Below are 288358 nucleotides of genomic sequence, written 5' to 3' on the forward strand. Positions count from 1 at the left end.
TCCCGGAGACAAGGTATGGCTCTCCGCTAAATATGTCCGCTTCCGTGTTCCCAGCTACAAATTGGGACCACGCTATCTTGGTCCTTTCAAAGTTTTGTGCCAGATTAATCCTGTCTCTTACAAACTTCTTCTTCCTCCTTCTCTTCGTATTCCTAATGCCTTTCATGTCTCTCTTCTTAAACCACTCATCCTCAACCGTTTCTCTCCTAAACTTATTTCTCCCACTCCTGTCTCCGGTTCTTCGGACGTCTTTCCTGTAAAGGAGATACTGGCCTCCAAAAAGGTCAGAGGGAAAACCTTTTTTCTGGTTGACTGGGAGGGCTGTGGTCCTGAAGAGAGATCCTGGGAACCTGAGGACAATATCCTAGATAAAAGTCTGGTCCTCAGGTTCTCAGGCTCAAAGAAGAGGGGGAGACCCAAGGGGGGGGGTACTGTTACGCCGAGCGCTCCGGGTCCCCGCTCCTCCCCGGAGCGCTCGCTACACTCTCGTTACTGCAGCGCCCCGGTCACATCCACTGACCGGGTGCGCTGCGATACTGCCTCCAGCCGGGATGCGATTCGCGATGCGGGTGGCGCCCGCTCGCGATGCGCACCCCGGCTCCCGTACCTGACTCGCTCTCCGTCGGTCCTGTCCCGGCGCGCGCGGCCCCGCTCCCTAGGGCGCGCGCGCGCCGGGTCTCTGCGATTTAAAGGGCCACTGCGCCGCTGATTGGCGCAGTGGTTCTAATTAGTGTGTTCACCTGTGCACTCCATATATATACCTCACTTCCCCTGCACTCCCTCGCCGGATCTTGTTGCCCTTGTGCCTAGTGAAAGCGTTCCCTTGTGTGTTCCTAGCCTGTGTTCCAGACCTCCTACCGTTGCCCCTGACTACGATCCTTGCTGCCTGCCCCGACCTTCTGCTACGTCCGACCTTGCTTCTGTCTACTCCCTTGTACCGCGCCTATCTTCAGCAGTCAGAGAGGTTGAGCCGTTGCTAGTGGATACGACCTGGTCACTACCGCCGCAGCAAGACCATCCCGCTTTGCGGCGGGCTCTGGTGAATACCAGTAGTGACTTAGAACCGATCCACTAGCACGGTCCACGCCAATCCCTCTCTGGCACAGAGGATCCACCTCCTGCCAGCCGGCATCGTGACATATACTTTTATGTTTCAGGCATATGCACTGTGTACTATACTTTTATGTTTTAGGCGTATGTACTGTGTGTTATACTGTTATGTGTTAGGCATATGTACTGTGTGCTATACTGTTATGTTTTAGGCGTACGTACTGTGTGTTATACTGTTATGTTTCAGACATATGTACTGTGTGCTATACTGTTATGTTTCAGGCATATGTACTGTGTGCTATACTTTTATGTTTTAGGCATATGTACTGTGTGCTATACTTTTATGTTTCAGGCATATGTACTGTGTGCTATACTTTTATGCTTGAGGCATATGTACTGTGTGCTATACTTTTATGCTTGAGGCATATGTACTGTGTGCTATACTTTTATGTTTTAGGCATATGTACTGTGTGCTATACTTTTATGTTTCAGGCATATGTACTGTGTGCTATACTTTTATGTTTTAGGCGTATGTACTGTGTGCTATACTTTTATGCTTGAGGCATATGTACTGTGTGCTATACTTTTATGTTTCAGGCATATGTACTGTGTGCTATACTTTTGTGTTTTAGGCGTATGTACTGTGTGCTATACTTTTATGTTTTAGGCATATGTACTGTGTGCTATACTTTTATGTTTCAGGCATATGTACTGTGTACTATACTGTTATGTGTCAGGCATATGTACTGTGTGCTATACTTTTATGCTTGAGGCATATGTACTGTGTGCTATACTTTTATGTTTTAGGCGTATTTACTATGTGCTATACTTTTATGTTTTATGCATATGTGTTACGCCGAGCGCTCCGGGTCCCCGCTCCTCCCCGGAGCGCTCGCTACACTTCCCTCACTGCAGCGCCCCGGTCGGTTCCACGGACCCGGGGCGCTGCGTTACCACCTCCGGCCGGGATGCGATTCGCGATGCGGGTAGCGCCCGCTCGCGATGCGCACCCCGGCTCCCGTACCTTACTCGCTCCCCGTCAGTTCTGTCCCGGCGCGCGCGGCCCCGCTCCCTAGGGCGCGCGCGCGCCGGGTCTTTGCGATTTAAAGGGCCACTGCACCGCTGATTGGTGCAGTGGTTCCAATTAGTGTTTACATCTGTGCACTTCCCTATATCACCTCACTTCCCCTTCACTCCCTCGCCGGATCTTGTTGCCCTAGTGCCAGTGAAAGCGTTCCTTGTGTGTTCCTTGCCTGTGATTCCAGACCTTCTGCCGTTGCCCCTGACTACGATCCTTGCTGCCTGCCCCGACCTTCTGCTACGTCCGACCTTGCTTCTGTCTACTCCCTTGTACCGCGCCTATCTTCAGCAGCCAGAGAGGTTGAGCCGTTGCTAGGGGATACGACCTGGTCACTACCGCCGCAGCAAGACCATCCCGCTTTGCGGCGGGCTCTGGTGAAAACCAGTAGTGACTTAGAACCGATCCTCTAGCACGGTCCACGCCAATCCCTCTCTGGCACAGAGGATCCACTACCTGCCAGCCGGCATCGTGACAGTAGATCCGGCCATGGATCCCGCTGAAGTTCCTCTGCCAGTTGTCGCTGACCTCACCACGGTGGTCGCCCAGCAGTCACAACAGATTGCGCAACAAGGCCAACAGCTGTCTCAACTGACTGTTATGCTACAACAGTTACTACCACAGCTCCAGCAATCATCTCCTCCGCCAGCTCCTGTACCTCCTCCGCAGCGAGTGGCCGCTTCTGGAATACGACTATCCTTGCCGGATAAATTTGATGGGGACTCTAAGTTTTGCCGTGGCTTTCTTTCCCAATGTTCATTACACTTGGAGATGATGTCGGACCAGTTCCCCACTGAAAGGTCTAAGGTGGCTTTCGTAGTCAGCCTGCTGTCTGGAAAAGCCCTGGCTTGGGCCACACCGCTCTGGGACCGCAATGACCCCGTCACTGCCTCTGTACACTCCTTCTTCTCGGAAATTCGAAGTGTCTTTGAGGAACCTGCCCGAGCCTCTTCTGCTGAGACTGCCCTGTTGAACCTGGTCCAGGGTAATTCTTCCGTTGGCGAGTATGCCGTACAGTTCCGTACCCTTGCTTCAGAATTATCCTGGAATAATGAGGCACTCTGCGCGACCTTTAAAAAAGGCCTATCCAGCAACATTAAAGATGTTCTGGCCGCACGAGAAATCCCTGCTAACCTACATGAACTCATCCATCTTGCCACTCGCATTGACATGCGTTTTTCCGAACGGCGTCAGGAGCTCCGCCAGGATATGGACTCTGTTCGCACGAGGCGTTTCTTCTCCCCGGCTCCTCTCTCCTCTGGTCCCCTGCAATCTGTTCCTGTGCCTCCCGCCGTGGAGGCTATGCAGGTCGACCGGTCTCGTCTGACACCCCAAGAGAGGACACGACGCCGCATGGAGAATCTCTGCCTGTACTGTGCTAGTACCGAACACTTCCTGAAGGATTGTCCTATCCGTCCTCCCCGCCTGGAAAGACGTCCGCTGACTCCGCACAAAGGTGAGACAGTCCTTGATGTCTACTCTGCTTCTCCACGTCTTACTGTGCCTGTGCGGATGTCTGCCTCTGCCTTCTCCTTCTCTGCTGTGGCCTTCTTGGACTCTGGATCTGCAGGAAATTTCATCTTAGCCTCTCTCGTCAACAGGTTCAACATCCCGGTGACCAGTCTCGCCAGACCCCTCTACATCAATTGTGTAAACAATGAAAGATTGGACTGTACTATACGTTTCCGCACGGAGCCCCTTCTAATGTGCATCGGATCTCATCACGAGAGGATTGAACTGTTGGTCCTCCCCAATTGCACTTCTGAAATCCTTCTTGGACTTCCCTGGCTTCAACTCCATTCCCCAATCCTGGATTGGTCCACTGGGGAGATCAAGAGTTGGGGGCCCTCTTGTTCCAAGGACTGCTTAAAACCGGCTCCCAGTAAACCTTGCCGTGTCCCTGTGCTTCCTCATGTAACCGGTCTCCCTAAGGCCTATATGGACTTTGCGGACGTTTTTTGCAAAAAACAAGCTGAGACTCTACCTCCTCACAGGCCTTATGATTGTCCCATTGACCTCCTCCCGGGCACTACTCCACCCCGGGGCAGAATCTATCCTCTGTCCGTCCCAGAGACTCTTGCCATGTCTGAATACGTCCAAGAAAATTTAAAAAAGGGCTTTATCCGTAAATCCTCCTCTCCTGCCGGAGCCGGATTTTTCTTTGTGTCCAAAAAAGATGGCTCTCTACGTCCTTGCATTGACTACCGCGGTCTTAATAAAATCACGGTTAAGAACCGCTACCCCCTACCCCTCATCTCTGAACTCTTTGATCGTCTCCAAGGTGCCCATATTTTTACCAAACTGGACTTAAGAGGTGCTTATAATCTCATCCGCATCAGAGAGGGGGATGAATGGAAAACGGCATTTAACACCAGAGATGGACACTTTGAGTATCTGGTCATGCCCTTTGGTCTATGCAACGCCCCTGCCGTCTTCCAAGACTTTGTTAATGAAATTTTTCGTGATCTACTATACTCCTGTGTTGTTGTATATCTGGACGATATCCTGATTTTTTCTGCCAATCTTGAAGAACACCGCCAGCATGTCCGTATGGTTCTTCAGAGACTTCGTGATAATCAACTCTATGCCAAAATAGAGAAATGTCTGTTTGAATGCCAATCTCTTCCTTTTCTAGGATACTTGGTCTCTGGCCAGGGACTACAAATGGACCCAGATAAACTCTCTGCCGTCTTAGATTGGCCACGCCCCTCCGGACTCCGTGCCATCCAACGTTTTTTGGGGTTCGCCAATTATTACAGGCAATTTATTCCACATTTTTCTACCATTGTGGCTCCTATTGTGGCTTTAACAAAAAAAAATGCCGATCCCAAGTCTTGGCCTCCTCAAGCGGAAGACGCCTTTAAACGACTCAAGTCTGCCTTTTCTTCGGCTCCCGTGCTCTCCAGACCTGACCCATCTAAACCCTTCCTATTGGAGGTTGATGCCTCCTCAGTGGGAGCTGGAGCTGTCCTTCTACAAAAAAACTCTTCCGGGCATGCTGTTACTTGTGGTTTTTTTTCCAGGACCTTCTCTCCGGCGGAGAGGAACTACTCCATCGGGGATCGAGAGCTTCTAGCCATTAAATTAGCACTTGAGGAATGGAGGCATCTGCTGGAGGGATCAAGATTTCCAGTTATTATTTACACCGATCACAAGAACCTCTCCTACCTCCAGTCTGCCCAACGGCTGAATCCTCGTCAGGCCAGGTGGTCTCTGTTCTTTGCCCGATTTAATTTTGAAATTCACTTTCGGCCTGCTGATAAAAACATTAGGGCCGATGCTCTCTCTCGTTCCTCAGATGCCTCTGAAATTGAACTCTCTCCTCAACACATCATTCCTCCTGACTGCCTGATTTCCACTTCTCCAGCCTCCATCAGGCAAACTCCTCCAGGAAAGACCTTTGTTTCTCCACGCCAACGCCTTGGGATCCTCAAATGGGGTCACTCCTCCCATCTCGCAGGTCATGCGGGCATCAAGAAATCTGTGCAACTCATCTCTCGCTTCTATTGGTGGCCGACTCTAGAGACTGATGTGGTGGACTTTGTGCGAGCCTGCACTATCTGTGCCCGGGATAAGACTCCTCGCCAGAAGCCCGCTGGTTTTCTTCATCCTCTACCTGTCCCCGAACAACCTTGGTCTCTGATTGGTATGGATTTTATTACTGACTTACCCCCATCCCATGGCAACACTGTTATTTGGGTGGTCGTTGATCGATTCTCCAAAATGGCACATTTCATCCCTCTTCCTGGTCTTCCTTCAGCGCCTCAGTTGGCTAAACAATTTTTTGTACACATTTTTCGTCTTCACGGGTTGCCTACACAGATCGTCTCGGATAGAGGCGTCCAATTTGTGTCTAAATTCTGGAGGGCTCTCTGTAAACAACTCAAGATTAAATTAAATTTTTCTTCTGCATACCATCCTCAATCCAATGGACAAGTAGAGAGAATTAACCAGATCTTGGGTGACTATTTACGACATTTTGTTTCCTCCCGCCAGGATGACTGGGCAGATCTTCTACCTTGGGCCGAATTCTCGTATAATTTCAGAATCTCTGAATCTTCCTCCAAATCTCCGTTTTTCGTGGTGTACGGCCGTCACCCTCTTCCCCCCCTCCCTACCCCCTTGCCCTCTGGTCTGCCCGCTGTGGATGAAATTTCTCGTGATCTTTCCACCATATGGAAAGAGACCCAAAATTCTCTCTTACAGGCTTCTTCTCGCATGAAGAGATTCGCAGATAAGAAAAGAAGAGCTCCTCCCATTTTTTCCCCTGGAGACAAGGTATGGCTCTCCGCTAAATATGTCCGTTTCCGTGTCCCGAGCTATAAGTTGGGACCACGCTATCTTGGTCCTTTTAAAGTTTTGTGTCAAATTAATCCTGTCTCTTACAAACTTCTTCTTCCTCCTTCTCTTCGTATCCCTAATGCCTTTCACGTCTCTCTTCTTAAACCTCTCATCCTCAACCGTTTTTCTCCTAAATCTGTTCCTCCCACTCCTGTTTCCGGCTCCTCGGACATCTTCTCTGTCAAAGAGATTTTGGCCTCTAAAAAGGTCAGGGGAAGAACTTTTTTTTTGGTGGATTGGGAGGGTTGTGGTCCAGAAGAGAGGTCCTGGGAACCTGAGGACAATATCCTGGACAAAAGTCTGATCCTCAGGTTCTCAGGCCCCAAGAAGAGGGGGAGACCCAAGGGGGGGGGTACTGTTACGCCGAGCGCTCCGGGTCCCCGCTCCTCCCCGGAGCGCTCGCTACACTTCCCTCACTGCAGCGCCCCGGTCGGTTCCACGGACCCGGGGCGCTGCGTTACCACCTCCGGCCGGGATGCGATTCGCGATGCGGGTAGCGCCCGCTCGCGATGCGCACCCCGGCTCCCGTACCTTACTCGCTCCCCGTCAGTTCTGTCCCGGCGCGCGCGGCCCCGCTCCCTAGGGCGCGCGCGCGCCGGGTCTTTGCGATTTAAAGGGCCACTGCACCGCTGATTGGTGCAGTGGTTCCAATTAGTGTTTACATCTGTGCACTTCCCTATATCACCTCACTTCCCCTTCACTCCCTCGCCGGATCTTGTTGCCCTAGTGCCAGTGAAAGCGTTCCTTGTGTGTTCCTTGCCTGTGATTCCAGACCTTCTGCCGTTGCCCCTGACTACGATCCTTGCTGCCTGCCCCGACCTTCTGCTACGTCCGACCTTGCTTCTGTCTACTCCCTTGTACCGCGCCTATCTTCAGCAGCCAGAGAGGTTGAGCCGTTGCTAGGGGATACGACCTGGTCACTACCGCCGCAGCAAGACCATCCCGCTTTGCGGCGGGCTCTGGTGAAAACCAGTAGTGACTTAGAACCGATCCTCTAGCACGGTCCACGCCAATCCCTCTCTGGCACAGAGGATCCACTACCTGCCAGCCGGCATCGTGACAATATGTACTGAGGGCTATACTGTTATATTCCAGGCATATGTACTGTGTGTTATACTGTTATGTTTCAGGCATATGTACTGTGTGCTATACTTTTATGTTTTAGGCGTATGTACTGTGTGTTATACTGTTATGTTTCAGGCATATGTACTGTGTGCTATACTGTTATGTTTCAGGCATATGTACTGTGTGCTATACTGTTATGTTTCACACATATGTACTGTGTGCTATACTGTTATGTTTCAGGCATATGTACTGTGTGCTATACTTTTATGTTTTAGGCATATGTACTGTGTGCTATACTTTTATGTTTCAGGCATATGTACTGTGTGCTATACTTTTATGCTTGAGGCATATGTACTGTGTGCTATACTTTTATGTTTCAGGCATATGTACTGTGTGCTATACTGTTATGTGTCAGGCATATGTACTGTGTGCTATACTTTTATGCTTGAGGCATATGTACTGTGTGTTATACTTTTATGTTTTAGGCGTATGTACTGTGTGCTATACTTTTATGTTTTAGGCATATGTACTGAGGGCTATACTGTTATATTCCAGGCATATGTACTGTGTGTTATACTGTTATGTTTCAGGCATATGTACTGTGTGCTATACTTTTATGTTTTAGGCGTATGTACTGTGTGCTATACTTTTATGTTTCAGGCGTATGTACTGTGTGCTATACTTTTATGTTTTAGGCATATGTACTGAGGGCTATACTGTTATATTCCAGGCATATGTACTGTGTGTTATACTGTTATGTTTCAGGCATATGTACTGTGTGCTATACTTTTATGTTTTAGGCATATGTACTGAGGGCTATACTGTTATATTCCAGGCATATGTACTGTGTGTTATACTGTTATGTTTCACACATATGTACTGTGTGCTATACTTTTATGTTTTAGGCGTATGTACTGTGTGCTATACTTTTATGTTTTAGGCATATGTACTGTGTGTTATACTTTTATGTTTCAGGCATATGTACTGTGTGTTATACTTATATGTTTTAAACATATGTACTGAATGTTATACTTTTATATTTCAGGCATATGTACTGTGTGCTATACTTTTATGTTTCAGGTATATGTACTGTGTGTTATACTTATATGTTTTAAACATATGTACTGAATGTTATACTTTTATGTTTCAGGCATATGTACTGTGTGCTATACTTTTATGTTTCAGGTCATCCTATTCTCACCACTTAATTTAGTGCAGTTCAGGTTTCTCCCATGGTAAATTTAGAGGCTCCCCTCCCCCTAAGTCACCATAAGTGATCTGCCCCTAGAAAGATGCATCTGTTGCAGGGATGACTGCTGTATAGTCAAAAGCAGCACCCAGACTATTATGACCATGGCTGATCTATAGCCGTACTCAATGTAGGCCATGTGAAGGAGCTGTCAGAGGGATAAATGGTCTTTGTGATAGCCCTTTATGGCTGCCAGCAAGTCATTTATTTACCAGTGCTAAATTATCTGCATGTAGAAATGGAAAAGCAGAATATTGAAGGTTATACAAGGAATTATTTATGTATTATTTATGTATTATTTTATTACAGGCAAGGGGTGTTAGGATAAGTTCACACTTAGCATTTTAGACCGGGTTCACATATGACAGAGCCTGGCCGATAGCGATAATGATCACAACATAAAGCTGAAGACACGCACATGCAGTTTTTGATGCAATTTGAGGTGCAGCATTTTGAACCAAAGCCCGATGTGACTCCATAAACAGGCAACAGTACAAGTCCTTCATTTATATTTACTGTTACTTTGTAAGGGGGGATAATAATTCTGTCTTGCAGGGCTGTATCCTTTTATGGATAGTTACTTGTCACTTTGAATGGCCATTTTGCACTTGAGAGCAGGCTCAGTGAATATTTTAGGGCATTGGCTGTACGCACGTATACCTATGTATAATGTTATAAGGCACTGGATATATGCTGTTTCATTTCACAACAGATTTGTCCATAGGACTTAGAGCTGCTAAAACTGGAAGTGTGCTTCCCCACCATGTAACATTATATATATATATATATATATATATATATATGTATGCTGTTGACACCATAGGGAGGGAGTGCGTGGCCTTGTTAAGGCATAGCAAAAAATGGCCTTGGCCTATGCATGTAAGGCTGAGTTCACATCTGTGTCAGAGGCTTACAGGATCCTGCTAAAAGATCGGACAAAAAAAAAAAAAACACAGCACGCAGGTTTTTTCTTCAGCCAAAAAGCAGACTGCCAGAAACCCTTTAGACACCATGTAGAGGATCAACCTGTGTTTTTCTGTCTTTTTCTTTCGATGATTTCAAAAATGTATGTTCAAAGTCTATGTACAACATGTCAAAAATACATGTGTGCAGGAGTCAAATAATAATGATTGGTAAAATTATTCACAAACGGAAGAAACACATAATAAGGGTGTAGGTCTACAGTCTTGTCCCTAAAATTTCTGCGTGGCTCTTTGGAATCTGATTGATTGCTTCTATGGACAGGTGTCTTTTGTACAAGTAACAAGCTAAGATTAGGAACACTACCTTTAAGAGAGTGCTCCTTATCTCAGCTTGTTACCTGTATATATTTGTTTCAATGGATGGGGTGGCTAATGTGTGGGAGGGTGAAAATTGACCTCACACTCACAAATAAGGAATCATGGGACCTGTAGTTTAAGGGAAGGAACTCCAACAAGAAATAGCCAGTTCACAAAAAGATAGCCTCAACATTATGGTAATCTCACAACGCAGCCATTTAGCTATAAGACAAGCACAGATCATTCGTAAGTATGTCCATTACTGTCTGGCGGGTACGTACTAAAATCACTTTATGATGAATAACACCTTTAAATTGAGGTGCACTGCAAATACAACATTAATGTGGATGCTATAGGATCTGTAAATACAAGTGTCCTACATATCTGTATTTTGCATATGAAGGCATAAACAGCATGTGATTTCCCTGCTTTGAAGAGTACAGTGACCCCCCGACCTACGATGGCCCCGACATACGATCATTTCAACATACGATGGCCTCTCAGAGGCCATCGAATGTTGAAGGCAGCATCAACATACAATGCTTTTGTATGTCGGGGCCATTGCATAAACGGCTATCAGCTTCAGCTGCCACCGGATAGCCGTTTATGGTCCGCTGATGATCACTTACCTGTCCTCGGGCTCCGGCGCATCCTCTTCGGGATCCCCTGCATTGTCGGCGCTCTCCATCATCGTCATCACGTCGCTGTGCACGCCGTCCCATCATCCAATAGGAGCAAAGTGATGGCGGCGACGTGAGAGTGAGGATGCTGGGGAAGCAGAGGCCTTGCCGGAGCATCAGGGACACCCCAGGGACACAGCGACAGCGATGGAAGGTGACATCCAGGGCAGCGGTGACAATCCGGAGCGGCGGGGACACGTGAGTATAGCCTCCAATACCAGTGGTCTTCAACATGCGGACCTCAAGATGTTGCAAAACTACAACTCCCAGCATGCCCGGACATCCGTTGGCTGTTCGGGCATGCTGGGTGTTGTAGTTTTGCAACATCTGGAGGTCCACAGGTTGTAGACCACTGTCCTATACTTTACATTGCACGGATCCCTCAACATACTATGCTTTCATCAAACGATGGTTCATTTGGAACGGATTACCATCGTATGTTGAGGGACCACTGTAATTATTAAGTTAATTCATAAAACCATCCCATTGTATTATGGCATACAGGTCTGGTAATAGAGAAGAAGAACAGGGTCCAGCTCCCAAGGAAAACAAGTAAAATCTAAAATTTTTATTCAAGCCATTAAAATATGAGTGAACAAAAAAGAGGGAATAAAATCATAGCAGAAACGCCGATGCGTTTTGGACTATATAGTCCTTAATCATGGCATGTCACAGTGAGCTCACTGTGACATGCCAGGATTAAGATCTATATAGTCTGAAACGCGTCAGCGTTTCTGCTTTGATTTTATTCCCTCCTTTTTGTTCACTCATATTTTAATGGCTTGAATTAAAATTTGGGATTTCACTCGTTTTTCTTGGGAGCTGGACCCTGTTCTTCTTCTCTATTTCAAGTCTTCACTCCAAGTATGCGGTTGGATGTTGTCCGTGCTTCCTATCCACACTTGAAGTCCTCCTCCTCTCAAGAACTTATATGGTGGTGAGCTGGTTTTTCATAGACTTTGGTTATATACAGTTCTGGTGACATCACAGCCATTACAGGTAAAGCCAACTCAGGCCCCCAGAAAGGAATAGAGCCCCCCGAGCAGCTGCTGGCTCATGAGCAGTACCATTTCTCAGCTTACTGTTTTGTACATCAGTGCTGCTCTGGTGGTTTTGTTAAGGAAGGGTCTGTGTGATGCTTGCAGTTCTATCTGAAAATTTCCCACACTAAAATGTTCTTCTTTTGATGTTCATTTTTTTTTTGCATGCCTGAGGGAAACAGTCATGTGTGCCTAAAATATGCACACAATTGAAGTTTTTTTTCCAGCAGGAAAGCACTTTTTCTGAAATTGTATTAAAATGTCTTCTTCTAATGCAATGCGTACAGCTCGGAGAGCACATCTCACTATTGAACCTGCCTAAGTAAATACTGATTATAAGTGTTTAGTTTGGAATCTTACACTGTAATGTTTATATAACAGCAGTAGTGAAGTGAACTGTGGGAGAAAGCTGCAGCGAAGAGCTGGCCAATTATGCCTCACCAGCTTTAAATATAACAGCTCCCAGCATGCACTGCAAGACTGTCGTCTAACACTTTATATATACTATCAGTCTAGTGACATGCTTTATGTGTTGGTAAACTGCAAAACTTTCAACGGGTTCATCTTTACCAAGTATATTGTGTAAATCTATAAGACCCTTTCTTCCCTCACTACCGGCAGAGCAGTCATAGGCCACATCTGGGGACTGCTGTATTAGCTATTTTGGTTACCATCTGCTGCTGAAATTCTTTCAAGCCTCACGCAAATTAGAAACAGGTTTATAAATTGTCTACCTGCTGGGAAATTCACATGCATCTAATAAATTCACATTTGGTCTTTCGATGAGAATTATAGGGATGCCTATTAATTTTGTGTGAATGGAAGGTTCATTGTAATGGGAGATTATAGGCAAAATGACATTTCTTTGATATCAAAGAGAACACTAACGATTCCAAATACATATGAGACTTTAATTTGGAAGTCATTGTAAAGATGTGATTGAACATGAATTGGAGAGAAGGGTAATAAACTCTACTCTAAATTAGAACTTGATTTGTTTTTGTGAATGATAAAAACATAATTTGTGTTCTTTAAAGGTGTACGCAGCCCCTAGACATCTTATCCCCTATCCAAAGGATAGGGGATAAGATGTTTGGTCGCTGGGACCTGCTGCTGGCATCCCCCGCGATATCCCTGCTGCACCCGGCATTCGTTTAGAGCGTCGGGTGCAGCGCCAGAGGCTTGTGATGTCACAGCCGCGCCCCCTCAATGCAAGTCTATGGGATGGCCATATAATAAAGGGAACACTTAAACAACACAATGTAACTCTAAATCAATCACACTTCTGTGAGATCACACTGTCCACTCAGGAAGCAACACTGATTGACAATCAATTTCACATGCTGTTGTGCAAATGGAACAGACAACAGGTGGAAATTATAGGCAATTAGCAAGAGTGGTTCTGCAGGTGGTGACCACAGACCACTTCTCAGTTCCTATGCTTCCTGGCTGATGTTTTGGCCACTTTTGAATGCTGGTGGTGCTTTCACTCTTGTGGTAGCATTGGACAGAGACTACAACCCACACAAGTGGCTCAGGTAGTGCAGCTCATCCAGGATGGCACATCAATGCGAGTTGTGGCAAGAAGGTTTGCTGTGTCTGTCAGCGTAGTGTCATGAGCATGGAGGCTCTACCAGGAGACAGGCCAGTACATCAGGAGACATGGAGGAGGCGGTAGGAGGGCAACAACCCAGCAGCAGGACCGCTACCTCTGCCTTTGTGCAAGGAGGAGCAGGAGGAGCACTGCCAGAGCCCTGCAAAATGACCTCTAGCAGGCAACAAATGTGCATGTCTCCACTCAAATAGTCAAAAACAGACTCCACAAGGGTGGTATTAGGGCCCGACATCCACAAGTGGGGGTTGTGCTTACAGCCATGCAGGACGTTTAGTATTTGCCAGAGAACACCAAGATTGTCAAATTTGCCACTGGCGCCCTGTGCTCTTCACAGATGAAAGCAGGTTCACACTGAGAGATGTGACAGAGCCTGGAGACGCTGTGGAGAATGTTCTGCTGCCTGCAACATCCTCCAACATGACCGCTTTGGCGGTGGGTCAGTAATGGTGTGGGGTGGCATTTCTTTGGGGGGGCCACACAACCCCCCATGTGCTTGCCAGAGGTAGCCTGACTGCCATTAGGTACCGAGATGAGATCCTCAGACCCCTTGTGAGACCATATGCTGGTGCGGTTGACCCTGGGTTTCTCCTAATGCAAGACAATGCTGGACCTCATGTGGCAGGAGTGTGTCAGCAGTTCCTGCAAGAGGAAGGCATTGATTCTATGGACTGGCCCGCCCGTTCCCTAGACATGAATCCGATTGAGTACATCTGGGACATCATGTCTCTCTCCATCCACCAACGCCACTGTTGCACCACAGACTGTCCAGGAGTTGGCAGATGCTTTAGTCCAGGTCAGGGAGGACATCCCTCAGCAGACCATCCACCACCTCATCAGGAGCATGCCCAGGTGTTGTAGGGAGGTCATAAGGGCACGTGGAGGCCACACACACACACACACACTACTGATCCTCATTTTTTACTTTTTTTAAGAACATTACATCAAAGTTGGATCAGCCTGTAGTGGGGTTTTCCACTTTGATTTTGAGTGTGACTCCATATCCAGACCTCCATGGGTTGATAAATTTCATTTCCATTTTTGTGGGATTTTGTTGTCAGCACATTCAACTATGTAAAGATGAAAGTATTTCATATGATTAATTCATTCAGATCTAGGATGTGTTATCTTAGTGTTCCCTTTATTTTTTTTGAGCAGTGTATATGTTTTTGCTAAAAATAGAATAACCTATTTATTGTATTAAAGTATATTGCCTCACAAGCCATAGCATATTGCTACTGGGACCCTCACCGATTCTGAAAATAAAAAGGGCCACACTGATCTGTATTAGAGTTGTGTTGTAGTTTCCTGCACAGTGGCTAGGGGCGCTGCTGTGCAGGGAAAGACTGTGAAGGTGCTTCTGTGGCTTCTTTATTCGTAGAATCTGCGGAAATCAGACTTTAATGGCTTAGAACATGATGCCATAACTTAGCAATATACCATTATTTTGTCAGAGGGTGAATTCACACATGGCAGATTTGTTGCAGAAATTATGGTGACTGTCCTGTTTATCTAAAGGATACCTGCAGAATTCATGTGCTTAGTGCCAAAACAACCCAATATACATGAATGGAAGAAAATTCTTCAATAATTCTGCCGAATCTGAATATTAAATGTGTGTGAAATCTATACAGCTCAGTAACTATTTGTGCTTTAAATGGGCCCATCTATACGGGAAAGCAGGGATTTCTCAAAACCCCTTTACCCGAGACTTACATGAAGCACATTAATGTTAAAAAAATGCGGATGCAATTTTGCGGACACCTCTTTAACAATACGCCTGGAATGGAATACGCCTAAAAAAAAAATATGGTGCAAACATAGCTTAAAGAAGCGATTTGATTGGTTTTGATAAATCTTCCCCAGATGTGTACAATAGCCATTAGTAAAGAAAAAACCCCATTAACCTGTGATCTACCTCATGTCACAGGCTAGCTTTGGACATTAAGGTTAACTGCACTGAACTGTACTGAATAACTAAATGGTTAGGTTTCCACAGATGGGCTCTAATATTGATCTGCTTACATTTTTAGGATGCATTAAAATTATTATTACATTTTTTTACAAACATCCTTTAGGCCGCTTTACCATGAACATTGCCAGCAGCCTTCTGTGCAGAACTTATCGGCCTGTTACAATGACTTCATACGGCACATTCCAAGGAAGGTAAAAAGTTCTCCTGGTGTCAACAGTCGGGCTCTTAACTTTGACTCAAGCACACTTCAGAAGACATGTATTGAAGTAATAAATGTCCGTCCATTCATGATACAGAATACTCTCAATAAACTTACATTTTCATCTTCCTTGAGACATTAGAAATGCAACTTGCCAAACCGTGAACAGGAACATCAGGGGAAACAGAGAGCGGGGACTTCAAAATCCTTGGGCATTATGCCTTACTCCAGAAAATATCCCAGCATATGGCATTTCATTCTTATGTGCTACACGTGACCTTCTTCAGCACAAAATAAATACTTACCACATATCAGACCTTTCCTAAAAATATAAAATCATACACATACCATGCTAGAACCCCAAATACAGACCCATACTGGACCTTAGGAAAAAAGTTACCTCACAGCTTGCTGCCTGCCCCACTAGGGTAGATCTGTATCCTGGCTGCAGTGCCTACAGGGATAAAGAAGTAGTCTAAGGCTATGTTCACACATGAGAATTTCCGCACGGGTCTCCGCATGGATATGCTGCTCATCACATATCTGCTTGTGCTGCTCACATCTATGGCCAAACACTACATTATTTCGGCGGCAGGGCTTAGGTGGTCGGGGGACAGAACAGCTAGGGCGTATTATAAATGTATTATACATTTTAGCTGCTTTTAATACAGTACATGTTCCCGGACTTTATTGTAGATGTTACAAGCAGATTGTTCTATGGACGAGCTCATTTAACATAGCATTTACCTGCAATTAGCAGCAAACAATATAACCCTTCAGTTATTAGCTTGTAGCCGCATAGGACATGATAACAAGGAGGCCAATTTACCCATTGGTTGCTATGGCTTGCTATAATTTTTCATCTAAGTAAAATGTTAGCAGTTTATATTGTTATAATGCAAGACAAATGGCAAGAGGATAATCAATAAGAACAAAACATCCACTGAGAACCCTGGCAAAACTCGTCGGGAAATGAGAACAAACACAATAAAATGTGCATGGAAGGTTAGCAAATCATTGTCAGACTAAGATGATATATTTTGTGTATAAATGTGTGTTTGTGTTAATGTTCTTTGTATGGCAATTTATCAATAGAAATGTTTCAGTATAACTACTAAGCTATTTTGACACAAAGCGGTTGAGATATTATTCTGTAGTAAATGGGTTTTTCTGAAAATCAGCTGCACATTAATGGGGTACTCCCCTGGAAAAAAAAAATTCTAATCAACTGGTGCCAGAAAGTTAAACAGATTTATAAATTACTTCTATTTAAAAATCTTAATCCTTCCAGTACTTATCAGCTACTATATGCTCCACATGAAGTTATTTTCTTTTTGAATTTCCTTTCTGAGCAATGTGGTCAGACAGAAAGGAAATACAAAAAGAAAAGATCTTCGGGAACATACAGCAGCTGATACGTACTGGAAGGGTTAATATTTTTAATGGAGGAATCAAATAGAGGAAATGGGGAGAGGACTCTCAGAAACATTAAATGTCAAGAACTCAATCCTGACAACCGATGTCTAATTGAATAGGAGCAGCGGAAAGACCGGGTCCAATATATACAGATCATAACTGTGGGGTGTTTATATATATATATATATATATATATATATATATATACATATAGCTGAAGTATCAAAGCCAACAATAGGAAAAAGGTGTAAATGCATTCACCGCAGGGAAAGCATCACCACGTCCGGAAGTCCGGGGTCACGGGAATAGGTCACGATGGTGAGAAGCGCTCAGAGGCAACGCCAGCCGTTTCATACGATAGAACGTACTTCTTCTGGCCTCAGATCAACGTCATCGCGCACGCCTTCTTATGTATCCGGTAACTAGAACGGTATCCAAGGACAAACATAGACAGAAACCGATTACAAGAAGCACCTAAGCTATATTACATAAAGGATGAACAGGAAAACCTGAGATATTGTAGAAATAAGAGGAAGAGACCTAAATGAAAACATTATAAAATGTATATTTTTAATAGAAGTAATTTACAAATCTGTTTAACTTTCTGGCACCAGTTGATTTATAAAAAAAAATGTTTTCCAGTGGAGTACCCCTTTAAGGGTCCATTCACATTACTTATTTTCCAAGGGGAACTTACTCTGAACTTATGCTAGCACAATGCGGTGCAGCAGACTCCAACAACATTCTGCGGCACCATTCACACTACAGAATTTCGGCCCCCAAACTCCGCTGAAAGAATAAACATGTTGATTATTTTGGCGAAACCCGATTTGAAATGCATTGCTGTCTATTTAGACCAGGGTTTCCCAACCAGTGTCCCTCCAGCTGTCGCAAAACTACAACTCCTACCATGCAGTTTTGCAACAGCTGGAGGCACACTGGTTGGGAAACAATGATTTAGACTACGCATTTCTGAGCAGTCCTAGCGCATTTTTTTTAATGACATCAATCATTTCACCACCAAATTTATGGCAAAACTAGAAAAAAAATATTTGTGGGGCAAAGTTGAAAAAAAACCTTGATTTTGTAACTTTTGGGGGCTTCCGATTCTGCACTTTTAGGTAAAAATTACACCATATCTTTATTCTGTAGGTCCATACGGTTACAAGGATACCTACGGTAATTTATATAGGTTTTATTTTATTTTACTACTTTAAAAAAATTATAACTACATGCACCAATATAAGTATGTATAAAATTGTCATCTTCTGACCCCTATAACTTTTTTTTATTTTTCAGTATATGGGGATATGTGAGGGCTCATTTTTTGCACCATGATCTGAAGTTTTTATCAGTATGATTTTTGTTTAGATGGGACTTTTTGATCGCCTTTGTTAGGGTATACAAAGTGACCCAAAATACCCAATTTTGGACTTTAGAAATTTTTTTTTACGTGTACTTCATTAAGCAAGCGGTTTAATTAACATTTTATTTTCATAGTTCGGACATTTACGCACACGGCGATACCACATATGCTTAATTTATTTTACATATTTTTTTTTTTTTTTTATGGAAATGCGGGGTGATTCAAACTTTTATTAGGGAAGGGGTTAAATCACATTTATTAACTATTTTTTTACACTTTTACCGCCTCATACCGCCCTGTACGTGGAAAAATAAAAAAAAGTTATAGTGGTCAGGAGATGACATTTTTAAACGTATACATTTTCCTGCATGTAGTTATGATTTTTTTCCAGAAGTACAACAAAATCAAACCTATATAAGTAGGGTATCATTTTAACCGTATGGACCTACAGAATAATGATAAGGTGTCATTTTTATAGAAATATGCACTGTGTAGAAACGGAAGCCCCCAAAAGTTACAAAATGGCGTTTTTTCTTTGATTTTGTCGCACAATGATTTTTTTTCCCGTTTCTCCGTGAATTTTTGGGTAAAATGACTAATGTCACTGGAAAGTAGAATTGGTGATGCAAAAAATAAGCCATAATATGGATTTTTAGGTGGAAAATTGAAAGGGTTATGATTTTTAAAAGGTAAGGAGAAAAAAACGAAAGTGCAAAAACTGAAAAACCCTGCATCCTTAAGGGGTTAAACATGCATGGGATAAGCATAAGGCTATCCTTCATATAAGATAGGGCCAGAGACTATTGATAGGATTCAGATTATTGGGCAGACTAGATGGGCCAAATGGCTCTTATCTGCCGACACATTCTATGTTTCTATGGTTTAAAAATAATAATTCTCCAGCTGCACATCTACCAGCCATTGATGGTTGATGCCGCCCTGCCCGCATGTTCGTTTTGTTCATAGGTCTTCCTGTGTAGTAGATAGCTATCTTATGTGAATGGCTACCCTTTTTTTTTTTTTTTTTTTTTTAAACAAAAAGTCTGTGTTTACAAGCCGTAAAATTGAGTTAAAATTGCAGACATATTTTTACTAAATAATGTGTTGTATGAAAGTATATGGAAAAGCGACTCTCAGTGCACACATTTTATGAAGAAATGGCTGTAATTCCTATCATCCCTTACAATAATGAGCATGTTTATTATTTGCGACCAAAATCCAACTTTAAAGGGGTACTCCGGTGAAAACCTTTTTTCTTTTAAATCAACTGGCTCCAGAAAGTTAAAAAGATTTGTAAATTACTTCTATTAAAAAATCTTAATCCTTCCTGCACTTATTAGCTGCTGAATACTACAAAGGAAATTCTTTTCTTTTTGGAATGCTCTCTGATGACATCACGAGCACAGTGCTCTTTGCTTACGTTATTATAATAACAATAAGTCTTTATTTATTGTTGTCCTTAGTGGGATTTGAACCCAAGGCCTGAGCACTGCAAGGCAGCGGTGCTAACCACTGAGCCACCATGCTGCCCTTAGCATACATCTGCTATGCACGGTTGCTAAAATGGGCAGAGATGTCAGCAGAGAGCACTGTGCTTGTGATGTCATCAGTGTTCCAAAAAGAAAGGAATTTCCTCTGTAGCATTCAGCAGCTAATAAGTACTGGAAGGATTAAGATTTTTTAATAGAAGTAATTTACAAATCTGTTTAACTTTCTGGCACCAGTTGATTTAAAAGAAAAAAGGTTTTCACCGGAGTACCCCTTTAAAACAAACAAAAAAAAAGGCAGTAAAAATTTGAAATAACCTGCAGCAATTTCATCAAATTTGCTTGTTTAGTGAAACAGGCGAATTTTTTACTGCTATAAACACAACCAAAAATACACAGTGTGAACATAGCCTTACACTGCCAGCTTCTATATGTAGTATGTGGACAGCTGATAGGCTTTAGATGACACAGTTAAATTAGCAATGTCTGTAGCTGTAACGAGAAGGCAGCTGTTCATTATACATTCATATAACTTCATCTCCTAAATGGAGGAAATTTTCTTATTCATTTTAATTTAGGACACGGCTGTAGAAGAAGATATGTAAAAAGTAAAGTGTAGCTGTCTGCTGAATCTGTGTCTTAGACTCGGTTCACACAGCATTATTCATTTGTAAAAAATGCATTTCAAATCCACTACATTTTCTGTGGAAACATGAGTAAATATGATAAAATGTCAGGGACAAGTCCCATTTCGACAATCACGTCCCATTTCGCGGTGACCACGCCCCTTTTTGGGTTTCCTAAGTAAAATGGAGAGTTGGCCAGTTAAATTTTTGGTCAAAGATTTTGGGGAAGACACTATTTGTGGCACTATTTGTATGTTTTTTGTTGATGCTTGTTTTTATCTATAGAGGTCAATGTGAGGGAAAACACCACAAAATCATAAAAATGCCAGAGCATGCTGCCATATTGAAAAATTAACATTGAGCAAAAATCACAAAAACAAACAAACGCTTTTTTAAACACTTAAGGCTATGTTTAACCCCTTAAGGATGAAGCCCATTTGGGCCTTAAAGGAGTACTCCGGCGCGCACTTTTTTCCTTTTATCCCGTCCGGGCTGCAAAATAAAAGAAAACACACTTTCTCTTACCTGCCAACGAGCTCCGGTACACTCCGGTACAGGTGTTCGGTCCCCGGGCTGTATTCTTCTTACTTCCTGTTAGCCCGGCACGTCACACGGAGCTTCAGCCTATCAGCTGCCAAGGCGGGACATCGCTGTGGCCGGTGATAGGCTGAAGCTCCGTGTGACGTGCCGGGCTAACAGGAAGTAAGAAGAATACAGCCCGGGGACCAAACACCTGTACCGGAGTGTACCGGAGCTCCGGGGGCTCATTGGCAGGTAAGAGAAAGTGTGTTTTATTTTATTTTGCAGGCCGGACGGGATAAAAGGAAAAAAGCGCGCGCCGGAGTACTCCTTTAAGGATGCAGACAATTTAATTTTTAAGTTTTCATTTTTCAACTCTTCTATATTTTCATCCACAGACTAGTATGAGGGCTTGTTTTTTGCGCGACCAGTTGTTCGTTGTAATGACATCACTCACTTTACCATAAAATGTATGGCGCAACCCAAAAAATACTATTTGTGTGGGGAGATTAAAAAGAAAACCGCAATTTTGCTAATTTCGAAGGTTTCGTTTTCACGACGTACAATTTACGTTAAAAAAGACATGTGTTCTTTATTCTTTGGGTCAATAGGATTAAAATAATACCCATGAAAATATACTTTTCTATTACTGTTGCACTTAAAAAAAATTGCAAACTGTTTAACCAAATTAGTACGTTTAAAGTCCCCCTATTTTGAAACCTTTAACTTTTTAATTTCTCTATATAAGCAGCGGTATGAGGGCTCATTTTTTGCCCCAATCGCTTTACTTTTTATTGATACCATATTTGCTTATATAAAACTTTTAATACTTTTTTTTATAAATTCTTTTGGAATAAAATGTTATTTTGGACTTTTATTTTTTCCGTTCACGCTGTTCACTGTATGGTATCATTAACATTTTATTTTAATAGTTGGGATATTTACGCATGCAGCGATACCAAATATGTATATAAAATATTTTTTTTACACTTTTTGGGGGTGAAATAGGGAAAATGGGACAATTTAAGTTTTTATTGGGGAGGGGGGTTTTCAAATTTTTTTTACTTTTATTTTTACTTTTTTTACTTTCATTTTTAGACTTTAATAGTCCCCATAGGGGACTATTTATAGCAATCACTCGATTGCTAATACTGTGCAGTGCTATGTATAGGACATAGCACTGATAAGCATTATCGGTCATCTTCTGCTCTGATCTGCTCGATCGCAGACCAGAGCAGAAGACCCAGGAGACGGCCGTAGCAAGGTGAGGGGACCTCCGGGCGCCATGCTGGATGATCGGATCGCTGCGGCAGTGCTGCGGGCGATCCGATCATCCATTCAAAGAACTGCGATGCTGCAGATGCCGTGATCTGTATTGATCATGGCATCTGAGGGGTTAATGTCGGACATCCACGTGATCGCGGATGTCTGCCATTACGGGTGGGTCCCTGGCTGCTATAAGCAGTTGGGACCTCCTGCGCATGACGCGAGCATCGCTCCGATGCTCACAGTTATGCATAGGACGTAAATATACGTCCTGGTGCGTTAAGTACCACCTCACCAGGACGTACATTTACGTCGTTCGTCGTTAAGGGGTTAAACAGTGTTTCCGACATATTTGATTTGTAAAAATGCATCCCCAAAATTGCGATCGTATTTTTTAACATTAATGTATGTCTAAGGGAAAGTGACATGTCACTTATTTAAGCGGCTGTATAAATGTGTCCACATTTTTTTTTAGATATTGGGGTTTATTTACTAATTAGATATTTCCTTTTAGATATTGGGGTTTATTTACTAATTAGATATTTCCTTTTAGATATTGGGGCATATTTACTAAGTTTTCTTTGTGGGTTTTGATTACCGACAGGTATTTTCCCAAGGTATTTTACTACATTTTGCACTTTTCCCTACGTTATGCTTTTTTTTTTTACAACTGTTCTGATCTGTCAGGTTTTTCCTACCTCAAATCCACCACATTTTCTGTGGAAACCTTAGTAAATATGTTAGGATTTTTCAAAACTGTCGGGACCTTTTGTCGGGACCACGCCCCTTTCTCCCATGACCAGGCCCCTTTGGGGTATTTTCTGGTCGCAAATTGTGTCGCCCGAAATGTCGGGACCACGCCCCTTTCTCCCACGACCAGGCCCCTTTGGGGTATTTTCTGGTCGCAAATTGTGTCGCACAAAATGTCGGGACCACGCCCCTTTCTCCCACGACCAGGCCCCTTTGGGGTATTTTCTGGTCGCAAATTGTGTCGCACGAAATGTCGGGACCACGCCCCTTTCTCCCACGACCAGGCCCCTTTGGGGTATTTTCTGGTCGCAAATTGTGTCGCACGAAATGTCGGGACCACGCCCCTTTCTCCCACGACCAGGCCCCTTTGGGGTATTTTCTGGTCGCAAATTGTGTCGCACGAAATGTCGGGACCACGCCCCTTTCTCCCACGACCAGGCCCCTTTGGGGCATTTTCTGGTCGCAAATTGTGTCGCACGAAATGTGCAACACAATTTGGGCACAAAATCCGAGAAAAAAAAAAAGAGTCATGTTAATAAATAATTCCCATCGTGTGCACAGACAACCCATTTTCCATTGATTTACACAGGACACATTATTTTTTTTAAATGTGGATGCAATCTTGCAGATGTATTTTTACTAGATTTAGTTATCTACCTGTAAGAACCCGACGGGTTCATCTGCACTGAGGTCTTTTGTTATTCTGGTTACTGTGGAAACGCCCTGTTCTCTGGATGGTCAGCTGACTTCGTTGGCTTTCAAATTTACTTGATACATTTGTCACATGTACGCAAGCCATAAATGGCCCTGATCTATTTTAAGACCAAAAAAATATATGCTTGGAGTAATGAATTTCCTCTTGCTTGCTTTATTTATTTTGTTATTGGTTTAGTTTTATTTAAGTTTTTTTCAATATTTAGGATTAACATTTTGTTAGTTTCAGAACCCATCACTACTAGTTTTTCACAGAAAAATGGTTTCAAGCAACAATGATATAATGTTCGTCCTGGAATAAATTAATATTGTAACTTGAGGTAGCAATGAACATTAATTAGCAAAAAAGCTCTCCGCAATGTGTTTTTAACTCACTTTATAGCTTGACCCCAATTCATGACACAGTTTTTAGAACAAGTTAAATATATATTGTTTTTAATTCCCTCCCCAAATTCCTAGGAAGCATAGGTTATTCTTAGCACAGACTCCATTTATGATTATTGGGAGAGACATCTGCTCATTGTCATTCGGTACATTTGTTACATCACTAAATAGAAGGTTAAACCTATATAAATCATTTTTCCAGAATCTATATAAAACATTTAGAACAAGATTTCTAGCATTAAGGGTTTAAGGATACACTAGCATTTAACAGTATAATATATCAACCACTCTGTGTGAATCCAGCTTTGTAGTTATACAAAGACAGTTCTATTAATAAATTGCCATAAAAAAATATTGACACCTACGCATATTCATATACAATAATATCATTGTGAGAAATTCTTTGAAAATATGTGTAACATAAAAACTTGATTTAAACAATAGTTCATTTTCTGATGACACATTCGCTTTAAAAGGGTACTCCTGTAGGAAATTTTTTTTTTTTTAAATCAACTGGTGCTAGAAAGTTAAACAGATTTGTAAATTACTTCTATAAAAAAAATATCTTAATCCTTCCAGTACTTTCAGTATACTCCAGAGGAAGTTGTGTAGTTATTTTCTGTCTGACCACAGTGCTCTTTGCTGACACCTCTGTCCATGTCAGGAACTGTCCAGAGCAGGAGAGGTTTGCTATGGGGATTTGCTCCTTCTCTGGACAGTTCCTGACACAGACAGAGGTGTCAGCAAAGAGCACTGCGGACGGACAGAAAAGAACAACTCAACTTCCTATGTAGTATACAGCAGCTGAAAAGTACTGGAAGGATTAAGATTTTTTTAATGAAAGTAATTCACAAATCTGGATAACTTCCTGGTACCAGTTGATTTGAAAACATTTGTTTTCCACTTGTTTCCACCAGTGTTCCCCTTTAAATAGCTGTCACGTTTGCTATTGTTATATGTTTGTTTTTGTCTTAACAAAGGTTCTTGTAATAGTGTGATGGTCCCACGATCAAAACAGAGAAAACCAGTGGTGCAGTGAGATTTTCACGTTGAACCGGTTAAGGCTGGGTCCACACTACGTTTTGTCCCATACGGGAGCGCATACGGCAGGAGGGAGCTAAAAGCTCGCGCTCCCGTATGTAACCGTATGCGCTCCCGTATGTCATTCATTTCAATGAGCCGACCGGAGTGAAACGTTTGGTCCGGTCGGCTCATTTTTGCGCCGTATGCGCTTTTACAACCGGACCTAAAACCGTGGTTGACCACAGTTTTAGGTCCGGTTGTAAAAGCGCATACGGCGCAAAAATGAGCCGACCGGACCGAACGTTTCACTCCGGTCGGCTCATTGAAATGAATGACATACGGGAGCGCATACGGTTACATACGGGAGCGCGAGCTTTTAGCTCCCTCCTGCCGTATGCGCTCCCGTATGGGACAAAACGTAGTGTGGACCCAGCCTAAGATGTATTACTGGGACCTCCAATATCAGTTAAAATTAAGCAGTAATGAAACATGCACCCTACTGCTTCATAAAGTCTGTGATACCAAACAGCCAAACGCCTGTGGAGAGGCCATGTATATGCACGAGTACCTGAGCTGAAGATCAGTGGTGTTTCAACTGCCAGAGCCCTCTAACTCATACGTCATGGTATGTCAAGTGTGAAATTTGGTAAAACCTTCTTTAGGGTGCGTTCACACGCTATTACTAGCAGCGGGTTGCCTGCTGCGGGAAACCCGCTGCGAGTTACACTACCATTGATTTGAATGGGTCCACAGACAGTCCGCAATAGTGTCAGATTTGTGGACTTTCCGTGGACCCATTAAAATCAATGGTAGCGGGAAACTCGCTGCTAGCTACTAGCGTGTGAACGCACCCTTAGGTTATAATCAGACACATGCATGTCATTGCATTTTTTTTTTTGCCAAAAGTACTGCAGCCATATAATAGCTGGGAGTATAGAAATATAAAACGCCATAGCTACGTCTTTTTTTATTTGCTTTGTTTTGTTTTTTGGTGGTTTTTTCCCCCTAAAGTTATGTTCATACAGTGTTTTTTCAGGCATATTTTTTACTCCCCCTTCAATAGGCTTGCATTGAGGGGGCGGAGCGTGACGTCACACGGGGGGGTGAGGCCATGACATCACAATTCTCCGGCCCCCGTGATCACCAGTAATCAGACCCGGAGTGAACATGCTCCGGGGACTGATTATAACGGGGTGCTGCGTGCAAGATCACGGGTGTCCCCAGCGGCGGGACCCCCGTGATCAGGCATCTTATCCCCTGTCCGTTGTCAGCAGGGAGCACTGTTGTCAGAAAGAAAAGAACAATTCAACATAATAGAAGTAATTTACAAATCTACCGTGTAGAAGATTGTGAAATAAGCGGCACTCACCACGTCCAGACTAGCGACAAGCTTCTTTATTTCTTAAGGTGCAGTTAAAACATACAGGTGCAGGGAGACAGGAACGCCGGATAATCCGGTTGACTGGTCACAGCCGTATCGTGCTTCCACACTTTGTCAGACCATCTCGTCCACTGAGAGCTCTCTAGGTAAATACCTGTGAGGCTCCACCCGTGGGCGGTCATTTCTGTAATTACATGTAAGTGCAAGTGCAAAAATACAAAACATTTAAAAACGTTTAAAAACAGAAATTAACCAGGATTTGCAACACTGGCAATAGTGGTTAAAGAAATATACTTAAATCAAGTTTATCGTTCAAGCCAAGGTCCCCTTGTGCGTTCGTATGCATTATCCACCGGGCCTCGGCTTGAACTAACAACATGCGTCTGTCAGAACCGTCTGTACCATCAATTCTCTCAATACCAAAGAATTTTAGCGATTTTGGATCTCCTGCGTGAGTATTAAGTACATGGTCGATCACTCTTGGTGACCCCTTTTTTTATTTTAAGGAATACAAATGTTCCCGAAATCTTTGGTGCATTGGTCTGGTAGTGCTGCCGATATAAAATCGGCCACAATCGCACACCAGTCCATACACCACAAACTTCGTCTTCCAACAACAAAAATCCCTACATTTAATCTCTATACCTCCAATTCTGACAATTTTATCGCAGATCAAAGAGGGGCACCATTTTCACGACCCGCACTTGTAATTTCCCTTAGGACCACTAGATTTCAACCAGTTCGGATCTTGTTTGTTCGAGGAGAATTTGCTTTAGGTAAGCACATCCCCCAGATTCTTTGCACGTTTAAATGTGACTAGGGGCATTTCTTTATGCTTGGTCTTTAAAGCTCTCTTCAGAGCTATTAATCTGTTTTAATCTGAGTAGCTGCCCATAGGGAATAGCTGATTTAGTATGCTCTGGGTGGTAACTTGAGCAATGGAGTAAAGAACAGAATCTTTTTGAATTAAACTAAAATTCTTTGGTATTGAGAGAATTGATGGTACAGACGGTTCTGACAGACGCAAGTTGTTAGTTCAAGCCGAGGCCCGGTGGATAATGCGTACGAACACAAAAGGGGACCTCGGCTTGAACGATAAACTTGATTCAAGTATATTTCTTTAACCACTATTGCCACAGTGTTGCAAATCCTGGTTAATTTCTGTTTTTAAATGTTTTTAAATGTTTTTTGTATTTTTGCACTTGCACTTACATGTAATTACAGAAATGACCACCCACGGGTGGAGCCTCACAGGTATTTACCTGGAGAGCTCTCAGTGGACGAGATGGTCTGACGAAGTGCGGAAGCACGATACGGCTGTGACCAGTCAACCGGATTATCCGACGTTCCTGTCTCCCTGCACCTGTATGTTTTAACTGCACCTTAAGAAATAAAGAAGCTTGTCGCTAGTCTGGACGTGGTGAGTGCCGCTTATTTCACAATCTTCTACACGGTTGATCTATGATTCTGTCCCAGCTGAGCACCCCACCAGCAGTGACGCTTGAACACACCTGATTTACCAAGAGCGATTGTTTGGCTATACGGCTGGCAGTGCCGAACGCTGTTTCTTCTTGCAAGCATTAATTTACGAATCTGTTTAACTTTCCGGAGCCAGTTGATATTAAAAAAAAAGTTTTTTCCTAGAATACCCCTTTAAATTACCCTTTTCTCCTATTTTAGTCAAAAAAGTGTAAAAAAAAATATTTAATGAACATATTTGGTATTGCCGCATGCGTAAATGTCTGGTCTATCAAAATATCATTTTAATTGCCCTTATGTTGAACAGCGTAAACATTTTTTTAAAAAAGTACAAAAAAAAAAAGAAAACAAGTCCAAAATTGCTGCTTTTTGGTCACATCACATTCACAATTTTTTTTATAAAAAGCGATCAAATAGTCACAGATACACAAAAGTGGTATTAGAAAAATTGAGCCCACACACATCACCGTATACGGAAAAATGAAAAAGTTATAGGTGATCAAAATTGGGCGATTTTAAATATACTGATTTTATAAAAATAAGTTTGAGTTTTTTAAAAGCAGTACAGTAATAAAAAAAAGTATATAATCAAGGGTATAATTTTAATTGTATTGACCCACAAAATAAAGAAAACATGTTCTTAACGTAAAGTGTACAGCGTGAAAACGAAGCCCTCCAAAATTAGCGAAATTTCGGTTTTCATTTAAATTTCCTCACACATATAATAATTTGTTTGGTTGCGCCATACATTTTATGGTAAAATAAGAGGCGTCATTACAAAGTACAATTGGTTATGCAAAAAACAAGCCCTCATATGGGTCTGTGGATGGAAATATAAAAGAGTTATGGATTTTAGAAGGCGAGGAGGAAAAAACAAAAATGCTAAAATAAAATTGGCCTGGTCCTTAAGGTGAAAATGGACGTGATTCTTAAAGGAGTACTCCGACGCAACCTGTTTATGGGGGAAATGAAGCATTAATTAAAGTTATATCACATTGTAATATACTCACGTTGTCCATGTCGGCTTCTTCCCGGACTTCTCCTCCCTTTTCCATCTGGCCGGAAGCTGGGTCCTTTGATGACGCTCGACCGCGTCTTCTTCACGATCCGGCGCCATCTTCGCCCAGTGACTCATCGCTCCCATGAGTCACTGCAGTGAGAACCCCTGCAATCTCTCCTTCAGCACCTTGTGTCATCTGCTGCATGGAGCGAACATCGCTCTGTGCCTGATGACGGGTGATACAGGGGCTGGAGTATTGTGATGCCATGACCCTGCCCCCTTGTGACATCACACCCAACCTCCCTCAATACAAATCTATGGGAGTGGGCGTGATGGTCACCACGTCCCCTCTCATAGACTTGCATTGAGGGGGTGGGTGGTGATGTCATGAGGGGGTGGAGCCATGAAGTATCGCCCGTCATCAGGCACGGAGCGATGTTTGCTTTATTTATAATTCTGAGGGTCCAAATAAAAACAAATATTACAATTACAATGACATTACAATACTACACACTAATTATTGATCTATGTTATTGAGGGCCCTGCACGCGAGAGCTTACAATTTATACAATGATCATGCTTTATAAATGGGGTAGGTAACATAGAGTAGCAGTCATAACTTGACATCACCAACTGACTACACATATCAGCATGCCCTTACTACTAACTGGTGAGCTACCCAGTTAAACATGTGACTCCTTGCAACCTGCTACTCACAGTTCACACCACTTCTTGGACCACTCACAGCTCCTGCTGTGTGCTTCCTCAACAGGGTCCGAGCAACGTGCTGTTTCCCAGGGAGAGCCCAGATTAAACTAAGTCTCCATCTTATATACACCTCCCTTCCCTGCTGCGTCATTAATTAAGCAGCAGGTGAGAGATTCTCCAGGGTGAGCCAATGATATATACCCTTTCCTTGCCACCTTATCACTATTTATATATATATATATAATGTGTGTATATATTATTTACTTTTTTGCTCACACAGCGGACAGATGAATGAAGAACAGGAAATAGGAGGGAAAGACCTTAATTAAATAATGAAACCACAGCCAATTAAGGTCAAACTACCCTGCCTACATTCCTTTGATGTTCTATTACCTATTTGACCTTAATTGGCTGTGGTCTCATTATTCAATTAACCTTAATTTGCTCCAATTAGAGCAGCTACTGTATATTTCAAAACTTTATTTCTTCCATTCATAAGGCCCCAGAGAATCCCTGCCGTTCCCCGCTGCAATAACAGTGGATGCAAGCAGGGACAACTGGAATTGAAGAATTACAACTCCCATGATCCCCTACACAAAATTTTTAAGATTTTTCACATATATAAAAAGTTACTGTATATTCCGGTGTATAAGACGACTTTTTAACCCCGACTTTTTTTCGGTAAAAGTCGGGGGTCGTCTTATACGCCGGGTATTGGGGTCCGGGATAGGAAAACTTCTGACTATCTGCCTGGGCCGGCTCCCGTGTGCGGGGGCCAGCCAGAGCAGATAAAAACTAATTACTGATACTAAAAACCAGGGTGTCTTCAGCTGTTGTGAAACTACAACTCCCAGCATGCCCGGACAGCCTTTGCCGGTCCGGGCATGCTGGTAGTTGTAGTTACACAACAGCTGGAGGCACCCTGGTTTTTAGTATCACGGGAGCAGATAATCATAGCTTTTCCTATGCCGGACATCCCTGTGTCCCAAAAGATCTTTTCAGAACATAGGGATGTCTGGCGGTCACTCACCATTCCCCGACCGGCGCGCGTCCTCCTGCGGTCCTCCTCCGCTTCTCCGCCTCTATGGTTGTACACGGGACGTCAGTGACGTCTTCCTGTGACCATAGAGACGCAGGAGGTCCAGGAGGACCGCAGGACCATCGCAGGAGGACGTACGCCGGCCTGGGCCTGGTGAGTGACCGGCGGTGTGTCATCTTCTTCAGTGATCCGGTCACCGCTCCTACATGCCCGGGACTGCTGCTATGGTACATAGCAGTAGATGGTGACCCCGGGCCAGAGGAGCGGTAATCAGAACACTGTGGGGGCAGTACAGACATACAGCCTCCAGCCATACATTGTATATGGCTGGAGGCTGTATGTCTGAGGGGGGGGACTGTCTACTAATGTGGGGTAACTCCCAACCTAATGTGGAGGGAAGCTGCCTATTATTTTGGGGGAACTGGGAGTTGTAGTTTTGCAACATCTGGAGGTCCGCAGATTGAAGACCGGTGCAGGAGGAGGTAATATTCACATGTCCCCGCCGCTCCGGACCCGCTCCGGACCCGTCACCGCTGCCCTGGATGTCGCTCCATCGCTGTCGCCGTGTCCCCGTCGCTCCGGAACTTCTCTGCCGCCGGCCGGGTATCCTCGCTCTCCGTCGCCGTCATCACGTTGTTATGCACGCCAACACACGTACGCGACGACGTGATGACGAGGAAGGAGAGCGCCGGCCATACAGGGGATCCCTGAACGGAGAAGACACAGAGGAGGCAGGTAAGGTCCCTCCCGGTGTCCTGTAAGCACTAACCCGGCTATTCAGTCGGCTGTTCGGGACCGCCGCGGTGAAATCGCGGCGGTCCCGAACAGCCCGACTGAACAGCCGGGTTAGTGTCACTTTCCCTTCAGACGCGGCGGTCAGCTTTGATTGCCGCATCTGAAGGGTTAATACAGGGCATCACCGCGATTGGTGATGTCCTGTATTAGCCGCCGGTCCCGGCCGTTGATGGCCGCAGGGACCGCCGCGATAGGGGTGTATTCGCCGTATAAGACGCACCGACTTTTTAAAAAAAAAGTGCGTCTTATACGGCGAAAAATACGGTATATCCCAAACTCCATATTTTAACTGTAAAAGTTGGGGGCGTCTTATACGCCCAGTCATCTTAAACGCCGGCATATACGGTAATCCCACATCCCACATCCATGGTTACATATTCCCTTCTACAGGTTACAGCAACAAAAAAGTCCTTTCCATCCTACTGAAATTATTGCCTGCATATGCAGAGACATTGGAATTACAAGAAGAGTTTTGCAGTAATTTGTTATTTAAAACCATCTCACATTGTATAATTACATTGACATCGTCCTTCACAATTACATTAAATACATACATACATTATTGTCCCGGCCATATGCGTCCGCAAATTACAATTTGAATTATTTTTAATTTCTGATAGAAGACCTCTGTAAATGTATGGATTTTTGGTACATTAGGGAAACTCAGCCTTTTTTGCCTACTGTATTATACATATTACTGATGTCCCTGTCCTCGGCTCATCTCTGACCCCCCCCCGCAATTATTCATGGCAGCACATCTAAATGCCTGAAAAAATAAAATAAAATAATTGGGGCTTAAAAAGTAAAGTGAAAATAAAAAAATGATCATTTAGAACAAAAACTAGAAAACAAAATTATTAAATGCACTCCTCATTCATCTTTAATATTGAGCGCTGACTTTTCTGGTCCCTGCCGCTCCAGAAAATTGAAAGACAAAAAAAAAATGTTAATGTTAATTTTTAAACAGGGATCCATTTATGTGGGCAGGTAGAGACAAAAAAATGTAGGCGGGTAGAGACCAAAATAATATATTTTTTTAATAATTAATTTTAACATTTTTTAATTAGTAATGTATTTTAATATTGTGTTTAATAAAGTGTGTGTGTATGTGTTTCACTTTTTTCTCTATTTTTTTTATTTTTAGGTAGTACTACTACTCCCAGCATGGAACAGACTGTTCCATGATGGGAGCTGTAGTACCTGTACTATTAGACAGATCGCCATGGGTGTCACTCCTGACACCCGATGCGATTGTCCTTTCTATTGCAGAGATGGAGCGGCTTTCTCCTGTGCTCGCATCTCTGCACTTTACTCCGGCAGGCCAGTGATGTGAATAGAATTCACATCACTTATTCATATTTCCTGCAGAGAGCTGTGATTGGCCAGATGCTTCCAGCCAATCACAGCTCTCTGCGGGAAATATGAATAATAGGTATATATATGGCATATACTCATACTACAGTGGGACCAGAGAATAGCGGCCGGCCGCCTGCATCTATACATGCTATACAGGACGATTGCAGCAGGTGTCTGGAGTGACACCCTTTGTGATCTTTCCATACCTGCAGGAACTACTGCTCCCAACATGGAACACACTCTGCTCCATGCTTTGAGTTTTAGTACCTGCATTAATAGACACCCGCTGCTGTAGTATTAATGCAGATACTACAGCTTCCAGCATTGAGCAGAGTGTGCTCCATGTTGGGACCAGTAGTACCTGCAGTTAAGGACCGATCACAGCAGGTGCCCTATCTATTGCAAAGATGCGAGAAAGCCGCCTGCATCTATACATTATACAGGACAATCGCAGTGGGTGTCATGAGTGACACCTGGGGCGATCTGTCTATTAGGCACTACTACTCCCATCATGGAACAGTCTGTTCCATGCTGGGAGTAGTAGACTACCTAAAAAATGTTTTTAAAAAAAGTGAAACACACACCCACTTTATTAAAGACATTATTAAAATAAATTACTAAAAAAAAAATCCAGCAAATTTATTTGGATCAACTCAAATTTTTTTAATTTTTTTATTTGGCAAATCGTCGAATCAAATTTTTAAAAAATGTGCTCATCTCTAATCCCATTATTAGCCTGGGTAAAAGCCTAACTGGTCCGACACAGCTTGAGTGGTTTACCCCAAAGATATTGCTCCCAGCACAGCCACAGGACCACAGCTCAGGGCGGAGGAGGAAGACAACGTGGCATCACAAGTAGGTAAGTCCTTGACAGAAGTACAACTTGTCCTGCAAAAAGATAATCCCTCATACAGTTGGGTCAATCGAAAAATAAAAATGTTATAAATCTTATTTTTTTAGGAGAGTCGATATTCAATGAAATTGAATCATCATTCCGGTAAGAATACAATAAACTGTCATAGCATGACAACAATCTTTCATACTGTAGATCTATATTCTTCTTAATAACATAAACAAACAAATAAATGATATAAATGTAAAATAAATAAACTTAAAGAATTGTAGTCACTACTGGTTGGACTCTAATCGACCTATAAATATACTTAGCTGCCTTCCTTCCTTGTGTACTTGATTTATGTGAGTAATAGGGTCATTTTGTTTACTACTATTTACTTTATAGGATGACACTGTGACATTTATTGATATGGACATACTTATCTTATTATAATAAGATTGCATTATTGTTATATAGTCTTCTTGACATACTTTTGTTACCCAGTATAGAGTGAATAATACCATAATAATAAATGTGAAATCATCATTGTCCAGAAATGATCATATTCAATGACATTACAGTTGTGGTTCTAGTGCAATTTAAACATTATTATTTCTACTCATAAATAAAGCTTATGATCTTATGAAACTGCTGGTTATTACTATAATACTGTTGCTTTGTGTCAGTGTTGCCATGAACACAATATCTGTCTTTCCCTGACAACAACAACTGGTATGTTTCAAAGCCTGTGAGCATGCTAGCAGAGTTTTAAAGGGGCTTTCCATTTTATTAAGTTATTCCCTATGCATAGAATAGAGGATAACAAGCAGATTGGTGGGGTCCAACCAATGCTGAGAAGAGGGACATAATGTATCCCATGCAGCCACTGTTCCATACATTTTCTATGGGGCTACTGTATATATGCAGCACTTGAACAGGTGGGGGAGAAAGGGTGTAGTGGTTAGGATTGCACCCGGTCATATTACAGCCATAGAAAACAGTAAAAAGGGCTAAGATTTTTCATGGACAAAAACAGTATGACATGCCCATAGCAACCAAATCCCAGCTTAGCTTTAATTTTGCCAGAGCAATTTGAGATATGAAAGCTGAGCTGTGATTGGTTGCTATAGGCAAATCAGACAGGTAGATCACGGCCAAGATATTTTGAAAGAAGGAGTATATTGCTTATTTTTTACTAGTTTATTGGGCAGCATTTGCCTGAATTTTTTTTTTTTATAAAAATATGCTCAGTAGTGCACACAGTTCATTGCTTGACCCAATTTATGAAACAGTTCTTGCAATTAAAAAATAATAATTGCTATTTTTAATGGCCCATAAGAGAAAGATGGGGTCAAAAATGAGGCTTAGGTTCTTTCAGGGAATATATCTTTATTGATATAGCTTATGTATATACAGGGCTTGTCATAGCTGCTGTACTGGGGGTACTGCCATCAAGGCCCTGGGCCAAATTAAACATAAACTAAAGTTCCCGCACTGATTGGGTGTCTAGAAGTGCCTCTTTATAGCCCAGAGTGCTACTACTTGTTCTGTACTGCTCTTTACCTGTGCCCAGACTATCTGTTTCTTTGGACACAAGACAAGACTCTATTCTGTTTTTCTGGTAGAAATCATGTACTGTACAGGACCTGAAAGAAGCACCTTCCCTTTATGTATAAAGTTATTTTTAGCTTCTAGTAACTATTTCTGATAGCAGATAGTTTTACATATATATATATATATATATATATATATATATATATATATATATATATATATATGTATATATGTACACACATATATATATATATATATATATACATGATACAAATGATACAATATTTTTAACTTACAAGGATTCTCCTGGAACCACTTAATATTGTTACATGAGGGATCATTAGAACTATAATATAGAGTCATTTAATTATTATTTTACTGATGCTGACTATGAATATATATATTTGAAAGGTGTCACACATTTAGACGTCCGCAGCATCCTGCACTGATTCCCATCACCTTTAGACGTCTGCAGCGTTCTGCACTAACTTCCATCAACTTTAGATGTCCGCAGCGTCCTGCACTAACTCCTACCACCTTTACACGTTCGCAGTGTCCTGCACTAAATGGACACTGGTCCCCAATGTAGAAGGTAAAAAGCGGTTGCAGCACACAAAATAAGTGAAAAAATAGTGGTAGCTTTAATCCATTATAAATACAGATGCAACGTTTCAGCTGCCAGTGCAGCCTTTATCAAGCATACAGAGTGACTGAACACAAGGTATATATATATATGGTAGCCAATTACAATTAATACAAATCAGTGTCAAAAATTAATAAATATAAACGTGATAAAAACAAGCAATCCATAAGTGTAAGTGCATAACAATATAAAGCATAGGGACAATACACATATTGTCAAATTAATACAGTGTTACAAATAAAGGTGTTATTAAAAACAAGTGGTAAAAACCACAAATATAGCTTGATTACAAATATAAATACATTAATATCACCTGGAGGACAAGTAATAGCGGCGGGCGCTCACCCGTACATGCTGTAAACATGGCGATAGTACGCCAGAACGGCGTGTGTGTGGGATAGAGGCTGCGCAGCAGCCCTAGCAGAGGAGACAAGAGTGCACCAATCAGGGGGAAGAACAAAATCACATGGGTCGCATCGCAGTTGCCGAACGGCGCTTGCGTACTGCGACAGAACGCACGCGCCGTTTGGCAACTGCGATGCGACCCATGTGATTTCGTTCTTCCCCCTGATTGGTGCACTCTTGTGTTTACAGCATGTACAGGCGAGCGCCCGCCGCTATTACTTGTCCTCCAGGTGATATTAATGTATTTATATTTGTAATCAAGCTAGATTTGTGGTTTTTACCACTTGTTTTTAATAACACCTTTATTTGTAACACTGTATTAATTTGACAATATGTGTATTGTCCCTATGCTTTATGTTGTTATGCACTTACACTTATGGATTGCTTGTTTTTATCACGTTTATATTTATTAATTTTTGACACTGATTTGTATTAATTGTAATTGGCTACCATATATATATATATATATATATATATATATATATATATATATACCTTGTGTTCAGTCACTCTGTATGCTTGATAAAGGCTGCACTGGCAGCTGAAACGTTGCATCTGTATTTATAATGGATTAAAGCTACCACTATTTTTTCACTTATATTGTGTGCTGCAACCGCTTTTTGCCATATATATATATATATATATATATATATATATATTTTCCTCCAATAATTGCTTGCACTGTTGCTTATCACTATCTTGCACATATTACATCTGTATATGAAAACAAAGGATTGTTACAAATCACATATTTGTCGTTTTAAGTAGAATTCATATAAACATATTTATTGTCTGTTATTCAATGTTTACTCAAATACATTTAAAGCAATAAAAATATTCAAACAAATGTTGTGGAGTCCTGGTGCTGTCTACCCATAGTCTGTAGTTAATATAGCACCTACTTCAATTAGCTAATTATAATGAAATACTGCATACAGAGATTAGTGTTAAGACATCTGTCAGACCATGTGGTGCTGTCTTAAAGCCACAGCAAATAATGACTGTGCCCATACCAAGTTAAGACAGCAAACACAAGATCCCTAAATTTGTTAGATGACGTATAGTAGTAAGTCCAAATGATTACATACATTACATTGTTGTATTAGTATTAAAAGTAAATTGGACTAATCTGCTGTCAGCAAAAAGATGCCATACCGTCTGACTGTTTTCTGCATACTACTGTGTTAAAAAGCATGCTGTAATAGAAAAAGCTATTTCATTTTAGAAATCATTTCTATTATAATAAAGGGGAAGGGCCTATTCAGAATACAGCATTACAGCTATGTATAACAACAAAATTGTGTATTGGCAACTGATAGAATTCTATAGGGTCCTCCCTATTACATTTAAAAATCTTTATTTTTTTTAATTTTTTGTGACGGTATTGAATAAGTATCACAAATGTACTTAAAGGAGTACTCTGATATAAAAAAAATGGCACCATAGCGAAGTGCTCTTGAATACCTTTCATTAGAGGTACTGATCGGCAAAATCGGTCCAGCCGTTATCCTGCAATCCTTCCCGGTAATTTTGCTCACTTCCGGGTACTGTAAGCATGGCCTTGACGTCACCAATGACGTTTTCCCAGCATGCTTACTTCTCTTCTTCCGCTCCCAACCCCTCCCTCACTCCTGTTCCCTACCCTACAAATTATAATATGTAATGCCCCAAGCTGCCTCCCCTTCTTGCGATCCCCACCCCCTGCCGCTACGCCATCTCCTCCCACTCTGCCTCCGCCAATACTCCGCTGCAGTATTGGCGTAGGATGCTTTGTGAATATAACAGACAGTTACGGCGGCGTAACTATCTGTTATATTACTGGTTGAACAAAATCACATGTCCGGTCCTTCTATGCTGGCGAGTGCGCATGCGCGCGACTCGCCAGATGATAGGTGGAAGGTTAAATAGACGTTTACTCAGCCCAGTAAACGTACAGCATTATGAATATGCAATTTGGGGCGTCACATAGGCGCACTGGATGGGGAGGGCTAACTGAGGGGAGGAAAGGAGAAACGATGACGTATCGTTTCAGAAATGGCCGCTGACACGCACATACTGTGGAACGAAAGTCATAATGCTGTGAGGGAGGCTGCACTTCCGGATACGCAGAAACACATGGATTCTTACACAGAAGGCAATGGAGGTAATTGGGAGTCTTATATAACTTTGTAAATCCTAGCTAATGGTGTAAAAAAGATTTAGGTTAGAGTACTCCTTTAATGTATACTTATTAATTGTATTTTTCCATAATTAAAAAATATTTCAAACTGGTGTAAATCTTTACTTAAATGTATTTCCAATAACTCGACAAAAAACTGTGTGTTTATTATAAAATACAACTGTTCTTTATCTTCTTATCCTCTGTTACATTTTAGCAAACCTTTAGAAAACCTACACAACATATACAGTTGTTGCAACACTGAAGACAGACTTTTAAAACATTATAACACTCGTACATCTGCCGCCACGTTTCACTGCAAATGTAAATGTTACTACAATGTACTTGTATTATTTAATGTTCAGTGCATTTAGGCTGTGTTTCCACTTTTTTTTTTTTTTGGGGGGGGGGGGGGACTGCCACTGCACTGCAGGTTTTCAGTAAAAGTCTGAAGTGGAATTACAAGGAATGAGAAATATAAAGGGAGGATTTACAGTATAACTGTAACACTCACGGTTCAGTAGACAGGAACACTGGAGGTAGTGGATTCGCTGGACCTGTGTGGCAGATGATGCGGACCGTACCAGGGAGCGGAGTCTAAGGTGCCGCTGGTTTTCACCGGAGCCCGCCACAATGCGGGATGATCTTGCTGCGGCAGGCGGCACCCAGGTCACTACCTCTGGTATGACTCAATCACACAGGCGGCTGAGGAGATTCGAGGCACAGGAGGGATACAGCAACTCATAGTCAGGATAGCAGAAGGTCATGTCTGGCAGCACAGGTGCATAGTCAGGAACGTAGCAGGAAGTCAGCAGGCAGGTGGCACAGGAGCAAGGTGAGGTCACAGAACAAGGGGTAAGAAGCATGGCAAAGCAAGACGCAGTAGTGCTTTCTCAATGGCACAAGGCAACAAAGATCCAGCAGGAATGTGTGGGACGTGCAGGAATTTATAAGTGAGGCACAGGTGTTAAACTTAAACTTAATTATGGGCATACTAGCCCTTGAAATCTTAAAGCTCTGACGCGCGCACCCTAGGAGGCGGGGACACGCATGTCGCAGCTGATAGGCAGGGGAGGAGACAGCAGAGGACCGAGGTGAGTGACGAGATGGGATTTGCATGCGGATGCGCCCTGTGATGCGAATCCCAGCCCCGCCGGCTGGAGGAGAGAGCGGGGCCATGCACTCACGGCCAGCACATGCGGCAGTAGCGCAAGTCATACATAACAATACCTCTCCTTCCTACTGGATCCAGTAGTGACTTTGGCTCAAAAACTGCAAATGAAGCTGCAAAATCAGCCTATGCTTCAGCTTAGACAAAGATGAGGCTGCAGCCATACAGGAGTATATTCTGGATTGTATGGGGACCCCTAATGGTCTTTTTTTTTATTGGCATAAACTGGGTACACAGTGGCCTATGGACACAGTTTGCTGTAACTCTCTATGTGAGGTTACTCTTTCTGTTTTTTTCTTTTTTTATTAGTGAGTTTGGTTCTATATCATTGTGCTGATGAAATGCCTACGTTACACTTCTGCAAGTGAGATTTCTTCTGACTTTACTGGGAAACTATGTCTGTAGTTATGGGGTCACTACATCTCAAACCCAGCTTTAAAAAGGAGCTCCTGTTTCCTTTATTTTCTACAGTTATATTGGTCCTGATTTACTAAGAGTGGAGTAGAGTTTTCTTTGTGGGTTATAATTCCCTGAAAAATGTTTCCACGGTATTTACTAAGGTTTCCCAGCACTTTTCCTTACATTTTGCATTTTTTACACATGTTCTGATCACTAGGGTTTTTTTCAGCTCAAATCCACCACATTTTCTGTGGAAACCTTAGTAAATACAGTATGTTGGCTTTTTTGTGAAAATGTCAGGGATGCGCCCCCTTTTTTGTTAGCCACATCCCCTTTTCCCAATGGCCACACCCCTTTTCCGGGTTTTCTCAGTTAAATGGAGAGTTGTTCAAGTTTCATTTCATATAATAGTTTATAATCAGTAATTCCTTGGACTATAGGGCTTAACCCCATCTTATAAATGAATACATATTCTTCTTATTATTTTCCATTTCTGATACTTAGATAGTGCTTACCTAAAAAGGAGAAAATGAAGCGCATATATTAACACATAACATAGCATGAAATAGACACAAGTATAAAAGCAAGTAAAACCCTTTCAAGGAAAACTCTCTCATGACAAGATGGAAAAAGGTAATGGGATCCCTATCAAATAGAGAATAAAGGCTGGATCCAGACGTAGTGCAAAATAAATAAATTCATAAACACACTGGAAAATATGTTCAAAGAACAGAAATCTATGTAAGCATATACAAGTAAATACTCAGAAAAGCCCAGTGTGAACAGTTACCAGACTATATGGTTGTATAAAGGGCAAACCACCATGAGATGCCTGTATCTTACTGGTATAACCTTAAAAGGTAGGTAACAGAACAATCAACAAAGAGCTACATACACCAAGATCTCAGAACAAAATGACAGCCGTATATGTACATATGCCTATAGCACTATAGTACCTTACTGATAGCAGCCCTAGTGACTTACTGTAACGGCTGGTGGTGTGGATCCACTATACCTGTTGTGGATGATGGCGTGAGCCGTACCAGGGAGCGGAGTCTAAGGAGCTGCTAGTTTTCACCAGAGCCCACCGCAAAGCAGGATGGACTTGTTGCGGCAGGCGGCTCCCAGGTCGCTACCCCTGGAACGACTTGTCCACAAAGGCTGCTGAGGAGATGCGTGGCACAGAAGGAATGAGAAGGAGTCGTAGTGAGGGACAGGCAGGAGATCAGGACTGGCAGCACTGTAGCAAGGTCAGGTCATGTAGAAAGAGGTCAGAGGGCAGGTGGCAAAGGAGCAAGGTCAGGATACGTAGCAATGGGGTCAGATAAACGGCAACGCAATACACAAACAGAACCCTTTCTCTTAGGCTGAATGGCACAGGTATCTGGCAGGAGTCAAGAGGAAGTGTGGGGTTAAATAAGATCAGGACCAGACAAGCACCAATCAATGGTGCACTGGGCCTTTAAATCACAGGAAGCCAGCGTGCGCGCACCCTAGGAGGCGGGGACGCAAGCCCCGGTGGCCAGTGTCAGCGGAGGGGACAGAGACGCGGGGAGGTGAGAGACGGCACGGTATTCACATGTGGGCACGTCCTGCGATGCGAACCGCAGTAGAGCCAGCACAGAAGGATGGGACAGGAGTGTGCTCGCGGACAGCGCGTCTGGCTGGCGTTCAGGTTATACCAGTGAAATACAGGTGTCTCATGGTGGCTTGCTTCTTACATAGCCATATAGTTTGGGAGCTGTTCACACTGGCTCAATGTGATTACATAGAGTGCTGTTCTTTGAACATATTTTCAAGTGTGCTTGTTTGTTTATTTATTTTTTTGTTAGCTACATTCCAACCATACCCCTTCCCTTCAAGTCCTTTTTCATCCATACTAACTATGTAACTATGTAACATTCTGATCCAGCCTTTACTCGTTTTTTTTTAATCTTTTTACCTGCTTTTATGCTTGTGTGTATTTCATGTATTATGTGCTAATAAAAATTGTTCTCCTTGTCCTATATGTCCTTTCTTTTCTCTTTTTTTTTATATATTTTTTTTGTGTAGTTTCTACATACGACTTACTTATCCAGAACATTTTGCTAGTTTAGATAGACATGAGTCTATTTTCATGGGACCCAGGAGCTGATGTGATTGGCCTGACGTCCCTGTTAGCAACGAGGCTGGTATCCATGGTAACAGAGTAATGGGAAGCTATGGAAGTTGTGCCCGCCTCTGGAATAATTTTTCGCAAAAATCAGAAATGGGTGCAAATTTTTTCATTATAGTTTTTCTTTGTCTTGGTTACACTCCTGATCATAATAACAGCATGTTTACCCAGCCAAAGGAAGGCCGCTGCACCTTATGAATATGGCCTACACAGTTAGTCATTAGAATTAAGGTGGATATTAACTTAGAAGAAGTAGGATCATGGTTGAACCTCTTTGAATGAATGAGCTGGTGAACAATTACTATTCAAAAGGATCACACATTTTCAATGACAGCAGGCTAAGGTTGAACAATCTTTCTCAGAAATTTTTTTCAACCAAAGATGAAAGATCTTTCCTAAGCAAAACATTTTTCTTCGGACTATTGGGTAATATCTCCTGTCATGAGTTAGCTACAGTAACTATTTGTTGTTAAATGTTACTTTCCAAATGTTTTCTATGGTTAAAATCAACCATTTTTATCTATTTTAGTATAATGTGTACAGACCCCTTTAGGCTCTTAAAACTGACCTATTTACCCTTATCTCTTAACTCTCCAGACCTTTGCACTTTCTATGTTGGCTCAGTTATTGACTGGTTGACTCATTCATGCAGCATTCATTGTAATTCTCTTTTGTATTTAACAAGTGGCTAGGTTATTGGACAAACCCTGCACTGGTTTTAGGCATTACAATAATACAGCATTCATTTTTTCATTAAATGTGATTTTATACATATGCTTACAGCTTCCCTTTACTAGGAAGTGCTATGGAAAATGTTCCTAAGCATTGTTATTAGAATTCTTTTAGCCATGTTCTGTGTCTTTTTAAATAACCTTTATTAAAGTTCCACTCTACGCCATTTAGTATAAACATGACATTTCCTGCCACCGTATTACATGTTTTATTTAATGTGTGATATTATTGCACCAACAAAACAAGAACGTTATATAGTGATTCTTGGCTTTTGAAATGTGTTCTGTATGTAGCAGAAGTCCAGGCCAAGTTTCTATAGTTCCTCTAGCTTATATATTGCATCTGTCCCACAGCTGAATTCAAGCCTGTACTACTGGAAACTGTGTACATACCATGAAGGCTGCTGAAAGACCACATGAGCATTCACAGCTGTTCACAGCAAGTCTTCCTGAACTAGATACAGAGGGGAGTTAGCCAACCTACCATGCTGCCCTGTTCTCTTAAAGGGGTACTCCGGCGCTTAGACATCTTATCCCCTATCCACAGGATAGGAGATAAGATGCCTGATCGCGGGGGTCCCGCCGCTGGGGACCCCCGTGATCTTGCACGCCACACCCCGTTTAAAATCAGTCCCCGGAGCATGTTCGATCCGGGGACTGATTTTAAACGTGGTGCGGCGTGCAAGATCACGGGGGTCCCCAGCGGCGGGACCCCTGCGATCAGGTATCTTATCCCCTATCCTTTGGATAGGGGATAAGATGTCTAAGCGCCGGAGTACCCCTTTAAACTTATATATATTCATATAGTGGAGCATGTCTTGGCCATAAGGGCAGATCCAGAAGAAAACTGCTGAAGATATCAGTTTGGGATCAGTCTATCGTCTCAAATCCACAGGTATACTGGCTGAACCTCAATTATGGTTAGGAAAGGATAGAGCACCATGTCCTATGAAACAGCATGCTAAATGAAATTAGTTGTAGGTTTCAGAGGGTAAAAACTAGTGTCCTTATTAACACTTTAAGGCTATGTTTACACAGTGGAATGTGCTATTTTTGTTAACATTATTTTATTGTAAAACTGGGAGAAAGGGGGTGATTCAAAATTTTATTATGGGAGGGGCTTATTCACATTAATTAATACTTTAAAAAAAAAAGAATGTAATTTTTTCTTTTTCCTTATAGAGAACTGTTACCTGCAATCTTTTGATTGCTACCACTTCAATGCTGTGTCATAGTACAGCATTAACCAGTGTTATCAATGCTCCGCTTCTTCACGCTGCTGAAGCAGGTGAGGGATCAGCCCCCCTAAAGCATCAGCACCTGTATTTTACCAATAGTAGATCTCGCAATCAACTTGATCATGGGTTAATGACGTACCTCACTGTGATTGCTAATATCCAGTATTATAAGTGATCCCCAGCTGCTGATAGCAGCCTGTACTCACTGCATGTGGAGCTCGCTTCAGAGTCCCCTAACGCGCCTCTGACATACATGGACGATACTCAGATTTTCATCATAAAAAAACACTAGTTCAGACAGAATGTATAAGTCTGCCCATAGTAGTGAGGTTACTTCTCTCCTGGCAGGTTTTAAAATGAAACAAATTATCCGATTGTTAGTTTTGCTCCACTTTTTATCTGTTAGTTTTTACGCTATGGCTATACAGTCATGTGTCACATACCAGCAGCAGCAATTACATATGCAAAAATATTTGTGCAATTTGTCTGCAATTTACTGTCACATTACCTTATTACAGGTGCACAGAAGTCACAAGCAGATCACAGTCGCATGCGACCTGTTTTGAGGACAACTGTGGCATGCATGTGACTTACTACCAGTTATAAAACCAAAATAGATTTTTTGTGACACCATTCACTAACATTACGTGTCATATCTCAAGCTACCTTGCGATTTTTGTGTCATGCCACCATATTTGCTGTGTAGCCCTAGCCCTATACATGTAATTTATAATGTATTATTGCTATAGGCTCACACTAAGATCTACATAAAGAGACAACAGTCATTGGCCAGACAACCTAAAACAGCAATGAACATACAGCTAGGGAGACAAGCCAGTGGTTCAGAAATACCATGAAAAGCTGACATACATTTACACATCTCAAGATTGAATAATATACAATGTTGACAGCAACACTTGTATTAAGACTCACATCTTTTTAACTTATTTAGAAAAGACAATAAAGTACTACATACTAAAATAGAAAATGAAACCTCAAAAATCTAAATACCAAGAGCCGGCACTTTAGATAATACACATTCTTATACACAAATAAGAAAAAGCTCACTAGTCAACCTCTAGTTTAAAGGGGTATTCCAGGCAAAAACATCTTATCCCCGTGATCTCCCTACAGCACCCACATTCTATGAGGGGCTGCGTCTCCAGTTTCAGAAACCTCCGGGTTTCTGGGACTGGAGACGTCACATCACGCCCCTTCATGATGTCAAGCCATGCCCCCTCCATCAATGTCTATGGGAGGGGGCGAGGCGACCACCATACTCCCCTCCCATAGACTTGCATTGAGGGGGTGGGGTGTGATGTCACAAGGGGGCGGGGCCGTGACATCACGATCCTCCAGCCCCTGCATCGCCAGTCATCAGGCACAGAGCGAAGCTCGTTCCATGCACCAGATGACAGGGAGTGCTGCAGGAGAGATCGCAGAGGTTCCCAGCAGCGGGACCCCCGTAATCAGACATCTTAATCCCTATCTTTTGGATTAGGGGATCAGATGTCTAGGGGTGGAGTACCCCTGTCAAATCACAGAAAACATAATGCTTATATATATGTTACTCACTAGGTCACGTAGAAGCTTTACATGTATTTTTTATGTGTCTAGCTTCTATATTTGGCTCACATCACTCTGTTTTTTCTGCTCACTTTTTTTGATATCCACTGCTCAGGTAGGGGCATGTCCAAGGGAAGCACTGTGCACCCTCTTACCGTGTATTCACTTTCTCCCTGAGTCTGCTGTACTGGGCAGGGTCTCTTCATCCAATCACTGTAGGCTGCTCTGTAACCCCTTCCTCTCTGTTTTCAGACAAGAGTCTAATAGACATGACACGAGTGAGCATACAGGAAGGCTTGTCCCGCCCTCGCTTTCAGGAATTCGTCTCAGCCTGTGCTTCCGCTGAGACAAAGAGGATTATGTTCTGGCTGGTATAGGGACCCCTAGGGTCTTTTTCTTTATAAGCCATGATTTCTATAAAAAGAAATTAAAAGTTTTTATGAAGTATATTAGAAAGGGTAATGTTTTACCAAGATGTACAAAGTATAAAAAGTTTTCTTTCTGACGGTGCCTATTTAACCTCTTAAGGATGCAGGGTGTTCATGTATGCCCTGCGCCCGGTATAAAACGCGGGGTGACCCCGCTTCATACCGGGTTGGTCCCGGGACCCTTGGCTAATAGCGTGCGGCACCAATCGTTGTGCCGCATGCTAATAAAGGGGTATTCCAGGAAAAAAACTATATATATAAAATATATATCAACTGGCTCCAGAAAGTTAAACAGATTTGTAAATTACTTCTATTAAAAAATCTTAATCCTTTCAGTACTTATGACCTTCTGAAGTTAAGGTTGTTCTTTTCTGTCTAAGTCCTCTCTGATGACACCTGTCTCGGGAAATGCCCAGTTTAGAAGCAAATCCCAATAGCAAACCTCTTCTAAACTGGGCGTTTCCCGAGACAGGTGTCATCAGAGAGGACTTAGACAGAAAAGAACAATCTTAACTTCAAAGATAAGATAATTTTTACAAAAAAAAATGCACTGAGTAAAAACGGAAAGTTCCAAAAAAATTTTGCACAAGGAATTTTTTTTCCGCTTCGCCATGGATATTTTGGTAAAATGACTAATGTCACTGCAAAGTAGAATTGGTGGCGCAAAAAATAAGCTAAAAATTGAATTTTAGGTACAAAATTTAAAGCATTATGATTTTTAGAAGGTGATGAATAAAAAAAGAAAATGCAAAAACCGAAAAAAAACTGCGTCCTTAACCCCTTAAGGACACATGACGTACTGGAACGTCATGTGTCCGCTCCCGATCTATAACACGGGACCCGTGGCTAATAGCGTACGGCATTGATCGCTGTGCCGCGCGCTATTAACCCTTTAGAAGCGGCGTTCAAAGTTGAACGCCGCGTCTAAAGTGAAACTGAAACCATGCCGGTTAGCTAAGTGGGCTGTTCGGGATAGCCCGCGGTGAAATCGCGGCATCCCCAACAGCTTACAGGACAGCAGGAGGGTCCCTACCTGCCTCCTTGCTGTCCGATCACTGAATGACTGCTCAGTGCCTGAGATCCAGGAATGAGCAGTCAAGCAGCAGAATCATCGATCACTGGTTTCTTATGAGAAACCAGTGATCAATGTGAAAGATCAGTGTGTGCAGTGTTATAGGTCCCTATGGGACCTATAACACTGCAAAAAAAAAGTGAATAAATATTATTTAACCCCTTCCCTATTAAAAGTTTGAATCACCCCCCTTTTCCCATAAAAAAAAACACAGTGTGAATAAAAATAAACATAGATGGTATCGCCGCATGCGGAAATGTCCGAATTATAAAAATATATTGTTAATTAAACCGCACGGTCAATGGCGTGCGCGCAAAAAAATTCCAAAGTCCAAAATAGTGCATTTTTGGTCACTTTTTATATCATGAAAAAATGAATAAAAAGCGATCAATAAATCCTATCAATGCAAAAATGGTACCGTTAAAAACTTCAGATCATGGCACAAAAAATGAGTAGGGTATCATTTTAACCATATGGACCTACAGAATAAATATCAGGTGTCATTTTTACCGAAAAATTTACTACGTAGAAATAGAAGCCCCCAAAATTTACAAAACAGCGTTTTTTTTTTCAATTTTGTCTCACAATGATTTTTTTTTCCGTTTCACCGTAGATTTTTGGGCAAAATGACTGACATCATTACAAAGTAGAATTGTTGGCGCAAAAAATAAGCCATCATATGGATTTTTAGGTGCAAAATTGAAAGAGTTATGATTTTTTAAAAGCAAGGAGCAAAAAACGAAAATGCAAAAACGGGAAAAACCCCGGTCCTTAAGGGGTTAAACAAATTCTTTAGAACTGTTGGTGATTTTTTTCTATTCCTATTTTTCATTCATATTATAAAATAATTCTGAACTCTAACACTTAAATGTGGACACTAAGCCTGTGAATTTTCTCTCTTCCCAGGAACATGTGCATAGAGCCATAGCTGTGTTTTGCTGGTACAGCCATTCAGGGCACATGACTTCTTTATAACAGCTTCGGTGTATGCCTGCAACTGTAACATGTGTTCTAGGGGATGACCAGACATTTTTTCTTAAACATATGTGATTTATGCTTTAATCACATATAAGGATGACTATGCATCAACAAAAATTGTCGGCCTTGTCCAGTGATCCAATTTTTTTTCATTTTTTACGAAGCTTTGAGGGGGCAGAGCATGATGCTTGAAGCTTCTAGTTTCTTCTTTGACTCTCTTGATCTATGGGATCCTTCTCATGCTCCACTTATATGGGAGACTGCATTGGATGGGGAGTTGAACTGGACTTTCTTTTCTATCGGGTTTAAGCCTCTCAATAGTCTTGACACTTTTTTTGCTGTAAAGATCATTTTCCAGCAGTCTCATCCTTATCATCAAAATGAATAAGAATATAAGGTGACAGCCATTCAGTTAGGATGCGGATTTGTCGATTCACAATAGATTATGTTCAGAGCTCACCTGTCCTTCAGAAGGTATTTATCAGGAAATCCTCTTCCCTGCTGGAGCCAGGATCTTCTTCGTCGAAAAAAAAAGATGGACTACCGAGGACTCAATAAAATTACAGTAAAAAAAACGTTATCCCCTTCCTGTAATCTCGGAGTTGTTTGATCGTCTGCGAGGTGCCAGGATTTTCTCCAAACTGGATCTTCGTGGTGCCTATAACTTGATTCGTATTAGAGAAGGGGACGAGTGGAAGACTGCATTTAATACTCGAGACTGACATTTTGAGTACCTTGTAATGCCATTCGGTCTATGGAATGCTCCAGCAGTCTTCCAAGACTTTGTCAATTACATTTTTTGGGACCTTCTCTACTCCTGTGTCGTTGTCTATTTGGATGACATTCTCATCTGTTCGCCCAATCTCCACACTCATCGTCTCCATCTCCGTCAAGTTTTACAGCATCTCCGAGACAACCAACTCTATGTTAACACTCAAAACTGGAATCCTGATGACTAGTCCTATCTAACCATTGGCTTATTTACAACCCTCTTTTCCTGCTGACAGGTCTGCCTTAAAGGGGTACTCCGGTGAAAACCTTTTTTCTTTTAAATCAACTGGTGCCAGAAAGTTAAACATATTTGTAAATTACTTCTATTAAAAAATCTTAATCCTTCCAGTACTTATTAGCTACTGAATGCTACAGAGGAAATTCCTTTCTTTTTGGAACACTGATGACATCACGTGCACAGTGCTCTCTGCTGACATCTCTGTCCATTTTCACAACCGTGCATAGCAGATGTATGCTAAGGGCAGCATTGTGTCTCAGTGGTTAGCACTGCTGCCTTGCAGTGCTGGGGCCTTGGGTTCAAATCCCACTAAGGACAACAATAAATAAAGAGTTATTATTATTATAATGATATCAGGTAAGAGCACTGTGCTCGTGATGTCATCAGAGGGAATTCCAAAAAGAAAAGAATTTCATCTGTAGTATTCAGCAGCTAATAAGTACAGGAAGGATTAAGATTTTTTTAATACAAGTAATTTACAAATCTGTTTAACTTTCTGGCACCAGTTGATTTAAAAGAAAAAAGGTTTTCACTGGAGTACCCCTTTAAGTACCCCTGCACCATCATTGTTACGCTGAGCGCTCCGGGTCCCTGCTCCTTCCCGGAGCGTTCGCGGCGTTCCTCTCTCTGCAGCGCCCCAGTCAGACCCGCTGACCGGGAGCGCTGCACTGACACTGCCGGCGGGGATGTGATTCGCATAGCGGGACGTGCCCGCTCGCGAATCGTATCCCAAGTCACTCACCTATCCCGGTCCCCGGCTGTCACGTCCTGGCACACGCGGCTCTGCTCCTTAGAGCGCGCGCACGCCAGCTCTCTAAGATTTAAAGGGCCAGTGCACCAATGATTGGTGTCTGGCCCAATCAGTCTGATTACTTCCACCTGTGCACTTCCCTATATAACCTCACTTCCCCTTCCCTTCCTTGCCGGATCTTGTTGCCCTTGTGCCTTGTGAAAGCGTTTTCAGTGTTTGCCTTACCAGTGTTCCTGACCTCTTGCTATCTCCATTGACTACGAATCTTGCCGCCTGCCCCGACCTTCTGCTACATCTGACCTTGCCTCTGTCTTGTCCTTCTGTCCCACGCCTTCTCAGCAGTCAGCGAGGTTGAGCCGTTGCCGATGGATACGACCTGGTTGCTACCGCCGTAGCAAGACCATCCCGCTTTGCGGCGGGCTCTGGTGAATACCAGTAGAAACCTAGAACCGGTCCACTGACACGATCCACGCCAATCCCTCGCTGACACAGAGGATCCACATCCAGCCTGCCGAATCCTAACAGTAGATCCGGCCATGGATCCCGCTGAGGTCCCGCTGCCAGTTTTCGCTGACCTTACCACGGTGGTCGCCCAGCAGTCTCAACAGATAGAGCAACTTGGACAACAGTTCGCCCAACAAGGACAGCAGCTGTCACAGTTGACCGCCATGCCACAGCAACTTCTGCCACAGTTACAGCAGCAACCATCTCCTCCGCCAGCTCCTGCACCTCCTCCGCAGCGAGTGCCCGCTCTTGGCCTCCGCTTGTCCCTGCCGGACAAATTTGATGGGGACTCTAGACTTTGCCGTGGTTTCCTGTCACAATGTTCCCTACATTTGGAGATGTTGTTGGACCAATTTCCTACAGAACGGTCGAAGGTGGCTTTCGTGGTTAGTCTCCTGTCTGGGAAGGCCCTGTCATGGGCCACACCGCTCTGGGACCGCAATGATCCTGTCACCGCCACTGTACAGTCCTTCTTCGCTGAGGTTCGTAGTGTCTTCGAGGAACCAGCCCGAGCTCCTTCTGCCGAAACTGCCTTGCTGAACCTGGTCCGAGGAAATTCTTCTGTAGACGAATACGCCATCCAATTTCATACCCTCGCCTCTGAATTATCTTGGAACAACGAGGCCCTCTGCGCGACCTTTAAAAAAGGCCTATCCAGTAACATCAAGGATGTGCTGGCCGCACGAGAAATTCCTGCCAACCTGCATGAACTTATCCATTTGGCCACCCGCATTGACATGCGTTTTTCTGAAAGACACCAGAAGCTCCGTCAGGAAAAATACCTTGATCTCTGGGCACCTCTCTCACAGTATCCTTTGCAATCTACCTCTGTGCCTTCCGCCGAGGAGGCTATGCAAGTGGATTGGTCTCGCCTGACCCATGAAGAGAGGACTCGCCGCAGAGATAAAAATTTATGTCTGTACTGCGCTAGTACCGAACATTTCTTGGTGGATTGCCCTATTCGTCCTCCATGTCTGGGAAACGCACGCATGCACCCAGCTCACGTGGAAGTGGCGTCTCTTGGTATGAAGTCTGCTTCTCCACGTCTCACTGTGCCCGTGCGGATTTCTCCTTCTGCCAACTCCTCCTTCTCAGCTGTGGCCTTCTTGGACTCTGGTTCTGCGGGAAATTTCATTTTGGCCTCTTTTGTTAATAAGTTCAACATCCCTGTGACCCGTCTCGCCAAGCCGCTCTACATTTCCTCGGTCAACGGAGTAAAATTGGACTGCACTGTGCGTTACCGCACAGAACCCCTGCTCATGAGCATTGGACTGCATCACAAAAAATTTTACTTTTTGTTTTGCCCAACTGCACCTCTGAAGTCCTCCTCGGTCTACCATGGCTCCAACGCCACTCTCCTACCCTTGACTGGACCACCGGGGAGATCAAGAGCTGGGGTGCTTCTTGCCACAAAAAATGCCTCACGTCGGCTCCCAGTCCCGTCAGTCAAACCTCAGTGTCTCCTCCTATACCTGGTCTCCCCAAGGCCTATCAGGACTATGCCGAGGTTTTCTACAATAAACGAGCAGAGATTTTGCCTCCTCATAGCCCCCGTCCTGGTAACACTCTGCCCCGTGCCAAGCTTTACCCTCTGCCCCCCCCTCCCCATTCCCACTTCTTCTGGACTGCCTGCCTTTGACGAGTTTACCCAGGACTTCTCTGTCTTCCAGAAGGAAACTCTAGAATCGCTCCCAATGTCCTCATCCCATGTGAAAGGACAACCGGCCAAAAAGAGGGGGAGACCTAAGGGGGAGGGTACTGTTACGCCGAGCGCTCCGGGTCCCTGCTCCTCCCCAGAGCGCTCGCGGCGTTCCTCTCTCTGCAGGCCCTGTCATGGGCCACACCGCTCTGGGACCGCAATGATCCTGTCACCGCCACTGTACAGTCCTTCTTCGCTGAGGTTCGTAGTGTCTTCGAGGAACCAGCCCGAGCTTCTTCTGCCGAAACTGCCTTGCTGAACCTGGTCCGGGGAAATTATTCTGTAGACAAATACGCCATCCAATTTCGTACCCTCGCCTCTGAATTATCTTGGAACAACGAGGCCCTCTGCGCGACCTTTAAAAAAGGCCTATCCAGTAACATCAAGGATGTGCTGGCCGCACGAGAAATTCCTGCCAACCTGCATGAACTTATCCATTTGGCCACCCGCATTGACATGCGTTTTTCTGAAAGACACCTGGAGCTCCGCCAGGAAAAATACCTTGATCTCTGGGCACCTCTCTCACAGTATCCTTTGCAATCTACCCCTGTGCCTTATGCAAGTGGATTGGTCTCGCCTGACCCATGAAGAGAGGACTCGCCGCAGAGATAAAAATTTATGTCTGTACTGCGCTAGTACCGAACATTTCTTGGTGGATTGCCCTATTCGTCCTCCATGTCTGGGAAACGCACGCACGCACCCAGCTCACGTGGGAGTGGCGTCTCTTGGTATGAAGTCTGCTTCTCCACGTCTCACTGTGCCCGTGCGGATTTCTCCTTCTGCCAACTCCTCCTTCTCAGCTGTGGCCTTCTTGGACTCTGGTTCTTTGGGAAGTTTCATTTTGGCCTCTTTTGTTAATAAGTTCAACATCCCTGTGACCCGTCTCGCCAAGCCGCTCTACATTTCCTCGGTCAACGGAGTAAAATTGGACTGCACTGTGCGTTACCGCACAGAACCCCTGCTCATGAGCATTGGACTGCATCACGAAAAAATTTTGCTCTTTGTTTTGCCCAACTGCACCTCTGAAGTCCTCCTCGGTCTACCATGGCTCCAACGCCACTCTCCTACCCTTGACTGGACCACCGGGGAGATCAAGAGCTGGGGTGCTTCTTGCCACAAAAAATGACAGTCAAACCTCAGTGTCTCCTCCTATACCTGGTCTCCCCAAGGCCTATCAGGACTATGCCGAGGTTTTCTACAATAAACAAGCAGAGATTTTGCCTCCTCATAGCCCCCGTCCTGGTAACACTCTGCCCCGTGCCAAGCTTTACCCTCTGCCCCCCCTCCCCATTCCCACTTCTTCTGGACTGCCTGCCTTTGACGAGTTTACCCAGGACTTCTCTGTCTTCCAGAAGGAAACTCTAGAATCGCTCCCAATGTCCTCATCCCATGTGAAAGGACAACCGGACAAAAAGAGGGGGAGACCTAAGGGGGGGGTACTGTTACGCCGAGCGCTCCGGGTCCCTGCTCCTCCCCGGAGCGCTCGCGGCATTCCTCTCTCTGCAGCGCCCGGGTCAGACCCGCTGACCGGGAGCGCTGCACTGACACTGCCGGCGGGGATGCGATTCGCATAGCGGGACGCGCCCCCTCGTGAATCGCATCCCAAGTCACTTACCAGTCCCGGTCCCCGGCTGTCACGTCCTGGCGCACGCGGCTCCGCTTCTTAGGGCGCACGCGCGCCAGCTCTCTAAGATTTAAAGGGCCAGTGCACCAATGATTGGTGCCTGGCCCAATCAGTCTGATTACTTCCACCTGTGCACTTCCCTATATATCCTCACTTCCCCTTCCCTTCCTTGCCGGATCTTGTTGCCCTTGTGCCTTGTGAAAGAATTTTCAGTGTTTGCCTTACCAGTGTTCCTGACCTCTTGCTATCTCCATTGACTACGAATCTTGCCGCCTGCCCCGACCTTCTGCTACGTCTGACCTTGCCTCTGTCTAGTCCTTCTGTCCCACGCCTTCTCAGCAGTCAGCAAGGTTGAGCCATTGCCGGTGGATACGACCTGGTTGCTACCGCCGCAGCAAGACCATCCCGCTTTGCGGCGGGCTCTGGTGAATACCAGTAGCAACCTAGAACCGGTCCACCGACACGATCCACGCCAATCCCTCGCTGACACAGAGGATCCACATCCAGCCTGCCGAATCCTAACAATCATCAATCATGGGCGACCAGTGATTTGGGCAAATCAGTAACTGGGTAAATGCAAGTTACCAAGGACTCCCAGTGCTCAGACATCATATACATTGCTGGATGTCAAGGGCACCTAGTAGGTTGTATATTATTTTAATTAGAGTTTTTTAGGATGCAACTGTTTTTAAAGCTTCTTTGGAATTATGACCATGCTAATCTGTCTTAGGTCACATACAAATCCCTATTTTTGCATCCTTCAAACCTACACATAAAATGGATGGCATAAAATCATATGTCACATGCTTAAGAAGAAATAATAATTTTTGAAAAATCATATATGTCAGATATATGTTAGTATGTTTTCATATGTTTTTGTCTGGTTTTTTTATTTTTTTATTGTGTGTTTTTATGTTTCCAAGGCTACGGCACAGATGCAGAAATAAAAACCTGTTTGGATAAAACGGATGGAAACATTTGGCAATACGTATTAATACAACTTACATATGAAGTAATGTTAAAAAAATTGGATACAATTAAACCCCCTTAAGGACCTTGCCAATTCTCCTTTTTGCACTGTTTTTCCTCCTCGCCCTTTAATAGCCATTTCTCTTTTATTTTTTCATCTACACACTCATATGAAAGCTTGTTTTTGATAGACCAATTGTGCTTTTTAATGACTTGCTTTATTTTTCCATAACTTATGCTCCGAAACAAAATTAAAAAAAAATATTTATGAGGTGAAATTAAAAATAGAAGCAATATTGCATTATCTTATCTAACATTTACACCATTCACCATAAATAATTTCATATTTTAGTCGTTCAGAAAATTCCATACGGGTTGATTCCACATATGTTTAATTTTATTATGATCTCCTGGGAAAAGGAGGGTAATTTAAACTTTTAATATGAAAGGGGTTAATATATGTGTGTTAAACCTTTACTAGATTGTATATGTGTGTTAAATCTTTACTAGATTGTATATGTATATAACCTTTATTGTATATGTTATTAGTCCCCTTAGAGGACTTTTATGTGAAATTATTAGATTCCTCATATAGATCAATGCAGTTCTATTGAACTGTATTGATCTATGTGCTCTGCACTCAATTGATAGAGCCTGCTGCAGAGAGACTTCATCAATTGCAAACTACAGACACCATGAAAGGAGAGGTGTGTATACACGTCATGGGTCCTTAAGGGGTTAAATCCATTTTGTATATTGTATTTGTATTGGAGTTTATTATAGTAAGTTGTACCAATACAATTAAACATTGTATAACAAGGATCAAGGTACATAAAAGAGTGAGTTTGAAAGCATACATAGAAGCATCAGGAAATGTCCTGATGATGGTAAAGTATCAATAGTGGTTCAGAGCGGTACAGTTTCAATGTCATCTGCCAAATTATACAACTTATATGGAAAGATACAAAGTAAGATTTTCTTAAGAAAAACTGTTACACACTGTGCTCCGGCCGTAAGCAGCGGCCGTAAGCGCAGGGTCCCTGTGTTCCTGCCCGCTGGCGGGGCGGGGATTTGCATCACGGGACGCGCCCGCATGCGAATCCCGGCCCGTCTCTTACCTCGCTCCGCTCCTTCTGTCTCACGCGTGCCGGAGCTCTAAAATTTAAAGGGCCAGTACGCCCATGATTAGTGAATACACCTTACACCACATTATAAGTTGTTTGCACCTCCCACACTTCCCTGCCGGATCTTCAGTGCCTATTGCCTGAGAGAAAGCGTTCCTATTGCCTGTTTTGCCATACCCGTGCATCCAGACCTTCCTGCTACATTTTTGGACTATGAACCTTTGCCGCCTGCCTTTACCTTCTGCTACATTGACTACGCCACTGCTTCTTCCTACGGAACCTCACCTTGCCCAGTAACCTATGTGGTCGAGCTGTATCAGGGGTAGCAACCTGTATGTCGTCTGCCGCAGCAAGCCCATCCTGCCTTGCGGTGGGCTCTGGTGAAGACCAGTGGCACCTTAGACTCCGCTCCCCGATACGGTACGAGTCATCAGCCACACAGGTAGAGGATCCACATGCAGCTCCGTTACAGTAAAATTCGACAATGGATCCCACTGGGGTTCCTCTGCCTGACAACACAAATCTCGCTTCTATCGTGGCACTTCAGTCACAGCAGTTGGCCCTGCAGGCACAGCAGCTGAACCAGCTATCTGCCATGATGCAGCAGTTGCTATCTGCTCAGCAGCAACCGCCACAGCCTCCTCCAGCTCCAGTACAGCCTCCCGCTGCTGCAGTTTCCTCCAGGACCAAACTCAGTTTGTCGCTTCCAGAAAAGTTTGAGGGGGATCCCAAGTCCTGTTGTGGTTTTGTGACGCAGTGCTCCATGTACATTGAACTCATGGCGGACCAGTTCTCCACGGAACGAGCAAAGGTGGCCTTCATCATCAGTCTCCTATCTGGAAGGGCCTTGGCCACGGCAACTCCGCTGTTGGATCGCAGTGATGCTATCACTACCAATCTCCAGGCGTTCCTGATGGAATTTCGAAGAACCTGCTCGAGCTTCCTCCACTGAGACGGCTTTGCTGAGACTCTCAGGGCAACTCCACTGTGTGCGAGTACGCCATCCGGTTCCGGACCCTGACGTCGGAATTGTCTTGGAATAATGAAGCTCTCTGTGCTACTTTCAAGAGAGGATTATCAAGCCAAATTAAGGATGTCCTCGCTGCCCGGGAATTGTCATCTAACTTGAATGAACTTATACAATTGGCATCCCGGATTGATGTCCGTTTCTCTGAGCGACAAGAGGAACTACGACAAGAAAGGGAATCTCGCCTGACCCTGCAGGAAAGGACTCGCCGATGAACCAAAAATCTATGCCTATACTGTGCCAGTGCAGACCACTTTCTTAAAGATTGTCCTCTACGTCCACAGCCACAGGGAAATACTCGCACCTAGGGTTCCTGGGAGAGGCCTCCCTAGGTGTGAATTCCACCTCTCCACGCTTAAATTTGACGGTCCAGCTTCATCTTCCCTCTAAAGAGATCATCTCCGCTCTGGCTTTCCTGGACTCTGGCTCAGCTGGGAACTTTATTGATGCCTCCCTAGTGCATAGGTATCATCTGTCAGTGTCTCGCCTCTTAAAACCACTGTACATCTCTATGGTCAATAGAGAAAGACTGGACCGTGCTATATCGCACAGAACCCCTGTCGATGCAGATCGGGTTCCTGCAGAAGGAGAATTTGTCCTTCTACGTACTCCCACACTGTACTTCTTCCAGCTTCATGTGTCACAGCTGGATTGGAAAAAAGTTCTTCGCTGGGATCCGTACTGCAACAACCACTGTATTCATATACGTGTGTCCAAGTTGAAATCATCGTCTAGTCCTCTGCCCGGTTTACCTTCATTCCTCCAGGACTTTGCTGATGTCTTCAGTGAAAAGCAAGCTGAAGTTTTGCCTCCACATCGTCCATACGAATGTCCCATTGATTTAATGCCTGGCGCCACACCTCCCAGGGGCCGAATCTACCCCTTGTCTGTTCCTGAAAACCAGCCTATGTCAACCTACATCCAGGAGAACCTTCAGAAGGGATTTATCAGGAGATCCTCTTCTCCTGCCGGAGCCGGGTTCTTCTTCGTCGAAAAAAAGATGGGTCATTGCGTCCTTGCATCGACTACCGAGGACTCAATAAAATTACAGTTAAAAAATGTTATCCCCTTCCTTTAATCTCGGAGTTGTTTGATCGTCTGCGAGGTGCCAGGATTTTCTCCAAACTGGATCTTCGTGGTGCCTATAACTTGATTCGTATTAGAGAAGGGGACGAGTGGAAGACTGCATTTAATACCCGAGACCGACATTTTGAGTACCTTGTAATGCCATTCGGTCTATGTAATGCTCCAGCAGTCTTCCAGGAGTTTGTTAATGATATTTTTAGGGACCTTCTCTACTCCCGTGTAATTGTTTATTTGGATGACATTCTCATCTATTCGCCCAATCTCCACACTCATCGTCTCCATCTCCGTCAAGTTTTACAGCATCTCCGAGACAATCAATTCAAAAAAACAGTCTTCCGTTTTTGGGGTATATTGTTACCAGTCAAGGACTACAAATGGATCCTAACAAATTATCCGCTGTACTGGAGTGACCTCAACCTACTGGTCTGAAAGCAATTCAGCGCTTCCTTGGCTTTGCCAATTATTATCGGCAGTTTATTCCTCACTTTTCCCCCTTGGTTGCCCCCATCTTATCTCTTACCAAAAAGACTGCCAATCCGAAAGTCAGGATTCCAGAGGCCAAAGAAGCATTCAAACACGAAGTCTGCCTTCGCTTCTGCTCCGGTGTTGTCAGGACCTGATCTGGACAAGCCATTTACTTTAGAGGTGGATGCATCTTCAGTTGGTGCAGGAGCAGTCTTGACGCAAAGATCTTCCAAGGGAAGGTATGTGACTTGCAGATTCTTCTCTAAGACCTTCTCTCCAGCGGAGAGAAATTATACTATAGGAGGTCATGAGCTCCTGGCTATTAAGCTGGCCTTGGAAGAATGGCGACATCTCTTAGAGAGCTCTGTGCATCCAATAACCATCTATACGGATCTCAAGAACTTGCTCTATCTTCAGCCAGCCCATCGTCTCAACCCTTCACAGGCTCGCTGGTCCCTGTTCTTCTCCAGGTTTAACTTTTTTATCCATTTCCGTCCTGCAGAGAAGAATTTTTGGGTTGACACTTTATCTAGATCTTCTGAGGTACAAGACCTGGAATTACATCTTCAGCATATTGTTCCTCCTGATCGTCTTATTTCTGCTGCACCAGCAAGTCTTCAGCATCTGCTCCCTGGGAAGACTTTCGTATCTCCTCGTCTGAGACTCTTGAGACGGGGTTATTCCTTTCTGTTGGCTGTTCATGCCGGTATCCGTAAATCTTTGCAACTAATTTCCTGATAGTATTGGTGGCCCACTCTGAAACGGGATGTCATTGACTTTGTTCGTTCCTGTTCAGTCTGTGCCCAGGACAAAACACCAAGTGCCAAGCCTGCTGGTCTTCTACATCCCCTGCCTGTCCCTGACCTGCCCTGGACTAACATTGCAATGGACTTCATTATTGACCTTCCTTCTTCTAGCGGCAATACTGTCATCTGGGTTGTTGTGAATCGATTTTCTAAGATGGCTCATTTTGTGCCCTTGCCTGGTTTACTATCTGCACCTCAACTAGCTAAACTGTTCCTTTCCCATATCTTCCGTCTTCATGGATTACCAACACATATTGTCTCTGAACAGGGAGTCCAGTTCGTTGCCAAATTCTGGAGGGCACTCTGCTCAGATCTTCAAGTTAAGTTGGATTTCTCCTCTGCCTATCATCCCCAATCAAATGGTCAAGTTGAGAGGGTGAACCAGATCTTGGGAGATTACCTTCGCCACTTTGTTTCTGCCCGCCAAGACGACTGGGCCGAACTACTACCCTGGGCTTTGTTTTCTTACAACCATAGCGATACCGAATACATGGGAACTTCACCCTTCTTTGTGGTCTATGGACTTCATCCTCGTCCACCTTTGCCCTTGTCTTCTCCCTCCGGTGTCCCTATGGCAGATGAACTAGTAGGGAACTTCACCTCCATCTGGAAGAAGACTCGTCTCTCACTTCTTCGTGCCATGACCCGTATGAAATCTCAAGGGGACAAGAAAAGGCGCCCTCCTCCTGAATACTCACCGGGGGACAAGGTGTGGTTGTCATCTTAATATATCTGCTTCAGAGTACCCTGTTACAAACTGGGTCCCCGCTATTTGGGTCCTTTCAAGGTCAAGAAAAACGTCTAAATCCAGTGGCTTATTCTCTTCATCTGCCTTCCTCCCTTCGGATCCCAAATTCTTTTCATGTCTCCCTCTTGAAACCCGCCACCCATAACCGCTTCTCTAAAAAGGACATTCTTCCTACTCCCATCTCGGGTACCTCGGATGTATTATCTGTCAAGGAAATTCTGGACTCCAAACTCAGAGGAAAATGTTTCTTTCTTGTAGATTGGGAGGGATTCTGACCAGAGAAGAGTTCTTGTGAACCACAGGATAACAACCTAGATCAGAATCTTCTCAAAAGATTCTTGAGCCGTAAAAGGAAGGGGAGACCAAAGGTGGGGTACAGTTACACACTGAGCTCCGGTCGCAAGCTCCGGCCGTGAGCGCAGTGTCCCTGTGTCCCCTGTGTCCCGGGGCCAGGATTCGCATCGCGGGAGGTACCCGCATGCGAATCCTGTCCTATCTCTTACCTCACTCTGCTCCTTCTGTCTCTCAGCTCCTGCATGGGCGTCGCCATCCCTTAGAGTGCGCGCGTGCTGGAGCTCTGAAATTTAAAGGGCCAGTATGCCCATAATTAGTGAATACACCTGACACAACATTATAAGTTGTTTGCCCCTCCCAGACTTGTCTGCCGGATCTTCAGTGCCTATTGCCTGAGAGAAAGCGTTTCCAATGCCGGTTTTGCCATACCCGTGTATCCAGACCTTCCTGCTAAATTTTTTGACAAGAACCTTTGCCGCCAGCCTTGACCTTCTGCTACGTTGACTATGCCACTGCTTCTTCCTTCGGTACCTCGCCTTGCCCAGTAACCTGTGTGGTCCAGCCGTATCGGGGGTAGTGATCTGGGTGTTGCCTGCCTCAGCAAGCCCATCCTGACTAGCGGCTGGCTCTGGTTAAGACCAACAGCACCTTAGACTCTGCTCCCCGATATGGTCCGAGTCATCAGCCACACAGGTAGAGGATCCACATCCAGCTCCGTTACAAAAACAAGGAAAGAAAATGGGAACAATTACATGCAAACATAGAGGTAACCATCATTTTGGCTCTGCAAGTTTACAAACCAAATTTGTAGGAAGCACAAATTTGAAGAAACATTGTAATACAGTCATGGCCTTAAATGTTGGCACCCCTGACATTTTTTTTAAGAAAACAAAGTATTTCTCACAGAAAAGGGATTGCAGTAACACATGTTTATTCCCTTTGTGTGTATTGTAACTAAACCAAAATAGGAAGGAAAAAATGCTAATTGGACATAATGTCACACCAAACTTGGGCTGGCCAAAATTATTGGCACCCTTCCAAATTTGTGGATAAATAAGATTGTTTCAAGCATATGATGCTCCATTAAACTCACCTGGGGCAAGTAACAGGTGTGGACAATATAAAAATCACACCTGAAAGCAGATAAAAAGAAGAGAAGTTCACTTAGTCTTTAGATTGTGTGGCTGTGTGTGCCACACTAAGGATGGGCAACAGAAAGAGGAGAAGAGAACTGTCTGAGGACTTGAGAACAAAAATTGTGGAAAAATATCAACAATCTCAAGGTTACAAGTTCATCTCCTGTGATCTAGATTTGCCTTTGTCCACAGTGCGCAGTCAGAAAGCTGGGTTTGCGTCCGAGATCTTGTGTCTTCCAGAAGGACAATGACCCAAAGCATATGTCAAAAAGCACCCATAAATGGATGGCAAAAAAGCGCTGGAGAGTTCTGAAGTGGCCAGCAATGAGTCCAGACCTAAATCCCATTGAAAACCTCTGGAGAGATCTTAAAATTGCTGTTGTGAAAAGTGGCCCTTCAAATAAGAGAGACCTGGAGCAGTTTGCAAAGGAATAGTGGTCCAACATTCCGGCTGAGAGGTGTAAGAAGCTTATTGATGGTTATAGGAGGCGATTGATTTCAGTTATTATTTCCAAACGGTGTGCAACCAAATATTACGTTACGGGTGCCAATAATTTTGTCCAGCCCATTTTTGGAGTTTGGTGTGACATTATGTCCAATTTGCTTTTTTTCCTTCCTTTTTTGTTTTAGTTCCAATACACACAAAGGGAATAAACAAGTGTATAGCAAAACATGTGTTACTGCAATCGTTTTCTGTGAGAAATATTTCATTTTCTTGAAAAATTTCAGGGGTGCCAACATTTACGGTCATGACTGTAGGTGTATCTGGTTGTGGCAGAAGCATTAATTCCTCTTGTATTCGGCTGATGCATCCTTTGTTCATGTGACTTTTCCTGGGCCAATAAGGGGGCTTAGACAACATGCGGCCTCCACACTCTTCTCAGGTAGGCTATATTTTTTGACTGCCAGTTAGACCTTTCTTGTGTCAGGTTGTTCATTACCTGTGTTTTGTTTTTTTGCTCCTTGCCTTGTGCCTGTTAATCTATTGTGTCCTGACCGGCTCCCTGATGTTTATACAGTGTATGTTTTATTGTATGTGACTTTGCTATGCCTAACTGGAATAGGGACTGGCACTGTGGTTGGAGCCATCCTATTAAGCAGGTAGGCACCCCGAAAAGGCCGCCCTTATCCCTGCCAGACTTGACAGGTATCATCAATAATCAGGTAAACCACAATTTTCCACCAAAATGTGCGAATGTGCAAATGCGGATTTGATTTGTCAATAGAATTTAATGGATACTATATGATTTTTTTATGAACTAGAAGGATGCAAAAATTATAATGTGAGTGCAGCCTAAGAAGTATAAAGTAAATTGTAATGTAAAATTTTCTGGTACGCGTGGTCATTTCTTGGGAACAGGAGGGCATTTTTCTAACGTTGCCTTAGGGGCTAATGCAGTTTGGGATTTCAATGAGCCGGCTCTGCAAGATTACAAACTTAATTTACATAAGTTACTGGGAAAAGTATATATGCTTTTGACATAAGCAGGCATGAGAGTTGTTCTTGATGTGTGTTTTCATAATCAACCTGACTCTTACAATAGCTGAAGCTACCCATGTCAGAGTATGGCACTCTTAAATGCAAGTGTGCTGAATGCAATATTTTACAATACAGAAACACAGATAGTAGAATGGAGTGGTAGAGCCATTCATTTTAATATAACAGAAACTTCATTTTGACATAAATATAGAAACACATTTTATTTAGGAATAAAATCCAAGTAATCATTGGCAGTCAATTCTGTCTGTTTTTTTTTTTTACTTTATGTAGGTTAAAACGTCATTGTCACATTCCACAGCTACATTTACTAAAATTCTCACTAAACTACAAGGTCATCAGCAATATCTATACAATAGTGTATGTTTGCCATTGCTACAAATTTTGTTTACCGTGGTATATACTTTTTATTTTATATACTTTGGGGAATGCAAATTGACTATACTTTTAACACGGTTAGGCTGGATTCACACACAATATTTGGTCCGTATTTTTAGGCAAAACCAGAAGTGGAACCATCACAGAAAATATTGCTAGTCTTTCCATTATAGTTTTTCTCTGTGTCACTTCCAATCCTAATTTTGGCTAAAATTACTTAAAGAGTACCTCTAATTAACTTTTTAAATTTTAGAATCCTCCCAGTTCACTGCCCCCATCCCTGCCTTTATTTTTATTATTTGTTAGTTTTCAACCTTGATATTGCTCTGTATTTTCTGCTCAGTCAGATTCACAGACTGGGAAGGGGCGTTACCCAGCAGGCTGTGACATCATCTGAAGCCATATAGGTGAGAACTTCCTCCCTCACTCTGCTACACACAGCCTAAAGAAGTTCAGTGTGTGAGATGAGCTATGATTGGATAAGGCTGCACACACCCCTCAGCATTATCTGTGCAGTTTGTGCAGCTTTTTTAAACACAAATAAAACATAGAAAATATTTTTTATTTACCATAAGGAGTGCAATAGCAACAATTAGTTTTAATGAGAGTACCCATTTAATAAAATATTGTGCATGTGAACCCAGCCTTGGGGTTAAAATGTCCTGGAGATTTTTTTCAGCAAGTACACAAAGATGGCGTGAATTTAGCCTTGGTAATAGTCCTCATTCATGAATTCTAAATTTTTGGAATTCTACCAAGACAAGGTTGATTTTAGTGTGCTCACTACTGTTATTCAGCCCTAAAGAGTCCCCTCCATGGTGCACAGCTCTTTCTTACTCTCTACATTTTTGAAGGAGGAACCAGAGCTAGACTGTTAACCAGTAGTATACTTATAGAACTTCCTTTCCCTATGTTGTCTGGCCAATCAAAGCAGAGCAACTACCCCAAACTACTATGCCCCAACATAGTTCTGGACTGAACAGGCTGCACTGTGCTGGGGATGATTTACAATACACTACTACAGTGGGGGGAAAATGATTTAGTCAGCCACCAAATGTGCAAGTTCTCCCACTTAAAAAGATGAGAGAGGCTTGTAATTTTCATCATAGGTATAACTATGAGAGACAGAATGGGGGGAAAGAATACAGGAAATCACATTGTAGGATTTCTAATGAATTAATTGGTAAATTCCTTGGTAAAATAAGTATTTGGTAACCTACAAACAAGCAGGATTTCTGGCTCTCGCAGACATGTAACTTCTTCCTAAAGAGTCTCCTCTGTCCTCCACTTGGGACCAAAGTAACAAAGGCTAGCATCAGTAACACACTATGCCACAAGGGACTCAAATCATGCAGTTCCAGGCGTGTCCCCCTGCTTAAGCCAGTACATGTCTGGGCCTGTTTGAAGTTTGCTAGAGAGCATTTTGATGATCCAGAAAAGGATTGGGAAAATGTCATATGGTCTGAAACCAAAAGTAGAACTTTTTGGTGAAAACTCAGCTTGTCGTATTTGAAGGAGAAAGAATACTGATTTGCATCCAAAGAACACAAGGCTTACTGTGAAGCATGGAGATGGAAACATCATGCTTTGGGGGCTGTTTTTCAGCAAAGGAACCAGGACGACTGATCCATGTAAAGGAAAAAAAAATTTATGGGGCCATGTATTGTGAGATTTTGAGTGAAAACCTCCTTCCATCAGCAAGGGCATTGAAGATTAAACGTGACTGGGTGTTTAAGCATGACAATGATCGCAAACACACCACCTGGACAACAAATGAGTGGCTTTGTAAGAAGCATTTCAAGATCCTCGAGTGGCCTAGCCAGTCTCCAGATCTCAACCCCGTAGAAAACTTTTGGAGGGAGTTGAAAGTCTTTGGTGCCCAGCGACAGCCCCAAAACATCACTGCTCTAGAGGAGATCTACATGGAGGAATGGGCCAAAATACCAGCAACAGTGTGTAAAAACCTTGTGAATACAGAAAACGTTTGTCATTGCCAAAAAAGGGTATATAACAAAGTATTGAGATGAACTTTTGTTATTGACCAAATACTTATTTTTCCACCATAATTGGCAAATACATTCTTTAAAAATCAGACAAGGTGATTTTTTGGATTTAGTTTTCTCATTATGCCTCTCTCGTTTTTTTGTGGGAGAACTTGTGCAATTGGTGGCAGACAAAATAATTGTTCCCCCACTGTATAGATGGCATGTGGAAAGAGTTTGCTTACTGAGATGCACTGGCTTTGCAAGCTGCTATGTGAGAAAAAAAAAAAGAAAAAAAGAGAGAAAAAAAAGGGGTTACATTCACATGCACATAATGCACTACGGATTTCATGCTGCAGATTTCAGCTATTTGTTTATATAAATCTGCTGCCTCAAATCCACAATGGATTAAGTATGTGTGAAAAATCCATATAACATTAAAGGGGTTCTCCGGTGCTTACACACCTTTTCCCCTATTCAAAGGATAAGGGATAAGATGCCTGATCGCGGGAGTCCCGCCGCTGGGGACCCCCGTGATCTTGCACGGTGCACCATGTTTGTAATCAGTCCCCGGAGCGTGTTCACTCCGGGTCTGATTACCGGCGACCACAGGGCGGGCGGCATGTGACATCACACCTCCACCCCTGTGTGACGTCACGCCTCCGCCCCTAAATGCAAGCCTACGGGAAGGGGCGTGGTAGCTGTCACGCCCCCTCCCGTAGGCTTGCATTGAGGGGCGGAGCGTAACGTCACACGGAGGCGGAGGCGTGACGTCACACGTCGCCGGCCCGGTGGTTGCCTGTAATCAGACCCGGAGCGAACACGCTCCGGAGATTGATTACAAATGGGGTGCCGCGTGCAAGATCCCGGGGGTCCCCAGTGGCAGGACTCCCACGATCAGGCATCTTATGCCCTATCCTTTGTATAGGGGAAAAGATGTGCAAGCACCGGAGAACCCCTTTAAGCACTGAACTGCTAATGACGAGGACAAGCTAAAGTAAGGGGGGGGGGAAATACATTCAGGAGGCAAAACTGTATATACAGTAATAAGAACAGAAGGGGCAGCTACTCTTGATTTACCTTTCATTCACTGTGTGGATTCTCTGGAGAAGGCTCTCCTGTACATAGCACAAGCTATGCCCAGCTCCCATTTTCTGTATTCTTTTTTAGTGTCTCTGTTACTAGAGACAGACTAAGCCTAACAACAGGCAGCGGACAGCAGGTTGCAGGAAAGTGAGACATCTAGTAGCTAATATAAAATTTTTGCGGGGGATGATGAGCCATTTTTGGCAAATAAAGTGATTAACAATTATGTTAGAGGTCTCATTAGCTATTACCTAGGGGAGGGGGGTATTTTGCATTCAGGAAATAAAAGTTATTTTTCATAAAATTGTTCAGTTTTTCCATTTTTTTCTATATCAATTCCTCCCATATATACAAATAGAAGAATATGTGCAAAGCCCAATAATTATTAAATAAATTATAATGTTTGTATCCAGACTATCAATACATAAACAAATTCAATATATTTACATACCATGATAAGCACAAGAATTTGCATAGAGTATTAGGAGCCATAAATATACACGGTGCACATACAGTGAGGATCAAAAGTTTGGGCACCCCAGGTAAAAATTTGTATTAATGTGCATAAAGAAGCCAAGGAAAGATGGAAAAAAAACTCCAAAAGGCATTAAATTACAGATTAGACATTCCTATAATATGTCAACAAAAGTTAGATTTAATTTCCATCATTCACACTTTCAAAATAACAGAAAACTAAAAAATGGCGTCTGCAAAAGTTTGGGCACCCTGCAGAATCTATAGCATGCACTGCCCCCTTTGCAAAGCTGAGACCTGCCAGTGTCATGGATTGTTCTCAATCATCATCTGGGAAGACCCGGTGATGTCAATCTCAAAGGTTTTAATCTGCCCAGACTCATCTGACCTTGCCCCAACAATCAGCACCATGGGTTCTTCTAAGCAGTTGTCTAGAAATCTGAAACTGAAAATAGTTGACACTCACAAAGCTGGAGAAGGCTATAAGAAGATAGCAAAACTTTTCAGATGTCAATATCCTCTGTTCAGAATGTAATTAAGAAATGGCAGTCATCAGGAACAGTGGAAGTTAAAGCAAGATCTGGAAGATCAAGAAAAATATCAGTCAGAACAGCTCGCAGGATTGTGAGAAAAACAATTCAAAACCCAGGTTTGACTGCACAATCCCTCCAGAAAGATCTGGCAGACACTGGAGTTGTGGTACACTATTACACTATAAAGAAATACTTGTGCAAATATGGTCTTCATAGAAGAGTCATCAGAAGAAAACCTCTTCTATGTCCTCACCACAAAAATCAGCGTTTGAACTTTCCAAATGAACATATAGACAAGCCTGATGCATTTGGGAAACAAGTTCTGTGGACCGATGAGGTAAAAATTGAACTTTTTGGCCGAAATGAGCAAAGGTACGTTTGGAGAAGAAGGGGAACAAAATTTAATGAAAATAACCTCTGTCCAACTGTTAAGCATGGGGGTGGATCAATCATGCTTTGGGGTTGTATTGCAGTCAGTGGCACAGGGAACATCTCACGAGTAGAAGGATAAATTGATTCAATAAAATTTTGGATGCTAACTTGATGTCATCTGTGAAAAAGCTGAAGTTAAAGAGAGGATGGCTTCTACAAATGGATAATGATCCTAAACACACCTCGAAATCCACAGGGGATTACATCAAGAGGCGTAAACTGAAGGTTTTGCCATGGCCTTCACAATCTCCTGACCTCAACATAATTGAAAATCTATGGATAGACCTTAAAAGAGCAGTGCGTGACAGACAGAAATCTTAAAGAACTGAAAGACTTTTGTAAGGAAGAATGGGCAAAGATACCTCAAACAAGAATTGAAAGAATCTTGGCTGGCTGCAAAAAGTATTTACAAGCTGTGATACTTGCCAAAAGGGGGCAGTACAAGATATTAACTCTGCAGGGTGCCCAAACTTTTGCAGACACCATTTTTTTGTTTTCTGTTATTTTGAAAGTGTAAATGATGGAAATAAAATCTAACTTTTGTTGACATACTATAAGAATGTCTAATCTGTAATTTGATGCCTTTTGGAGATTTTTCCATCTTTCCTTGGCTTCTTTATACACATTAATACAAATTTAACCTGGGGTACCCAAACTTTTGATCCCCACTGTAGTCAGTATATGATAATAGCTAGTACCAATACATAAAACAATAGCCAATTGCCAGTGCATTGTAACTAGAGATGAGCGAATTGAAGTTGACGAACCCGAATTTGTTATGAATTTCAGGAGATATTCAATTCACAACGAATGTGAATATCGCTGCCATTCTATTGCGCGAATTGCTTCATTAAACTCCATTTACTGCGGTGCAGGCTCCAGGGCATCTAAAATGGCAGATCCACATGTCAGTACATGGGGCAAGGAATGCTGGGAAGGCAAGGCGGGAAGGGAAGTAGGCAGGATGACCCTGAATCCCATGCAGGATGCAGCCTATCAGCAGCCAGTCACCTCTGTGATGTCACAGCCCTATATAATCGGCAGCCATAATTCAGGCTTTTCATCTTCATTACAATACACTGCAGAAGGATCATAGGACGCAGAGCCTGTGTGTGTTACAGCAGAGAAAAGTGCAGTTCAACAGTGTTTAACATCCTCCTAGTCACATCAGAATTCTGGTGGTCGGAGAGCATTGTTTTTTTTTCACTGAAAAGGATTTTTACTGCAGCTGCAGGCATTAACCTCCCAGTCACTTTCTTTGGCATAGTAATTCAGAGAGGGGCAGATAGCTGTGTGTTGCCTCAACAAGCTGCCTCAACTTCAGAAACCCTAGCAGAGGAGGAAGGAATAATTTTTCAGTGCAATTCTGTGTCTTTGTTCCACCAAAAATCGTCTGCTAGTTATACTAGTCTGTAGACGGTATAATACACAGCAGTCCATTCCTAATAGTCCTTGACAGACTGCAATTTTGTGTTTAGTACACAGCTTTTTTTTGGCTACAGCATTGTTGTGTACTGCTGGTGTTTTACAAAAAAACGTTTTTTTTAAGGTTACTGTAGCGCATTTTTCTGCCCTCATAAGTGCATACCGCATATGTACATCTGTCACGATTCGGCTGGCTGGAGGTGGATCCTCTGTGCCAGAGAGGGATTGGCGTGGACCGTGTTGGTGGACCGGTTCTAAGTTGCTACTGGTATTCACCAGAGCCCGCCGCAAAGCGGGATGGTCTTGCAGCGGCGGTAGCAACCAGGTCGTATCCACCAGCAACGGCTCAACCTCTCTGACTGCTGAAGATAGGCGCGGTACAAGGGAGTAGACAAGAGCAAGGTTGGACGTAGCAGAAGGTCAGGGCAGGCAGCAAGGATCGTAGTCAGGGGCAACGGCAGGAGGTCTGGAACACAGGCTAGGAACACACAAGGAAACGCTTTCACTGGCACAATGGCAACAAGATCCGGCGAGGGAGTGCAGGGGAAGTGAGGTATAAGTAGGGAGTGCACAGGTGAACACACTGATTAAGCCTGCTGCGCCAATCAGTGGCGCAGTGGCCCTTTAAATTGCAGAGACCCGGCGCGCGCGCGCCCTAAGGAGCGAGACCGCGCGCGCCGGGACAAGACAGACGGGGAACGAGTCAGGTACGGGAGCCGGGATGCGCATCGCGAGCGGGCGCCTCCCACATCGCGAATCGCATTCCGGCTGAGAGAGATATTGCAGCGCAGCCGGTCAGCAGGTCTGACCGGGGCGCTGCAATTGCGAGGATGCTGCGAGCGCTCCGGGGAGGAGCGGGGACCTGGAGCGCTCGGCGTAACAGTTCCCCCCCCTTGGGTCTCCCCCTCTTCTTGGAGCCTGAGAACCTGAGGATAAGACTTTTGTCTAGGATGTTGTCCTCAGGTTCCCAGGATCTCTCTTCTGGGCCACAGCCTTCCCAATCAATCAAAAAAAAATTTTTTCCTCTGACCGTCTTGGAGGCCAGAATCTCCTTCACGGAGAAGACGTCAGAAGAACCGGAAACAGGAGTGGGAGAAACAAGTTTGGGAGAGAAGCGGTTAATGATGAGTGGTTTAAGGAGAGAGACATGGAAGGCATTGGGAATACGAAGAGAAGGAGGAAGAAGGAGTTTGTAAGAGACAGGGTTAATCTGGCACAAGACTTTGAAAGGACCAAGATAGCGTGGTCCCAGTTTGTAACTGGGGACACGAAAGCGGACATATTTAGCGGAGAGCCATACCTTGTCTCCGGGAGCAAAAATGGGGGGAGTTCTTCTTTTCTTATCGGCAAATCTTTTCATCCGGGATGAAGCCTGTAAAAGAGAATTTTGGGTCTCTTTCCATGTGGTGGAAAGATCACGAGTCACTTCATCCACAGCGGGCAAACCAGAGGGCAAGGGAGTAGGGAGGGGGGAAGAGGGTGACGGCCGTACACCACGAAAAATGGGGACTTAGCAGAAGATTCGGAGACTCTGAAGTTGTATGAGAATTCAGCCCATGGTAGAAGATCTGCCCAGTCATCCTGGCGGGAGGAAACAAAATGCCGTAAATAGTCACCCAGGACCTGATTAATTCTTTCTACTTGCCCATTGGATTGGGGATGATAAGAAGAAGAGAAGTTTAATTTGATCTTGAGCTGTTTACAGAGGGCCCTCCAGAATTTAGACACGAATTGGACGCCTCTATCCGAGACGATATGCGTGGGCAAACCGTGAAGGCGAAAAATGTGTACAAAAAATTGCTTTGCCAACTGAGGCGCTGAAGGAAGACCAGGAAGAGGAATAAAATGTGCCATCTTGGAAAATCGATCAACGACCACCCAAACAACTGTGTTGCCACGGGATGAGGGCAAGTCTGTAATAAAGTCCATACCAATCAGAGACCAAGGCTGTTCGGGGACAGTCAGAGGATGAAGGAGGCCAGCAGGCTTCTGGCGAGGAGTTGTCACGATCCCGGCTGGTAGGAGGTGGATCCTCTGTGCCAGAGAGGGATTGGCGTGGACCGTGCTAGTGGACCGGTTCTAAGTCACTACTGGTGTTCACCAGAGCCCCAAAGCGGGATGGTCTTGCTGCGGCGGTAGTGACCAGGTCGTATCCACTAGCAACGGCTCAACCTCTCTGACTGCTGAAGATAGGTGCGGTACAAGGGAGTAGACAGAAGCAAGGTCGGACGTAGCAGAAGGTCGGGGCAGGCAGCAAGGATCGTAGTCAGGGGCAACGGCAGGAGGTCTGGAACACAGGCTAGGAACAACAAGGGAACGCTTTCACTAGGCACAAGGGCAACAAGATCCGGCGAGGGAGTGCAGGGGAAGTGAGGTATATATAAGGAGTGCACAGGTGAACACACTAATTAGAACCACTGCGCCAATCAGCGGCGCAGTGGCCCTTTAAATCGCAGAGACCCGGCGCGCGCGCGCCCTAGGGAGCGGGGCCGCGCGCGCCGGGACAGGACCGACGGAGAGCGAGTCAGGTACAGGGACCGGGGTGCGCATCGCGAGCGGGCGCCACCCGCATCGCGAATCGCATCCCGGCTGGAGGCGGTACCGCAGCGCACCCGGTCAGTGGATCTGACCGGGGCGCTGCAGCAACGAGGATGAGGCGAGCGCTCCGGGGAGGAACGGGGACCCGGAGCGCTCGGCGTAACAGTACCCCCCCCCTTGGGTCTCCCCCTCTTCTTGGGGCCAAAGAACCTGAGGAAAAAAAACTCAATTTTTTCGTGATGAGGTCCGATGCACATTAGGAGGGGTTCCGTGCGGTAACGCACGGCACAGTCCAATCTTTCATTGTCAACACAATTGATGTAGAGGGGTCCGGCGAGACTGGTCACAGGGACGTTGAACCTGTTGATAAGAGAGGCCAAAAAAAAATTTCCTGCAGATCCGGAATCCAAGAAGGCCATAGTAGAGAAGGAGAAGGTAGAGGAAGATATCCGCACAGGCACAGTAAGACGTGGAGAAGCAGAGTTGACATCAAGAACTGTGTCACCTTTGTGCGGAGTCAGCGTACGTCTTTCCAGGCGGGGAGGACGGATAGGACAATCCTTCAGGAAGTGTTCGGTACCGGCATAGTACAGGCAAAGATTCTCCATGCGGCGTCGTGTCCTCTCTTGAGGTGTCAAGCGAGACCGGTCAACTTGCATAGCCTCCACGGCGGGAGGCACAGGAACGGATTGCAGAGGACCAGAGGAGAGAGGAGCCGGGGGGAAAAAACGCCTTGTGCGAACAAAGTCCATATCCAGGCGGAGCTCCAGACGCCATCCGGAAGAACGCATGTCAATGCGAGTGGCAAGATGAATGAGTTCATGTAGGTTAGCAGGAGTTTCTCGTGCGGCCAGAACATCTTTAATGTTGCTGGATAGGCCTTTTTTAAAGGTCGCGCAGAGGACCTCACTATTCCAGGACAACTCGGAAGCAAGAGCACGGAACTGAATGGCGTACTCGCCAACGGAAGAAACACCCTGGGCCAGGTTCAGCAGGGCAGTCTCGGCAGAAGAAGCTCGGGCAGGCTCCTCGAAGACACTACAGACCTCAACGAAGAAGGACTGGACTGTGACTGTGGCAGGATCATTGTGGTCGCAGAGCGGTGTGGCCCAAGACAAGGCCTTTCCAGAAAGGAGACCACGGCAGAGTCTAGAGTCCCCATCAAATTTGTCCGGCAGGGACAAGCAGGGGTTAGGAGCGGCCGGACGCTGCGGAGGAGTTGCAGGAGCCGGCGGAGGAGATGGTTGTTGCAGTTGCCGCTGCTGTGTCAGTGACAGCATCTGCTGTAACTGTGACTTCAGTTGCTGTGTCACGGAGGACAAGTATGCCAGCTGGTGATTTTGTTGGGTGATCATCGTGGAAATGTCGGCAAGACTTGACAGCGGCACCTCAGCGGAATCCATGGCCGGATCTACTGTCACGATCCCGGCTGGTAGGAGGTGGATCCTCTGTGCCAGAGAGGGATTGGCGTGGACCGTGCTAGTGGACCGGTTCTAAGTCACTACTGGTGTTCACCAGAGCCCGCCGCAAAGCGGGATGGTCTTGCTGCGGCGGTAGTGACCAGGTCGTATCCACTAGCAACGGCTCAACCTCTCTGACTGCTGAAGATAGGCGCGGTACAAGGGAGTAGACAGAAGCAAGGTCGGACGTAGCAGAAGGTCGGGGCAGGCAGCAAGGATCGTAGTCAGGGGCAACGGCAGGAGGTCTGGAACACAGGCTAGGAACAACAAGGGAACGCTTTCACTAGGCACAAGGGCAACAAGATCCGGCGAGGGAGTGCAGGGGAAGTGAGGTATATATAAGGAGTGCACAGGTGAACACACTAATTAGAACCACTGCGCCAATCAGCGGCGCAGTGGCCCTTTAAATCGCAGAGACCCGGCGCGCGCGCGCCCTAGGGAGCGGGGCCGCGCGCGCCGGGACAGGACCGACGGAGAGCGAGTCAGGTACGGGGACCGGGGTGCGCATCGCGAGCGGGCGCCACCCGCATCGCGAATCGCATCCCGGCTGGAGGCGGTACCGCAGCGCACCCGGTCAGTGGATCTGACCGGGGCGCTGCAGCAACGAGGATGAGGCGAGCGCTCCGGGGAGGAACGGGGACCCGGAGCGCTCGGCGTAACAGGAGTCTTATCCCGGACACAGACAGTACAGGCCCGTACAAAATCAACAACATCTGTCTCCAGAGTCGGCCACCAATAAAAACGAGAGATGAGTTGCAAGGATTTTTTGATGCCCGCATGGCCTGCGAGGTGGGAGGAGTGTCCCCATTTGAGAATCCCGAGACGCTGGCGTGGAGAAACGAAGGTCTTCCCTGGAGGAGTTTGCCTGATGGAGGCTGGAGAAGTGGAGATCAGACAGTCAGGAGGAATGATGTGTTGCGGAGAGACCTCTACTTCAGAGGCATCAGAAGAACGAGAGAGGGCATCGGCCCTAATGTTCTTGTCAGCAGGGCGAAAATGAATTTCAAAGTTAAAACGGGCAAAGAACAAGACCACCTGGCCTGGCGAGGGTTCAGTCGTTGGGCAGACTGGAGATAGGAGAGATTCTTGTGATCAGTGTATATGATAACTGGAAATTTTGATCCCTCCAGCAGGTGCCTCCATTACTCAAGCGCCAATTTAATGGCCAGTAGTTCTCGATCCCCGATGGAGTAGTTTCTCTCCGCCGGAGAGAAGGTCCTAGAAAAAACCCCACAAGTAACAGCATGCCCGGAAGAATTTTTTTGTAGAAGGACAGCTCCAGCTCCCACTGAGGAGGCATCTACCTCCAATAGGAAGGGTTTAGATGGGTCAGGTCTGGAGAGCACGGGAGCAGAAGAAAAGGCAGACTTGAGATGTTTAAATGCGTCTTCCGTTTGGGGAGACCAGGACTTGGGATTGGCATTTTTCTTGGTTAAAGCCACGATAGGAGCCACAATAGTGGAAAAGTGTGGAATAAATTGTCTGTAATAATTGGCGAACCCCAAAAAACGTTGGATAGCACGGAGTCCGGAGGGGCGTGGCCAATCTAAGACGGCAGAGAATTTATCTGGGTCCATTTGTAGTCCCTGGCCAGAGACCAAGTATCCTAGGAAAGGAAGAGATTGACATTCAAAGAGACATTTCTCCATTTTAGCATAAAGTTGATTGTCCCGAAGTCTCTGAAGAACCATGCGGACATGCTGGCGGTGTTCTTCTAAGTTGGCAGAAAAAATCAGAATATCGTCCAGATAAACCACAACACAGGAATATAGGAGATCACGAAAAATTTCATTAACAAAGTCTTGGAAGACGGCAGGGGCGTTGCACAGGCCAAAGGGCATGACCAGATACTCAAAGTGTCCATCTCTGGTGTTAAATGCAGTCTTCCATTAGTCCCCCTCCCTGATGCGGATGAGATTATAAGCCCTTCTTAAGTCCAGTTTGGTAAAGATGTGGGCACCTTGTAGGCGATCAAAGAGTTCCGAGATAAGAGGTAAGGGGTAGCGGTTTTTTACCGTGATTTTATTAAGTCCGCGGTAATCAATGCAAGGACGTAGGGAGCCATCTTTTTTGGACACAAAAAAAAATCCAGCTCCGGCAGGAGAGGAGGACTTGCGGATAAACCCCTTTTTTAAATTTTCCTGGATGTACTCTGACATGGCCAGAGTCTCTGGAGCAGACAGAGGATAGATTCTGCCCCGGGGTGGAGTAGTACCCGGGAGGAGGTCAATAGGACAGTCATAAGGCCTGTGAGGAGGTAAAGTCTCAGCTTGCTTTTTGCAAAAAACGTCAGCATAGTCCACATAAGCCTTAGGAAGACCGGATACAGGGGGAACCACAGGGTCACGGCAGGGAGTACTGGGAACCGGTTTAAGACAGTCCTTGTGACAAGAAGTACCCCAGTTCTTGATTTCTCCTGTGGACCAATCAAGGTTGGGGAATGGCATTGAAGCCACGGTAATCCAAGAAGAATTTCAGAAGTGCAGTTGGAGAGGACCAAAAATTCAATTTTTTCGTGATGAGGTCCGATGCACATTAGGAGAGGTTCCGTGCGGTAACGCACGGTACAGTCCAATCTTTCATTGTTAACAGAATTGATGTAGAGGGGTCTGGGGAGACTGGTCACCGGGATGTTGAACCTGTTGATGAGAGAGGCCAAAATAAAATTTCCTGCAGATCCGGAATCCAAGAAGGCCATAGCAGAGAAGGAGAAGGTAGAGGAAGATATCCGCACAGGCACAGTAAGGCGTGGAGAAGCAGAGTTGCCATCAAGAACTGTCTCACCTTTGTGCGGAGTCTGCGTACGTCTTTCCAGGCGGGGAGGACGGATAGGACAATCCTTCAAGAAGTGTTCGGTACCGCCACAGTACAGGCACAGATTCTCCATGCGGCGTCGTGTCCTCTCTTGAGGTGTCAAGCGAGACCGGTCAACTTGCATAGCCTCCACGGCGGGAGGCACAGGAACGGATTGCAGAGGACCAGAGGAGAGAGGAGCCGGGGAGAGAAACCGCCTCGTGCGAACAAAGTCCATATCCTGGCGGAGCTCCTGATGCCTTTCGGAAAAACGCATGTCAATGTGGGTGGCAAGATGAATAAGTTCATGCAGGTTAGCAGGAATTTCTCGTGCGGCCAGCACATCTTTAATGTTGCTGGATAGGCCTTTTTTAAAGGTCACGCAGAGGGCCTCATTATTCCAGGATAATTCGGAGGCAAGAGTACGGAATTGGATGGCGTACTCGCCAACAGAAGAATTACCCTGGACCAGGTTCAGCAGGAGAGGCTCGGGCAGGTTCCTCAAAGACACTTCGAATCTCCGTGAAGAAGGAGTGTACAGAGGCAGTGACAGGGTCATTGCGGTCCCAGAGCGGTGTGGCCCATGACAGAGCTTTCCCAGACAGAAGGCTGACTACGAAAGCCACCTTAGACCTTTCAGTAGGAAACTGGTCCGACATCATCTCCAAGTGCAGGGAACATTGCGAAAGAAAGCCACGGCAAAACTTAGAGTCCCCATCAAATTTATCCGGCAAGGATAATCGTAGGCCGGAAGCGGCCACTCGCTGCGGAGGAGGTGCAGGAGCTGGCGGAGGAGATTGTTGCTGGGCTGTGGTAATAGCTGCTGTAGCATCACGGTCACTTGAGACAGCTGGTGGCCTTGTTGCGCTATCTGTTGCGACTGCTGGGCGACCACCGTGGTGAGGTTGGCGACAACTGGCAGCGGGACTTCAGCGGGATCCATGGCCGGATCTACTGTCACGATTCGGCTGGCTGGAGGTGGATCCTCTGTGCCAGAGAGGGATTGGCGTGGACCGTGTTGGTGGACCGGTTCAAAGTTGCTACTGGTATTCACCAGAGCCCGCCGCAAAGCGGGATGGTCTTGCAGCGGCGGTAGCAACCAGGTCGTATCCACCAGCAACGGCTCAACCTCTCTGACTGCTGAAGATAGGCGCGGTACAAGGGAGTAGACAAGAGCAAGGTCGGACGTAGCAGAAGGTCAGGGCAGGCAGCAAGGATCGTAGTCAGGGGCAACGGCAGGAGGTCTGGAACACAGGCTAGGAACACACAAGGAAACGCTTTCACTGGCACAATGGCAACAAGATCCGGCGAGGGAGTGCAGAGGAAGTGAGATATAAGTAGGGAGTGCACAGGTGAACACACTGATTAAGCCTGCTGCGCCAATCAGTGGCACAGTGGCCCTTTAAATTGCAGAGACCCGGCGCGCGCGCGCCCTAAGGAGCGGGACCGCGCGCGCCGGGACAAGACAGACGCGGAACGAGTCAGGTACGGGAGCCGGGATGTGCATCGCGAGCGGGCGCCTCCCGCATCGCGAATCGCATCCCGGCTGAGAGAGATATTGCAGCGCACCCGGTCAGCAGGTCTGACCGGGGCGCTGCAATTGCGAGGATGCTGCGAGCGCTCCGGGGAGGAGCGGGGACCCGGAGCGCTCGGCGTAACAACATCTAAGTAGTGTACTATTTTGTACCTGTTAATCTGTCAAGGGCCTACATACTGTGAAAGGACAGACAAAAGTAATCACCGGCTGGTGTTTTACAAAAATACAGAGTTTTTAGGTGTACTGTAGCACACTTTTCTGCCCTCATAAGTGCATACCGCATACATACATCTAAGTAGTGTACTATTTTGTACCTGTTAATCTGTCAAGGGCCTAGACACTGTGAAAGGCCAGCCAAAAGTGCACACCTGCTGCTGTTCTAGACAAATACTTTTTTAAATGTAGTGAAGCGTATTGTACTCCCTTCATATGTGCACTAAGTATGTCAGGCAGAGAAGTGCCAGTACATGCACTAAGGAGTGGCAGATGCCTAAATCCTTCAGGCAGAGGTCGCAGCAGACTAGGGGCGAGTGGCAGCAGGAGTCGCAGCAAGAGGCCTGAGCTCAAGTTATAAGCTAGTGGTAGTGTCTCAACCAGCAACCCATCTGCCGTTGTCGATTGGTTAACACTTCATCACAAGTGACACAACCCTCAGTTAGCATGGCCCGAGAGCCGTCCCTGTCCTCCCATTGCCTCTGTCCTATGCTGTTCCCTCCACTACAGAAGTATCTTATGCTGGACGATCTAATAGAGGACAGTCAGCAGCTACTGCCCAGCCAAGAAGTGGAGTAGACATTCGCCGCTTCTTCCGCCAGGCGGGCAAGTAGTGATGAGGAGAGTGACATGGGAGGCGGTGTTGCCAGGATTCAGGGTCCTGAATCAGACACTGTTAGGGAACCTGAGGAGGACATCAGTGACATGCAGACCCTTGTTGATGATCATGCAGCCGATCGCAATTAGGAACCGGGTGCAGAAGGGGCAACGGCAGGAGGTCTGGAACACAGGCTAGGAACACACAAGGAAACGCTTTCACTGGCACAATGGCAACAAGATCCGGCGAGGGAGTGCAGAGGAAGTGAGGTATAAGTAGGGAGTGCACAGGTGAACACACTGATTAAGCCTGCTGCGCCAATCAGTGGCGCAGTGGCCCTTTAAATTGCAGAGACCCGGCGCGCGCGCGCCCTAAGGAGCGGGACCGCGCGCGCCGGGACAAGACAGACGGGGAACGAGTCAGGTACGGGAGCCGGGATGCGCATCGCGAGCGGGCGCCTCCCGCATCGCGAATCGCATCCCGGCTGAGAGAGATATTGCAGCGCACCCGGTCAGCAGGTCTGACCGGGGCGCTGCAATTGCGAGGATGCTGCGAGCGCTCCGGGGAGGAGCGGGGACCCGGAGCGCTCGGCGTAACAACATCTAAGTAGTGTACTATTTTGTACCTGTTAATCTGTCAAGGGCCTACATACTGTGAAAGGACAGACAAAAGTAATCACCGGCTGGTGTTTTACAAAAATACAGAGTTTTTAGGTGTACTGTAGCACACTTTTCTGCCCTCATAAGTGCATACCGCATACATACATCTAAGTAGTGTACTATTTTGTACCTGTTAATCTGTCAAGGGCCTAGACACTGTGAAAGGCCAGCCAAAAGTGCACACCTGCTGCTGTTCTAGACAAATACTTTTTTAAATGTAGTGAAGCGTATTGTACTCCCTTCATATGTGCACTAAGTATGTCAGGCAGAGAAGTGCCAGTACATGCACTAAGGAGTGGCAGATGCCTAAATCCTTCAGGCAGAGGTCGCAGCAGACTAGGGGCGAGTGGCAGCAGGAGTCGCAGCAAGAGGCCTGAGCTCAAGTTATAAGCTAGTGGTAGTGTCTCAACCAGCAACCCATCTGCCGTTGTCGATTGGTTAACACTTCATCACAAGTGACACAACCCTCAGTTAGCATGGCCCGAGAGCCGTCCCTGTCCTCCCATTGCCTCTGTCCTATGCTGTTCCCTCCACTACAGAAGTATCTTATGCTGGACGATCTAATAGAGGACAGTCAGCAGCTACTGCCCAGCCAAGAAGTGGAGTAGACATTCGCCACTTCTTCCGCCAGGCGGGCAAGTAGTGATGAGGAGAGTGACATGGGAGGCGGTGTTGCCAGGATTCAGGGTCCTGAATCAGACACTGTTAGGGAACCTGAGGAGGACATCAGTGACATGCAGACCCTTGTTGATGATCATGCAGCCGATCGCAATTAGGAACCGGGTGCAGAAGGGGCTTCATCATCATCAGGAGAAGAGAGTTGCAGGTTGCCAGTGAGGCAACAGTTGAGTCAGCAAGGTGGCAGAAGTGGAAATTCTGGAGCCAAATGTGCCGGGGGGGGGGGGGAGACCACCTGCTTCGCGGCAGCCTACCTTCCCGGGAGGTAGTGGAACAGGGGTTCCATGAGACAGCGGCAGTAGCAGTCAATTAGTGTAGACTGTTGGTGGAAAAATCAGCTACTCGGCGGTGTGGCCGTTTTTCATCAAGCATCCGTAGGAGGTTCACATAGCCACATGCAAGATATGTCGCCAGAAGTTGAAGCGTAGCCAGGGTCCCAATGTTGGCACCACAGCCCTGCATCAACATATGCTTCGTCATCATAAAGCGGCCTGGGAGAACCGTGGCTCTGATGTAGTGGTCCAGCCTGCTGCATCACCTAGTGGCACACCACTCCCGCTTTCAGCCACCCAAGGCTCCACCACCTCAGCCAAAGGGAAATGTGTGTCATACCCTCCTTCTGTGACTCCAGATGCTCCTGGTCCTCCTACTTTTATTCAGCCATTCCGCTAACAATCCATCGGCGAAGCCATGTCCAAGAGACAACAGTATGCACCCACTCATTCAACAGCGCTGAAGCTGAATGTGCTCCTGTTTAAGTTGCTGGTGCTGCAGTCCCTCCATTTTCAAGGGGTTGACTCTGCACCTTTCAGAGAATTGATGGCTTGTGCCGAGCCGAGGTGGAGAGTGCCAAACTGTCATTTCTTTGCGAAGAAGGCAGTACCAGCCCTGCACAATTTTGTGGAAGAGAAGGTGGTCCTTGAGCCCTGTCAATGTGTTCAAAAGTGCACAGCAGCGCCCACGTCTGGAGCTCTAACGATGGTCAGGGACAATACATGTCCTTTACGGCTCAATGGGTGAATATGGTTTCTGCACAGCCACAACCCCAACTTAGACAGGTCAAGCCGCTTCCTCCTCCATGCTCTCAGGCCGTTGGTCCTGTGACAGTTTGCGACTCCGCCTCCTCGTCCTCCACAGTGTCCTCAGCCTCCACTGCCCAGACAAGTCTCAGTGGCCCTTCAGCATACAATGTGTGCAGGGCACGGCGGTGTCACGCTGTTCTTCACATGGTTTGCCTTGGTGAAAAGAGTCACACAGGGGAGGAACTGCTAAAAGCAATTTGTAAAGAAATCGGAGCATGGCTTACTCCACGAAAACTGGAAATGGGAACCATGGTGGCTGACAACGGGAAGAACATCTTGCATGCGCTGCGACTGGGAAGGCTGAGCCATGTGCCCTGCATGGCACACATGTTCAATCTGGTTGTGAAGCAGTTCCTGAAGTGTTCCCCCCATTTGCAAGACATCCTAAAAATGGGAAGGAAACTTTGCATGCACTTCAGCCACTTGTACACCGCAAAGCACACCCTCCTTGAGTTGCAGCGTCAGAACGGTATCCCCAAACATAGTCTGATTTGTGATGTTGCCGCACGTTGGAATTCCAACCTCCATATGTTGGACCGACTGTACGAACAGAGAAAAGCCATCACCGATTTCTTGATTATCCAAGCGGATAGGGGTACTCCCCTGTGTAACTTCAATGTGAACCAGTGGCAGTTCATATGTGACACCTGCCATTTGCTCAGGCCCTTTATTAGTAAGTCGCCAGGATTGTGGGATGAACAACGTCATTCCACTGCTTCATTTCTTACAACACGTGCTGGAAACAATGGCTGGTCAGGGCACTGGAGACGTGGCGCCTACATCTCACAGCCACATGAGCCCTGTGGGGGCTGAACTGGAGCAGGAGGGGCACAGTGTAGCACAGTTTAGGTTTCGCCAAATGGGAGATTTTTCTAGGAATCTGACAGGAGGGGAGGAGCAACCAGAGGAGCTAGAGGGTTATGAGGAAGGCAAGACAGAGGACCCAGACACACCATGGCAGTATGCAGTGGAGATGGAGGCAGCGAGTCCCTCCAAGCCACTTGCGCAAATTGCTCGATGAGTGCTCACTTGCTTGCGTAGTGACAGCCTAATTGTCACCATTCGGCAGTGGGATGACTTCTGGATCTCCACCTTATTGCACTCTCGCTACCGCCACAAAATAGGGGCATTTTTTACACCCACTGAGAGGGATGACAAAGTGACCTACTACAGAGGCATCCTATGTATCAGTTTGCCGATGCCTATCGGCGCCATTGTCCAATCCTCTCGCAGGTCTGAATCGGGGGGCCCCCTGTGCTCAACTTCAACTGCCATGGCAGCCTGAGTCTACAGTCGATGATGAGTAACTTTCTTCATCCGCATATTGAAGCAACTCATCAGCAGGTAGACCTGGAGCAGGACCTGAACCAGCAGGTAGTGGCATACCTTGGACTTCTGGGCAGCCAAACTTGATTTGTGGCCACTACTAGCAGAGTTTGCCCTGGAAAAGCTGTCCTGCCCTGCCAGTAGTGTACCATCAGAGCGGGTGTTTAGTGCGGCGGGGGCCATAGTCACCTCAAGGAGAACTCGTCTGTCCACGAAAAATGTGGAGAGACTGACCTTTGTGAAGATGAATTAGGCATGGATCAGCCAGGATTTCCAACCACCAGTAGATTGACCATGGTGCCACACTAACACTTCACAAATATGGATAGTGCCAAACAGATTTCACCATAAAAATATTATTAAATTATTTATGTAGGGAAATTAAAAAGAAAACTGCAATTTAGCAAATTTTGAAAGTTTTTGTTGTCACGCTGTACACTTTAGGGGAAAAAATTACATGTGTTATTTATTCTGTGGGTCAATACGATTAAAATTATATCAATGTTATATGCTTTTCTATAATTGTACTGCTATGAAAAAATCTCAAACTTTTTGTTTACAAAATTAGTATGTTTAAAATGCTGACCACCTATAACTTTCAAATTTTTCCTTATACGGGGCGGCATGAGGGCTCATTTGTGCCGTGATCTGTAGTTTTTATCGGCACCACTTTTGCTTATATTTAACTATTTGATCACTTTTTATAAAAAAATGTTAAATAAAATGTGACAAAAAAGCATCCATTTTGGCAAATGTTTTTTTTTGTTTTCTTTACATTTACGCTGTTCACCATATGGGATAATTAACATTATATTTTGATAGTTCAGACATTTATGTAAAAATACCAAATATGTTTATTAATTTTTTTTACGCTTTTTTGGGGATAAAATAGGAAAAAGGGGCCATTTAAATTTATATTGGGGAGGGGATTTTTTGAAAACTTTTTTTATCATTGTTTTTACACTTTTATAGTCCCCACAGGGGACTATTTATAAAAATCATTAGAATGCATATACTGAACAGTGCTATGCTTAGGCATAGCACTGATCAGTATTATCAGTGATCTTCTGCTCTGGTCTGCTCAATCTCAGACCAGAGCAGAAGACCCCAGGATGACGGCCGGAGCAGGTAAGGGACCTCCGGCCGTCATGTTGGATGATTGAATCTCTGCAGTGATCCAATCATCCAATTAAACGCTGTATTCTGTATTGATCACGGCATCTGAGGGGTTAGTGGTGGACATCAGCATGATTGCTGATGTCCGCCATTACCAGCGGGTCCCTGGCTGCTATGCATGATGCGAGCACTAGTCCGGTGCTCGTGTCATGTACATGATGTAAATGTATGTCAAAGTGTGTTAAGTCCCACCGCATCATGACATACATTTACGTCCATTGGCCCTGATTTACTATTGTAAACCCGACATGTTTTGTCGGGTTGTGAGCCAGAAATTCTGTCTGCGGCAGAATGTAGGGGCGTGGCTGTTGCAGAAAATGGGCATGGTCTCCGAAAAGGGGATGTGTCCCCGACATTTTCACAAAAAAACAACATATTTACTAAGGTTTCCACAGAAAATGTAGTGGATTTGAGCTGAGGAAAACCCCATCAGATCAGATCATGTGTAAAAAGAGCAAAATGTAGGGAAAAGTGGAAAATGTAGGGAAACCTTAGTAAGTACCGTGGAAATTTTTTTTAGGGAATTTAAAACCCTTAAAGAAAACTACACTGCACTCTCAGTAAATCAGGGCCATTGTCGTTAAGGGGTTAAAGATCGCATGTGGCAGCCGCGACTGAGCAAAACTGCTGTGATTGCACATAGTTAATGCAAACAAGTATGTATTATTACCTTTATCTCACTATTTTTTGTATCTCTCTTTATATGTATAACCCCAACTTAAATTATATTATTGTTGGTTTCATTGTATGGATATTTAAAATAATAAAAATGAAAGAAATTAAAAACAAACTTTCTATTCTGTCTGTGCCGATAAGGAAGAGACTGCTATAAAGTGATCTGTATAGCATTACAGTGATAGGTGATACCAGTAGATAAATAGGACAACAGGTGATGTTCACAGCTCAGCCTTCCTCTCCCTTTGGAATGACCTCTTCAAAGGTCCCAGGGTATGACCTTTGTTCAGATGGCAGCCCCCATAATAATGTACAAAAAAATTAAAGGGTTACTGTGGCGAAAAACATCCCATCCCCTAGCCGAAGGATAGGGCATAAGATGTCTGATTGCGGAGGTCCCGCCACTGGGGACCGCCACGATCTCTGGCGCGGCACCCGGTCTTCCGTGCACGGAGCGAACTCCACTCCATGCTGGATGACTGGCAACTACAGTCGCCATGCCCCCTCCACTCATGTCTATGGGAGGAGGCGTGGGAGGATGTTTTTTCGCCGGAGTACCCATTAAAATAAAAAGTACAATCTGAAAATAGAAATGGATTAGAAAAAAGAATGTTTCAGGATCTAGCTCTGTTTCTGTTTACTAAAAACAAGCAGACATGTGTATCACAATGTATTTCCTTATACCAGCATTTCCCAACCAGGGTGCCTCCAGTTGTTAAAAACTACAACTCCCAGCATGCCCGGACAGCCAAAGCCGGTCTGAGAATGCTGGAAGTTGTAATTTTACAACAGCTGGAGGCACCCTGGTTGGGAGATGTTGCATTATGCTGTAATTGAGCATTATTTGCATAAAGTATGTGCTATTCCTGAATGTAAAAAAAACCACACACATATGCATGCACATACTAAACTGTCAGTTTTACTCCAAGTTTGGTTGTTAAAGTGATGTTCTGCTACCTAAATTTTTCCAATAATAACTCCTGTGATTCATAGATCTGGTAATAAAAATTTTCTTCTTTGTATTACATGGCTTGTAATCTGAAAACGTCTAAACGCCAAGAAAAATGCCAATTCTGCCGCATAGCGTTTTTTTCGTCCAAAAAGGCTGCGGACAGATGTTAGCTGTAAATCAATGAGAAATTGATAAAAAAATTTCTACTTGCCGTTTTTCAGTTTGGCGTTTGTTTAATTTTGGCGTTTTTTCACAGTTTTGTAGCTCCTTGTCGGTTTTGCAAAGTCGCATGTTGAGCCTATGGTGTTTTTTCCCTGAAATTGTGGCTTTTTTTCTCCAATAGAAGTCTATGGGAGTAAAAAAAAAAAAAACACCAAGTAAAACGACATGTGGATTTTAACTTTGGCGTTTTTTGCAGGCGGTTTTTATTTTTTTTTGGACTTTAGCGATCCAAAAAAGTGATGGAGATACCTTGTTTAATAAAATTTCGTAGGGTACCAATAAAAAAAATAATAAAAAAGATACAGTAGTGATGGAAAAAATTTTATTTAACCAAATGTAACTTTTCTAACAACATTTTTATTAATTTTTAAAACAGGGATCAATTTATGTTTATGTACGGGCTGGGCAATAAAAATATAGCCGACAATAATAAAAATGTAGTGTGTTTTTCACTTTATTTTCTTTATTTTTTAATTTTTTTCTAGGTAGTACTGCTACTCCCAGCATGGAACACACTGTTCCATGATGGGAGTAGTACCTGTACTAATTGACAGATCACCCGGGTCCATTGCGATCCTCCTGTATAATGTATAGATGCGGCCGCTCTTCTATGGTCCCCGCCTGCACTGCCGTATATATACACCTATTCATATTTCCCGCAGAGAGCTGTGATTGGCCAGATGGTTCCAGCCAATCACAGCTCTCTGTGGGAAATATGAATAGGTGTATATATACATCAGTGCAGGGGACCATAGAAGAGCGGCCGCCCGCATCTATAAATTGTTCAGGAGGATCACAGCGGGTGTCAGGGGTGACATCCGCTGTGATCTTTCTTTAACTGCAGGTACTACAGCTCCCAACATGGAGCACACTCTGCTCCATGCTGGGAGCTGTAGTACCTGCATTAATAGACAGATCGCAACAGGTGTCAGAAGTTACACTCGCTGTGATCTGTCTATTAACGCAGGTACTACAGCTCCCAGCATGGAGCAGAGTGTGCTCCATGTTGGGAGTAGTAGTACCTGCAGTTAAGGACAGATCACAGCGGGTATCACTACTGACACCCAATGCGATCGTCCTATCTATTGCAGAGATGTGGAGCTGCTCTATCCAGCGCTCGCATATCTTCACTATACTCCGGCAGGCCAGTGATGTGAATAGAACATCACTATTTCATATTTCCCTCTGAGAGCTGTGATTGGCTGCAACCATCCGGCCAATCCCCACTCTGAGCAGAAGATATGAATGAGTGATTTTCTATTCATATCACTGGCCGGCCCGGAGTAAAGAGATGCGAGCACTGTATAGAGCCGCTCCGCATTTCTGCTATATTATGGACGATTGCATCGGGTGTCACGACTGACACCCGAGGCGATATGTCTATTAGTACAGGTACTACTACTCCCATCATGGAACAGACTGTTCCATGCTGGGAGTAATAGTACTACCTAAAGAATGTAAAAAAAAATTGAAAACAATTTTAAACACACACACTTTATTAAAAATGTATTAACATTTTGCTATATCCTTTTTTTTTATTATTTATTTATTATGGTACCCAACAAATTTTGGGTACAAAAAAAAAAGAAATGCCAAAGGGGCCAAAAATGTCATTTCCACTCAAATGCAAAAACGCCAGAAAAAAACGCAAGAAAAAAGGCCAAACACAGGAAAATGCTGTGGTGTTTTTTCTGGTGTTTTTTTGGGCCACAAAAATAAACAGGTAGAAACTTAGCCGTATACTTCTTCCTGCTGGACCCACTGCTTGCTTTGACGTTTGACGTTTGCCAAGACGTTAAAGGGGTACTCCGACATCTTATCCCCTATTCAAAGCATAGGGCATAAGATGTCTGATCGCGAGGGTCCCCCCCGTGATCTTCGTACTGCACCCGATGTTCCTTTAGAGCGCCGGGTTCAGCGCCGGAGGCTCGTGACGTCACGGCTGCGCCCCGCTCGTGACCTCACAGCCACGCCACGCTGGTGACCTCACAGCCACGCCCCCTCATTGTAAGTCTATGGGAGGGGGCATGATGGCAACACCCACTTCCATAGACCTGAATTGAAGGGGCATGACCGTGATGTCACGAGCGGGGCGTGACTGAGGTCACGAGCCTCCACCCCACATCGCCAGTATCCGGCACCAGATTTCTGGGGTGCTGCAGCCGAGATCGCGGGGGTCCCCAGCGGCGGTACCACCGCAATCAGACATCTTATCCCCTATCCTTTGGATAGCGTATAACATGTCTAAGGGCGGCGTACCCCTTTAAACCCTCTACATGCAGGAATATTAGTTTAACCCTCTATATAGTGACTGTCTTTTAGAAGTTGATTTAACAGGTGCTGCAACTGTCAAGGGTCTTTTTAAGGCTTCCGTGCCTGCCATGATAGATCGGCTTGTAAATGCAGACGGCAAATGAACTGGTCAATGCAATTCCACATAGTGAATAGAACAGTAGTAAAAAGTACTAAAAAGTTGTAAAACGTAACATTAATGATATAAATTGGATATCATTGTAATCATACTGGCAAACAGAATAAAGATAACATGTCAGTTTTAGGGCACAGTGAAAGGCCTACAAACAAAATCCCTTAATGGGGTACTCCGGTTGAAAACATTTTTATTTTATTTTTAAATCAACTGGTGCCAGAAAGTTTAACAGATTTGTAAATTACTTCTATTAAAAAATCTTTAACCTTCCAATACTTTTTGGCAGCTGTACACTACAGAGGGAATTCTTTTCTTTTTGAATTTCTTTTTTGTCTTGTCCACAGTGCTCTCTGCTGACACCTGATGCCCAAATCAGGAACTATCCAGAGCAGGAGAAAATCCCCATAGCAAACCTATGCTGCTCTGGACAGTTCCTGACATGGACAGAGCTGTTAGCAGAGAGCACTGTGGACAAGACAAAAAAGAAATTTAAAAAGAAAAGAATTTCCTCTGTAGCCTACAGCCGCTAGAAAAGTACTGGAAGGGTAAAGATTTTTTAATAGAAGTAATTTCCAAATCTGTTTAACTTTCTGGTACCAGTACCCCGGAGTACCCATTTAAAAGTTGCAGGAATTGCATTTTATTTTTCTGCCCACAAAATAGTTTTTTGTTTTTTTTTGTTTCCCAGTACATTACATGGTAATGGTGTTTTTAAAAAGAACAAACAGTCCTGTAAAAGCATTCACTCACATGGCTCTGTAGATGGAAAAATAAAAGAGTTATCGCTCTTAAAAGGAGACGAGTTAAAAATGTGCCAAACATCGCTGTCGGGGGAAGGGGTTAAAATGTCCTCTCCTGGAACTATGTTCTTATATTTAACACTATTAACATTCCCATCTGGCTCTCAGAGAAAGGCCTAAGTGTGAGACACAACATTAAAACATCCCTTGCTGTAACAAGGAAAAGGATATTAAAACGTTACCCCTCTAAACACCAAGTAAAATATTACGTAATGTGAATGTATTATTATTCTATTCTATTTATTAGAGGGCATAATAAACACTTTAATTACATCATGGTGTTCTGTAGCTTTTTTTGTTAATACTATGTGACCTTTATTTACATGTGTATGGCATGTATCAAGGTTACATAGCTGCAAAGACATATACACTTGAATTAAATGTACACTGTTGTACTGCGCCTTGTTTACTGTAAGGTACTCCTAGAAATGTTCCTGCTTGCCTTCAGTCATTACATGCTTTGCTTAACTGTAGAATGAGTACAAGACCCTTGTAGTGTGTTTGAAGATAATTGCTTGTGAGATTGGCCTTTTTTTCAACTTGTGGAAACAGTTGTAGCTGTTGAGCCAGTTAAAGAATGTGGCTTTATAAATCAGTGAATGTACATCTATGCTGCATTTTCCACCATGGGTATAAAAAAACAATCCGCTCTGAGACATTCTGCATACACTATATAAAGAAAACCCGCCTTTTGTTTACATAGCCATTCCTTTCACTCTAAATTGGCCTTTTGTTTACTGGCTCTATAGAAATCCCCAAAAATAAGAAAGATGAATTACAGTTTGGTTTTTGAAAACTTAGGGTTACATTTATCATTTTTGTACATACTGGTATATAAAGAATGCCACTACTAGCCAAATTGACTTCATTGACCACTCATTTTAATTACAGATGTTAACCTTTTATTCAAAATGCATTATGTTTCTAAATCAGAATAGTTTCACACATAGGCCCTCATTTATTAACATGATTCCGACTCTTTTTGTCTGGTCTAGCGCCTAAATTCTGTCGCACGGAAATAACTCGACAGAATCTGAATCACTCTGAGTGAAAAGAAAAAAAAACGACAAAATGGGTGTTTTCGGGAAAAGGGGTGTGTTCCCTACATTTCATCCAAAATCACTCGTCTTTTCTGAAAACCACTCCGAAAATCATGTGAATTTTCTGGGAAGAAAACCCTACACTTTAAAGCATGTATAAAGTTTCAGAAAGTGGAGTAAATTCTCTGGCGGCTTGCTCCTTTGCCTGCCTCGTCTTTGTCAAGCGATTCTGTTTTTTTTTTTTTTGCACAATTTATTTTTTAAACACGTTTTAGCTTTATTTTCAAATTTTTCAACATGTTTTTTCCCCTATTGTTTCAGTAATAATGGTGAATCATAAAAAATAAATATACATATATACATCTATATATATAGATATATATATATATATATACATATATATATATATATATATATATACTCATTTTAATACATCTATCTCTATGTGTGTATATACATATATGTTTACATTTTATATATAAATATATATATATATATATATATATATATATATATATATATATATATATAGAAAAAACTATAATGATCCAAAGGATGTAGGTCTCCCAACTCGTATAAATATATCAAAAATGAAAAAAATAGGGAACCTTTAAAATGTTAATATTTATTGTATACAATAAATATTAACATTTTAAAGGTTCCCTATTTTTTTTATATATATATATATATATATAAAAGACAAATAGATGCAGCACACCACAGCTTTAAAATCACGGTGCAAGGTTTATTCCATAGTGTATTCCAATAGACAACGTTTCACCAGCCTCACGCGTGAGGCTGGTGAAACGTTGTCTATTGGAATACACTATGGAATAAACCTTGCACCGTGATTTTCATGCTGTGGTGTGCTGCATCTATTTGTCTTTTATGGATTAAGGAACCGGCGACCGAGGCTCCAAGTATGCTTGCACCCCGTTCAAAATTACTTACTTATCTTGATGTGCTGCTCATATTGGGACTATATATATATATATATATATATATATATATATATATATACATACATATATATATATTTATATATATATATATATTTATATATATATATATATATATATATATATATATATATTTATATAGACTATTTTATTAAATTTATTAATCTCTCTCTCTCGACAGATTTTACCATGCGAAAGATGAACCCTGAGACAGAAATTACTGTGTGACAGATTTTTTCCCTACAAAGACCGGGAAAAGTGCAACAGATTAGTAAATACCAAGAGAAAGAAAGGTCGGAAAAGCGGAAGTCAAACACAAACCGACACTCCACTCTAAATGTCTTAATGTTTTAGACAAAATGCTGTGCTTTGTTGCAGCTTTATTTCTTTATTTTTCTGTTTTGCAGAGAAAATATTGATATTTTTAAATGCCACTTCACTACTACAGATAATATTAGTGAAACTTTGTAAAAACATTCCATCTATTTGCATTTGTCCATTGTTACAGCCAGTGTTATATCCACTATTCTGCTAGTAGCCACTATTACAGAACCAGCTTGTCATGAGATGCACCCTAGTAATTTTTCTGAGCATCTATGCAGTGGGACAGTTATATTATACTCATAGACAACTGTATAACATAAAATTTTAAACTTTCATAATGCTATTTTTTAGTTGATGTTCAGTCTACAATTAAAGGGCAACTGGTACCAGAAAGTTAAACAGATTTGTAAATAACTTCTAATAAAAAATCTTAACCCTTCCAGTGCTTATTAGCTGCTGTATGCTCCAGAGGAAGTTGAGTTCTTCTTTTCTGTCTGACCACAGTGCTCTCTGCTAACACCTCTGACCATGTCAGGAACTGCCCAGAGTAGGAACAAATCCACATAGCAAACCTCTCCTGCTCTGGACAGTTCCTAACATGAACAGAGGTGTCAGCAAAGAACACTGTGGTCAGACAGAAAGGAACAACTCAACTTCCTCTGGTGCATACAGCAGCTGATAAGTACTGGAAGGGATCAAGTTTTTTTAATAGAAGTAATTTTCAAATCTATTTAACTTTCTGGCACTAGTTGATTTGAAAAATCAAGTACCCCTTTAATCCTGCGATATTTCAGCACTGTAGTATAGAGTTTTGAATACAACTCTGGGCTATAATGTCAGGATTCGGCAGGCTGGAGGTGGATCCTCTGTGTCAGAGAGGGATTGGCGTGGACCGTACCGGTGGACCGGTTCTAAGTTGCTACTGGAATTCACCAGAGCCCGCCACAAAGCGGGATGGTCTTGCTGCGGCGGTAGCAACCAGGTCGTATCCACCGGTAACGGCTCAACCTCTCTGACTGCTGAGATAGGCGCGGTACAAAAGGACAAGGCAAGAGCAAGGTGGGACGTAGCAGAAGGTCAGGGCAGGCAGCAAGGGTCGTAGTCAGGGGCAACAGCAGAAGGTCTGGAACACAGGCTTGGAACATACACAAAACGCTTTCTCTGGCACAAGGCAACAAGATCCGGCAAGGAAGGGAAGGGGTTATATGGACGTGGAGCAGGTGGAAGCTAATTAGACTGATTGGGCCAAGCACCAATCACTGGTGCACTGGCCCTTTAAATTTTAGAGAGCTGGCGCGCGCGCCAGAACGTGACAGCCAAGTACCGGGACAGGCAAGTAGCTTGGGATGCGATTCGCGAGCGGGCGCGTCCCGCTTTGCGAATCACATCCCCGTCGGCAGTGTCAGTGCAGCCCTCCCGGTCATCGGGTCTGACCGGGAGGCTGCAGAGAGGAGAACGCCGCGAGCGCTCCGGGGAGTAGCAGGGACCCGGAGCACTCGGCGTAACATATAAATTATAGAGACTAAAAATCAGCATCAGTACAAGGTAACAATAACAATTTACAGTATTTACAAACGTGCTCAACTTGTCCTGAAAGTAAATGATGTATGTAAACTGTAAAATGGTGTTCAAAGGTGGACATGTGCTTTAAGAGGTATACATCCTTTAATGTCATGCTATAGTGGGCTCTGTTGTTGTGGAGGAGTTTATTTCTATTGATTTAAATAGTATTACTTTGTATTGAAACTAACAAACAATTGTAAAACACTATGAAAACAAATGCAATAAATGTTCTAAATTGTACAACATATTTAACTGGTCTGCCTTCTATGCTAAAGTATGAAAGAAGTTCTATAATGTGGAGGGGAAGGCTGCTAACAAGCACTCTGGTGGACATCCAGTAGGTGTATGGGGAAATATATAGCTGAACAGGGGAAGGGGAGACAGCTGCAGTATCTGCACAAATTCTCCTCATCTCATAAAGTTAAAGTTGACACTTGAGAAGTAGTTGAATATATATTCACAAAACCATTCATTTCAATGGCAGACCTATTGACACAGTTCAGAAATCTAAAGATCTTTGGGCTCGAATCTAAAGGGGTTCCTAATGTCAGAGATCACTGAGGTCCTAAATCGAAGATCTCCACCAGAAGAAAACTAAATCTAAAAGTTTGACTTCTTTTATATATGTGTTGAATAAGGAAAATGGCCATACTATGACCATTATGTTTATGGCTGATTTTTCAAATAAGCACTACACTTGTTTTTATCAATTTATAAAAAGAATACCATTATTATAGCTCCAAAGACAAATCCATTATTTTTAACAAAGGCATCTTAAAGGGAAGATTCACCTTCTTAAACATTTTTTTCTTCTGGGCTCGCAGTGAACTATGCTCTGCTAACGGGCCGTCTATTGAAGCAGGACGTTCATTGCTGCAAGCCGGGGAGTGAAGCATGCTACCGTGCGCTTCTCCATAATTGTTCTAATGATCAGTGGGGGTCTCAGCACATGTCTCTGTGACATGTCAACATTTTTGAAACACTTTAAAGAGTACCTGTTATGATGGTCCAGCAGCAGGATATGTTTAAAACTGCCAGGCAACCTAATTGCCTAAAATTTGCCCTGGAACAAACACAATTAAAAGACGTATTTCAAGAAGTCCCATAGACTTGCATAATACATCTTCTGATCGCGTTAGTCTCCGGGCTGGTCTCAGGCTACAAGATTGCCTGGGATATCCTGCCACAGTACCATCATGACAAGTACTCTTTAAGTGATTAAACCATTGTGGAAATAGAGTACAGGTATATTGTATATAAATATTCTATTTGCAAATAGTATAGAATATACCTAGTAGAACTGTTACTCTATATATATTTTATTTATTTATTTATATTTTACAGGTGTAGTGTGAGCCTCACGACTTTGATATCCATTGTGGAAATAGGTTGTAGCAAATCATAATCAACACGTGACACTTGTTTTCTAACTGAACTAGTCTAGTCACAGTACATAATTCTCGTTAATGAAGACAATATATGGACTTCTAAAAGGTCTCTTATTTACAGCACAAAGTGAAACATCTCCCCCATTCACCACAGATAAAGATCTGACAATAAATGCAAGCCACTAGTTAAAGCAAGCACCGAGAGCTGTGACACTATCCTGGCTGCCTAACTTGCTAACATGGAAGTCAAGCATCCTCCAGGCATTCATACGTAAATGTGAGCTTAGCTGCCATTTCACAAGGCTAAGTGACAGGGACTGTGATGGCCATATAGTTCCTGTGCCCTGCATTATTATATGTATAACAAGTGTGATATTACTGACTGTGAACTGTATACATTTTGTGATATTATATGACCTGTGTATGCATAAATTTACACACACACACACATATATATATATATATATATATATATATATATATATATATATATGTCATGGCCTTAAATGTTGGCACCCCTAAAAATTTTCTAGAAAATGAAGTATTTCTCACAGAAAAGGATTGCTGTAACAGAACCTTTGTGTGTATTGGAACTAAACCAAAAAAGGGAGGAAAAAAAACAAATTGGACATAATGTCACACCAAACTCCAAAAATGGGCTGGACAAAATTATTGGCACCCTTTCAAAAATGTCTTTTAAACTCACCTGGGGCAAGTAACAGGTGTGGGCAATATAAAAATCACACCTGAAAATGTAGAGAAGTTCACTTGGTCTTTGCATTATGTGTCTGTGTGTGCCACACTAAGCATGGACAACAGAGGAGAAGAGACTTGAGAACCAAAATTGTGGAAAAATATCAACAATCTCAAGGTTACAAGTCCATCTCCAGAGATCTAGAGTTGCCTTTGTCCACAGTTCGCAACATTATCAAGAAGTTTGCAACCCATGGCACTGTAGCTGTCACGATGCCGGCTGGCAGGTAGTGGACCCTCTGTGCCAGAGAGGGATTGGCGTGGACCGTGCTAGTGGACCGGTTCTAAGCCACTACTGGTTTTCACCAGAGCCCGCCGCAAAGCGGGATGGTCTTGCTGCGGCGGTAGTGACCAGGTCGTATCCACTAGCAACGGCTCACCTCTCTGGCTGCTGAAGATAGGCGCGGTACAAGGGAGTAGGCGGAAGCAAGGTCGGACGTAGCAGAAGGTCGGGGCAGGCAGCAAGGATCGTAGTCAGGGGCAACGGCAGAAGGTCTGGAAACACTGGCAAGGAACACACAAGGAACGCTTTCACTGGCACTAAGGCAACAAGATCCGGCAAGGGAGTGCAAGGGAAGTGAGGTAATATAGGGAAGTGCACAGGTGAAAACCCTAATTGGAACCACTGCGCCAATCAGCGGCGCAGTGGCCCTTTAAATCGCAGAGACCCGGCGCGCGCGCGCCCTAGGGAGCGGGGCCGCGCGCGCCGGGACAGAACAGACGGGGAGCGAGTCAGGTAGGGAAGCCGGGGTGCGCATCGCGAGCGGGCGCTACCCGCATCGCGAATCGCATCCCGGCTGGCAGCAGGATCGCAGCGCCCCGGGTCAGAGGACGTGACCGGAGCGCTGCAGCGGAGGGAGTGAAGCGAGCGCTCCGGGGAGGAGCGGGGACCCGGAGCGCTCGGCGTAACAGTACCCCCCCCCTTGGGTCTCCCCCTCTTCTTGGAGCCTGAGAACCTGAGGAGCAGACTTTTGTCAAGGATGTTGTCCTCAGGTTCCCAGGATCTCTCTTCAGGACCACAACCCTCCCAGTCAACTAAAAAAAAATTTTTCCCTCTGACCTTTTTGGCAGCCAAAATTTCCTTGACCGAGAAGACGTCCGAGGAGCCGGAAACAGGAGTGGGAGGAACAGATTTGGGAGAAAAACGGTTGAGGATGAGTGGTTTGAGAAGAGAGACGTGAAAGGCATTAGGGATACGAAGAGAAGGAGGAAGAAGAAGTTTATAAGAGACAGGATTAATTTGACACAAAATTTTGAAAGGACCAAGATAGCGTGGTCCCAACTTGTAGCTAGGGACACGGAAGCGGACATATTTAGCGGAGAGCCATACCTTGTCTCCAGGGGAAAAGACGGGGGGAGCTCTTCTCTTCTTATCCGCGAACCTCTTCATGCGTGAAGAAGCCTGTAAAAGAGAATTTTGGGTCTCTCTCCATATAATGGAAAGGTCACGAGAAATTTCATCCACAGCGGGCAGACCAGAGGGCAAGGGGGTAGGGAGGGGGGGAAGAGGGTGACGGCCGTACACCACGAAAAATGGGGATTTGGAGGAAGATTCAGAGACCCTGAAGTTATACGAAAATTCGGCCCATGGAAGGAGATCTGCCCAGTCATCCTGGCGGGAGGAAACAAAATGTCGCAAATAATCACCCAGGATCTGGTTAATTCTTTCTACTTGTCCATTGGACTGGGGATGATATGCAGAGGAAAAATTTAATTTAATCTTGAGTTGTTTACAGAGAGCCCTCCAGAATTTAGACACGAATTGGACCCCTCTATCCGAGACAATCTGCGTAGGCAACCCGTGAAGACGAAAAATGTGTACAAAAAATTGTTTAGCCAACTGAGGCGCAGAAGGAAGACCAGGAAGAGGGATGAAATGTGCCATTTTGGAGAATCGATCAACGACCACCCAAATAACGGTGTTGCCACGGGAAGGGGGTAAATCAGTAATAAAATCCATACCAATCAGAGACCAAGGCTGTTCGGGGACAGGCAGAGGATGAAGAAAACCAGCGGGCTTCTGGCGAGGAGTCTTATCCCGGGCACAGATAGTGCAGGCTCGCACAAAGTCCCCAACATCCGTCTCCAGAGTCGGCCACCAATAGAAGCGGGAGATGAGTTGCACAGATTTCTTGATGCCCGCATGACCTGCGAGATGGGAGGAGTGACCCCATTTGAGGATTCCGAGGCGTTGGCGTGGAGAAACAAAGGTCTTTCCTGGAGGAGTCTGCCTGATGGAGGCAGGAGAAGTGGAGATCAGGCAGTCAGGTGGAATGATGTGTTGCGGAGGGAGATCAACTTCTGAGGCATCCGAGGAACGAGAGAGAGCATCGGCCCTAATGTTCTTATCGGCAGGACGAAAGTGAATCTCAAAATTAAATCGGGCAAAGAACAGAGACCACCGGGCCTGGCGAGGATTCAGCCGTTGGGCCGACTGGAGGTAGGAGAGGTTCTTGTGGTCGGTGTAGATAATAACAGGAAATCTTGATCCCTCCAGCAGATGCCTCCATTCCTCAAGTGCTAATTTAATGGCTAGAAGCTCTCGATCCCCGATGGAGTAGTTCCTCTCCGCTGGAGAGAAGGTCCTAGAAAAAAAACCACAAGTGACAGCATGCCCGGAAGGATTTTTTTGTAGAAGAACAGCTCCAGCTCCTACTGAGGAGGCATCAACCTCCAATAGGAAGGGTTTGGAAGGGTCAGGTCTGGAGAGCACGGGAGCCGAAGAAAAGGCAGACTTGAGTCGTTTAAAGGAGTCTTCTGCTTGAGGAGGCCAGGACTTGGGATCAGCATTTTTCTTGGTTAAAGCCACGATAGGAGCCACAATGGTAGAAAAATGTGGAATAAATTGCCTGTAATAATTGGCGAACCCCAAAAAGCGTTGGATAGCACGGAGTCCGGAGGGGCGTGGCCAATTTAAGACGGCAGAGAGTTTGTCTGGATCCATCTGTAGTCCCTGGCCAGAGACCAAATATCCTAGAAAAGGAAGAGATTGGCATTCAAACAGACATTTCTCAATTTTGGCATAGAGTTGGTTGTCACGAAGTCTCTGAAGAACCATACGGACATGCTGGCGGTGTTCTTCTAGATTGGCAGAAAAAATTAGGATATCGTCCAGATATACCACAACACAGGAGTATAATAGATCACGAAAAATTTCATTGACAAAGTCTTGGAAGACGGCAGGGGCATTACACAGTCCAAAGGGCATGACCAGATACTCAAAGTGTCCATCTCTGGTGTTAAATGCCGTTTTCCACTCGTCCCCCTCTCTGATGCGGATGAGGTTATAGGCGCCTCTTAAGTCCAATTTAGTGAAGATGTGGGCACCTTGGAGGCGATCAAAGAGTTCAGAGATGAGGGGTAAGGGGTAGCGGTTCTTAACCGTGATTTTATTAAGACCGCGGTAGTCAATGCAAGGACGTAGGGAGCCATCTTTTTTGGACACAAAGAAAAATCCGGCTCCGGCAGGAGAGGAGGATTTACGGATAAAGCCCTTTTTTAGATTCTCCTGGACGTATTCGGACATGGCAAGAGTCTCTGGGGCAGAGAGAGGATAAATTCTGCCCCGGGGTGGAGTAGTACCCGGGAGGAGGTCGATAGGGCAATCATAAGGCCTGTGAGGAGGTAGAGTCTCAGCTTGTTTTTTGCAGAAAACATCCGCGAAGTCCATATAGGCCTTAGGGAGACCGGTTACTGGAGGAACCACAGAGTTACGGCAAGGGTTACTGGGAACCGGTTTTTGACAGTTCTTGGAACAAGAGGACCCCCAACTCTTGATCTCCCCAGTGGACCAATCCAGGGTTGGGGAATGAAGTTGAAGCCAGGGAAGTCCAAGGAGAATCTCCGAGGTGCAATTGGGGAGGACCAAAAGTTCAATCCTCTCATGATGAGATCCGATGCTCATAAGAAGGGGCTCCGTGCGGAAACGTATGGTACAGTCCAATCTTTCATTATTTACACAATTGATGTAGAGGGGTCTGGCGAGACCGGTCACTGGGATGTTGAACCTGTTGACGAGAGAGGCCAAAATAAAATTTCCTGCAGATCCAGAGTCCAAGAAAGCCACTGTAGAGAAGGAGAAGGCAGAGGCAGACAACCGCACAGGCACAGTAAGACGTGGAGAAGCAGAGTAGACGTCAAGGACTGTCTCACCTTTGTGCGGAGTCAGCGTACGTCTTTCCAGGCGGGGAGGACGGATAGGACAATCCCTCAGGAAGTGTTCGGTACTAGCACAGTACAGGCAGAGGTTCTCCATACGGCGTCGTGTCCTCTCTTGGGGTGTCAGGCGAGACCGGTCGACCTGCATAGCCTCCACGGCGGGGGGCACAGGAAAAGATTGCAGGGGACCAGAGGAGAGAGGAGCCGAGGAGACGAAACGCCTTGTGCGAACAGAGTCCATATCTTGGCGGAGTTCCTGACGCCTTTCAGAAAAACGCATGTCAATGCGAGTGGCTAGGTGAATAAGTTCATGTAGATTAGCAGGAATTTCTCGTGCGGCCAGAACATCTTTGATGTTGCTGGATAGGCCTTTTTTGAAGGTCGCGCAGAGGGCCTCATTATTCCAGGACAATTCTGAAGCAAGTGTACGGAATTGTACGGCGTACTCGCCAACGGAAGAATTACCCTGGACCAGGTTCAACAGGGCAGTCTCAGCAGAAGAGGCTCGGGCAGGTTCCTCAAAGACACTTCGGATTTCCGAGAAGAAGGAGTGTACTGAGGCAGTGACGGGGTCATTGCGGTCCCAGAGCGGTGTGGCCCATGACAGGGCTTTTCCGGACAGAAGACTGACTACGAAAGCCACCTTTGACCTTTCAGTGGGAAACAGGTCCGACATCATCTCCAGATGCAGGGAACATTGGGAGAGAAAGCCACGGCAAAACTTAGAGTCCCCATCAAATTTATCTGGCAAGGATAAGCGTATCCCAGGAGCGGCCACTCGCTGCGGAGGAGGTGCAGGAGCTGGCGGAGGAGATGACTGCTGAAGCTGTGGTAGCAACTGTTGTAGCATAACGGTCAGTTGAGACAGCTGTTGGCCTTGTTGCGCTATCTGTTGTGACTGCTGGGCGACCACCGTGGTGAGGTCAGCGACAACTGGCAGAGGAACTTCAGCGGGATCCATGGCCGGATCTACTGTCACGATGCCGGCTGGCAGGTAGTGGACCCTCTGTGCCAGAGAGGGATTGGCGTGGACCGTGCTAGTGGACCGGTTCTAAGCCACTACTGGTTTTCACCAGAGCCCGCCGCAAAGCGGGATGGTCTTGCTGCGGCGGTAGTGACCAGGTCGTATCCACTAGCAACGGCTCACCTCTCTGGCTGCTGAAGATAGGCGCGGTACAAGGGAGTAGGCGGAAGCAAGGTCGGACGTAGCAGAAGGTCGGGGCAGGCAGCAAGGATCGTAGTCAGGGGCAACGGCAGAAGGTCTGGAAACACTGGCAAGGAACACACAAGGAACGCTTTCACTGGCACTAAGGCAACAAGATCCGGCAAGGGAGTGCAAGGGAAGTGAGGTAATATAGGGAAGTGCACAGGTGAAAACCCTAATTGGAACCACTGCGCCAATCAGCGGTGCAGTGGCCCTTTAAATCGCAGAGACCCGGCGCGCGCGCGCCCTAGGGAGCGGGGCCGCGCGCGCCGGGACAGAACAGACGGGGAGCGAGTCAGGTAGGGAAGCCGGGGTGCGCATCGCGAGCGGGCGCTACCCGCATCGCGAATCGCATCCCGGCTGGCAGCAGGATCGCAGCGCCCCGGGTCAGAGGACGTGACCGGAGCGCTGCAGCGGAGGGAGTGAAGCGAGCGCTCCGGGGAGGAGCGGGGACCCGGAGCGCTCGGCGTAACAGTAGCTAATCTCCCTGGGCGTGAATGGTAGAGAAACATTTATGAAAGGTGTTAATGCAGGATTGTCCAGATGGTGGATAAGCAGCCCCAAACAAGTTCCAAAGATATTCAAGCTGTCCTGCAGGCTCAGGGAGCATCAGTGTCAACTATCTGTCGACATTTAAATAGCAGGAGACCCAGGAGACATAAAAAAGAGACATAAAAATCAAGATAGCATTTTGCCAAAATGAACTTGAGTAAGCTAAAATCCTTCTGGGAAATCAAGATGGAGCTTTTTGGTAAAGCACATCATTCTACTGTTTACCGAAAACGGAATGAGGCCTACAAAGAAAAGAACACAGTACCTACAGTGGAATATGGTAGAGGGTCAATGATGCTTTGGGGTTGCTTTGCTGCCTCTGGTACTCGGTGCCTTGAATGTGTGCAAGGCATCATGAAATCTGAGGATTACCAAAGGATTTTTGGGTCTCACTGTACAGCCCAGAGTCAGAAAGCTGGGTTTGCGTCTGAGATCTTGGGTCTTCCAGAAGGGCAATGACCCCAAACATACGTCAAAATGCACCCAGAAATGGATGGCAACAAAGCGCTGGAGAGTTCTGAAGTGGCCAGCAATGAGTCCAGATCTAAATCTCATTGAACACCTGTGGAGAGATCTTAAAAATGCTATTGGGAAAAGGCGCCCTTCCAAAAATCAAGATGTTAAAATGTATATTTTATTTCTAATCTGGTTTTATTTTCTAATTAAATTTTTTAAGTAATTTGATTTTGTCCATCTAGCCTGAGTTGTTTTTATGACAAGCCCCATGGACAACCATGAACGTCACCAGACCCTATTCTTTGTATGGGGTAGGTTTGTACGCATGCTCTGTGACCTTTGAAAAATCATTCTATAGGCGAGAGGTTGCTATCGTTACCTGGAGATGGAGTCTAAGAAAGTTTCATAGATTTGTATGGGACTTCTGGGAATCCCTCCAGATTACAGGAACAGAAGGGTTCTCAGTATTTTCTGTTATATTCTGCCACTGGGCGCATGATTAGTGGTACCCTTTAACAAAAATATAATAATAATGTCAAGTCTGGGCAGGGAAGGAGTGCACACTATTCTTGCCCACTCCCCTGTCCCTGCCTACTTACGTGCCTGCCCTAGACAATGGGTCCGTAACCACGGTGACAGTCCCTTCCTAAATAAGCGAGGGACAGTCAAAAAGTCAAAACAATAAACTAAAAAACTGACAAAAGGTAGTAAAAGGCTGGAGTTACACGACTAACAGAAAATAAACCTAAACACGCACACACAAAAATACGTAGTCAGAGGGCCGAGTCTAAACCTGGAGAGCACGAAGTACAGTAACAGAGTATCAAAGGGAAGTCAAAAGCCAAGCCAAAAGTCACAAAACCAGAATAAACAGAATGAGTACAGCGATAGCTAGGTAAGTTACTAAGAACTATCACAAGTAGAGAATGACTGAAAAGGGCCTCCTTATATATGCCTGAGCTGCTACCAGGAGCACTCTAATTGGCTCAGCAAGCGAAACCACAGCTAGGAGCACAGAAGCATCGTCCAAGCAACCAAAACAAACAACTGTATCGCATATTCGAGAATTCGCGAATATTCGCGAATATAGCACTATATATTCGTAATTACGAATATTCGTTTTTTTTATTTTTTTTTTTCACAGTACACATCACAGTGATCATCCCTCTCTGCTTCCAGCTTGTGTGGTGTAAAGAAGGCTCTAATACTACTGTGTCAGACTGGTTTGCGAATTTTCACATATGCGAATATTTGTATATGCTAATTTTCGCATATGCGAATACTTGCATATGCTAAATTTCGCATATGCGAATTTTCGCTTATACTAATTTTGTATATGCTGATTTTCGCATATGTTAATTTTCACATATGTGAAAATAAAACGAGAATATTACGAATATGCGAATATTCGCGAATATATGACGAATATTCGTCCATATATTCGCAAATTCGAATATGGCCTATGCCGCTCAACGCTAATTAGGATCTACATTTTTCCAGTGCTCTTCTCACCTTTATACAAACTACCTATTCATAGTGGCCCAAACAGTGATACTGCTCCCCTTTTGTTCCCCACACAAAATAACAGAAAGAATAATTAGTTGTGTCTCCACACAACAGATAGCCCATAATAGTGACCCCACAGTAGTTAGATCTCTTAATAGTGAGTGCCCCTAACAATTAATTACTTACAACAGTTGGTAACTACTGTGTGGGGGTAATGTGAAGGAGAACCTTGAAACATAGAATGTGTCTGCAGATAAGAACTTTTTGGCCCATCTAGTCAGCCCAATATTCTGAATTCTTTGAATAGTCCCCAACCCTATCATACATGAAGGATAGCCTTATGCCTATCCCTTGCATGCTGAACGGGAACCTGGCATGAGATTCTACCATATATAATGCATGGCAACACGTGATATATGGTAAAATCTTCTTCCTCACCATCCCTGGGAGACGTTTCTGCCCGCAGGTATGGTGAAGATATATAGCTTAAAAGTTTCCCCCGCTGGCCCCGTAAGTTGTCCCCTGGGCAAGAAGCTACATTTACCCTGTCCCTTCTTCTCTGGCTGTAATCACGCCCATTCTGCATGATTGACAGCCAAGACATGGTCTACATCATCGTTTTGCTCCATCTGCTTAGGGAGCAGAGCAGTGACTATGACTGTCAATCACGCTGAGGGGACTAAGTATAGCTCCCCGCCCAGGTGACTACTTACGGGGCTGATGGGGGCCACTTTCTAACTTTATATTTTCACCATCCCTGTAGGCAGAAACATCTCCTCCAGATCTCCCGAGGATGGTGAGGAAGATATATATATATAAAAGATAAAAAGATATATAACGTATATATATATATAAAATGTGTTGCCCCCCCCAGTGGTGGCTCTCTCATTAGGCAAGAGAGGTTCCACTATTACTTTTGCTTAAGTGGGCTGCTACTGCTACCTAAAGGGGGCTTCTGCTGGCACTGCTGCCTTAACAAGGGCTGCTGCTGGCACTGCTACCTAAAGTGGGCTGCTGATAGCACTGCTACCTAAAGGGGGCTGCTGCTACCTTAAGGAGGCTCCTGCCAGTGCTACCTACTGGGGGCTCCTGCCGCTGCTACCTAAAGGGGTCTCCTGCTGCTGGTACCTAAAGAGGGCTCCTGCCGCTGATACATAAAGGGGCTGCCACTACTGCTACCTAAAGGGAGCAGCTGCTGCTACCTAAAGTGGGCTGCTGCTACCTAAAGGGGGTTGCTGCTGCTACTACTTCCTGAATGGGGCTGCTGTTGCTGCTACTACTAACTAAAGGGGGCTTCTGCTCCTACTATACATGAGGGGGGATGCAACTATATACAGGGGGCTACTATGAACAGGGGAACCTACCTACTGGGAGTAAGTACTATTTATTGGGGGATTCTAGTGCCTAAAGGGAGTAACTACGTACAGGTGGCTCCTACCTACTCGGGGCACCTGTGTAATGGGGGAAACAATGTAAAGGGAACTGTCTACCTACTTAAGTGACCTAACTACCTAATGGCAGGGTTATCTACTCTTCCCCAAACCCACTTATCTACCCACTCTACTGTGTAGGACTACCAAGGGGTTATTATTACTGTTTGGAGTGCTAAAAGTGCTGAAAACGTGAGGAGCCTAAAATGTTTGTCTGGCGGGTTCTGTGAAGACAAGTTGCAGCTAGAAGAAATTGTCATGACGGTGTGGGTCGGATGGAGAAGAAAAAGAAAAGGGAACAACTCCGATCAGAGAAAAGGCCACCTGATATAACTGTCTGTAATCACTTATATGGTTTGTAGAGCCTGTGTTGAGCCGAGGTCACTAACGTCTGTGTACAGTGGTTTATTCAGTATCACTATCTGAGGATTATACCATTACTATGTGGGGGTAATGTGTAGTCATGGTGTGGTACAATTGTTTATCTCTTGTATACTGGTGTTGTTGGTGATTCTGGACTGTGTTTAGTGGTTTTATTTAGTATCAGTGTGGTAGTATTGTCCTGTCCCTATATGCAGGTAAAGGTAGTGGTCATGATGTGGTGCAATTATTTGTCCCTTGTATAGTGGTGTTTTTGGTCTCTGTATAGTGGTTTTCATATAATAACAGTATGATGTTATTAGCAGGAGTAATAGGTCGTCCTAATGTGCAGGTATTACTTTATGTTTTTAAACCCCAACCCATGACAAAATCCTGCGTGCGCCACTGGTAAGTGGCAATGAATACACTGTGTGCACCGCCATTCTCTTAAATTCTCAGGCTGGGCGGCCTCATGATTCAGTTTCGCCTAAGGCCTCACAAACTCTAGAGCCGCCATTGCCCCCGCCCTCACATTATATATAGTAAAACCTCATGACAGGTCCCTTCTTTACTGTATTGGCAGCTACCACTATGCAGAAAGGCTATTCCATGCGTCCACCACTCGCTCAGTAAAGTGAAATTTCCTGATATTACTACTGTGTCAGGGCACTATTAAAGGGGTTATCCAGTCAAAACTGTTCTTAAACTTATGTGCCCAGGCTTGCAAATAAAAGGGAAAAAAAAAAAGTATGTACCTCCCCGTGTCATGTGGTCTGGTCAATGGACGCTGACACTCACTTCTCATAGCTACCGTTCATAGCGTCTTCAGTTGACGTAGCACACAGTGACACAGTCACTGATTGGCTGAGCAGCCAGGTGTGACAGCACTACAGTGGTCCCTCAAGTTACAACATTTTATTGGTTCCAGGACGACCATTGTATGTTGAAACCATCGTATGTTGAGACCATAACTCTATGGAAACCTGGTAATTGGTTCTAAAGGCACCAAAATGTCACCCAAAAATAGGAAAAAGTGAGAATTAAAGAAAAATAATACAGATAAAGCAAATCCTTCCATATAAAAGTAAGAAATAGCTACTGGAAGCTGTAAATCACTGTCTATGTCAGTGTTTCCCAAGCAGGGAGTCTCCAGCTGTTGCAAAACTACAACTCCCAGCATGCACGGACAGCCAAAGGCTGTCCGGGCATGCTGGGAGTTGTAGTTTTGCAACAGCTGGGGGCACCCTGCTTGGGAAGCACTGGTCTATGTAGAGGACAGGAGCTTCTTCGGGGTCCTGTACAGTACACAATGTCCTAAAAAAGTAACATGGAGTCGCCCTCACCTTGTGTCCAAAGGAGCAGGTAACCCTGGCACATGTAAAGAGTACAGAACATGTAGTACCTCCCTGTACTGTAGGGGGTGCTACCAGACACCAGGCAGTGCATACGCTTCAGTAATACAGGAGTTTTTCCAGTGAATGCCCATTCTGATTGGCCAGTTCATTGACACGTTTCACAGATCTGGACTGTCTGTACATTGTATGTCGAGTCTGGTTTCAACTTACAATGGTCCAGAAAAGACCATTGTATGTAGAAACTATTTTATGTTGAGGTCACTGTAAGTTGAGGGATCACTGTATGTGGTCACTGTATGGGGATAAATAATGTTGGCCTGTGTATAGTGTTTTTTTTTTTTTTTTTTTTTTTTTAGAGTAACAGTGTGGGATTGTTATTTAGTCACCAAGTGGTTGTAATAAGTGGCCAAAAAAAAATCAGTCTTATATTATTATTTTTCAAAACACTTGGACAACCAATGAAACATGCAACTGTTGTGTATATATATATATATATATATATATATATATATATATATATATATACATATATATGCAGCAGAGAGGTGTATAGAGATGGCTGTGTACTAGGTGGGGGCGGCTGATCCCAATGCTGATGCAGTCTTGCCGTCACTCTATGTGGGAGTCATCTGATGCCCCGCACTTTCCCCGCGTTGAGGCAGAACTTTGTGTGAGCTGATGAGACAATAGTAGATAGTGTGTGTGCATTTAATTTAGGACATACCACTGTCCTGCCGGCGGGGGACACTCCAACCTATACACTCAGTAAATGACTGACACAGGGCTTCTCCTTTATCCTATGGCTTTAAGAAATAACCCAAACTAAGGTGCACGTAATATTGTGGCGGTTTTGGCAGAGAAGAGCGCTGGGGAGAAGCGGCATATGTGCGGCAGGGAGCAGCAGCCGGCAGTGGTGTCCCCCGTGAGACAGTGGTGCGGTCTCAGTCAATCATGTGCACTTCTTTCTTTATTGCATTCAGTGCAGGGTTTCACCTTCAGATTCCTGTTTGTCTGTGTCCTCAATAAAATATAATATCTTGTGGCCATAGGAAGAGGTAAGTGACTGGGGGAGGGAGGTAGGTAGGTGGCAGGCTGCTGATCCTCACTAGTTCTTATTGTGGAAGGAGCAGACGCTTTATTTAGCATTTGATGACTTATAATGTAACTTTGCCTTTTTTCCTAGCAGTCTCTTTTTTTCTCTCTCTCTCTCTCTCAAGATCGTTTTACTGCATTGAGGACATGGAGTCCTGAGGCAGCTGAGTGACTGTATTCTTCATGGTAGTGATCGTATATAGCTTAGTCATATGGCAGTCTGCTGAGATGGCTACTTATTGAATTATTAAGGGGCTCTGCTGATCATATTGATTGAGTGATGATGAGGCTTTTGTCTGCTGGAGCTTTTATTTTACATGATACTATATTACTATCTGTACACAACCATGGACACATCAGAGAAGTATTAGAGCAGTGTTTCCCAACCAGTGTGCCTCCAGCTGTTGCAAAACTCCAACTCCCAGCATGCCCGGGCAGCCGAAGGCTGCCCGGGCATGCTGGGAGTTGGAGTTTTGCAACAGCTGGAGGCACACTGGTTGGGAAACACTGCATTAGAGGAAGTTGGGGGTGGTGGAGTGCACAGTACACAACTATTATAATTCCACACATGAAGGCTCTAAATCCTTTGGCTATCCTTCCTCTTCTATCTGACTAGTCAGTAGGGATCCCTACTTTATGCTAATGCACTTAACTTTTTGATCCTGGCCAGATCCACATAAGGATCTCAGTATGTGCTAGGACAAGTTTGGGAAAGTTTGCATGGGTAACTTTGTGAAAAGCTAACTGGGTGGGGTATTGAAATGGGCTGAGTATGTATGGAGGTTGGTGTAGAATGACAATCAGCCCTTGTTTGCTCCTAGCCCAGCTAACCTCCAGCCAGAAGGATCAGAGGAGGCTACTGTATTTTTACCAAAGAAAGTCAGACATCGATTGGAAATGTTCAGATTTCAGGGGAATGTCATTGCTGGATCCGATTACCTATTGTTTGCTATTGACTTGTTCCTATTCTGGCCATTAGTTTTTTTTTTTTTTTTACAACGAGAATCGCTGGCTGAACAAGGGAGGAGCACTCGCTGAATGTTTGTTTATAGGTCTTTTTGATATATTTATAAATATTGGAGCGTAATATTATGGAAACCTGTGGCATTTGGAATGCAGATCAATGCCTGGGGGAGTTGTGGCAGAACAGAAGGCAGCTAGGTGGTCCTAAATAGTGACTTACCACCATCGATGTGTGTTATTTATATATATATATATATATATATATATATATATATATATATATATATATATATATATAGATAATAATTTTATATATCTATAAAAGCTCTATGTATGTTAACAATATACATACCCGCTTTTCAGACATTTATATATATGTGTATGTGAAGTGCTTACAGGAAAACCAGATTACAAGATTAACATCTGTTAACATGATCGTTTATCTCCAGCCAAAAATAGGTCAGTCCTTTCTTAAGGAAACACAATTGGTGCGCATGATGAAATAATGAAATGCCATTATGGTATAGGAGACTTGCCCAGGACTTGTGGATTGGTGACGTGCCGGGTCTTTTTTTTTTTTCCCCCCCTCTTCTAAAAATTCCGACATCTTTGTAGATCAATATAAGGTCAAAGTGCCTTTTTGGGCAGAGGCACACAACTCCCTTCCCTGTCCCATCCCCCCACTTCTCAATGCTGCTGCAGTTGACTATTTCCTGCTAGCTAGTGAAGAAACAAAAGAATATCCAGAAGATGTGAGGATGTTGTGTATAGTAGTTAGGTGGCTGCTGAGGGGCGGGGGGGTTGACAAGTATGGCAGGTCAGATGGACATTTCTGGGGAAGACATGACTTGGATATGGAGAATTGCAAACAGCCATCATTTGCCTATCCCCTCCCTGAGAGCAGAGGGACAAGGTAGCACACCAATCCCTGGCGTTTACCCCCCTCCGGGGCTTATTGTTACTCTATACAGTGTCTCCCATCCTCCCCAGCGATGGCTCCTCTTTATTTACTCTATATATTAACTAGATATTCTGCTGTCACCCTGATTCCATAGTCCTCGGTAATGCAAACTACATAGACTTGGAGGGGAGGGACTACCTGTGTGTGAATAACACGTATAGCTGTCACACCATGAACAATTCAGTGGGCCCCCCCCAAAGTCATTGTTACCCAGACGAGGGCACACACCTGTATACCTGTGTGTGAGATCAGCTGGGTGTGTGTTTTCCCAAACAGTGCGCCTCCAGCTGCTGCAAAACTACAACTCCCAGCATGCCCGGACAGCCGAAGGCTGTCCGGGCATGCTGGGAGTTGTAGTTTTGCAACAGCTGGAGGCGCACTGTTTGGGAAAACACTGGGGGGGGGGGGGGGGAGATTTATCAAAACCTGTCCAGAGCAAATGTCCCCACACCCCTCCTTGATCACACATGGAAATGAGCGAACTTACAGTAAATTTGATTCGTCACGAACTTCTCGGCTCGGCAGTTGATGACTTATCCTGCATAAATTAGTTCAGCTTTCAGGTGCTCCGGTGGGCTGGAAAAGGTGGATACAGTCCTAGGAAAGATTCTCCTAGGACTTCCTTTTTTCCTTTTTTGATCTCTCTTCCCCCTCCCCCCCCCCCCCCCCCGTGGTTTCCCAAACAGTGGGCCTCCAGCTGTTGCAAAACTACAACTCCCAGCATGCCTGGACAGCCTTTCCGGTCAGTATTTGCAAGTGAAAATAGGTATAGACTTAAATAGAGGAAAAGTAGAATGGAAAAGACTTGTTTCTCTTCAGTGTTTTTTGTTTACAAATATTGATGTAAAATACCGATCTAAATACTGCCATGTGAATGGGGTGTGTGTATGTGTGTGTTTTTTTTTTAATTTAATTTTAAAGGAGTAGTCCAGTGGTGACTCAGTGGTTAACAACTTATCCCCTATCTTAAGGATAGGGGATAAGTTGCAGATCGCGGGGGGTCCGACCCCTGGGGCCCCCCGCGATCTCCTGTACGGAGCCCCGACAGCCCGCGGGAAGGGGGCGTGTCGACCTCCGCACGAAGCGGCGGCCAACATGCTCCCTCAATACAACTCTATGGCAGAGCCGAAGCGCTGCCTTCGGCAATCTCCGGCTCTGCCATTGAGATGTATTGAGGGGGCGTGTCGGCCGCCGCCTCGTGCGGGGGTCGACACCCGCTATCTCGGCGGAGAGCCGGGGCCCCCAGCGGTCGGACCCCCCCCGCGATCTCAAACTTATCCCCTATCCTTAGGATAGGGGATAAGTTTTTCACCACTGGACTACCCCTTTCATTTTTTTTATTTTTATTTTTTTGTGTGGATAGTCTCTGCGATGGCTTTAAGTTAAAAGTGTGACAAGAGTTCTTAAAAGTTTTTTCGGACATTCCGGAAATGTGCCAATGCCTAATGGAGCTTTAAAAACTGTCCTGTACTATATTCAGCAACAGGTGTCCATTGCCTCTCATCTGTCTGGATTATTCTGCCTTTTTAAAAACTTACTCAGTGGTAAGGAATGGAGAAAAAAAATAATAATAAAGATATACCCCCAACTCCCCACCATTCCATAGTCTGTGGTGAAAGTGCTCTGTACAAGATGCCTAAGCCAATTTGAATGACCTGAGGGGTAAGAATACGGTAGTATTTTATTTTTTTACATTTTGTTCCCCATTCTCTGTCACTGGATACCCCCTGTAATAAATCTGTCCCATTATGTGGCATGTTTTAGCATTTACCAATTGGCAAACACATTGAATATCATCCGACAGAATTTTTGTGCTTAAGTATTATAGTGAGTAAGAAAAAACAATAAATTCAGTAAGAATTAAAGGGTACCTGTCACGTCGCTCCAACAGCATATGTTTAAAGCTCCTGGGCAATCTCATACAAGGCTGTGGAGTTGGAGGACAACTTTCTAGACTTTGCATGGGACTTCCGGAAATTGACTGCAGAAGTCTTGGTGCATATCTCGGTCTACAAGATAAAACTTTAAACATATGCTGCTACTGGAGTGACATGACAGGTACCCTTTAAATTTTTTTTTTTTTTTTTTTTGTCCAGTCAGGTCCTACTAAATAAATGGACACCACAAGGAAACCAGATAGAAACATAATGTCAGCAGATAAGAACCATTTGGCCCATCTAGTCTGCCCAATAATATGAATACTATGAATAGTCCCTGGCCCTATCTTATATGAAGGATAGTCTTATGCTTATCCCATGCATGTTTAAACTCCTTCACTGTATTTGCAGCGACCACTTCTGCAAGAATGCTATTCCATGTATCTACCGCTCTCTCAGTAAAGTAATGGACCCCATTCAAGTCTATAGAATCCGTTGTGTAATGGACCATCTAGAGCCTCCAATGCAAATGTGAATGAGACCTTACCTGTACAATACTCAGCAGTATATAGATGAAAGGTCACCAGAGTGGCCAGTTCCCATAACAGGAGTGTCAACAGGTATCCCCCCCCCCACCCCTTCAATCCTTGGATAAATTAGTTATAATTTGACTAGAAAACGCTTGTGTTGAAGTTGTCACAGACACTAAAATGATCGTTCTGATGAGTGAAATAAATGTAAAATCAGCATCATATTGGGGCACAATGCCTGGTGTATGGACATCCTGCTCCCCCTGATGTATATTACAGTGCGCCTCTGTGCATCCATAACCTAATCATAAACAGAAGCAGATGTGAAGGAAAGTCATAAAACAATGCTACGTGTTAATAGTGGACACTATAAGAAGTAAGGCGAGCGGTAGAAGAGAATGAAGAGCGCAGCCTGCTCCACAGATCCCTGAATGCCATGAATAATGACCATTTCTGCCCAGCACAAAAGGCACATTGAGTGAAGGAATGTCTGTCAGGAGCCCATAGTACGTTATATGCACAGCTAATCCCCCACCCAACTTTCCCCGCAAAAAATATAATCCTTTAGAAATTGTTTGGCTTTCATGAAAGCAGCTTAAACCCCCAGGATGTTCCACAAGTGTATGGCGGCTAATGTGGAGAGGCTTCTGTCCCTAATGGAAGGTGGGGGGCAGTCACACACTCCTGTGCACTTGTCTGGGAATTGGGAATTGCAAGGTTATGTGTGTCCCCCTCCTCTTTATATTAGTGCTCTGTCATGTCCTCTATAAACAATACTAATAATCTCATACTTATACAAGGCATTTGGAAAGCAGTCTGACCTTTCACTTTTCCCCCATTTTGCTATGTTGGGGCCTTGTGCCCCCCAATAATAAAAAAAAAAAAAAAAATTAAAGTCCTCCTTCTGTCCTCAATACTCCATTATGGTATTCATACCCTTTACTCGGCACTTAGTTGAAGCCCCTTTGACAGCGATTACAGCCCCCAGTCTAGGTATAATCTCACAAGGTTTGCACACCTGGATCTGGGTATTCTCTGCCATTCTTTGCAGATCTTCTCAAGTGATGTCAAGTCAATGGACAGCCATCTTCTGGTCTCTCCAGAGACGTTCTATTGGGTTCAAGTCAGGGGTCTGGCTGGGCCACTCCAGGACATTCAGGGAGTTGTCTCTAAGCCACTACTGTATCATATTGGCTGGGGGGGATGGCATGGTTAGCTTTTTTGCAGTGGTCGGTAATTTATCAACTGCTGCTTTTTACATTTTTGCACCTCCTTACGCCAACCCGGACCTGTCTACATCTAAGCTACTTTTATGGGCAACTCCTAGATAAATATAGGGGGAGTAAACCTGTTGTACGCCCAGGCAAAGAACTCTATTGACTCAGACAATTATACATTTTCCCCCAATAATCTTAGATCTGGAACTGTTCATGAAAAAATAGAGATGAAAACCAATTTTAAACCTACCGATGTGAACAGTTATCGTGATATGAAAAGTAGTCACATCGGAAGACGAACATGCCTTCTGGCCAGCTAGTGAGAGTTTGGAGCTAAGAGTGATTTGAAAAAAACATATTGGAGTTATTGATAGCAGATTGAAGAATAAAATGTATCCGAGAGAGGTTGTGGAAGGGGCAAAGAGGTGTGCCCAAAAAGCAATGGGGGATTATTTCTCTAGAGTTAAAGAAAAATGAGGCGGTTGCCCCTAGTTACCAACCGGATTCCAGTGATCCTCTTTCTAGTGCCCCTTGGAAAATATTAGAAGCTTTAGATTGAGTTTTACATAGGTGTTATATGGGCCATTTCCGGGCCCATGTTATGGCTAAAAATCTTGTGGTTTGATGACCAAAACATATAGCCTCATAGATCATTATGATTACAATAGTTCAGGTCGTTCAAAATGTGGCCTGTCCATATAAGGCCTCTACATATAAGGCCTCTTTCATATTGCCATCAGGCTCCACTATATGGCGCTCCGTCTGCAATGCCTTCAAATCAATGGGAATTTAGTGCAGAGAAAAAAATTGTGCACACACAATTTTCTTTTTCTCTCCACTAAAGTCCAGGGGAAACTACCAGATTCCCAATGGACCCCATCCTAGCCAATGGAGGCCATCAGGACTCGGTAGTGTCTGCTGCGCTCTGATCCGTTTCAGGGTCTGTTTGCGCAAGAGAAAAAAAGAAGCGAACGGACCCTGAATGAGACTGATGCAAATGGCTGTGGGAACTTAGCCTTACAATCCTTTGAAACCGCTCTAATAGTGCAATAGAAACAGTCTAATTCCTCCCGTGTATAGTCCGGAATTGTATCATGCCTTACTGATAACAGCAGAAATAACCTCCAAATACAATCCTGTGAGGATGGTGGATACCCGGGAACAGTATATATAAAACCTGTCTGTGTATATACAGGAATATATACTCCTGAATACCCCTTTAGCGTCAAATATAAACTCTTGCAGCATAGCATCTCCAAACACTTTGCTCAATAGGGGTTATTTTCAGTTCGTCAACCCTTTCCTGATGCAAACTGCTAATTGTCTGTCTGGGTATTTAAAAAAGAATAAATAAATAAATAAATACATCTCGCTTTTGCATAGTATTAATGCCAAATGGGTTTGGCTGGGTTCACATTGCCGTTCACATCAGACCCGGGTTGGATGCAAACAGCTACTACAGGGTCCCGACAGACCCCATTCACTTGCATGGGGTCTTGTCGGAGATCCGGTAGTTTTACAGGATTGCTGTGTAGATTGCTGAAGGAACTCCGACGGCAATGTGAACGAGACCTTAAAGGGGTACTCTGGTGGAAAACTTTTTTTTTTTTTTTTTTTTTAAATGAACTGGTTCCAGAAAGTTAAACATATTTGCTAATTACTTCTATTAAAAAATCTTTACCCTTCCAGGACTTATTAGCTGTATGCTACAGAGGAAATTCTTTTTTTTTTTTTTTATTTCTTTTTTGTCTTGTCCACAGTGCTCTCTGCTGACACCTGATGCCCCTATCAGGAACTGTCCAGAGCAGGAGAAAATCCCCATAGCAAACCAATGCTGCTCTGGACAGTTCCTGACATGGACAGAGGTGTCAGCAGAGAGCACTGTGGACAAGACAAAAAAGAAATTCAAAAAGAAAAGAATTTCCTCCTGTAGTATACAGCTGATAAGTAGTGAAAGGATTAAGATTTTTAAATAGAAGTCATTTACAAATCTGTTTAACTTTCTGCCACCAGTTCATTTAAAAAAAAAAAAAAAAATTTCCACCGGAGTACCCCTTTAAGGCTAGGTTCACACTGCAGAATCTCCGGGCAGAAAATTTCCACCCGGAGATTCAGAGTGCAGCCAACGCCGACTGAATCAGTCGGCGCTAGGACCGCGCGGACACTGCAGTCTCCAATAGACTGCAATATGTTCCACGAGGATTTCCGCCTGAAGAATGAGCAACGAAATTTTAAGGGTGCGTTCACGCGCTTTTAGTTTTTGTGGGTTTTCCGCTGCATATTTGAAAGGGGGCAGGCTCTTCCAGGCTGTCCGCAGCAGATTTTCCACGGAGGAATTTACGCTGCAGAAAATCCACCACAAGCCCCGTTGAAGTCAGTAGGGACTGCGGCGGAAAATCTGCTTCGGACAGCCGAGAAGAGCCTGCCCACTTTCAAATACGCAGCGGAAAACCCGCAAAAACTAAAAGCGTGTGAACGCACCCTAAAGCGGATTTTCCGGAAACCCATTCTCTACACTATACATTTTAGTAAGCGGAATTGCAGGCGGAAATAGAGAACTAACTATGGGAAACACTGCATTCTACTATACAGCATCTTAACCTTAGAAAGCCAAAGGCTGTCTGGGCATGCTGGGAGTTGTAGTGTTGCAAACAATTTGAAAACATTGTAATATACTTTACAGCATTTTAACCCAATAGGGTGGCTCCATCTGTTGCAAAACCACAATACCCAGCATGCCGGCTGTCCGGGCATGCTGGGAATTGTGTTTTTGCAACAGCCGTAGCCACTCTGATAGGTTAAAGTGCTGTAGGGAGTTGTAGTTTTGCAACAGCTGTAGGCACCCTGGTCGGAAAAGTATAAGGCGAGAAGAGAACTATAGGAAACACTTATACTATACAGCATATTAACCTTAGTTTTAGGCTGCCGGGGCATGCTGGGAGTTGTAGTTTTGTAACAGCTGGAGGCACCCTGGTATAATATCTGTTATGAAGGCTTCTTATGCGGTGTTGACAATGAATATATACACAATTGTATGTCTTGTGTATTGTTGTTGTAGCATATTTTTAATTCATGTTTCCATTTATCCTGTATTGGTGTTTATGGAATGGAGGGTGGGAAGATTTATGTTTGAGTCTGTGACAAAGTGGTTAATGGGGGGGGGGGGGGAGAGGTTAAAAAAAAAAAAAAAAAAAAAAAAAAACGGTCCTCCTCCTCCCCCCTTTGGGGATTCTGGATGTTATATGGAGATTCCCATTGTAAAGATAGGACAGGAGGTTGGCGGTAGTTTTTATTACTCCTGATACATGGTGAGGTGTTGAGAGAAGTTTGGGCTCATGAGGCAGCGCCTAGTGCAGTGTGAACAGGAACCTATAGGAACCCGTAGTGAAGTTGTGAGGGCACGGTGCGTTATCGCAAGGTGTGAGGTGATGCCCCCATTGTCCCGCGTTCCTCCGGGATTGTACCTGGCCCGGGAGCTGTTGCTGTGCAGTGTCCGGGGGAGGAGCCGGTGGCAGGGCGGTAGCACGGAGCGGCGGCCCCTCTCTGGGCACGTCACACTGTGTACTGGGAGTGAGAGACAGGAGCTCAGCAAACAGGCAACTAGTAGCCCCCAACAAAGCCCGTGTCCTCCGGGGGCCACCTCCTCCGCGCCCAGCGCCGCCGCACTGCCCGGACTTGCCTCATTCACACTGAGAAGTTTTGTCTGCGGTTTATTTCTTTATTTTTCTCCTTTATTTCCTGGAATGCAGGAGCGGTGACAGATGACAGAGCCCGAGTTGTTTTGTCCTGTCCACCCGGGAGCCTGGAGCCGCGGCGGGCAGGTAATGGACGGGTGGAAGTTTGTGGTGGTGCCCGGGGTGCGGGCTAAGGCGTGGCAGCCATGGGGCTGAGCTGGAGTGTCTCTCCGGAGGGGGCACTACAATGTATTGTCTTCACAGGAGGGAGGGGGCGGGCAGCCAAGTGCAGGGGCCGCTCAGAGCCCCCGGTGCCAGGACGGGCACACAATGTAACTTTGGACAACAAAGACGTCAGCGGGCAGGCTGGTAACTTTCCTGCCCATTGTCTATAGGCAGTGCACCTTAATGCTGCTGCAACTTGATCATTCCTCCGCCTCCAAGGGCTCATGAATAATCCATGGGCACAGCTCTAGCTTTACATTAGGCTGGGGGGGCACAATGTCCTCACTTCAGTGCCACACACATGATCTGTGAAGCCCTTGACACTGACCTCCCTCTGTCTTCTAATCTGTGCCCACCAGTCTATATATATATATATATATATATATATATATATATATATATATATATATATATATATATATGCGCCCTGGGATGGCTAGTATGATGGGAGTAAAGTGGCATCAGGAACACCTGTAGCAGTGTTTCCCAACCAGTGTGCCTCCAGCTGTTGCAAAACTACAACTCCCAGCATGCCCGGACAGCCTTCGGCTGTCCGGGCATGCTGGGAGTTGGAGTTTTGCAACAGCTGGAGGCACACTGGTTGGGAAACACTGCCTTTTAGTATAGCCCTGCCATTCAATGAGACCTCTCAAGGGTACAGACAATGGCCATCTTGGATGATAAGTCATCAACTGCCGAGCCGAGAAGTTTGTGACTAATCGAATTTACTGTAAGTTCGCTCATCTCTATGAGTGATCAAGGAGGGGCGTGGGAACATTTGCTCTGGACAGGTTTTGATAAATCTCCCCCCCAGTGTTTTCCCAAACAGTGGGCCTCCAGCTGTTGCAAAACTACAACTCCCAGCATGCCCGGACAGCCGAAGGCTGCAACAGCTGGAGGCACACTGGTTGGGAAACACTGCCTTTTAGTATAGCCCTGCCATTCAATGAGACCTCTCAAGGGTACAGACAATGGCCATCTTGGATGATCTGAGAACTAATCCTGGCACAGGCTGGGCTGTGTTTACCATCTATTTACTAATATTTACCAACACTTTGTGTTCACATAACTTCCCATGGTGCAGGCCTGCCGGTCCCCCTCCTGTCAATAAGTTACTCTAAGTTGAGTCCTGAGTCCTTTTTAGGGTCAGGGCGACCTTTTGTGAAATGACTTGATAACAGGGTGATGTGTCCTACATCAAGGCTACAACTCTGACTGTACAGAAGGGGGGGCAGATTCTTTGACGTCACCACTTAATGTTCCTTTTGTTGGGAGGTGACCTTTTTATTACCCAAAATAATGCTAATTCTCTCGCGCCGGGCGCCCAAAGTATGTATATGAGACCCCTAGATTTACATAATGTCATGTTGTGCCCTTCTTTTCTTTCATTCTCATCACGGTTCCACAATAGATTTGGGAAACTAGAGGTTAATGGCAGTGGTGCTGGCAAGATGAAGGCGTTCAGACTGTTAGAGCCCAATGTCTGAGCCCCCAGCGGGTTGTGAAATAGTGTTGGTCTCGGCAGAGCTCTTGTGTTTGGATATAGCACAATTGCCATTTTCTGGAATGGAGCAGCAAACAATAGCAGGACATTCAGCAGCTCAGCCCCAGTCCCTCTGTTTATTCTTAGTTCCACAGGTGGTGCTCAGGGTAGGGTGCGCAGCAGCGAGGAGCCTGGGACTTTTTGGCAGGAAAGTCTGAATTGAGTAATCTGGTGAGTTTGCTCCTTTTTTTTTTTACTTTGAAAGCTCAGTAGAGTTGTGGGCATGGCGGAAAGCTATCGTAACACCCCCTCCTCCGAGAGCCTTCCCAGGAATCTGTCACCTTAATATCAGGGGACGGGCAGAATACCCTTGACTTTTGGATCTTTAGAACAAATTGAACCCAGATACATGTCAATAGCTACTTAGCTCCTGGGATTAGTCTGTTGTTCTTCATAGCTCTCATGTTAATTTTCCTATTATGCTAAGTATATGGTGACGTGCAGGGAGGGCCTCACTTTGTTTATGGCAGTTGGTGAATTTGTGCTCTCAGGTTCTTCTTTCTTGGCTTGGGATCTATTTTTACATTTTCTTTTGTGCTTTCTTGTGAAAACCACTGTACAGCTTCTTTTTCTTCTTCTTCCGTGTATGACCCCTTTCCCATTACAGATATCGTCCTGCTTTTTTACTGCCGTTATTTTACAAAAAACTGATACAATAACTAGTAATAACGGATAACTGATGACCATCATCCGTTATTTTTAATGTTTTTTTCTTAGAAAACCTGATGATGTTCATCAGTTATTACCAGTTACATCCGTTTTTTGTCTTATTTATCAGGTTTTTAACTTTTTTTTTTGTAAAGCTGTACTGAGCATGCTCAGTACAAAAAACGGATGTTAAAAAAACCTTTTTTTTTTTTTTTTTTTTTTTTTTTGAACATCCAGTTCACATAGACTTCAATGTTAAAGGGGTATTCCAGGAATTTGACTATGCTGCAGGGGCTGTGAAGTTAGTTTAGTTCATAATATAGTGTCTGTACCTGTGTGTGACGGTTTTCTCACAATTCTTCTGTGATTTTTCACCCCAATATTTATTTTTATCAGCATACAAAATGACTGTTGTCTCAGATTTTTCCCATCTTGCAATATGGCAGAGACCTGGCTCAATAGTCAGCTGATGACAGGGAGCCTGTCTGCTTCAATGGGGGGAGGGATCAATCTGCAACTAATGCAACAGCTGGAGGCACCCTGATTGAAAACCACTGGTCTTTTGAATGGATGCAGCTGATTTATGTTTCAATGGGTGGGGTGGCTGATGTGTGGGAGGGAGGAAGATGGAATTGTGGGATTTGTAGTATAAAAAAAACCCAGAAAAGTCAAATAGGAAATACCTAGTTCACAAAAAGATATCCACAGTGTTATGGTAATCTCACAACATAGCCATTTAGCCCCAAGACAAGCGCAGATCCTTCCTAAGCATGTCCATTACTGTCTGCCAGGTACATACTAAAATCACCTTATAGTGGATAACCCCTTTAAATTTTTATGTCCGATTTTTCACCATTTTTTATTTTTGTGCCGGCAAAAATAACTGATATTAGTAAAAACGGACACGCCTGATGCAAAAGGATGTTCAAAAAATCCCATTGACATGAATGGGATTTTTTGACGGCCGTTTTCAAGACTTTTTGCCGGTAGTAACTACGGAGGTTTTTTTTATAGGATGATACCTGTAGTGTGAAAATGGCCTATATTGAAAAGTTTGTACTACTGTAGTTACCCATAACAGACATGTGAACAGGCAGCATTTGGTATAACTCACAGTCACAACTGCCCAAAGATCAGTGAAAACACTTGGGGTATGTACGATCACATGTTGCATATATGCTGTGGAGTGTGAAAAGTTTATTATTCACTTTGTTCTTTCAATCATTGGACGCAACCTAAAATGTGCAGCATTATGTTTGGATTTTAGTCCTAAAATAGACACTGGATATGGTACATGTGAACATTCCCTTAATGTGATATTTAGTGCAGCTCTGCCTTATGGGATCTTTTCCTGTTTACTGCAGCAACACGTGTCTCGGCATGTCTTCTCTTAGAAATGGCTTTTATATGTTTAGAGATGTCTGCTGCTTTTGAGGAGAGAGAGAGTCAATACAACCTGCTGGGGTGTGGACATTTTAATAAAAAACTACTTGGAGCAAAATCTACTTGTCCCTCATGACGATCCACTTTTACACTTTTTTTTTTTTCTCCCCTCCTCGCCCTATAATAGCCATAACGAACTGCTATAATGATGCCTTTAAATTTTTCCATAACATATGCTCTGAAACAAAAAAATATTGAAGTGAAATTGAAATAATATGAGATAATTTAGCAAATTACCTTGTGGTTGAGTTAACATGTTATTTTGATACTTCAGGCCAGCCTGATTACAGCAATACCAGCTTCCATCATGTTTTACTAATTAAAAAAAATGTGGAACTTTTTCGAAATTTTTTAATTGCCATTTTTTTGACCCCTGTAGCTCCTTCTCCCCCCTTCACATACGATGCTGTATGAGGGCTAATTTTTTCTGCCATAATTAGTTTTTTGTATCTGTACCATTTTGGTATTGATCTGACTTTTTAATCACTTTTAACTTTTTTTTTTTTCCTGGGATATTATAAAAATTGCAATTCTGTGGTTTGGTATTTGATATTTTTTTTTTACATTTGTCACTTACTGTACGGGATACATAATGTTATATTTTAATAGTTCGTACAATTACACACCCAGTGATACCAAATATGTTTATTTTTATTAAGTTTAAACTTTTAATATGGAAGGGGTTAAAGGAAAACACCGGAAAAGGAAATTTATTGTCCATACTGCCGGCAGTAAAAAAAATAAACAGGTACATACCTTCCTTCGCTTCTCCGGTTACCGGCTCCGGCATCCGCCGCGATCCTTTTCCTGGTTGCTGGTGGTCAGCAAGTCATACTGCCAATCACTGGCCACAACTTGGCCGGCGATAGGCTGAGCAGCAAGGTGACGTTTTCGTAACCGGAGGCACTGGGGGAGCGAAGGAAGTTATGTACCTGTTTATTTTTTTTACTGCCGGCAGTATGGACGATAATCTTCCTATTCCGGAGTTTTCCTTTAATGTGTGTCTTTTTAAACTTTTATTAATTTATAATTTTTTTTTTTTTTACACTTTATTAGTCCCTTAGGGGACTTTTAGGAGGAATCATTAGATTCCCTATACAGATTAAGAGTTCTATTGAACTCCGTTGATCTGTGTGCTCCAGTCCAGCCAGGTTCTGTCAATGACAGAGCCACGGACACCAGGGAATCAGAGGTAAGCCCTCCGGCTACCACTATAGTGGATCACCCCCCGCGATTGGGCTGCCGTGGAAAATCTGCAAGTTTTGAATCCCTGACAGAAGTCTGAGCCTATAAGTTTGATTTCTGCCACAAGTGTGCCAGCGAGTCCACATGGGGATTAATGTCACTGTAATTGTTTATTAGGGTTAGCCTGCAACTTTTTCATGTATAAAATGCTGCAAGTTTTTAGTGTTTTTTAATCTGTGTGGACTTTTTCTATTATGTGTGGATGGAGGATAAAGACCCTCCTTTATTTGCATAAACCATATATTTATTTTAGGGTTTAGATGTTGAATCCATAGCTAAATGCTGACAAAATCCGGAGCGTATCCTTAGTTGATCATAGCAGGTATAAGCAGTCACTACAATGGGGGAGATTTATCATAGAATTTAGACAGTTTTTTCCTGTCTAAATTTGTTGCACAGAAAGTCGCAGTCTAAATATGTGCAACTTTTTTGCGACTTTTGCTTTAGAGGATTTTTAGAACATGATGCATTCTAGTCTATTTTAGACAGAAAAATGCATTGGTGCTGAATTTATCAATAGCGACAAATCGCATCGGCTGAAAGTACGCTGAAATGTCAGACCGTGCTGGAGCAGGTTTAAATACAGTCTAAGGCATAGATCACGAAGTCCATCCGCAGAATTTATCAAGAGCCGTGCGACTTTTGATAAATTAGGCGCACAATAGACCAGACTAACTCTCTGTAGTTTGGTCAATATTGATGCGGGACATAGACAGCTTTGATAAATCTCCCCCAATATATGTTTTCTGATGCCCTTTCTTAGTCATCTTTTGTTGATAAGAGGGAATGTGAGCCTAAGGCTTCGATCACTCAGTGGAATCCGGCAGAAAAATCCCTCTAGGAAATTCCATTGCAGCAGAGTCCCATTGTCTTTTTACTTTGATTTTGCTGTACCATGCACATGGCAGAACTCGTTCTGCAAAATCAACTCAGAAACACATTTCTGTCTATGGAAACAGCGTATTTCCGAGCGGTTCTAGCACAGATGTGCTCTGCTGGCATGTGCAGTCTGTTGAGTGTCAGCCCAAAAATTTCCAATGTTCACACGGTAGAATTCCACATGGACTTCACGCAGCAGCAGAGATCTATTGATTTCAATTGGATTCCGGCGTCCACAAAAAGAATAGACTTGTCCACACGGAAATGCACTGCCGCTTATGAGATGGTGCATTTCCAAGTGGTCCTAGCGTCCGCCTGCGGAATGTCTGCTTGTGTTTTTTGGGGCGGACATTCCACATATTTTCACCTGTGTGAACCCAACCTAATAGGGCAATAGAAAAAGGTCTTCTACTTCCACTAAAGTATAGTACAGAACCGCCGTGTGAACATACCTTTTAGCATTCTCTCCCTCCCCAGTAGTTCTGGGAAGCAGTTTTGATTTTTTGAGGTCCTTTTTATATACAAGTAAAAATAATATTAATAATAATTCTTCTATTATTTAGCGCACACAGAGTGCTTGAGCACTGCAAAAAGTCATGGTGTCACTTCTCTTCAGTTAAAGGGGTAGTCCAGTGGTGAAAAACTTATCCCCTATCCTAAGGATAGGGGATAAGTTTGAGATCGCGGGGGGTCCGACCCAGATCGGCCCAGATAGCGGGTGTCGACCCCCGCATGAAGCGGCGGCCGACACGCCCCCTCAATAAATCTCTATGGCAGAGCCGGAGATTGACGAAGGCAGCGCTTCGGCTCTGCCATAGAGTTGTATTGAGGGGGCGTGTCGGCCGCCGCCTCGTGCGGAGGTCGACACGCCCCCTTCCTGCGGGCTGTTGGGGCTCCGTACAGGAGATCGCAGGGGGCCCCAGCGGTCGGACCCCCCGCGATCTGCAACTTATCCCCTATCCTTAGGATAGGGGATAAGTTGCTCACCACTGAGTCACCACTGGACTACTCCTTTAAAGCATTGGATTTTCCATATCCTGTACTAGATGACATGCCGTAAACGATATATTGTGGTTTGATAATGGAGACTCTGTATAAGTTCACACTGAGGAATAGGAGAGTAATACTCACGTAAAAATTCAGCCACAGAATTAAAGCTTTTTTTTTTTTTTTTGCTAATTTTGTGCGAAAATCGTTAGGAACTAACGCAGAATTCCGTGCAGATTTTCCGCGCGGAATATAGGAGGAAACAGTTTTTTTGTTGGACTACAACCACCAATTGGAATTTCCCTATTTATTTATTTTTCGCGGGAACGATTTCAAGCGGAATTTTTTTTACCATTGACTTCAATGGACTTCTGCTCGCGTATTCTGCAAAAATAATGTGCATGTTCTTTCTTCTAGCGGAATTTACGCAGTGTGAACAGTGCAGAGTTAAATACATTGAAGTCAATGGCAAAGCAGATTTCTAAGCGGAGAATTCAAGAATAATTACTTGAGTAAATTCCTCATGAATTACTCAGTGTGAACGCACCCTAAGTGTTTGCATCTCCAGCTGTTGCAAAACTACAACTCCCAGCATGCCCGGACAGCCAAAGGCTGTCCGGGCATGCTGGGAGTTGTAGTTTTGCAACAGCTGGAGACGCACTGTTTTCAAAGCACTGCTATATAGGCACATTGCACTGTATTTATTTATCCACTGTTCTATGAAAAGTTTTGGAGTAGTGACATCAGAGCTTGAGAAATAGACTCCTAAAATTGTACCTCTGCAGCTGGCGAGCACTATATCCTGCCTCCGCGCCTAAATAGGGTTTGTTTTTTCAGCTACTTTCATTACATTGGAGCTGTATGTAGAAAGTGTCAGCTGTGTTTGGCATGTTGACTTTAATGTGTGACCCATAGCAATATTGTCGAGTGTTATCCCGGTCATTGTTGTGCTCCAGGTGTGGATGTCTTTTGCCGTATGGTGGGACGGGTAAGGGTGCGTTCACATGGCCGCCTGTCCCCCTTTTTTTTTTTCCCTCCCCGTTTCGGTTCTGTTCTTGCAGGCTGTAAACGGATTAAAAACTGTTTTAAAAAAATCCCATTCATGTCAATGGGATTTTTTAAAAAAATCCATTTGTACCCGTCTGCACTAATTTCCGTTTTTTGACGGCAGAAAAAAATGGCACATGCAGTATTTTTTCTTGCCTCCAAAAAACGAAAAAAAAAAAATAAAAATAAAAAAAAAGGTTACAGTAAATTTAACACTTAAGTCTATGGAAATCGGATAAGCCTTTAATGGCATCTGTTTGCATGCGTTTTTTCAATCCATTTTATTTAATGTTTTTACTTCTGAGCATGCTCAGAACAAAAACATTTTTTTGGTTTATTAACTGAACTATAACATATCCAAATGGATACAAACGGATAACATCCATTATTGTCGCTTTTTTTTTTTTGTTTTTTTTAAAGTCTGTTTTTATTTTTGACGGGAGAAGGGTCCCGTGTTCATATAAGGCTGCGTTCACACGGCCGTCTAGACGGCCGTGTGAACGCAGCCTTATATGAACACGAGTGAACTCTTCTTAGAAGTAGCCAACACTGCCATTGGGGTAAACAATGTAATGTAATATGACCGGATATGTTTTATTTTTGCATTGCACATTGAGACCAAGTTTTGTGTAAAGTTTGTATGGAATGGACACAAGTTCTCCAAGTAGTACTGGAGGCGGTGGACTGATGGGTATTTATTTTATACTACTATAGTGTAAGTAACCAATGTAAGGTATTGGTGTGTCAGCAAAGTCCCGTCTACAGATTTTGTTGTTGAGATTTGGAAGCTCTTTGGGCAAACATATGGCCATCAGAGATGTGACAATGCCTTTTAAAGTAATTTATTAGGCTACTAGGGTTAACCCTTTTATGTCAATGAGAGAGAGCGGGATAGTGATTGTGCTGTCTTGCTGGTAGTTATGCTTTTCAGATGTCTAAATGGTAACAGCTGCTTCTTAGAAGACAAGAGATTTCGCTGCACTTCATTTAAAAAGCCATTTTGGCTTGCTAGGATACTTAATGCGCACACCACACCACACCATTCAGGAGTCTGTTGGAATGTTCCAAAAACGAAAATGTACAAACATTAGACATCTGACCCTTTTAATGGTCTGCATTCTGACTCCCCGAGCTGCCATGTTGTATTTAGAACCACGGTGACATTGATATTGTCCACAGATTTCAGTGCTGTAACCTGTACCCGGAGAGCATATAATGTTTTGAAATTGTATCCTGTTGAACGTGAAAGCCTTACTATGTATGTCATTGTTAGAACCTTAAAGGGGTATTCCAGTGGAAAACTTTTTTTTTTTTTTTAATTATGTTCTATAAATCAACTGGTGCCAGAAAGGTAAACAGATTTGTAAATTACTTCTATTAAGAAACTTAATCCTTGCAGTACTTATAAGTGGCTTTTTACCTTAGAGGAAATTCTTTTCTTTTTGGATTTTTGTTTTCTGTCTGTCCACAGTGCTCTATGCTGACATCTCTGTCTGTGTCAGGAACTGTCAACAGCAGGAAAAAATCCCCATAGCAAACATGTGGTGCTCTGGACAGTTCCTAAAATAAACAGAGGTGTCAGCAGAGAGCAATGTGGTCAGACAGAAAAGAAATCCAAAAAGAAAAGAATTTCCTCTGTAGTATACAGCAGCTGAAAAGTACTGTAAGGATTAAGATTTTTTTAATAGAAGTAATTTACAAATCTGTTTAACTTTTTGGCACCAGTTGATTTAAAATAAATAAATAAATGTTTTCCACTTTACCCCTTTTAATATTTGGTTAACTACAACTTATCTGTGCCACTACCGGGTTTTTGGTTAAATGTTCAGGCAACAAACTGGATGAGACCTGAATATATCAACACTGAGGATTGTTACAGCAAATATTTAACACCTCTTTATGTATTTACTGTGTGTTTTTGTTTTATTTATTTATTTTAAATGGTATATGCTTGAGTCCAGAAATTTGTCTCACCAGGTCATTTGGATTCTCCAATAATGTCATACTCCTTGTGTTAATAAGAAGTGATAGATTGCTTGTTGAGATCCATCTTTAGGCTTTCTTTGAGGAGGTCCTCTACCCTCTAATATGCAGTTTTATACAGATTGCTGAATCTCTATAAACTTTTCTGATGCTATATACTATAGAATATAAGATATACCGTATAAGCCGAGGACCCTAATTTCACCCCAAAAACCCAGGAAAAGTTATTGACTCGGCTACAAGCCTAGGGTGGGAAATAATCACCCCCCATGTCATCATCCAGACCCCGTCATCATCCCCCCCCCTTCATCATCACCGCCTGTCAATCCCTTCATCAGTGGTCTTCAACCTGCGGACCTCCAGATGTTGCAAAACTACAACTCCCAGCATGCCCGGACAGCAGTTGGCTGTCCGGGCATGCTGGAAGTTGTAGTTTTGAAACCTCTGGAGGTCCGCAGGTTGAAGACCACTGCGGCCATCGGCATCATCCAGACCCCTCTTTAGTTTTCTACTCTCCTCCTCTCGGTGGGAAGGAAGGGTGAGCTGGTCTGGGCCATCTATGCTGCAGGGACCGTACGGTGGGGAGGGTTAGTCTTTCCGGGCTGTCCATTTGCACCGGGGGGGGGGGGGCCCTCTTCTCCACACTCCGGGCCCGGCCCCAGACTAGTGACATTGCCTTGACGTTGCCGCACAGGGATGTTCATTCGCTACTACTGATGAAGGGATTGACAGGCGGAGAGTTCACTCAAGTATAAGCCGAGGTGGGGCGTTTTCAGCACAAAAAATCGTGCTGGAAAACAATGCTTATAATCGAGTATATACGGTACTAATGTTTCTGGTCTCACTGATATAGGGTTCAAGGAACTTTACTCATATAGTATTTTTAGTATTACTTTAAAGGGGTTATCCAGCACTAGATGGTTTGTCTGATCCAGCAAAGCGCTGCTTCCCACTCATTGTTTACCAGGCCCATATCTGTACTGTATTGACTACATCTGCTATTAGTTTACAAGCATTCAAGTAAATAGGATTGAGCTGTAATACCATCCGTTAGGAAAAGTACAGAACTCTGCCTGCCCCCTTCTAAGAGCTGATCATCAGGGGGGCTAACACTAAACCCCCAGTAGTCAACTATTGATAGTTCCTAAGGATACAGTCAGTTTGGCCTATGAACAGTTCCTTGTAAACCGTTACCATTAAAGGGGTACTCTTTAAAAAAATGGAAAACATGTTTTAAAAAAATCAACTGGTGCCGAAAATTAAACAGATTTTTAAATTGCTTCTATTTAAAAAAGTTAATCCTTCCAGTACTTATCAGCTGCTGTGTGATCCACAGGAAGTTCTTTTTTCTTTTTGAATTTTCTTTCTGTCTGACCACAGTTCTCTCTGCTGACATCACTATCCAGAGCAGGAGAGGTTTGCTATGGGGATTTGCACTTACTCTGGACAGTTTCTGACACGGACAGAGGTGTCAGCAGAGAGCACCGTGGTCAGACAGAAAGGAAATTCTTAAACAACAACAAAAAACGTGGTCTCAAATGGCTGGAGGTGCTCAACCCCAAATGCAGTTGTGCATATATACTGGGGGAGCAGATCCTGCCCTTGTAGTCCGTTGCTAGGGGCGATCCCCAGCATAAAAATGCATTCAATGGAGGGTTCCTGCAGCGGACTACAAGTGCCACAATTGAATCCTACACCAGATAAACAGTGTGGATGTGTAACAATTAGAATAATACAGGAATATGGGTGCACTACTGTGGTAGATGTATACAATGACATTGGCTATCCCTCAACACTGATGTTAAAATTGAGACATTCGCCAGTGTATCCTTATATTAAGGACACACCAGAGCCCGCACACCAACGCCAAGGTTTCTCAAATGGCACGGGACCTAACGCTAACCTACCTGTGCGTGAAAAGCAAAAACCAGGGGCCAGAAAGGAAAGGAAATTCAAAAAGAAAAGAACTTCCTGTGGAGCATATAACGGCTAATAAGTCCTGGAAGGGTAAAGAGTTTTAAATAGAAGTAATTTACAAATCTGTTTAACTTTCTGGCACCAGTTGATTAAAAAAAAAAAAATAAATAAATAAATAAAAAAAAGTTTTCCGGTGGAGTACCCCTTTAAAATTCTCAACCATCTCTACATCTTTTATTATTGATTATGTAAATGAAATCTTTTCATTTACATATTTTCCCCAGTGACTCAATAGATCAGTGTTTCCCAACCAGGGTGCCTCCAGCTGTTGCAAAACTACATCTTCCAGCATGCCCGGACAGCCGAAGGCTGTCCGGGCATGCTGGGAGATGTAGTTTTGCAACAGCTGGAGGCACCCTGGTTGGGAAACACTGCAATAGATGGTGATCTTAACGTAGATGCACACACTAAAAAGAAACCACCTCTCCTGTGTGCGGAGAACTGTGAGACTATAACATGATAGTTGCTATGAGAGTGTGAAGATCTCATAATATCGCTGTATGCCTGAATGCTTGCATTCCCTCCTTGACTCTGTGGAGGAGTTGACATTCCACAGGCCAACACCAAATGAATTATTTTAAAGCAGATGAGCGCTATATGGCCTTTTCCTGCATTCACGTGCATTTCGTTAGATATTGTTTTTTAAGCTTTTATGTTTTTTTTCTCTTTGTTACACTTCCATTTAAAACCTCAACGAAAAACCGGATGGTATGCTGCCAAAGTTGTTTTACTCAAATGACTAGATATCCTGTATGCTTCTGATGTTTTAGGAGGTTGGTGGCAGTAAACTATATTTTGTTCCTATTTAACATAAAAGGCATTTGTGTTGATGCATCGAGCCCGCTGTTGTATGTTTAGGTCTTTGATTTCTAGAACTAGGCCAGTGTTATTTAATGCTCCTGTTTTTTTTTACTTTTTTTCTTTTTTAGTTGTGGGTTTGGCTTTCAAGTGACATAGAAGCTTGATGCATAGGAGATAATTTTACCATTTTCCGGCTGCTGTTTTAGTTACCCTTTTGTCCTTGGATACAGGCATATGCCTACAACAATTATTGCATTTCCTGCTATCGGTTACTTCAGCATTCCTGGTATTAAAGTCGCAGTAACAGTTACTGCAGTATTCTGGAGGGTGTTTGTTGTGTTTGTTTATTTTATTTTGCTTTGGTGTTACAGTACATGGTTGTGTTCTGGTTATTTTTTAAGATTTTATAGATGTGAACTTTTATATAGGGGAATTTGTCAGGTTTTGTTAGACTTGCATTGAATTTGTTTAACGAAGTGCTTCTGTAGGGTGGTTACACACACACACACAAGTGTAAGAACATTTATATATTTTTTTCCTTTTGAGTCTACTTCAGACTCTGGCTAAAAAAAAGCTGTGTGTGTGTGTGTGAACCCCCACCCCCCCTTTTACTGATTGATTCTTGCATTTATGCCACTGATCGGTGCAGTGAATAGCAATGGTTATGACTAGAGATGAGCGAACTTCCAGTAATTCGATTTGTCACGAATAGAGATGAGCGAATTTACAGTAAATTCGATTCGTCACAAACTTCTCGGCTCGGCAGTTGATGACTTATCCTGCATAAATTAGTTCAGCTTTCAGGTGCTTGGGTGGGTTGGAAAAGGTGGATACAGTCCTAGAAGACTCTCTCCTAGGACTGTGTCCACATTTTCAAGCCCACCGGAGCACATGAAAGCTGAACTAATTTATGCAGGATAAGTCATCAACTGCCGAGCCGAGAAGTTTGTGAAGATTCGAATTACTGGAAGTTCGCTCATCTCTAGTTTTGACAGTGTCACCTGTAAAGGAGTGGGGTATTCTAGCTAGCAATGGAACTAGTATTCCTTGATGTGTTGGTAGCAGCAAAAATGAGCAAAAGTAAGGGTCTGTGCCCACAACATAATATCCACCTGTAGAAATTCTGGGTGGACGTTCAATTTGCAGCAGGTGCCGTGGTAATGAATCAACGCTATGACCATACGGAAATGCGCCATCTCCATTGACGACAATGGAGTTCCTTGTTGTATTCCGCCAAAAGAATCAACATGTTAATTCCTTCAGTGGAGTCCGGAATTGGAATTTCCATTACAGAAACTATGCAAAGTGCACAATGCAGCAAAATCCTATTGAAAACAATGGGAGGCTGCTACGGTAGAATCTCCACACGGAATGTCTTTGGATGGAAATAGTGTGCATAGGCCCTAAGGATCGTGATTTTTACAAGATTTAAGGGTACGGTCGCACTACGTAATTTGCGCGGAATTCCGTTTGGTGAACATTAGCATCAGCGTGAATGGGTCTTCCGCGGGACCAGTTCACACTGAGGTATTTTAGCGGCGGACAATTCCACCGCTGAAATTGTTCTGCTCAAAGAAAGAACATGTTCATTATTTGAGTGGAATTCCGTGAGCACTGCATAGCTGCCAATGGTGACGCCGCAGGGCCTTGCGGTCCTACCGCCGGCTGCCAGGCTGAATCTCCGCTCACTGAATTCCGGGAGCAGAGATTCAGCGTGCGTTCCTCAGCGTGCGTTCCTCAGCGTGCACGCACCCTAATACGTGTTGGCTAGATGACTGGGTGATCGCATCTTTAAGACAGCAGTTCTTGTTGGGTCTTTATGGTATGCTTTGGTGGTTAGTACCTACCTAAAGTGGTCCAAGGAATATAATTGGTAAACAAAGTATGATCATAGGCACCTAAGGGTCATTGAATGCGCATGAGGAGCGAAGGCTGGTCCAATCCCACAAAAGAGCTATGGTAGCACAAATTACTGAAAAAGAGAGCCCATTATTATAGAATAGTGTCCATAATACCTGTCCACTGCCAGAGGTGCTTACAATGGGCACGTGAACATCAAAATGGGCTGTAAAGAAATTGAATAAAGGCTTCATGAATCACATTTATTTTAAATTGTATAGTTAGCTGCATTTATGTGCATTATGGACAAGCTGGCAGAGGCAATATTCTTCTGTGAGACCCTGACATTGATCTGGCTGTAACATTGACTTGTACAACCCACCTAAACGTTGTCACAATCCACCTACCTTTCCATTACAGCAGTATTATTTAAAGCGTACACGTCAGATCCAACACTTACTCAGTACCTAATCCTGACAATGTACATCTAATTTTTGTGTCTAGCACCTTTATTTATTTTTTAATTGCACTTTTAATGTAGCTCACTAGTCTGAATTCCTCTCAAAGGGAGGGGGCGTGGTCTCACTGTTCAGGTGTCCACCCCCTCCCTCAGTATGCTGTGTGCTCACGTCTCCCCTAGCATGAACAAAACTACAACTCCCAGCTTGTCCACACTGACTGTCACGGACACAAGCTGACAGTGGGAGGATTTTTCCTCCAGCTGTGAGCCCTGCGCTCACTTCTGTCAATCAAGGAAGTGTGTCCATGACACAGGTGATGATGCATGGACACAGCAGGACTAGTATGTGTCCAAACAGGCAGGGGGGGGAGGCAGTTGTTTGACTGGCTTTTTCAGAATGAAATACTGAAAGTTTTCTAATGAAAGCAATTGCAAAACCTATTGGCTTTGCATGCTTTACAACATATCAAAAGTGTTTGTATCTGACAGTCCCATTTAATAGCAGTGGCATAGTAACACACTGAGGAAAAGCTCAAAATAATAACTTTGCCTCTGAGGATCTCAATTTAACTGAACCTCTGTGGGATCAAACAAATCGAGGGTCTAGATGAAGCTGTATCCCATGTCCTTTCTATTCACTATGCTATGTAAACTAATAGAATAAAGAGAGGACTTCTCTGGGAGTGCCGAAACTTTGTTTTTTTATTTATCTGGGTTTTATTGTTATGGTTGATCGGTCTTTATTTTAAATGATGCTATACGTGGTTCTGAAAGGATATGTAAGCATTATGCAATGTATATAATAGAAGAAATAAATGAGTAATATAGTATGTATGAAGCATATTTGTCTCTCTCTTCTAAACAGGCAGCTGCTTGTATTGCAGACACAGTCGCCACATTTATCTGAGATAATCATTTTAGTCAAGATTGACATTAAAGCAAGGCGAAATTAGTGACATATGTACCCTATTTTAGAATTGTGTGTATCACTGCCTTTTAACCTTCACATTCTGTGTCTAGTAGAGATGCAACTTTGTTTTTCTTTCTATTTTTTTATTTTATTTTTTTTGTGACTTACTATACATGTCTAAGTCCTGGCCAAGCAGTCTTCCATGTCTTGCATGGAGCAAATGAATGGATAAACACACCACATAGTTGCTTAATTTTGGAGTAAAATGCATCAAAAAAAAGCAGATTGGTAAAAATGGGTCCAGAAATAGGATGACTTTTCTACTCTGACCCACTACTCTACTTTCTAGTTGCTCGATCATGGGCCTATATAAGAGGCACAAAACACATCTCTTCATATCACAATATTATTGTATGTGATGAAGGCGTCATGATATAGTGATCATCCAGACATTCTTCGGAAAACACTGTAGAGAAATAAAATGTAGCGAATTTATTAAGGTACTGTTTAAATGTCAACTTGGGTTCAGTCATAAATAACTGAAAAAAGCTTTTCCTAGCTTTATATATGGGATATAAAGTGTCTGAATATTAAGAAAATGCTACTTTTCAACAGATATTAATTGAAATGGGTAACATGGCCATTGTCATTGGATATATGGTGGATCCATCTGGTGCTTTCATCAAAAACCCAGTATAGCTTTGTCTAAAACTATGGTGTATGTCTTTGTTGCACAATTGGATATGACCGTTTTAAGGCTGCGTTCACACGGCAGTCTAGACCCGTCCCGTTCTTCTCCCGTCAAAAATAAAAACTGACATATAAAAAAAATAAAAAAGACAATATCTGATGCAAACGGATGTCTGGATCCGTTATTACTCAGTTAATAAACAAAAAAAATTTTTTTTTGTTCTGAGCATGCTCGGAAGTAAAAATGGATCAAAAAACGGATGCAAACGGATGACATTTAAGGCTCATCCGTTTTCCATAGACTTCAATGTTAAATTTACTGTATCCTTTTTTCTTTTGTGTTTTTGATGGGGGAAAAAATACTGCATGCACCATCTTTTCTCCTGTAAACAAACAAACAAACAAAAATGAATAAAAAAATAAATAAATAAATACATTTTTTTAATATATATATATATATAAAAAATCCCATTGACATCAATGAGATTATTTTACCACAGTTTGTAATCAATCTACAAGCAGAAACAACGGAACCTAAACGGAGAAAATAAAAATGGGGAAAGACAGACAACCATGTCTGTCCCCGTTTTTTTGTTTTATCCCAGTTTCCGTTCAGTGTAAACTGACGAAAAACTGTGTTAAAAAATCCCATTCATGTCAACGGGATTTTTTTTTTTTTTACAATCCGTTTACATCCGTTTGTAGCCGTCTGCACTCACTTCTGCAGTATTTTTTCTTCCGTCAAAAAAACTGAAGAAAAAAACGGGTACAGTAAATTTAACATTGAAGTCTATGGAAAACGGATGAGCCTTTAATGGCATCTGTGTTTTCAATCAGTTTTTACTTCTGAGCATGCTCGGAACAAAACAAAACAAAAAAAAATGTTGTTTATTAATCTGAACAATAACGAAACCAAACGCATACAAATGGATAACATCCGTTTGCATCCGTTATTGTCCTTTTTTTCTTTTTGAAGGGAGAAGAACGGGAGGAGTCTAGACGGCCATGTGAGCATAAAGTCCGTTGTGTGATTGTTTTGTTGTTTTTTGTTTTTAAAAGGATTTATTTGTTTTCTGATAGATTTAGTCAAATAAGTATTACGAGGTAACAATGCAATACTCCTGAAGCTGCTTGTGAAATACACACACACACTTTACAGATGATATTTTACTCATTGATAGAATGTCTTTTTGTGAAAAGGTTAATAACTAACGAAAGGAAGAAAAGCTTGAGGTCTCCCTGCCCAGCCCTGTAGTACCAGTATTTCTGCTGTGCCTTATTCTGAAATGCTAAATGTGCCCATTAGTTGATTACATTATATGCTATTGCTTATCCTGGTGTCCAGCTGGACCCTTTTAGCCGTGTTTGTACAATGATAATATATGTAGTATTGCTGCAGCACAGAAAAGCCATGTAAGCAATTGTCAGATCTACTGCTGTAGCAGAGTAAATAAAGTTGGGCGCTGTAACAAAGGGGTGTGTTTCTCGGTGCCCTCATTTAACAAAAGCCCTGCTGATTGACACAAGCCGACAACTCTGCCTGAGCGCTGCATTTATCCGGCACGTTACAAAAGTGAGGGCTTATTGTTTTCTGCTGGGCTTCCTTGCAGCGGTGGTTGCATCATTTTTATGCAACTGCGGTATTATGTACAATGTGCATTCATCAAATTGCGTGACCACGCAGACGCTGTAATACAGAGTGTTTGTAGTATAAAGTAGAATTGCCTTGTGTTGTATAAAAGCTCATGGGTTTTTCGAGATCCTGATATGTTTCCAATCCTTTCTGAATGACCTGGCAGGGATAATAAGCTTTAAAATGTTATTTCTATTATGGCTTTAAGGATTTTTTTTTTTTGGGGCCAAATGTATAGCGAATAAGATGGCAATCTTAAAACACAGCTTTATTTTCTAGGCAGGTACATTCATGGCTATGTTGTACATGGTCAATAGCGACTTAACTTTTCAGCCATGCATCTAGGGCAATGTTTCCCAAACCAGGGTGCCTCCAGCTGTTGCAAAACTACAACTCCCAGCATGCCCGGACAGCCAAAGGCTGTCCGGGCATGCTAGGAGTTGTAGTTTTGCAACAGCTGGAGGTACCCTGGTTGGGAAACACTGATCTAGGGTTAAAGGGGTACTCCGGTGGAAAACGTTTATTTTATTTCTTTTTTTATTAGTTTTAAAAATTAACTGGTGCCAGAAAGTTAAACAGATTTGTAAATTACTTCTATTAAAAAAAAAAAAATCTTTATCCTTCCAGTACTTCTTAGCAGCTGTATGCTACAGAGGAAATTCTTTGCTTTTTTTAATTTCTTTTGTCTTGTCCACAGTGCTCTCTGCTGACACCTGATGCCTGTATCAGGGACTATCCAGAGCAGGAGAAAATCCTCCATTGCAAACCTATGCTGCTCTGGACAGTTCCTGAAACGAACAGAGATGTCAGCAGAGAGCAATGTGGACAAGACAAAAAAAGAAATTCAAAAATCAAAGAATTTCCTCTGTAGCATACAGCTGCTAATAAGTACTGGAAGGATAAAGATTTATATATATATATTTTTTTATAGAAGTAATTTACAAATCTGTCTTAACTTTCTGGCACCAGTTCATTTAAAAAAAAAAAAAAAAGTTCCGCCGGTGTACCCCTTTAAGAGACAGGAAAATGTCAACTAAATAGAAAAATAGCAATTCATTGAGGTGAAGAAAACCAATCTGATAACTGGATGAGTTCCCAAATAGCAGCAAAGGTGTCTACTTCCCGGCCTGCAGATCAGCATGGTACTCAGATTAGGGATGGGTTCACACACCCTATTCTGCGCAGTAATTTTTTTGCGAAGAATTGGAACAAACACAACTATAATGAAAGGACTTTTTTTCTTTTCTTAGTATGTTGGACCCACTGCTTGTTTTAGTAAATATACTGACCGAAATGCGGATCAGATTAGAGGCCAAAATACTGTTTGTAAACCCTGTTTCCTGTACAAGTGGCGGCCACAAGCACCCCTGTGCAGGGAGGGAGCAGCAAGCACCCCTGTGCAGGGAGGGGGCAGCACTAGGGGTACGTTCACACGTGTGGATTTTCGCAGCGTATTTTGCTTCGGATCCGCCGCTGAAGGACCTCCTATATGCTGTCTTTATATTTGCCTGCTCGGAGCGGCAATACGCCACTCCGAGCAGACACACTGCGATGTGCAAGTCGCCGCGCATGCGCAGTATACGCTCACATCGCGGCAGCTTTCGGCCTAGCTCATTGAGCAGGGGCAGTGGGCGCGATGTGTGAGAGTACACCCCGCATGCGCGGCGACTTGCACATCGCAGTGTGTCTGCTCGGAGCTGCGTATTGCCGCTCCGAGCAGGCACATATAAAGACAACATATAGGAGGTCCTTCAGCGGCGGATCCGAAGCAAAATACGCTGCGAAAATCCACACGTGTGAACGTACCCTTTATACAGTACTGCAGAACTATAGTTTTCTGCATTCAGAGGGGGTCTCAGAGCTTGAACCTCCATTGACCACAAAATGATAGCATGTCTTAGCAATACTCCATCACATGGGGGGGGGGATGTTGATGTGGATCTAAGTATATTCACATTAAATCTACAACAAATTGATATATTTGGGTTTTTAAAATTGGTCGCAAATTTCTGCTCACATTCCATGTAGATTTGTACCCTAATTTCTATAAAGACATAGTAAGGCAGAATTCACACCATGTTAGGTGTTTGTTCTGAATTATTTTTCATGACACGAATGTGTGAAACCATATAATTGTGTAGGACATCCATAAAAACTTTTTTTTTTTGCCACTATGCAGATGCAGGGAATGATAAATTCCCCCCCTTCCCCCATCTATAGAGCACATACCCAGTGACCAGGGAGAGAAGCAGAGTTCTTATGACCATTGTTGAAGGTCTCAACCTACAGAACCCAACAGATCAAAACTTTTGTAATCTCTATTACATCTTATAAAGTGATGACATACGACTATCATATGCCATCACTATGTTATCTGAAGGTCCACCCTCTGAGTTTTTATCAATCCTCAGACTGGGTTGGTGACGCAGAAGGACTAGGATGGGGCCGGGAAGTGGAATCACTGTAGCCCTTCCTTTCTTATTATTGGTGAGGATTTGCCTTCTACTGATCCTAAGTGCTGCCTGCCATATTTCCATGATTCATCAGATGGGAATACCCCCTTTAAAGTGGTACTCCTTTTGGAAAACATTTTTTTTTCTAAATCATCTGGTGCCAGGAAGCTAAACAGATTTGTAAATTACTTCTATTTAAAAATTGTAATCTTTCAGTACTTATCAGCTGCTGTATGCTCCAGAGGAAGTTCTTTTCTTCATTAATTTATTTTGTCTAACCACAGTGCTCTCTGCTGACACCTCTGTCCATGTCAGGAACTGTCCAGAGCAGGATAGGTTTGTTATGGGGATTTCCTCCTGCTCTGGACAGTTCCTGACATGGACAGAGGTGTCAGCAGAGAGCACTGTGGACAGACAGAAAAGAAATTAAAAAAGGAAATAACTTCCTCTGTAGTATACAGCAGCTGACAAGTACTGGAAGGATTAATATTTTTAAATAGAAGTAATGTACAAATCTGTTTAACTTTCTGGCATCAGTTGATTTAAAAAAAAAAAAAAAATAAAAAAAAAAATAAAATAAAAAAATTCCCAACAAATTACCCCTTTTTTAAAGTTTTTTTTTTTCTTTTTTATTGATTTATAATATCATATTGCTACAAATGTAGTGCATTTTTAATTGTTATGTTGCATGTGTGTACAGATGTGTTTACTGAACAGTGAGAAGTATTGAAGAGCTGGGTCAGGTTGAATTTTCCAAGCTGCGGGCACTTTGTGTGTGTGTGTAGGTATTTTATATGTCTATCTACACACACCCATACACCATTTATGGCTTGTGTACACGCCTCTACGTGGAGAGTGATGTATACAATTTTTAATCTGTACAGTGATTGTTACATGGTTTACAGATATGGTAGGTGTTTTGTATGCTCATGGCTGGAGTCAACTTACACAAAAGTTCCACTCTATAAATCTTGCTTGACTAGAATAGTTCATTCATGGGAACGTACAGATGACAAAATATGCAAATTTGTGAGCAAGCAAGGGAGAAACATTTTAACTCTTAGTGTTGATACACCCCCCCCCCTTACTTTGTATATAAAAGCCGCCCATATAATGTACACACAGTGGGTTTATGCAAAGTGGCAAATGATAGGCTGAGTACAGATGATGGTAGGTAGGTATGGTAGGTCAAACTCAGCCGTTTAAGCCAACTTTTAACACACTTGGGCACTTGGGCAACTTCAGTAGTAGCTTTGTACTGCTTTGCTTACAAATGTCTGGCATGGTTGGATGTTTACTTTAACATTGTGGTTCAAAAGGTTTGTTGACCTTGTCACCAAACACAGATGTACAGGTCATGAAATCAGCTGCTTTACATCACACTTGCTGAGGTTAATGATACAGGGGGGAGTAGTAGTCTAACTTAAGGTCCTAAAAGAGCAACCAATGCAGTCGATCAGCATGTGATTTTTTTTCTTTAATTTTTAAAAATTTTGAAATTAAAGATGCTGTAATCTGCTGCGGGATATCTGCAACACACCCAACCCATGTGAAAGTGACCTAGAATATGGATGTTCTCTCTTTTCTGCAATGTTATTGGATCTTTCATACTACAATTTTTCCAACTCTTTTCGTAGGCGCTTCACTGTTCATTTACTGTGGTGATCTCACCATTGGATAGATAGATAAAGGTGAAATGTGTAAAGGAAATGTATAGCTTTAGGAAAGGTTTATATAATGGGAATACAGTTCATGAGCATAGCCCTCCTGAAGACATAAATGAAATTGGACATCTATATATCCTTCACGTGAGATTGCTGCACAAAAAAAAATTACATAACAGCATTACAACGTAGGATCCTTCGAGGAATCTTCTCATCGGTTGTACATTTTTAGCCTTTAGCTACAAAAGCTTTTCTACACCGAACTTCTCTGATGTGAATCTAGTATTAGATAAGTTCTGTACTGTCTGGGGAAAGAAATGTGTGTTTAGGAATATTAGCAACATATTCATAGAATTTTGCCTGTTAACTACATCTCTGTACTTTCCTTTTATAAAAAGGCTCATAGTGCACTCAGAATCACCTGTACATCTCTCGGTACACATGATGCGGCCTCTTGGCTCCAGTCCGGAGCAGGCTGACCAGCACATCGTTACTCTGCCCAGGCTCAGTCCCCGGCACACTTTGGAGCCTGAACAAGGAGTGCGGATCCCGCATAGCGCTTACCCCCACACACATGCTGATTACTCCAGCCACTCTGCGAAACAGACGGCGAGCGGAGCACAAGGGCTATACGTAAAGTGCGCATGAGACTGCGGTTACTATGCTTACCAGGAACGATCATGCCACCTCCCAGTAAACTACAGGACCTTTGCTATGTCACAATCATGTGACCAGAAGGGAGGGCGTAATGCTAGGCTACAGAATAACTTTCACATTACATCGTTATTTGATCCTCCCAGCGGCGATGTAGAGGGCCACGTCCATCTAAAATTTCGGCGGAAAATTCAATCGGCAGAAAATGCCTAAAGGAGCATTTTCGGCTGATAGATTTAGGAAGCCAAATTTCGGTGCATCACTAATAAAAAATTATAAGGATTTTAGTTTGTTTTTTTATTTCCTAAGAAATATTTACAGGCAAACAGAAAACGAAGATTGCGTTTTTGAAAGTCTTCAGACCATACATTTTTTTCACATTTTTGTTGTGTTGAGGCCTTTTTTTTTTTTCAAATATTAAAAAAGGAAAAACAAATGGTTCGTGTGGACAGGAGTATTCAGGCCCTTTACTCAGTACCTTTGGCAGACATGAGTTTTGCACATCTGGATTTGGGGATATTCTGCCATTCTTCTCTGCAGGTCCTCTCAAGGATGGATGGATACCATTGGTGGACAGCTGTTTTTAAGTCTCGAAGGCACTAAGTCGCTACTGTGTGCTTAAAGGGGTACTCTGCTGCCCCAACGTTTGGGAACATTTTGTTCCGAACGCTTGGAGCGGGCGGCAGGGGTATCACGATATCACGCCACGCCCCCGCAATGCAAGTCTATGGGAGGGGGCGTGGCAGCCACCACGCCCCCTCCCATAGACTTGCATTGCGGGGGCGTGACATCACGAGGGGCGTGAGTGATTTCACTACCCCCACTACCCACTCCAAGCGTTCTAAACGATTGTCGGGTACTGCACAGAGATCGCGTTGGTCCCAGCAGCAGGACCCCCGCAATCAGACATCTTATCCCCTATCCTTTGGTAAGGGGATAAGATGTCTAGGGACAGAGTACCCCTTTAAGTCCAGAGCACTCTGAATCAGGGTTTCATGAATATCTCTGTACTTCATACTGTAGCTCCATTTTAACTTTCCCTCAATTATGACCAATGCCCACAGAATGAGAAAAATGGGAGGTCCCCAGGGATAAATGTTGTGTCAAAGCAACAGGTCTGTATTTGGATGTCCATGCAGAATCAGAAATTTCTAAATCTCTGTTTTCACTTATCATATGGAACTGAGTGTAGAATGACTAGGGAAAACTTTATTTTATTTTTTAAAAATTTTAGCACACATACGAAAATTTGAAAAAGAGGAAAGGGTCTGAAGACTCTCAATGTATTGTATGCGAGCTGACTATGTAGTCAAAGGGCAAAACCTAAAGATTTAAACATTGATGTTTTATATTTGTAGGGTATGTGCTAAGCCTTCATTTATTCCTACTCTTCTTCCTGTCCTACTTCAGGTCGTGCTGTGTTGGCCCCACCTTAAAGGGGTACTCCGCTGCTCAGCGTTTGGAACAAACTGTTGAGACTCTGGAGCCGGCGCCTGGAGCTTGTGACATCATAGCCCTGCCCCCTCATGATGTCATACCCCGCCCCCTCAATGCAAGTCTATGGGAGGGGGCGTGAGAGCATCACGCCCCCTCCCATAGACTTGCATTGAGGGGGCGGGGCGTGACATAATGAGGGGGGCAGGGCTGTGACGTCATGAGCTCTCAGCTCCAGCGTTTGGAACAGTTTCTTCCAAATGCTGAGCAGCGGAGTACCCATTTAACAAACAAACATGGGCAATTGATGTCAGAAAGCAACTCTACTGGCTTGTACATCCAAAAACAGGTGCTCAGTAAATCCCAATAAAATCCAGACCCTTTATTATAGATGCATTAAAATACAGGTGGATGGTATCTCACATGGTCAGAAACACTGACACGTTTCCAGCATCACACTTTCTTAGTCATGGTCTTTGACACAATAGTGGTTTGGGTGAGTTTTATTCTGTTGTATATTCTGGCCTTTAGCTCGATCTTCTTCTTTTTCTTCTTGTCCTCGAAACTCTTTGTTCTATATCTTTTTATATATAGAAAGTCACACACTAAATCACTTAGTCGGTGTTTCAAGTCCTTCTGAGTAATTAGCTGGTGTTTCTAATAAAAGCTCCTTCATAAAACACATTACATCAGTTCTGTGCCACTCCCATGGATTACACCATTGACATCATGGTTAGGGGAGTTTGAGAACACTGTGTCTCTGTAAATGCTCATCTTTACACCTTGTGTTATTTCTGTGTGTATATCACTGGATTAGATTAGGTTCTGGTTAATTCTGGGCTGGAGAAGAAGCCCATCCCAGTGTGATACAATGTTTACTCCAAGAATTGAAGTTTGAACACCTGTGTGCAGCTGTATATTTAGCTTGTCTTGGTTGTTTTGGGCTTCATATAAAAAATGACTGAAGATTTTAGGATCAGGTTTCGTCTGCAGCACATTTATACTGGAGCATGCAGACACCCACATATCCTGCATACAAAATAAGTCTTGCTGATGGGTACTTCACAGGAAAGAAAAAATGTCTATTTAAAAAGCTTAATCCTTCCAGTACTTATCGCTACCGTATGCCCAGGAGGAATTGAGTAGTTCTTTCCAGTCTGACCACAGTGCTCTCTACTGCCACCTCCTAAGGGTGCGTTCACACAACGGAATCTCCGCTCGCTGAATTTCGCGAGCGGACATTCCGCCTGGCGGCCGTCACCGAAGGTTCTTCGGCGCTAGGGCCGCGGGGCACTGAGCCATCACCATTGACGGCTATGCAGTGCTCGCGGAATCTGCGCAAAGAATGAACATGCTCTTTCTTTGCGCGGAACAATTTCAGCGGCGGAATTGTCCGCCGCGGAAATTCCGCAGAGTGAACGGGTCTCGCAGAGACCCATTCACGCTAATGTTAAGTTCACCCCACGGAATTCTGTGAGAATTCCGTAGTGTGAACATGGCCTAACTGTGTAAGAAAATGTCCAGAGCAGGAGAGGTTTGCTATGGGGATTTGCGCCTACTCTGGACAGTTTCTGACATGGACAGAGGTGTCCGCAGAGAGCACTGTGATCAGACAGAAAAGAACTATACAACTCCTCTGTAAAATACAGCAGCTGATAAGTACTGGAAGGATTAAGGTTTTTTTTTTTTTTTTTTTTTTTTGAGAAAGTAATTTACAAATCTGTAGAACTTCCTGGCACCAGATGATTTGTAAAGCTTTTTCCCTCCGGAGTACCCCTTAAAGAGTACTTGGCTGATTAATATCCAACTCCTCTAGAAGTTAGAACTCTTCATCAAAAAGAAATGTGTAAATGGTAGTTTAAAATGGGACCTCCGTATGTTGTCCTCTATCCACATGGAAAGGAGGTAAAATGTCCTGTGGAATAATAAAATTCCAACTCTCAGCAGTTAGCGGACACCTCTCTGTAGGTTTTGTGTGCTATTGTAGCTCAGTTCCATTGAAGTTAATGGAGACAAGTTGTCATAACACACATTGAGGACCAATGTGGTTATTTTTTTATTTTGTTATTTTTTAGAAGAAATTAGCTCTGCTTTTCTATTTCTAAAATATTTGTCTGAACAACCGTTTTTCTTTTTTTGTGACTATTTCCTGTCAACTCTTTCATGTGTACTGTATTTTAAATGACTATAAACTAGTATTGTGCACCTAGAACCTACGTATAATTGATTTCAATGGAGAATATGCACCATTGTTTACATGGGGTCTGTTGTTTTTAGAACATTTTATGTTAAAAAAAAACAAAACATTAACAGTATTTGTATGGCTTTTCTGACTTATGTCCCTTTTAGTAAAGGAAGTGAGAAAATTAATTTGTTTCCATTTCTCTATTTTTTTAATCCATTTTTGGGTCTTTGGAATTATTTAAAGGTTTCCAGGTATTGGCATTTCTATGGTAAAGTGGTGGCGTTCTTAAAGGCATGTTAGTGACCTTTTCGCTTCCTGCTTCTCTAATAATGACTACTATAACATTTAAAAGCAATGGCTGCCCACATTACACACTGCACTAAAATGATAATGTTATGTGCTGTAACAACCGTGGTTCAAACTGTTGTCATTTTTATTCCTAAGCTATTTTAGTAGTCATTCTGTGGGGATACAGGTTAGGATCTGTGTATAAAGTATCACAATGCTCCCTCTAGTGGCTAACTCAAGAGAAATGTATTATATCATTTATTTATTTTTTGAGTAGCTGAGAACCAAAAAACTAGTTTGACTTTTGTGATCCTAAATAAGAACTTTCATAGACAGTTATAATTTAGGGGGGAATTTATCGAAACCTGTGCAAAGTAAGTGTTACCCAGTTGCCCATAGCAACCAATCAGATTGGGTCTTTCATTTTAAAAATAAAAGAAGCAAAGTTTGACTTTGCACAGGTTTGAATAAATCTCCCCCTTAATGCATATTCAGATTTTTGTGCATAAGTTACAAGTGCTGACTATGGAGAAGGTTCACTGTGTTTTTGTGCCTTTACCTTGCCGTAAAAGGCAGCAAGATTTTCTGTATCTTTTGGTGCAAAAAATGTGGCACTCTGTTTATGCCAAAAAATAAAAATAAAATATATAATCTACAGTGCCGTGCTCACTTAGTTTTCACCTGAAACAAGCTGTGGCTCGGGATAAAGGGCATGGCTTAGCATTCTGTAGGTACATATGATTAAAATTATGCCCAACTTTATATAGGTTTATATAGGTTTGATTTTGTATTACTTTTGGAAAAAATTATAACTACATGCAGGAAAATTATTACATTAAAAAATGTCCTTTTCTGACACCTGTAACTTAATTTTCCGCATATGAGGATGTATGAGGGCTAATTTTTTGCACCGTGATCTGTAGTTTTTATTGGTACCATTTTTGTTTTGATGGGATTTTTTGATCGCTTTTTATAATTTTTTTTTAATGTTATAAAAAGTGACAAAAAATACGCTATTTTGGACTTTTTTTTTACGTGCGTGCCATTGACCGTGCAGTTTAATTAACTATATATTTTTATAATTTGAACATTTATCCACGTGGCGATACCTCATATGTTTATATTATTTTTTATTTACATAGTTGTGTTTTTTTTTATTTTTACTTTTTTTATGGGAAAAGGGGATGATGAAATTTATTAACACTTTATTTTCACTTTTTTTTTTTTTTTTGGCAATGTCATAGCCCCCATAGGGGGCTATAACATTGCACACACTGATTTCCTACACTGATCAATGTTATGCAATCACATAGCATTGATCAGTGTTATCGCTTGATTGCTCCTCGTGTCCATACAGCTGATTTAGGAAAGCGTGGTTTCACCGCGGTGGTCCCGATCAGCCTGTTTGAGCAGCTGGGAAGGTTTCACTTTCATTTCAGACACGGCGATCAACTTTGATCGTCGTGTCTGAAGGGTTAATATTGGGCATCACCGAGGTCTGTGATGTTCGGTATTAGCCGCTATGTCAGGAACTGACAAGGACAGAAGTGTCAGCAGAGAGCACTGTGGTCAGACAAAAAAGAACTCAACTTCCTGTGGAGCATACAGCAGCTGATAAGTACTGTAAGGATTAAGATTTTTTAAGTAGAAGCAATTTACAAATCTATTAATTTTTTGGTACTAGTTAAGGAAGAAAAAATTTCCACTGGGTACCCCAGTGTTACTGTCATTAAAAAACTTTTTGAGATGTCTGATCGACATACTTCAGGTAACAGATTTCTATGCAGCCTTGGGTGTGTTACACATGTATCAGTGCATGGTTGGTAAAGGATGTGAAACACATTTCAGAATGGTCTATATAAACACCAAAAGCTTTTTAAAGGATTGCCTAAAGAGTTCCTGCTAATGCAGTGTCAGCTCTTTGCTATAAATTGTCCTGTTTTCGCCTGCATGGTTTATGTATGTCTTACATATATAGAACTAGTTGAGATTCAAGTAGCAAACATCTAATGTCCTTGGAGAGTTGATACTTCTACCATATTGTTTTCTAACAACAGGTAGAACATACCAGGGTACAGTGTGACAAAACTTAGGAGCCAGATAGCCAATACACTTTACACACCAGCAGTACATTTCTATTTCTTTTCATTCACAATAAATAGCTAAGGGCTATATGTCCCAACACCTTTGGCAGCAGCTTATCTACCAAGGGAACAAATCCAACACAACTGACCATTCTGCACTCTAAACCTTTACAGTCGAGGGGCTGTCAGGCTTTCTAAAGTTTTATAATTTGGATTATCTCACAAAGATCTGCAGGCTTGGCAATAGGTGTATAATCAGCTTCAAGGGGGACCATCCTCTGCATTGGCCATCAGTATCTGAATATCATTGTGCTGACACCAGCTGTTCAGACGAACTGTGGCAGCCAGAAGTGTACTACTATTATTATTATTTGTTTATATATATATATACATATATATATATTTTTTCTATTTTTCTACTTGAGTTTTCTTCAGCCACAACCTCTAAAGAAATGTCTACCCCCCCCCCTTCTTGTGACCAGTCAGTAAGGTGGGTTGTAATGGTGGTGATTGGTATGTAACTGTGTGCCCATAGTTTCTATAGTCTCTATTCAGGTTGTTGTGCATTTGTGGGAGTCTTTTATATTAATTTACCTATTAAATAGCACACTATACCACACATGATGTACAGCTGGGTGAGAGGGAGTGCCTGCAAACCTCTCTCAGACTTACTAAGAGCAGTAGCTATGCACGGATTATATCATGTTAATAACTACTTAGCTCATGGAACGAATGGAGGATTTTCTGACTTTGCTCAAGCGCTTCATTTCACCAACGCTGCAGGCTCCAAGAGGCTATATAGACTATAATGCCAAAATAAAAGCCAAGCCACAATTGGCTGAGATGAGGAGGAAGACTAACCCTCTGCTGAACATTCTAGATTTCCCTTTGCTTCCAGCCCTGTGGCAGTCTAATATGATGTGACAAATACTAGGCATGTGTCAGTAGACTGCAAACACACAAGAAACTTGAGGATCACCTTCTGATACTAGTACAAATAAGAACATCAGTCTCTGCATTTAGATCCAAGGCCCAGCTTCCAGCCATTTACCCTGTGTTCAGGTTATATACATCTATTTATCATACTCAGGATTCAGAGAGCCAGGGTTGAAGCTATTCTGGTTTGTGACTTAAAATACTCTTGCATTGTCGGTCTGCGCGGGTTGTTTATTCCCTCTACTTGTATTTCTCTTGTGATGAGTTTTGGGTTGGAGATCCTGCTGGCAGTTCTGTAATCCGTTTCAGTGCGGATTAGTTATAATGTTTTTCTATCCTGTCCTTGTTAATTTGCTAGTCTGTGCTCAATACCATATGGAGGAGCCAGAACAATGAAATTATTTTCCCTACTTTCCCATGGTTTTGTTTATTGCACTGTAGATTGAACCTGTATGTGTGTTATATATCTAAACTGTGCTTATCTGTCCAGCCCCCTCCCCTGCAAATCTGCTACTCCTTAGCAAAAGGAACGTGCTTTATATATATATATATATATATATATATATATATATATACTGTAGATAACTGTAACTCCTGTCTATTTTTCAATGGATTTTGTTATAGTCCTCTCGGATCACATACGCGTGGTTTGTATTTAGTGGGCACCACCCAGAAAACAGAATTTGCCATGCATATGGATGCTTTTAGTACTAGTTACTATGTAATTGTTCCCAGATACTGACAACTCTTCTGTTTTTACCCCTTGTGTATTTATTTATTATCTTGTTCATTGAACACTATAAATAACATTAAGCAGACAAAAAATAGACTAAAGTGCAAGTTGGCACTGGAGGGGTTAAAACTTTAAAAATCCTTGTCCAAAGTGTAAGCAGAGACCAAAAAGTACACAAATAGTCGGGTGGTGCTGGTTTTCTGTGAACAAATAAACAACAATTTGTTATTAAATTTGAGGAACACTCACCAGTACCTGTGAGGTTGAAGAGATCGTATGTAATTTAGTCCATTGAAAATAAAGAAAAGTACTGGCGAGTGCACTTTTTAAAATGTTTTTCTTTTTTTTAACTATAAATAATTTCTTTATTTTATGGGCTATTGAAACTCAAACTTTAAAGGCAGAATGTTTATGTGGTATTCCGCATGGATTCCACCTTACAGCACTCTCATATTGACATCAGTGGGTTTCCCCACAACAAGAATGCCGGCTTGATTGCCAGATTGAACATGTTCTAGTCCTAGTTCTAAAAGCCCATTAGTCAATCGGACTATGAATTTCAGCGCTTATTTTTGCTGTAAATTCAACAGAAAACAAGTATCACTGTAGCATAATTTCTGCTTTGTTCACCTTTGGACAGAAAGGGTGCAAATCCACACAAGAAGTTGGCGAGGAAATTTTCCTCACTCAGGACTATACATAGATATCTGTAGTGTTTTCTGTGATAACATGCATGTATTCCAAGGATCTTATTTAACTATTTTACAAATGGATTATCTTTTAGTAGTGAAGGTGTCCTATAATAATTGGGTGACTTATTAAAATCTGTGACCAGATAAGAATCGTCATGGCAGACTTACTCCTGTCATAAGTCTTCTCCATCTTTCTGGGTTGTTTTTGGCTCAGGCTGACCATACACCTTTTAAAATGGCCATTTTTTTTGCGGTTTTAGCCAACCAGCGCGTGTAAATTCTGCTTGAACAATCGTCATGGCAGACTTAAGACTGTCATAAGTCTGATCCATCTTTCTGGGTTGTTTTTAGCTCACCATGGCGGGTAAAACCAGTGGTTGGTGGCGTTATCGGCCAAATATGGTGATCACCGGCCACTGTCTGTTTTTTCTTTCCTGCCAGTTTAGTCTGACATGATTTAGTATGGTTGTTAACATGAGGATCCCATGGCCATATTGTCCCATTTTAAATTTCATCTCTATGGACAGCATTAGGAACCCATATGCAATAGGTGTTAGTTTCCTGCCACCAGAAGGTGCTTTAGAGTAGGGCTGGGCGGTATACCGGTTCATACCGAATACCAAAATTTTTGTGCTGCATGATATGAATTTTAACCCATACCGCAATACCGATTTGGCCCCTTCCCCTCAGGAATGAATGAATCAGGAACTACTCACATGTCACCCGCGAGCGCTGCCCCCAATTAATTATCTGCCAAGAGCTGTCCCCATCGGGGTAAATACTCACGTCACCTGCAAGCGCTGCCCTCCTCCTCCTGCTGTTTGTTGCGGCTGCCGGCGCTGACACAATATACCAATGGTCTACAACCTGCGGACCTCCAGATGTTGCCAAACTACAACTCTCAGCATGCCCGGACAGCCAACGGCTGTCCGGGCATGCTGGGAGTTGTAGTTTTGCAACATCTGGAGGTCCGCAGATTGAAGACCACTGCTCTATACTGTGTGGTATCCCTATGCCCGGGCTGCAAAAAATAAACAAAATAAACTTTAACTCACCATTGAGTATTTACCCTGATGGGGACAGCGCAGGGCTGATAATAATTTTTTTTTTGGGGGGGGGGGGGGGGGGGGGGGGTTTAAGGGTAGGAGGAAGAAATACAGTTATATACCGAGGAGCCGCCAAAAGTTATAAAAATACAGCGATACACACATTTGGTCATACCGCCCAGTAGAGATGAGCGAACTTACATTAAATTTGATTCGTCACAAACTTCTCGGCTCGGCAGTTGATGCCTTATCCTGCATGAATTAGTTCAGCTTTCAGGTGCTCCCGTGGGCTGGAAAAGGTGGATACAGTCCTAGGAGAATCTTTCCACATTTTCCAGCCCACCAGAGCACCTGAAAGCTGAACTCATTTATGCAGGAAACGTCATCCACTCCCGAGTCGAGAAGTTTGTGAAGAATCAAATTTACTGTAAGTTTGCTCATCTCTACCGCCCAGCACCATTTTAGAGGTCAACATATTAGTGAAGGTTTTGATGTGACCCATTGCTATTAGGGGATGGACTCCTCTAGACTACTGTGCAGAGGTAATGCAGTGCTGACTACGGCAGATCCGGAGCAATCTACAGTACAGGACAAATAAGACTTGATTTACGAAACCAGTCTGTGTAACTATTATTTCATTTCTAGTAAATAGAGATATAAAGTTTTTTTTTTTTTTTTTTTTTTTTTTAATACACCCTCCTACTTTTAGTTTTTATCGATTTTAAAATGTGTTTATTACTGCCTCTTACATGCATATAAAGTAACTGCTAAATATTAACCCCCTTCCTAAAGTATAACCTTTACATACATATAGGATAGAGAAGTGAACTTTCATATACTAGTTAACGGTCCTTTTTCTAACGGTTTGAAACACTTCTCCTTTTGAGATAATGTTAAATGCCAAGAAATGTAATTCAGATCCTCCCAGCGCAGTTAGCAGGAGCAGATGGCCTTCATTCCATTTGGAAGCCTTTCAGCCTGGTGTCTGAAGGCCATAGGTTTTGTTTCATCTCTTATCACTTCTGCTGGAGAGGGAGAGCGCTCCTAACATTGTATAGCCAACTATGTTTCCATTAGAAATGCATTGTGGTAGAACTCCAACAAACTGTAACATGAAATTGGTATTCCAGTCGTGTACTGCCATTTTATTAAATACAAGAAAATCCTCCTCCTCCTATTTACCTGCACTAGGTTTGCTTTTTTTCCTAGTTATCTGATAAACCCTCTCCTGGATAGGACTTTAACCTGTAGGAAAACAAAGCAAAGGTTAAAATCTGAAACCTCAAAGGACCATGTTAGAGCCCTCGCGTCAGTACTACAGCATTTTACCAGTCTGCTTGTTGTTCTCTTTAAAGAATCCTGGAGTGTAAGCAGGGCCCTTATTCCTCTTCTTTGGACAATATTGCAATATCTGTTTACTGTCTCTACAGTGGTCCCTCAACATACGATGGTAATCCGTTCCAAACGGACCATCGTTTGTTGAAACCATCACATGTTGAGGGATCCATGCAATGTAAAGTATAGGACAGTGGTCTACAACCTGCGGACCTACAGATGTTGCAAAACTACAACACCCAGCATGCTCGGACAGCCAACGGCTGTCCGGGCATGCTGCGTGTTGTAGTTTTGCAACATCTGGAGGTCCGCAGGTTGTAGACCACTGTTAGAGGAAGTTGTACTCATCTGTCCCTGCCACTCCGGACTGTCACGGCTCGTCATCGCTGCCCTGGATGTTGCCGTCAATCGCTGTCGCAGAGTCCCCGGGGTGTCCCCGACGCTCCGGCAAGGCCTCTGCTTCCCCGGCATCCGCACTCTCCGTCGCCGCTACGCACGCCGCTCCTATTGGATGACGGGACGGCGTGCGCAGCAACGTGATGATGTCGATGGAGGGCGCCGACGATGCAGGGGATCCCGAAGAGGACGCGCCGGAGCCCTAAGGACAGGTAGGAGACCATCACCCAAGCGCACGGGGCACCGTAAATCGCTATCCGGCGGCAGCTGAAGCAGTCAGCGCTGCCGGATAGCCGTTTATGCGATGGCCCCGACATAAAAAAAGCATCGTATGTTGATGCTGCCTTCAACGTGCGATGGCCTCTGAGAGGCCATCGCATGTTGAAATTATCGTATGTCGGGGCCATCGTAGGTCGAGGGGGTCACTGTATTTCTACCCTCAAAATTGTGAAGTTATGTGAAATTTATTGGTGCTATTTATTATTAATAATTTCCTAAATAGAGAGAATTTTTTTTTAATGCAGAGCCTTTGGTGCACTTTTTTTTTTTTTTTTTTTGGCTTACTCCGGGTCCACAAAAAGTTGCACGTGCACCTAAGCACTATTTTGTGCAACTTCTGTGGGTAAGCTGAAAGTTAAATAGTCTTACCTAAGCAAATTTCAGTTTTAACTTTGCAGTGGTCACGAATTTATGATGTGCAAAAGTTGCACGTAGGCATAGAAAAGTCGTAAACCCCTTACAAAAAGTTGCAAATCTGCTCCAGGTCAGACCTGGAGTACAAAACTCCTGTATGAGAACAAATTTAAAAAGCCGCAAAAAAAACTAACAAAAGTCTCAGCTGCGACCTTTCTGCTTTGCTTATGTGCTCCAAATTTTTCAACCCCCCTGTGTTTAGTATAAATGTAGCACATAGGCAAAACTAAAGCAAAAAACATGACTCCAGAACTTGCTTACCAAAGCAAACCATGATGAATGTCCCCCCTAGTGACTACATTTGGGCTACTTTCTGCTGGTATACGCTAATTTAACAGGACTCAAAAGTGCAGCAGTCCTGATAAATTAGTTTATGGCAGCAGAAAGCAGCCTGACACTAGTCACTAGGTGATTACATAAAAGCCATTAACCCCTTACAGCAAATAGACATTTATGAACGTCCATTTTTCCTGGGACTTAAGGCAAATGGACGTTAATAAACGTCCAATGCATTTTCTATCACCATGTCCGTTTGCAGCGAGTTCTTTGTACAAGTTTGAGATGCAGCAAATTTTCCGCTGCAGCTCCAACTCGCTGTGAACCCGCCCGTGTGAGTGTACCCTAAAAACACTACACTACACTTACACATAATAAAGTTTAAAACACTACATATACATATACCCCTACACAGTCGTCTCCCCCCCCCCCCCCCCCAAATAAAAAAAAAATCTCGTATGACACTGTTTCCCAAACGGAGCCTCCAGCTGTTGCAAAACAACTCCCAGTATTGCTGGACAGCCATTGACTTTCCAGGCATGCTGGAAGTTTTTCAACAGCTGGAGGCACCCTGTTTAGGAAACACTGCCGTAGGGTATTTTTGGTATCTGAGGCGAGTGTAATTCTTGCATCCGGGTCTGTCCCTATGCAAATCCCTTATTTTGGCCTCAAACGCGCATGGCACTCTCTCACTTCGGAGCCCTGTCGTATTTCAAGGCAACGGTTTAGGGCCACATATGGGGTATCTCCGTGCTCGGGAGAAATTGTGTAACATTTTGGGGGGCTTTTTCTCCTTTTACCCCTTATGAAAAGGTAAAGTTGGGGTTTACTCCAGCATGTTAGTGTAAAAAAAAAAAAAATTTTACACTAACATGCTGGTGTTGCCCCATACTTTTCATTTTCATAAGAGGTAAAAGGAAAAAAAAAGCCCCCCAAAATTTGTAACGCAACTTCTCCTGAGTGAGGAAATACCCCATATGTGGATGTAAAGTGCTCTGCGGGTGCACTACAAGGCTCAGAAGAGAAGGAGCGCCATTGGGATTTTGGAGAGAGAATGTGCCTGGAATTGAAGGCCATGTGTGTTTACAAAGCCCCCCTGGTGCCAGAACAATGCCCCCCCCCCCCCACACACATGTGACCCCATTTTGGAAACTACACCCCTCACGGAATGTAATAAGGGGTGCAGTGAGCATTTACACCCCACAGGTGTCTGACAGATTTTTGGAACAGTGTTCCATAAAAATGAAAAATTTAATTTTTCATTTGCACAGCCCACTGTTCCAAAGATCTGTCAAACACCAGTGGGGTGTAAATGCTCACTGCACCCCTTATTAAATTCTGTGAGGGGTGTAGTTTCCGAAATAGGGTCACATGTGGGGGGGTCCATTGTTCTGGCACTATAGGGGGCTTTGTAAAGGCACATGGCCCCTGACTTCTATTCCAAACAAATTCTCTCCCCAAAAGCCCAATGGCGCTCCTTCTCTTCTGAGCATTGTAGTTCGCTAGCAGAGCATTTACATCCACATATGGGGTGTTTGCATACTTAGAAGAAACGGGGTTAAAAAATTTGGGGGGCATTTTCTCCTATTACCCCTTGTAAAAATGGTAAGTTTGGGAAAAAACTGCATTTTAGTGAAATTTTTTTATTTTTTTTTATTTACACATCCAATTTTAACGAAAAGTCGTCAAAAACCTATGAAGTGTTAAGGCTCACTGTAGCCCTTGTTACGTTCCTTGAGGGGTGTTGTTTGCAAAATAGTATGCCATGTGGGTTCTTTTTAGCTTCTCTGGCACTATAGGGGCTTCCTAAATGTGACATGCCCCCAAAAACCATTTCAGAAAAACTCGCTCTCCAAAATCCCATTGTCGCTCCTTCCCTTCTGAGCCCTCTACTGCGCCCGCCGAACACTTTACATACACATTTTGAGGTATTTCCTTACTCGAGAGAAATTGAGTTACAAATTTTGGGGGATTTCTCTCCTTTTACCCCTTGTAAAAATTGAAAAACTGGGTCTACAAGAACATGCGAGTGTAAAAAATGCTGATTTTGAATTTTCACTTCACTTTGCTGCTATTCCTGTGAAACACCTAAAAGGTTAAAACACTTACTGAATGCAGTTTTTATAATGGGGTCATTTATTGGGTATTTCTAATACAAAGGGCCTTCAAATCCACTTCAAAACTGAACGGTCCCTGAAAAATTGTGATTTAGAAAATTTTGTGAAAAATTGGAAAATTGCTGCTGAACTTTGAAGTCCTCTGATCTCTTCCAAAAGTAGAAACATGTCCACTTTATGATGAAAATATAAAGTAGACATATTGTATATGCGAATCAATATATAATTTATTTGGAATGTCCACAAGCAGAGAGCTTCAAAGTTAGAAAAATGCATACATTTCTAATTTTTCATGAAATTTTGGCATTTTTCACCAAGAAATGATGCAAGTATCAATGAAAATTTACCACTATGTTAAAGTAGAATATGTCACGAAAAAACATTCTTGGAATCAAATTCATAAGTAAAAGCATCCCAGAGTTATTAATGCTTAAAGTGACAGTGGTCAGATGTGCAAAAAATGCTCTGGTCCTTAAAAGGTGAAAATGGGCTTGGTCCTTAAGGGGTTAATAAGAACGTGGCCCGCTGCAGTACCCACAGTATATGTTGGCATCCCCTTCTTGGTGAGCTGCAGATGGTTACTAGTGGTCATAGCCTTACTGTTAGGTTTAGCAAATGTGAGGAAACCATGCAGCTTAATGTTTTTTTTTTTTACAATTAGTAGTCAACATGGGGTTAATGCAGATTGATTGATGAAACTTATTTTAAAGAATGAGTTTATGCTCTTTATTATAGATCAAGAGAATTCAAGAATAAGATCAGTTTACAAAGGGTGCTATGTATGTGAGCATATTGGGAATGGCAGATTGCCAAGTGTAATGTAAGGTGAATCCTGTAGTCATGCACACAGTGCTTTTGCTTCTGTACTCTCTTCACAATTGGCTGGTACATTTCCATTTGCTTGTATGATGAAATAAATAATTGATGGTGCTATGAGAATGCTTCCTACACTGGTATAACGTGGTGAAGCCATACGCTAAAGTTCCCTGTGGTAGCTGAATATTCGGATGTACCTTTGCTTTGGAAGCTGAATATTCTGATATGTATTGGGATGCTGGTATTTGTTTGTTACCCCGTTTTTCTCATTCGGTTTCCTCTCCTATTGCTTGGCAGATATTCCCATTTGTGCGTCGCTCCCAGGAATACATTCCCTAAGCCTTTTTACTCCATAGCTCTTCAGTGCATCTTGATCTGTGGCAGCTGCATTTCCCCCCTCCAGGGGATTTACTGCTGAAAAGCAATAATTACGTGGAGACTAATCAATTGTAAAACTTATGGATGTCATTTAGTTATTTTTAACTATGTACAAGCAAAATCAGTCCTAAGTTCATGGTGGCTGCACACAGGCGGGCAGAGAAGGGCACTCTGTCAGGCGTCCAGTATTTAATAAAAGAAATGAACAACTGCAGTGCTAAACAGATACGCTGAGTGTTTTATGTCTCCTGATCTCTTCTGTTTATAACGCAATGAAATGTCTTGATGCTATATAAGTTTGTGTATGTATGTATATATATATATATATATATATAATGTATGTGTGTATATGTAACTTAATTTATATTTAGCCAAAGTTGCTGCACAGTTACTGTAAGAAACTTTTGTTAATGGTCACTGGCCACTTGGGGTTCCTGCTTGTGGCCATGTCAGGTTGGGTTATGGGAGTGATTGTGACGTCTGTTTCAGGACATGCTGTAAATGATTAAAGGGGTATTCCAGGCAAAACCTTTTTTTAAATATATATTAACTGGCTCCGGAAAGTTAAACAGATTTGTAAATTACTTCTATTAAAAAATCTTAATCCTTCCAATAGTTATTAGCTTCTGAAATTTTCTGTCTAACTGCTCAATGATGATGTCACGTCCCGGGAGCTGTGCATGATGGGAGAATATCCCCATAGGAACAGCTCCCGGGACGTGAGTCATCAGAGAGCAGTTAGACAGAAAACAACAACTCAACTTCAGAAGCTAATAACTATTGGAAGGATTAAGATTTTTTAATAGAAGTAATTTACAAATCTGTTTATCTTTCCGGAACCAGTTGATCTATAAAAAAAAGTTTTGGCCTGGAATACCCCTTTAACTTGTCACCATGCTCTATATGTTCATTAATGGTGGATGCCGATTCTTAGGAAAACAGCAGAAATATCATGTTGTGTGAATTAGGTTCCAATCTAGGACATGTGACACATCCTCAGTATGTCTTAAAGGGGTACTCTGGAGAGAAAAATGCTTAATCCTTTTAGTACTTATCAGCTGCTGTATTCTCTGGAGGAAGTTGTGTATTTCTTTCCAGTCTGTTCAGTGATCTCTGCTTCTACTTCTGTGTTAGGAACTGTCTGAAGCATGAACAAATCTCCATAGCAAACCTTTCCTCCTCTGGACAATTCTTGACAGGACAGAGGTGACAGCAGAGAGCGCTGTGGAAAGAACTACACAACTTCCTATGAAGCATACATCAGCTGTTAAATACTGAAAGGACCAAGTTTTTTTTAAATAGAAATCATGTACACATCTTTACAACTTTCTGGTACCAGTTAATTTAACTTTTTTATTTTTTTTATTTCCCCCCCCCCCCTCCAGAGTACCCATTTTAAATGTCTCTTTATAGGTGCGGTCCCAGAGATGGGGGTTGCATCTATGTCGAAAATGTGATTTGCATAAACATTGTAGCTCTTAGTTTTATGCTGTTTTTGTGACTCCTGTACAGTAGTGTCCTGTGCTATGCTGTTAGCACTTCTCCGTAAAGTGTACCTGTCAAATCCCCCCCCCCCCCAAAAAAAAAAATTAGCATGTTACTCAGTACCTAATCCTGAACATGTACATCTTTATGTCCCTATCGCCTATATTTATTATAAAAATCCTTCTTTTCATTAGCTCACGGTGTTAAAAATCCTCTCAGGGGAAGGTCCCTCCCTTGTGGTGGGAGGTGATGTGGTGGTGTGTCCATGAGTTGTGGACAAGCTGATGCTGCTGCAGGACTGGTTACTGTCCAAGTAGGTATAGGGATCCCTAGTGGTGGGATTTTAAGGAGCCATTTCATTTGATAAATATTCAAAATTTTTAAAACCACCATATTACAAAGTGTATTTTGTATCAGTAACAACATATTAAAAGATTTTTGATCTGACAGTGCCCGTTTAATGTCAATGAAAGTTATGCAAACTGCATAAGGCAGCTGGCTTGTTTTATTTTTTTTAGATTCCTGACCACCTCAGGCAGCCAGAACTTGTTTTGGCACATCCTGTGGATATGCTAGAAATGTCCAGGTACAACTATGTTGACATGTACTGTATATGCTGCAGATTTTATGTACTGCTCAGCTATTTATTCATATTGATTTAAACAGTAGAAAATCTTAGCAGAAAATTCACAGTGTAAACAGTACATGTGAACATATCACTAAAGGACATGCTATGTACTATTGTACACTTTGTTGACACGGAGTCCAGTTTTCTGTATTTCAGAAGTTTTGCCTCCTTGCTCGGCCACTGTTCTGTCCAACCCTGATTGCTTCCTGTCCATTATATGGCTGCAGGTGGAGGGCCATATAATGAGACCGGTCATTCATAAACCTACTACAAAATATTTTATTGGCCATAAAGGAGTGATGGAGGAAGCTATTAGGTGATACTTTGTGACCAGAGTTCTGTGGCATAGACCTTTTTATAAAACATACCAGTATATTAATGTGTTAGCTGGATGGACAGTTATAAAAGTGAATACTGGGCAAACCTAATGGGGCAGATGCAGGCTCAAGTATGGAGACTTGCTCAAGATCTGGTCCTGCAGGAATTCTGTTAATGGATGTGTTACTGCTGTGCAAAAAGTGCAGGAACTTCTTTCCCATGTGTTCCTGCAGGACTTGAGTCCTAGGCAGACGCAACATTACTACTGTCTAATTGAGAGAGGTTAAACTAGGCCAAGTCTGGAAGAAGATTAGCCACATGTATTACAGAGGCTTGATGTGATATGGCACATCTTAATAGATATTAGGCCCTTTTTAACTCTTGGTTTAGCTTATTCTTAAAACGTTTAATAAATGTGAAACATAGCATGTACGCCGGTGTGCAATTTGTGCCAGACTTCAGGTGCCTGTTGCTTAGTAAATTCTGAGAGGTTGGAAAGTTTATTGAAAAATCATATAAAGTAGCTGAGCTTCTCCTGACACATCAGTCGTGGTAAATACTTGCATTCCCCATAACAAATGATTCTGTGATATGTTTTAATAGCTCTGTATTGTGTCCTTCCTCCTAGAAATGTACAAATAAGTTTACAAATGGACGTTACCACTTCAGTTGCCAAAGTGTGTCCCTCCACAATCACTGGTTGGAAAGTATCAGACTGTGCAATGCCTACCTCCAGCTGGTAACACCCAGTTGTCACTTTATGGATAACAGTCCAAGAAGGAATAACACAACTTGTTCCTGAGTTTTTATGGGGAGTTATTTGCTAAAATAGATATCAGAAGAGCTGTATACATTTCTATAGGAGAATACAATATTAAAATGTGTTTAGAACACGGTATTCCATTGCATTCAAATATATATATATATATATATATATATATATATATATATATATATATATATCTTTTAGACCTACATGAAAGACATCTGAGAATCAAGTTCTCCAGTATAACCTGAAGACAGGCATATTCGGGAATTCAATTTAAATACTAAAAATGCAATTTTTTTTTAAAGAGCATTATGCATTTTTTTCCCTCATGGGACGCTGCAGGGAAAATGATTTACTTTAGTTTGGTTGTGGCCGGGCTCCATCTTGTTGGTACAGTGATCCCTCATCTTACAATGGCCTCAACATGCAATAGTTTCGACATACAATGGTCTTTTCTGGACCATTGTAACTTGAAACCAGACTCAACATACAATGCTATGGAATCTGCGAAACTTGTCAATGACTGGAAGAACCAGCCAATCAGAATGGATTTTTCACTGGTAAAACCCCTGTATTCCTAAAGTGCATGCACTGCCTGGTGTCTGGTAGCGCCCCCTACAGTACAGGGAGGGATTACATGTTCTGTACTCTTTACCTGGGCCAGGGTTAGTTGCTCCTTTGGACACCAGATGAGGGCGGCTCCGTTTTCCTTTTTTTAGGACATTGCGTGTTCTGTACAGGACCCTGAAGAAGCTTCTCTTCTCTACATAGACCAATATTTCCCAATGAGGGTGCCTCCAGCTGTTGCAAAACTACAACTCCCAGCATGCCCGGACAGCCTTCGGCTGTCCGGGCATGCTGGGAGTTGTAGTTCTGCAACATCTGGAGGCACTTTGGTTGGGAAACACTGACATAGACAGTGATTTACAGTTTCCAGCAGATCTTTCTTACTTTTATATGTAAGGATTTGCTTTATCTGCATTAGTTATCTACTTAGTTTTCCTTAATCCTCACTTTTTCCTATTTTTGGATGACATTTTGGTGGCTTCAGAACCAATTACTAGGTTTCCATAGAGTTCTGGTCTCAACATACGATGGTTTAAACATACAATGGTCATCCTGGAACGAATTTATATTGTAACTTGAGGGACTACTGTATTATAATAGTTGATTGTTTCTATAGGCTGACTAGTAAATTGGTCTTATTTTACATTCTCTCATCAAAATGGTGAGGCTAACATCTAGCACTGAAATTATTACAAATGTATAAAACTACTATACTCTTCATTTTCATTTTTTTTTTTCTTAAAACCTCTTTTTCCCCTTTCACCTTAAAATGTCCGGAAATTTTACATCTTTAGTCATGTTGCAATGAAATAGGTTGAGTCTGTAATAGTTAATAGATTTCAATGTATACTCAACAGACTTGTTTTCTTTCAGCTTCACTAAAGCATGTCTTGCAGTCCTAGTGCGGAAGCAGGTCCGGTTTCGTAGCAGTGATAGGATGGCCAGAGACAATCAGCACTTCAATCCAAGGTCAGTATACATAGCATCCAGCATACAAAAGAAATGCTTCCCACAGCTGTATATTGGAGAGTCGTTGAGAGGTTATTTCTGTAATTTGACATTCTATTTTTGATATATGTGTGTTTATTTGTATGTGTCGAGGCTGGAGTAATCCCATAAGCAGTGTAAGGCTCTCTTCACACTGCATTATTGGCTTCCATTAGACACATTTTCTGGGAAAAGCTCCTGTTGTATACGTTTAACAGATGCATGTGACAGGTGCCATAGGCCCCCGCTCTCTGCCTTCAATGGGAGGTGTGAAAAAAAATGACGTGTCCCTCCGTTTCAGCAAGGTTCAGTGCTGAAGCTCCCATTAAAGTCAAATAGAGCTTCAGGACCTCTGGCCCCAACCTGCCCAATCTGTGGCTCAGAGAGCCGTGGAGCTCCACACGGACAGGTTATTTGTAAACACAGCCTTAGGATGAGTTAAGGGTTTGTGTGGTTGTGTCTGAGTTATGTGTGATTCTATATTCTGTTTCCCTCCCACTACTTCTAGAATATGGATGTAGTTGACCATTTTGGTTGTTGGGTATAAACCACTGCAACCATAGATGTTTCTCCCTATGGACCATATTCCTCAATATAGGACCTATGCTGGAGTGATCTGCACTTGAAATGCGGTATACTTGAAGGACTGTTTTCCAAAGCCTGTGCTCCGATCAGAACATCTGCAGTGTTGGAGAACAAGTCATTTCATACCTTATGAGGGAAACTGCTGATGTGGGGAAGAATATTGCAGAGTGAGAGGAGTCATGAGTGATACAGAAGTTGCTGCTGAGGTGAGCATGTGGAAGATCAGCATTTTGCCTTTGGCCTGTTAACTAGTGAATTTTGGAAAGGATAAATATCGGAGCCATAAAGCAGTGCAGAGGTGCTGCAGTAATTTAGATGATTTGCATTAGGAGAAAATGGGCCCTCCTGGACCACATAAGAATGATGTTAAACAGATAACTCCTCCGTACCTGGAGTGAATTGGTTATCCAACCATATAAAATGATAGCCTATTCTCAGAATAGACCATATTCACTGCCCTGCCTGCCCATCTCATAAATATGCAAATGTACACGAGCCTGCCTTTGCTACACCTGAAAGGCTCCCTTACATCCTAGTATAGTGAGAGTGATGATATCAGCGTATTCATTACAGGGCGGAGTGAGCAGTGAATACGGAGGAGGCAGGGAAGCTTGGTAAGTCGTCTCCCCGCCTCCTTTGTGCGCAAAAGTGCAATATCAAGGAAAAAATTAAGGTCCATAAATTTGCAAGTACTAAACAGATTAAAAGATGGGACAACTGTTTTTAAAGCGGTTTAGGATATCCGCTCATTACCTTTTTGAGGTTTATAAAGCAAATAAAACATAAACAAGAAAACATCCCTGTGACGGGAGAAGAACAGAACAGTATACCAGAGTTTTTAAACATAAGTGTTTGTCTGCTCAACTATGATTTCCGAGTTAGTTTTTCTCTTTTATCGTGATTGTCATATGCCTTTGGGACATTTACCAAACCTTGTGCACAAGAACAGTAGAGCAGTCGCCCAAAGACCAGAACTCTCCAATACTACACCTATTAATGTAAATAACCCCTCTTTTTAAATCTGTTTACCTGCACTATGAGGCTATGTTCACACAGGGGAGTTTCCAAGCGGAATTTTGTGGGAATAGTCTGCTCCGAAATTTTGCTGCTGCAGAGTCCTATTAATTTCAATGGGTTTCTGATGCTTTGTGCATCAGAAACATGAGAAATCCAAATCAGATGTCTGCAGAAAGAATAGAAATGTCTATTCTTTTTGCGGATTCCACTCGGGAATGCATTGCTGTCTGAGAAGGTGCATTTCTGAGCGGTCCTAGCGCCCACAGAACATTCAAACGTGTGGAATGTCCTCCTGTGTTTTCCGGGCAGACATTTCGTATGGAATGAACCATGTGAATATAACCTAGTCCAGTATATTAAGTTTACTGCGGGTGAACAAGCGGTCAGCTTTTCTTTAAAATTTTTCCATATGCAAAGTAACCCCTGCCCATATGATTTCATAGAACCATAAAAAGCATGTCTTAATAAAGTATATAAAATGCTCAACTTAACAAATAGATATGTTTTCCATGGCCTACTTGGTAGTATAGATACTCGCATTAAATGCCCTTTTCGCATGTTTATATATATATATATATATATATATATATATATATATATATATATATATATAATAAATCTATCTCCATACATGTATACATGCCTATTTACCTTTAAATTTATAACATAGAAAACATTTCCTTTGTATCTCTGTTTATGACCTAGTGGTTCGCGGTTTTGGTTTTACTTTTTTGATGATATTTGTTTTTATAGTGTTTTGAAAAAGTTTCCCAGTCTCTTGCGTTTGATCACAGGGTCATTCAGTAATCCATGCTTATTCGTTGTGTAACAGGATTTACTTGTGTAGTAGGAACAGTGCCTGCTGAATTAAAGAGCCTTTGTTATACCATAAATTAATGGTGTAGCTTTCAGGCTTTCCCTGGTAAGGTTGTTATAGATATTTACAGGTTTAGTGATATTTAAGTCAATGCTCAGAATGTTACTAAAATAAAATAAAAATGCACTTGGTCACTTTTTTATTTTTTATTTTGTTTGTCAATTGTACAATTCTTACAATTGGTAATTGGCATAGAATAGTTTTTAACTTTTGGCTTGTGATTTTTTTAGTTGCACGAGTTACAAGCTGGCAGATTTATTTGACTTACATTGTATGGTGGTTGTGTGATTAATAACTGTCTTCAGTTCTGCAGCTGAACAAGGTACATTGGTTGAAATTCACGGATAAAGAATGACGGGGCAGCTAAGCCTCAATAGCTGGCGCTTGCTAAGAAATGCATTTAGCAATGAGCTTGTCTTTGTCCCTTGTTCCGCTCCCCTGAGGCTGATGAGAGTCAGCCATTATTTTATGTTTTGTAATGCCTATTTTCTATAGGTAGACCTGAAAGCACTTGTGTATTATGAGACCGTGCAAAGCAGAACAATAGTGGTGTTGTCCATACGACCAGGGTAAATCTCTGACTTTGTTTGCTACCAGAGTGAGTGTGGATGCATTTTTCCCCAGCATTTCTACATGAGCCCTAATGTGTGAAGGGTTGGATTTTACATATATATTTACATATATTTAACAGAAACAATATTTCTTTTGTAAAACAAAAATAGAGAATAAGAAACACAGCCGCACATCCACAATTTGTATTTTGATCTACTTGCTTCTTAGCATAAATTCAAACACTAACAGGTTGTTAGTATAGATTTTGATCAAAAAGTACAAGCCCACTCGCTACATCAAGGCCACCTATTTAGAGGGGGGTCCCTAACCCAACTTCGGCGTAGCGGCGGCCACCACCACAACACCAGAGGGGGAGCGACCCAGTGGCCAGACCAAGCCCCTGGCTCCGGGCCACACAACCCCACAGACAAAGCATCACAGTAACAATGACCGCCGCAGTGCAACCAAACCAATGGGAATACCTACCAAGTGCTCCCTGCCAGAGGGCTGGGAGAGTGCTAGGAGGATACCCTTATGCAGTCTCCTGCTAATTAAAAACAAAATATGTTGTATATTTCTTTTGTGTTAGTTTGTTATGCACAATAATGGAACGCTAATGTACATGGTTTTGCAAAGTCTTTTAATTACGAGGATGCTTGAGCCCTGTTATGGGTGATCAAACTAAAGTGTGTATGTATGCGTTTGTGTGTGTGTGTGTGTATGTATGTGTGTGTGTATATATGTATGTATATATATGTATATATATATATATATATATATATATATATATATATATATATATTCATTCGAATATAAGCCGAGTTTTTCAGCATGATTTTTCGTGCTGAAAACGCCCCCCTCGGCTTATACTCGAGTGAACTCTCCACCTGTCAATCCCTTCCCAGTGGTCTTCAACCTGCAGACCTCCAGATGTTGCAAAACTACAACTCCCAGCATGCCTGGACAGCCATCAGCTGGGAGTTGTAATTTTGAAACCTCTGGAGGTCTGCAGGATGAAGACCACTGCGGCCTTAATCCCCGTCATCATTCTCCTCCCCCCCCCCCCCCTTTTCATCATCACCGCCTGTCAATCCCTTCACCAGTGGTCTTCAACCTGCGGACCTCATGATGTTGCAAAACTACAACTCCCAGCATTCCCCGACATCCGATGGCTGTCTGGGCATGCTGGGAGTTTTGAAACCTCTGGAGGTCCGCAGGTTGAAGACCACTGCGGCCTTCGTCATCATCCAGACCCCCCCCTTTAGTTTTCTACTAACCTCCCCTCGATGGGAAGGAAGGGTGAGCTGGTCCGGGCCATCTATGCTGCAGGGACAGTCTGGTGGGGATGGTTAGTCGTTGCTGGCTGTCCATTTTCACTGGGGTGGCCCTCTTGACATTGCCTTGAAGATGCTGCACAGGGACATTCATTTGCAGCCTGCGCATGAACATCCCTGTGTGTCGTCGTCAAGGCCAATGGCTGTCCGGGCATGGTGGGAGTTGTAGTTTTGCAACATCTGGGGGGTCTGCAGGTTGAAGACCACTGATGAAGGGATTGACAGGCGGTGATGATGATGAGGGGGGGGGGGGAGGGGTGATGACGGGGGTCTGGATGATGACAATGGAGGATGATGTATTTCCCACCCTAGGCTTATAGTCGAGTCAATAACTTTTCCTGGGTTTTTGGGGTGAAATTAGGGGCCTCGGCTTATATTTGGGTCGGCTTATACTCGAGTATATACGGTGTGTATATGTATATATGTGTGTGTGTGTGTGTGTGTGTATGTATGTATATATATATATATATATATATATATATATATATATATATATATATGTATATATATAATATATTACACACACACGGTCATGGCCGTAAATGTTGGCACCCATGAAATTGTTCAAGAAATACACATGTTTATTCCCTTTGTGTGTATTGGAACTAAACCAAAAAAGGAGGGGGGGAAAAGCTAATTGGACATAATGTTACACAAAACTCCAAAAATGGCTGGACAAAATTATTGGTACCCTTAACTATTAATTATAATTGTTGGTAGGCCTCATTCCGTTTTTCGGTTAACAGTAGAATGATGTGCTTTTCCAGAAAGCTCTATCTTGGTCTCATCTGTCCACAAGACTTTTTCCCAGAAGGATTTTGGCTTACTCAAGTTCATTTTGGCAAAATGTAGTCATGCATTTTTATGTCTCTGTGTCAGCAGTGGGGTCCTCCTGGGTCTCCTGCCATAGCATTTCATTTAAATGTCGACAGATAGTTGGCGCTGATGCTGATGCTCCCTGAGCCTGCAGGACAGCTTGAATCTTTGGAACTTGTTTGGGGCTGCTTATCCACTATCCGGACTATCCTGCCTGTGTTGACACCTTTCATCAATTTTTCTCTTTTTTCCACGCCCAGGGAGAATAGCTACAGTGCTGTGGGTTTCAAACTTCTTGATAATGTTGGGCACTGTGGACAAAGGCAAATCTAGATCTGTAGAGATGGCCTTGTAACCTTGAGATTGTTGATATTTTTTCACAATTGTGGTTATCAAGTCCTCAGACAGTTTTATATTGCCCACACCTGTTACTTGCCCCAGGTGAGTTTAAAAAAGTTTCTCATGCTTGAAACCAACCTTATTTTTCCCACAATTTTGAAAGGATACCAATAATTTTGTCAGAAAAAAATCGTTATTTCTGCGGAGTCTAGAATTTTCTGCGGAAGAAATTCAACAGTATGCACGGTGCAGCGGAATCATATTGAAGACAATTGGAGGCTTCTCCCAGTGGAATTTTTCAGCTCGGATTTTCTGTAGTGAGAAAGTAGCCTTAAAAGGACACTCCTTTGGCCTCAGTCAGGTAAATAGAACTCTATGGGTACATTTATTTTGAGAGATGCACCTTGGTGAGAATTTATCTTGGCTTGTATGCCAGTTTTCTGGTTTTTCAAACAGTTGCAGATTTTTGCACAATCCACATTTTGTTTAAAAAAATGAATAAATTACACTTTTCTGTTATATATATATAAATAAATAACTTTTCTTATCTGGTATAAAAAGGGTGCTGTTTAAGAGTAGTGATGTTTTTAGCCAGATTTATTCTATGTGACTTTTGTAAGTCACAACATTTTTGCTCAACCCCAATTCTGCTAATAGGTGACATAAAAATCATGCATGATAAAGTGCAAATTCATCATACATGGCAAGACAATTTTGACAGTTTGTTGCATAGTTGAAACTATGATAAAGAAGGGTGCAAGCTTGAAAAAAGAGGTTTATAAAAAATGAACATAAAATTCTCCCCCATGAGTTCTTCCTGACATGTATGCCAAATATAGGCTCCAAACAACATGATGTGGAGCCCAAGCGGTTGTTTGTCATTTGCATTGTTTACAGTCTTCTAGAAGCCTTATCAGTCTCCTAGCAATGTACTGCAAATCTGCTCCCAACATTAATACTTTTCAAATTTACCAGGAGACAAGGGATTCTGTTTGATGTCGGGTGCATTAGCAGCAAACCATGATTAACACTGTGTATATGCAGCTCTGCAATGTACAGATGCCGGCTGGAGCCTCAGTAGGTTAAAGACTCTTTCTTCTTAGAATTCCTGAAATGATTGACACAAGTGATTTTTCAGGGCTTTGTCTAAATATACATGCGGAAGGCAAGCAGCCATGTCCTTAACCATGTCATCTATGTCTGTTTGTGTGTTTGCCTTAGGTATTTGAATTAATTCACTCATATAATTTATTTTTGTGAGCGAGAGAGTTTTGGTTATTACTGTAGCTTGTCCAACCTGCATTACAATATATTATAGGCATGCTAGGAATCTGAGTATGATATAAGGTTAGGTTATAATCTAGTTGCATGATGTGCTTGTCATAGATTGCTTTATGTCTTGCTGCACTGACTTGTCATTGTTCCTGTGTGGGTGATCTTTTTTTGCAGTCTTTGCAGGTAGACACGTAAGTAATATCTAGGTCATATTAACTACTGGAATACAGCGTACCTGGAAAATGGGAAGCTCTAGTGAGCAGGATAGAGTTAAAAGCAGCTGCATATGCACCACTGCTGTTATGGGCTGGGTGTGTTATAATATTTCCATTGTTTCGTACTATCAAGCAGTTTTCCTGTACAGAATAATTGGTGTTCACAGCACAATTATTATTTATGCATTGAAACAGCTTGCAAAACCACTGCAGCTGCATCATTGGGGTAATTCTGCAATGCTTTTCTTTTGGTTTGGTAATGTTTAACAGCATTTTCATGCCTCATTGCTTCAGATTCTACCTCTAAATACATAATGAAACACTCTGTGCTGTTACTTATTTACTTATTTCCTTGGCAGCTTTGGTGACAGTTTTTCCCCTTGGGTAATCTAAGACTTCTTTTCATTGAAAAATATTTTTAGTAATATGTAACTGGGTGCATTAGCGCAGAATGAATATGTATAAATCACTAAACGTATTGTCACCTTAAGAATATATCACGTATTCACACATGGCATTTCCAGGGGCAACAGTTTTCCTTTAGCGGAGGAATACCATAGCCCTGTGTTTTCTGAAGACTCTCGTTGGTGGCGAAACATGGCTGGAGGGGGGTGAAGGGGTCGCTTTTTATAGGATTTCTAACTTGTCAATCATTACAATATTTAATAGTGTTTGTTGGTTAGCACGGTATAAAGACATGCTGTAGGGACTGGCTAGTAATTGGTTTATTTTGTTTTGGTTGGCATATGGATATGAATAGTAATTTAATAAAAGTTACATTATATACAGCACAGTGCATGGCAGAAAGAGGTGGTAATTTTGTAGCTGTGCTATTCACTTGGGTAGGAGGGAGTGGTAGGGCCTGGCACATCCGCTGCAAAATATATGGCACTATACCTGGTAAACAATCAGTGTTTTTTTTTGACAGCTGATTGGTGGGAATGTCAATCAATATAAAGTCTCCTTAAACACTTACGTTTAAGGAAACTAGTTTTACTACTACTCTGAGTTCTGCATTTCCTGTTTTGTGTAAGCAAAACATTCAACAAAGGTGTTTAACCTTTTTAGGACACAGCCCCTTTCTTTGCTCCTCATCTTTTTTAAGAGGCATAACTTTAATCTTTCTATCCACAGAGCCATGTGAGGGCTTGTTTTTTGCGTGACCAATTGTACTTTGTAATGATGCCTTTCATTTTCCTATAAAATGTACAGCGCAACTACAGTCATGGCTGTAAATGTTGGCACCACTGAAATGTTTAAAAAAAATTGACGTATTTCTCACAGAAAAGTATTGCAGTAACATATGTTTTGCTATACACATGTTTATTCACTTTGTGTGTATTGGAACTAAACCAAAAAAGGAGGAAAAAAGCAAATTGGACATAATGTCACTCCAAACTACAAAAATCAACTGGACAAAATTTATTGGCACAATTTCGAAATTGTGGAAAAATAAGATTTTCAAGCATGTGATGCTCCTTTAATCTCACTTGGGGGCAAGTAACAGGTGTGGGCAATATAAAAATCACACCTGAAATCAGATAACGCAGATCTGCAGTTTGTGTCTGTGTGTGCCACACTAAGCATGGACAAAAAGATGAGAAGAGAACTGTCTGAGGACTTGAGAACCAACATTGTGGAAAAATATCAACAATCTCAAGGTTACAAGTCCATCTCCAGAGATCTAGATTTGCCTTGGTCCACAGTGCCCAACATTATCAAGACGTTTGCAAACCATGGCACTGTAGCTAATCTCCCTAGGCGTGGACAGAAGAGAAAAATTGATTAAAGGTGTCAATGCAGGATAGTCTGGATGGTGGATAAGCAGCCTCAAAAAGTTCCAAAGATATTCAAGCTGTCCTGCTGGCTCAGGGAGCATCAGTGTCAGTGCGAACTATCCGTCGACATTTGAATGAAATGAAACGCTATGGCAGGAGACCCAGGAGGACCCCACTGCTGACACAGAGACATAAAAAAGCAAGGCTATATTTTGCCAAAATGAACTTGAGTAAGCCAAAATCCTTCTGGGAAAACGTCTTGTGGACAGCAGATACCAAGATAGAGCTTTTTGGAAAAGCACACAATTCTACTGTTTACCGAAAACGGAATGAGGCTTACAAAGCAAAGAACACAGTACAGTGTAAATGAAAAGTGAAATATGGTGGAGGTTCAATGGTATTGGTTTCCTTCCTCTGGCACTGGGTGCCTTGAATGTGTGCAAGGCATCATGAAATCTGAGGATTACCAACGGATTTTGGGTCGCACTGTACAGCCCAGTGGCAGAAAGCTGGGTTTGCGCCCAAGATCTTGGGTCTCCCAGCAGGACAATGACCCCAAACATACGTCAAAAAGCATCCAGAAATGGATGGCATCAAAGCACTGGAGGGTTCTGAAGTAGCCAGTAATGAGTCAGTCCAGATCTAAATCCCATTAAACACCTGTGGAAAGATCTTAAAATTGCTGTTGGGAAATGGTGCCCTTCCAATAAGAGACCTGGAGCAGTTTTCAAAGGAAGAGTGGTCCAACATTCCGGCTGAGAGGTGTAAGAAGCTTATTGATGGTTATAGGAAGCGACTGATTTCAGTAATTTTTTCCAAAGGGTGTGTGCAACCAAATATTAAGTTAAGAGTGCCAATCATTTTGTCCAGCCCATTTTTGGAGTTTGGTGTGACATTATGTCCAATTTGCTTTTTTCCTCCCTTTTTTTGGTTTTAGTTCCAATACACACAAAGGGAATAAACATGTGTATAGCTAAACATGTGTTACTCCAATCCTTTTCGGTGAGAGAGACTTCATTTTCTAGAAAAATTTCAGGGGTGCCAACATTTACGGCCATGACTGTAAATACTGTAATTCAGTAAAAGACAAACACCGATCTGCTTACACAGCCTGCCTGATGGCAGGCTACACAGGTAGATGGCAGCAGTGTGGCATCTAGCAGGTAAGGAGACCTCTGACTGCCATTTTCTTTCATTGGACCCCTGCAATCTCCCTGCGGGTCTGATGGGAGTAACTAAGTGCACAAACTACTTTTAGATGCATTGCTGATATCTGTAATCTGCAATTATTGGTAAGGTCCCGTCTGTTATCAGCAGTGCAGCTTTTGCTTTATATTCATGACACAAATGTATTTCATGTCATGGTGTGCTAAGTACCAGTGCACCATGACTTACATTTACATCATGTGTGCCTTATTAATAAAATTAATCTATTTGTTTCAATGTGCTTGGAATAAAAATTATTTCTTTTTAACACCAGTATTTTGTAGTCTTAGAGCCTCTGTTTTAGTTGCCGCAGTAGTACGTACGTAGTCATGCATCGGACACTTGAGAAATTGTGAATTTAGCATGTGTACGCTTATTTGTTAAATGTGATTGGGATTAATGTTAATGCAGATGCTTGGATTTATTGTGATTTTGTAGTTTTCATTAGGCACTACAGAACAATAAAGTAGCCTAAACTGGACAACTGTGCAGAGGCAAATAAGGGGATAATGAAAAGGCACGCTTTAAACTCCGTGCCAGTTACAATGATGTCCATGGTTTTCCTTGTTTGTGCTTTACTAATGTGCATAGAGATTCCTTTTATATGTTTCTTGGTATAAAAGTAGAGATGTATTTGGCTCATAATGGATTATTGATTGGCCTGAGAGCAGCAGAGGCCCTGAGGTTGTGTTATCAATGGTACTTACTCTTCCAATAGTGAATGCATCATTTCATATAGCTATTTAGGACTTTGGATAATAAACTACCAATTGTTTCTCCATTGTTTTAATGACACGGGTCTACATTTTATGCAGATGTCTTTAAATTATTTTCATTTAAAAAACAACTTTTAGTATTTGTATTAAGATCAAAAAATAAACACATACATTATAATCATAGTCTCAGTATAGCTCAAAGTGATAAGCCTAATTCACATTTTCCTTCATGTTTTTAATGTTGTATTAATGATGAGAAAGACAAACAAAACAAAAAAACTGTCCTTAGATGTATATCTTTAGAATTAAATACTACCCCTACTACTATAACTATATTTTCTATGCATCTGCTTTTTTAAAGTGGTATCTACGTTTGTGTGTAAACCCCTGAGATCACCTCCTGACTGGGATAAAATAAAGGTTTAAAACCCCACCCCTTCCTCCCCTCACTAGTGTTTTTTTCTGGCTTAGGCTTCAGCTGGAGTCCTGGACCTTCTGGCAGTGGCAGGGAGTCTCTGTATCGCATTACATCTGCACCTCAAGAAGGCACTGAGTGATACAGATATGTCACTTGCAGGCATGGCTCAACAGAGTGTGATGTCATTTCCGAGGCTCTCAGTATGGGCCTCGGGACAGTTTCCACATCTTGCGTGTTTTCTGGTGCCAGTTCCTGGGTCAGTGTCGGGCTCATCCTTTCTGCTGTGGACTGCACTAAATTTGTGCTCCAGCGAAGGTCCCTGAGGGAGAAACCCATATTTTGGGAGTCATGTTGAGTAACTGGGCTGAATTTATTGCCTGGGCCTTTGGATCTTACATACTGTTGTCTCTCTGCTTGTGTTGCATAGGGTGACAAGGTTTCAGCTACACCCATCTAAACAAAAATCCAAACCTAAGATTAGGAAGTGTGCTGTGTGTGGCAAGGAATTTTACTTAACCTGCCGAATTTCTGTGGCAAAAATGTTCTTCCGGCCACAATCTATTAAATGGAGCTATATGGAAGGGACGAATGGCTAGAATAGCTGCTAAAATATTACACGCATCGATAGCAATGGGTGGGATGGTCCATGCGGATCTTGCTTCATACCACAAGGCAGTAATACTTAATCAATTAAAATCATGGTGGCATAATTATTATGACAAGACTTGGGTTTCAATGGAAACTACCATGATGGAACTACCAGATGCAGATTTGGCTTTGTGGTCCACAGCAATTTCTCAACATAAAGTTATTATAAACACACTGACAGTAAAAGCGGGTATCCGGGTATGGAAAGATATTCTATCAAAAAATATTGAGTCCTGCATAATATTCAGAAATACCATTCAGAGTTTTTCAATACAGTGACCCCCCGACCTACGATCATTTCAACATACGATGGCCTCTCAGAGGCCATCGCATGTTGAAGGCAGCATCAACATACAATGCTTTTTTATGTCGGGGCCATCACATAAACGGATATCCGTGTAAGGTGCCCCGTGTGGTCCGGTGGGTGTCACTCACCTGTTCCGGCGCTCCGGACCATCCTGTTCGGGATCCTCTGCATGGCCGGCGCTCTCCATTGTCATCATCACGTCATCGCGCACGCCGTCCCGTCATCCAATAGGAGCGGCGTGCGCAGCGACGTGATGATGGCGATGAAAAGACGCAGCAGAGACAGTCCGGGGACGCAGCGACATCCAGGGCAGCGGTGAGCGGCGGGGAAAGGTGAGTAATAGCCTCCTATACCAGTGGTCTTCAACCTGCAGACCTCCAGATGTTGCAAAACTACAACTCTCAGCATGACTGGACAGCCATTGGCTGTGCGGGCATGCTGGGAGTTGTAGTTTTGCAACATCTGGAGGTCTGCAGGTTGGAGACCGCTGTCCTATACTTTACATTGCACGGATCCCTCAACATACAATGGTTTCAACTAACGATCGTTCATTTGGAACGAATTACCATCGTATGTTGAGGGACCACTGTTTTTGCTATCACAGACAGACTTGACACAATAGAGCAAACTAGGTATTAAGGATTAAGCTTTTTTTAATAGAAGTAATTTACAAATCTGTTTGACTTTCTGGCACCAGTTGATAAAAAATAAAATAAAAAAATAAAAAAAAAGTTTTCCACCTGAGTACCCTTTTAAACAATGTAAATTAAATTTAGCGAATTGCTCCCCATATGGGAAATTTTTTCTGAATAGTGAAAATATGGAGAAGGGGACATCACGGGCATATAACCATTTGGTTTCTGTTAGAAAATTAGATCATTTCCCATTTCAAAAAGCCTGGGAAAAAGATTTAGGCTGCAGTTTTTCAGAAAAAGAATGGTACTTTGTTTTTAGATTGCCATCTAGAGTCTGTCAATGCTCCAACCATTTTGATATTTCTAGGAAAATAATGTATAGATGGCATTGGTTACCATATCTACTCATCTAGCTTTTTCGGAATTCTGCTGAATATGCAAGGTAGAAGTGTGTTCTTTTTTTCATATGTGGTGGGAGTGTCGAGAGATTCAAAAATACTGGAAACAGATATTTCTTCTATCTAGTAGTATTGTAGGCCGTTATATAAATGGGAGCCCAGAAGTGGCATTATTATCCTTAACAACCAGCGCTTTACCCAATTCTGAATTGACTGTAATAACACATTTTGTTTGTGGCTCGCTCCCAGATAGCACAGAGGTGGAAAACTGATGCAATACCTACTATTTCCAAATTATTAAACATTGTACATAGGAATTATAAGATGGAAGGCCTATTGGCACAAAAAAATGTTATCTACCACGTTATATGAACAAAGATGGAGATTGTGGAAAGAGTTCAGGAGCAATACTCAAACTCTATTTTAGGTAGTTTGGAAAGGACAGTAATAATGGAGTAGCTAGGAATAGATTAATAATGGAATAATCTCTGGTTTATGTACTACAGAATAGATTGGTGTGAGTGTTCTTGTGTGTTTTTGATTTTCCTTTTCTTCCTTCCCCCCCCCCCCCCCTGGTTTCTTGGAGGGATCTTGACCCTTCTTGTATTTGTTGTGTGTATAAATGTTATGTCTTTAAAACAATGAGACTTTGGGGAGGAAAAAAAATAAGCTGTTTTGCAAGCAATATATTACTATTCTAGTTAAAGGGCTACTCTGTCCCTAGAAGTCTTATCACCTATCCAAGGGATAGGGGATAAGGTGTCTGATCGTGGGGGTCCAGCCTCTGGGACCCCTGACTATGCAGCACCCGGCATTCTGAGCATTGTTAAAAACGTTTGCGGGCAGCCTCCTGACGTCACGCCTCCTCCATTCATGTCTATGGGAGGGGACGGGACAGCTAGTACACAGCCAGCACATCCCCTCCCAGAGACATAAATGGAGTGGGGGGGGGGGGGGGGGGATGATGTCACGAACACAGAAGCATCAAGCTTATGTGTGTTAGAACACCACGGTGCTGGCCTGCAGATTGCGGATAGTAGACGACATGTCTAGGCGAGGAGTACCCCTTAAAAAGGTGCTACCCTTTTTTGTAAAGGGATTTGCAGTAGATTGGGATATGAGGGGAGATATATCAAAACCTGTGTAGAGGAAGAGTGATGCAGTTGTCCATGGTGACAATCATATTGCCTATTTTATTTTTATAAAGGCCTATGAAAAATGAAACTAGCAATCTAATTGGTCTCTATGGGCAACTGCACCACTCTCCCTCAACACAGGTTTTGACAATTTTCCACCATGGTACCCAAAGTAGATATCCCGGCGGCAAAGGTTGTCAGACACACCTCCCTGCCCTTTTGAGGGTTCTACCCAAGCCTATGGACATAAAGGCTAAAAACCTTCTGAAAAAGAATTGTGAAGCGGCTGTGGCTATGCACAGACCCAGTGTAGTCTCCACTTGTGTAGCCAGAATTATTGGAGCTTGGTTTGATCTGCTAGAACTCTATTTGCAGAGCAAACTGCTAAATGCATACGGTGGAGTCTCTTCTCTCCTTAAAATGGTCACATATTTTCTGTCAGATCCCTCGGCTGAGGCTGTTAAATTAAAAGCCCATATGACTGTCCTGTCTGAGTACTAAAATAATTTTTGGCTTAAGTCATGGTCTGGGGAAATGGGAGAGATTCATCAAGACCTGTGCTGAGGTAAAGTTGACCAGTTGCCCATAGCAACCAATCGGATTTCTTCGTTTATTTTTCAGAGACCTTTTCAAAAATGAAAGTGATCTAATTGGTTGCTATGGGCAACTTGCCGACTTTTCCTCTGCACAAGTTTTGATGAAATTTCATGGTCATTTTGTATTTGGCCTAGATTTAAACAAAATATTGGAGAAGGCATTTGGTCGCATAAAAGGTTTTTCTAAAATCCCACAATAGGAGTCCTTCCTTTTAGTTTTTCTAGGCATTAAGACCAAATGGGTAGAGGAGGTAAAGGCCAGACAGGCCTTTGGCCCTTGAGGAAAGGGGAATAATTTTATTTTCAAGTAAGGGTAATCTCAGAAGGGTGATGACTATATTAGATGATGATTTTAACTAGAGCCCAACTTCCTGCTTCTGCTGGACCTAAATTACTCATGGAAGGAACTGTCTGGAAGATGTAAATGACACCAGAAGGGCACCAATTCCTTCAAAGTGTATTTATGGTAGAAAGCAGCGCGCTATAATGGCCTTCTTTGGACAACCTGAGAAGCCTCAGCAGCTTGGTTAAGCTAAATATTGCTGTGACAAGTGTTGCAAAAGCGCTTTACATGTAGCTGTCCCAGCTTGGAGGATCATGTAGCAATTAAAACTCCATGGAAAGCTCTTTTGACCTCTATACCTATGTTGAAGTTGGCAACATTGTTCCTTTTTATTGCCTCCACCAAGTCAGTTAGAATGGCAGTTAGAGCTGTGGTCCTATCAAACTCCTTTAGACAGGCCTTATGTTTGAGCTAATGGGAGGGAGGTAAGACTGTTCTATTTCTTTTTCGGGCAAGTCAGTTTTTGGGTCTATATTAGATGACCTCCTGGAAAAGGCGACTGACATGAAAAAAGGATTTGTCTAGAAAAGAACAAAAGTGAAAGCTATAGGGGCAGAAATTATGCAAGCAGAAAATATGGAAGTTGTATCTGTGCCAAAGGGGAAAGAAGTAATGGCTTTTTGTTTAACCCCAGCCATGAATATTGGGTTCTTTCTAAAAACCCTGGCACTAGGGTACATAATGGATTCCTAATCCCATTCTCCTTCAAGATTTAATATTTCAAGTCAGCTGTTCTCTCCTGCTTAAAACAATGATGGAGAGAATGAAGAATTTTCCTTAATTGAGGACAGTGGTCCCGGTCACTACCTCCCAAAATGTGCCAAGGTCATTACTTATCACTCTTCCTGGTACTAAAACCAAACTGTACAAAACTGTGCAGAGTAAAAGTTGACCAGTTGCCCATAGCAACTGGTATCAGCTTGCTTCTTTCTTTGGTCACAAGGCCTCAGAAAAATAAAAGCGATCTGATTGGTTGCTATGGGCAACTTTTTCTCTGCACAGTTTTTGACAAATCTCTCCCATTGTCTACAAAAAGTTTAAAATTGAGTCAAGTTACCCATTCCAGTGATCTCAAAAAGGCAGTAATGGTAACTTGGAACTTAAGACACATGCTCACCCCATCCATACCATGAAAAAGATCTCCGATTTGCAGTACTTTGCACAAGACATACCCTCCCCTTCTAGTTTGTGGCACATTCTTTAGGAATTTAATATGCTTCTTTTACATGAAATAATAGAGGTAGCTTACTTGGGACTCCAAAATATCAAGGTGATGCCCTACTTACCTTTTTAATAACCGTAAGTACTCAAGACTGTTACATGTCAAGCTAAATATGCTATGACATGTCTTTAGGATCTATGCTGGTAATAAACTTTGAATGGCCGACCTTTTCCCAGTCACAGAAAGTCAGTTTTAGATATGGTGCTAGACTACGGGAAACAAGGAACTTCCATTGGAGTCTGTGTAATGTAGCTATAGGGCAGTGATATATTTGGGGAAATATCCTTATGTATACCTCAGACACTATACAGTGCAATGAAAAAAATCTATTCTGGAATGCAGTTACTTGAGTGACTGCATGCAAGAATTTGCTGTTATTTATTATCTCCTGCTTTTTTGACATCCCATACCCTTAACACAAGGTTAATCTCCCCTCCTTGTAGTATCGGACACCACTCGCTAATTTCTTTCTATTTACTCTTCTCCCTTCTCTTCTCTTCCTTGCTGTCTAGAGGGATTGTGTTTCACATGCTGGACAGTAAATGTTGTAATGTTGTTAGCAGATCTGTGTTTTTTGTGAAGATGGTGTGTAATTGCAGCACTACCTTTATACCTTGTAATGTTATATATATATATATATATATATATATATATATATATATATATAATTAGTAAAAAAAGATAATACAACAAATACAACATTTCTGAAAAATGTTAAAACATGCTTTTAGAATTACTTAACCTCCCTTAAGAAATGGGCCCATTTTGGCCATTGTCTTTTTATTTATTTATTTATTTTGTCCTTTTAAAAGAGCCATAACTTTTTTTACAATTTTTTTTTCCATCTATTGACGCATATTAGGGCTTATTTTTGTGTAACCAATATTATTTGTAGCAGGTTTTGCAACCGTTTGAGGTTTGTTTTTACACATTGTATTTTTCAGCAAAACTGACATACCGTACTCACTTTATTGTGTAGGTCAGTACGATTGACACCCATGGTTACATGGTTTTTCTATTATTGCACTACTTTTAACAAAGTCAAACTTTTATTTTTTTTTAAACAAAATAAGTGTGTGCTTTAATTTGCCCTATTATGACTATAGAAGGTCACCAGAGTGGCCAAGGTGCTGGTTAGTGGAGCTCCAGCTGCCATCTTGACTTATTGGACCCTCACAATTGTGCCACAGGTGGTCCGATGAGTTTCTCAAAAATATATATACTAATTCCCTATGTGACTTCTTTTGTTTTGTTCTTTCGCCCATTTGTGAAGTACAGTTTGGTTTTGATATGTAAATTCATATATTGTTTGTAACATACTGTACTATATATTTCTGTGTTATTAACCACTGTTATAATTTGAAATAGTAACATGTATTTTTCTCTCTTTATGTAGGGATCCACCTGTGGGAAACTTTGTAGCAGATTTGTGAAGGTCTGTGTAAACGTTATGCTTATTAAATAGCATATAACTAAATCCTGAGGTCTCCTTACCAGTCGGTCCTGGATAGGCTTTGAATTTCCTACCTGATGTTTTGCTGGTAATGGAACGAAGGAAACAATTGGATATGGAACTACGTGAGTCAGCTGCTAAGTCAAATAAAAATGATATGGACGATGACAAGCCAACGTGTTTTAGTTGTGTTATATGTGGGAAAAGTTTCCCTTTCCAGAGCTCCCTCTCTCAGCACATGCGAAAGCACACGGGGGAAAAGCCATATAAATGTCCTTACTGTGATCACAGGGCTGCACAGAAAGGAAACTTGAAGATACACCTCCGTACCCATAGGACTGGTACACTAGGCCAGGCTCATGATGTTGAAATGGGTGATTCACATGTTGGAGAGCTAGGAGCATCTGAAGGTATGGGAGTATGTGCTAGTCCAACAAAGAGCACATCTGCTTGTAACAAAATCCTTAATGGCTCCCTTCAAATGGAAGATTCAGATGTAGTTGAAGATGACACACCAGGTGACTACAACTGTATGTTTTGCAAAAACAAGTTTGATCGAAGGAAGGAGTTTGACCAACATCTTATACAAGTGCACAAGCCATATAAATGCAGGTTTTGCAATTACATGACTTTACGAGAGGAAACTTTATTAAACCACATTGAAAAAGACCATATCACAACAGCAATTCCATTGAATAGGGATGCATACTCAGAAAATTGTAAAAATGAACTTAATGCTGGTGAGTTCCCTTGTGAAATCTGTGGCCAGGCTTTTGGTCAAGCATGGTTTTTAAAAGCTCATATGAAAAAGCATCGGGGATCATTTGACCATGGTTGCCATATATGTGGCAGGAGATTTAAAGAACCCTGGTTTCTAAAAAACCATATGAAATCTCATGGCCCTAAGACTGGTAACAAAAACAAACCCAAGTCTGATACTGAACCTGTAGCTACCATAAATGATGTTGTTCAGGAAGAAACAATAATGACAGGCTTGTGTCTGTACGAAGTTTGTGTAAAATGTGGAAATTTATTTACAAATCTGGAAAGCCTTAGCATGCACAATTTGGTCCACTGCAGTATGGAAGATTGCTCGGAAGACAAAACTGCTCCAAAAAGTGATAAGCTGGCTAATGTGAGTTCAGAGACTACTGCTTCAAAGCAGTTTTTTTTCGACTATCTGAAATTAAAACCTTTAGAAGATGTACCTGAAAGTACAGATGCAGAGCAGGGGAAGAGAGTACCGGAACTTGACCCAGTCAATAGCTATCAAGCTTGGCAGCTTGCCACCAAAGGCAGAGTTGCAGAGCCAACAGAGTATGTCAAGTACTTGGGATGGGATGAAACCTTGGCTGATGCAGATGTCTCTTATGATAGAGATAAAGGGGAATATATACAGGTCAATCAGGAGAAGCGTAAACGGGAGCCAGAAAGTAACAACACCAGCAATCCAAAGAGGCGCAATTGCTCAAGTGGTAGCCGCTCGGAGAAAAACAGCATACAGTCTACAGAAAGTGTTGTGGAGACATCTAATGATTTAGAATTTAGACCTCCTTCACGTCAAAGCCGCAGATCTTCTCAAAACAAATCTACTGAATGCTTTGAGTGTGGAAAGATTTTCAGGACGTATCATCAAATGGTGCTTCATTCCAGGGTTCATCGAAAAGAGCATAGAAGTCTAAGTGAGAGTGGTTCGGTTTCTCAGCATGAGAGATATGGATCAAATAGCGAGGGTGACTCCGCTAGCAGACCCAGTAGTCCTGACTCTGCTTCTATCCCAGAAGACTCTTTGGCATATGGTATTGAGGATGATGGAGAGGAGGAGGATGATAGCTTTGAGGAAGCAACTACGTCATCACCAGGTAATTGTTAATAGATCTAACATTGTCGAATAAAGATACTCAGTTACATAGGGGGAGATCAATCCAAATCTGTCCAGAGGAAAAGTTGCTGAGTTGCCCATAGCAACCAATCAGATCTCTTCTTTCACTTTTCAGAGGCCTGTTCAAAAATGAAAGAAGAAATATGATTGATTGCTATGGACAACTCAGCAACTTTTCCTTGAGACAGGTTTTGATAAATCTTCCCAACAAGGTAAAAGCAAATTTCCTAATTTTAGGGAGAAAAATTCCTCCTTGACAAAAAATTTTAGCAATAAAAAAAATCCTCTTGATCATCAACTTTTGTCCGGGTTGACTGTAACCTATATTATTATTACCCTCCAGAAATACTTCCAGGACCCTCTTGAATTTTGAGTTCACCATGACCCCTTCCTCTGGTAAAGAGTTAAATAGTCTCACAGTAAAGTAAGCTCTTACAGTAAAGAATCCCTTTCTGTGCTAGTGTAGGAACTCTTTATTCCTCTAGATGGAGATGATGTTTCCTTGTTACAGATACATTCCTGAGTATAAGTAGATGATGTAAGAGATCTTTGTACTGTTACCTGATATTTATACATAGTTATTTGGTCACATCTTTATTTTTTATTTTTTTGCTAAACTTAATACTTTCTGGGTACTGTAGTCCTCCCATTCCCCATGGTTTCCCATCTTTGTACCCAGCTCCACTATATCTTTCTTGTACACTGGTGCCCAGTACTGTACACAGTATTCAATGTGTGGTCTGACTAGTGATTTGTACAGTGGTAGAATTATCTATGCCCCTGTTGATGCACCCCATGGTTTAATTTGCCTTGGAAGCAGTTGCCTGACACTGGTTCCTTCAGTTAAAATTACTGTCGACAAAAACTCCTAAGTTCTTTTCAATGTTGGTTGTACCCAATGTCTTTCAATTTTGTACACAATCCCAGCCTTTTATTATTGTTGAAGATGCTGCAATCAACATTTTATCATCTACTGTAACCTTGTGGCTGAATATCAGGAGTGTAGAGTTCTGTCTTCTATAAGGGTGGATTCTAACATTAAAGGGAGTGTCCAATAATGAAACCTATTTTCAACTGTCTAGTAAATAAGGTTATTTTACTACCTTTCTGTAGTATTTGATAATGTAAACTGCTCTGTTGTCTTCAACCCAATATTTTGTCTGGTGTACATCCTGTAAGAGACTCCCTGTTCCTGTGTACACGACACTCTAGCTAGGAATTCAGCCAACTCTATCTTTCTCCCATTGCAATTTCTTGACTAGAACACTTAGTGGGTGGGAGAAGGAGTTTGCTGAGCTTTTGGCTCACAGGAACAGTAAGTCCCTTACAGGATGTACCACAGACAGGACAATGGGCAGACACAATTCAGCAGACAGGTTGCATCAAAAGCAGAAAGATTATAAATGGATAAATGGAGGAAATTTATAAAGAAAATACTTCTTATCCTTTTTAAATCCATTTTTTTTATTTTAAATTCCAATCTGTATCTAAGAACACATCTGTGGGATATGACCTTAAAGAGGTAATCCTTGGAAGTCAATTTATCAGACCCTTATTCCCTAACCACCAAATAAGGAAAAAGTGTCTGATTCTGAAGGGTCTGACTGCTGGCCCCTCGGCAATCTTCTGTACGGAGCCTTTCCTACTTACCCATCTACTGGACGTGGGAAAGTCATGACCGGCTGAAACTGGAAATTGCTACGGACGATTGAGAGGACAGTCGCTTGCCCACGTCAGGTAATGTGAGGGCTGTTGCTCGCAAAAGGGTGGGTAAGTAGGTCATGCCCTGTAGAGGTGACTGCGGAGAGAGTTTATAAGTGCCTGATGATAAGTTTAGTTCTTTGGAAGCACCCCTTGTAATCGGTACGGAATTGGAGAGTATACCTTCAAATTGTCATTGTTTATATGTGCAATTTTGGTTCAACGCCTAGTTTGATCAAAGAAAATGCATACCAAAACTTGTTTAGGTATTACAGTTGACCATTGAATATAAATCCCTTCCTGCTTTGGAAGATTTGTAGACTAATTTTCCATAATACAAACAAGCTGCAATATTTTCTAATCTGTGCTAACAGAATTTACACCTTGTACGGAAGTCACAGATGCACTTAAAGTTTGATCTTGATGTCATATTAAAGAATTTTAGCTTTCAAATAATAGGGTATTTTCACACTAAGGAAGTTACTCAAGTAATTCCCCTCACTTATTCTGCTCAAATTCTACCCTTGAATAAAAGCTCCATTAACTTCAATGGTCTTTCTGCCTCTATATGTTCACACGGAGACATTTTTGCAAGCAGAATTCCGAATATTAATTCTATTCCACCAGAACATTGAACTTGTTCATTCTTCTGGTAGAAGTCAATGAAACTTAATTTTTTTCTGACTAAATAAGTTTAGAGTGGAATTGAAGCACAACATTTTAAGGAGAATTGAGAGCTAGCCCATTGGTGGTTGTAGTACTGATGCTCCTCTAGATTTTCTATAAAAAATTCTTTTAACTTGCAGTTCAATTCATGCCAATTCCGCTCCAAGCAGAAAATAGCAGATTTGAAGAATTTCCTGACCTAAAGGATTATTTTTTAGTTCCTCAGTGTGAACATACCCTGAGGCTTAATATTCTAGGTGCAGCATTTGGGAGCAGCACTTGCTTAGTTGGGAGCAGTATGAAAAGCTTTAACCTCCTGAGCGGTAATCCCGAGCGTGACTCGGGGGTTAATTTTCCCTGCCAGGATCGGTAACCCCGAGTCACGCTCGGGGTAGAATTGCAGAGTTCCCGGCCGGGCTGCACGATATATCGCAAAAGCAATGCGATATAGCGATGCGGCCCCCCGGGAAAACATGCGCTTATCTGCTCGGGTCGGCTCCCGTTGCGGGTGCCGGCCAGAGCAGGTAAAGAAAAATACTAAAAGTCGGTGTTTCCCTACCAGGGGGCCTCCAGCTGTTGCAAAACTACAACTCTCAGCATGCCCGAACAGCCAAAGGCTGTCCAGGCATGCTGGGAGTAGTAGTTTCACAACAGCTGGGGGCACCCTGTTAGAAAAACACTGAGCTAAGTGTAAAAGGAAAAAGGAGTAAAATAAAGAAAACTTTTGCTTACCTAATCCTGGTCCCTGCATATGCCGTTCCCCTCCATGCTGTCTGGTCCCTGCTCTCTTCACTCTTCATCTTCTAGGACCTTTCCCTTTTCAGCCAATCACAGGCCGCAGTGGTGTAAAGCCTGCTGCTTGTTCTGCAGCAAATACACTAGGTTTGAAATCTGCCCGACAAACCTAGTGTATGCTGCTGCAGGACAATGTGACAGAGGGGGGGGATGAATGTGACAGAGGGGGGATGAATGTGACAGGGGGGGGGGGGGGGGTGAATGTGACAGGGGGGGGGGGGGATGAATGTGACGGGGGAGATGTGAAATTCAATGCAAAAAATTGTACCGCTTTTGGTACAAATTTCCAGACCGAATCATACCGCCAGGGAGGTTAAAGGAGATCTGTAGTAAAAAATGTTCATTACCTTTTGAGCCCAGCCTGCAAAAACAGAAAAAAAAAAAAACTTAAACTCCCCTTCCAGCGTTCCTCCGTTGAGCTGATATGTGTCCCAGTCCTCCGGTGCTGGTCTTCTTCCTGGGGACCGTGAGTCATACTGCGCTCAGCTTATCGCCGTCCGCAGCAATGTCCTGCCTTGGCCGGTGATAGGCTGAGCGCACGGTCATGTCAGGAGCCTGGGCCCCGCCTTCTCCCTGCTGCCCGGGCTCCTTATGTGCTATCACCAGCCGAGGCGGGGAATTGCTGTAGCTGGCGATATGCTAAGTGCTCTATCACTTGCCGTCACCAGGAAGCTGGAAGAAGACCGTCCTCCGAGGACCGGGACACGGATATCGGGGCAAGGGGGGAATGTTGGAAGGCGAGTTTGTTTTAAATTTTTTTTTTAATTATTTTATTTTAGTTTTTTTAGTCTTTGCACCCCGGCCACTAGAGATGAGCAAATTTACAGTAAATTCAATTCGTCACGAACTTCTTGGCTCGGCAGTTGATGACTTATCCTGCATAAATTAGTTCAGCTTTCAGGTGCTCCCGTGGGCTGGAAAAGGTGGATACAGTCCTAGGAGACTCTTTCCTAGGACTGTATCCACCTTTTCCAGCCCACCAGAGCACCTGAAAGCTGAACTAATTTATGCAGGATAAGTCATCAACTGCCGAGCCGAGAAGTTTGCGATGAATCGAATTTACTGTAAATTCGCTCATCTCTACCGGCCACAGAGTTAATGAAAACCTTTTCACTACAGTTCTCCTTTAATGCTGGGTTCTGTGTTACTGTAAGGGAGGGGTACTAGGTAGAAAGCTGTAAGTGGTATCAGAAAGAAAGAGATCACAATGGTCATCTCACTAGTGACACCTCCATTTTACAAATTTTGTGATATATCTGCCCCCTGCCATATGTAATGGTGGGCGCGTGTGTGTGTGTCGGGGGGGGGGGGGGATAGCAGCTGCACACTGTCTGCATCTAATCAAACCACCTGTTTACCCTAAAACTAAAATGTTTTCTGGCATCTTGATGATTGTGGTGATTTGTGGTCTGTTTGTTTGTTTTTGATGTATTTTTTTTGCGCATTACTTTTGTGCAAAGGTTACTTTTTTGCGCAAACCTACACCACCTGATAGGACACATGCAAAAGTGTCAGATGCCGGAGCACAAAGCTTAAACCAATCTCTGCAGCTCACTGGTTTCTTTAATTGCGCAAAATTTATCAAGTCCAGTGCACCTTTCTTGGTAAACTTTTAGCAACTGTGCCAACCATACACCAAGCAAACGGGTAATATCTCTACTACCTTACACAAACATTGATAAATGTCCCCCAATGTCACTATAACTTGACATATCCTACAGAGCTTCTTCCGGCCGTATCGAACAATTGGTGGGAGGCAGTGTTTTTTTTATTTATTAAGTTGGATACTGATATATGATGTAAACTGACCAATGGAGGCCAAAAGGACACTTTTTTTACCCTCTGTGGAGCTAATGTAATTCAATGGACACATTTGCTATGTATGTTGGAAGCTTTCCTGGTGTACATGTTAAAGCAGTCACATACATTATATAAACATAGCATTATATAGCCTCTGATGGCACAGTTTATTTTTGTGTCCGATGTATATGGGCCTATAGTTTGAATATGGTACCTGTACATGAGGGCATACTACATGTTTAATGAACAGACAGAGTTCCAGAATAAAAAGCACATACATCGGCTAGGTTACAATGCCAAGTGCTTCTTGTAAGTAACACTTGGCAGGGCGTGAGTTCACCAGTGAAGCTGCCCTGGAGCAGCCCACATAATAGGACGCTGGGGGAGGGGAGTGGGTTTAGTTTTATAGAACTCGGTGAAAGAAGAAACAGCTGTGTCCAGGGCATCTGCCTCTTACCTTGAACTGGCTGTGACCTCCATCTGAAGCTGCTGCCCAGAGCATTTAGGGAAGAGTCTGTTCTCCCAATTACTTTGGATTTGCACATATTTGGGAGAACAATTATGAAGACTTGACTGGCAGCTCCTTTGATACCTTTTATTTCCATCCTTAGTCTTGTTTCATAGGCCGAGGGCCCTCCAGGATGGACCACAAGTTGTCTGAGACATTCAGACGTATCTGTAGACTTCTATAGACAGGACACATACCAAAAGAGATTCTTATTGGCCACTCTTACTTCTAAACCTTGTACTCTAGACATTCACACCTTATTTATTTAATTAAATTCTAGTTTTGTGTCAGAACAGTATACGGCCAATCTGCGGTAACCCATGTGTTTGTACCTGTTACTGCTGCTAAATCACAGTGATTCACTTGTATACTGCATTATGTACAGGCACCCTGAAGATATGTTCACATATCTTGTTTTTTTTTTTTTTTTCTTTTTTGTTAAAGCTAATTTTGCGTATCACTTGATTGCTTTTAACTACAAAATGCTATTTTTTCCCATGCAGAATCATAACATTTTTATTTATTAGGGTGGAATGTTGTTTCAGACTTGCGTGATTCCATTCTGTTTTCTATGGGGACACACAGGTTGGGAAAGTTCTGTCCAGCTTTTTCTTGGTGAGAATTTTCAGGATTCACAGGATTTTTAGTGAATTAAATAGTAAATTGGATTGTAAAAAAACAACAGAAAACACCTTTTTGGATTTACCATACCCTTTTTTTCAGTTTTTTAGGATTATTTTGGCACATACACAAATTGTGACGCACAACCCGGCGAAAAACTGTTCACGATAGTAAAGAAGGGCCTTTTATTTTAATAGTTCAGACCATTCCACATGTGACAATACCAAACGTGTTTGCTTGTTTCATTTTTTATAAAATTTTATAAATGGGAAAAGTGATCAGAATTTTTATTAGAAGTACCTTCACACTGGCAGATCAGAAGTGGGTTTCGCCACAGATGAGTTTTCCACAGTGGAAAATTTGCAGCAGATTTAGTTGCACTCAGTGGGGTCTGCTAAAAGGCTGTCTGGGCATGCCGGGAGTTGTAGTTTTGCAATAACTGGAGGCACCCTGGTTTGGAAACACTGCTTTAGAGTGTACACTACTTTTGACCTATACTTTGGTATGTGTCTGTATTTATTTTTCATCTATTTTATTTTATTTTTTCCTCAACTGGGAAAAACAGTTGACAGTGCTTCAGGCACAAGGACATCCCTTTAAGAATACAAATGCCACATGGAGTGTAAACGGAGCCTTTTTTAGGGGGGAAGAATGAATCTTTGCAGTAGACTAAGGAAAATCATCTTACATTTGTGTGCAGTCCACTTATTTCTAATGTTCCCAATGTGGAGTAGGAGTGTGTGCTTTGTGCTGACAGCAGCAGGATTGCCAGAGCAGCAGTCACTCCCTGAATAAAATGCTGTCCTTCTTGTTTTCCCATACGCGTGTGCATTTTTCCAATCTATTTAAATAGATTTAATCATTTCCTTTTTTTTTTTTTTTTTCTCAAATATTTTTATATTTTTCTCCTTAAGTACTTCCTTTTTAGTTTGTGGGAAGAGACTTATAGACAGATGTATTGTAGCATTAGTTTGCTTCACATACCTCTACATTGTTATTTAAATAGATTATGGATTGAGGGAAGATCACATCAGAAAAATAAAAAACGTATTTAATTTTAGTAGATTTTATTCCATCTTCGGTGTTAATCAGATACATGATCTGGAATAGATTGTGTCCTAATAAGGCGACGTGTATACCTCCATTATCTGTGGGTTTACTTCAATCTGCAAATCTACTTTTCAGTGCTTCAGTATTTGTAGTGGACCACACACAAAGCGAAAACCTTCATACAATGTCAGCAGGCGCCATCTAGTGGGCTGCCTGAGGAATTGTTCTTATACATCATTGGGATAACATTTTCCTGTCCAAATGCAATGTTCCTAAAGCTATTTCCGATGATTCCTGCAGTTTGTCGTTTGCCATGATTTTATTTAAATTTTATTTTTATTTTTAGATTTTCTTCTAGCACATTGGGTGAGTAAGATGTGTTCTGTACATTATAGCTTGGAAGCACAAAGGAAAGGGTGGGGCAGGCACACAATGTCAGCTGTCCCTAAATTACAAACTCCTGTTTTTTGATCACCACAAATAATGCAATTTGACAGGAAGTGAGAAAATTCTTAAACCTATTGCTGGGAAACCTTGATGGCGAAGTAAGAAAAAAAAAATAATATATAAATATAGAAAATGCATTAGTTTTAATTTTAATTAAATTGAAGTGCAATATTACTGTCATGCCAACCAATCCTAAATAGGTGTGGTGGGAACATCTGGCATCACACGCTGACTTACAACCTGCAACTTCGCCCAAATTGATTGTTAGAATCGGTACAAACGTGCTCTAGAGAGCAAGAACATGTGGCTTAAGCCTAACTACACAAGATCTCACTTGTAAAGTACCGTATTTTTCGCTGTATAAGACGCACTTTTTCTTCCCGAAAACTGGGGGGGAAAAAGTCGGTGCATCTTATACGGCGACTACACCCCTATCGTGGCGGTCCCTGCGGCCATCAACGGCCGGGACCCGCGGCTAATAAAGGACATCACCGATCGCGGTGATGCCCTGTATTAACCCTTCAGACGCGGCGATCAAAGCTGACCGCGGCGTCTGAAGGGAAAGTGACACTAACCCGGCTGTTCAGTCAGGCTGTTCGGGACCGCCGCAATTTCATCGCTGCGGTCCCGAACAGCCCGGCTGAATAGCCGGGTTAGTGCTTACAGGACACCGGGAGGGACCTTACCTGCCTCCTCGGTGTCTTCTCCGTTCAGGGATCCCCTGTATGGCCGGCGCTCTCCTTCCTCGTCATCACGAGCGGGGATACCCGGCCGGCAGCAGAGACGTTCCGGAGCGACGGGGACATGGCGACAGCGATGGAGCGACATCCAGGGCAGCGGTGACGGGTCCGGAGCTGCGGGGACACGTGAGTATTACCTCCTATGCAGTGGTCTTCAATCTGCGGACCTCCAGATGTTGCAAAACTACAACTCCCAGCATGCCCGGACAGCCAACGGCTGTCCGGGCATGCTGGGAGTTGTAGTTTTGCAACATCTGGAGGTCCGCAGGTCGAAGACCACTATTGGGTTCAAAATCTTTATATTTTTTAGATTTTGCACCTATAAATTGGGTGCGTCTTATTTGCCGGTGCATCCTATAGGGCGAAAAATACAGTAGCTCTGTTTTAACCATAAGGTCTCTTGCTTATGAAGTGAGGTGGCGCTGATTCTTACAACCAATTTGGGAAAAGATGCAGAACGCTAGGTAAGCCGGGAACATTCAGCAGCACTGGCGTGCGCTTACTATTCAAGATTGTTCAGCATGTAACAGTAAGATTGTCATCTTAATAAATTAAAAAAAGTAATTTTATGTACCGTTACTCCATAAATCCCCACTGTCCATGCTCTTTGTACAAAGCATCCTGCTATCAACCCCTGTGATGTCGTTTTGTCTTGTGCTTCATCCCACTTAGGCCTTGTTTAAATTCTGATATAGACTTTGCAGTGCAACAGAACTGGAATCTAAAAAGTGAACGTAATACAACCAAATATATAGACCTCTTTAATGCCAATCCAATTGCAGTCTCAAATCACTAATTTATGTATGGTTAACACCTATTTCAACTCCAACCTTACACCTAAAAAACAAAGCCCTGTGACAGGTTGTGCCAGGTTAGGTCCCAAATATCCAGATAAGATATGAAACAATAGATCAGACCTCTATGAGAGCGGGTATGGCAGAATAGAAACTCTGTATTCTTGCTCAGATTTCTGTAGGAAACTGAGCCAGAAGATAACTAGGTGTGGAGAGTAAATGGTTTGTATATGTTTGCAGTAAATATACTGCTTGTTCTGTATTAAACTGCTTGTTAAGGCGCATTAAGTTTCCTAGAGATTTATATAAACATTTAACATCCTTTTTTTATTAAGAATAATGAAACTGCAGTTTGTCATAAAATATAAAGAGAAAAAAATAAACAAACATATATTCTAGCTGAGTACACGGCCTTGCCCAGTTTTTACTTTCTAATTATTGTTGGGGAGGAAAAGCAACAAAGGAAGAAGCTTTTGACCTTATATCCCGTCCTCCTTTATTGTCCTCGTATCCCATCCTCTTATCCAGTCATCAGGTGCGGCTGAGTTGTGAGGAAGATATTGTAAGCTGAAAATAGATGATCGGATCGGAGCACTGTGGACAAGACAAAAAAGAAATTTAAAAAAGAAAAGAATTTCCTCTGCAGCATACAGCTGCTTAAAAGTATTGGAAGGGTAAAGATTTTTTTTTTTTTATAGAAGTAAGTTACAAATCTGTTTAACTTTCTGGCACCAGTTCATAAAAAAAAATAAAAAAAAATGTTTTCCACCGGAGTACCCCTTTAACTATCCAATATCTTTATTTCACATTATAAGTAATGTGTACCAAGTTTTATCAAAATATCTCCAGCCGTACGGAAGTTATGCTGGAACATACATTTCCCATAGACATATATGCAACTTTAACCACTTAAGGACTCAGGGCGTACCTGTATGCCCGGAGTCCTCTCCCTTACTATAACACGGGGCCACAGCATCATATCAGGTCGGGTCCGGCCTCGAACAATGGCCGGGACCCGTGGCTAAGAGCGTGCGGCACTGATCACGGTGCTGCGCACTACTAACTCTTTAGACGCGGCGTTTAAAGTTGATCGCCGTGTCTAAAGTGAAAGTAAACTACTCTCTGCTAGCTCAGTTGGCTCTTCGGGACCGCCGCGGCGAAATCGCAGTGTCCTGAACAGCTGGAACACACAAGGAGGGCCCCTACTTTCCTCCTGCGTGTCCGATCACCAAATGACTGCTCAGTGCCTGAGATCCAGGCATGAGCAGTCAAGCGGCAGAATCATTGATCAATGTTATCCTATGGGGGCTACAATATTGCAAAAAAAGTGAAGATAAAGTTGTTAAAGATCCTTTAACCCTTTCCCTAATAAAAGTTTAAATCACCTCCCTTTTCCCATTTAAAAAAATAACTGTGTAAATAAAAATAAACATATGTGGTATCACCGCGTGCGGAAATGTCCGAATTATCAAAATATATGGTTAATTAAACCGCACGGTCAATGGCGTACGCGCAAAAAAAAAAAAAATTGCGTATTTTTGGTCACTTTTTATATCCTGAAAAATTTTATAAAAAGCGATCACAAAGTCAGATCATTACAAAAATGGTACCGCTAAAAACTTCAGATCATGTCGCAAAAAATTAGCTCCTGTACGCGGAAAAATAGTTATATGGGTCTGAAAATGTTAATTTTAAATGTATACATTTTCGTGCATGTAGTTATTTTTACAGAAGTACGACAAAATCAAACCTATATAAGTAGGGTATCATTTTAATTATATGGACCTACAGAATAAAGTGAAGGTGTCATTTTTACCCTAAAAAGTAGAAACGGAAGCCCCCAAAAGTTACAAAATGTCGTTTTCTTCAATTTTGTCGCACAGTGATTTTTTTTTTTTCCCGTTTGGCCATAGATTTTTGGGTAAAATTACTGATATGATTACAAAGTAGAATTGGTAGAAAAAATAAGCCATCATATGAATTTTTAGGTGCAAAATTGAAAGAATTATGATTTTTTTTTTTTTAAAGGTAAGGAGGAAAGAGTGCAAAAACGGAAAAACCCTGAGTCCTTAAGGGGTTAAACAAATAAGAATTAATTCACCAATCCGATGTTTGTAGTTGACAAATTAGTAATATGTGTACCAAGTTTCATGCTAATAGCTTTAGCTGTTAGTGGTGCTGGAACATACACATACACATACATACATACACATACACATACACACACATACACACACATATACACACACACACATACACACACATACACACACATACATACATACATACATACACACACACACACACACACACACACACATACACACACACACACACACATACACACACACACATACACACACATACACACACATACATACACACACTTTAGGCCACATTCTGTTGATTACCCAATTTTCTCCACAAACATTGCTCGCTCACACCAGAAACCACTATTAACCAGACCCTCTGGCAAAGCACAATCAACATCATTATGCATGGATTGCAATGTCTTTGATGTGAGAGCATCCCCACTGAAGTCAAGGTTTTAAGAGTAGTCCCAGATTAACAGTAATGGCACATGGGCCAATGGTCAACACCGGGGAAGTGACATTATGTATCAGGCCTGGCAGGAGACCAAACTCAGGAAGTGCATTCGGGGAATGGCGAGGCACAGCTCTCGCAGGCTTCAGTGACTTTTCGCGTGCTGGGGAACGCCCACTTTGTCCTGTAGGGAGTTCACACAATGTGAGCAAGGGAAAATGTATGATACAGAGATTTTTAAAGCTCAGAAAAAATGAAGGGCGGTAGGGGTGTTAGGAGAAGTTAAGGAATATAATCAGTTAGTTTAGAAAGTATGATTTGTTGAATACTTGAAGGGGTACTCCGTTGAAAACATCTTATCCCCTAAGATGTTAGATTGCGGGGGTTCCACCACTGGGACCCCCGCGATCTCTGGGCCCCCGCAATCTAACATCTTATCCCCTATGCTTTGGATAGGGGATAAGATGTTTCCAGCGAACTATCAGCTTTCTCTCTCTCCCCCCGCACTAACCAGTGGCACTGGCTGGTAGTGCGGGGGACGCTGAACAGTTTGATGCTTACCGTGCCCGGATCCGCCGCGCCGTTCGGCCCTAATCTTCTATTTTCGGATAATACTAATGACTTGCTAACTGGCACCAGCCGGGCTATCTGGCACTCTGACGGCAGTGCCGCTGGCTGCAGCCCCACCCAGCTCATCAATATTCCTCTCCATTACAGAGTGGGGAGAAGAGGGAGAGGCAGTGGGAGGGGAGGAATATTGATGAGCAGGGCGGCGCTGAGGCAGGCGGCACTGCATCAGAGTGCCAGTTAGCCCGGCCGGTGCCAGTTAGCACCTCATTTGCATTATCCGAAAATAGAAGATTAGGGCCGAATGACGCGGCGAATCCGGGCACCGTAAGCCTCAAACTAATCAGCGTCTCCCGCACTACCAGCCAGTACCGCTGGTTAGTGTGGGGGGAGAAAGCTGACAGTTTTCCTTTTTAAGTCCAATGTGTAGCACAACCAGGACTATTCCTAGAGCTGCCGCCCCCCACCAAACGAAGTAATCTGGGTAGAAGAGCTTTGACCAAGAACCCAGTGGTCACTCTCGCTGAGTGGCAAAGATCCTGTGCACAGATGAGAGAAGCTTCCACTGCAGCATTCCTTTTTCTGGCCACTCTCCCATAAAGACACACAAGCCTAGAGTTAGCACAAAAGCACATAAGGGACTCTCCAAGACTGTAAGAAACACAATTCTCTGGTCTGATGAAACCAAAATTTTATTTTCTAGCCTTAGTTCTAAGCATCATGTCTGGACAAACCAGACACCATCCGGACAGAACTTGAGATGATCCCATTCCAGATGTGTAACTCTTGTGGCATCATACCCAAAACTGGAGGCTGTAATCACTGCCAAAGATGCTTCAACTAAGTATCGAGTAAATGCAATATTTTAGCTTTTCCATTTCAATAAATTAGGAAATATTTGTAATAGTCTCTTTTTACCTTTTTGTCATAAGTAGGGATGAGCGAATCAAATCTGACATCTGAATTTGTTACGAATTTCAGGAAAAATTTGATTTGCAGAGAATGCGAATATCGCTGTGATTCTATTGCTTCATTAAACTCCATTTAGTGTGATCCAGGCTCCAGGGCATCTAAAATGGTGGATCCACATGTGAGGACATGGGGCAAGGAATCCTGAGTAGGCGGGAACAAGGGTCGGCAGGATGACCCTGAATCACATGCAGCCTATCAGCAGCCAGCCACCCCTGTGATGTCACAGCCCTATATAATCGTCAGCCATCTTGCGGCCAGTCACATCAGTGTTCAATTACAGAGAGAGAAAAGCATTTTTACAGCAGCCATTCACCTCCCAGTCACATCACCAGTCTATTGCAGAGAGAGAGAGGGACAGAGCAGTGTGTGTTGCACAGAAAAGCTTTTTTTTTTTTTTTACAGTAGTGATTCACCTCCCAGTCACGTCTGCGTTCTATTGCAGAGAGGGACAGAGAGCAGTGTGTTGCCCAAAAATTTTTTACAGCAGCGATTCACCTCAAGGCCAAATCCAGCCTAGAAGCACTGATAGGGAAGGGAGTGAGATTGAGAGTGCAATTTTGGGTGTAGTACACAGTGACTGTGTGCAGCAGCACTGGTGTGTACAACAACTGAAAAGCTAATAGAAGCCGGCCAGTTAGGGTGAGCAGAGCACTAAAAGCATATTGTCCTCTATTAAGTGCATGCCACATATGTACATCTAAGTTGTGTATCGTTTTGTTCCTGTTAGTCTTAAGGGCCTAGATACTGTGAAAGGCCAGGCAAAAGTACACACCTGCTGGTGTTGTAGCCAAATACTGTTTTAAGGATTTCCACCCACCAATGCCTGATGCATTAGAGTAGATTGACCATGGTGCCACACCAACACTGCACAAATATGGATAGTGCAAAACATATTTAAGGTGCTGCTCCCCAGATATGGACATTCCTCGGCACCAGACCACAAGTAATTATTGAATATATGCATTAGCTAAAACGTAACTTTTTTAGGATAAATTGTATGTACCCCCAAATTTTTTTAAATCTAACAAAAGGAAAGGTGTGCAATAAAACGCCATGTGCCAGCTACACCACTAAGGATTGATGTGATGCAAAGACCTCTACAAGGTGGATGGGAACAACGTATGGTCCATTGTAACCGGTGGGGGTAAAAACTTCCCCTCTGATGCCCTACTCTTGCATTATTAAGTCCCCTCTTGGCAAGTATTACTCACCCTAAAATGGGTGGCCCCACACAGGAACCTATCCCTCTTTTCCCCTACAAACACTGCCATTTCCCAGGCTTTTTAGGTGGAAATAGCTTCCTGTGTGGGGCCGGTCTTTTTAGGGTGAGTAACACTTGCCAAGAAGGGAATTAATAGGGTGAGCGTAGGGCCTTAAAGGGGAAGTTTTTACCCCCCACATGCTACAATGAACAATACGTTGGTTCCCTTTCACCTCCTTTGAGGAAATTGTTACTCGTCTTAAAAAGGGCGGCCCCACACAGGAACCAATCCCTATTTCCACCTAAAAACCCTGGGAAATGGAAGTGTTTGTAGGTGGAAATAGGGAGAGGTTCCTGTGTGGGGCAGCCCTTTTTTAGGGCGAGTAAAACTTGCCAAGAAGAGAATTAATAATGCGAGGGTAGGGCCTTACAGGGGAAGTTTTTACCACCACCGGTTACAATGGACCATACGTTGTTCCCTTCCACCTTTTTAGAGGTCTTTTGCATCACATCAATACTTGGTGATGTAGGTGGCACATGGTGTTATTTGCACATCTTTCCTTTTGTTTGGATTAAAAAAAAAATGTTGGGTCCATATATTTTATCATAAGCATATTATTAAAAGTAAAGTTTTACGTAATGCATATCCTCAATACTTGTGCACACGAACACTTTTAGAAAAGAGACCGTTTTCTTCTCCCTACCTGCCTCAGCTACTATTCTGATCCTGCCACCCTCCTGATGCCACACATCTGATGCCAAGTTCTCCTTTGTTCTCCCACCTTCGTCACCGGGTACTAGTATTGCCAACCACTGCACCACTCTGTCACCGGGTCAGTTTTTAGGACTCCTGATGCTGCTACTGCCACCTTCAGTCTGTCTCATTCTGCCACCATATGTTCTCATGGTGGTGCCACCTCCAGGCTGTCTCATTCTGCCACCATATGTTCTCATGGTGGTGCCACCTCCAGGCTGCCTCATTCTGCCACCATATGTTCTCCTCATGCTGCCAACTCCAAGCTGTGTCATTAAGCCACTGTGGACAGATAGGATATGTTTAAACAGATATATCAGTATTACAAAGATCATAAGACATTTTAAGCAGTTTACATATAATTTATCAGAATGTTTACATAAACAGGACTACACAAAGGACACATGGTCACACATTCAGTGGGAGATTTATCAAAACCTGTCCAGAGGAAACGTTGACCAGTTGCCTATAGTAACCAAGGCCTTTTTACAAATAAAAGAAGTGATCTGATTGGTTGCTGTGGGCAACTCAGCAACTTTTCCGCTACACAGGTTTTGATAAATCTCCCTTTAGATTGGAAGAAAGGAGAGTTTGTTTAAGGCAAAGGAAAGGGTTTTTTACACTAAGAGCAATATGGATCTGGAATCCTCTACCTGCAGTTGCGGTTTTATTAGTCTGTAGAGACGTTTAAACAGCAACTGGATGAATATTTGCAAAAACATAACATTAAGGGATATAGGCCCTGATGTTGTGATGTCCGCGCTGTAGCATGTTGTGATGCCCGCAGTGTAGCATGTTGCAGAAAATTATTTCCAGTATAGTAATCAAATATACCAATTGCCACAGGATGGGAAAGTGCTAAAGAAGTTTTTACCATTTAAAACTACAGCTTCCAGTATGACCTTAAGTATGTTTTAAGGGTATGCTGGGAGTTGTTGTTTCACCCATCATAACTGCAGAACTAAAAGTGACTCCAGCTCTGATAGGACATAATGAGGAGAATACAGAATGATATCAGGGACTATAGGTGACGTCTTCTCTATAGTCTTTCCTTATCTAATTCCGATGCAACATACCGTCAGGACTTCATCCTGCTAAATGTTCACTCAGCAGAACTTTACGCCCAGATGGTTCCTATGTCAGCGGATTCTGATCCTCTATATGAAAACAATAATTATAATAATACTGCCAAACACCGTATCGTTTGAATAAAATACTGGCACACAGCCTCTGAATATAATTCTGACACACCGTACCCTCTGACACACCATAACCTCTGAAAATAATACTTCTCGCACTGAACCCTCTGAATATATTACTACAACATACTGTACCCTCTGAATATATTACTACAACACACTGTACCCTCTGAATATAATACTACCACACACTGCGCTCTCTGACTATAACCTTGCCATGCACCCTCTGAAAACAATACCATAATGTATTGTGGCACATAAAAATCATACTTCCCCAAAAATTCCTTATATGGTAATATAAATTATGGCCGACATGTATTATTGACTTTAGACTGTTTTTTGTGTCTAAAAATGGTGCAAAAAAGGTGCAAGCAGGGTTTTTGTGCCTTTTTTTTGCGCTTGAGTTGCAATACACATGATATAGAAGGGTTTTTTGAACTGCGTCTTTTTGTGAAAAGGCACAAAAAAGGCACAAAGCCACTGAAAAGTCTCTAAAACTACACCAGCCCAGACTTAGCTTAGCTTTTTTGTGTATGTGAGTGAAATTACAGAAAATGTTTACCTGCACAAAATTTATCAAATAGTCTGCTACCCTTTAAGAAATTTGGTGCTCCTACACATTACCAGCACACACAAAAAAAAAGGAAAAATGCTTCACTTACACGTACAATGATAAATGCCGTCATATACCTCTGAAATGCAAAAAACTCTGTGCCCCTCATATATAGTAGTAATGCCCCATCCTGTGCCCCCACATATAATGATAACCCATCTTGTTCCCCCCACGTAATAATGCCCTCTGTTCTGTGCCCCTCGCATATAATGCACGCTGTGCTGTGCCCCTCACGTATAATGCCCCTGTCATGTTCCCCTCACATATAATGCCCCCTGTCCTGCCCCATCAGGGGGGCATTAAATTTGATGGACACAGGACAGGGGATATTATAAGTAAGAGGCAAATGTCAGGGGGGCATTATATATGTATTATATGGGAATATGACAGGGGGGCCCTGACATGTGCCCCTCACAAATAATGCCCCCTGACATGTGCCCCTCACAAATAATGCCCCCTGACATGTGCCCCTCACAAATAATGCCCCCCTGTCATGTGCCCCTCACAAATAATGCCCCCTGTCATGTGCCCCGCACATATAATGCCCCTCTGTCATGTGCCCCTCACATATAATGCCCCTCTGTCATGTGCCCCTCACATATAATGCCCCCTGTCCTGCACCCTCGGGGCATTATGTGAGGGGCACAGGACAGGGGGCACTATATGGGAGGGACACGTCAGGGGGGCATTATATGGGAGGGACACATGTCAGGGGGACATTACATGGGCACATGACGGGGGTGGGGTGGGCTGTCATGTGCCCCCACATATAATGCCCTTCTGTCATGTGCCGCTCATATATAATACCCCCTGTCCTGTGACCTCCACAAATAATGCCCCATTTCCTGTGCCCGGGTGCCCCTCACATATGTTATAATGCCCTCCTGACATGTGTGCCTCACTTATAATTTGCTCTTTTCTGTGCAAATTCTTCATAATTCCTTTACAGTCCATACCACGCCCGAGCAGCTCTCTCCAGTGGTCACCTTTCTCACACGCTGCTCCGTTCTTGCAGTGTGAGAGCCGCGGGGACGTGATCTCCGGGCACCGGCGCGATGTGCTGTCACCGTGCCGGCCTGCCGTGGATGGCATCCCCGCGGCTCTCACTCAAACTGCAAGAATGGAGAAGCCGCAGCGTGTGAGAAAGGTGAGGGAGTGGTGGAGCGGGACAGCTGACAGCTCCCTCTCCACCATGCTATAGTACAGGAGGGCCAATTGCCCTGTTGCCCCCCCCCTCCCCTTCTTTCCTTGATCCGCCACTGATTCAGCGACTATATATTCTCCTTATGCTGCCGCAAACTCCAGGCTGTCATTCAGCCACTATATGGTCTCATTATGCTGCTGCCACCTCCAGGCTGTGGCATTCAGCCACTATATGGTGGTCTCATGCTGCCACCAACTCCAGGCTATGTCATTCAGCCACTAAATGTTCTACTCATGCTGCCACCACCTCCCACGCTGTGTCATTCAGCCACTGCAGTCATGGCCGTAAATGTTGGCACCCCAGAAATTTTTCAAGAAATTGAAGTATTTCGCACAGAAAAGGATTGCAGTAACACATGTTTTTTTTTATACACATGTTTAGTCCCTTTGTGGTGTGTTTTTGAACTAAACCAAAAAAGGAGAAAAAGCAAATTGGACATAATGTCACAAAAAAATCCAAAAATATGGGATGGACAATCTTATTGGCACCCTTAACTTCATATTTGGTTGCACACCCTTTGGAAAAAATAACTGAAGTCAGTCACTTCCTATAACCATCAATAGGCTTCTTACACCACTCAGCCGGAATTTTGGACCACCCTTCCTTTGCAAACTGCTCCAGGTCTCGCTTATTGGAAGGGCGCCTTTTCCCAACAGCAATTTTAAGATCTCTCCACAGGTGTTCAATGTGATTTAGATCTGGACTCATTGCTGGCCACTTCAGAACTCTCCAGCGCTTTGTTGCCATCCATTTCTGGATGCTTTTTGACATATGTTTGGGGTCCTTGTCCTGTTGGAAGACCCAAGATCTCAGACGCAAACCCAGCTTTCTGACCCTGGGCTGTACATTGTGACCCAAAATCTGTTGGTAATCCTCAGATTTCATGATGCCTTGCACACATTCAAGGCACCCAGTGCCAGAAGAAGCAAAACGACCCCAAAACATCATTGAACCTCCACCATATTTCAGTGTAGGTACGGTGTTCATTTCTTTGTAGGACTCATTCCATTTTTGGTAAACAGTAGAATGATGTGCTTTACCAAAAAGCTCTAATCTTGGTCTCATCTGTCCACAAGACGTTTTCCCAGAAGGATTTTGGCTTACTCAAGTTCATTTTGACAAAATGTAGTCTTGCTTTTTTATGTCTCTGTGTCAGTAGTGGGGTCCTCCTGGGTCTCCTGCCTTAGAGTTTCATTTCATTTAAATGTTGACAGATAATTGGCGCTGACAATGATGTTCCCTGAGCCTGCAGGAAAGCTTGAATATCTTTGGGGCTGCTTATCCACTATCTGGACTATCCTGCATTGACACCTTTCATCAATTTTTCTCTTCCATCCACGCCCAGGTAGATTAGCTACAGTGCCATGGGTTAAAAACTTCTTGATAATGTTGTGCACTGTGGACAAAGGCAAATCTAGATCTCTGGAGAAAGACTTGTAACCTTGAGATTGTTGATTTTTTTCCACAATTTTGGTTCTTAAGTCCTCTTCTCCTCTTTCTGTTGTCCATGCTTAGTGTGACACACACAGACACACAATGCAAAGACTAAGTGAACTTCTCTCCTTTTTACCTGCTTTCAGGTGTGATTTTTATATTCCCCACACCGGTTACTTGCCCCCAGGTGAGTTTAAAGGAGCATCACATGCTTTAAACAATCTTATTTTGCAACAATTATGAAAGGGTTACAATAATTTTGTCCAGCCCATTTTTGGAGTTTCGTGTGACATTATGTCCAATTTACTTTTTTCCCCACCCTTTTTTGGTTTAGTTCCAATACAATACTTCAGTGTTGCCAACATTTATGGCAATGCCGCCACCTCAACGCTGGGTCATTCTGCCACTATATGGTCTCCTCCTCTTTTTATTTTTATTTTATTTTTGTAAATAGGCACTGACAGCTACAAAAACTTTGTTGTACATCCTGGCAAAACATTAACCTTTCTAATATACTCCATAAGAAAATTTTATTTGTCCAAGCTGAAGCACAGGCATGAGCAAAATCCAGTAAGTGAGGGTGGAGCTAGAACTCCTCTGTGTCTGATATGGCAGGAGAGAGCAAAGAGGAGTCCCATCAGACAGGAGAGAGTACAGAGGAGTCTCATCAGACAGGAGAGAGTACAGAGGAGTCCCATCAGACAGGAGAGAGTACAGAGGAGTCCCATCAGACAGGAGAGAGTACAGAGGAGTCCCATCAGACAGGAGAGAGAGCACGGAGGAGTCCCATCAGACAGGAGAGAGAGCACGGAGGAGTCCCATCAGACAGGAGAGAGCACAGAGGAATGCTAGCCCACCCTCACTTACTGGACTTTGTCCATGTCTGTGCTTCAGTTTGGACAAAGCCATGATTTTATAAGCCATGATTTCTATAAAAAGGAAATAACATTTTCTTATGAAGTATATTAGAAAGATTAAAGGGGTATTCCAGGCAAAACCTTTTTTTTTATATATATATAAATATATATCAACTGGCTCCGGAAAGTTAAACAGATTTGTAAATTACTTCTATTAAAAAATCTTGATCCTTCCAATAGTTATTAGCTTCTGAAGTTTTCTGTCTAACTGCTCAATGATGATGTCATGTCCCGGTAGCTGTGCATGATGGGAGAATATCCCCATAGGAACTGCATAGCTCCCGGGACGTGAGTCATCAGAGAGCAGTTAGACAGAAAACACAACTCCACTTCAGAAGCTAAAAACTATTGGAAGGATTAAGATTTTTTAATAGAAGTAATTTACAAATCTGTTTAACTTTCCGGAGCCAGTTGATATATAAAAAAAAGTTTTGGCCTGGAATACCCCTTTAATGTTTTGCCATGATGTACAACATATAAAAAGTTTTCTTTAGCTGAGAGTGCCCATTTAAGCTCAAGACCGCAGAATTACAAAATGCGAAAAAAGTTAAATGGTCTGTGGCATAAAAAAAGCTTCAGAGAACTTCAAACTTGGTGTGTACTTGGCTGTAGAAGCTATATTACATTTTTAAAAAGACATATAGCAATCTAAAATGTACTTTTAGCATTGAGGATGCAAAGTTCAGGATTCTTTTCATTGAGGTTTTGTTGATTTTTGTTTTCAAAGTTGCCATTTCCAAAGCCAGCCAGCAAGTGGCAGCATGCCTCTACTGTTTCCACTTACTCATTTGTGGCATAGATGGCAGCATAAATCTTTTATCGGTAATTGAACTAATGATGAAAAAAGGTAATTTCACAGCTCAACTCTACTTCTCTGCCACATAGCACTGGTATGGGGTTATTCTGGCATTGTCCTAAATAATATACACAAAATATTTACATTGTATGTGCAGAAAAATGTTAATCGTCAGTAGATAAGCCTGCAGTGATTCTCTCTGGTAGTGGCCATGTGTCATGTTCATTTGAAGGTGACAGGGTTTGCTGCTTTAGAGTTTTTATTTTTATTTTTTTTATGAAATCTTGAAATCTGCTTTGGGATCAACATGTACACTGCATTGAATCAGCTTCCTAGAGTTCTTAATAATAATCATGTTCTGTGGTTCACAATTGTGGCTTTTTCCTGACATAGATTTGGAAGCCACATTGCTGAGACAAATAAGCATTCCTTGTCCCTAATCCCTGCACATTCGACGTCTGGTAGTCAGCATGCAGATTAGAATGAACGCAGCATTCTGTTGCAGAACATAGCCTTATTGTAAATTGTTGTTTGTCTATTTTATAGTCCCGTTTTTTTTTTTTGTATTTATTTGTTTGCTTATAGTTGGTGGAGCCATTGAAAAGTGTCTGCACTCTTAATAAATACTGGCAATTTTGACTCCTTTGCATCGTGTGTGCGTTTGCCTTCAGTTTAGAGGCATCTTGATACTGGTTATGCTGTCTGGTTATTAGGAAGCCGTAGTGGTCACACTTCTCAACTTAAAGGGTAAGTGACAGCTGGTTTACATGCAGTAAACCCAATACTCAGGGATATAATGCAGGTGAACCAGGTTACAATGAGGGATTACTTACCCAGATCCGCAGTCTGGTTCTGGAGATACATGCTGTAGTAGCCGACAATGCTAATCTGGAAATGGTCGGCTTTGTCCAATGGAGGCCGCTACCCGGAAAACATACTCAGCTTCCCAGCTTCTATACCTTCTGCACTGCTATGACCACCCATTTTATGAATATTCATGGAAGCCCCTTAGCCCATGTGAGCACAAAGCGGGTGGGCATATCTGAGCATAGGGGAAGGAGGCAGGCATGCTGAGTATGATGGTTCCCGCCTCCATTGTACAAAACCGGCCATTTCAAGATTAGCAATGCCGGCTAATACAACCGGACCACGAATCTGGCTAAATGATACCTCATTGTAATCCAGGTTCACCCACACTATATAACCCTGTGTATTGGTTGTAGTGCCAGTGAACTCACTGCCAGTTTCCCTTTTTAAAGGAACGTCAGGAAAAATTGAGTTATTTAGGAGTTGTAAGAAGGAGATGCATTACTACTTTATTTAGTGTACCATGTATTGCTTTTAAAGTCTGTTACTTTGCTAATGGCAAAAAATTGGAGAAAGCAGCATGGCAGCAGTCAAGTGAGTACCGTCCGACATAAGATGCCTTAATTCTTCTATGATCTGTATGATCCTTGTACATGTATGTACACAAAGTTAAAGCCAGTAGTAAAGCAGATTTTTAAGAGACTAAATTCATTGAGTGGGCACTTCCATTTTAAACCTATGTGCCTTATACATTGATATTCCGTCATCAGGAGAACATAGGGTTTGTGACCTCCATATGCTGATTCAGAGTTGCTGCTTGGCCCAAAAATATCAATGAAGAGGTGGTTGCTCTTACATGTTCTCTTATCCATGAGCCTCTATAGGAGTTATTGGGAGGGTGCATTAAGCAACTTTTCGTTCTGTCCATAACACAAAAATAAACTTGCGTTTAAGGCATGTTCACATGTATGGAGCATCAGGCTCAGTTTCTTATTAAAAAACTGACGAAGCCTGAGGGATTGATAAAACAATGCGTCAGATGTCTTCCCGCCTGTTAACATTATTTGTAGTCCGATAGTAAAATACTGCAAGCACTGTTCTCCTATCCAGCATTTGGATTGGTCTGACATTGCACCTGATACACTGAACTTCAGTAGTGGGATCAGTTATACCAATGTTTCTTTTGGCATTACTAGCATGCTAAAAAGAAACTGAGCCAGATTGCCAGGTACATGGGAATAAGCTAAGTTCTTCTACAAACTTTGCTTGCCTTTGCTGCAGTGCAATAAGAAAAAACAATATAGTGAGAAGTCTTTTATTTACACCATCTTCGTCAATATTGTAAGTATCTGTCTTTTTATACCTGCTCACTGATGGCTGGAGCGCCCCCTAGAAGCCAGATGGTAGCGGAAAGTCCTTTTGTAGTTAATTACATCTGTCTACTGAAACATTTGGGAATGTAAATGAGGTTTCTTCACAGCCCTTTACAGTCCGGAATGAAAGAAGTTATTAGAAGGTGGCACTTGGAGACCTTATGTCAGCCCGAATAGTTATTCTGTGTATAAATAAAACGTAAATGACTGAGATAAGTAGGTTAGCTTCATATTCCCTCTTCTTGTGGCATATGGGGTCATCTCTATTGCTGTTGTATTGATGCCATCTAGCACATTTCAGGCGCGGTGCCTAAGGAAAAGCAATTCTAGCTATAAAATTGATATAGAGAAGCTTGACATCACAGTGTGGTACAGGTCTTGTGCAGAGTCATTCTATATAGCTGCCTTTTGCAGATAAAGCTGATCTTGTAAAAAGGCTGTATCCCACAAATAATTCCTTCTCCATTTCCTAAAGGCCTTGAAGTTTTCACAGATGGGAAGTTTTTGTCTACTATTGCTGGAATGTGAGAAAGTGCTAAGTTCAGTTGACCTTTTAACTGCGACCCTTTAATTGAGCAATAGTATTCATCTTTTATTTTTTTCTTTCCGGTTTATCGGATTGACCATTGGGTTGTATTCTGAAGAACTGATCAGTTTAGGAGATTACTGAGCTCCAGACAATGATCACTTGTTGAATGAATACAAGACAATTAGTGGCAGTGGTCTGTGGGAATTGGCGAGAAATCAATTCAGGAACATTTTATTTTTATTTTACAGTCTTGTTTTCATATTGGAACTTTGATTAATTCGGTTTTTGGCGGCTCTTTTTACTGAAACCAATGAAGTTGTAATTAAATGTAACTTTTATTGTCACGTAATAAAAACCACTTAAAGGGGTAGTCCAGTGGTGAAAAATGTATCCCCTATCCTTAGGGGATAAAAGTTTGAGATCGCGGGGGGGTCCGACTGCTGGGGCCCCCTGCGATCTCTCTGTACAGGGCCCCGGCTCTCCGGTCAGACAGCGGGTGTTGACCCCTGCACGAAGCGGCGGCCGACACGCCCCCTCATACATCTCAATGGCAGAGCCGGAGATTGCCGAAGGCAGTTCTTCGGCTCTGCCGTAGAGTTGTATTGAGGGGGCGTGTCGGCCGCCGCTTCGTGCGGAGGTCGACACGCCCCCTTCCCGCGGGCTGTCGGGGCTCAGTACAGGAGATTGCAGGGGGCCCCAGCAGTCTGACCCCCCGCGATCTGCAACTTATCCCCTATCCTTAAGATAGGGGATAAGTTGTTCACCACTGAGTCACCACTGGACTACTCCTTTAAGTCCAAAAAAGTCAAACATAGGCAACAAGTTACATGTATCAAAATGCATAAGCAATCTTATGACTACAAATTAAAAACTAAGGGCATTCTTTTATGCTTTGTAAACAAACTTTGATCTTCTAGATTGGCACTTGTAACAGAGCCTATAGCAAGGCTTGATCACTGTGCAGAAAGGGCCATACAATTGATCACTGATTGTTTGCAAAGCCCTTTGATTCATTTGGATGTAGGTTGTACATAATCTATTATGCAGTTGTGGCCAATAAACAACCATTTTTAACCCCTTAAAGGAAATCTGTCAATAGTATCACCCGCTCTAAACCTGTTACACAGGCTTGTAGTGCGGGTGATGCTGATTAAAACAATACTCACATTGTGTAGATTCGCCCAGCCGTTCCGCCACAAATAGTATTTTTTTTATATATGCTAATGAGGGCCTTGGGGCATGGGCGGAGCTCCGATCTTTGGGCACCTTGACGTCATCTTCGCGGGGCAGCCGCTGTGCCCGGCTCATCAATATTCATAAACCCCTTCCTTACTCTTTCAGACGTGTTATAGTACTGCGCATGCACTGCTTACTGTGCAATGACGTCTGCAGCTGTGAAGCCGAGGGGGAAGGCCATTTCTGGGAGGACACGGTGGCGCATGCGCAGTACTATAACATAGCCGAATGAGCAGGGAGGGGGTTTATGAATATTGATGAGGCAGGCGCAGCGGCCCCCCGGTGAAGATAACGTCAGTGTGCCCGAAGCTCGGACCGGAGCTCTGCCCATGCCCCAAGGCCCTAATTAGCATATATATATATATATATATATATATATATATATATATATGCAATTTGTGGTGGACCGGCTGGGCGAATCTATGCAATGTGAATACCGTTTTAATCAGCATCACCACACTACAAGCCTGTGTAACAGGTTTAGTGTGGGTGATACTGCTGACAGATTTCCTTTTAATGACCACGGACGTATATTTATATACGTGGCCGGCTCCCTTTATGTGAAGCGCGCTTCGTACCTGCTGGGTCCCGCTTGCTATCAGCAACCAGGACCCGCGGCTAATACCGGACATCGCTGATCCGGTATTAACCCTTTAGATGCCACAAAGTTGATTGCGGTGTCTAAAACGGGAGAAATCCATGCCGGGTAGCTCAGCGGAGCTGTTAGGGACCACTACGGTGAAATCGCGGCATCCCGAACAGCTGGGAGTACAGCGGGAGGCGCATTACCTTGCTCCACGCTGTCCAATCGTCATTTGATTGCTCCAAGCCTGAGATCCAGGCTAGAGCAATAAAGCACAGATTACACTGATCAATGCTATGCTATGGCATAACAGTGATCAGTATGTTCCATCTAAGGATTGCAAGTAATAGTCCCCTATGGGGGATAAAAAAAGTGAATAAATGATTTAACCCCTTCCTAAATAAAAGTTTGAATCCCCCCCCCCTTTCCCATTTAAAAAAAGAAAATGTAAATAAAAATAAACCCATGTGGTATCGCCGTGTGCGTAGGTGTCAAAACTATAAAAAATATAATAATGAAAGCGCATGGCCAATGGCGTACACATAAAAAAAAAGTTCAAAAATGCTAATTTTTGGTCACTTTGTATACCCTAATAAAATTTGTAAAAAGTGATCAAAAAGTCCGATCAAAACAATCATGGTACCGATAAAAACTTCAGATCACAGCACAAAAAAATTAGTTATAGGGGTCAGAAGAGGACAATTTTAAACATACTCATTATGTTGCATGTAGTTATAATTTTATAATAAGTAGTAAAATAAAATAAAAAACTACACTAATTGGGTATCCATGTAACCGTATGGAAATAAATATATGGTGTAATTTTTATCGAAAAGTCCACTGCGTAGAATCAGAAGCCCCGAAAAGTTGCAAAGTAGCATTTTTTTCCAATTTTGTCCCACAAATATTTTCTTTCTGGTTTCGCCATAAATTTTTGTGTGAAGTGATTGATGTTGTTTCAAAGTACAATTGGTGGCGCAAAAAACAAGCCCTCATATGGGCCTGTGGGTGGAAAATTTAAAGCATAATGACTTTTAAAAGGTGAGGAGGAAAAAACAAAAGTGCAAAAACTGAAATGCTCAGTCCTTAAGGGGTTAAGGAGGCCATAAAGATCAGCTAATGGACAAGCGTTTATCTGCAGATTGCTGTTCCTATTATACGGGGCTATATTAGCTAATTTGGCTGATTATCACCCCGTGTAAAAGGGCTCGTAGTCTTGCTACTGACTAGGCCCTGCTAAGCCTTTCTTGCTTATCTTTTCCATATTCCTAGAACATGTTTTTAGCTCCTGACTCATTGTTTACATACATAGTAAAGCTAAAACATGAATAATTGTACACACGTCTGTAGTCCAGATCACATAAAAATGTGAAGGTTTTTATTTAATACCTTCCTCTTTTAGTTTCTCTACAAATCATTTGCTTTTATTTTGCAGGGATGAAGCCATATCACCGTGAATTTTCTGGAGAGGATATGGATGTGGAAATACCTAGTGCAAACCATCAAACCATAAAGTCTGAAGACACCAGCAAATGTGAAAACCTTGATGTGCAAAGTCCTTCCTTAGTCTCTGATAAGCAACTGAACCTTTCTTTTGTGAAAACAGAGTATCCCTCTGACTTAAAAGTACCAGCATTCAAATACAACAAAGACCCTCACAGATCTAGTCAGAATGTTAGCTCGCCCCATCCTGTAATACAAAATAATTTGGAACCAGTTAATTCAAAAAAACAGTTGTCATCTGAAATAACTCATGTAATGGCATTTGGCTTGCTGAAAGAGAACTTGGCATTAGAGAATAATGGGGCAGAGAATCAAGAGCTCATTCCCTTGGATTTAAGTGAAAAATCAAGCAGGAGTGATGCTTGTAGTAAAAGTGCTACTGATGCATTGCAAGCTGAGCTGGTTGTTCATCAGTGTCCCTACTGTAGTCATAAGACTCATTACCCTGAAGTTTTGTGGATGCACAAAAGAATTTGGCATAAAGTTAGTTGTAACTCCATGGCTCCTCAGTGGATTCAACAAAATGGTTTCAAACATCTGAAAAATAATGTTCTTTTTCTGGTCAGAAATGGGCGTACGGGACCTCCTCCAGCTCTTGGCGGCAAAGAATGTCAACCATTGCCCATAGCTAGGTTCACACGTACACAGATGCCAAATCAGCCTCCAGCACCCAAAGGCAACCCATCAAATTTAGGAAATAATTCAAAGGCATGTGCATCTCAGGTGCGTCTTAACTCTCGAGGCATCAGTGGGCCCAAAACATCAAACTTTGATGCGCAGCGACAGCCCAAAGTAATACCTGCTCAGGAACAATATAGCACAATGGTCCAACAACCAGCAACAAAAGTCAAGTATGACACAAGTCCTAAACTGACCCAAACTGGAAGTTATAGCAGAAATCATCCACAGGTTCAGGCATCCGCATCGAGACAAATTCTGCAGCCTTCTAGTAGTAAACAAGCAGAAAAATACATGATGTCCCAGGGAGTATCCAGTTTTACATCTCCAAACAAACTTTCTGTGTCTGATGTGATAAAAAACAAATTCACACTGTCACAGACACAATTTCCATTCCAGAAAGTAGAGCCACATGTTAAACAGGAGAGCCCTGTAGTGCCTCAAAGGGAATCTCAGGCCAAGATTATTAATGAACTTGGAGCTGTGTCCAACAGTAGTGCTGGACCCAAAACAAGCCCTGTGTTACAAACTCATCCGAGTGCAATGGGCACTCAATCACCTTTCCAACCAATAAAACAAGAGCCTGTGGCTGAGGGCCTTGAAAAGCGTGTAGACATTCTGAATATCTTCAAGACCTACATTCCAAAGGACTTAGCAACACTGTACCAAAGTTGGGGAGCCAATAGTAGTTTGGATAATGCAGGTAAATTTCTGATGGCTGATGACATTTAACAAACTAATGTTTTATAGATTTATTGATATGTGAATGAATCCTTTTCGTAGGATTAGAATTGTTTTTGATACTAAATGTTTCAAATTGATAACTATTTGATCATGGTAGTCCTAACCACTAACCCCCTTCCCTCCCCCGGCTTTCTCAAGAATGGGGCCTGAATCTTCTATTAGAATAAAGCGGCAGGTCCCGCATGTGCACGTGGGAACTGCCGTAGAGCCACGTACAACCCATGCGTTACCCACTGCTCCATTATAACATTAAGCTCCATTAAACTCAGATTTAAATTGCTGGATTTCCCAGATCAGAGTTATCTTATTATTTTATAAAATCTGATGTATCCACTATCCTATATAATAAGAAAAAAATCACTCATCATGGTCATCATTACAACTCAACTTTCTAAAAATTCCAAAATTCCCATGCAATTGTGTGGCTGCACAACCGGACAGTGATCCATTGGAGGCATGGGATGTTCTGTGACAACTCTTGCACTGCTGTAATGCTGATCATTAGTGATTGTCATTCTCCTTAGTTTTCCTGAAGTGACAGACATGACTGAATAGAATTTTTAACAACTTGACAGAAGAGGAAGTTTTCTTTTAGAATGATCTTACTGTCTTATCAACTTAAAGTGCAGCAGTATAAACCTTTTCTAGGCGATGGTGTTAATCCTTGCTGTAGTGTATTACAGTATATATACTTAAACCAGCATCAGCTGAAAGGATTATTTTTCACCGAAATCTACATGGATGGCAGAACTGGTCAATATGTGTCCATCTCACGCTGTACAGACCTGTCCCTTCCCACTCCATAGCAGCTTAAGGGAATAGCTGGAAGGCAGCCACACTGACAGCTCAGTAGGGTTGTTGTAGTCCTCTCTGTCATACTCATTCCAGCAGTTATTGGGTTACGGCTGTGTTATTAGAATGTTAATACAATGCTCATAGTAGGTATGGGGGGATTCTTCAGGGAATTGTATATGTTAAACAATGTTTACTATTAAAACTAGAACCCATAGCCTGGGTTTTATTCCCATATTTTGCTCCTTTTTGTAGTAATTGGTTTCCCCAGGTTTTATGCCATAGTGTTAATGTGAGCAGACAACAGGCTTAAATTCTGATGCTGCATGTGTTGCATTCAGTGACAATGAAGACTCCTCTGTTCTTCCACAATGAGTCTTCAGTGGTGGCTTTTATCTTTCCTAAGCCCTTCTTTGCTGATGTATGGGGAACTGAATCTGCTGCTGTGGCATTGAGCTCTGACTGACACCAGATGGTGCTGCGAGCTGACAGATTTACTTAAGCTGTTTACTTTATCAGAGTATCTGTGAAATTCAGTGTTTGCCAGAGTTTGATAGTTTAGTGTATATATTTTGGTCAGAATTGGTCACATATTAACCAGTATATAATCAATAAGTCACTGTTAGTTGGCCTCCATTTTCTCAGGGCCTGAAGCCTCCTTTACTCTTAGAGGTTAGTAGCTTTCTGGGATCAAGTCCTGGGAGAAAGTGTGGGAACTCGCCTAAAATTTCAACTTAAGGGCTGGTACTGCTAATGGGAACGGTCTTCCTGCTGTGAAAAAAGTGCAGGAACTCTGTTCCCACACGTTCCTGCAGAACTTGAGCCCTGGTAAGTCCCCATTCTTTCATATGTTAATAGGTTTCCATTTCCTCAGGAGTCAGTTGGCCTCAATTCCTTCAGAAGTTAGTAGGCCTCTGTTCTTTCAGGTATCATTAGGCCTATATTGTCTCAAAACTTAGTAGGCCTCCATTCTCTAAGTAATGCTTTATTCTTGTCTAGGATATTAATGTGATAACGTGGGACAATATGGAGTCTAAGGCTGGGTTTACATCACGATTCCTGCCTCCGATTCACAGATACGATTTCTAAAGCTTAAATCTGCTGAAATGGCATCTGTGCACGGCCAAGCACTGGACTGGTGTGGACGCATTAAGTTCTGTGGGGCAGCAGACCTGATCATAGTCAGCTAGTGACTATGATTATTAGGTCATTTTCTGAGCGCATTCGACTTTTGACTCGGACTGAAAAATTGTGGCAGTCCGATTTCAGCCTATTTGAACCTTTTTATAAATCGTATCTGTGTATCGGAGGCAGAAATCTTTATGTGGACCCAGCCTAGAAATGTTTTCCTTGAGGACCTGTTGTGAGCTGTATTGTTACAAATACACATTACACCTTCTGGAATCCTGGTTCAGTGAATAACATGTTAAGTGCAGTGAACCTCCAGCTGTTGCAAAACTACAATGCTCAGCATGCTGGGATTTGTACCTATGCAGCATATGTAGTTCCAAAGTTTAGAGACCGCTGGTTTATTGTATATGTAGGTCAGTACGAGCTTTCATGTTCAGGTTCTTCTGCCTCTGCTCCTCTTGTAGAAATGCTTATTATATAAAAGTTAGCTGCAGTAATACAGTAGTTTGTAATATTGTAACAGTCTATAGTAAAAAGTCGGATCACTGATATAACACCTGGGTGGCTCCCACTCGTGTTCAATCAAGGGGCTCCCTAGCTTAGACACAGTTCATATTACAAAAAACACGCTGATCCACAGGATTGCATTATATCCAAACTTTATATCTACTTTTTTTCACTTACTTTACACATGATCTTTCAACATTCCAGATATACAGAGGATATTCACCCAGTGACTTGTAGCGAGCAGTCCATAGATTAGGCTTTACTCAGAATCATCTGCCTCCACTGAGGTCTCTTGTTCTTTGCCTTAATCCAATGCATCTCCTCCGGGCTGGAAGTTGGGCAGCTCAGCTTAACCGAGCGCCGCCTGCCTGACTACCGCCACTCGGTTAAGCTGAGCTGCCCAACTTCCAGCCCGGAGGAGATGCATTGGATTAAGGCAAAGAACAAGACACCTCAGTGGAGGCAGATGATTCTGAGTAAAGCCTAATCTATGGACTGTTCGCTACAAGTCACTGGGTGAATATCCTCGGTATATCTGCATTGTTTAAAAATCATGTGTAAAGCAAGTGAAAAAAGTAGATACAAAGTTTAGTAATAATGCAATCCTGTGGATCAGCGTGTTTTTTGTGATATGAAGTTTGTAATACTGTGACATTGTCCTGCCTATAATATAGATATAAATATATTGGACTGTTATTTAGACAGATATACAACTAGAGAGACTTGGGTGATTTATTAAAACCTGTACAGAGGAAAAGTTGCCCATAGCAACCAATCTTGTTAGTCCAATAAAAAAGGTATTACAAGATACTGCAACTACCGATGATTTTGCTTTTTGCATCACTGGACTAATACGGCTACTCCTAACTACTACTACTATATATATATATATATATATATATATATATATATATATATATATATATATATATATATATATATATATATAATATACTCTACTATATGTAATACATATAATCAGCTATCACATTGGGAGTTGGTCTGCTCCTGAAGCGGAGCACCCAAACGGATCTGTAATAACACGGTGCTTCTCCTCCTTCTCTTTGTTATATATATATATATATATATATATATATATATATATATATATATATATATATAAATTTTTTTATGATACACTTTGGCATGTGTAATGCTATATTTTCATCTCCTTTTAACATTCTTTCTTTAGTAAATGATTATGCATGCTTTTATTGTTCTTTCCTTTCTTAGCATACATTTGATTAGTTTACTGCTGTATATCTTTAACTGTATAAATGTTATGTTTGTATAAATGTAAAGTAAATTCTGTTGTTTTGTTTATAACACACTGCCCTTTTATATTGTTAGGTTTCATGGTAAGGTTTTTCAGATTGTGGTGTATGAAGTCATATGTTTAGTGAGAACATTTTTTTTTCTTCTAATAACAAATGCAAATAGATTTTTTTTTTAGATATCATCAGGTTTTTATCTATTATTGTTTATAGTACTATGATAAGGGATATTATTTTGTGTCTTTTGAAGCCAGCTAAAAGCATAGAATGTGTTTTGTTTCCAGGAAAATCTGTTTGAAAGAAGCAAATTATATTCCAAACCAAACATACAGATCTAAAAGTCAGACATGTCTTTCTTGATCAGCAGCAAGACAACAGCTAGCCCTTTAAGTCAGATGTTGTAAAGTGACCTTTTAAAAAAGGATAGTCTGAGTAGTTTTCCACAAATGCTAATGGCCCAGAAAACATGTTTACTAAAGGCAGAAGAGAGGGCTGTTTATGTGCCCACTGTCTCAAAGCGTCCAGAAAGACACTCTCATTCTCAGATGTCTTTAGTGTGTGCCTCCCAGGTCTAGGGTCAGAACAGCCCCAGCAGGCAGATAGGTGAGGGCTAAAGGTTTGAGAAGTCTGTGATGGCTCCACTCACTCTGCATTTGTCTCCAAGGTACATCAGCCCAGGGGGGACAGGCAAGCTCTGGTTCTACTCATTTTCTATTATCCATGTGACTAGTCTCTGGCACGCTGGAGTCACTTTGATTTGCTTGATACACTGCTTGACAAAGCTGGGTGATGGCTGAAAAGTGGATCCAGCTGCTCTGAAAAGCGCACACCTGACATGCCAGTCCTGGTGCGGGCACATCACGGGGAGTGTTTCTTAATTCAATGTAATTTATGCATTCTCGCAGTCCTGTGTGTGCCTGGCCTGTCATCCCCAGCCCAGATGAAGGCTGACAGTTGTCATCTAGGGCCTGAAGGTAGCCTCACATAATGACACATTAGACATACTAATGATGTTTTCTTCTAGCTTAATGTTTTCTTCTCAACTTCTCTCCTTTTTTTTTCTTTTTCCTCCCTCCCTCCTCCTCTTATCAACCATAGGAATGCTTAGGACACAGGCACGACAAGGAGACTATGTTTGCATTGAGTGTGGGAAGTGTTTCACCCAGCCAAGCCACTTAAGGACCCATATGCGGTCTCATACAGGTATCTTTCACTTGCATTTTAACAAGACCTTTTAAAACTTTTATCATTGTAATATTGCGCTTACTAACCTATTCGATCAGAAGTATTGGTTTGGCTTTGACTTGCTTGCATCAATTTGGTTCTATACTTTTTTTGTTTTGTTTTTTATTGGTGTCAGTAACAGGTCACCTTGATCTTGGTTTGGAGTGGTTTCTTTTACGGAAGCTATTAAACAGTTAATACTCCCAGTTAAGAAGTATCAGTTGTAATTTTACGTCTGGTATTTATGAGAAAAATTTAGTTTTTGACGCGAAAGGTTAACTAAAGACCGCGATGATTACGTATAAATATGCAAGTGATTCATTTTGCCAGAAGCTCACCGATATCCAGCTATCCGTCTCTGCATATCATTAACCCCTGTTTTACATGATCATCCTCATCTGCACCTTGTGCCATTTTTGTTTTACGACTCAATGCCCTCTGTAGGCTGGGCAGTGATAAATGCAACGTAATGAATACAGCCATTTAATATCTGTTTTGAAGCTACACCAATTTGTTATATTCAGCTATTAACATTGCGAGTTAGGTAGAGCTTGAAATGTGCTATGAGCGTTCTGTGACAGCTCTAGACTATTGGGCTTATGTGCAGAAGTGTGAATGATGCATACATAAGCCAGTCTGATGTGAAATGACAGAGGCCAAATGGTAAGTAATGCAAGTAGAGGGTCCCTTTACACACACACTGATAATTAATGTTGTCAGTGATTGCTTTCTTCAGCACTGAAATCTGAATTAAAAAGGGCAGTGGCCTTAGGCTGCCATTAGCACACACTCTCACTGAAAGTGTTACAGTAAATTGGTATGTACTGGCCACAGGCAAGTAACTGGTGTCTTTTTATTTATTTATTTTATTTTTACCCATTCCCTTTTTTTAATGTAGTTAAATTGTAATGGTCTCAATGATGTGCACACACTAACGAAAGCTTCAATGCTCCTCTGTTTAACAAGACCCCTTGTTCCCACAGTGGTATTTGAGTCTAATGGACTCCGAGGTACTGAAGTTCACACCACCTCCGCAGATGCCCCAAAACAAGTATGTTATCAACTAATTGAGTGTTTCGTTTTTCTTATGATTGCTGGGGAGAAAAAGTTGCACAGTAGTACTCCTCAGTAAAGCACTGACCTTCCATCATCTGTGCCAAGATGACCTATTGCCTATTTACCCGCTACTCAAAACGTGTAATCTTTAATACTGGAACAGCTAATTTTGCTTGTATATGTCATAAAAAAAAATATATATATATATATAACCCCTAACCTACAACTCCCACATTTATATGGAATCTGTATCTCCTAAACCAAAGAACTAGTCTGTGTTTTTCTGAAGAGTATTTTTTTCCGGTGTCAACACATGAAGTCTATAGAGTACCTCCTAATCCTGACCTTGCAGTTTCTGTGGACTCTGTGTGGTGGTGTGCCTTTCCTGTTTTCTAATGTCCAGTGTCTGCTATCTAAACAGGCTCCCTTTCCACTTCCTTCTTACTTCTAGTCTAACAGCTTCTGTAGAAAAATGTGAACACACTTCCTTGCTGAGCATACCTGAAGCCATAGAAGAGCACAGAGCATATGGGAATTCAATATGGTATCACAGAGGTACCCAAATTATAAAGAACCCAGCTCTATCTTTAAAGGGGTATTCTGGTTTCATGAAATTATGTGGCAAAGCCTAATCCAGTTTTGAGGGTGATTTATGAAAACCTGTGCTGAGGAAAAGTTGACCAGTTGCAATCAGATTGATTCATTTCAGAGGCCTTTTAAAAAAAAAAATGTAAGGAGCAATCTGATTGGCTAACTGCTCCACTGTTCCTTTTGCTAAATCTTTGATTTTAAAGGGTAGCTCTCACCATCATGTTTTTTTTTCTGTCACTGCCTATTGCCCTTCTATCCCTAACACCCTCCCTGCCTTTTTTTTATTTTTTTTTTTACTATTTTAAAAATGGCACTTAGTCTGCCTGGTACTGTGCTCACTACCAGGCAGACTTCCCCAGCAGGCACCACGTCACTGATGCCTGCTGGGGGGGCATCTTCCGCCCTTAGTTATCCTAACAGGGTGCCTCCAGCTGTTTCACCACTACAACTCCCAGCATGCCCTGACATCTATTGGCTGTCAGGGCATGCTGGGAGTTGTAGTGGTAAAACAACTGGAGGCACCCTGGACAGGAGCTTCATGGGGGAAGGAGGGAGCCGATGCGGGAGGGACGGGTGTAGGGGAGCCTCTTCCTGGTGCTCGGTGAGTAACACTCAAACCCCCCCCCCCCGTACCTTGCAGCAGGGCCGTCGGCGAGTGCGGGGAGCCGATGCGCAGCCCTGGATGTTCCTGCGGAATTTTGCAGTGACGTCACTCCGCACTGCATTCGGCCACTAGGAGGGCGACCCCTAGTGGCCGATTTTCAAATTGCTTTTAAAATGTTTTAAAAGCTATTTTTTTAATAAAAGTATATTAGAAGATATGTTGTAGTACTTAAGTACTACAACATATCAAAAATAATTTTTCATGACAGTGCCCATTTAAGTAGTTTTCCAGGCCCATGCTTTTAGGTATTGTTAGACAAGAGTCCTCACTGTTTACCTTTTTACTTCCAGAGGATGTTTCGGTCGTGTGATGATCACAGAGGTGAATGGCCCATTACTATAGAAAACTCTGAAAACTGTAGTATTATCAGCCAAGCGCGGTCTATACATCACATGACCGCAGTAGATCGCTAATCTGAAATTAAAGATTATGGGGGAGATTTATCAAAACACTGTTGAAAGAGTGGTGCAGTTGCCCATAGCAACCAATCAGATTGCTTCTTTCATTTGTAAAGAGACCTGTGAAAAATGAAAGCAGTCTGATTGGTTGCTATGGGCAACTGCACCACTCTTCCTCTACACAGGTTTTGAGAAATCTCCTCCTAAGTAATGTATTTCTGTGAATTAGAGGTTGGAGTTTTAGGAAAAATTTATTTTATTTAAAAAAATTAATAAAAAAGACATTAGACACCCACTTAATCCCTCGCTGCTCTAATAGTCCTCACCAGTCCTGCAGTGGTGACATCACTATGGCAGATGCAGCCAATCGCAGACCTCCGTGGTGACTCTTGCCTTTGTGACATCATTTCTGCATGACTGGCAGGAAGTATTTAAGTGGTCATTTCTTTATTTTATTACATTGTCTCCTTTCATCCAAGTTTCTTAACCCCTTAAGGACCAGACCAATTTTATTTTTGCATTTTCGTTTTTCCCTCCTCTCCTTCTAAAAATCAGAACTCTTTTATATTTCCATCCACAGACCCATATGAGGGCTTGTTTTTTGCGTCACCAATTGTACTTTGTAATTACATCACTTATTTTACCATAAAATGTACGGCACAACCAAACAAATATTATTTATGTGGGAAAATTGAAAAGAATAACGCAATTTAGCAAATTTTGGAAGGTTTTGTTTTCACGCTGTACACTTTCCGGTAAAAATGACATGTTTTCTTTATTCTGTGGGTCAATATGATTAAAATGATACCCGTGATTATATTCTTTTCTATAATAGTTCCGCTTAAAAAAAATCAAACCATTTTAACAAAATTAGTATGTTTGAAATTGCCCTAATTTGACTACCTATAACTTTTAAATTTTTCCGTATATGGGGCAATATGAGGGCTCAATTTTGGAGTATCATTTTTGCTTAGGTTTTACTTTTTATGAATTTTTTTTTTAGAATAAAATGTGACAAAAAAGCAGCGATTTTGTACTTTTTAAATTTTTTTTACATTTTACGCCGTTCACCATATGGGATGATTAAGAATATATTTTAATAGTTCAGACTTTTACGCACACTGCAATACCAAATATGTGTATTATTTTTTTACGCTTTTTTGGGGGTAAAATGGGAAAAACTGACGTTTTACTTTTTATTGGGGGAGGGGATTTTTCACTTTTTTAACTTTTTTTATTTAACATTTTTTTTTTTTTTATTTTTTTTTTTTACACTTTTTATGTCCCCATATGGCACTATTCATTGCAATCAGTTGATTGCTAATACTGTGCAGTGCTATGTATAGGACACAGCACTGCTCAGTATTATCGGTGATATTCTGCTCTGGTCTGCTTGATCTCGGGCGATCCGATCATCCGTTCAAAGTACCGCATTGCCGCAGATGCCGTGATCTGTATTGATCACGGCATCGGAGGGGTTAATGGCGGACATCTGCGTGATCGCGGATGTGCGCCATTACCGGCGGGACCTGCCGGGCATGACGCAAGCACCGCTCTGGTGCTTGCGATCATGTCGGGTGCGTTAATGTACGTCATGGTGCGTTAAGTACCACGTCACCATGACGTACATTTACGTCCATTGTCGTTAAAGGGGTTTTCCAATTCTACATATTAAAGGGTACCTCTCATCAAAAAAACTTTTGATATATTATAGATTAATGTATGCAGAATAACTTTACAATTGCATGTTATTAAAAAATATGCTTCTTTCTATTTAATTTTCCATTGAAGAAATGACCACTAGGGTTCTCCCTACCAGTCCTGGCAGCAAGCATTTCAGACTCATGCTGGAGTGCTAAACACTACGAGCTGCCAGTCTGCTTTGTTCACAAAGGAGAACACTCAGAGCTGCCAGCCTGCTTTGTTCACAGCCTGTTTGGCTGTGAACAAAGCAGGCTGGCAGCTCTGAGTGTTTAGGACTCCAGCATGAGTCAGAAATGCTTGCTGACAGGACTGATCGGGAAAAATACAATGGAAAGAAGCATATTTTTCATTAACATGCTATTGGAAAGTTATTCAACATTCATTAATCTAAAATATATCAAAAGTTTATTTGATGAGAGGTACCCTTTAATGTCCTGTCCTCAGGACACCATGCACCTTGCTGATCAGTTATTTTACAAGGCTATCTCAGACAGATCTATGCTGTGAGCGTGGTCCGGAGCAGTTTGCGCCATTTGCTGAGTAGTGGATATACCTAGTAACTGCAGCTCAAATTACATTTACTGCAACAGAGTTGCAGTAACCAGCTATGGCCACAACGGAATGAAGGGAGCCAGGCAGCCCTGCAGAACAGCTGATCAGTGGGGTGCTGTAACATCCCTGACATACTGATGGTCTATCCTGTGGTTATGCCATTAATATGTAGAATAGGAAAACTCCTTTATAATCTTTATAACCCATTTGAAAATTCAGAATTATCTTTTTGTTTTGTGCCATTCCTCTGTTTATTTTGGGAAATGAGAATTGGGAATGAATTGACAACAGAATGTGACCACTATATAAGCTGTGATACCGACAGTCTGCTACGAGGGTAATAGTAATGCCCAGTTATCTATTTATTTATACATTTCCTGGAGGAATAACAGAGGAGGGCACAATGCAGGGTTCTAAGAAGTGGTGCTCCGGAATTATTTCTTTAGAATATAATAACAGTATTTAGTCAAACACTCGTCACAGAGCTTACTGACAATAAAGATTCCAATTCAGCATCTACAAGCAAAGATCTTGAAGACTGTAAGAAAAATATAGAAAGATGTATAACTCTTACAATAATTTCCTGAAACCAGTCTACCCTCAATAATAGTGAAATAAAAAACCTGCCATGCAAAAGAAAATGTACAAGAATGTAATTTTTTGTAAAATGTAAAATATTTAAGTGCTACATAATACTAAGTGCCAAATGCTACACAATGGCTCTATTATAAGGTCTTCTTATGACATATAGAAACATCTATTCTCTGTTTATCTGGGTCTTGTTATGTCACAAGTTAATATTGTCTTTCTTTGTAGTGCCAAAGCCTGACAAAGAAAATTAGAGCATAATGACCCATTCCTTTTACAGTAGTAGTTGTTGTTTACATATTTTTATATACATATATGACATGTATTATTTTTGTAGGCTTTACATTCATACCAGCCACTATGATAGCCAAAGCTTCCAACAAAATGTTAACTTAGAGAATCACATTAGAACTTGAAAGTGCCAGGAAAGTTAGTATCTATTGTTCATACAGTATTCTTGCTGCTTGTTTCATTCTTCACTTTTCCATCTTGGTTATTCCTACCAGCGATAAAATTGTCCAGAATGTTCAAACAGTGGTCACCATCTGCACTGCCCTCATCTCTACACACATGCAACAAATACTTTTATCAAGTCCTTTCTATAAAGTTAACATTTTTAACTAGACTGTTTTTACAAGAATGATGTCATTGTGAACGGCTAGCTAATTTATTTGGCTACTTAGGCCCTGTTCTCACTGAGGGGATTTCGCACTGAATGTCCATGAGGAAATTCTGCATGGAATCTGCTTACAGCAGCCTTCCACTGATTTTAATGGGATTCTGCCTCTTAGTTGACACATTGGAAGTTCCATAGCAGAATTTCCAGAAAGAAATTGGATTCCAGTGGAAGATTGAACATGTTCAATCCCGAGGTGGAATCTGCCATCTGTCAATGGAACAGCGCTTATGTCTACAGCATATTGCCATTAGCCACTCATTCCAGACTCCACAAATCCACTGAAGAAATTCAGCACACCACACTTGTGTACATGCCTACAACATTTACTAAGTGTTTTACACACTTTAGTGTCATGTCCAAGAAGAAGGTAGGACCTGGGAGGCATGATTTTATCAGAAAGGAGCATGGCTTCAGTGCCGATTTGGCTCTGACATAAAGTAGTTAAAATAAGCGTAGACTCAAAATTATAAGTATATATTCACACCTACAGTATCCTGTAGTCATCTAAATGACTAAACACAGCTGCAGATCTGCAGCTTTAAAACCTGCCAAATATGTGCAGGATACTGAGGGAGATTTATCAAAACCTGTCCAGAGGAAATGTTGCTTAGTTGCCCATAGCAACCAATCTGCTCGCTTCTTTAATTTATGAAAAGGCCTCTGAAAAATGAAAGTGATCTGATTGGTTGCTATGGGCAACTCGGCAACTTTTCCTCTGGACAGGTTTTGATAAATCTCCCCCACTGTACATGTGAATGTACCCTAAAAATATATTAGATTTATCATGCAGTCTTGGCCACATTGATAAATCTGTCACTTTTGTGTACTGTCTAAGGATAAGACTGTTTCAGTAAATCTGTAGCTGAGTCTCATTACCCTTTTGTCTAACCATAGAGTTTAGTGTAAAGGAAATCTGTTGGCTGGTGCATTTCACCCTTACCTTATTATTGATAGATATCTGGTTTTGCCATACTATAGGATCCTCCTCTGATGGAAAGTTGTTCTCATTGAGGAGGGCCAGTGTTCCAAGGATAACTACACTGATTTCTATGTATAATGGTTGACTTATACTGGGAGTTGTATTGCAAGGTTATTAAACACTTGCTGACAGTTTCAGTACAAAGGAGAATGAAGGGAGATGTAGCAATTACCCTGTCCACGGTGCAAACAAGTGCAGATCCTTTATTTAGATATACATCAGTGCAGGTACAGGTAGGAATGTGGAGAAGAAAACAACATAGGCTCCTCTATGCTCAGAGGAGCAGTGACTGCCCCGTTTCGTGGCTAAACCCACTTTGTCACGCCTCCTACTACTTGCTGACAGTTTACAGATAAATGTTGGACATCCCGACAGTGGAACGCTGTGATCAGCTTACTTTTACAGAGATCTTAGAGAAGTAGTTTTTTCCCCCCATATCTTAAGAATAGAAATGGCAGATGTTTTACTGTAGGTTCTGGAAGACTTGGTTGTGGATGGAAGACATGTCCCACAGTCTGTGGTTCTCCATAATTCATTTGCAGCACTCTCAGAATGTAAGGGCAACATGGATATTGGCTTAAGCACAGAAGGTGAGGAACCATCAACTCCTATGTCTAATGTATGCAAGACTGCAGCCAAGGACGAAAAAGATAGTCAAATCTGAAAGGAAGCAGCTGTTGCTGGGTGATTCATTCAGAAGAAGTGTGGAGCTTAAGGAAAATGGTTTTGGGAGATTTCTCCCCGGTGCTACGGCTAGAAGACGTATTCTTAATATTGTTAAGCAAGCAAAGCAGGAAGGGGACGTGAATGTTCTTGTCCATCTAGGGACAAATGACCTGGCTGGCAATGAAGTGAAGGAATCTTTTATCACACTTTGTAATGATGTACAGGATTTAGCATCCACTGTTTCATTTTCTGAAGTTCTGCCTGTGCATAACATTCAGAATGATAGGCAGAGTAAATGGTGTCAAGAGCAAAGATTTGGCTTTGTGTCTCATGATAGCTTTACTTGTAATAGAAATGAACTGTACAAAAAAGATGGTTTGCATCTTTTTCTCAAAGGAACGAATATACTCAGTGAACGATTCCAAGAATTTGCTCAGGAGTATTTAAACTAGGAATATGGGGGGGGGGGGGGGGGTCAAAAGAGTGAAAATCCATGAGTCCAATTGCCCCCTGAAACAATGACAGAGCATGTCAGTAGCACAGAGGTTGAGAAATGACAAGCGCAGACTCCTGTCTACAAATGCCTGCAGTTTGGGTAATAAAATCAATTAACTTGGGTCAATAATGGCATCTGAGAATGTAGATTTAGTGGCTGTTACTGAGACATGGTTTAATGAAAGTAATGCCTGGGACATATCTTAACAGGGTACTCATTATACAGAAAAGACAGAGAAGGCAAGAAAGGAAGAGGAGTTGCCCTATATGTGAATAGCATAAAATCGAACCTAATACAAGTTAGTGAGGCAAACGTAGTCAATTTGGGTTACGATGCAGTTTTGTAGACAGACAGTAACTCGTGTAGGTGTGCTATATAGGCCACCTGGCCAAGGTAAAGAATTAGATGATCTACTAGTTGAATAAATAGCTAAAATCACAATGAAAGGAAAAGTTATCATTATGGGAGACTTCGATCTTCCGGATATAAACTGGAAAACCAAAATAGCTAGTTCTGCCAGGAGTACAGATATTCTAAATTCCCTACTGGGATTATCTCTACAACAAGTGGAAGAACAGTGAAGGAGTCACGCCACACAAAAACAAAATTTTTAGATTTTAGAAAAACAGACTTTTCAAAAATGAGATTGGTCATAAAGGAGTCCCTATCAGACTGAAACAGATTACATGGAGTCCAGGAGATTACTTAAGACGCATTATTAAAGGCAACAGAAAATTGCATTAGACTTGTCAGTAAAAGCAGAAAAAGGAAGAGACCACTGTGGTGCTCACTATGGTGACCAAAATCATAAAAAAACAAAAGCTAGCATTTAGTAATTATAAAACAACCCAGAGCAATGAAGATAGGGAAATCTACAAGATTAGGCAGAAAGAGGCCAAGCAAGTTATAAGAACTTCTAAAGCGCAGGCAGAAGAAAAACTAGCTCAGTCTGTGAAAAAAGGGGATAAGACATTAAAACATTAAAAAATTAGAAAAAAGGAAATTAAAACAAGAAATAACTAAATTAAAAAATGAAGGAAGGCATGTAGAAGAGAATAAAGGGCTAGCCGACTGCCTTAACCCCTTCCCGCTATAGGACTTATGCATGCGTCCAATCATCCAACATGTTTGCGCATTTGGACGTATACATACGTCCTAGCGATCTCTGGCACTGCCGCGGGCAGTGCAGGAGATCGGCGATGGGACCCGGCTGTTAATCACAGCCGGAGTCCCGCCGGAGCCGCGATCGCGACGGTCCTGGCAGCATTAACCCCCTAGATGCCGTGATCAATCCTGATCACGGCATCTATGGTGTTGCAGGGGGAACGCTCCCCCCTGTTCTCCAATGGCGGCGCCACGATACAATTGCGGGTCGCCGTTAGTTGCTATGGCAGCAGGAGGTCAGATCATGGTCTCCTGTCAGCCTGCTACGGAAGTCTGTGAGATCCAGCCAGAGGCTGGATCGCACAGGCTGTAGTGTCTGCAGCTCATCAGGTCATACTGTGCTGCAGTACAAATGTATTGCAGCATAGTATAACCTGTAAAAAGTGTAAAAAATAAAAAAAAAAGTTCTTCAATAAAAGTATGAAGTGTAAAAGAAAAAAAAAATGCCCCTTTCCCAATGAAAACCCTGTATTATCACCAAAAAAGATCAAACACACAAATCATATACATAATGGGTATTGCCACGTCCGTAATGACATGTACTATAAAACTATAATGTAAATTATCCCTCACGGTGAACACCGTAAAAAAAAAACCTTGAAAAAAAGCACAAAATTCGCCAAATTTGGTACAAATAGCGGAATAAAAAAAGATCAAAAGGTAGCACAGAAATTATACCAATAAAAAGTAGAGCTCAAAAATAAGCCCTTACTCAATGGCGTCGGACGAAAAATAAAAAAGTTACGGCTGTTGGAAAAAGAATGGCAGAAAAAGAATTTTGCTCAGAAAAGGAAAAAGAACATAGAAAGCTATATAAAATGTGTATACTGACCCACAGAATAAATATAACATCACTTTTACCGCACAGTGTTACCATAAAAAAAAAAAATTTAGAACGCCAGAAATTTTCCAGTTTTTCACAATATTTTGAGGTTTTTCACAAAAAATGCTGCATGTGTCAACAAAAATGCACCACTTATATAAAGTACAATATGTCACGAAAAAACTATCTCTGAATCGCTCTGCTCAGAAAAAGCGTTCTAAGGTTATTACCATTTAAAGAGATACATGTCAAGATTCTACGTTTGCGATCTACAGTGAAGACAAATAAGTCACAGGGGCCTGATGGGATACACCCAAAATTATTAAAAGAGCTTAGTGGTGAGCTAGCAAAACCGTTAACAGATTTATTATACCAATCACTGGTAACAGGAGTTGTCCTGGAAGATTGGAAATTAGCAAATGTTGTGCCCATTCACAAGAAAGGTAGTAGGGAGGAATCAAGCAACTATAGGCCAGTAAGTCTGACATCAATAGTGGGGAAATTAATGGAAACCCTACTAAAGTATAGGATTGTAGAACATCTAAAATCCCATCGATTGCAAGATGAAAAACAACATGGGTTTACTTCAGGGATATCGTGTCAAACAAATCTTATAGATTTTTTTTTGACTGGGTGACTAAAATATTAGATGGTGGAGGGGCAGTAGATATCGCATATCTAGATTTTAGTAAGGCTTTTGACACTGTCCCCCATAGAAGACTTATCAATAAACTACAGTCACTGAGCTTGGACTCCCATATTGTAGAGTGGATTAGGCAGTGGCTGAGTGACAGACAACAGAGGGTAGTAGTCAATGGAGAATATTCAGAGCAAGGTCTTGTTACTAGTGGGGTACCTCAGGGATCTGTACTGGGATCAATTTTGTTTAATATTTAATTAGTGATATTGCAAAAGGTCTCGATGGTAAGGTATGTCTTTTTGCTGATGACACAAAGATATTTAACAGGGTTGATGTTCCTGTAGGTATACGCCAAATGGAAAAGGATTTAGGCAAACTAGAAGAATAGTCAGAACTCTGGCAACTGAAATTTAATGTGGATAAGTGCAAGATAATGCACCTGGGGCGTAAAAACCTTCGGGCAGAATATAGAATATTTCACACAGTCCTGACCTCCATATCTGAGGAAAGGGATTTAGGAGTAATTATTTCAGAAGGTAGGAAGACAATGTAATAGAGCAGCAGGAAACGCTAGCAGAATGCTTGGATGTATAGGGAGAAGTATAAGCAGTAGAAAGAGAGAAGTGCTCATGCCGCTGTACAGAACACTGGTGAGACGTCACTTGGAGTATTGTGCGCTGTACTGGAGGCCGTATCTCCAGAAGGATATAGATACTCTAGAGAGAGTTCAGAGAAAAGCTACTAAACTAGTACATGGATTGCAGGACAAAACTTACCAGGAAAGGTTAAAGGACCATAACATGTATAGCTTGGAAGAAAGAGACAGAGGGGATATGATAGAGACTTTTAAATACATAAAGGGAATCAACACTGTAAAGGAGGAGAGCATATTTAAAAGAAAAATAAAAAAACTACAAGAGGATATAGTTTTAAATTAGAGGGGCAAAGGTTTAAAAGTAATATCAGGAAACATTACTTTACTGAGAGAGTAGTGGATGTATGGAATAGCCTTCCTGCAGAAACAAATACAGTGAAGGAGTTAAAACATGCATGGGATAGGCATAAGGCTATCCTTCATATAAGATAGGGCCAGGGACTATTCATAGTATTCAGATTATTGGGCAGACTAGATGGGCCAAATGGTTTTCATCTGCTGACACATTCTATGTTAATAAACATAACCAAATATTTTTCCAAATAAATCGATTGAACACTAAGTATTTGTGATGGCCTATTGCTCTATAAGTGGAGTCTGTAGATCTCCATAATCATAGCCATCGACAGCACTTCTGCATTTATTAGTTCTACAGTATTATAGATGGCTCTGTGGTATTTTCATGTGGAATGAAATCCTGTAAAGTTACCTGGTGTAGCAATATGTTGTTTGCTTATAGCATGTTAATTTTAATAATGAAGTGTAATTCATCAAACACACAGTTCCACACCAACATACAGTTTCACAGCACTGTACATAGCTTTCTATTGCTCAAATTGTGACTTGGGCTTATTGGGGCTCACAGTCCAAATTTACCTATGAGTATTTTGGATTGAGAGAGAAAACCGCAGTACCTGTAGGAAATCCACACAAACATGAAGAGAACATACAAACTCCTTGCAGATGTTATACTTAGTGATACTGCCCATATATTTATTTCCTACTATATGATATATATACACATCTTGGATGCAGTCATTTGCTAGACAGTCTCCAGCTCTCTTTATGCAAGAGAATATGGCCAACAAGAGGACAGTTTAAAGTATGTCAGAGGTCTATTCTGAGTCATGCACCGTGTCATTAGGATAAAAGAACTGAATGTAAACCAGGTCATTTCCATTCACTGATGATCAGAGATCTTATCAGAAAATGTTGACAAATTGAAACAGAATATTTAAAGTTGTATATTGCATATTTATATAAAACTCCTTTTTGGCCCATTTACACTCAACTTTAAAAAAAAAAAAAAATTATTATTGAATTGAGCTCCAACATGCAAAGTTTTTGTGACCATGAGATGTACCTTTCTATCCTCCTAATAACAATGCCACATGACATAAACTAAAACCATTTTATAGATGAAGAATAACAACTTTGTTTGAATTTTACCTGGACTTACTATTTGAACTTGGGCCTTCAGAGTTGCTTATTGTAGCTCAGTCACACCCAGTCATTTCAGTTAATAATGCACAAGTTGTTATGAAGTAGTAACCTTCAGTTTCATGATGAACAAGATATTTTTCTTTCCCCACCATTTTGGATTATTGTGCTGACCTCTAGTGGCCAATGAGAAAACTGCACAAAAGCCATATGTTTTTAAATGTGTATTTATTTCGGACTAATGACAAACTATATCTAGCAGTGCTTTTGGAGACTCAGAGATTGGAATTTCAGACAATCTGTTGCCGAATAAATGAACATATATTAGGAATAAAGTAGGAATGTTTGTATATAAATCTGTGTATTTATTTTTATATTGTAGTACAGTAATACCTTTTATAGTTTGCACAAAAACTATTTTTAAATAAAAAAAATAAAAAAACTACAACAAACAGGAAAACCCTCCATATACCGTAAATTGATGTTGTGAGTCATTAGAAATTTATTTTTTACACTTGACTGTATTTTGTTTACAGGTTTGTAATGAATAATACATTATTTTCCCTAACTGCAAATGTTATTTGAATTCATTTTGCTGTAGTATAGGTGTTCCATTAATCAAAATAATGGACTATGAACGAATATATGGAAATCTATATTCATTTGTAGCCAATAAATTGGAGTAAAAGTGATCTTAAAGCCTTGGAAAGTAAAGTGGTGTGCAATGTATTTTACTGTTAACTACAATGTAATGTCATGCATACGCAACATGGGTATGAAAAGGACAATCTCTATGTATCTGTATAAATCTATAATCCACACACATTTGTGCCTGGGATGGGAGCGTTCCTCGCCCCTCAAAATCATTTGCCTGGCTGGTTTCTCTTGATGCCGTTCACTTTGTAATTAGCTCTGCATACGGTTAATGTATTAATTAAACATTAAGCTGTGCCGTGTGATGTCAGGAACATGCCATTGTTCTGTGATGTTCAGAATGTCATTGTGGAACAGTTCTATGAATGCTTCAGGCTCACATGAGTTCACATTTTAACTTGCTTTTCCCTGTACTTAGAACCCCCTATTTGTTCATCATTGTGTTTCTTTATGGAAATTGCTACAAAGCCTGTGAGGTTTTGACAGATGTGTGAGAGTAATACTTTACTTCTCTTCTTTGTGTGGACACACACTGAACCTTTTTCTTTGTCTATCATTTTTACATCTTCCCTCTGCTTTTGTACTTCTGTCATCTGTTTCCTTCCATTCTCCCTTCTTAATTGTGACCTTGGATCATATACTGTTATTTTCCAGGTCATATTTGTTGTTAAAAAAGAGATGTGAGAAATGTAATTTAACCAGATCTTACATTTTAGAAATGTAACAGTTTAGAAATCTGTAATGCTGTGAAAAAAGTGATGTTTCTTGTCTTTTCCTAGGGGAGAGACCATTCCAGTGCAGATATTGTCCATACAGTGCCTCTCAAAAAGGGAACCTAAAGACACATGTGCAATGTGTGCACCGGGTACCTTTCGATAACAGCGAGTACCCAGACAAGCAACTTCTTCGACCCCAAGGTGACAATCCCAACAGTTACATGGATGAACAGCTGGAAAATTTGCCTTCAAATCATCAAGTCCCTGGGGCTGTTGTATCAAAGTGAAGAAAACATTGTGTATTGACCTATCCCTAGTACAGGAGTATATCTGTGCTACTTAACAATTTATACTAAATGAAGATGTAGGAGAATATACATCCATATCATTTTAATTCCTTAATTTTTTTAGTTTAAAGTTTCAGACTTTGTTTTAAAAAAGAAAAGTAAAAAAAAATGGCAGATGTTGAGATGACCTAAGACACTTACTAATGCAGCAGATTTTCTGCAGACACTGGATGGAAGGAAAAGGTACAGCATGACCCAATATGGACCATATGTAATTGTAAGCACTGATCTGTTGCCTAATTCAGAGGACTACTTGTGAGTATGACAAGCGAGTAACAGAGACGAGGCACAAGAACCGCTTTGAATTAATCTACCACTGATCTGCTATAAGCCGGACTGCTCAGTGATGATGCATAAGAATATGCAGTTGCTCAATCTGAAGATCTTGCTATGATGTTCGTGGTCTTTCATTCAAGGATGTTCCACGTGGTGACAGAAAATGAACAACAAAACACTTAACATGATGCTCCATGAACACTAATACAGGGGGGAAGCTTATTCATTTTACTCTCAGGACCTTTTTCTAATAGGGCTACTTTCTTAAACCTGCGCGTAAAAGATTATGCAAGTTGTTTGTTTTTATCTTTTTCCCTTTTTGTTATTGCCACACATCAGCTGCAGATTTTAGTACTGTACTAGATAGAAAATTTAAACAATTAAAGAAATGCGCATGGATGAATCTCCCCTCTTCAAAAACCACCCTTCTCCAAGCCGGTACCTTGAGAGAGGTCTTAAGATATATATAATTTTTTTTTTCCTGTTTATAGCATGTTTAAAAATGTTACTTTATTAATTTGTTTCTGTTGGTGGCATTCAGGTTGTTGGGGGGGGGGGGAGGAAAATGAGATATAAAAAGCTTTATATACCTCTTCTGTAGCGACATTTTTATGGTGAGGTGATGGTAAATAAAAGCAAATGAAGCAGTGTACTCCACTTTAACCCTTCAGTCCAGAAGGCGTTCATGCTGTGTGATACTGACTGGGACTTACCTATGTATTCCATAGATAGAAATATTTTAAAATTTTAATTTTTTTCTCCTTGTTGCTGTGACACTATGTGCTACAGCAATGCCTCTAAGAGTCTCAGTTTTTGCACATATGATTTTATGCATTATCAAGAAAAGTTACTGCTGCCTTGAAAGAAAATGTTCTGTGAAAAAAAAATTTGCAAAAGCTTTACTAGTGTTTTTTTGTTTTTCTATTGTAACCTTTTATAAAGGCAGAAATGGGTATAAAAATCCTAGCATGCTAAATATATTTTTCAAAAGAAGCAATAATTTTACATGTACAGATATAAATCTAACCTTTTAATACTGGTGAGAGCAACAGTTTACTTTGTACTATAAAGAATAGCTTTTTTTTTTTTTTTTGTAGAATCTGGGCTTATGATAAAAAAAAAATGTAAAATAAAAAAAATGCTTTTTTTTTTTTTCATGTGCGTGTTTTCCCAACAAATATTTTAATCTAGTTTATTGTTTTATTGAAGATCCTACCAATATTTTTAAGTCCTTTTTATATAGGTATACCAGAATTCCGAACCCCCAAATCCTTTAAAAAAAATAAAAATACAATTTTTTTCCCCCCACTTCAAATATTTTGATTTATTAATTCCGCAGTCCTCAGTATTGCCTGGCTAGGCAATAGATGTGAGATGCTTTTGTTTTGAAGCATTTCTCTGTTATGGAGGCATTCCATGTCTTTACTTATATGAAAATATATGTATAATTCAGTTCCATTTTAACTAGCTACATTTTATTTCCATTAGCGGATTGCTCCTTCCCTTTGTTTAATGTGAATGTTTGGAAAGGCACAGTGATTAAATGGTATAATATATGGTCTATTATTATCAAAACATTAAAAACATGACAACTATGGTATTAAACAGTCTAGCTTTCAGTGATCGTACAATTAAATAGAGGTCCTCTTTCATTTTGGCACAGTCTTGAAGAACATCTGACAAATGGCAGGAAGCATGACTGTCACTGATGCTATGTTGGTATTAATCGGCAAAGTTTACAACATCAGTGTTTCTTTATGGAGAAGAACTGTTAGGGGGAAATGATTGTAGGTAATTACATGCTGTGTACAGTTCAGAAAGAAGATTCACAGAATTCAACAAGCATTAAAAATAAATCTCCATGGATTCTAACAATTTAATTTTTTATTTTTGTTCTGTATTATCACCCTACTTAGTGGTGTAGCTTTTGTGCTCTTATTTTATCATCAGTATTGTGTTGATTTGTTAATGTAGAAATCTGCTAGGCTATAGTATTTAAAATGATTTTTTTTTTTTGTTATTTATTTAGTCAACCTGTTTTGATCAGCTTTTAAAATTACTTTTTGGCCTGACACACTCCTGTTAACCATCTGTGGACTGTTACATAAATTTTCCTACTACCTCTACCAATCTACTGTTTCTCACTCTTTTAACAGGTTATTTTTTACAGCGCTCTAATGTAATTTACACAATAAAGGGTTTGATTGTTTACACTGGACTTGTGTAGCCTTTTATTTTGCTACAACCTTAGTCTATTTTTGCTTTTCCAACTGGAAGTAGGATTCTTGAATATACAGGCAACAAAATGAACAATACATTTTATATACCGTATATACTCTATTTTTTTTGCATGCTGAAAACATCCCCCTCGGCTTATACTCGAGTGAACTCTCCGCCTGTCAATCCCTTCTCAGTGGTCTTCAACCTGCGGACCTCCAGATGTTGCAAAACTACAACTCCCAGCATGCCCGGACAACCATCTGCTGTCCGGGCATGCTGAGAGTTGTAGTTTTGAAACCTCTGGAGGTCCACAGGTTGAAGACCACTGCAGCCTTCGTCATCATCCAGACAACCCCTTTAGTTTTCTACTCGCCTCCTCTTGGTGGGAAGGAAGGGTGAGCTGGTCCGGCCCATCTATACTGCAGGGACCGTCATGTGGGGAGGGTTAGTCGTTCCGGACTGTCCATTTTCACCCGGGGGGCCCTCTTCTCCAGGCCTGGCCCCGGACTAGTAACGTTGCCTTGACGACGACGCACAGGGACACGCATGAACGTCCCTGTGCGTTGTTGTCAAGGCAACATCACTAGTCCGGGGCCGGGCGCGGAGAAGAGGGCCCCCCCCGGTGGCTGTCTGGGCATGCTGGGATTTGTAGTTTTGCAACATCTGGAGGTCCGCAGGTTGAAGACCACTGATGAAGGGATTGACAGGCGGTGATGATGAAGGGGGGTGGATGATGACGAGGGTCTGGATGATTACATGGGGAGATTATGTATTTCCCACCCTAGGCTTATAGTCAAGTCAATAACTTTTCCTGGGTTTTTGGTAGGGATCGACCGATATAGTTTTTTTAGGGCTGATACTGATGCCAATACTCTGTCGAGGTTAGGGCCGATAGCCGATAACTTATACTGATATTCTGGTCTAAGTTATCGGCTATTTATGCCCCCCCCCCCCCCCCCGGAAACACCGCAGCAGATCATCGATTTAAAGTGGGCGCTTTAAATCACTTAACTGCAGCGGCTTTTGTGGTGCCAGAGACCGCCACCACCGCCCGCTTCTCTCCCCCTGCCCTTCCTGGGGTCCTGAGTCCTGCCACTGCACCGCGCCCTCCCCACTGCACCGCTCCGGCCAGAGACCGCCACCGCTGCCCCATTGCCTCCCCCATTCCCGGTTTTATAATTACCGGGACCCAAGGTCCACTCTACTTCTGTCTTCGGTGCCGTCCTCCTGATCTGTCACTGTGCGCAATCATGGTGACGTTGCGTTGATGACGTCACTCGTCATTGCGCTGCACAGCGTAACACAGGACGCGCAGGAGCCAGAAATAGACCCCGGGAACAGGGGATGGGGGAGGCAATGGGGCAGCGGTGGGGGGTGCGGCGTGGTGGGGTGGGTGGCTGATGCGGCGCGGTGGTGGGGGGTGCGGCGGGGGACGGGCATTATCGGATTATCGGCAAGGTGATTGCCGATACCGATAACTTCCAAAATCGTGAATATCGGCCAAACCGATAATCCGTCGATCCCTAGTTTTTGGGGTCTTATTAGGGGCCTCGACTTCTATTCGAGTATATACGGTAGTAGTTTTTCTAAGGTGGCCATGCACCTCCAGCAGCTGTTGGCCAAACGCTTGATCTCCCCATACGCATATACATATTGGGGGGAGATATATCAAAACCTGTCCAGAGGAAAAGTTGCGGAGTTGCCAATAGCAACCAATCAGATCGCGTCTTTCATTTTGCAGAGGCCTTGTTAAAAGTGAAAGAAGCGATCTGATTGGTTGCTATGGGCAACTCAGCAACTTTTCCTCTGGGCAGGTTTTGATAAATCTCCCCCACTGAGACTAAAAGGTTGGGTAGTTGAAATCCAACATGCCCAACCCTTCTTTACCCCCATGATTTTGAGTCCATGAGTTTGTTCAACTTTTTGACTTTAATGAGGACATGGAGTTATGAGCTTTGGGGGTCTGGGTGTTTAGACTCACACCAAACAGACACAAAAAATATACTTTATATTTAATCAATAAATATACTTTATTGATTAAATAGCATAATAAAACTTATGTAAATTCTTTCAAGTATCCCAGGTGTGGCTATAAACAGCAGTTTGAACTCACAGCAGGGCTCAGTAAAGATAGAACACCATTGGCTTTTGGAGCACTAATTTTGTTGTAGAACAGGCACAGTGTTGTAATTTTTTTTATGTAGCTCTTTTGTATTTTGGGTGGAAGAAGTCATATTTTAATGGCACCTTTTTGAGGTACATATAATATTGAACACCAATATATTTTATATTTTAGCTTATTTTAGCTTTTTTTTTCTCTGCCTGAAGCGAAAGCTGAAATAGTTCCCTCACCCAGCTCTGTCTTGCATACTGCTGTTGCTCTCTCTATAGGATCAAGATATACATCTCTCATGAGGCTATGTTCACACATTGTGTTTCTTGCTGCCTTTCCCATTTTTACAGTGATTTTGAAAAATCACCGCAGTAAAAACTTGCTTAAAAAACCCAGTTCGAATAAGAAAACTTCAAAACTGCTTGTAGTTTGAATTTACGCCAACCCACTTTCAAATCTAATCTCTTTACCTGGGTAGGAACTTCAGCACTAGCAGCCTAAATAGATGACAAGGTGCAAGGATCAAACTCCACACCCTTAGCCAGGAATTGTAAACCAGTATGGAGCCAAACTCATGTCTGCCTCATCAGATAAAACGGGTAAGTACATGGCATACACAAGAACCTCTGCATTTTTGTTTAATAATATCCTATGCTGCACTATTAAAGCAAAAAAACAAATAACCGTTGTGCTTCTTTAACAGCAGACATGCATTGAAGTGATGGTTCATTCAAACAAATTATGTATGTGGTGTTGGATTTCTATTATCTATTGATTTCATTAGTATTTGCATAAAGTAATTATAGAAAGAGAAGACAGTGGTCACAAAGACATTTGAGTGCCGACACAAGTGACAGAGGATGTTACCGGGTTCACAAATCTCCTTAATTATTTCCAACTAACCTTTTTGTTTTTTCAATTCTCGCTAGATACATAGTGACCTGTTGTAACTGACGAGATTTCTTACACTTGGCAATTCAACTTACAACTAAGTTCAAAGACTTTTTGCTGCTCAATGTTATCTGCTGTAAATTTGAACATCGGCATGCTTAAAGGGTCTGCAGGTCAATACTGTTTTGTTAGGAACCCTTAGGCCATGTTCACACGTCCGAAATTTCTGTGTGGAATTCTGCCATTGTATTCAATGGGATTCTGCCACGCTGTGCACACTGCAGAATTTCCACGCCAGATGTTTCTGATGTGGAAATTCTAATTTCTGTCTGCAGAAAGAATTGAACATATCCATTCTTTCTGAGGAATCCTCACTGAATGCATTGCCATGCAGTCCGCAGTCTGCGAATATCTGCACAGAGTTTCCGTGCGGACGTTCCGGATGTGTGAACATGGATTTAATCAGCCATAATTGATGTAGGAACCTCACTGAAGAGTTCAGTTTCCCTTTAACACCAGGACCATTTGACTAAGCTAGTGTTTTCCAAACAGTCTCACGCTGTTGCAAAACTACAACTTCCAGCATGCCCAGACAGCCTTGTATAGCACTGAACAATATTAGCAAGTCCAAAATTGTTGATTTTTATCACATCTCAGAAAAAAAATGTAATAATATCACATGTATGCAAATGTGGTACCAATAAATACTACCGATTGGGCAAAAAATTAGCCCCCATACAGTGTCATATATGGGAAAAAAATTAAGTTGTAGGAGGTCAGAATAGGGCAATTTTAAACATACACTTTGTTTTTTAAAAGCAGTACAATAATAGAAAAGGTGTGAAAACAGTATTTTTATCAGTTTTACTGTAAAGTGCACTGCATAAAAATGAAAAACCTTAAAAGTTGCAAAATTGCGTTTCTCTTTTCAATCCCCACCCCCTTTTTTGAAAAAAATATATTTTTTGTTGCGCTGTACATTGTATGGTAAAGTAAAATTAAAGGTTTTATTACAAAGTGCAATTGGTTCCGCAAAAAAACAAGCCCTCATATGGATCTGTGAATGGAGAAATAAGTGTTATGGCTCTTAAAAAGATAGGAGAAAAAAAACAAAAATGTAAATTAGCGGTGTTCTCAAGGCTAAAATGGCCTGTCTGCTTAACCCCTTAAGGACCAAGCCCATTTTGACCTTAAGGACCAGGTCAAATTTATTTTTTACGTTTTTAGTTTTGTCCTAAAATTCATAACTTTTATATTTCCATATACAGACCCATATAAGGGCTTGTTTTTTTTTTTTTGCGTGACCAATTGTACTTTGTAATGAAACCTCTCATTTTACCAAAAAATTTATGGCGAACCCAAAGAATTATTTTTTTTAGAAGAAATTTAAATGAAAACCACAATTTTCACTTTTTATTTTAATTTTTTTTACACATGTCCCCATAGCGGACTATCAATAGCAATCAGTTGATTGCTAATACGTTCAGTGCTATCAGCTATCTTCTGCTCTGGTCTGCTCGATCTCAGCAGAAAACCCAAGAACACGGCCGGAGGCAGTTGAGGGGACTTCCTGCCGTACATTTACGTCCGTGGTTGTTAAGGGGTTAAAGGGTTATCTAGCGAATGCCCACTTAACCTTTACTTGCATCCAACGTTCCAGCAGTGTCTCCGTTGTCCCGCTCCAGTGCCTGGCTGCAATCTTTTTTCCTATCACAAACGATTGAGCATTGGGCCCGGAGTGCCATACTGGCCAATTACTGGCCTAGTTATGGACATAACTGCGCCTAGTGATTGGCTAAGGAGCAGTATGATACTCTGGGCCCCAACGTCACTCCTGGCTGAAGCATCATGATTTGTGTGCAGCCTGGGACCAAAGCAGGACATCAGTCACTGCAGGAATGTTGGAGTTAAGTACAGGTTTACTTGTCAGTGTAGTATTGGGCCCTAAGACCTGTATGCATAATAATATGCATGTGTTAATATGTAACATACATTTTGATGTAAGTATTACTATGCTAAACCTTTCTGCATTTCTCTGCGAGGCTGGTGGTATTTCTCCAGGAGCATGATGAGCTCCTCTCCTCCCCCTCCTGTCATGAGGTCTACACAAAAATGTTTTGCCATGTGAAACTATATGGTGCAAGCACAGAAGAAAAACATGTTTTTTGTGTCAAAACATTTTTTTTTCACAGCTTTGTGACCAAAGTGCATGCTTTTAATAACCCTAAAGCAGCCACGTGGAACCTACATTATATGGTGCAAATACATATAAAATGACCAAAGGGAAACCATTTTGCATATAAATAGTTTAGCACCTTGTATTGCTGGTCAGTGTGCATGTAAATGCTTCTCTTCTTAAAGACTGCAAGCTGTCTGGATCGCTCAGGTAAAAGCTGGATTATACACTGCACTGAGGCTCAGCATGGAGATAACCACACCTCACCTCAGAGAAAATGGTACTTTTTTGATGGCCCAAAAAGGCTTGGTTTTCTGTATTTGTTTGTAAAATTTGAGACCGAGACCCCCTAGTGCCATTTTTTTTAAATGCAAAAACTAATTCTGAGGATAGGCAAAAAAACATAACTTTTAATAAACAAGGATAAAAGGCCAAGAACAACCTAATAATGACCCAAATAAGTGCAACAGTAATCCACAAAATGTTATGTATGCACAACATCTTACTGCTATATATGGAAGTACAATAGTCTGTAGGGACAGGTGTAATATATGCACACAAATTACTGCTAAGTATGCAGATAAAATAGTCTGTAGGGACAGGTGTGGGGAGCCTCCTAGAGATGTGGATGAGATTGTAGGGCCAGATGTATTCTAGTTTACCCTAATATACCATTCTTGGTAAGGGTTACTTGCCCTTAAAAGAGGCCACCCCTCACAGGAACCTCTCCCTATTGTACTCTGAATGACCCAAAACACTCCCTACTTGTTTCATTTACCTGTATCAGTAGAATCCTCAGTGGCTCAGTCAGGGATAATAGGGCAGTGTTCTCAAGCGCTGTCCTCAAGTACCCCCAACAGGTCATGTTTTCATGATTTCCTTAGTCTTTCACAGGTGATATAATTATGGTCGGTGAATCAGGCATCACCACAGTCATGTCACTTGTGAAAGACTAATGAAATCCTGAAAACAGGACCTGGTGTTTGAGGCCCGGGCTTGAGAAACACTGGCCAAGGGGTTACTCACGATACCCTGATGTAGGGACAAAGTGACCCAAAATCATAGCAGCTCAGTCTTGCTGCCGTGGGAGATATGAAGAAAGCAGTGCACAGTGGTGCCGCTGACCCGGGGAGATCACCTCCACACTCCGCGCAATGATTGCGGGTTATAAGGTGCAATTTTTATTTTTAACTATTTTTTTTTTCACATTTTTAGCAATACATTTTTTTAATGAAGTATATTAGGAAAATGCTTAGTTTTTGGCGAAGTATTAAATGGAAAGTTCCGCGGTAATGCTTTTAAGTGGGCATTCTTGCAAGTGGGCAAACTTTTTTATTTATTTAAATCAACTGATGCCAGGAAGTTAAACATATTTGTAAATTACTTCTATTAAAAAAAAATCTTAATACTTCCAGTACATATTAGCGGCTGTAGACTACAGAGGAAATAATTTTCATTTTGGATTTCTTTTCTGTCACGACCACAGTGCTCTCTGCGGACACCTCTGTCCATGTCAGGAACTGGAGAAAGAGCAGGAGAAAATCCCTATAGCAAACATGTGCTGCTCTAGACACTTCCTAAAATGGACAGAGGTGTCAGCAGAGAGCACTGTGGTCGTGACAGAAGAGACATCTGTTTAACTTTCTGGCACCAGTTGATTAAAAAATCTATACATAAATTTCCACCGGAGTACCCCTTTAAACCCCCCCCCCCCCCCCCGATGGATAACCCCTTTAAAGAGTATCTGTCACCAAACTAAACTTTTAATTTATTGTTCCGTATGTAATTGTGACACTTTGCTGTTACTTTTTAAAATTCTCAACCTTTTATATGTTTTTAATGTGATTGAAAAAACGCCCACTAGGTGTCTCTATTCTGTTCCCTGTACAAGTCAGACAGTTATTATGGTCTCCTCCAGGCCTGGCAGGAGACCAAACTCAGGAAGTGTGTGTGGGGCATGGGGAGGCACAGCTCTTGTAGGCTTCAGTGACATTGCGCCTGCTGGGGAACACCCACTTTCTCCGTCCGGGAGCTCACACAATGTAAGCAAGGGGAAAGATATGATACAGAGCTTTTTAAGGCTCGGAAGAGAAAAAAAAAAAGGGCAGGAGGGGAGTTAGTTTAGAAAATATGGTTTGGTGACAGGTACTCATTAATACATATATATAATATATGGTGTGGATTTTTTCAACTTTTTTTAAAAAACTTCCCATATCACTAACTGTATATAAAAAAAAGTCCCCGTTAACCACATAGGGACTTAAGGACCCAGGGCGTACCAGCAGGCACCCCATGCAAATGCCCAGGGCGGTCATCAGACCCCCCATGTTGGCGATCGGTGCAAATCGCAAGTGAATTCACACCTGCGATTTGCACTGATTCCAGGTCATACGGGTCTATGGTGACCCGGAATATAAGGGGGATTGCGGTTTTCCATGACACCTACGATCCCCCTGAAGGGATAAAAGGGAGGTGGCAGGGGTGCCACCCCTCCTATCCCTGCTATTGGTCGTCAAGATGCGATGACCATTAGCAGGGCGGGGGGGTTAACTTTAGTTTTCCCCGTTCAGCCCACCCACAATAGGCGGGGCAGGACGCCGAAGTCCACTTACCCATCGGCGACGGCTGTGGGCTGCGATTGGGACGGGGATCGGCGGGAGAAGAGGACGGCGATGCGACTCCCTGGATCCTACAGAAGCCAGTGAGTGGCCTAGCAACATCTGGAGGGCTGCAGTCTGAGACCACTATACAGTGGTCTCTATACTGTAGCCCTCCAGATGTTGCAAAACTACAACTCCTCAACTGTTTTTTGTTTCATGCAACTTTGAGGGAATGTTGGATCTAGCATATCACCCAGACAAGAGGCTATATGCACAGCAGAGGTGAGGGACCCATCGGAAAACGGCCACCTCCACGTGGTGGATGGTGGGGGACACATTTTGATCAAAAAAGTGCTTTGAGAGCCTTAAAAAAAATTCTGAGATAAAAAAAAATCTGATAATTTTTTATTTTTTTTTATATAATTTGCCGCTGCAATCTTTGTGTTTGTATGCAAAATTACAACTCCCAGCATGCCCAGACAGCTATTTGCTGTGTGGGCATGCTGTGATTTGCAGTTTTGCTACAGCTGGAGGGCTACAGTTTGGAGATCACTGTGCAGTGATCTCTAAACTGTGGCCCTCTAGATCTTGCAAAACTACAACTCCTAGCATGTCCACACAGAAGTTTGCTGTCTGGGCATGCTGGGATTTGTAGTTTTGCAACATATGGAGGGCCACAGTTTAGAGATCCCTGTGCAGTGGTCTCTAACTGTAGCCCTCCGGATGTTGCAAAACTGCAAATCCCAGCATGCCCTTCGGCGATCAGTACATGCTGGGAGTTGAAGTTTTGCAACATCTGGAGACACACTGGATGGAAAATACTGAGTTAGATAACTGAAGGTTTCCCAACCAGTGTGCCTCCAGCTTTTGCAAAAGTACAGCTCCCAGCATGCACAGTCTGTCAGTAAGGGTGCGTTCACACTGCGGAATCTCTGCTCGCTGAATTCCGCGAGCGGAGATTCCACCAGGCAGCCGCCGACGAAGTTGCTTTGGCGCGAAGGTCGTGGGGCACTGAGCCGTCACCATTGACAGCCTCGCGGAATCCACGCAAAGAATGAACATGTTCTTTCTTTGCACGAAACAATTTCAGCGGCGGAATTGTCTGCCGCGGAAATTCCGCAGTGTGAACGGGTCTTGCGGAGACTCATTCACACTGTTAAGTTCACACCGTGGAATTCCGCTCGCGGAGTTCCGTGGGAATTCCGTAGTGTGAACGCACCCTAATGCAACGCACCCTTTTGAAACAGCTGGAGGTTTGCCCTCCCCCTCCCATGTGAATGTACACTCCTAGCGGGAAACTCACCGTAAAAGATCGCCAGTGTGAATATACCCTAAAAACACTACACTACACTAACACATAATAAAGGGTAAAACACCCCCTCGCAATAAAAATGAAAAACGTATCGTACGGCAGTGTTTCCAAAACAGAGCCTCCAGCTGTTGCAAAACAACAACTCCCAGCATTTCCGGACAGCCACTGACTGTCCAGACATGCTGGGAGTTTAGCTGGAGGTACCCTGTTTGGGGATCACTGGCGTAGAATATGTCCACCCCTATGCAGTCGTCAAAAGCACATGGCGCTCTCTCACTTCAGTGCCCTGTCGTATTTCAAGGAAACAGTTTAGGGTAACATATGAGGTATTTCCGTACTCCGTATTTTGGGAGGCTTTTTTCCTTTTACCCCTTATGAAAAGGAGAAGTTGGGGGCTACACCAGCCTGTTAGTGTAAAAAAAAAAAAATATTTTTTTTACACTAACATGCTGGTGTTGCCCCATACTTTTTTATTTTGACAAGTGGTAAAAGCAAAAAAAAAAAAAGACCCCCAAAAATTGTAACAAAATTTCTCCTAAGAACGGAAATACCCAATATGTGGGCGTAAAATGTTCTGCGGACGCATAAGAAGGTTCAGGAGTGAGAGCGCACTATGTACATTTGAGGCCTAAATTGGTGATTTGTACAGGGGTGGCTGATTTTAAAGTGGTTCTGACAAACGCAAAAAAATTAATTCCCACATTTGAACCCATTTTGGAAACTACACCCCTAACGGAACGTAACAAGGGGTATAGTGAGCTTTAACACCCCACCGGTGTTTGACGAATTTTCATTAAAGTTGGATGGGAAAATGAAGAAAAAAAAATGTTCACTAAAATACTGGTGTTACCCTAAATTTTTCATTTTGCACAAGGGGAAAATAGGAAAAAAGCCCCCCAAAATTTGTAACCTCATTTCTTCTGAGTAAGGAAATACCCTATATATGGATGTAAAGTGCTCTGCGGGCGAACTACAATGCTCAGAAGAGAAGGAGCGCCATTTGGATTTTGAAGAGAAAATTTGTCCGGAATTGAAGGCCACGTGTGTTTACAAAGCCCCCATAGCGCCAAAACAATGGACACATGTGACCCAATTTTGTAAAAACTACTCCCCTCACAGAATGTAATAAGTGGTACAATGAGCATTTGCGCCCAACAGGTGTCTGATAGATTTTTGGAACAGTGAACCGTGAAAATGAAAAATGTAATTTTTCATTTGCACAGCCCACTGTTCCAAAGATCTGTCAAACGCCAGTGGGGTGTAAATACTCACTGCACCCTTATTAAATTCTGTGAGGGGTGTAGTTTCCAAAATAGCATCACATGTGGGGGGGGGGGGGTTCACTGTTCTGACACCACGGGAGGCTTTGTAAACGCACATGGCCCCCTACTTCCATTCCAAACAAATTCTCTTTCAAAAAGCTCAATGGCGCTACTCCTCTTCTGAACATTGTAGTGCGCCAGCAGAGCACTTGACATCCTCACATGGGGTATTTCCATACTCAGAAGACATGGGGTTACAGATTTTGGGGGTCATTTTCTCTTATTACCCCTTGTAAAAATGTAAAATTTGGGCAAAAAACAGCATTTTTGTGAAATTTTTTTTTTCATTTACACATCCAACTTTCACAAAAAGTGGGGTGTTAAGGCTCACTGTACCCCTTATTACGATCCTTGAGGGGTGTAGTTTCCAAAATAGTATGCCATGTGGGGTTTTTCTTTTTTTTTTTTTTTTGCTGTTCTGGCACCATATGGGCTTCCTAAATGCGATATGCCCCCCAAAAACCTCTTCAGCTAAATTTTCTTTCCAAAAGCTAAATGGGACTCTGAGCATTGTAGTTCGCTCACAGAGCATTTTATGTCCTAACATGGGGTATTTATATACTCAGAAGAGATGGGGTTACAAATTTGGGGGGCATTTTCTCCCCTTACCCTTTGTAAAAATGATAAATTTGGGGGGAAAACTGCACTTTAGTGAAGAAAATTTATTTTTTCATTTACAAAAAGTCGTCAAACACCTGTGGAGTGTTAAGGCTCACTGGACCCCTTGTTACGTGCCTTGAGGGGTGTAGTTTCCAAAATGGTATGCCATGTGGGGTTTTTCTGCTGTTCTGGCACCATAGGGGCTTTCTAAATGTGACATGCCCCCCCAAAACCATTTCAGCTAAATTCATTCTCCAAAATCCCATTGTCGCTCCTTCCCTTCTGAGCCCTCTACTGCGCCCGCCAAACACTTGACATCCACATATGAGGTATTTCCTTACTCGAGAGAAATTGGGTTACAAATTTTGGGGGGCTTTTTCTTCTATTACCCCTTTTTAAAAATTTAAAAACTGGGTCTACAAGAGCATGCGAGTGTAAAAAATGAAGATTTTGAATTTTCTCCTTCACTTTGCTGCTATTCCTGTGAAACACCTAAAGGGTTAACAAACTTTCTGAATGTCATTTTGAATACTTTGAGGGGTGCAGTTTTTACAATGGGGTCATTTATGGGGTATTTTTTTTTTTATAAGAAAGCGCTTCAAATCCACTTCAAAACTGAACTGGTCCATGAAAAATTCAGATTTTGAAAATTCTGTGAAAAATTGGAAAATTGCTGCTGAACTTTGAAGCCCTCTGATGTCTTCCAAAAGTAAAAACATGTCAACTTTATGATGAAAATATAAAGCAGACCTATTGTATATGTGAATCAAAATATAATTTATTTGGAATGTCTGTTTTCCTTACAAGCAGAGAGCTTCAAAGTTAGAAAAATACCAAATTTTCAATTTTTTCATTAAATTTTGGAATTTTTCACCAAGAAATGATTCAAGTATCGGCGAAAATTTACCACTAACATAAAGTAGAATATGTCACGAAAAAAACTACCTCGGAATCAGAATGAAAGGTAAAAGCATCCCAGAGTTATTAATGCTTAAAGTGACAGTGATCAAATGTTCACAAAATGGCCGGGTAATTAGGGTATAAATGGGCTGGGTCCTTAAGGGGTTAAAGGGGTACTCCCGTGGAAAACTTTTTTTTTTTTATATCAACTGGTGCCAGAAAGTTAAGCAGATTTGTAAATCACTTCAATTAAAAAATCTTAATCCTTCCAGTACTTTTTAGGGGCTGTATACTAAAGAGAAATCCAAAAAAGAAATGCATTTCCTCTGATGTCATGACCACAGTGCTCTCTGCTGACCTCTGCTGTCCATTTTAGGAACTGTCCAGAGCAGGAGAAAATCCCCATAGCAAACATATGCTGCTCTGGATAGTTCCTAAAATGGACAGCAGAGGTCAGCAGAGAGCACTGTGGTCATGACATCAAAGGAAATGCATTTCTTTTTTGGATTTCTCTTTAGTATACAGCCCCTAAAAAGTACTGGAAGGATTAAGATTTTCCCACGGGAGTACCCCTTTAAGCCCTATAAATGTAATAAAATGATATTGATCTGAAAAATATTGTCTGATAACGTTGGGATACCATTTTATGTATTACTACTCCTACTCTAAAGACATTCACACACAAATGTTTCTGAGTTATAAAGTTGTCACACCATCCTCAATATGGGCTCCAATGCTTGATGGAGCTTGTCGTCACTTAGATTTAATAAAGATGTGTTTAATTTCCTATTAAAATACATGTGATGTTTTGATGAATTTTTCGCAGTGCTCAACTAACAAAAATTAACAGCCCGGTGAAGTATGACCAGCCAGCATTTAAGTTTCATAGTGTAAACTTTTATTTTTTTTCTAGAAAAATATTTAGATTAGAGTAAATAATTATATAAATATAGATATGTTAAAAACGTTGCTGTGGTTTTGGCATTTAGGACATTTTAAGCACATAATTACTTTGGGAATTAAAAGTAATGTATCACTATTAATTTTATAATGATATATATATATATATATATATATATATATATATATATATATATATTTTTTTTTTTCATTTTGTTTAATTCAACCAGGATACTTTTGTCCCATCTGGTAGACGGAAACAATTGCTCACGTGGGGACACAATTCTAAGTATGCCAATCACTCTGAAGTCTGCAAAATTCTTGACTTGCATTCTCGACACTATCGGTGGCCTACACTGGCCAAGGATGTTTTGGAATGTCTTTCAGCATGTACCACCAGTTTCTGTATCAAGGTCTCCAGAGCCAAACCTGCTGGTCTCTTGCATTTCAGATGCATCTTTGCAACACATTGCAATGGACTTAAAGGGGTACTCCGGTGAAAAACGTTTTTTTTTTTTTAAATCAACTGGTGCCAGAAAGTTAAACAGATTTGTAAATTACTTCTATTAAAAAATCTTAATCCTTCCAGTACTTATTAGCTGCTGAAAACTACAGTGGAAATTCTTTTCCGTTTGAAACACAGAGCTGTCTGCTGACATCATGAGCACAGTGCTCTCTGCTGACATCTCTGTCCATTTTATGAACTGCCAGCGTAAAAGGAAATCCGCATAGCAAACCTATGCTGTTCTGGACAGTTCCTAAAATGGACAGAGATGTCAGCAGAGAGCACTGTACTCATGATGTCAGCAGACAGCTCTGTGTTTCAAAAAGAAAAGAATTTCCGCTGTAGTATTCAGCAGCTAATAAGTACAGGAAGGATTAAGATTTTGCCCAGGTTTGCGCGATTTCGGGTCATTCCGGGTCTATGGTGACCCGGAATATAATGGGGATCGCGGGTGTCTAGGACACCCACGATCCCTCTGAAGGGATAGGAATGAGGTGGCAGGGGTGCCACCCCTCCTATCCCTGCTATTGGTGGTCTAGATGCGACCACCAATAGCAGATCGGGGGGGGTTAACTTTCGCTTTCCCCGTCCTGCCCACCCACAATAGGCGGGGCAGAACGGGGGAACGACAGAGGACCGGCGCCGGAGTTCACTTACCGATCTGCGGAGGCTGCGGGCGACGATCGGTGTCGGAGATCGTCGGGCGGCGATGACTTGCAGATGACAGCAGGCTCCCTGGATCCGACGGAAGCCGGTAAGTTGCCTAGCAACATCTGGAGGGCTGCAGTCCGAGACCACTATATAGTGGTCTCTATACTGTAGCACTCCAGATGTTGCAAAACTACAACTCCCAGCATGCCCAGACAGCTGTTTGGACATACTGGGAGTTGTAGTTTTGCAACAGCTGGAGGGCAACAGTTTGAGACAACTATATGGTAGTCTCTGAACTATAGCCCTCCAGATCTTGCAAAACTACAACTCCTAGCATGCCCACACAGCTGTTTGCTGTCTGGGCATGCTGGGATTTGTAGTTTTGCAGCATCTGGAGGGCCACAGTTTGCAGTGGTCTCTATACTGTAGCTCTCCAGATGTTGCAAAACTGCAAATCCCAGCATGCTGGGAGTTGTAGTTGCGATCCCTCCAGCTGTTGCATAACTACATCTCCCAGAATGCCCTTCGGTGATCAGTACATGCTAGGAGTTGTAGTTTTGCAACAGCTGGAGGCACACTGGTGGGAAAATATTGAGTTAGATAACAGAATCTAACTGAAGGTTTTCCGACCAGTGTGCCTCCAGCTGTTGCAAAAGTACAACTCCCAGCCTGCATGGTCTGTCAGTGCATGCTGGGAGTTGTAGTTTTGAAACAGCTAGAGGTTTGCCCCCCATGTGAGCATACATGGTACATTCACACGGGCAGGCTTACAGTAAGTTTTCTACCTCAAGTATGAGCTGCGGCAAATTTTTCGTTGCAGTGCAAACTCCTCACAGGAAACTCACTGTAAACCTCCGCCAGTGTGAATGTACCCTAAAAACACTACACTACATTAACACATAATAAAGGGTAGAACACTACTTATACACCCCCTTACACTGCCCCCCCCCCAATAAAAATTTAAAACCTATTGTACGGCAGTGTTTCCAGAACGGAGCCTCCAGCTGTTGCAAAACGACAACTCACAACATTTCTGGACAGCCACTGACTGTCCAGGCATGGTGGGAGTTTAGCAACAGCTGGAGGCACCCTGTTTAAGAATCACTGGCGTAGAATACCCCTATGCAATCCCTAATTTAGTCCTCAAATGCGCATGGCGCTCTCTCACTTCGGAGCCCTGTCGTATTTTAAGGAAACAGTTTAGGGCCACTACAAATTTTAGGTGGTTTTTTCTCCTTTTACCCCTTAAGAAAAGGAAAAGTTGGGGTCTACACCAGCCTGTTAGTGTAAAAATTTTTTTTTTTTTACACTAACATGCTGGTGTTGCCCTTTACATTTTATTTTCACAAGAGGTAAAGAGAAAAATGACCCCCAAAATTTGTAACGCAATTTCTCCTGCGTACGGAAATACCCCAGATGTGGGCGTAAAATGATCTGCGGGCACATAACAAGGCTCAGGAGTGAGAGCGCACTATGTACATTTGAAGCCTAAATTGGTGATTTGCACAGGGGTGGCTGATTTTACAGCGGTTCTGACATAAACGCAAAAAAATAAATACCGACATGTGACCCCATTTTGGAAACTACACCCCTCATGGAATGTAACAAGGGGTATAGTGAGCCTTAACACCCCACAGGTGTTTGACAAATTTTCGTTAAAGTTGGATGGGAAAATGAAAAAAAATATATTTTTTCACTAAAATGCTGGTGTTACCCTAAATTTTTCATTTTCACAAGGGAAAATAGGAAAAAAGCCCCCCAAAATTTGTAACCCCATTTCTTCTGAGTAAGAAAATACCCCAAATGTGGATGTAAAGTGCTCGGTGGGCGAACTACAATGCTCAGAAGAGAGGGAGCGCCATTGGGATTTTGAAGAGAAAATGTGTCCGGAATTGAAGGCCACATGTGTTTACAAAGCCCCCAACATGTGACCCCATTTTGGAAACTACACCCCTCACGTAATGTAATAAGGGGTACAGTGAGCATTTACACCCCACAGGTGTCTGACAGATTTTTGGAACAGTGGTCCTTGAAAATGAAAAATTTAATTTTTCATTTGCTCAGCCCACTGTTCCAAAGATCTGTCAAATGCCAATGGGGTGTAAATACTCACTGCACCCCTTATTAAATTCTGTGAGGGGTGTAGTTTCCAAAATGGGGTCACATGTGGGGGGGTCCACTGTTCTGCCACCACCGGGGGCTTTGTAAACGCACATGGCCCCTGACTACCATTCCAAACAAATTCACTCTTCAAAAGCTCAATGGCGCTCCTCCTCTTCTGAGCATTGTAGTGCGACCGCAGGGCACTTGACGTCCACACATGGGGTATTTCAATACTCAGAAGAAATGGGGTTACACATTTTGGGGGGTATTTTATGCTATTAACCCTTGCAAAAATGTGAAAATTGGGGGAAAACACACATTTTAGTGCAAAAATTTTTTTTTTACATAGTCAAGTCGTGAAACCCCTGTGGGGTATTAAGGATCACTTTATTCCTTGTTATGTTTCTCAAGGGGTCTAGTTTCCAAAATGGTATGCCATGTTTTTTGTTTTTTTTTGCTGTTCTGGCACCATAGGGGCTTCCTAAATGCGACATGCACCCCGACCAAAATTTGCTCTCAAAAAGCCAAATGATTCCTCTTCTGAGCATTGTAGTTCGCCCGTAATGCACTTCAGGTCAACTTATGGGGTACCTCCATACTCAGAAGAGATGGGGTTACAAGTTTTGCGGGGTATTTTCTGCTATTAACCCTTGCAAAAATGTGAAATTTGGGGGGAAACACATTTTAGTGAAAAAAAATATTTTTTTACATATGCAAAAGTCGTGAAACACCTGTGGGGTATTAAGGCTTACTTAATTCCTTGTTACATTCCTCAAGGGGTCTAGTTTCCAAAATGGTATGCCATGTGTTTTTTTTTTTTTTTTGCTGTTCTGGCACCATAGGGGCTTCCTAAATGCAACATGCCCCCCAAAAACCATTTCAGAAAATCAAAAATCCCCTTGTCGCTCCTTCGCTTCTGAGCCCTCTACTGCGCCCTCCGAACACTTTACATAGACATATGAGGTATGTGCTTACTCGAGAGAAATTGGGCTACAAATACAAGTATAAATTGTCTCCTTTTACCCCTTGTAAAAATTCAAAAATTGGGTCCACAAGAACATGCAAGTGTAAAAAATGAAGACTGTGAATTTTCTCCTTCACTTTGCTGTGAAACACCTAAAGGGTTAAAACGCTGACTGAATGTCATTTTGAATACTTTGGGGGGGAGTGCAGTTTTTATAATGGGGTCTTTTATTGGGTATTTCTAATATGAAGACCCTTCAAATCCACTTCAAACTTGAACTGGTCCCTGAAAAATAGTGAGTTTGAAAATTTTGTGAAAAATTGGAAAATTGCTGCTGAACTTTGAAGCCCTCTGGTGTCTTCCAAAAGTAAAAATGCAAACATAAAGTAGACATATTGTATATGTGAATCAAAAAAATGTATTTGGAATATCCATTTTCCTTACAAGCAGAGAGCTTCAAAGTTAGAAAAATGCTAAATTTTCAATTGTTTCATCAAATTTTGGGATTTTTCACCAAGAAATGATGCAAGTTACCACAAAAATTTACCACCATGTTAAAGTAGAATATGTCACGAAAAAACAATCTCTGAATCAGAATGATAACTAAAAGCATTCCAGAGATATTAATGTTTAAAGTGACAGTGGTCAGATGTTCAAAAAATGCTCTGGTCCTAAGGTGTAAAATGGCCTGGTCCTTAAGGGGTTAATCACCGATCTTTCACCATCTGCAGGCTGAAATATGTCAGTATATTTGCTAATATATATTTTGAAGGAAAATGAAATATGAAGACACTGCACGACTCCAGTCAAGGGTCAAATCTGACCTTATGACAGGGACACAGAACCTCTTTATCAGCAGAATAATAGGTTTGTTAACCTTTAACAGCAGTGATACAAATTACCTAGTCAGGTAAAACACAAACAGTATTTTCTTTAAGAGTAAAGCTTAGTTGATCCAGAGGGTCATAAGTATGTGGGCAGACTGCTCAGTTCCCAAGGTATACAATACTAGACCTAAGAAGAGGGGGGGGGTGGCGGCAACTAATGCCGTCACTGGTTTTCGGTCTATGTTCATCTCTGCCCATCGTCATGCTGCTTCTTTCTCCAAGGATGCTTTTATTTCCTCAAGGGGGTGGGCACCTGCTCTTTCTGTCTCTTGTACTGGGTGTTTGCACACCTAAAACCTGTGCCATACCTGTCCTGGATCAGCATCTCCTGTTTAAGGCTACTTTACCCACTTCCTAGTGCCTGAGCATCACTGTGGTTTATCCATTGCAAAGGTGTGCTTGATATCCTGATTTCAATATTCAATGTATGATCTTTGCCTGCCTTTCCTGTCTTAATTCATGCCCAACCCATCTTTACTGTCTTGATTTTCCTGTTACTCATCTGAACCTGTCCTGCCTGCCCTGATATTTTGTTTGAATTTGGACTACACTTCTGTCTCCTCCCTGTGTGCCATACAGATTCTCCAGATTCTCCCGAAAAGCCCTGGGCTACTCCTCTCTGTGATCGTGGTGACCCCGTGTCCTTTAACTTGACAGCTCTCCTCTGCTGAAACGGCTCTACTGAACCTCTGCCAAGGGAATTCCTCTGTTTGTGACTAGGCAGTTCAATTTCGCACACTCGCCTCTGAACTGGCATGGAACGAGGCCTTGTGTGGTACACTTAAAAAAGGACTGTCTAGCAGAATAAAAGATTCATTCAGCCACACATATTGATATACATTTTGCAGAGAGGCAAGAAGAACTTCGAATGGAGAGCGAACCTGCCCGAACATGGCGATTTCCTCTCTTGGCACCCGTGTTTCAACGTCGTCCTCTACAGTCTTCCTTACCGCTTGACAAAGAGGCCATGCAAATGGATCGTTCTCGCTTAATGCAACAGGAACGATCTCAACGACGCAGTGAGAATTTGTACCTATATTGTGCCAGCACAGAGCACTTTCTCAAAGACTGTCCTGTTCGTCCACAGCATCCGGGAAATGCTCGCACCTAGGACACGTGAGAGAGGCGTCCCTAGGTGTGAATATTACCTTTCCTCGATTGACCATTTCTGTTCAAATTTATGCTTCTGCCAAGTTCTGCACTTCTGCTTTCTTGGACTCAGGGTCTGCTGGTGACTTCATAGATGTCTTCTTGGTCCATAAATATCGTATTCCTTTTTGTAGACTGGCTAAGCCTTTGTTCATTTCCACTGGAAATGGACAAAACCTGGACTGCAAGGTGCTGTTCCGCACAGAGCCTCTCGTAATGCAAGTAGGAGCCTTGCATCAGGAAAAGATTGAATTCTACATACTTCCTCACTGTACTTCAGAGCTTCTTCTCAGTCTTCCTTGGCTTCAACAGCATTCTCCGCAACTTGACTGGAGATCTGGAGAGTGTACATGCTGGGGACAGTTCTGTCAAAATCATTGTCTCGTGCCAGTCCGGACTAAAGCTGTTTCTTTCCTTCCTCCTAGGCCTGGTCTGCCTCTTCCTTACCAAGATTTTTCAGATGTATTCTGCGAGAAGCAGGCCGAGACTCTACCTCCACATCGTCCTTTACGATTGTCCCATTGATTTACAGCCTGGAACTACACCTCTTCATGGAAGAATTTATCTGTTATCTGAGATGCAAACTATGGCAAAATATATCCAGGAGAATCTCCAAAAGGGATTTATCCGAAAGTCCTCCTCTCCTGCCGGAGCAGGTTTCTTCTTTGTTGGGAAGAAGGATGGTCCTCTCTGTCCATGTATTGACTACAGGGGACTTACAAGATCACGATCAAAAATAGTTATCCTCTTCCTCGGATCTCTGACCTTTTTGACAGATTCCGGGGAGCCAAAGATCTTTTCTAAGTTGGATTTGCGGGGAGCATATAACATAATCCGTATCCGCAAGGGAGACTAATGGAAAACGGCCTTCAATACCCGTGATGGACATTTTGAGTATCTAGTGATGCTTTTTGGCCTCTGCATTGCTCCAGATCTTTTTCAATAATTTGTCAATGATATTTTCCGAGATCTTGACGTGTACCTAGAGGTTGTCGTGTACCTAGATGACATCTTGATCTTCTCTTCTAATTTAGAGGAACATTGCACCCATGTTCATCTGGTTCTAGAGCGCCTTCAGAAAAATCATCTCTAAGACAAAAATGCCTATTCGAGAAATCTAGTGTCCCGTTTTCGGTTACATTGTTTCCCATCTAAGCCTGCAGATGGACCCTGAAAAATTGACTGCAGAATTGGATTGGCCTCTCCCTACTGGACTTCCGGTTATTCAACGCTTTCTGGGATTTGCCAATTATTATCTTCAATTTATTCCCCATTTCTCTTCTTTGGTCACTCCGATAGTGGCTCTCGCTAAAAAGGGTTCTAACCCCAAGTCATGGCCTCCTGAGGTTGAACTGACCTACTCTCGCTTAAAGACTGCGTTTGCCTCTGCTCCCATGCTTACTAGACCTGATCCGGAGAAACCCTTTTCTTTGGAAGTTGATGCTTCTTCCGTAGGAGCTGGTGCCGTTCTTACTGGAAAGTCATTTGTGCCTGCCAGATTGAGACACAAGGTACTGAAATGGGGTCATTCTTCTTTGTTGGCAGGACATCCTGGAGTACAAGAGACCTTATTTCTTATCTCCCAGCATTACTGGTGGCCGCATAATGAACGCAATGTCTCCGATTTTGTCCATTCCTGTGTTACCTGTGCCCATGACAAGTCTCCTTGGCAGAAACCTGCGGGACAGCCATTGCCCATCCCGGAGACTCTTTGGTCTCAGATCGCCATGGACTTTATTATTATCTGCCTCCATCCTGTAATAACACGGTCATCTGGGTTGTGGTTGCTCAGTTTTCCAAGATGGCTCATTTCATCCCTCTACCTGGTCTCCAATCTGCTCCACAGCTGGCGAAGCACTTCTTACAACATATCTTTCGCCTACATGGTCTACCTAGTCATGTCGTCTCGGACCGCGGAGTTCATTTTGTTTCCAAGTTCTGGCGAGCTCTCTGTACTTGTCTTGACATCAACCTGGACTTCTCCTCTGCCTACCACCCTCAGTCTAACTGTTACGCCTAGCGCTCCGGGTCCCCGCTCCTCCCCGGAGCACTCACGGCGTCTCTCTCTCCGCAGCGCCCCGGTCAGTCCCGCTGACCGGGAGCGCTGCACTGTCATGGCCGTCGGGGATGCGATTCGTACAGCGGGACGCGCCCGCTCGCGAATCGCATCCCAGGTCACTTACCCGTCCCGGTCCCCTGCTGTCATGTGCTGGCGCGCGGCTCCGCTCTCTAGGGCGCGCGCGCGCCAGCTCTCTGAGACTTAAAGGGCCAGTGCACCAATGATTGGTGCCTGGCCCAATTAGCTTAATTGGCTTCCACCTGCTCCCAGACTATATCTGATCACTGCCCCTGCACTCCCCTGCCAGATCTTGTTGCCTTAGAGCCTTGAGAAAGCGTTTACTGTGTTTGTCCTTACTGTGTACTTGACCTCCTGCTATTGCCATATTGACTACGATCCTTGCTGCCTGCCCCGACCTTCTGCTACGTCCGACCTTGCTCCTGTCTACTCCCTTGTACCGCGCCTATCTTCAGCAGTCAGAGAGGTTGAGCCGTTGCTAGTGGATACGACCTGGTTGCTACCGCCGCTGCAAGACCATCCCGCTTTGCGGCGGGCTCTGGTGAAAACCAGTAGCAGCTTAGAACCGGTCCACTAGCACGGTCCACGCCAATCCCTCTCTGGCACAGAGGATCCACCTTCTGCCAGCCGAATCGTGACACTAACGGTCAAGTGGAGAGGGTAAATCAGATTCTGGAGACTTATCTTCGCCATTTTGTTTCTGCTCATCAGGACGACTGGTATGATCTTCTTCCTTGGGCCGAATTCTCCTATAATCATAAGGATTCTGAGTCCACGAGGTCTTCTCCGCTTTTTATTGTTTACGGACATCATCTCCATTCTTCTCTAATTATGGTTTACACCTTTTCCACAGTTATACGTTTCTGCACCTCCCACACACCCCTGCCAGATCTCTGTTGCCCTAGAGCCTGAGAGAAAGCATTATTTAGTTTTGCCTTGCCATGTTTCTGACCTTGCTCCTGTGCCGCCTGCTTACTGACCTTCTGCTTTGACCCCGACTACGCACCTGTTCTTCCTGCCCTGACCTTCTGCTATCCTGACCACGAGTTGCCGTATCCTTCCTGTGCCTTAAACTCCTCAGCCGCCTGTGTGGTTGAGTTGTGCCAGGGGTAGCGATCTGGGTGCCGTCTGCCACAGCAAGACCAATCCCGCTTTGCGGTGGATTCTGGTGAAAACCAGCGGCACCTTAGATTCTGCAAGGCCCGCGTCATCAGCCACACAGGTCCAGCGGATCTACTACCTTCAGCGTTCCAGTCTTCTAATCGTGAGTCTTAAACTTGTTGAATACTTTTACCGGCCTGACTATTCGGTGTCACTACATACTGGTTCTATCTGGCTGTCATGGAACAGCACAATACCACACTGGAACCACTCTTTTGGAAGCAACCTTGAACATCCTGGTTGTTAAAGGAGTACTCTGGTGGAAAACAATTATTATTTTTTTTTCATCAACACGCTTCAGAAAATTAAACAGATTTGTAAATTACTTCCTTCCAGTATTTATCAGCTGCTGTATACTATAAAGGAAGTTGAGTAGTTATTTTCTGTCTGACCACAGTGCTCTATCTGTGTCAGGAACTGTCTAGAGTTGGAGCAATTTCCCATAGCAAACCTCTCCTGCTTCGGACAGTTCCTGACATGGACAGAGGTGTCAGCAGAGAGCACTGTGGTCAGACTGAAAATAACTACTCTACTTCCTCTGTAGTATACAGCAGCTGATAAGTAGTTTACAAATCTGTTTAACTTTCTGGCACCTGTTGATTTGGTAAAAACATTTTCCACCGGAGTACCCTTTTAAGACCAAATCCAGGAGTCGGATAAACAGTAAAAGCCCAGGAGGGACTTAGACTATGCTGCAGAGTTGTTTTTTTTACACTTTTTCCTGTTAGCTCCAAAAATAATATTCATTTACTAATTGCATAACATACAGCTCATTGTAGTTACTCAGCAAGAGAAATAAACTAGTTATTAACTGGGGTCTTCGTTAAAAGGTGATTGATTGTTCGTGCTCATAGCTGCAGAACCAAAGCCTGCAAGTGAACTTTTGCTATTTCCTTATGACAACACTTATTACTTATTTCAACGTCTGTTGTATGATGACTACGTTATGTTGATTTGAGGCACCATTTGTCTTATGGTGGAAATGTATGCACACACATAACTACTGTTACTATCTTTTTGGCAGGGTATGGGTGAAACCAAAAGTGCTATCCTGTTGCCAGAGATTAGAACCGATACTCACATCATCAGACAGACGGTCTGATGTTCCATCCCGGAAAACCTATTCAAATGAATGGGACATCAGGCAGTCCATCTGATCACATAAGTCCCGGCAACAGAGAACTCTTTTAGTTTCATCTTTATCCTGCCCTGCTGGCTGAAACGATAACACTTTAAGTATAAAAGTGTGCCTGTACTTTCAAAACCAATTTAACCTCTTAACGACATAGAAGGTAAATGTACATCCTGGTGCCCTGGTACTTAACACACCAGGACGTACATTTGCGTCCTGTACATGACCGGAGTGGCGCTTGTGTCATGCGCGGCACATCCCAGCTGCTATCAGGGACCTGTTGGTAATGGTGCACATCAGCGATGTCTGCCATTAACCCCTCAGATGCCGTGATCAATACAAATCATGGCATCTGCGGCGGTGCGGTCACTAAAATGGATGATCGGATCGCCCTCCCTGCCTCCGTCTGTCTCCAGGGGTCTTCTGCTCTGGTCTGAGATTGAGCAGACCAGAGCAGAAGATAGCCAATAACACTGATCAGTGCTATGCCCTATGCATAGCACTGAACAGTATTAGCAATCAAGTCCCTATGGGGACTATTAAAGTGTTAAAAAAAAAAAAGGAAAAAAATATGAAAAATCCCCTCCCCCAATAAAAATTTAAAATGTAACTTTTTCACATTTTACCCCTAGAAAGTGTAAAAAAAAAAAAAAGTAAAATGAACATATTTGGTATCGCTATGTGCGTAAATGTCAGAACTATCAAAATATAATGTTAATGATCCCGTACAGTGAACGGCGTAAACATAAAAAAAAGTCAAAATTACTGCTTTTTTTTAAATCACATAACATTCCAAAATAGAGGGATTTTAAACGCACTAATTTGGTTATAAGGTTTGAGATATTTTTTTAAAGCGGTACAAAAATAGAAAAGTATGCAATTATGGGTATCATTTTAATGAGCCACATAGAAAACATGTAATTTTTACCATAAATGGAACAAAACCTTCCAAAATTAGCAAATTTGTGGTTTTCTTTTCAATTTCCTCACACAAATAGTATTGTTTTAATTTTGCCATACATTAATATGGTAAAGTTAGTGATGTCATTACAAGGGACAACTGGTCACAACTTACAGTCCCCAATTCAGTAAAATTAGAAACATTGGGGGTATTTATCAAAGCATTTCTGTGTTTTTTTCACGTAACTTTGGCGCAATACTTTGGCGCAGTGCCTTTTTGCACCAAAGTTTGGCGCATCTTCTCCACTGTCATTTTTACCACTTTCTCAAAACCACACGGTCCTGTGTGTGATTTTAACTTTAGTCAGTAATTCATCATTTGCGCCAATCGATCTTTGGTGCAATTTTGGCGCAAATCCCGTTTTTTGGGGGCAAATCTGTCAATCTGTCAACAGGCAAAATTGATAAATACCCCCCATTATTTCTAAACAACTCCCTATAGTTCACTCTGACCCTGGTTTGAGCACAGTGTTCCAAAAAGGAATCAGATTTTCAACCTGCAGAGCTCCAACCCTAGCCAACTCTCTAGCTCCGATTACAGTTGTCGATCATAACACAAATGATAGTTGGTTATCTATAAAAGGATTTTTCAAGTGTTCTGAAGCACGATGTGTGATCTGTAAACAGGCTGAAAGATGTACCGCTATTGAGGGCACAGTTAATAACAAAAAAACATAAAATTCGTAGTTTCATCAACTGTAATTCTAAACTGGTGGTATACAAAATGACATGCATAGAATGTTCACTCATTTATGTTGGCAGTACTAAACACCCTTTAAAAAAACAAATTCAAGAGCATTTTCTGCAGTCAACAGGTGTGTCAACATTTCTTTTCAGTCCATAATGGTGATGTCTCAAAATTGAAATTTTCTGCATTAGAAAAAATTATTCAAAACAAAAGAGGAGGGGACAATATACGGCACCTACATAACAGAGAAGCCATGTGGATTTATCTATTTAGCAGCATTTATCCTTTTGGTTTGAATAACAGAACAGACCTAATCCTCCACTAGTAAGTATTTGTTTGTAAATTCCTTTGTAAATTATAATTTTTCGATATTTTTGCTCCTTTTTGTTTTTTGCAAGCACCTTTTTATCATGTTTGTTTTTATTGCACTCAGGACAATAAAGTTGGTTGTTCAGATTGGTTGGTCCTTGTTTCCCCTCCCCTTGTGGAAGGTGAACATTAGGCCTCCGCAGTATAAAAGAGTGTGTTGGAGAGACAACATGCATGCCATGACTAAGGGCCAAACAGCCTGAAACGCGTCGGCGTCTAGAGGTGCTCCAACCTTGCACACATGCACTGTTGTCCTAGTGCTCATTTTTTTCTTCTGCTTGTCTATGGACTTTTAACCTGGATTTCAATAAAGGAATGATTTTACACAGTGCTGGCTCCACCTTCTCCTATGCTTTCTCCTTTGAACTTTGAGGCTGGCCGTGCACGTGTGGAACAGGTAAGCTGAATCCCATATATCTTCAGATTTATAAATTACTTCTATTTAAAAATCTTCATCCCTCAAGTACTTATCAGCTGCTGTATACTACAGAAGAGGTTCTTTTCTTTTTGAATTTCTTTTCTGTCTGGCCACAGTGTTCTCTGCTGACACCTCTGTCCATGTCAAGAACTGTCCAGGTAGTAGGAGAAAATCCACATAGCAAGCCTATCCTGTTCTGGACTGTACCTGACATGGAAGGAGGTGTCAGCAGAGAGCACTGTGGTCAGACAGAAAGGAAATTCAAAAAGAAAAGATCTTCTTCTGTAGTATACAGCAGCCGATAAGCACTGGAAGGATTAAGATTTTTAAATCGAAGTAACTTACAAATCTGGTTAACTTTCTGGCACCAGTTGATTAAAAAAAAAAGTTTTCCAGCGAAGAACCCCTTTAAAGTGTACCTGTCATTTGCAAAAACTTTTTTTTATGTGTATATTTTTGTCCCTGCAGCTATTGCCTGTATGTCTATTGCCTGTATGTCTATTGTGCGCAGTACTGGAGGCCATATCTCCAGAAGGATATAGATACTCTAGAGAGAGTTCAGAGAAGATACTAAACTAGTACATGGATTGCAGGATAAAACTTACCAGGAAAGGTTAAAGGACCTTAACATGTATAGCTTGGAAGAAAGAAGAGACAGAGGGGATATAATAGAGACTTTTAAATACATAAAGGGAATCAACATGGTAAAGGAGGAGAGCGTATTTAAAAGAAGAAAAACTACCACAAGAGGACATAGTTTTAAATTAGAGGGGCAAAGGTTTAAAAGTAATATCAGGAAGTATTACTTTACTGAGAGAGTAGTGGATGCATGGAATAGCCTTCCTGTAGAAGTGGTCGCTGCAAATAAAGTGAAGGAGTTGCATGGGATAAGCATAAGGCTATCCTTCATATAAGATAGGGCCAGGGACTATTGATAGGTCTCAGATAAGGCTGCTTTCACACTATAAAAATACCTTAGAAAATCCCATTATAGTCTATGGGATTTTTCCAATAGCCGTTTTAACCCGTTATCGCCCATTATTAATAACGGCCGTTATTTTGTACGGAAGAAATTTTGTACGGCGATTGAACGGAAGAAATAGTGCATGCATCACCATTTTTTCTGATTTTAGATAAATATATTTTGACTTGGTGTGCACCACGTTATTTATTTACTTGTATTTGCCTCTTATAGTCCCAGGTAATTGATTGTCTTCATTGTGTTTGTCTATTGCACTATTAAATGCTGATGACTATTAGATTAAAGTCTATAAGCAGTAATTTGTTGTGTCTGTTTGTGCATTTGAAGTTGCCAGAAGAGTTTGTTTGTTTTGACAGCTCTGAATGATACTTCTGTATTGTGCCACTGAGATGTCATAATATAGCGTAGCCCCTTCAATTAGCTTGGTAGCGCAGTGTGTTGGAAATGGTTGCTTTATAATTGGTGTCACTTTGCTGCACATTTGAATGAAAGCTCTCACATGGAGAACATGTTTTCAAAACTCAGCTGTTCTCCGGCAGATTTTTATGTTGGATAATGGCATGATTAGAACAGCCGCCTCTCGGAGAATAAATCTTGTAAGTAAGGATGAAATAAGTGGCACGCTAAGGTCAGAAATGCTTCAATTCTGCCTGCATGGTGTTTTTGATTGTTGAAAGAAATAAATCCAGAGGGAAATTGACATCTGTACTATAAACCTTCACTGCTCTGGTCAAGACTTGTTTGGTTTATTGAGCTCTTTTGGGAATCTGGATCACAGACCTCTTGCCATTACATGTAATGATTTCTTCCCGAGAAACCTAATGAAGGTGTTTATGTTCCCGAGGATTGTGAAAGAAACCTTCCAGATCTGATCTAACCCCTTTTTTAACATTTTTCATGAGCACAATATTGCAATATGTATGTCTTGGTTTAACAGTTCCCAATGGTGAAAAATACAGAAAACATGAAAATGACTCAAAGACAATAAATTCAGGAAATGGTTTATTGTGATTGCATTTTAGACCGAGAGTTGACAGCTATTAAAATCGTGAATTATTTTTCCCATTGATACCTGTTCATGCGTTATAAATGTCATGGACATTAAGCCAAATGTTTTCTTCCTCCCCCTTGGTCTTACGTAAAGCTACATAATTCAAACACACAATTTAATATCAGCAAGATATAAGCCATGTATATATCAGATGAGTAATATGGACATGAAATTGGTATAGGTCAAGTACAGATTAACCACTGACTGCATCCATCCCATGACAATGGTCTTACTGAAAGATTCAAGGATGATACTCTAAACCTATAGCACAAGCTGCCACTATAGACAAGTGGCAAGATAGTTTGCTGTTTCTTTTGTATGCTAGAGCATGTCCTTATAAATGTATAGTAGAATTAAACTGTAAATAAGGTATTGTACAAAATGAGTTGACTACTTTTATTTATTTTATACTCAGTCAAAATGACCATTAATTTATTAATTCTTCAGCCCTGACTAGAATCAGTATAACACAGAAGCCTTGACATTTAAATGTAATATCACAATTCCCAATAGTCCATCGTTGTACATGTTTTTTTTATAACTGTTTCTATTCAGATTCTAAAACCTGTTTTCAGTTTATAAAAAGCCTCTGCAGCACCAGTTGTGAACATCTTCAAACTTTAGTCTTAATAACTGGGTGCATTTAAAAAAAAATGTAATCTCTTTCCGAGAATAGAAGTAGCTTCTTTATTGATCTTCACAATAGTAGAATTTTTTTTACCTTCAAAAGCAAATCACCAACTCCAGGACTGTACATCTTCACCATTATAGATGCTTGTAGACTTGGCTGACGTTTAAAAGGTGTTATCCCATTTTTATTAATTATCTGCCTCGGTACCAGAGATGAGCGAATTTTTGAAAAATTTGATTCTGCCGATTCACAGAATTTCCCCCCAAAAATTGTTTCGGTCCATATTGACTTGCTGCGAATTACTATTAAAAACTGCTATTTCTTGCCTACAGAAAGCCTGAATAGGGGTCTAGAACACTTTGCCTTGCTGTAAAATGCATAGGGTATATGCTGGGTTAGGGAAATAATACAGCTATTCAGTATGACATGCAGATCAGAGGTGTAGCTATTAGAATCACTGTCGCAGAGCGGCACAATGACAGAGCCTGGAGGTGGCATCAGCATCAGCAAATCATATAAGTGGCTGAATGACACGGCGTGAAGGTGGCGGCAGCATGAAGAGACCATATACTGCCTGAATGACACAGCGTGGAGGTGGTGGCAGCATGAGGAGAACATATGCTGAATGACACAGCCTGGAGGTGGCGGAAGCATGAGGAGACCATTTAGTGGCTGAATGAGAGCCTGGAGTTGGCGACAGCATGAGGAGACTATATAGTGGCTTAATAACACGGCCTGGAGTTGGCGGCAGCATGAGGAGAACATATAGTGGCTGAATGACACAGCCTGGAGGTGGCGGAAGCATGAGGAGACCATATAGTGGATGAATGACACAGCCTGGAGTTGGCGGCAGCATGAGGAGAACATATGCTGAGTGACACAGCGTGCAGGTGGCATCAGCATGAGGAGTACATATGGTGGCAGAATGAGACAGCCTGGAGCTGGCATCAGCATGAGAAGAACATATGGTGGCAGAATGAGACAGCCTGGAGGTGGCATCAGCATGTGGAGAACATATGGTGGCAGAATGAGACAGTCTGAAGGTGGCATCAGCACAAGGAGAACATGTGGTGGCAGAATGAGACAGCCTGGAGGCGGCATCAGCAAGAGTAGAACATATGGTGGCAGAATGAGACAGCCTGGAAGTGGCATCAGCACGAGGAGAACATATGGTGGCAGAATGAGGCAGCCTGGAAGTGGCATCAGTATGAGGAGAACATATGGTGGCAGAATGAGACAGCCTGGAGGTGGCAGCAGCAGCATCAGGAGTCCTGAAAGTGACCCAGTGACAGAGTGGTGTGGTGGGTGGCAATACAGGTACCCGGGGACAAAGGTGGGTGAAAAAAGGAGAACTTGGCATCAGGCAGGTGGCAGGATCAGAATAGTAGCTGAGGCAGGTAGGCAGAAGAAAATGGTCTCTTTTGTAAAAGTGTTAGTGTGCACAAGTAAATATTGAGGATGCATTACGTAAAACTTACCTTTTAATAATATGCTTAGGATAAAATATATGTACACCCAATTTTTTTTTTATCAAACAAACGGAAAGGTGTGCAAAAAACACCATGTGCCACCTACATCACCAAGTATTGATGTGATGCAAAGACCTCGGAAGGGAACAACGTATGGTCCATTGTAACCATTGGGGGTAAAAACTTCCCTTGTAAAGCCCTACTCTCGCATTATTAATTCTTTTCTTGGCAAGTGTTACTCGCCCTAAAAAGGGCAGCCCCACACAGGAACCTCTCCCTATTTCCACCTACAAACACTGCCATTTCCCAGGGTCTTTAGGTGGAAATAGGGATTGTTTCCTGTGTGGGGCCGCCCTTTCTAGGGCGAGTAACACTTTCCTCGAAAAGGTGGAAGGGAACAACGAATTGTCCATTGTGGCGGGTGGGGGGTAAAAACGTCCACTGTAAGGCCCTACTCCCGCCCTATTAATTCCCTTTTTGGCAAGTGTTACTCACCCTAAAAAGGGTGGCAACACACAGGAAACTCTCTCTATTTCCACCTAAAAACCCTGCAAAATGGTAGTGTTTGTAGGGGGGAAAAAAGAAGAGGTACATGTGTGGGGCCGCCCTTTTTAGGACGAGTAACACTTTCCTCGAAAAGGTGGAAGGGAACAACGTATTGTCCATTGTAGCGGGTGGGGAGGTAAAAACGTCCCCTGTGAGGCCCTACTTTCGCCCTGTTAACTCCATTTTTGGCAAGCGTTACTCACCCTAAAAAATTTATGGAGCTGTTACTCACTTGTGCATTCCACAGCTCCATTCTGACTGGAACCTCAGTTCCCTGTTCTGAAGATCCTGTGGATAGGGGATAACTTGTAAAAGTGAGACAACCCATTTAACTTCTTCATAAAGGTAATCTCCCTCCAGTCCATGATAGCACCCTTGAGAACCACCCATTCAAAGGAAAGAAAACATCTGAACAGGTTTTCTTTCTTTGAGATTAGAGAAATTGGTAAAAACATCTAGATCCCTGTGTACATGTTTTAACCAATATAGTACTAAAAATTTGACATTATTGCCCCAACAGTTAATGAAATTAAATGCAAATCTTTATCAATTAGCAACATAATAGATTTTTGATTTAAAACTATTTTCACAATTGATATTGTAGCACTGTCAGGAGCTTATAGGGGTTAAATAAAAAATACCATTTGTCATGCCCTAGATGGCTGCCCCCAAATGGGCAACAGTAATAAGTGCATGGGATAGCAGAGAAGTCAGACAGGCCAGGTCAACAAAACGTGGGCAAAAAAGGTAATAAGTCAGCGGATGGGAGGTAATCTAAAGAAAGCCAAAACCTAGTGGGGAGTTCAGTGCAAAATCAGAAACGACAAAGTGTAATGACATGCCAGGGTCAAACAGGTACACAAGGGTGGTCACTAATGCTAGTGAAGAGTAATAACCTCAATCACAGGCATAGGACTGAGTTACAAGGCAGTGTAAATATGCTGTTGCTGGGAGTTGTAAGTTCCAATGCTGAGGATGAATAGCTGGCTTGATACATGCATTTGCTCAGTGTCAACAGTCTGGGTAATGCACAGGAGGATCAATATGGTGCACAGGAGTAAGGCAGAGGAAACATCAGGTAAACAGTTAGGATCACACACTGGCTGTACTGAGAAATTTTCGCCCCAATATTTATTTTTAACTGCATACCAAATTACTCATGTCTCGGGATTTCCCAGTTGCATTGAGTCGAGACCTGACATTACTAGTCAGTTGTGCAAAGGAAACCAGTCCAGCTTTAATGGGTGGAGCAACAGAGAGATAATTTTGCAACAGCTGTAGGCACCCTGATAGAAAACACTGATCTTTTGAGCTTATTTATGCTGCAATGGGTGGGGTGGCTGATGTGTGAAAGGGAGGAATGTAACTTCACACTTACAATTATGGAACTATGGGATGTGTAGTTTAAGAGACCAAACTCCAACAGGAAATACCCAGATTGCCTGGCAGGTATGTACTAAAATCGCCTTAAAATCAATGGGACAGTCTAAAAATCTACACTGAAAACCTATCCCATCAACTGAGAAAAAAAAAAGTAAAAAAAAAGGCTGTGCTTTAAAATCCACATGTAAATCCATGCTGATTTGCAAAAAAATTTGGAGCCTTTTTTTCCAGGTGGTTTATACATAAAATCACAGATGCGGGACACAGGAAATGAGGGATTTTGGCCAATCACAATGACCTTCATTTCCTGTGTCCCGTACCTGTGATTTTATGTAGCACGGAAAAATAAAGATTGCACTAAGCACACAAGCTGCCTGGCTGGACTTCCATCCTTTGTTTCTGCAGTCGAATACGGTGAAATTCACACCAGTCCGCACCAGAGGCTAAGACGTTGGGGTGAGCTGCAGTAATTTTTTTCTCCGCTCCAATCCTGCTAATAAACAGACACTGGATGGACCCCATTTAAGTATATGGGATCTGTCAGTAACGGTTGTTGTCTGCTGTGCAACTGACCTACCCGATCAGCCTTTTCTGTCAGAGACGGAGATCCAGAATGGAGCTCTGAAGCAGATGGGAACCTAGCCTGGGTTTATTGTACAACATAAGTTGTACTGTTTTTCTTTTTTTAATTACTATTTTAAAGGAGGCTTATTACAGAGAACGTCCATGGCAAGACAACCCCTTTAGCTACAGCAGTACAGAGGATTCCTTGTTTCAGCGTATTTTGTGTTGATTCATGATATCTTCTATACATAATATAAGGCTTGACAAGTGTTACATTTAATTTATTCAAAATAATTACCGTATTAAAAAGTAAAAGTGCGGTATATTTCTAGAGTCATCCACACATTGTTTCTTCCTTTGTCCTGAAATAATAGAGTTTTAAAGTGCGGGGCTTATAACATTTGTAAAAGAGGCAGCGATCTTCATATACAATATTATAACATTTTCTGAAATAAATTGCATGCATTTGATGTCCTATTCATGGTGCATTCTTTGGAAGAAATCAAATTGGCCTAAGTCTTCACAGACTCAATGACATGTGAAACTGCTAGATTTCATTTCACTTGTAAGTAATCACGTACTTATTCCTGTAAATAATAATACTGCAAATACTTTAGAGATGCAGTTAAGCCAAATGTCATCTTATTCAAATAAGCGCTACTCAAAGAAATAAAAAGTATAGAAGCAATAAAGTACTTGGCCTTTAGAATCTCTTAATCGGCAATACAGACTTCCATTGTTTCAACCTCATTGATATACATGTATTATCGGATTGAAGGGTACCTTTCCTTTATAACAAATGTTAAACTGTTACTGAGTAATTCTTCTAATGGTGTATAGTGACTGGCATAGTTTGTAGATGGCACAATGTCATCATTTGTGACAAATAGGGCAATGGTTTAGCAGATGAGGCCGCCAGTGCATGTGATGCAACAGAATTTGGAAAGAATTTTTTTTTTATTCACATACTTCTGCTACAATTGTAATAATGACTTTTCCATTTCTGGTTATTATGGAAAGCAGGTCAACAACTTCCATTATATAAGTCTTAATAAGTCTCATTTTATGTCATTATCTTGCGACATTGTGAAAACAAGACTGGATTTCCGAGGGGCTTTCTAAATTAAAAGTCATTGGTTCTAAGACATGTCATCATTTTTGCCAAAATGGCTTACACATACAGTACTTGTGGCCAGTACGCCATTACCTGGAACTACAAAAGCAGTGGGAAATGAACAAAAACAATGCTATGAAATAATATTCTCTTCCTTCCAGATGTTCCCTTTACTGCACATTTGAAACAAGCTGCTCTGAATTACAGCAGTTTTACAGTGCTGAGCGAGTCAAAGTTCCATACCTTAAGTATTTTGTTATTTATTGTTGCTAAAGTTAGTGCAGCCAGTTATGAACCATTTGTTGACCAAGCATAGACATCAAATGTCTGTGTGGTCCACAATTAGAGGGAAACTGACAGCAGGGTCACCCACACTGACCTGAATATACAGAATATACAGATGGATAGTGTGGGTGACCCTGTTTCTTACATTTCTTACCTGGTAAAAATCGGTGCAGCCGTTCAGGAGATATCATCTTGTTGCTAGTCTAATACTTTCTTCTTATGTGCACTGGAGGGCGTGGCTGCTGTATGTGTAATGCTTTTTACCACCAGCTCCGGCGATAGCTCCGCCTCCTTTGACTGGTGAATTCACTCTCTTCATGGAATGCTAAGGAGGAATGAATATTTATAAAAAGAGCAGAATTCTCGCCTGGGGCAGGCGGGAGAAGGTTTTGCACATACAGCAGCAGTCGCCTCCAGTGCAGAAAAGCTAAGAAGAAGATACCATAGCAACAAGATAAATATCTCCTGAATGGCGGCATCAATTCTCTCCCAGTTAGAAACAGGGTTCCCGCACTTTCTACTTGTATATTCAGGATAGTGTAGATGATTCTGCTGTCAGTTTCTCTTTAAAGAAGTAGTATTATGGAAAAAAATTTATCCCCTATCCAAAGGATAGGGGATAAGTTTTAGATCGTGGAAGACAAGCGCTGGGGCCCCCGTGATCTCCTGTTTGGAGCCCCGGCTCTCCTTCACAGCAGCGCGTTATGCCCCCGCTTGAAGTGGGGGAAGCCACGCCCCCTCTATATAGCTCTATGGGAGAGCCTAAGATTCTCAAACGGCTCTCCCATAGAGCTATATGGAGAGGGCGTGGCAGGCAAGAGCTGGGGCTCCAAACAGGAGATCATGGGGGGCCCCAGCGCTCGGACTCAACTCAATCTAAAACTTTCCCCTATCCTTCGGAAAGGAGGTAATCTTTCTTCCATGATACTTCTCCTTTAAGGATGTTCCGAATGTCCTGGCAGGGTTTGCAGTGGCATGGAGATTGTGCCAAAAAAGGATAGAAGAGCCAAAGAAGGCAGGGCACTAAGCAGAGAAGGCTGTAGTGTAATAAACACTGATCAATGAGCTTGGTAGAATCCATAATGATTCCTTATTTCAATACTGGTGATCATGTGATTGCCGGGTGTCACTTAGGTGTAAGAGCAGTAAGGTCTTAGCAGACTCAGATCAGCTCTGCAGTAAGTGTCAGAGACTGTTTTTCCACTATAACTGGAGCTAATATGTTAACCACAGTAACAGAAAAACTGCAATAACAACAATATAAAAGTGTAAAAAGCCCCCCCAATGGCCTTTTAAGGCCATAAGAGAGCTATAACATATAAAATTGTTATAGTATTAAAATAGTGGGACATTAGGTATACCTGTTTAATTGCTTGTTTATACAAACAGCTAATCACTAATCACATAGCAGCAACTCAATGTATTTAGGCATGTAGACATGGTCAAAACAACTTGTTGAATTTTGTGTACAGGGTCAAGCTATTATTTTAATAACAGACCCCCCCCCCCCCCCCCCCGGCTCTTCACAGGAAAAACAGTCACTCCACAATAGGGTTAAGTGATAACATTCTTTATACATTTATCCATTAGGGAGTGATCTGTACATGCAGATTTATACAGCTGTGATCAGGTTCAGTAAGAACTGTATCTAATACAAGGTAGCATTTACTTCCATTACTATGTATAAGGAAAGCAGAAAATGGAGTTCCAAACCCCCTAATTGGGCACTGTCAGATTCAGAAACTTCTTTATGTTGTACATCTTGGCAAAACATTAAGAACATGTTATTTCCTTTTTAAATAAATCATGGCTTTCTCCAAGCTGAAGCACAGGCATTGACAAAGTCCTGTAAGTGAGGGTGGGCTAGCACTCCTCTGTCTGATAGGACAGGAGAGAGCACAGAGGAGTACTATCAGACAGGAGAGAGCACAGAGGAGTACTATCAGACAGGAGAGAGCACAGAGGAGCACTATCAGGCAGGGGAGAGCACAGATGAGTACTAATAGACAGGAGAGAGCACAGAGGAGTGTTATCAGACAGGAGAGAGCACAGAGGAGTACTATCAGACAGGAGAGAGCACAGAGGAGTACTATTAGACCGGAGAGAGCACAGAGGAGTGTTATCAGACAGGTGAGAGCACGGAGGAGCACTCTCAGGCAGGAGAGAGCACAGAGGAGTACTATTAGACAGGAGAGAGCACAGAGGAATGTTATCAGACAGGAGAGAGCACAGAGGAATACTATCAGACAGGAGAGAGCACAGAGGAGTACTATCAGGCAGGAGAGAGCACAGAGGAGTGTTATCAGGCAGGAGAGAGCACTGAGCTCTGCTTTTTTACTCATGGGCTGCAAAATTGTCTGTGTATTGTGTGTATTGGAACTAAACCAAAAAAGGGAGGAAAAAAAAGCTAATTGGACATAATTTCACACCAAACTCCAAAAATGAGTTAGACAAAATTACACTAAGCTTGGTCAACAGAAAGAGGAGAAGAGAACTGTCTGAGGACTTGAGAACCAAAATTGTGGAAAAATATTAACAATCTTAAGGTTACAAGTCCATCTCCAGAGATCTAGTTTTGCCTTTGTCCACAGTGCGCAACATTATCAAGAAGTTTGCAACCCATGGCACTATAGCTAATCTCCCTGGGCATGGACGGAAGAGAAAAATTAATGAAAGGTGTCAACGCAGGATAGTCTGGATGGTGGATAAGCAGCCCCAAACAAGTTCCAAAGATATTCAAGCTGTCCTGCAGGCTCAGGAAGCATCAGTGTCAGCGCAAACTATCCGTCGACATTTAAATGAAATGAAACGCTATGGCAGGAGACCCCGGAGGACCCCACTGCTGACACAGAAGAGCAAGACTACATTTTGCCAAAATGAACTTGAGTAAGCCAAAATCCTTCTGGGAAAATGTCTTGTGGACAGATGAGACCAAGATAGAGCTTTTTGGTAAAGCACATCATTCTACTGTTTACTGAAAACGGAATGAGGCCTACAATGAAAAGAACACAGGGGGGGATTCATCAGTATTGTTTTTTATTTACAAAAAAGGCGCACAGACTTGATAAATATTGCATATTTTTTTATTACCTAAGAAAGCGCTTGGAGATGCCAAAAGCACAGGCATTTTCCAAAGAGCATTTTTAAAAAGGACACCACAATCTGAAATCAGGAAACACTATGGGTAACACAGCAATTTTTCCTTGTCAAAGGGTTAGCTATTTCAGCCACATGTTGCTATTTATAGGACCTTTAATAAAATGAAAACTTTGAAGTAATAAGAAAAAACAACAAAAAAGGGTTTGACTTTTTACATGGAAAATTTGACTCATTTCAAAAAGCTGCAGCCAGATGGAGATATTAAAGCAAAACTGTTCTTTAACAAAAATGGGGATTTGTAAATTAGAAATAAACAAGATTTTTTACATTTAATTTGGTAAAAAGATGGAACAATTTATTAAATGTAAAGCAGTGCATTAATAAAGTTATGACCCCCGCTGGCGCTTATATATATATATATATATATATATATATCTCCTGCAGACGCTATGAATGAATAGTATATCTATCAGGATCATCTGGCCGGGCGGCTGCTGGATGCGCTAATGACAGATATGCCCTATATGTGACAAGTATATCTGTCATTAGCGCATCCAGCAGCCACCCGGCCAGATAATCCTGATAGATATACTATTCATTCATAGCGCAGTGGCTGCATGTATATATAGATGTACTGTGGGGGGCAGATAACGCTATATGTCTGCCCCCCCAGCTCTTCTATATACATATATCCCTGCTGCCATATGAATGAAAGGTATTTCTATTAGCAGCGCATAGTGCCGGCTCCCGGCTCTATGCACTGCTAATAGAAATACTTTTCATTCATATGGCGGCAGGGATATATGTATACAGAAGAGCTGTGGGGGGGGGGGGGCAGATAACGCTATATGTCTGCCCCCCCCCAGCACATCTATATACATATGCAGCCTCCGCTCTATGAATGAATAGTATATCTATCAGGATTATCTGGCCAGGTGGCTGCTGGATGCGATCTGATAGATATAATTTTAACCTATAGCGCTGCAATAGAAAATTAGGACAAATGCGCTGGCGGGGGTATGGATATATACTCATAAATGCGCTGGCGGGGGTATAGATATATACTCATAAATGCGCTGGCGGGGTCACATTATGCGCTGGCGGGGGTATGGATATATACTCATAAATGCGCTGGCGGGGGTATAGATATATACTCATAAATGCGCTGGTGGGGTCACATTATGAGCTGGCGGGGGTATGGATATATACTCATAAATGCGCTGGCGGGGGTATAGATATATACTCATAAATGCGCTGGCGGGGTCACATTATGCGCTGGCGGGGTATGGATATATACTCATAAATGCGCTGGCGGGGTCAAATTATGCGCTGGCGGGGGGTATAGATATATACACTTATATGCGCTGGCGGGGGGTATAGATATATACACATAAATGTGCTGGCTGGGTCACATTATGCTCTGACGGGGGGTAAAGATATATACACATATGCGCTGGCGGGGGCATAGATATATACTCATAAATGCGCTGGCAGGGGTCACATTATGCGCTGGCGAGGGGTATAGATATATACACTTATATGTGCTGGCGGGGGTCATATTTTTATGAATGCACTGGGGGACTAGATATATAGCCCTCTATGCTCACCACCAACCCCCCCCCCCGCTCCCCCCAACACTTTTAATATACAGTATATATGTCCCCTCACATCGTTAATTTTTAAATTCCCTGCTGGGATCCCTGATTGGCTCCTCAGTACTGACCATTCAGGGCTCCCGGCGGGGAATTTGAAAATGAAAGTAAAAAATACATCGTGATCGCAGGGATGCGGAGCTTGCCGCCTGCTTAATAACTTCTGATAGGATCGGGTCTCAGAAGTGAAACCTGGTGCGATCCATCCCTCAGCCCCTGTACTACAACCCCTATCATGGAACAGATCCATGATGGGGGTTGTAGTACAAACACTAATGTAGCCTCCCCAGCTGTCTGCAGACTCCCGCAGCCAGGGATTTACTACTCCCATCATAGAAACAAGTCTTTTCCATGATGGGAGTAGTAGTAGTAGTCCCGGCTGTGGGAGTCTGTAAGCAGAGGTGTTAGAACAGGTCTTAATAGCACATAGCAAGGGACTAAACTGTAGGAGGGTTCTGCCGACGTTTTCAAAAGGTTGCCTCTACCCTGGTCTATATTTGCGCATTTTTTTGAATGATAAGTGCCGATTAATGCGCTTTATGTCTATGTCAAAACAGAATTCTGCTTCTCACAGTAATTTTTGTTTAAATGGCATATATGAAAAAGACGCAAAAAAATTGTGCAAATAGCAAAAAATGCGCAACTATGCGCTTTTTACAGCAAGAAAAAGGATGGGAACAGCTTGATAAATCTCCCCCACAGTACCTACAGTGAAATATGGTGGAGGTTCAATGATGTTGTGGGGTTGTTTTGCTGCCACTGGCACTGGCTGTGGAGAGATCTTAAAATTGCTGTTGGGAAAAGGCACCCTTCCAATAAGAGAGACCTGGAGCAGTTTGCAAAGGAATAGTGATCAAACATTCTGGCTGAGAGGTGCAAGGAGCTTATTGATGGTTATAGGAAGCGGCTGATTTCAGTTATTTTTTCCAAAGGGTGTGCAACCAAATAATAAGTTAAGTGTGCCAATAATTTTGTCCAGCCCATTTTTGGAGTTTGGTGTAACATTATGTCCAATTTGCTTTTTTTTCTCCCTTCTTTGGTCTATTTCCAATACACACAAAGGGAATACATATGTGTATAGCAAAACATGTTACTGCAATCCTTTTCTGTGAGAAATACTTCATTTTCTTGAAAAATTTCAGGGCTGACAACATTAACGGCCATGACTGTACATTCAATCCAGCATAGTAAAGAATATTTAAAGGGGTATTCCCATCTGGAGAATGCCACCTTTACCCTGTGGCCTTCTTGTGGCTGCAGGAAGATAAAAACAGCTTAGGCGGCTGTTTTACACAATTTGTGTAACTCCTATTAATATTAAAGGGACCCAGCGTTCGGAACAAAATCTTCTGAATGCTGGGGCAGTGGAGTACCCCTTTGACCTTTGAACCTTTCTATGTAACTGTGTGATGTAGTACATGTTGAATGTCGATAAGATAGAATGACAGGAGGGCACTTCCAATCTAAACACTAACAAACTTTCAAATCCTTCTGAATAAAAATCGCATTTGTCCTTGGTGTGTTCTCGTATAGATCCTTTACACAATATCTACTTCCCAACACTCACCACTCAAATCGGTATTATTTACAATTGAAATGAGAGACAATTCATACATAGAGCAGAGCTAAATCTCAGACAAGTAAATGCTGCATCTGAAAATGTCAGATCCAAGTTTAAGATGCATTTAACGCATATATCATCATTCTATTAGTGCTTTTAGAAGAGCTTGAAGAAACGACATACTTCCAGATTACAAATGTGCTGCCGAAGATAAGCTTCAGCAATTGCACATCATGAAACAAATTTAAATAAAAGTAAAACTTCAAAAATATTTTCCTCCAAGTGATTTAAACAGACTCCTAATGTACTTCCACATCCTCTTGTTTCTTAAAATCACCAAGCGATAACAAGCCGAGTTTTTATTCAGCTAATAAACCAGGAAAGCTCTTTCAAGAATTGGTTCAATTGGCAATGAACTAAAGGCTAAGTTAGACAATAATGCACAAAAAGTTACACTTGAGTTAACCTGGTTCTCTCTTAGCACATAATGTACATATCAATTACTTAGTGATGCATTATATAGTGGCATCCAATTCAGCATGTCAAACTTTTCAACCCAATTTATAAATTTAGCTGCATCAGCAGCAGCATCATTTGCAGAAGTAATTCTTAACATCTCCGGGAATCGGTTCCTCTGAACAACTGGATGTATTTATTAGACGACACTTAGGGATCCAGTCTGCCCACTGAGCAAAACAAATGCTCAAGCATCCACATTATTAAAACGAGATTTTCTGGAAACTAATAAGTCAAATAATATGATGTGGGGGATGTCTGTGTGTATGAGCATTTTCAGCAATGGCAGACAGTATAGTTATTTGCTCATTTAGTTTTATATCATCATCAATGAAGCTCATCTGCGGTTTAGATGTCAAAATATTTAGTGTTTTGTAAAATTTGCTAAAATAAAATTAATTATAATCTACCTTATCATGTATATATCAACATCATCATTTCTATCTATCTATTTATCTATCTATCTAGTAAATGGATAAATGCAGCACACTAAGCGGAGGAAATGAAAAATTCCAAGATGTAAAGACAACATTTCAGTAGCCTCCCACTACATTTTCCTTTAAATCGACTGCTGCCAGAAAGTTAAACAGATTTGTAAATTACTTCTATTAAAAAATCTTAATCCATCCAGTACTTATCAGCTGCTGTTTACTACAGAGAAAGTTATTTTCTTTTTATATTTCCTTTGTGTCTGACCACAGTGCTCTCTGCTGACACCTCTGTCCATGTCAGGTACTGTCTAGAGCAAGAAAGGTTTGCTATGTGGTTTTGCTCCTAACCTGGACAGTTCCTACAGAGGTGTCAGCAGAGAGCACTGTGGTCAGACAGAAAAGAAAATCAATAAGAAAAGAATTTCCTGTGGAGCATACAGCAGCTCATAGGTACTGGAAGGATTAAGATTTTTAAATATAAGTCATTTACAAATCTGTTTAACTTTCTAACACCAGTTGATTAAAAAAAAAATGTTTTCCAGCGGAGTACCCCTTTTTAACCTGTTGGGGACGGAGGGCGTACCTGTATGCCCTCAGCCGCTTCCTGTCTATAACACGTGGCCCTGCGTCATAGTGGGTCGGGCCCGGCACCTAGCAACAGCCGGGAGCCGTAGATAATAGTGCGCGGCACTGATCACGGTGCCATGCACTATTAACCCTTTAGGCGCGGCATTCAACTTTGAACGCCGTGTCTAAAGGGTTAATAGCGCACGGCACCACTAAAGGGAAAGTAAACCATTGCCGGTTAGCTAAGGGGGCTGTTTGGGATCGCTGCAGTGAAATTGCGGCATCCCGAACAGCTTACAGGACAGCAGGAGGGTCCCTACCTGCCTCCTCGCTGTCCGATCGCCAAATGACTGCTCAGGGCCTGAGATCCAGGCATGAGCAGTCAAGCTGCAGAATCATTGATCAATGGTTTTCTATGAGAAACCAGTGATCAATGTGAAAGATCAGCGTGTGCGGTGTTATCGCCCCCTATGGGAGCTATAACACTGCAAAAAAAAAAGTAAAAAAAAAAAAAAAAAAAAGTGAATAAAGATCATTTAACCCCTTCTCTAATAAGAGTTTGAATCACCCCCATTTTCCCATTAAAAACAAAAACAGTATAAATAAAAATAAACATATATGGTATCGCTGCGTGTTTAAATATCCGCATTATAAAAATATATTGTTAATTAAACCGCACGGTCAATGGCGTACGCACAAAAAAATCCCAAAGTCCAAAATAGCGTATTTTTGGTCACTTTTTATATCATGAAAAAATATATGAAAAGTGATCAAAAAGTCCGATCAATACATAAATGGCGCCGCAAAAAATGAGCCCTCAAACCGGCCCAAACGCGGAAAAATAAAAAAGTTATAGGGGTCGGAAGATGACAATTTTAAACGTATAAATTTTCCTGCATGTAGTTATGATTTTTTCCAGAAGTACGACAAAATCAAACCTATATAAGTAGGGGATCATTTTAATCGCATTTTATCCATTTACTAGTGTGTTGGATCTGGTAACCACAGTCCTATTGTTTTCCAATAGCAGCATATGAATATGAAAAAGAAATAATCTGTCATTTAGAGACAGCATGTAGCTAGGATACCATGATGTATGATTATAAAACAATATCAATGGTGACATTTTACTTTCGGAGGTTGTAGATGGCTTGATGACTGAATTACGGAAAGTATTTATGACAGTACCAAATGTATAGTGCCCACTAATTGTTCCGATTGTTTGCCCTCTCTAAATGTCCATACCCACATTTTCATCAGTAAAGTCCGAGATTGAGCACAGAAGCTCTTGGCTATGACAGATAGTATTCTACCTGAAACGGATGCAAATACTTGGGTTTCTGAAGTGTGATTTTACCTTTTCTACATTCTAGATATGTGAATTTTAGATGCCACATCATGTCCAATTCTATTTGTCAGTGTATGTGCTCATGCTGACATTTATTTGTAAATCTCTATCGATGCCATAGCCATGTTAGCCTCTCATATATGCCATTTATATTTGATTTAGGTTAAATGGGTACTCTGGCCAGAAACAAAGGCTGCCCAACCAAACTAGCATAAACAGATATGTAAATCAGCAATGCAATATACATTTTCTGTATTTTTTGTATTAAAGGGGTATTCCAGGCAAAAACTTTTATATATATATATATATATATATATATATATATATATATATATTTTCAACTGGCTCCGGAAAGTTAAACAGATTTGTAAATTACTTCTATTAAAAAATCTTAAGCCTTCCAATAGTTATTAGCTTCTGAAGTTTTCTGTCTAACTGCTCAATGATGATGTCATGTCCCGGGAGCTGTGCATGATGGGAAAATATCCCCATAGGAACTGCACAGCTCCCGGGACGTGAGTCATCATTGAGCAGTTAGACAGAAAACAACAACTCAACTTCAGAAGCTAATAACTATTGAAAAGATTTTTTCCGGAGCCAGTTGATATATAAAAAAAAATTTTGGCCTGGAATACCCCTTTAAGTAGATGGTCATGCTTTGTAACAATGCCTGAATACCCTTGTGTACCTGTCTACATACTTTTACTTATTTACATCAATTTTTGTAAATGATTTTCTAGTAAGATGTGTTGTGTGCTGCATGTTGAGGGCTTATAGCATTTGTACTTTATTTATATTTTTTAAATCTGATTTCCTTTTGTTTTATTTTTAAATATGTTAGCCTGATGAAGGGCAATAAATAACCCGAAATGTTGCTATATGTAAATTTGCCACAGTCTTGTATTCAACAAGGAATAATACTTGCCACAGTTTTAATATCACTAGCAAAGTGAAGTGCTGACCCTATTTTTCTGTTCTTCATAAATAATGCTGTGTCTAGTCCTTTACAATTCATTCTTAGTCAAGCAAGGATTTTTGTGTTAGACCCACATGTACAAGCTAATTCGCTTAATCTCTATACTCTAAATTTCCCAAGGGATTTGTGGTATTAGTTCAGTAGAAGGGAGATAAACCTGTGCTATTGAATCTCACACTAGATGCATCAAAGAGAATTCTTCTGCTATATGTCTCGCACATCTGAACTTCAGGCAAAGCCATCGCTGCCCAAGTCTTCATCACATAACCTAAGAACCTATATCAGCAAATACTCTCGGGGTTTCTTTCAAAATCTTGCACCAAACTCTAATGACTTCTTTGGTCAGTGACCAGTCAGTCATAGCAGTATCCTGGGATAACTGTCTCCTAGTATTTGTTATGCGAGTTGGTGTAGCCTGTGCCTCCACATCCTCTCTATATCTGGACCCTCTTATTACAGCAGAGCTAGCAATTTCTTAGAAGCAATCACAGACCTTACATGAACTGTATGCAAGTCGGACATAGCCTTTGGAGTGCATTTCGGACATTTCTGTTTTTTGCCACTTGAGCTTAAAAATAACTAGCACACTGTCGTAGTGTTTTTCTTGATCTCTCAATGATATGTATAACAGGACCCGTGGCACTACAGTTGCCTGCAGCTCTAAGCATAGGTTTCAATATAATGTTGGATTAGAATAGCTTGCAAACAAACCCGTCCCATAGCTGCAGCAGCCTTTCTTTCTGATGGATCATTCCTTGTGAGATCAAAATTGACAACAGTTTGCTAATCCCTGTCCCTCCATATACTTATTATATTCCTGTGCTCTGGGAGTCCCACCAATGGATAGGAATTACTACTGCTATTGTTTTGCCCTTTTCTTCTGTTAAGTTGCCCATACATTCTTTTAAACTTTTGGCCAAACCTTCTTTTTTTCGACAGTTATAGAAATTTCTCATAGGTATTTGTAATTTCCATTCAAGCTTAATGCTCAGTTTTTCAGGAGAGAAACAATTTTTAAATCATAAGCCGTCTCCCATAAAAAATAACCAAAACATTCTTTGATAAGTTTTTTTTTTTGGCCTACAATACCTTTATCATCTCCAAGGATAAGACTTTCTGGAGAAAATATTATAAAAAATGTTGTCATACCTTTAAACGGGTACTCCAGGAAACTAAACTCATAGTCCATCCTTTCCCTCTCACCAACCTATTTATTTGTCTAAATATCACTCATTAGCTAAATAGAACAGTTTCCCTCTTTCAGCTGTCACTTACATGCAGGGAGTGAGAGAAAGACGTCCTTATCAGATCCACATGATGTTGTGATGTCTGACTCAATAAACAAGTTCAAGGGGGGGGGGGCTGGATGTTTTTCTAGAGAGTCATAACATTAGAGGTTATGGATAGTAGATTTATGGGGATAGAACATTGATTGGGGTCGGGAAGGAATATTTCCTCTGTCATGGGGCAATTGCCTTCTTCTGGATTAGGGATTTAGGTTGCACTTGATGGACTGTTGTCTTTTTACAACCTTACAAACTATGGGGGAGATTTATCAACACCTGTGCAGAAGAAGAGTTGTGCAGTTGCCCATAGCAACCAATCAGATTGCTTCTTTCATTTTCCACAGGCCTCTTTAGAGGCCTGTGGAAAATGAAAGAAGCAATCTGATTGGTTGCTATGGGCAACTGCACCACTCTTCCTCTGCACAGGTGTTGATAAATCTCCCCCTATGTTACTATGTTATGTTACATTGTCTTTGTGCAAAGCCCTCAGTGAGACTAGCCACCACCACCCTTCACAGCCACACCTCCCCTCCCTATGTGAGGATCTTGCCAGAAGAGAAACAGCCCAGCATCTCCTTAGCACATAATGCTGCTGTTTGCCTGCTTTAGATTTAATCACTGACTGCTGCCATTCAGAGCATTGCATGATTTATTGCTGGGTGGAAGGATAGTGTGAAAGAAAAGACATGTACAGTGCGTTTACAACAACACAGCATGCACACAGATAGTAAAAGCAATTGGCTGGAAGCCATTACACAGTGCCGCACTGACTGCTGGGAGTTGTCGTCTGGGATGCAAGCAAGGAAAAAGAATATTCAGGAGACAACAGGGGCCACAGGAGCTGGCAAAATCACAAGTATAACTACAGGGGACACAGAATAGTTATTGTGGTGGCTTTGGAACATTTTTATTTTTCTTAAATTTGAAGAAATTGTTGATTTCCATTTACCTAACCATCTTTGGAGTTTCTATATACTCTCCTCCATTCCTCCTTACTCACTACACCCAACATTTTCTCCCATTGTGCCTTATTCCTAAATATACATTTCTCCTCTACCCCTTCCAACCAATATCTATAAACAATTGACAGTCATCTCATCACCTAAAGGTAATATGCGTATAAACCTCATACAAGAGTATATCCAATTAACTTTATCTATATTTGTGCCCATAAAGACACTCTTAAAGGGGTACTCCGTCCCTAGACATCTTATCCCCATAGGGGATAAGATGTCTGATTGCAGGGGTCCCGCCACTGGGACCCCCTCACGATCTCCCTGCAGCACCCAGCATTCAATTTGAACGCTGGCTGTCGCACCCGAGGCTCATTATGTCCCCACCATGCCCCCTCAATGCAAGTCTATGGGAGGGGGCATGGCGGCCATCATGCCCCCTCCCATAGACTTGCATTGGGAGGGCATGACGTCACGAGGGGGGCATGGCTGTGACGTTAGCGCTGCATCACTAGTCATCAGGCACAGAGCGAAGTTCACTCCTTGCATCGGATGACTGCGGTGCCCCAGGAGAGATCGCAGGGGTTCCCAGTGACTGCACCCCCGTGATCAGATATCTTATCCCTATCCTTTGTATAGGGGATAAGATGTCCAGAGGAAGAGTACCCCTTTTAAGTTGAAAATATAAAAATGTTGCCTTCTCTGGTAGGTGAGATTCCTCTGCCAATTTTCTATACTTCTTTATACTTCCCCAATGGACAATCTGAGATTATATTTTGCCCGCTGCTTGCATCAATTTAAATAGGCCCAATCTTAAGAATTCAATCAATTTTTTATTTTCCCAAACTGGGGCAAAATCAGGTACACCTTCCTTCAAAATTTTACAGGTTTTAACCCATTAAAGGGGTACTCCGCCCCTAGACATTTTGTCCCCTATCCATAAGATGTCTGGGATCTCTCCTGCTGCACCCTAGTACATCAGCAGTCTGGAGCTATGTTTGCTCCGTGGCTAATGACAGGTGATACAGGGGATGGGGTATTGTAAAGTCACGGCCCTGCCCCCTTGTGACGTACACCCACCCCCTCAATGCAAGTCAATTCTATTTGTGTGGGGAAATTGAAAAGAAAACAGCAATTTTTCATATTTTGGATGGTTTCGATTTCACGCTGTACAATTTTCCGTAAAAATGACATGTGTTCTTTATTCTGTGGGTCAATACGATTAAAATGATACCCATGATTACATACTTTTCTATTATAGTACCGCTTTAAAAAAAATCTCAAACTTTTTAACCAAATAAGTACGTTTAAAATCCCTCCATTTTGACGACCTATAACTTTTTCATTTTTCCGTATAAGCGGTGGTATGAGGGCTCATTTTTTGCGGCATGATCTGTACTTTTTCTAGATACCACAAGTGCATATATAAAACTTTTAATACATTTTTTATATATTTTTTTGTTAATATGATGTGACAAAAAAGCAACAAGTTGGAATTTTTTTTTAACGTTTACACCGTCCACCGTACGGGATCATTAACATTATATTTTGATAGTTTGGACATTTATGCAGTACCAAATATGTTTATTAATTATTTAACTTTTTGGGGGTAAAATGGGAAAAAGGGACATTTAACATTTTTATTGGCGAAGGGAATTCTTCAAATTTTTTTACTTTTTAATTTTTTTTTACACTTTTTATGTCCCTATAGGGGACTTTCTATAGCAATCACTTCATTGCTAATACTGTTCAGTGATATGCATTGTCGGTGATCTTCTACTCTGGTCTACTCAATCTCAGACCAGAGCAGAAAACCCCTGGAGATGGATGGAGGCAGGGGAGGGGACCTCCATCCGCCATTATGGATGATCAGATCCCCGCAGCAGCACTGCGGGCGATCTGATTATCCATTTTTCTGACCGCACTGCCGCAGTGAGTGTGTTGATCACGGCATCTGAGGGGTAAATGGTGGACATAAGCACGATCACCGCAACTTGCACTGCAGCCAGGACCTGCCGTGCATGTTGCGAGCACCACCCTGGTGCTTGCGGTCATGTAGAGGACGTAAATGTACATCCTGGTGCGTTAAGTACTACCGCACCAGGATGTACATTTACGTCCTGCGTCGTTAAGGGGTTAACATATAAATCCGCTCTAATTGTTTAGATTCTAATAATTGAAAAAGGTAATGTTTGATTTTGAACTCATCTAGCAAAACATTTCAAAAAGAGTCCTGACCCCAAACCATAAGCCAATAGATCTAACATGCTAAAAAAAAAACTTTCTAATATTTGGGAAATTAAGCTCACCACTTACCTTGGTGATACAAAGATAATCTTTGTTCATTTAAATCTTTTTTGTTGATCACTTCCATTAAAACCCCCAACTGAATGCATTAAATAAAGCCACTATTTTTCTAAACATAACTTCCTTGAGCCACAAATATGAAGCAACAAATATATAAAGAAGTTTGGGAAGACAAGTAGTCCTATTCAAAATAATTTTTTCTATTCTAGAAATAGTCCAGTTTGTCCAAAGCTTACCCTTCTTTTCCAACTCATGTAAGATAGCTTTAGAATTTTTTATTATTATTTGAAAGATTACTTTGGACAGAGATAAGTGCGGCCCTGAACTCACCCACAGCCACTTTCTCTGCTCACTTGAGTATCCACCCTAAACGACAGATCCTCAACTGGACGTTCATACTAGGTTCAGGGGTATAACAAGGTTAAAAAATAATAAACAACACAGTACAGATGTCAGCAGGGCCGGACTGGGCATTGGGCATAGCGGGCAAATGCCCGGTGGGCCGGGCCGTCAGACTGCCGTAAAATAGGCCGAAAATAGGCCCACACGCGCAAAAGCCACCTGCACAGGCCGGTCACCAGGCAGCCAGCTTGCACAGGCCGCCCGCATGCCTGCACGCACAGGCCACCCGGCAGCCGCCACAGCATTACTATTAAAGTGGGCCGGCCCTGCTTTGTCCCAGGCCAGCCCACTGGCTTACCTTAGGCCTCTTGGTGACGTCGCTGGCGCCGCGATGTGTACCCTGTTGACCTGCATCCCACACGTGACCAGGCCAGCGTACGAGACTCCTCCTCCCTCCGGCCCGCGCCCGAACTGCTGTGTGCCGCCACACCAAAAGAGGTCCTGCCGCCGGAGCAAATTACAGAAGGCCTGGAGACATTCTTCCCCCAAAGGTACCACTAGTCCACCAGGCATGAGCTGACTTGCCATTCAGGAGCGCAGAAAAACAAAATTGTCACCTAGCTTTTCCATGCTCCAGAATGGTATGTCTGCTTATAGTAGATGAGCTATGATAAGCAGATATGCCATTCAGGAGCATGAAAAAGCTAGGTGAGAAATTGTCACCCAGCTTTTCTGGGCTCCTGAAAGCCATATCTGCCTATCATAGCCCAGCTATTGTACAGATTTACCTAGAGCACATAGTGAAAGTTGTCTATAATAGCTGAGCTATGATAAGCAGATATGGCATTCAGGAGCCCAGAAAAGCTAGGCGAGAAATTGTCACCTAGCTTTTCTGGGCTCATGAATGGCATATCTGCTTAAAATAGCTCAGTTATTATAGACAACTTTCACTATGTGCTATAGGTAAATCTGTACAATAACTGAGCTATGATAAGCAGATATGGCATTCAGGAGCATGAAAAAGCTAGGTGAGAAATTGTCACCCAGCTTTTCTGGGCTCCTGAATGCCATATCTGCTTATCATAGCCCAGCTATTTTACAGATTTACCTATAGCATATAGGAAATCTGTCTATAATAGCTGAGCTATGATAAGCAGATATGCTATTCAGGAGCCCAGAAAAGCTAGGTGACAATTCCTCACATAGCTTTTCAATGCTCCTGAATTGCATGTCTGCTTATAAAAGCTCAGCTATCATAGACAGATTTGACCAAAAGTTATAGGTAAATCTATCTGTAATAGTTGAGCTATTATAAGCAGACATGCCATTCAGGAGCATGGGAAAGCTAGATGAGAAATTGTCACTTAGCCTTTCTGGGCTCCTGAATGGCATATATATCTATAGTAGCTCAGATATGCCAAAAAATCATTGTGCGACAAAATTGAAGAAAAAACACTATTTTGACACCTTTGGGGGCTTCCATTTTACGTAGTAAATTTTTTGGTAAAAATGACACCTTACCTTTATTCTGTAGGTCCATTCGGTTAAAATGATCCCCTGCTTGTATACTTTAGATTTTGTTGTACTTCTGAAAAAAATCATAACTAGATGCAGTAACATTTATATGTTTAAAATTGTCATTTTCTTACCCCTATAACTTTTTTATTTTTATGGGGACGGGGCGGTATGAGGGCTCATTTTTTGTGCTGTGATCTGAAGTTTTTATCAGTACCACTTTTGTTTTGATCAGACTTTTTGATCACTTTTTATAAATTTTTGTATGGTTTGAAAAGTGACCAAAAACACGCTATTTTGGACTTTGGAATTTTTTGCACGTACGCCATTAACCGTGTGGTTATTTTAATGATATAGTTTTATAGTTCGGACATTTACGCATGTGGCGATACCACATATGTTTATATTTATTTTTATTTACATGTTTAATTTTTTTATGGGAAAAGGGGGGTGTTTTGAACTTTTGCTCAGGAAAGGGTTAATACATATTAATTCACTTTTTTTTATACAGAGGGCTATAGCACTGCATACACAGATTCTATACACAGATCACTGCCATGGGTTACCATGGCAGCGATCAGTGTTATCGGCGGTTGACTGCTCCTGCCTGGATCTCAGGAACGGAGCAGTCATTTGGCGATCGGACACCATGGAGGAAGGTAAGAGCCCTCCTGGTGTCCTGCTTGCTGTTCGGGACGCCGCGATTTCACCGCGGCGGTCCCGAACAGCCCGGGATAGTTTTACTTTTGCTTTTTGCTTCAGCTTTGACCGCCGCGTCTAAAGGGTTAATACCGCACATCGCCGCGATCGGCGATGTGCAGTATTAGCCGCGGGTCCCGGCCATTGGTGGGTGCTGGGACCAACACGATATGATGCAGGGTTGCAGCGCGATCCTGCTTCATATCGCCGGAGCCGGCGCAGGACGTAAATATATCTCCTGTGTCGTTAAGGGGTTAAGTGCAGGGTCACACAGGGTGCATTCGCAGCTTATTTCATGTTGCGGATGGACCTGCCACTGGCAGTGACTGCAGTGCGAGCACCCAGCTGTGCCCAGGTAGCTCTGTGTCTCCTCTTGTAGTGGTGGATTTGTACAGCAGGAAATCCGCCACTATGAGCAGACACACTGAGCTTCCCGGGCACAGCTGGGTGCTCGCTCTGCAACTACACAGTGATGCGTCCTGTATGACCCTGCACTTAGAAAGCAAATGAGCAATGTATGGATTTAGACCCATATCAGGGTTTTATTTTTTGCGCCACCAATTGTACTTTGTAATAACACCACCACTGATTTAACCATAAAATGTAGAGCAAATGAAGGAAAAAAATTGGTGGGGGCTAAATAAAAAAAAAAAAAAAAAAAAAAAGCCATTTTGCAATATTTGTGTTTTTCTCTGTCTATACAGTGTTAATTCTGGTAAAACTGATAATTTTTATTGATTCTGTAGGTCCATATGATTGCAATGATCCCCAATTGATATAGTTTTTATTTATTTATTTATTTTATTACTACTACTTACTACTAAAATATCGACTTTTTGTACGAAAATAATAATGCTGAAAATCATTCTCTTCTGACCCCTATTTATTTTTATGGATTTATTTTTTGTTTTGATAGGACTTTCTGATCACTTTTAGTTTATTTATATCTGGTATATGAAGTGAAAAAAAATCAGCAATTATGGACATTGGTATTTTTTTAGGTATATGCCATTGACCGCGCAGTTTATTTAAGTTTTTAATGGTTCGCACATTTTCTACATATGGCAACAATATATGTTTATATTTATTTTTGTTTACTTTTTTTATTTTAAAAAATGGGAAAAGAAGGGTGGTTCAAACTATTAGAAAAGGGGCTTATTCACATTTATTTACATTTTATTCACTATTATTTAGTACTTAGTCCCCATAGGAGTCCATTATATGGAATCTTTTAATTGCATATACTGATCAAAACTATGCTATAGATAGGCACCTTCCACCGGTTTGCGCAGCTGATCGGATTTTGGTGTGGTGGTCCCGTTCAGCTCCCTGAGCTAGCAAGCAATGCTTTTGAAGGACATCTGCAGCAAAATTTAACTTATTCCCTATCCACAAGATAGGGGATTAGTGTTTGATTGCGGGGGGTCCGACCGCTGGGACCCCCGTGATCTCCCTAACAGGGTGCCGGCAATAGTGCTCATTGTGAGCGCTAATGTGCGTAGCGCCAACCTTAGAGGTCGACGGTTACGCCCCGTCCCCTCCCCATACAGTTCTATGGGGGTGACGGGGAGGCACGAGCGCTGCCTCCCTGCCTCTCCCATAGAGATGTATGAAGGGGGCGTGTCGGCCACCCCCTGCACAGGAGAGCCGCGGCCCCGTACAGGAGATCGCTGGCGTCCCAACAGTCAGACCCCCCGCGATCAAACACTTATCCCCTATCCTGTGGATAGGGGATAAGTTACATTTCGCTGCAGATGTCCTTTAAAGTAACCCCCTGTTTTTAAGGTAAACCCCTATTTTTATTATTCCAGTGTTTCTCAACCAGGATGCCTCTAACTGTTGCAAAATCACAACTCCCAGCATGCCTGGAAAGCCAATAACTGCTGCGAGTTGTAGTTTTGCAACAACTGGAGGCACATTGGCAGGGAACACTGCATTTTACTATCATTAAGACTTGGTGGGATTTTAATTAAGCAATTATCTAATAATGTTGCTCAGGGATGTAATAAGGTGGCTGCACTGAGGAACTGAGGGGAATCTCAGTCCAGAGCTGTACTCACTATTCTGCTGGTGAGGTCACTGTGTACATACATTACTTATCCTGTACTGATTCTGAGTTATATCCTGTATTATACTCCAAAGCTGCACTCACTATTCTGCTGGTGAGATCACTGTGTACAGACATTACATTACTTATCCTGTACTGATCCTGAGTTACATCCTGTATTATACTCCAGACCTGTACTCACTATTCTGCTGGTGAGGTCACTGTGTACATACATTACATTACTTATCCTGTACTGATTCTGAGTTATATCCTGTATTATACTCCAGAGCTGCACTCACTATTCTGCTGGTGAGATCACTGTGTACATACATTACATTACTTATCCTGTACTGATCCTGAATTATATTCTGTGTTATACCCCAGAGCTGTACTCACTATTCTGCTGGTGAGGTCACTGTGTACGTATGCTACACTGTGGGTCCGCTGTGCTGTTACAATGTGCCTGCCAACCACTGCCTGCCAGAGCTGCCCCTGACGTAACAGGGAAGGTGAGAGAGCCTGCAGCTAGCACAGATTTGGAGGTACCACTATTAGAAGCGTATTCCTCATTGTATACTCCTATTATTGCTAATATTGGTCTCAGTATACAGGATTTGTTCAGTAACAATATGATGGCAATATGTATGGTCATAATCATCCATGTATACTCTTATTGCTAATATTGGTCTCAGTGGCATTGCGACCGGGGTGCGGCGGGTGCTGCCCGCACCGGGTGATACCATCCTGATTGGGTGACACCAGGTACGCCCCCGGTCCTCAGTTGCGCTGACTCCTTACTAGCAGCACCCCCCCCTGTCATCACTTGCGCTGTCTCAGTACTAACACCCCCCCCCCGTCATCACTTGCGCTGTCTCTGTAATAGCACCACCGCGTCCTCACTTGCGCTGTCTCACTTGCGCTGTCTCCGTACTAGTAGGACCATCCCCGCCGTCACCTGCACAGTGAACCGGCCTGTGCCCCACCGTCTTCTGTTGCGCCGGCCCGACTTGCCTCCGCAGGGCCGCGCAGGAGGATGTGACGTCACTCGTAGAGCGCCCAGAGAGAAGGAGTGCTGCGCTGGATGGGTGGGTGAGTGAGTGTGTGTCTGTCTCACTCTATCTCTGTTTGTGTGTCTCTGTCTGTGTGTGTGTGTGACTGTGTATGACTCTGTGTGTGTGTGACTCTGTGTGTGTGTGACTGTGTGTGTGTGTCTCTCTGTCTGTGAGTGTGTGTCTCTCTGTCTGTGTGTGTGTGTTTGCGTGTGTGTCTGTCGCTATCTCTGTCTGTGTCTGGCTCTCTGTCTGTGTCTGTGTATGGCTCTCTGTCTGTGTGTGACTCTCTGTCTGTGTGTGACTCTGTGTGTGTGTGACTGTGTGTGTGTGACTCTGTGTGTGTGACTGTGTGTGACTGTCTGTGTGTGTGTCTCTCTTACTGTGTGTGTGTCTCTCTCTCTCTATCTGGGTGTGTGTCTCTGTGTTGTGTGTATGTGTTTTTTTTTTTGTGTGGGGGTAGGAGGGGTGTTGTTTGAACCAGCGATCTAATGTGGGGAGACTTTGACCTATTGTGGGGAACATGCAAGGGAACCTGTGGCCTAATGGGGGAAACTACTACCAAATGTGGGGAATCTATGCTACCTAATGTGGGGAAACTGCTAACTAATGTGGGGAAACTGCTACCTAATGTTGGAAAACTGCTTCCTAATGTGCGAAAGCTGCTACATAAAGTGGGAGAACTGCTACCTAATGTGGGGAATCTGTGCTACCTAATGTGGGGAAACTGCTACCTAATGTGTGGAATCTGTGCTGCCTAATGTGGGGAATCTGTGCTACCTAATGTGGGGAAATTACTACCTAATGTGGGGTAACTGGTACCAAATGTGGGGAATCTATGCTACCTAATGTGGGGAAACTGCTGCCTACCTAATGTGGGGGAACTGCTACCTACCTTAAGTGGGGGAACTGCTGCCTACCTAATGCTCCCCCCCTGGTAGTAGCACCCTCATCATCCACCAGCAACCCCCCCCAGCAGCAGCACCTCCATCAGCAGAACCTGATGGTGGATGATGGGGGTGCTCCTGCCAGGAGGATGATCCTGCCGATGGACTTCCAGGGGGGATGGCCAATATCACCCTCATCATCCTCCAGCAACACCCCCCCAGTACTAGAACCCCCCATCATCCACTAGCAACACCACCAGATTTATATTCAGAGGGTACAGTATGTGGCAGATTGATATTCAGAGGGCACAGTATGTGTTGGTATTATATTCAGAATGTACAGTGTGTGGTAGTATTGTCACAACAGGCTAAAAACTTACTGAGGGGGGGGGGGGTATGGGGTGACACCATTTTCTACCGCACCGGGTGACACCAACCCCAGCAACGCCACTGATTGGTCTCAGTATACAGGATTTGATCAGTAACAGTATGATGGTAAGATATCATATGTATGGTCATATTGCTCCTTGAATACTAATATTATTGGTAATATTGATCCCAGTATACAGGATTTGGTCAGTAACAGTATGATGGTAATATATATGGTGATAATATTCCTCCTTGTATACTGGTAATATTGATCTCAGTATACATTATTTCATTGCAGAAAGAGTGAGTCTGTATTTTTAACATTAATGTGCTCTATTTATTTTTTGACATCCGTCACTTTTTTACACAGTTATAGAAAATATGCCTTTTTTTTTTACATACTATGTGCACAGACACTACTTTCCCATAGACATTAAGCACATTAATGTTAAAAATACAGACACAAGCTTTGTGCATTTTTGTGAATGCATTATTCACACTGAAATACACCTACACTGCTTTACTCTAGCCTAATGTTTATATAGTAAACATTTTCTGTTACGTACCCAGTTGTGATTAACATTTGGCCCCTCCCATTTCTGGCTCTGCCTTCACATAGCCACTCCCACAATCAAAATGGGCTGCTTAATCTAAAATGCCCAGGCCTATTTTTGGTCCCAGTCCGGCCCTGGATGTCAGGGAAGCAGGTCAGGGTTTACAGGCAAAGTACAAAACACACAGTATAAACACATCAACAGATATAGGGTGATGAAATTAGTCACGTCCAAACTGAGATAGCAGAAAAGGTACCTAAGCAATAAGCAGACAATAGTAATGTCACAAGCCAATGTCAGAATACACATAATTAAAAAAACAAGTTCTAGTTCAGAAGAACTGAACACAAGAAACTTAAGATACAAACTGACTAGGTATTTATGTACAACTGAGGAGGGTGTCGAAGACCAGATGTAATTGGCTCTATGTCTAAGCCTGCTGATACTCCCAGCAACATATAATGCTTCAGCCAAACACAGGAAAATTATCATTCAAGTCAGAACCAGATCCTACTCATTAGAGTAGATTAATTTAAATATATTTAAAGCTCTCTATCCATCTTAGAACTCTCACATCTGGAAAGTAAAATTCAAAATCTCTAATAAGGGACGCAAGCTCAAGAAGGCCCCAAATTAGTTGATCACCTCCATTACCCTGCCCAGCGATAACCCAGGGTTATCCAAAAACAGGAGCAAGTCATCAGCATGAAGAGAAATCTTATTCTCCTCCCCCCGACCCCAAACCTTTTAATACTGGGGTCCAATCTAATCATCTCAGCAATGGCTCTATCCCTAAAGCCAACAGCATGGGGGTGGGGGGGAGGACAACCCCCAGCTTTGTTCCTCTAGCTGGGTAAAACATCCTTGTTTACTCCCCATTAACATCTATTGATAGAACACAATCTATAGAACTAAAAACAAAACAAAAAAAACAGTGAAATTAAAATCTGCATCTATAGGGAAAACACAAATTTGTCCAGAATATAGGAAAACACCAATCTGAAATCTTTAAAGGTGTAGGATAGAACAGTATCTGAGTATCATATGTCCAGTGGGATTTGAATATCTGGCAAATATTGTCCCACTGATTAGAGTTAGCCCAATTTTTCCACAAAGTAACAGCAAGCCAAGCCTATATATATTGCTGGGATCCCCACTGAGATTTCTCTTTGTGTAATGTCAGTTTATTTGTGTTTTGTATTTTATGCTTTGGGTCCTGTTCAGACATTGATTAAGTCTGAACAGTTTCTGTTTTAATTCTCCCTGGGATGGGAAGAGTTAACCTTCCTGACTTCAGCACTGGGAGTGGATACTGTATAAGCCCACTTCAAATGATCCCAGTGCTGGTAATTACACCTGTTACTCTGACCATGTTGGGATTATGTTCACTGTGTCTGTCTGTGCACATATCCCGAGTTTTAACCATGGTTATCTGTCCTGTCTGATATCTAGATTTTAGCCTGCCTTGTTTTAGTAACTTTGGCGTGTTTTAGTATTCTGGTATTGTTCGTTCTGCATATACTTTGTGTTCCCTAAGTCCGTGTTCACACTGTGCATTTGTCAGTCCTGTTTTGACCTTGTTTGATCCTGGATCTCCCAGGGTAGAATCCTGTTATGAGCCTTGTGCTAATCCATCTATCTAGGAGTATGTTAGTCTTGTGTCTGAACCATTATTAGTCTTTAGTATTGATGTCCCTCCTTGATTGGAGTGGGGTGTCTAGTGTGTTCCTTACTTGGAGTCCAGTGTGAACAGTGCTCTTGACTTCCTGACCCATTTAGTGTTCTGACATTAAGTTAACCTGTTCATCCCCTGCATCTGCTGGTTTTGTCTGCTGTATTTTTATGATCTTATCTAGTCTTGTTCATTTTATCATACTGAAGTTAATCCTGATGCCTGGTATATCTGTTTGTAGCTTTGTAGTATTCCAGTTATGTCCCTGACTTGTTTCCCGACATTTACAGTGTGGTCTGTTTTGTTTTTATTCACGCCCATGCAATTTAGCATAGGAAGGGATCGGTGCCCAGTTGTCATTCACCGCTAGGGTGTCTAAGCAAAAAGGCAGGCAAAGTGGTTTTAGGGACAGCTTTAGGGCTCACTAACTCCCTGCTCACTGGCCCCCAATTATGACACTTTGTATAAAGAAGCATAATCTCTGCAAATATGATATCCTGCTGATACCTGTTCTGTATCTCTAGTGTTCTATTACTCAGTGCCATTACTAGTAATATTTACAGGGATCTAGGTCTGTTACAGAACTGCAAACTAACAGCTGGATTTGCATAGAGAAAATATATATGGAGAAAACAAAATAAACAAGAGGGCAGCACCTCGTATAATTCTGTGAGGTATTTTAGTAAGACTGTATAGTCTTGGTTTCTCACCTGAGATGAGACTTGGGTTCATGCATATCACCCCAAAGTGCCTGGGGTACAAGATGATCCTGGGTTGGAGGCCAGCAATATTGCACCTGGTGTCCGAAGCCAGTGGAGCCAGTAGTTACATAAAATAAATGTTAGTAAAAAAAACTGCACT

General features: G+C 42.4%; 1 protein-coding gene and 1 long non-coding RNA gene across 8 annotated transcripts; one reads left to right on the forward strand and one right to left on the reverse strand.

Moving 5' to 3' along the window:
• The first annotated feature begins 106364 nt into the window (after nt 1–106364).
• ZNF516 (zinc finger protein 516) lies at nt 106365–227219 on the forward strand. Of its 7 annotated transcripts, none has more exons than XM_056521419.1 (7): nt 115507–115907; nt 117616–117699; nt 158891–158986; nt 176814–178732; nt 206039–207487; nt 212331–212435; nt 226985–227219. In XM_056521419.1, the coding sequence occupies exons 4-7, from the start codon at nt 176962–176964 to the stop codon at nt 227206–227208; spliced, it is 3549 nt and encodes a 1182-aa protein (XP_056377394.1). In that variant the 5' UTR covers nt 115507–115907; nt 117616–117699; nt 158891–158986; nt 176814–176961; the 3' UTR covers nt 227209–227219. The 7 variants fall into 7 exon arrangements, with proteins under 7 accessions (XP_056377393.1, XP_056377394.1, XP_056377395.1 ...); XM_056521420.1 differs by lacking the exon at nt 117616–117699 and adding an exon at nt 159513–159795; XM_056521424.1 differs by lacking the exon at nt 117616–117699 and adding an exon at nt 213440–213507 and having other exon boundaries at nt 115508–115907.
• LOC130273908 (uncharacterized) lies at nt 188221–215249 on the reverse strand. The gene is made up of 3 exons (XR_008844174.1): nt 215044–215249; nt 193863–194194; nt 188221–188468 (listed from the first exon to the last, which is right to left on the reverse strand). It is a non-coding gene; the product is annotated as an uncharacterized LOC130273908 (long non-coding RNA).
• Nucleotides 227220–288358: the final 61139 nt, after the last annotated feature.

The sequence above is a fragment of the Hyla sarda genome, chromosome 5 (assembly GCF_029499605.1).
Source record: "Hyla sarda isolate aHylSar1 chromosome 5, aHylSar1.hap1, whole genome shotgun sequence".
In the NCBI taxonomy this organism is placed as follows: Eukaryota; Metazoa; Chordata; class Amphibia; order Anura; family Hylidae; genus Hyla; species Hyla sarda.

Coding starts and splice junctions, on each gene's coding strand:
- ZNF516 (XM_056521418.1), top strand. CDS start 176,962: ATGGAACGAAGGAAACAATTGGATATGGAACTACGTGAGTCAGCTGCT. Junction 178,733..206,038: donor AGCAACTACGTCATCACCAG/GTAATTGTTAAT, acceptor TTTATTTTGCAG/GGATGAAGCCATATCACCGT. Junction 207,488..212,330: donor TAGTAGTTTGGATAATGCAG/GTAAATTTCTGA, acceptor TATCAACCATAG/GAATGCTTAGGACACAGGCA.